Consider the following 258,022-nt stretch of genomic DNA (forward strand, 5'->3'; position numbering starts at 1 on the left):
CTTTTACCTGACCAGCAGCCATATTCCCTCTATCCCTTCAACTCCTCCATTCCCTGTTACAAAACCTTCATTATTCCCTATACCTCTTCAATCCTCTACAATTCCTTTAACGACTACAATCTTAGCAAACATTATTACACTGTAGGAAATTTGCAAAGCTGAGGAACTTGAGAAAACACAAGAGACTTGTACAAAGTGATGAGGGGGAAGAAGAGCCAAGAGAACAGTATACACAGAGACCCTGACAACAGAGCAAAAAAGCAATCAAACTGATGAATTGTAATGAATACAATCACATAAAAAATGCCGATGAATGACCACACTGAAGGCCCCCAAAAGAACATTTTTCTCACCAAAATCAAATGACTCAACATTTTAATCTGATAAGATTTCATCAGTGTAAATGACAATAAAGAAGAGGTATTGCCACCTGCTTTCCTGCTGAACTCTAAGGACCCCCCTGGGACCTTCCTTTCAGACTTGCAGCTACAACCTTCCTTAGGTGTTGACTTCCGGAGAGCTCTGTATCCCCTTTGATTAGTGCAGTGCTTTGTATAAAGTGCTTAAAGGATGCTTTATTCTTTAGAAATAATCTCAGTCCTAAAGAATTGATCATATGTTTCAACTTTTTTCTCTCAGTAGACTGGAGAGTGTTGGGGTCAAACAAGGAACATGCTATCAGAAATTATCCTTGTGTTTGGTTTTGCTCAACTGTTTTCATTTTTAAAAGGGAAGGTTTAGGTTCAGCTAGGTAGTACAATGGATACAGTGCTGAACCTAAAGACAGAAGATCCTAGGTTCAAATCTGGCCTCAGACATTTCCTATCTGTGTGACTCTGGGCAAGTCAATTAATCCCAATTGCCCAGCCCTTGCCACTTTTCTCTCTGAGAATTGATATGGGGGAAAAAAGGGGCGGTTAAAAGAAGGGGATGGAGGGGGAAAGGTGGGAGCTAAGTGACCACTTCTTGAGCTAACCTCAACTGCCTTGCCTTTATCACTATTCTGCTTTGGTACCAACACTTTGTATTGATTCTAAGATGGAATATAAGGATTTTAAAAAGAGAGAAAGGAAAGAAATGATTTGGGAAGAAGAATGGTCAAGGGAAATAACTTTAGCATATAAAAAGGCACCAATAAAACATTTTTAAAATAAACAAAAATGAAAGAAAATAGAAATGTAATTTACTTACAGTGTACTAATTACAAATAAGTTATTTGTCTATCAAAGAAGATTCCTAAAAACATGTATCTAGCAAGAGCTTTAAACCTAAATTAAGCTTCACTAATGGAGGGAGGGAGGTGGCTCAGGGGTTAGAGCATTCAGCTTGGAGACAGTTAAGACCCGAGTTCACATTCAGTCTCATGACACTTTCTACCTTTGAAATGCTGGGCAAGCCACTTAACCTCTGTTTGCCTTAATTTACTAGAGAAGGAAATGGCAAACCACTCCAGTATCCTTGTCAAGAAACCCGTGAACAGAATTGGCATATTATGATCAATGGGGACACCAAGAGTTGGACATGACTGAACAACAATAATGCATTGTTGGTAGAGCTATGATTTAGAAGGGCTATTCTGGATAGCCATTTGGGATAATGCAAATAAAGTGACTAAAAGATCTGTATCCTTTCATCTAAGGATTCCATTGTTAGGCATGTACTTCCCACAAGGCCCTAAGGGGAAAAAAAGATTCCATATACATTAAAATATTTATAGCAGCACTTTTTTGTGGCAACAGAGAATTGGAAACTAAGTAGATGGCCATCAATTGTAGAATGGCTGAACAAATTGTAGAGTCTGATAAAATATTAGAAATGACTAATGCCGAGAAATACTCAACTCCCCTGACTTTCTCTGCCCTCTGCTCCTGTGGCTCCTTCTTCTGATTGGCTGATTGCTCACAGAACCTTCATTTCAGGGAAAACTCCCAGCCCTGTCAGGTCTTCTTTTTTTTTAACCTTTAATATAAGGATTTATTTGGGGCAAAAGGATCAAGGTATAAAGTACCAAAGTATAAAGAAACAAACTGATTTTAACTCTTTCTACAAATGCTCACATCCTCTTAGCTACCATCTGAGTAAGCAGACTGTTTATCTCCCAGCTTTCCAAAGGTCACATAGTAAGCAGTTCTCACACACCTGTGATAGCTTGGAAAGGGGTCTGAGAGGTAGGTTACAATACAAGGAAGACTGATGCAATATGTACAATGTCACAACTTGCAGGAAAAAGATTTACATTTTGTGCTTCATTTTTAGAATCAGCAAAATTAGGTCTGAACATCCTTTCCCAGAATCTTGTATTATCTATGTGGAAACAGATGTTGTTACTTTCCATAATCTCTTGTGTTGGGAATTCCTTGATTCTCATCAGAGAATTTGCAACTAAATGTACAACCCTCAGCCCTGTAAGCAGAGGAAGCCTCAGGGTTACTTCCAAGAGGCATCTTTGTGTATTCTTCACACTGTCTTCTCTCCTTCCACCTGCCCAGTGCTTCTGTGTCAAGGGTTTCCTTCCACAGAGTAAAAGACCCTCCTCTGTTTAGGTTGTTCTGAAAGCAGCAAATTCTCCCTCATCCTTCTGTCTCTGTCTGTGTCTCCAACTCTTTTAATGACTGTATCTGAGTGCTTAATAGAGACCGGGCACAGAGGCAGCCCTCAGTGCATTTTTAAATGGTTTTGTTCATTCCTTCCTTCCTCTGTCTTGGGGGCTGCTCTGGCCAGAGGGATCAGCCAAGGACTCCCTGGATGGGTTGTTCTCTGGAGCTTTTCCGGTGCTCAGCCAGCAGGACCCCCAGGAGGACGAGGACCAGCCCAGCTAAGATGAGGAGGACCAGATTGGCCACAGTGTAATCCAGGGCAGCAGCATCTGAGGGCACATTCTCCGACTCAGGACTTGGAGTGAAGGTCCCTGAGACCAGGAGCACCAGAGGGCACTGGGGGAGGACCACTGATTGGGGAAGAACTAGGAAAGCCGAAGCATCGGTAAGTGCCATCCTGGGTCGGATTCACAGCAGGGAAGAAGAAGTCAGCCTGACGCCCCCTTCCATGGCTCCTGGTCCTGCCGCAGCTGATCTCTTCTCCATCCTTGCACAGGACACACCAGTCATGATATCTCTCTGACCAACACTCCAGGTCTTCTTTCTTACCAAGCCTCTACTTCCAAGTCTCTAGACTTCCACTACCATGCCCCTATTTACCCTCCCTATTTGATCTTTCCCCTTGGAATTAAGCTCCTTAAAGGTAGAAACTATCTCTCTCTCTCTCTCTCTCTCTGCATTTATTTGTCTTCCCAGTACCTGATACATTTTGATGGAAAATGAAGTAAGCAAAGTGGGCAAATAATATACATACAACAATAGAAATGGAAAGAACCATCACCATGAAACCATCAAAGCTACAAAATTATAAAGAATGAGCTTGGCTCCAAAGAGGAAATATGAGAAGACATATCCCCCATTTCCTTCCTTTGCAGGGGTGTGGGAGGAAAGAGATCCGTGGTGGCGGAATGCTAGGTTTTTTGTGTTTGTTTTTTTTAATGTGTTGATTTGTTTTACTGATTTTTTCTTTCTTTCTTTTTTTTTTAAAGTTCTTGTAAGGGATGGCTCTCTGGGATGTAGGGAGAAATCTAGGTGATCAAAAAACAAAAGATATCAATAAAAATCTATTAAATTATTTTTTTAACACCAAAGAGTTACCTATGAACTTAAAAGTAATATAATTTTTTTAATATTCAGAATTCTATTTCAAACTGACCTTCTTCCCAGTTAGATTCTGACTTACCATATAACTAATGAAAATTGTTTAAATTTTAAATGTCACAGTAAGATAGGAAATCTAACATTACACATGCCAGGAATAGGCAAATAGAGGCAACAGGGCAAATTCCCTGTCTCCCCTGGGTAAACAACGGTTGCCCAGCTTACCTGGAGCCCAATAGAGCATTCTGATGTAAGCATTCTGGAGAGTCTGGTGCTAATGCTGATCTGGTCAACATAATTTGTAAATTATGTCTATCTATCTATCTACAAACATACACACACATTCTGCAAGGTTTCAGTGTACCCTGGCATTATGGGGAATAGAGATTAATGTCTCTTGTTTTGAGCATCTAGAATAAAAAGTTTCTGGGGCAAACAGCCTCACAGTAATAGTTCAGAATACTAGAATGTGGACCCTGGGAGTCTGGAAGACTTAGATGCAAGTCCTGCCACCTCCTAGCTGTGTGATCTCAAAGAGGTCATTTAATCTCTTATTCCTTTCTTCCTCCACAAGTCTCTAAGAAGAGATTCAAATCTACATTGGTAAGGGCTGGACAGCTGGGTAACACTGTGGTTAGAGCACTGGACTCAAAGTTGAGGAGTCCCAAGTTCAAATTAATGTAGCCTCAGACCCTTAATAGCAGTGTGACCTGGGTAAGTCCCTTTACTTCTTTATGGTTCAGTTTCTTCATCTGTAAAAGGGGGATAAGAAGAGCCCAGGGTGGTTGTGAAGATCAAGTGAGATAATACTTGGAAAGTGCTTTGCCAACTTCATAGCTCTATACAAACTCTAACTATTATTAATATTTGAGTGCAATCCCCAGTCCAATCCCATTCCATCCAACTTACATTTATGTCGTGCTGCCTTTAAATTTGGAAGGTGCTTCTCATGCACTACTTCCTCTGAACTTTTCACAAAGAGCCTGTGAGACAGCTAATCCAGGTACTATCCTCATTTTGCAGCTAAAGGTGAGACTAAAAGAAGTCACCTAATCAGTAAATGTAAGAGAGAAGATCCAAACCTAGGCCTGCTGACTCAAGTCCATCATTCTCTCTACGGCACAAGGCTACCCCCAGAGCTGAGAAGTGTTAAGATTAAAATTTCCTGGAGACTGTATCTTAATTCATGATTACTTATTTTTTTTTACTTGTAAACATTATTTTATTTGGTTATTTTCAAACATTATTCATTGGAAACAAAAATCATTTTCTTTTCCTCCCCCCTCACCCCCATCCCTCCCATAGTCGACGCGCGATTCCACTGGGTATCATGTGTGTTCTTGACTCAAACCCATTTCCATGTTGTTGGTATTTGCATTAGGGTGTTCATTTAGAGTCTCTCCTCAATCATATCCCCTCAACCCCTGTAGTCAAGCAGTGGCCTATTCTCAGTGTCTTTACTCCCACAGTTTGTCCTCTGCTTGTGGATAGTGTTTTTCTCCTCGATCCCTGCAGATTGTTCAGGGACATTACACCGCCACTAATGGAGAAGTCCATTACATTCGATTATACCACAGTGTATCAGTCTCTGTGTACAGTGTTTTCCTGGTTCTGCTCCTTTTACTCTGCATCAATTTCTGGAGGTTGTTTCAGTTCCCATGGAATTCCTCCACTTTATTATTCCTTTGAGCACAATAGTATTCCATCACCAACATATACCACAATTTGTTCAGCCATTCTCCAATTGAAGGGCATCCCCTCATTTTCCAATTTTTGGCCACCACAAAGAGTGCAGCTATGAATATTCTTGTACAAATCTTTTTCCTTATGATCTCTTTGGGGTACAAACCCAGCAGTGCTGTGGCTAGATCAAAGGGCAAACAGTTTTTTTAGCGCCCTTTAGGCATAGTTCCAAATTGCCCTCCAGAATGGCTGGATCAGTTCACAACTCCACCAGCAATGCATTAATGTCCCTACTTTGCCACATCCCCTCCAGCATTCATTGCTTTCCTTTGCTGTCATGTTAGCCAGTCTGCTGGGTGTGAGATGATACCTCAGAGTTGTTTTGATTTGCATCGCTCTGATTATAAAAGATGTAGAGCACTTTTTATGTGCTTATTAATAGTTTTGATTTCTTTATCTGAAAACTGCCTGTTCATGTCCCTTGCCCATTTATCAATTGGAGAATGACTTGATTTTTTGTACAATTGATTTAGCTCTTTGTAAATTTGAGTAATTAAACCTTTATCAGAAGTTTTTGTTATGAAGATTGTTTCACAATTTGTTGCTTCCCTTCTGATTTTAGTTACATTGGTTTTGTTTGAACAAAAACTTTTAAATTTGATGTAATCAAAATTATTGATTTTACATTTTGTGACTCTTTCTAAGTCTTGCTTGGTTTTAAAGTTTTTTCCCTTCCCAAAGGTCTGACATGTATACTATTCTGTGTTCGCCTAATTTACTTATAGTTTCCTTCTTTATGTTCAAGTCATTCACCCATTCTGAGTTTATCTTGGTGTAGGGTGTGAGGTGTTGATCCAGACCTAGTCTCTCCCACACTGTCTTCCAGTTTTCCCAGCAGTTTTTGTCAAATAGTGGATTTTTGTCCCCAAAACTGGGATCTTTGGGTTTGTCATAGACTGTCTTGCTGAGGTCATTTACCTCAAGTCTATTCCACTGATCCTCCTTTCTGTCTCTTAGCCAGTACCAAATTGTTTTGATGATCGCTGCTTTGTTGTATAGTTGAGATCTGGGACTGCAAGACCCCCATCCTTTGTATTTTTTTTTCATTATTTCCCTGGATATCCTTGATCTTTTGTTCTTCCAAATGAACTTTGTTATGTTTTTTTTCTAAATCAGTAAAAAAAAATTTTAGAAGTTCTATGGGTATGGCACTAAATAGATAAATAAGTTTGGGTAGGATGTTCATTTTTATTATATTGGCTCATCCTACCCATGAGCAGTTAATGTTTTTCCAATTATTTAGATCTAGTTTTATTTGTGTGGAGAGTGTTTTGTAGTTGTGTTCATATAGTTCCTGTGTTTGTCTCAGGAGATAGATTCCTAAGTATTTTATTTTGTCTAAGGTGATTTTGAATTGGATTTCTCTTTCTAGTTCTTGCTGCTGAGCTGTGTTGGAAATATATAGAAATGCTGATGACTTATGCGGGTTTATTTTGTATCCTGCAACTTTGCTAAAGTTGTTGATTATTTCGATTAGCTTTTTTGGTTGGATCTCTAGGATTCTTTAAGTAGACCATCATGTCATCCACAAAGAGTGATAACTTGGTCTCCTCCTTGCCTGTTTTAATGCCTTCAATTTCTTTTTCTTCTCTAATTGCTACTGCTAGTTTTTCTAGTACAGTGTCAAATAATAGAGGTGATAATGGGCATCTTTGTTTCACTCCTGATCTTATTGGGAATGCATCTAGTTTATCCCCATCGCAGATGATATTAGCTGATGGTTTTAGATATATACTGTTTATTATTTTTAGGAAAAACCCTTCTATTCCTAGGCTTTCTAATGTTTTTAATAGGAATGGGTGTTGTATTTTATAAAAGGCTTTGTCTGCATCTATTGAAATAATCATGTGATTTTTGCTAGTTTGCTTGTTGATATGGTCAATTATGTGGATGGATTTCCTAATATTGAATCAGCCCTGCATCCCTGGTATAAATCCTACTTGATCATGGTGAATGACTCTTCTGATCACTTGCTGGAGTCTTTTTGCTAGTATCCTATTTAAGATTTTTGCATCTATATTCATTAGGGAGATTGGTCTATAATTTTCTTTCTCTGTTTTTGGCCTGCCTGGCTTTGGAATCAGTACCATGCTTGTGTCATAAAAGGAGTTTGGTAGAACTCCCTCTTTGCTTATTATGTCAAATAGTTTGTATAGTATTGGGATTAGCTGTTCTTTGAATGTTTAATAGAATTCACTTGTGAATCCATCAGGCCCTGGGGATTTTTTCTTAGGAAGTTCTTTGATGACCTGTTGGATTTCTTTTTCTGATATGGGATTGTTTAAGAATTCTATTTCTTCTTCTGTTAGTCTAGGCAATTTATATTTTTGTAAATATTCATCCATATCACCTAGGTTGGTATATTTATTGCCATATAGTTGGGCAAAGTAGTTTTTAATGATTTCCTTAATTTCCTCTTCATTGGAGGTGAGGTCCCCCTTTTCATCTTTGATGCTGTTAATTTGCCTTTCTTCTTTCCTTTTTTTAATTAGATTGACCAGTACTTTGTCTATTTTGTCTGTTTTTTCAAAGTACCAGCTTCTAGTCTTGTTTATTAGTTTAATAGTTCTGTCACTTTTGATTTTATTAATTTCTCCCTTAATTTTTAGGATCCCTAGTTTGGTTTTCTTCTGAGGGGTTTTAATTTGTTAGCTTTCAAGTTTTTTGATTTGCATTTCCAATTCACTGATCTCTGCCCTCCCTAATTTGTTAATATATGCACTAAAGGATATGAATTTTCCTCTGAGTACTGCTTTGGCTGCATCCCATAAGGTTTGAAAGGATGTCTCACAATTGTCATTTTCCTCAATGAAATTATTGTTTCTATGATTTCTTCTCTAACTAACAGATTTTGGAGTATCATATTATTTAATTATTTCCAATTAATTTTTGATTTGGCTCTCCATGTACCCTTACTGATCAATATTTTCATTGCCTTATGATCTGAAAAGGTTGCATTTATTATTTCTGCTTTTCTGCATTTGTATGCCATGTTTCTGTGACCTAGTGTATGATCTATCTTTGTGAATGTGCCATGTGGTGCTGAAAAGAAGGTGTATTCCTTTTTGTCCCTATTTATTTTTCTCCATATGTCTATTAACTCTAATTTTTCTAAGATTTCATTCACATCTTTTACCTCTTTCTTATTTCTTTTTTGGTTTGATTTATCTAAATTTGATAGTGGTTGGTTCAAGTCTCCCACTAATATAGTTTTACTGTATATTTCCTCCTTCAATTCTCCTAGTTTCTCCATTAGAATTTTGGGTGCTATACCATTTGTTGCATACATGTTGATTAGTGATAATTCCTCATTGTCTATACTCCCTATTAACATATTTACTTTCATAATATACATAATATATTTACTTTCCCTATCCCTTTTGATCTGGTCTATTTTTGCTTTGGCTTTGTCAGACATCATGATTGGAACTCCTTCCTTCTTTCTATCAGTTGAGGCCCAAAAGGTCTTACTCCATCCTTTAATTCTAACCTTGTGAGTATCAACCCGCCTCATATGTGTTTCTTGAAGACAACATATGGTAGGGTTTTGGGTTCTAATACAATCTGCTATTTGTCTACATTTTATGGGTGAGTTCATCCCATTCACATTCAAAGTTATGATTGTCACTTGTGAATTCCCTGGAATTTTGATATCCTCCCCTAATCTAATTCTGTCCTTTCTTCTTTAGCTATAACCTTTTAAACCAGTGGTTTACTTTAGGTTGGTCCCCTAGTCCCCTCCCTTGATATGCTTCCTATTCTGGCCCCTCCCATTTTGTTCCCTTCCCTTCCCCCCTCTCCTTCCCTCCCTTTTTATACTCCCTCCCTCCTCCCCTCCTTAATTTCCCCTTCTCTCTTACCCTGTTGGATAAGATAGAATTTAGGATCCCAATGGATCTAGATGTTCTTCCCTCTCAGAGTTGATTTCACTGAGAGTAAGGTTTAAGTAATATGACTTCGCGCTCTCTTCCTCTCCTTCTCATATGAGAATTCTTCCCCTCCCCTTCCCATGTGTATCTTTGTGTGGGAAAAATTATTCTATTTAGTTTCCCACCCCCTTCTATTTCTTGAAGTAAATCTTAGAATCATCAATGATTCCCCCCTCCCTTTTTCTTTCTTCCCCCCCTTTCACCAAATCTTCTTGATGCCCCAATTTTTCCCTATGCGTGATTCTTCTAACTACTCTTATGATGCATACAATTTTTGAGAGTTACACAATGCATTTTCCCCACATATTAATATATATAATTTGATATAAATGTAGTTCTTATAGAAGAGAGTTTGACTTAAAGAAAAAGATAAGATTTTTCTCCTTTTCCCTTTCTTTCATATTTACCTTTTCATGTTTCTCTTGCTCTCTGTGATTGGATGTCAAATTTTCCACTAAGTTCTGGTCTTTTCTTAGCAAATACTTGGAAATCTTCTATTTTGTTGAATGCCCATACTTTCCCCTGGAAGTATAAAGTCAGTTTTGATGGGTAGTTGATTCTTAGTTGGAGACCCAGCTCTCTTGCCTTTCTAAATATTGTGTTCCATGCTTTGCAGTCTCTTAATATGTTAGCTGCTAAGTCATGTGTGATCCTTATGGGGCCCCCCTCTATATCTGAAGCTCCTCTTCTTGGCTTCTTGTAAGATTTTCTCCTTAGCTTGGAAGCTCCTGAATTTGTGATTATATTCCGGGGGTTGTCTTTTGGGGATTTAGTGTAGAGGGTGTTCTATGAACCCTTTCTATTTCAATTTTGTCCCCTTGTTCCAGAACATGTGGGAAATTTTCTTCTATAATATATAATTATAGCGTAATATAGCGTCGAGGTTTTTGTTTATCTCTTGTTTTTTGGGCAGACCAATGATTCTCAAGTTGTCTCTTCTTCCTCTGTCTTCCTGGTCTGTCACCTTGTCAGTGAGATATTTTGTGTTTTCTTCTAATTAAATATTTTTTTGGCTTTGCTTTTTTTAATTCTTGCTGTTTTGCAAGATCGCTGTCTTCCAGTTGCTTAATTCTGGTCATTAGGGACTGGTTTTGCTTTTCAGCTTGTTCTACCCTTTTGTTAGAGGCTTCCAGCTCTTTCTCCAATTGTGAGGTCTTGTCTGTCAGGCTGCTGCGCTCTTTCTGGGTTTTTTCCAATTTTTCTTGCCAGAGGGTTTCCATCTTTTGGATAAGCTGCAATTTGAGTTCTTCCAGAGCTTGTGGATAATTTCCATTTTGGGGGGCATGTTTTGATTTTGTTTGAATTTCATCCTCTTTCTCTTCTTTTTCTTGGGTACTCCCGCCATAAAAGTTTTCAATAGTCACTTTTTTCCCTTTCTTCTTGGAGGCTTGATTTTGGGCAGTGTGAGCCATCCCTTTGGTGGTTATTTTCCCCTTTCCTTTTTGGTCTGAGGTCTGGGTGATGTGGGCGGGTTTTCTGTGGATTTAGGTTGCCTCAGACTCAAACTAGTTCTTCCCAGCCTCCATGGTTTGGTTTGTTCGTGTGCCCACCCCCATGCTCAGCACACCCCCCTTGCTCTGTGGTCTCTTCTCACCAGTGTGCAGGGATCTCCTGTAAAACCACTCTGAGGGGTGGATCTCTGGTATTCCCTGTCAGTTTCCAGGGAGCCTGGCGTGCCCCCCCACCTCACTACAGCGAGGGACATTGCTTCGGCCTTAGGCAGTTTTTACAGATTCTCAAGACTCCACCCTGTTTGCAGTTTTCAAGGGCCCCACGGTCTGCGCGTTCTGTAGTGCACAGGGTTCTCCTGTGAAACCGCCCTGAGAGGTCGTTCCCTAGCAGTCTTTAGATCCCAAGGACCCTGGTGTTCCCCCCCTCCCCCCAGACAGAGACATTCCTTACTAACTCGCCGTCCTGGTGAGCACTCTGATCCCCTACTCTGGTTCCATGCGGGAGGGGGGGGAAGGGCTGCTCAGTTCACGTTTTTGTGCAAGCTTTTCCTCCTTCTTATAGTGTGGCAATGTTCAAACCCCACATACCTTTGTTTCTGTGGGGTGCTGGAGAGTCCCTCTGTTCTTCCAAAGATGATTTTTATGTCCTTTTCAGGTAGTCTATTTCGTTTGGTGCCGGGGAGAGGAAACAATTCGCGTCTAGATTGCAGTCATGTTTATCCAGAAGTCCTATCATAGGACTTCTTGACCATTAGAGCTGTAGCTATTATGCTCCTGAGGCAATGCACCAGGCCTTGTGCAACCTTGTCAAGGATAAAACTGTAAAATGCAGTAGCCCTCAGATTCAACCCAAAATACCATGCTAACATTCCAGAAGCAATGCTCTTTGCTTCATGGATGTACAAGTGGAATTCTTTCTTATAATCAGGTATTCCCAAAGCTGGAACTGATAGAATAGCTCCTTTCAACTGTGACAAAGTATGCAAATGTTCCTTATTCTATTGTAATGGTGCTTTGATCTCTTTCTTTGTTAAATCAGTCAAGCACTTGGAAATATGAGAATATCCCACTATGTACTGCTTTGAGAAACCAGCAACCCCTAGAAAAGCTCTAAGTTCTTTCTTAGTTCAAGGGATGCTTAGCTTCTGTATGTCTGCTATCCTTTTATTAGAGATTTTTCTGGGGCCCCCCTCCAGGACAAATCCTAAATATACCACTGTTGGAAGGACCCATTGAAACTTCTTTTTAGAAACTTTATGTCCCCTCTTATAAAGTTCTATCAATAATTTCTTTGAATCCTCTAAACAGGTCTTAGGGTCAGGAGATGCTAGCAACAAATCATCCATGTAGTATATCAATCTACTACATTTGAAAGTTAAGGTGGCTAGATCTCTTTGCAACAGTTGACAAAATATCAAAGCAGACTTGCAACATCCTTGCACTACTCTAGCATAACATCTGGGTTTGTCCCCATTGGAAAGCAAAAATATTTTGAGAATCAGGGTGCAACGGTATAGTAAAGTAAGCATTGCTCAGGTCCAACACTGTGTACCACCTAGCCTCTGCAGGTATCTGAGTTATGATATCATTTGGAGATGGTGTTACAGTGTGTCTTTTCCTAATAAAATTATTCACAACCCTCAAACCCATCACAAGTCTCCATGCAGGAGTGCCATCTCATTTAGCTTATTCTATTTAATAGCTAATATTGGGCTATTGTATTCAGATACTGTAGGTCTCAGTATACCTTGCTCAAGCAAACTATTTATGATAGGTGTTATCCCTTCTCTTGCTTCTCTACTCAATTTGTATTGTGGTATCTTAGGTGGTATTCCTTCCCTGACCTCAATCCTAACAGGAGTAATCGATTTAATCTGACCCATATCATTTTGATGTTTTGCAAACACCCCCTGTGGAATATCTGTGGGTATGTCATACATAGAAATTACAACTTGAATCTTTTCAGGTTCTTCCTCAAGTTGTTCTAAGTATAACAACGGATAGTGCTTCAGTGAATTCTTGGGTAGATGCAAATACATTTCCCCATATTTTTCACATTGTAGTGTTGCCTGTATCTTGCACAAAAAAATTCATATCCTAAAAGGTTGTTTGGGCATGATGGAATCAACAAGAAGGTATGATCTATGGTGAGAGGACCCAGTTCAACTATAGTGCTTTTGAGTTCAGGGACCTGTTGTATTTTTCCTGTTGCTGCAGCTACAGAAATCACACCCCCTATGTTGGTATCCCCTGGACATGTCTTCAGGGCAGATTTTGAAGCACCAGTATCTAAGAGAGCCTTGTAGCTTTTCTTTCCCACCTTAATCCACACATGTGGTTCTGGCCTGTGTGTAGCCAAAGAGTTTATTGCCACCAAATTACTACTCAAGTCTTTGCTACCCTTTGCCAGTTGCATATGTAACCCAGTTAATTCTTTTTTATTAGATCCATTTCCAACTACAGTGGAACATGAACCTAAATAATGACAGTTACTTTGGCTAAATTCCCCTGTGCCCCTTAGAATTGGGGATTCAAGTCTGTCTTTTGAATCCATGGTAGTTTTTCCAATTGGTAAGTATTCCATTCCATCCTGCTTTTCAAATTTAACTGATATGTCACCTCCAAAACTTTGAACAGGATTATTGTGTTCAAAAGTCAGCTCCATTTTCAGTTAATTTTTCCTCAACTATATCACTCAGTACTGGATGGAAGGCTTCAGCTTCTGGATTCAAACTAGATGTAGTTTCTAAGGGTACCCCTGCCATAAAGCTATTTACAGAATTAATTAAGTTTGGTGGTGGGATGTCATCTGTGAATGTATTTAAAGCACTGTCATCTCTAGCAACAGTAACTTTAGGGAATTGAAATTATGTGTCTTTGTATCAGTCACAAATCATGCTTGAGTACTTGTGACTCTTTTTTCTTTTCCTTTTGCATAATTCAATCCCATTATCCACTCTACACTGGAAAAAAGTTCTCTAGGAATGATCTGATTTCCTTTACAGACTTTTCCTGTTTAGTTACAATACAGTTCTTTTCATAGTCTCTTATTTCATTTGCAATTTGAGATGTTATTTCATTAATTTCTGCTTCTATTTCTTTAATCTGGCTCTGCTTTTCTCTTGCTTTATTGCAATGGCTGTCATTCACAGATCCACTTTCTTGCACTGAATTTTCACTATTTCCCAAGTTTTTTTCTATTATTTACAACTGCAGCCTCTTTCTCACTATTTCTTCTATCTCCAAGTGCCACACTAAATATCTTATGGACCTGGCTTCATAACTCTTTTCTAACCTTATCAGAATATTTAGGCTTAGCTCCAGTTTTTATGGCCAGTTGCATTTCACCCAAGTCCGGAGCTTGCTGTGAGGACTGTAACTTGCAATGTGAACAACAAGTGAACTTTTTGTACCTAGTTTGTGCATTTTGTTTGTCTGTTATTACTCTCATGTTTCTTCTTCAAAAAGCAATTTCTAATCAAGTGACCTTTCCTGTGATGAAAGAAACATTCCCTAGTCTCTTTCTGCACTTGTCTTCCCTGATAACTAGGTTTCTGGGGACTAGATGTTTTGTAAGTCCTAACAGTGTTCAGATTCTTTATTTCATCAATTTCCTTTTGTTTCAAATCATTTTCAGTCCTCTCCAACTTCTCCTTCAGGTCTTGGACTTGTTTAGTTTGATCTGAACTATTTTCAAATGGTGTCTCTCAATTCAATCAGGTCGTATTTAGGGAAATAGTTTTTGAAAAATACTTTCAAATTAGGTGTGCATCCCCTTAGAAATTACCTAAGGAGGTGTCCAGTTGACTCCTCACTGTCAGCTTCTAGACAAGTCCATGTCCTCCCTTTGCTCTATAGTTGGTCAGCTAGTTGAATTGCTGTCAAACCTAGTCTTCTCCGGAAATTGCCTCTGTTCATGAGGGCTGAACAGTTCTGACAATAGGAACTCTACATACTCAAAGGATCTGATTCAGTCTCTCTTCATTTATCTTCCACATATTCACAGTTATTGGTATTGTGAACTGATCCAACTGTTTTGGAGAGCAATTTGCAACTATGTCAGAAGAGCTATAAAGTTGTGCATACCCCTTGACCCAACAATGCTACTACTAGGGGTGATTCCCAATGAGATTTAAATAAAGAAAACTTATATGTACAAAAATATTTATGGTAGCTCTTTTTGTGGTGGCAAAGAATTGGAAATTGAAGGGATGAACATCAATTAGGAAGACTGAACAAGCTGTGGTATATAATTGTGTTGGAATACTATTGCGTCAGAAGAAATGATAAACAGGATGCTTTCAGAAAAACCTGGGAAGACTTATATGAACTGTTGCAAAGTGAAGTGTGCTGAGCCAAAAGAATACTGTACACAGCAAGTGAGATATTGTCTAATGATCAATTGTGAATGACTTGGCTATTCTCAGCAATAAAATGGTTCAAGACAATTCTGAAAGACTCAGGATGAAAAATGCTCTCTACCTCCAGAGAAAGAAAGAATCTGAAGATTGAAGCATACTTTTTTTTTCTTTATTAGTCTTATAAGGTCTTTTTGGTCTGACTTTTTTTTTCTTTTTTCCACAACAAGGCAAATAATGCTTTGCATGATTACTCATGTCTATATTAAATTGCTGGGGTGTATGGGGTACTCAGGGATGGGTAGTATCTCTGGATGGAGGGCTTGTCATGCCCTCCTAAGGCAGCTCTCCAGCCTCTGACCCTCACCTGACACCCAGCTCTCACTTGTGGCTCCCGTAGCTGCTAGCATGCGGCAGCGGCCACACCCCAGGCAACGGCTTCGACTGGCTGGCTAAACCTTGTGAGGGTAGCCATCAGGTCATCAACCCCTGGTGAACTAAGGCTTTACTCACCCAGCATGTGAAGACTGCTTCGGCCGAACAGATGGAAGAAACCAATAAGAAGGTTCAATGGCTGAGATGACGACGCAGCAAAGCACTGTGGATTGCTCAGGGCGTGTTGGAGCACAAAAGACAACACGGCCATCCAATGCAGCTGAGTAAGTCTCCAAATGTAATGATTTTTCGTGCCAATGGACCCAGGCTTCCAACGCCGAGAGAGTGGGACTGTCTCTGTGCAACAACTTTTCCACTTAAATCTCCTTCATGCACAAGTGTCTTTGTGCACACTCATCTATACACCATAGATGAAAACGCACAAAGACAATCTTTATCCTCGGTTACCAAGAGACTACTACCATATTAAATTGCTTACCTTCTCAAGAAGGGGAGGGAGAGAGAGAATTTGGAACTCAATTTTTTTTTAAATTAATGTTATAAAATTTACATATAATAGAGAAAAATTACACATAATTAGGAAATAAATATTTTTTGAGTCATTGACTTGGCCAAGATAGGTCTTCAAAGAGGGAGTTGGACTACATGATCTCTGTCAATAACAGTTCTAAAATTCTTTGAACCTATGTACAGATATCCCTTGCATATCTCAACTTTCTTCATCTCAGTTTCAATATATTGCAGGTCAATATAAAAAATTAAATGAGAATTTGGGAGAGTTTTGCAAAAGCCACAGGTAACAACACATGAAGGCCAGCAGATGACACAGAAAAAGTTTAGAAACTCAGAAATGCATACCTAGCCCAAAATTTACAAAAAAGTACACGCCTATAAAAGAAAAAGAAAAAATTCAGACTTCTTTAGTACAAAGTTCTATTTCATCAGCTCAGTAAATGGATTGAATGAATAAATGAATTATCCTAAGATTGATTTAAATATTCCTAAATCCCCTGAAAAGAAGATGGGATAACCTCACATCTGTTGCTATGTCCTCTTGTGACAAGGGAATCACTTTAAAAGACTGATATATATTAATTTAAGGTCGCCAAGGAATTCAGCTATGTAATTCCTAAATGAAAACTCAAGTCAGCTGTCAACCTTTTATGGAGTTTAATTTCAATAGGAGGAAGAAAGGAATTAGAGATAGAGAGAGAGAAAAAGGGAGAGAAGGGAATAGGGCTTAAATACCCCTTCTGTTTAGGCTGGGCCAAAAGGCCCAAGCCCTTAGATAGCTGGGGCAAAGAAAAGAGATCAGTCCCTATTACTCACGTGACCAAAATGGAGAAACAGTCTCAGAGGCCCCCACCTTCAGCTTCCTTCAGAGCAAGCTTCTCAGAGTACACTGCCACCACTCCAATCAACTCCTCAACCACCCCCCGAGTCTTCAGACCCCCCTGATCTTTAAGGAAACCATCCAAGTTGCCTCCCCTCAGTTCTCACATCTACCAATCACTGTCCATCAATTTCCCTGTGCCAATGGAGGCTCTAGCTTAACCCAGGACCGCCCAGAGGCTTTGCACATGTCTGTTGAAGGTCATATTTTCAAATGATTAAATCTTTGCTCCTTTGCTACAGCCCTTTCTAAATCCTGTTAACCTGAGTAGGGTAGAGATTGGAATAATTAAATTTTGATCTAGGCTGCAGCCCTTACTCAATCCTGTTAGGACTGAGTAGGGTGGAGATTGATTCCAAGTATCTCCATTGTATCAATTCTAAAATCAATCATGACTCAAAGAAATTCCTGTTCTATGCTTAAGCATAGGTCAGAGTCCTTTCCATTGTTCAGCAAAAGGTTTCTGTCCTAAAGTAATCTTAAGAAGGGAAGAGAAGGAACCTCCCATGCCAATGGGGTTCCCATTCCAATAGACTATCAGTAAGAAATTTTCCAAGTATGAAATATCCCAATGGTGAAAATTCCAACATTTATAAGTCTAAGGAATTTTAAGGTTTATACTCTTTAGCCCTGAAAACTCCATAATTTGACCTTCTCTAGCATTTTATCCATGGGAAATTTTAATTAATTGGCAATCAATGTATTTACAGAACAATGATGGCCTTGAGGCACTACAAAATCCTGAAGGCTTTCTGAATCAAAGGAAGACTTAATTATATTTAGACTTGTTGAAGTGTTGTATTTCATATCATAATTTCCAAATTTGATGAAAATTGGTAATCTATATGTAAAGGATCTATGTAGCAAATCGTTATTGACCAAAACATTTGCTCCATTGGAATGCCCCTCTCAGTGCCAGATTGACAGGGTACTGTATGTGATTACTGCTCCCTCACCATTGACAAAATTCTCCTTTTTGCAAATAGCCCCGATTAGGTTTTCATGCTTTGCCAAAGTAAGAAATCCAGATGATCAGAACTTGGTGGTTCTTTCCTCTTGAGCCTACTTCCTGTGCTACTGGGGTAAGTACGACCTGAACCAGGACATTTTCCTTTTCTACCCGCCTCGAAGAAGCTCTTGCTTCTTATTCAGACATTCCCGTTCTTTGTCACAGATCTCCCTTCTATTTTCAGCTGTGATCATTTTCATAGCTAACTCCAAGCCTCCCTTCTGTTTAGCCACAAACTCTTTGTCCTGCAAGGATAAAAAAGGAAATCAGACATTTTTGTCATCAACTTGCACATCATACCTAGAAATAGCCACGAACTCAGTCACTCTTTGGCTATTCAGCCCAGCATTTTGTCTCTGCCTTGGGCATGGAGAGATAGCTGCTGAGGAGCATGGCTGCTCTCTCTGGCATCAGCCTCAATGGTGAGGGAAGTACTCCTCCCCCAAATAAAACATCAGGGATCTGTCTTCATGAATTAATCTTTCATGAGCTCATTACCATTGTTTTTTCAAAGTAACCGTGCACTAGCCCTGCCTCAGTTCTCCAAAATGTAGAATTACCAGGTGCTGGGGCTCAGAACCAGAGACCCTGAATTAGAACCATGAGGTGTGTGTGATTTTGACCTTATATTGGCCCCACTTACCAAAAGCTGTTTTTGCTGGGTATGTTCCTCCATCTTCTGCCTCATGCTCTCTTTCCGTTGCTGTCGAGGTAGTTTCTCCACCTCATTCTTCACCTGCAGGAAAGACAATGTCGATCTTCAGGAAGATAAACCAGGCTGAAGAGTCTTGTCCACTTCCCTAAGGAAATCTATTTTAGGTCAGGAAACTCCCTTTTCTGAAGCAGACCAGCAACTGCTCTGTAGCTGAAAGTCTTATCACGATAGCCCTGGGAAGTGGACACTGCAAGCACTATTATCCCCATTTTTCAGATGAGGAAGTCATGACTCAGAGAGATTAAGGAACTTGTTCATGATCACACAATCATTTCGGGAAATGTCTAAGCCAGGTTTGAAGGCAGAGCTTACCTGACGTTAAGGTGGGTGTTCTCACTGGTACCATGCAGCACCTCATTCCCTCGACAGATTATTGCTAAGTAACAAACCACCAGGAGACTTGTCCAAATGCCGAGATGGCTTTCCTTATCCCCTTTATGAAGGTTTTTGCTGTCTCCAGTTTTTTAGAACAGTGTAAGGTTGGGTCAGTCAATCAAAAAACCAGTATTACAGGGGATTGCTAGGTGGCTTGGTGGATGAGAGCCAGGACTGAAGCAGGGAGGTCCTGGGTTCTATTTTGGCCTTAGACACTTGGGCAAGTCACTTAACCCCCATTGCCTAGCCCTTACCATTCTTCTGCCTTGGAACCAATACACAGTATTGATTCGAAGATGGAAAGTAAGGGTTTAAAAAAACAAATAACATGACTGGTCCATCAGTAGGTGAGGGTTTTCATTTTCTTGGAGAAGTAATGAATTGGTACTAAGTCATCTTACCTAATTCCACTAGGAACCACCCACAACCTAAGTCTGTAAGATGGCTGGCTGAGGCTGACATGTAGAAGCAGACAGATACTATACTCTTACTGATTATCTAGGTTTTACCTGCCTCAGTTAACCCCTGTAAACCTTAAAATTTCTTAGACTTGTGAATGTTGGAATTTTCACCATTGGAATGTGAACCCCATTGGCAAGGGAGGTTCCTCCTCCTCCCTTCTTAATATTACTTTAGGACAGAAACCTTTTGCTGAACAATGGAAAGGGCTGCAGCATAGATCAAAATTTAATTATTCCAATCTCCACCCTACTCAGGGTAACAGGATTTAGGAAGGGCTGCAGCATAGATCAAAATTTAATTATTCCAATCTCTACCCTACTCAGGGTAACAGGATTTAGGAAGGGCTGTAGCAAAGGATCAAGATTTAATTATTTGAGAATATGACCTTCAACAGACATGTGCAAAGCCTCTGGGCGGTCCTGGGTTAAGCTAGAGCCACCATTGGCACAGGGAAGACATGGACAGTGATTGGTAGATGTGAGAACTGAGGGGAGGGAACTTGGATGGTTTCCTTAAAGATAGCGGGGTCTAAGGACTAGTGGGTTGGTTGGAGAGGTGCTCTGAGAAGCTTGCTCTGAAGGAAGCTGGAGGTGGAGGCCCCTGAGACTGTTTCTCCATTTTGGTCACGTGAGTGATAGGGACTGATCTTTTTCCTTTGCCTCAGCTATCTAAGGGCTTGGGCCTTTGGCCCAGCCTAAACAGAGGGGGTATTTAAGCCCTATTCCATTCTCTCCCCTTTCTCTCTCCCTCTCTCTCTTTATCTCTAATACCTTTCTTCCTCCTGTTTGTAATTAAACTCCATAAAAGGTTGACTACTGACTTGAGTTTTCATTTAGGAATTACATAGCTGAATTCCTTGGCGACCTTAAATTAATATATATCAGTCTTTTAAAGTGATTTCCTTGTCACACCCCATAACCATGGTTCTAGGCACAGCAGCCTGTAGCCATAGGACAGCCCAAGCATACCTGGATCAGTTCTCATGAGCACTGGACTCTATCCAAATGAATTAATGGGAAATATAACGGAACCAGGAAAGGAATTTTAGTGGGCATGAGTAAGGAGGAGAAGGGTGTCCATAATGGTGATAAGTGATACTGTCTGATCCTGTGTGACCTTAAAGATCACTTAATAGGATCATAGGAGTTAGAGATGAAAAAGACCTTCAAGATCATGCAGTGTCCCCTACCCCCACCCACCCAAGCATGCACATTTTAACATACAAGGAGACTGAAGCTCAAGGCATATGTGAGGCACTAGGAAAAAGAACTGACTTTGGAGCCAGTGGTCCTGGGTTCAAATTCCAGCTTTGCCACTTGTAACCTGAATGATTGTGGATAATTCAATCTATCTGCTCTTTAGTTCTCTCTTTTTAAGAGTTGGATCTAGTAGATCTCAGGTTCTAGCTCTAAGCATTGACCTTGTGAATTCTTCTGAACATGAACTTAGTTTGTTCCTATAACAGACTCCAACAGCCATGCTCATGGCAGGACAATGATTTCTGGATCCTAGAACTAAATCTGGAAGAGACATCGGAGACTCTTCGAGTCCAATATCTTATTTTACAGATGAGGAAACCTGAAGCCCAGAGTATTTAAAGGGCTTGGCCAAGGCTGTATATGGAGTAGAGTGGGAGGTGGGCCCTAAACCCAATACCAAATAGGATGAACCTCAGGGTCCCCCTCCATGAGGAAACTTCAAAATATCTGCACGGTTCTACTTGTGCATTTAAATTTAAGGCCCTAAATCCAATGACGAGTACAAAGATCATGGTCTCCCCTACAAAACTCAAAGTCCATTGTCTGTTTCTACCTGAGTATCTAAATCAAAGGCCTTACACCCAGTACCAAACACAGCAGGCCATTCTCTCCCCACAGAGTAAACTACCCTAACTCCTTCCCTGTCCCAAAATCCCATGTTGCTGGGCTCTGGGGACCAATCCTGGGGGAAAGGGGCATGTGGGGCTGCCAGAAAGCAGCAGGATGTGGGCTGAGGAACTGACAACAGCAGGATACTGAGATTAGGGGATATGAGAGAAGGACCAAAAGGAAAAGCCTCCTCTGAACCTTTGCTCTAGCCAGCTGGAGAGTTCCACGACAATGGCTCAAGAGCCCCAGGGCCTAATCTTTCTTTCCCAGGGGAAACCTCAGGAGGATGCAGACTTCCTCTTCTATTTGGAGTTTGGAGAGGAGTTTCTTCTTCCTTACTCCCATTTTATAAATACTATGGCTGTGTATGTCTAGTCTCAAATTAATTATGACTTAACAACTCATAGGAGGGAGGTAGTTAGCAGATCAGAAAGTGTATTTAAGCACCAACGACTAGCCTTGGGAACCAAGAAGAGCAAAGGCAAGCCCAACGGATCAAGGCCAAAATCCAACACCACTTTCATCAGCAAACTGTAGAGAAGACAGATGCCAGCAAGCAAATAAATAATCTCTAAAACTGAGAACAGAAATGTCAACATGGGGCTTCATACTGGCCTAAAAAACCCCACAGAGTAATGGAGACAGGATGGCAGAACTGGTGAAAAAAAAAAAGGATCAGGATTCAAAGGACCTGGGTTCAAATCCTGCTTCGGCTATTTGCTATCAGTGTGATCTCAGGAGCCACTCGACCTTGGTCTCCTTATCCATGTGGATGGGCATTCAGGCAAAACAGAGCTAGAATACCTGGTGGCCATCTGTCCCCAAGTAAAGATGGCAAACATTTATTTAAGCATTTACTGTGTACCAGGCTCTGCTAGGGACAAAAGAAGGTTAAAAACAGCCCCTGGCCTCTAGGAGCTCATATTCTAACAGGAAGACAACATGAAAACAACCATATATATATAAGGTATATACAGGATATATTGGAAGTAATATCTGAGAGAAAGAATCCACTAGGAGGGGAGTCAGGGAGGGCCTATTTAAAGAAGGTAGGGTTTGAGAGTTAGCTAGGTAGCTCACTGGATTTAGAGCAGACCTAGAGATAGGAGGTCCTGGATGCAAATCTGGCCTCAGATATTTCCTAGCTGTGTGATCCTGGCAAGTCTCTTAACCCCAATGGCCTAGTCCTTCCTCTTATACCTTGGAACCAATATATAGTATTGATTTTATGATGGAAGGTGAGTTTTTTAAAAAGAGGAAGAAGAGGGTAGAGTTTTGGCTGAGCCATGATGGAAGTCAAAGAAGCTGGAAGAACCAGAAGTTGGATCCAAGGAGGGAGAGCATTTCACTTATGGGGAACCACCAGCAAAAGAGCACAGGAAGCCAGAGATGGAGTGAAGTCTGTGAGGAACACAAAAGAGGCCAGTGTGGCTAGATCACATGGAAGGAAGTGTAAGAAGACAGGAGGAAGGGAACAAGTGGCAAGGGGCTAATGAAGGCCATATAGAGGAGTTTATCTTTGACCGTAGACATTAGAGGAGCCACTGGAGCTTATTCTCCTTTGACTCTCTTGCGTTATCTCACCCTCAGACAGCTGGCTCAGAAAGTGACTGGCTTTCTTTCTTCTAGATTGAAAGACATGGTTTCCTTGGTCTACTTGAGAATCAAACAGAAATTTCCTAAAACATGAGTTCTTAACTTTTAATGTCATAGACCTCTTTGGCGCTCTAGGAAAGACTGTGGTCTTTTTTCCAAATACTATTTTGCTGCCTACATTTATCATGGAAGAAAATGCTCAATTTAAGCTAGAGGCTAGTAAAAATAGAGATGTAATTTGTTTTTCCCACTCAGATTTCCAGACCCTGTGAAATCTATCCAAGCAGTCTATGGACCTTGGATTAAGAATCCCTGCTCTAAAATCTGAAAGGAGGCACCATGAAGGAGTTGTATATATTATTATACTTGTTGACTTTCTTTGCTTTTGAAGGAGTGTCCATACTGGGTAACCCCTCCAGTTTGTTCCACCTACCTAATTGTTTTTTTTTTATTTAAACATTATTTTATTTGGTCATTTTCATACATTATTCATTGGAAACAAAGATCGTTTTCTTTTCCTCCCCGCCCCCCCTCCCACCACCTTTCCCTCTCCCATAGCTGACGCATGATTCCACTGGTTATCACATGTGTTCTTGACTCGAACCCATTTTCCTGTTGTTGGAGTTTGCATTATAGTGTTCATTTAGAGTCTCTCCTCAGTCTTATCTCCTCCAACCCTGTAGTGAAGCAGTTGCTTTTCATCAGTGTTTTTACTCCCACAGTTTATCCTCTGCTTGTGGGTAGTATTTTTTTTAGATCCCTGCAGATTGTTCAGGGAAATTGCATTGATACTAATGGAGAAGTCCATCACCTTCGATTGTACCACAATGTATCAGTCTCTGTGTATAATGTTTTCCTGGTTCTGCTAATTTCGCTCTGCATCACTTCCTGGAGGTTGTTCCAGTCTCCATGGAATTCCTCCACTTTATTATTCCTTTTAGCACAATAGTATTCCATCACCAACATATACCACAATTTGTTCAGCCATTCCCCAATTGATGGGCATCCCCTCATTTTCCAATTTTTGGCCACCACAAAGAGCACAGCTATGAATATTCTTGTACAAGTCTTTTTGTCCATTATCTCTTTGGGGTACAAGCCCAGCAGTGCTATGGCTGGATCAAAGGGCAGACAGTCTTTTATCGCCCTTTGGACATAGTTCCAAATTGCCCTCCAGAATGGTTGGATCAATTCACAACTCCACCAGCAATGAATTAATGTCCCCACTTTGCCACATCCCCTCCAGTATTCATTACTTTCCATAGCTTTCATGTTAGCCAATCTGCTAGGTGTGAGGTGATACCTCAGAGTTGTTTTGATTTGCATCTCTCTGATTATAAGAGATGTAGAGCACTTTTTCATGTGCTTATTAATAGTTTTGATTTCTTTGGCTGAGAACTGCCTGTTCATGTCTCTTGCCCATTTGTCAATTGGAGAATGGCTTGATTTTTTGTACAATTGATTTAGTTCTTTATAAATTTGAGTAATTAAACCTTTGTCAGAGGTTTTTATGAAGATTGTTTCCCAATTTGTTGCTACCCTTCTGATTTTGGTTACATTGGTTTTGTTTGTACAAAAACTTTTCAATTTGATGTAATCCAGATTATTTATTTTGCATTTTGTAACTCTTTCTAATTCTTGCTTGGTTTTGAAGTATTTCCCTTCCCAAAGGTCTGACATGTATACTATTCTGTGTTCGCCTAATTTTCTTATAGTTTCCTTCTTTATGTTCAAGTCATTCACCCATTCTGAGTTTATCTTGGTGTAGGGTGTGAGGTGTTGATCTAAGCCTAATCTTTCCCACACTGTCCTCCAATTTTCCCAGCAGTTTTTATGAAATAGTGGATTTTTGTCCCAAAAGCTGGGATCTTTGGGTTTGTCATATACTGTCTTGCTGAGGTTGCTTGCCCCCAGTCTATTCCACTGATCCTCCTTTCTGTCTCTTAGCCAGTACCAAATTGTTTTGATGACCGCTGCTTTGTAATATAGTCTGAGATCTGGGACTGCAAGACCCCCTTCCTTTGTATTTTTTTTCATTATTTCCCTGGATATCCTTGATCTTTTGTTCTTCCAAATGAACTTTGTTATGGTTTTTTCTAAATCAGTAAAAAAAATTTTTGGAAGTTCCATGGGTATGGCACTAAATAGATAGATGAGTTTGGGTAGGATGGTCATTTTTATTATATTGGCTCGTCCTACCCATGAGCAGTTAATGTTCTTCCAATTGTTCAAGTCTAGTTTTAGTTGTGTGGAAAGTGTTTTGTAGTTGTGTTCATATAGATCCTGTGTTTGTCTCGGGAGATAGATTCCTAAGTATTTTATTTTGTCTAGGCTAATTTTGAATGGGATTTTTCTTTCTAGTTCTTGCTGCTGAGCTGTGTTGGAATTATATAGAAATGCTGATGACTTACGTGAGTTTATTTTGTATCCTGCAACTTTGCTAAAGTTGTTGATTATTTGAATTAGCTTTTTGGTTGAATCTCTAGGATTCTTTAAGTAGACCATCATGTCATCTGCAAAGAGCGATAATTTGGTCTCCTCCTTGCCTATTTTGATGCCTTCAATTTCTTTTTCTTCTCTAATTGCTACTGCTAGTGTTTCTAATACAATGTCAAATAATAGAGGTGATAATGGGCATCCTTGTTTCACTCCTGATCTTAATGGGAACGGATTTAGTTTATCCCCATTGCAGATGATATTAGCTGATGGCTTTAGATATATACTGTTTATTATTTTTAGTAATTACCCTTCTATTCCTATGCTTTCTAGTGTTTTTAGTAGGAATGGGTGTTGTATTTTATCAAAGGCTTTTTCTGCATCTATTGAGATAATCATGTGGTTCTTGTTGGTTTGCTTGTTGATGTGGTCAATTATGTGGATAGTTTTCCTAATGTTGAACCAGCCCTGCATCCCTGGTATAAATCCTACTTGATCATGGTGGATGACCCTTCTAATCACTTGCTGGGGTCTTTTTGCTAGTATCCTATTTAAGATTTTTGCATCTATATTCATTAGGGAGATTGGTCTATAATTTTCTTTCTCTGTTTTTGGCCTGCCTAGTTTTGGAATCAGTACCATGCTTGTGTCATAAAAGGAGTTTGGTAGAACTCCCTCTTTGCTTATTATGTCAAATAGTTTGTATAGTATTGGGATTAACTGTTCTCTGAATGTTTGATAGGATTCGCTGGTGAATCCATCAGGCCCTGGGGATTTTTTCTTAGGAAGTTCTGTGATGGCCTGTTGGATTTCTTTTTCTGATATGGGATTATTTAAGAAAACTATTTCTTCTTCTGTTAGTCTAGGCAATTTATATTTTTGTAAATATTCATCCATATCACCTAGGTTGGTATATTTATTGCCATATAGTTGGGCAAAGTAGTTTTTAATGATTGCCTTAATTTCCTCTTCATTGGAGGTGAGATCTCCCTTCTCATCCTTGATGCTGTTAATTTGCCTTTCTTCTTTCCTTTTTTTAATTAAATTAACCAGTACTTTGTCTATTTTGTCTGTTTTTTCAAAGTACCAGCTTCTAGTCTTGTTTATTAGCTTAATAGTTCTGTCACTTTCTATTTTGTTAATTTCTCCCTTAATTTTTAGGATCTCTAGTATGGTTTTCTTCTGGGGGGTTTTAATTTGTTCATTCTCAAGTTTTTTGATTTGCATTTCCAATTCCTTGGTCTCTGTCCTCCCTAATTTGTTAATATATGCACGCAGGGATATGAATTTTACTCTAAGTACTGCCTTGGCTGCATCCCATAAGGTTTGAAAGGATGTTTCGCCGTTGTCATTTTCTTCAACGAAACTGTTAATTGTTTCTATGATTTCTTCTCTCACTATCTGATTTTGGAGTATCATGTTATTTAATTTCCAATTAATTTTTGATTTGGGTCTCCATGTACCCTTGCCGATCAATATTTTAATTGCCTTGTGATCTGAAAAGGCTGCAGTTAATATTTCTGCTTTTCTGCATTTGAGTGCCATGTTTCTGTGACCTAGTGTATGATCTATTTTTGTGAATGTGCCATGTGGTGCTGAAAAGAAGGTGTATTCTTTTTTGTCCCTATTTATTTTTCTCCATATGTCTATTAACTCTAATTTTTCTAAGATTTCATTCACCTCTTTTACCTCTTTCTTATTTTTTTTTGGTTTGATTTATCTAAATTTGATAGTGGTTGGTTCAAGTCTCCCACTAATATGGTTTTACTGTCTATTTCCTCCTTCAATTCTCCTAGTTTCTCTATTAAAAATTTGGATGCTATACCATTTGGTGCATACATGTTGATTAGTGATATTTCCTCATTGTCTATACTTCCTTTTAGCAGAATATATTTACCTTCCCTATCCCTTTTGATCTGGTCTATTTGTACTTTGGCTTTGTCAGATATCATGATTGCAACTCCTGCCTTCTTTCTATCAGTTGAGGCCCAAAAGGTCTTACTCCAACCTTTAATTCTAACCTTGTGAGTGTCAACCCGTCTCATATGTGTTTCTTGAAGACAACATATGGTAGGGGTTTGGGTTCTAATCCAATCTGCTATTTGTCTACGTTTTATGGGTGAGTTCATCCCATTCAGGTTCAAAGTTATGATTGTTATTTGTGGATTCGCTGGCATTTTGATATCTTCCCCTAGTTCTGACCTTTCTTCTTTAGCTGTCTCCTTTTGAACCAGTGATTTACTTTAGGTCAGTCCCCCTAGTCCCCTCCCTTGAGATGCTTCCCTTTCTAGCCCCTCCCTTTTTATGCTCCCTTCCCCTCCCCCCTCTCCTTCCCTCCCTTTTTGTACTCCCTCCCCCCTCCCCCTCCTTGAGTTTCCTTTCTTTCTTGCCCTAATGGATAAGATAGAATTCAGGATCCCACTGGATCTAGATGTTCTTCCCTCTCAGATTTGATTTCACTGAGAGTAAGGTTTAAGTAATTCCACTTCATGCTCTCTTCCTCTCCTTCTCATATGAGAGTTCTTCCCCTCCCCTTCCCATGTGTATCTTTATATGGGAAAGTTTATTCTATTGATTCCCCCCCTATTTCTTGAAGTTAATCTTAGTATTATCGCCGTTCCCCCCTCCCTTTTCCTTTCTTTGCCCCAACTTTCCCCAAATCTTCTTAATGCCCCAATCTTTCCCTATGAATGTTTCTTCTAACTACTCTTATGATGATACAATTTATGAGAGTTACACGAAACATTTTCCCCACATATTAATATATATAATTTGATGTAAATGTAGTCCTTATAGAAGAGAGTTTGACTTAAAGAAAAAGATAAGATTTATCTCCTTTTCCCTTTCTTTCATATTTACCTTTTCATGTTTCTCTTGCTTTCTGTGCTTGGATATCAAACTTTCCACAGAGCTCTGGTCTTTTCTTAGCAAATGCTTGGAAATCTTCTATTTTGTTGAATGCCCATACTTTCCCCTGGAAGTATATAGTCAGTTTTGCTGGGTAGTTGATTCTTGGTTGGAGACCCAGCTCTCTTGCCTTTCTAAATATCATGTTCCATGCTTTGCGGTCTCTTAGTGTGTTAGCCGCTAAGTCGTGTGTGATCCTTATGGGAGCCCCCCTATATCTGAAGCTCTTCTTCTTGGCTTCTTGTAGGATTTTCTCCTTTACTTGGAAGCTCTTGAATTTGGCAATTACATTCCTAGGGGTTGTCTTTTGGGGATTTAGTATAGAAGGTGTTCTATGGATCCTTTCTATTTCTATTTTGCCCCCTTGCTCCAGAACGTGAGGGCAATTTTCTTTTATAATCTCCTGTAGAATAATATCGAGTTTGTTGTTTACCTCTGGTTTTTCTGGGAGACTGATAATTCAGAGGTTTTCTCTTCTCCCTCTGTTTTCGAGATCGGTGACCTTCTCAGTGAGATATTTTATGTTTTCTTCTAATTCATTAATTTTTTGTGTTTGCTTTATTGATTCTTGCTGTTTTATCATCTCGCTTTCTTCGAGTTTCTTAATTCTGGTCGTTAGGGACTGGTTTTGCTTTTCAGCCTTGTCTGCCCTTCTATTGGATGCTTCGAGTTCTTTTTCCAATTGAGCATTCTTATCTGTCAGACAGCTGATCTCTTTCTCCCATTTTTCTTTCCAGGTTTCCATCTTTTGGATAAGTTCCAGTTTGAGATCTTCCAGAGCTTGTTGATAGTTTCCATTTTGGGAGGCGTGTTCTGAATTTTTTTGGATTTCCTCCTCATTCTCCTCTTTTCCTTGGGTACTTCCACCATAAAAGTTTTCAATAGTCACTTTTTTTCCTTTCTTCCTGGAGGCTTGATTTTGGGCCATGTGAGCCATCCCTTTGGTGGTTTTATTCCCCTTTCCTTTTTGGTCTGGGATCTGGGTTATATGGGTGGTTTTTCTGTGAATTTAGGTTGCTTCCGACTAGTTCTTCCCAGCCTCCGAGGTTTCTTAGAGTGCTGGGTCCCTGATCACAGCCACAGTGCCCAGGTGTTCAGCTCCGCCCAGATAATCCAGGTGTGGTCCGCCCCTGTTGTTTAGCTCCTCGGAGATGTTCAGCGCAGCCCGCCCCAAGTACAGCTCCGCTGGATTTTCCAGTGAAACTGCCCTGAGACGTTTTATCCTGGCAGTCCCCAGATCCCAAGGACTCTGGAGTGCCCCCCCCCAGACAGAGACGTTCCCCACTCACTCGCTGTCCCAGTGAGCACTCAGGTAGCTCACTCTGGTTTAGTGGGGGAGGTGGGGTGGGGGAAGGGCGGCTCAGTTCACTTTTCTGTGCAAGCTTTTCCTTCTTATTTTAGTGTGGAAATGTTCAAGCCCCATGTACCTTTGCCTCTGTGGGGTACTGGGGAGTCCTTCTGTTCCTCCAAAGGTGATTTTATGCTCCTTTGATGTAGTCTATTTCGTTCAGTGCCGGGGAGAGGAAGCGTGTGGCGTCTAGATTGCAGCCATGATTACCTGGAAGTCCCCACCTACCTAATTGTGAAAGAGCTGGGGTCTTGTGGAACATGGGATAGTCAGAGGGATTCCCCAGATTATCACTAGTAAGGAAAAAAGTTTGAGAAGAATTTGCGTTAACAGAATGAATCAACTGCTATCTGGGATGCATCCCTGTTGCCCATACATTCTTTAGGATAGTGTGAACTTTGTAACAATGAAGACACACTTTTTCCCTGATTGGCAGTGGAGAGTTAGCTGAGAGCAGCATGCTGGACTTTCGGCATCTTAGTGTGGCTACAAGCTATTTGTCCAGTTTGGTGGTGAGTTTCTGGCTGAGTTTCCTCATTTATTTTCCAACTTTATCCCCTTAGAAGTCTCTCATCTTCTTCAGAGACCTAGAGGTGGAGATTTTAAAACTCCACTTGGCACAGGCCAGGCGGGAGAAATCCTATATCCTCTTCCCTCATTCTCCTCAAATTCCTTTTCTCTATATTAATTAAAATCACCATAATTTTCAACAGACTTGGGTATTTTATTATTTGGGATTTTCCCTGGCAACCAATTAATTTAGATTTTTAAGTCACAACTATAAAATTATTCTTTACAGTTTTGGCTGACCACGTTGGTTCTGACAAAGTACCCTCAATCTTCTTAGCTTTCCTAAACTTTTTCTTTACTGTGACTATCCCTAAGTTCAGCTTTTAATAGCTTATTTTGATCAGCTGTAGAGGTAATTAAATTTGGATTTTTTTAGCCTCTCTCCTTAAATTAGATAAAATACAGCTGTTTTTCTTCTTTTTTTTTTTAAACCAAATGTGGCAGGACTGGGGAAACTGTTTAGTTATGAAATCTGGAGAAAGTTTTGGCCTTGTCCTGCTCCCCACATGTTTACTTTAGAGATATGTGGTTACAGCCAGTTCACAACTTACTTAACAACTGGCTAATCAGCTCCCTGACCAAACTTGTAAATATATTATTCTTTGTGTTAGGGTCAGAGAATAGATCACCCAAAGGAGCACATGAAGACAATGTAAATCAGGCAAAGGGAAGTTTATTACTAGCGCACTAGGGGTAACTCAGCCAGGTGAGTTCCCCCAAAGCAGAGTCTGACTAGTGTTTATATAGGGTATGATCATAGTTAAGTTACATGAAAGAGCATTCTGTTAATAAAGTTAATCAAGTTAACATAACGGTGAATGAAATCAGGCAGACAGGCAGAGACATGAAGGGCAAGTGACTACATGACTACTAGTATACTTCAGGGGTCCTGTAATGTCTGGGACCTTGCAGGGGTCCTGTAATGTCTGGGTCCTTGCCCAGAACATTTTGTTGAGGGACATTCTGTTGTCCCTTACAGAGTGAGGGTTAGTTGATTTTTACCACATAACACTTGTCTCTCTAAAATGGCTCATCCCATGAAACTTATTGCAAAGTCTAATCTTATGGCAAAGTCTAATCGACATACCACACCCCCTTGGGATTTTAATTGTTGTAGCTGTAATATTGTATCTCCTTGGAAAACATATTTCCGAGCCAAACCAAACAATTATTCCTTCTAATATTCAACACAATGAAGAACTAAATAATCGGCTTGAGTTCATAGAGGAAAATTTGGGGGAACTCATAGCTTTTATGAAAAGGATTAAAAGGGACTCAATAATATCCCAGAATAAAAGTGACTTATCTCTCCATACTTCCTCATTATCAGAATCTCTGTCTTACCCTGCTCTGGACTATATGGCTCTAGTTCACAAATGTGTCCCTCCCACACCCAACTTACTACTACCCAACCCATTCCTCCCCTGACCCATACTGATCACCCTAATTCCTCCACCATAAGTTCACATCTAAGTTCACACCCTTCCCATGCTTCCCACCCCACCCCCTCCACCCCAAGTTCACACTTAAGTTCACACCCTACTCATGCCTCCTACCCTAAGCCCTATGTAGCCTTTCCCCGAGCTACTGACCCTTCTTCCTTGGTCCCCCTCCTTCTCACCCTGCCCAATTCAATTCCCATACCCTTCCTACCTCTGATCCTTCTGGCACTATGGGACAACAACAAACCCTCCCTCTCAGTGTGACCAACCCTTCCCTTTCTCACCCCTACCCCATTGAGAATGGAGCAAGAAGCTTAGAAACAGAAACAGGAGCACCAAATAATTCAGATAGTTTATTTCCTTTAAGGGAAGTACCCACTTTTAATAAAGATGGGAACTTGATATCTATAAGACACCATTCACCTTTTAACCCTGAAGATTTAAATAAATTCAAGGAAGATCTTCCATCATTTGAGGAAAAACCAATATTAATTATAAAAAATTGGAGAGGGAGAAGCTGGGTGGCTCAGTGGATTCAAAGCCAGGCCTACAGACGGGAGATCCTAGGTTCAAATCTGGCCTCAGACACTTCCCAGCTGTGTGACCCTGGGCAAGTCACTTGACCCTCATTGCCTAGGCCTTACCACTCTTCTGCCTTGGAGTCAAAGGCAGAAGGTAAGGGTTTAAAAAAAAAAGATTGGAGAACATATTCAGAACTTTTTACCCCACTTGGATGGATGTTGAAAATTTATTAGAAAAATTTCTGAAAAAGAGAGAGAAAAATAATGTCATCTCTCTGGCTAATCTGAAGAGAGGTAGAAGAGCAAACTAATGACCAACTGAAGATCCACATTGGAAGCCCAATGTTGAACTAGATCACACAAAACTAAACCAGGCCAGAGAAGCATTATTGACAGCCATGAGAGCTTGCTCTGATAGACCTGAAAAATGTCAAAATTTGTCAAATGTCAAATGTCAAAAAATGTCAAAATGTCAAAAAAAAAGGTCAAAATTTGAAAGAACCCAACAAGAAATTGATGAGACCTTCCCACATTATGGACAGACTTACTGACATAGGAAATACATACAGGGACCTTGATTTATCCAGAGAAAGGGACATTAGGCAAATATGTAGGCAATTCGTTGAGAATTGTTGTTCAGTGGTAAAAGGCTACTTTAAAAGTATCTGTCCTAACTGGGACTCTATGGACCTCGAAGAATTGAGGAGAGTTGCAGCCTATGTTTATAAGGGTCGTGTAAAAAGACCTGAGGAACATAATACGTCAGTGGAAGATTTAAAGAAAGAAATTGAAATGTTACAGGGACAATTAAAAAATAAGGGAGAGACCATAGCCCCTTTGCAGTAATCCACAGATAAATCATTTACATGCCTTTTCTATGGGAAGAGAGGCCATGCAACGACGGTCTGTAGGAGCTGGCTGTGGTAAAAAAGTAATAATAACAGCTTTAGAAATAATAACTATGGAAATGACTATGATAATGATCATAGAAAACACAACTGTAGAACTGATAGAAATAACTATAATGACTATAGGAAAGTAATGCCAATCAAAATAATGACAGTGCTCCAAATGAGGAAAATGATAATATCCAAAACAATGCCCAACAACAATATATAAAAAATAGAACTCATCCACGCTATACTCTGGGCAAAAATCCCCATCAGCATGGGGGATCTCAGAAAACTGCCCAAGCACCTTCATGAAGGTGTGAGGTGGGCAGGGTGAGGGCCTTGGAATCAAAGAGTGAAACCTTTGATTTTCCAGACCCTGATATTTTAATGCCAGTAATCCCTATACATGCCCCGCCCCTCCACCCCGCATAGTAAGGAACCTCATGTCACTTTAAAGGTGAGAAATTCATACTATGATTCTCTTTTGGACACTGGGGAATCTAGGTCAGTTTTGGTAAGCAAACCAGATGCAAAATGTGACTCTATTGGCTCTCTAAATGTAGTAGGTGTATCAGGAAAACCTTTAAAGGTCCCAAAACTTTCTCCTTGCATGGTATGCATGGGACCCCTAACTGTTAAACATTCTTTTCTTTTAATGTCTGGATCCCCAATAAAATTGCTGGGGAGGCAAAGGGCGACAAAAGAATATCTACCCTTTGACCCAGCCATAGCACTGCTGGGTCTGTACCCCAGAGATAATGGACAAAAAGACTTGTACAAAAATATTCATAGCTGCGCTCTTTGTGGTGGCCAAAAACTGGAAAACGAGGGGATGCCCATCAATTGGGGAATGGCTGAGCAAATTGTGGTATATGTTGGTGATGGAATACTATTGTGCTAAAAGGAATAATAAAGTGGAGGAGTTCCATGGAGACTGGAACAACCTCCAGGAAGTGATGCAGAGCGAGAGGAGCAGAACCAGGAGAACATTGTACACAGAGACTAATACACTGTGGTATAATCGAACGTAATGGACTTCTCCATTAGTGGCGGTGTAATGTCCCTGAACAACTTGCAGGGATCCAGGAGAAAAAAACACCATTCATAAGCAAAGGATAAACTATGGGAGTGGAAACACCGAGGAAAAGCAACTGCCTGAATACAGAGGTTGAGGGGACATGACAGAGGAGAGATTCTAAATGAACACTCTAATGCAAATACTATCAACAAAGCAATGGGTTCAAATCAAGAAAACATCTAATGCCCAGTGGACTTACGCGTCGGCTATGGGGGGTGGGGGGGAGGAAAAGAAAATGATCTATGTCTTTAACGAATAATGCTTGGAAATGATCAAATAAAATATATTTTAAAAAATTGCTGGGGAGGGATTTACTATGCAAACTACAAGCCACAATAATTTGCATCCCAGATGGCCCCTTATTATTGGAAGTACCTGAGGAATCTTTAAAATTACTCCCTGTACTTCTCTCAGAGAGCCAGGAGGCAAAAGAGCCTTCCACCTTTGTAATACCTGCAGAGATACCAGAGTCTCTTTGGGGCACATCTTCTTCTGACGTAGGCATACTTAAATCAGCTATTCCTGTGCAGATAAAAACTAAATCTAGCCCACCTCCTTCCATTCCTCAGTATCCCCTCTCAAAAGAGGCAATTGAGGGTATTACCCCAGTAATAAACTCATTAATTGAACAGGGAATAATAATCCCTTGTAAATCTGAATACAACACGTCCATCCTGACCATTAAAAAAACAAAAAAAGGCCTGATAGCAAGCACCTCTATACATTCGTACGGCATCTGAGGGCTGTGAACAACCACTTTATAGACACTCCATAGTTTCCAACATAAATACAATTATTTCTTCTATTCCTAGCATAGCTACATAGTTTACAGTAATGGACTTGTGCTCACCAACGAGTTGATAGATCTGGAAAATAGAGGGAGAAGAGATAATTTAAGAATAATTGGACTCCCAGAAAAGCCAGAAATAAACACCAAACTCGACATGGTGATACAAGATATAATCAAAGAAAATTGCCCAGAGATTCTAGAACAAGGGGGCAATACAGCCACTGATAGAGCTCACAGAACACCTTCTACACTAAACCCCCAAAAGACAACTCCCAGGAATGTAATTGCCAAATTCCAAAGCTATCAAACAAAAGAAAAAATCCTACAGGAAGCCAGAAAAAGACAATTTAGATATAAAGGAATGCCAATCAGGGTCACACAAGACCTTGCAAGTTCTACTCTGAAGGATCATAAGGCATGGAACATGATCTTCAGAAAGGCAAGAGAGCTGGGTCTCCAACTAAGAATCAACTACTCAGCAAAACTGACTATATACTTCCAAGGGAAAGTATGGGCATTCAACAAAATAGAAGATTTCCAACTTTTTGCAAAGAAAAGACCAGAGCTCTGTGGAAAGTTTGATGCCGAAAATCAAAGAGCAAGGAATACCTGAAAAGGTAAATATTAAGGAAAGGGGAAAAATGTTATCTTCTTCTTTTACTCAAACTCTCTTCTATAAGGACTACATTTATATCAATCTATGTATACTAATATGTGGGGAAAATGTAATGTATAAATAGGGAGTAAAGAAAGACCAAATAGAATAATCTTTCTCACACAAAGATTCACACGGGAAGGGGAGGGGAAGAAAACTCCTATAAGAAGGAGAGGAAGTTTTTTTACTTAAACCTTAATCTCAGGGAAATCAACTCTGAGAGGGGAAAACATCCAGATCCATTGGGATCTTGAATTCTATCTTACCCAACAAGGGTAGGGAGAAGGGAAAACCAAGGTGGGGAGGGGGAGAGGGAGAACAAAAAGGGAGGGAAAGAGAGGGGGTGGGGGAGGGAACAAAAAGGGAGGGACTAAAAAGGGAAACATCAAGGGAGGGGACAAGGGGGACTGATTCAAAGTAAATCACTGGACTAAAAGGTAGAGCCGAAGAAGAAAAGGTTAGAATTAGGGAAGGCTATCAAAATGCCAGGGAGTCCACAAATGACAATCATAACTTTGAATGTGAATGGGATGAACTCACCCATAAAACATAGACAAATAGCAGAATGGATTAGAATCCAAAACCCTACTATAATATCAATGCATGCCCATAAAGCTTTAAACTGTGGGAATCTGCCATTTATTGATAAATGTTATGGGACTGTGATTAATGTTTGTGTCTGATTCTAGGAAATGGGATAAAAACAAGGAGCACAGAGTTAACCTGAATAGTGCCAAAAAAGAGCATACAGGAAAAACTAGTGTGAGGTTCGAGGTTGTGACACTTGACATATGTTAAGTCATAGAACTTCCTTGTATCTACACTCTTTGTGAAGTACTCAGACAAGTACCAAAGTTTGACTATCATTCTGGCTCCCCATATCCCTGAGAATGACTAAAACTCAGACCAGGGAATGACGCTTCCCTATCAAAATGAAATTCTAGTTCCCTTTCTTCTTATAGTATGGCAACTTCCTGTAGTCTTGGCTGCAAATGGGTAAGTGAAATATTACTGCATTCTGTCCTACAGACTTGTGGGGTATAAACTACTTTAAATTGGACCTATACAAGGGCCAGTTAGAAATGTTTTTTTTTTTGTATTGAAAAATAATTTTATTTCCTAGAGTAAGTCTACTTCTTGGGAATTGCATAATTAACTAGACATCCACTATAGAATCTTCTCATCCTCCCCTTTCTTTCTATTATTAGATCAAATTACAGTAACAGATTTTGTTGCACGGGAGAAACAATTGCAAAAAATATTTGCATGACCTTTCAGAAATTGATGCTAAAGGGGGCAGCTGGGTAGCTCAGTGGATTGAGAACCAGTCCTAGGGACGGGAGGTCCTAGGTTCAAATCTGGATTCAGCCACTTCCCAGCTGTGTGACCCTGGGCAAGTCACTTGACCCCCATTGCCTAGCCCTTACCACTCTTCTGCCTTGGAGCCAATACACAGTATTGACTCCAAGACAGAAGGTAAGGGTTTTAAAAACATAAATAAATAAATAAATAAATTGATGCTAAATTGGGGCCAGAAAATTGCCCCAAATTTAGTTCATTGTGATGACTCAACCAGAATTAAGTCTCATTCTCTGGTCTTCCCAGATACCACCCTATGATATATACTAACTCTATACTGAATGTTCTTTAAAATCAGGATCCAGGACTAGTTTAAACTCAGAGAGGACCCTTTCCCAAGGCAGCTGTCAGAATAAATCCCACAAATTCCCTCCTGCTCCAAAACCTTGCAGCCTTCAGGATATACCAGGGGCCAAACTGATCCTCCTAGATCAAGGCTCTTTTGAACATATGATTATACAGTGACGCCCTATGACTGCTAGTATTTTCTCCATCTTCTTCCCTCTGTATTTCTTGGTCAAATTAACTACATGGTGCTTCAAGATTATAAACTGTTCATTTTTTCTGTTCCTTAAGAATTCCAAACACTTAGTAATAGGTTCCCTTTGATTTTGCCTTCCATCATTTATGAGATACAACTTTCTTTTTTATTTTTGCTTTTTTTACATATTCTAATCTAGGTTAATATTTCAAAATAGCTTAAAATTCAAACCAGAAATGTGAATATAAATTAAGTGCCAAATTCAGTGATATAAGGTAGTCAATAATATGCTACAAGTATTTACTGGCTATATTCTCCCACTCAATCTTTCCCCTTAATCAATTCCATTTAAGAGAAGGCATGGAAAGGTTAATGCAAGCACCTAGGCTCTGGTCCACTACCTCCCTTGGAAACCCTTAATTAAAGGAAATCATCCCAAAGCCCCTTTAAGATTCAAGTGGCACTCCTGGCCTTTGCCACATCTCAAATATTCAAAAAGTCATTAAGAATCATAGCTGGTCTCAAATTTGAATTACTTGTTGATGCAAGATTACTCTGCATTGCTTTGTCCATAGGAGGCTAGACCAACTTTTGTGATTTAAATTTCTGAATAGTCTCTGGAGAGAGTTCCAGTTCTTCTTAGTTGCAGAAGAATTCTGGGAAATCTCCTCTTTTGTTTTCACTGAAGGGCTGGGTTCCTGGTATTAATACTGGAAGCTCCTCTTGGTGTGAATATCATCAGGGATCTGTGGCAATTCTTCATCTTCAAATTGACCCTCTAGGCTTGGAATCAGAGCCTTAGCCTCCTTTGCTGTCTCAGGACAAATGATTGCTAAACAAGCCAAATCAAACATATGGAGCTTCTTCTGGAGTAACAAACTCCAAACACTAGCAATGGTTTCCCTGCTTTTAAAATGACTAAAATGTGCAGTATAATTTAAAGTTTTCATAAAAACCTCTGAAAGTTCTTGTTCATCCTCCACACTTTCATTCTGTTACTTTTGATCCTCTAGAAGTATGTGGACTTCTGAATTTAGAAGATTTTCTGCTGTTTCAAATTCTTTAGGAAAGACAAGCTGCGAGGCATCTTCCTCCACAATGCCAGTGTGAGAGTCGCTCCCTCCAGCCGCCACCACCCTCTTCCAGTTAGAAATTTATTAAACCCAAAATAAGGGCCTATTTTGAATTATTTTAAATTTTTTCTTTCCATTTTTTCCCCTTTCCTTGTGTTTTTTCTTTGTTTTTCTCTTCTTTTGATACTTGACTCATACACCCCCATAACTCAACATTGCATCCTGAACTGAACTGGATGTTTTTTAACACCCACTTCAGGGGAGATTGCATTTTAATAAAAACCCAAGATTTTGAATTTTGTTCAAAAAAGATCTTCAAGGAAGAAGCTTGATAACTCCTAAATCCAGAGAATGAACTTTTGCATAAAAATGCCAGAAAATCTACACTACATCAAGAAGATCAAGAATGAACGTTGGGTGCGGTTGATTGAACTGAAGTTTGATTGAACATTTATTGTAAATGTACACTTTTATGACAAAGGGGACTGTCCCCTAATTTGTTTTTGTCAATGTGCCCAGCAAACATTAGTTTTGTGTCTATCTTTCTTCTATTTCCCTCTTTTATCTAACTATTGTAAATTCCTTTTAGAAACTGAATATTGTATACATCTTTAGTTAGAAGTGCTTTAGGACTACAAGATGATTATGTTAAATGATCAATGGGGAGACTAGTCTCCCAATAATGATCAGGGGGGTATTTTGAACTTTAAATTACTCCACCCTACTCAGACTGTACTTTAGAAGATTTGATTTAGCTATCTCCTGATTGTACAATGAAGACACTCTCTTTCCCTGATTGGCAGTGGAGAGTTAGCTGAGAGCAGCATGTTGGCCTTTCGGCATCTTAGTGTAGCTACAAACTATTTGTCCGGTTTGGTGGTGAGTTTCTGGCTGAGTTACCTCATTTACTTTCCAACTTTATCCCCTTAGAGGCCTCTCATCTTCTTCAGAGACCTAGAGGCGGAGATTTTAAAACTCCCCCTGGCACAGGCCAGGCGGGAGAAATCCTATGTCCTCTTCCCTCCTTCTCCTTAAATTCCTTTTCTCTATATTAATTAAAATCACCATAATTTCCAACTGACTTGGATATTTTATTATTTAGGATTTTCCCTGGTGACCAATTAATTTAGATTTTTGAGTCACAACTATAAAATTATCCTTTACAATAGAAATTTTGGAAAGTGGACATGATTGAGATCTGCAATACAATCATCTGGCATAGAATCCATAAGAACTACAGAGCAAAAGCCGGGAGGGATTTTAAGTAGTCATTTAGTCCAACTCCCTTCATTTTACAAATGAGGAAATGGAGGCCCAGAGAAGTAATGGTAGTATGGTAGTAGTCTTTCGATAACCAAGGATGACGATTGTCGTGCGTTTTTCTGCACAAAGACACTTGTGCGTGAAGATTTAAGTGGAAAAGTCAATGCACAGAGACAGCCCCACTCTCTCGGCTTTGGAAGCCTGGGTCCAGTGGCACGAAAAATCGTTACACCTGGAGACTTCCTCAGCTGCATTGGATGGCCGTGTTGTCTTTTGTGCTCCAACACGCCCTAAGCACTCCACAGTGCTTTGCTGCGTCGCCCTCTCAGCCATTGAACCTTCTTGTTGGTTTCCTCCACCTGTTCTGTTAAAGCAGTCTTCACATCCTGAGTGAGCAAAGCCCTAGTTCACCAGGGGTCGACGACGACCCGATGGCTACCCTCACAAGGTTTAGCCGGCCTGTCGAAGCCGTTGCCTGGGGTGTGGCTGCTGCCGCATGCTAGCAGCTACTGGGAGCCACAAGTGAGAGCTGGGTGTCAGGTGAGGGTCAGAGGCTGGAGAGCTGCCCTAAAAGGGCACAACAAGCCCTCCATACCAGAAATATTACTGCTCCCTGAGCACCCCATATACCCCAATAAGACTTACTTATGCCACAGAGGTGGGATTTGAATGCAGGTCCTCTTAACTCCAAATCCAAAGGTCTTTACACAGTATCACACAGCCTCTACAACCCTGACCTATTTTTCTTCTTCCCAGCAATATAACTAATGGCCAGTATGTCGCAGAATTAAAGGGAAGGGAAGAAAAAAGGATGTGAATAAGCAAAAATAAGAGTACTGATAATGTACCAGACACTGTGCTACATGCTTTCTACAAATATTGGTTCACTTGATCCTTACCACAGCCCTGAGAGGTAGATGCTATTGTTATCCCCATTTTTATAGTTGAGGAAATTGAGGCAAACGGAGGTTAAGTGATGCTGAAGATCACATAGCTAGGATATACATGAGGTTGAATTTTAACTCATCTCCCTGACTCCAGGCTCTATCTACAAATGTGTCCCTTCCGGACCAATAATTACTTCCCATCTTATCCACACAGCTTAAGATTTAAGAACCTTTCACCCTTCAAAACCCATTCCCCAGAACACCCCCTTTAAACCTCAAACCCCACAAACATTCAAAACCCAAAGGACAGTCCCCTTCTCTGTTCAGATTCCATCTTGAGGAATGTCTAATGTCATCAGGTGGAGAGAGCAGGTAGGTCATGAATCTGAAGACCATCATGTGTACCTGGGAGGCCTGAACCTACCTCTTTCTTCTTCATCTTGAGCTGCTCCTGAAACTTGGTATACTCCCGGTCCTGCTCTGCCCGGATTCTCTTTGCCTCCTCCCTACGGCGGAAGGCATGGTCCTGCTCCATCTTTTCAACCTGCTGCTTCTGCTGCCGTTCCAGGTTTTCCAGCTCAGTATCATAGAATTTCTTCTTGGACTAGGCAGAGGGAGACAAAGACAATTCCAAAGTTTACCAGACTCTTCTTGGCATGGGACCCGGGGTTTCCCTCTGGACACCCCAAACTCCAGAAGTGTTCCAGGTCAAAAAGGACATAGGAAATTCCTTTCTGATCCCTGAGAGAAATATCCCCCTTGGACTTTCCCCTAGAATCTAGGGCCTAGATCCTCCTGAGGAAATCTTTTCCAGAGTTTGAGTGCCCAAAGGGAAAATTCAAGCTGTCTATGAGCCCCTGAATAAGGAAGAGAGTTGAAGGAGAAAGTACTTGTTTTGGGAGGCTGGACAGAGGAGTGGGGCATGAACAAATGTTCTCTGGTGGTGCTGGGAAGAAGGGGAATGGAGCAGCTCCCCAAGTGCCAGCTCTGCACCTGTGCCATGTCTTTGCCAAGCTGCCCTAGATCCTCAGTTAACATAAATATGTACCTCCAGGTTCCACCATCATAAGTGTTGGGTGGTACCTCATTTAATCATCCCTGGAACTCCACAGATCATCCCCTTGTGCCTCCAGACACAAAACCAGACATCCTTTATCCCCACCCCAACCCAAGAAATCATCCCAGTCATGAATCACCCCATCCCTGCCTTCTGGTCATGCAGACCCTGTTATCAAGGGGTATAAAAAGCCTCTAGTATCCTACTGACTCTTACCTCCCAGACATCTGACTTAATTATTCAACTTACATTGAATTATTAACTTGAATAAATCTCTTTTTATTTTTAAGCTAACTTTTGGAGTCTGTCATTCCTGACAAGGGGACCTAGCCAGATCCAGAGTTTTACGTCAAAGCTCTCCCACATCATTTTGACCACTATGATGACTGAGAGCCGGTTTCCAGTCTTGGTCCTTGCTCTGGGAAACACTAATAGGACAAGAAGGTCAGGTCCCAGCTTTCCTGGCCTCCCTCCTGGCTTCTGTCCTCTGATCAGCCCCAGAAGGTGAAAGAGGAGGACTGGCATTGACTTCAGTATTTTCAGCAGGAAAGGGCAAGGCCTGAGAGTCAACAATGTTTCCAGGATGGCAAACACAGGTTTCATTTATTTACTTCCTCATACAAAGTTGAAGCCCATAAAGAAGGGTTAAGTATCTCTGGGAGGAACAATCTGCACCAGGTACTGGGGCTTGGGGTAGGAACTAAGACTGAGAAGGAGGGGTCTTTCTAAACAAGCCTCTGGATTTGAACAGGGAGTAGATTATCAACTCAATTTTTGCCTATCAAGAAGTTAAATGGTGTGGGGGAAAGAGCCTTCTATCTGGAGTCACAGGCCTGCGGTTCAAACCCCACCTCTGCTTCTTATTTACTACACCTGTATGGCTTTTCTGGGCTTCTTTTCTTTTATTTGGAAAATTACATTGTCAGCCTCCAGTTCTAAATCTATACTTGCATGATCTGTTCAATCTAGAAAGCTTTTGCCAAGAGTTTCCCATCCTAGTGCAAATATCCCTGAGGAAAGTCTTACTATTATCAAATAAGTCATTAGTTCTCAATATATTAGTTCTCAATTTCCCAGTTATTCACTAAATATGTGTATGCCACTCATATATACATGGGTGAGAGAGGAAGGAAGGGAGAGAGAAAGGGGAAGGGAGGAACAGGGGACAGAGAGAGAAGAGAATTGAGAGAAGGGGAGAAAGCATAGAAGAGAGTGAAGGGGTGTGGAGGAGAGAAAAAGAAGTCTGCAGAAAAGGCTGGAAAAGCAGCCTCCAGAGCTGTCACTCAAGGAGAACATTCTAATTAGAATGGGGACCAGAAAAGACTGTTGAGAAGGATCAGAACAAACTGAAATCTTGGCTCTCCTTGCCTTAGAGACAGAAAGAAAGAAGGGTCTCTTTTGCCTTGGAGACAGAAAGGGGTCTCTTGGTTTGGGAACAGAAAGAAAAAAGGACAAAGTCCAGCTTTCCGATTTCTCTGCTGTGTTACAGTGACTGCATTTCCAGATTCTACTGTTAACTCATTTTCTCAATCTGAACTATATTTCACCATCCTCCAACCTAGGAATTACTCTAGGGTTTACGGAAACCCCCAAACCCTCTTTCCTTCCATTTCCTTATCTTTCCCTTCTTCCCCAATAAACACCTAACTTAATCCTAATGAAGAGAAATCATATTTTATTTGAGATATCATAAAACTCACCCTGAGTTGATTTAGAGAGATCAACAGAGGGATCAACTGGAAGGCAGGGAAGAAGGGAGGAGGGACAAGGAGGGAGGAAAACCAGGGAGGAAAAAGGGAGGAGATTGGCAGATCTGATCATTAGTCATCATTTATCACTCAAAAAATCCCTTATTACAGGAGGAGAGGAAAAGAGAGAAGAAAGGAGGGAGAGAGGAATTAGCTGAGAAGGGGACAAAGAATAGTGGCACACATGCTGGAGAAACACTGGCATAAAAATATATTTGAAGAGATTTTCTATGCCTCACAGCTCTGGGATCACTGCAGATGATCACCTTTGGTCTAATGTGGCCACCTCCTTCTCTCTCTTTCAGACTTTGCAAAGCTTGATGTTTTCCAGGACCCTGACGTGGTGCTTTCATGCCCTGGCCTGTCCTATTATATTCTTCAGCGGGGTTATTCCTAAGGAAGGAGAATGCAAGTAAGCCCTTTCTCCACTCACATTTATCTCTTGCTCAAAGCGCCTGTGCATCTGTTCCAGCTGCAGATCGTGTTTGTTAGCCAGCTGGGTCTGATTCCGGTGCTCCTCCTTCTGGATCAGACGCAGTTCTCGGAGCTCTTGGCGCCTGAAGGGTTGAGACAGAAGGAAAGGAGAGGAAGCAAGAGAAAAAAGAGAAGGAAAAGAGGAAAGAGAAAAGGGGGAAGGAAGGGAAGACATGAAGGAAGAAGGGAAAGAAAGAGGGAGTGGGAAGAGAACAGGAGGGAAGGAGGGTAGGAAGAGAAGAGAGGAGGGATAGAGCAAAGAGGCAAAAGGAGAGAAAAAGGGAATAAGGGAGAGAAGAAAAGGAGGGAGAAAGAGAACATTAATTAAGTACTTACTATGCTATCCACTACGACAAGCATAAGGCAGGCACTGTAGACACTTTTCACACTCCAAAAAAATGACTGTCTCTTTACTTTGAAAATTAAAATAAGAGGTTCAAGTCGAAGGGATTTCTCCAAGCTCATTTTCAGCCTTTCCATTCTGTGATTCTGTGCATCTTGTTAAAGGAGTCTGCTTTCCAGGTAACTAAATAATCCAGATGGAATTAGATGAAGGTTAACTCCCTCAAGAGAAGAATTTTCTAATCCTCAAGTCCTGATGAGCTATCTCTGAGACCTAATCAGAATCTCCCCTCTTCACAGGCCCTCTGTTGGTCTCACTGGGTTAACCCAAGCAATAGGATCTACCTGAAAATTCCAACTGGCTTTTTCCACATCCCATGGCTCTGTGATTTACCCAGCAACTATCCTTCTAACCTGTGGCTGAGAAGAGACCTCATACTTAACCCATCTCAGATCTCTGACTTTCAATGACAGGTTCTAGAGTTTCTGGACTCACCAAGCCTACAAGCTGATTCTGGCTGCCAAGCTTCTTCTCTGCTAGGAGTAGGAAGGTGTGAGGGTCCAAAAGTAAGAAAGACAAGATGCCAACATAATTTTTACTAACCTAACTGGCTACAGAGGGCTGGGCATGACATTTTGGAAGGAGGAGATGAAAGGCAATGAATCTGAAAGAGCAGAGATGGGAAATCCAGAAGTATTTTTATATCTGTCTTTCTTTTTTTTTAATCCCTACCTTCCATCTTGGAGTCAATACTGTGCATTGGCTCTAAGGCTAAAGAGTGGTAAGGGCCAGGCAATGGGGGTCAAGTGACTTACCCAGGGTCACACAGCTGGGAAGGGTCTAAGGCCAGATTTGAACCTACGACCTCCCACCTCTAGGCCTGGCTCTCAATCCACTGAGCCCCCTAGCTGCCCCCTATATATGCCTTTAAACCAATAGCAACATCTTACTATCCAGGGTCCAGGCATTGGAAAGCACACCTGACAGGAGAGGCAAAAATAATGTTTTGAGCAGCTAGGTGATGAAGTAGATAGACTGCTGGGCCTGGAGTCAGGTCACCTGGGTTAAATCTGGCTTCAGATACATATTAGCTGTGTGACCCTAGGCAAGTCACTTAACTCTACCTCAGTTCCCTCATCTATCAAATGAACTGGAGAAGACAATGGCAAACTACTTCAGTATCTTTACCAAGAAAACCCCAGAGAGGTTCAGAGAAGTATCATTATCCATAAAGGAGGAAAGTCATGGTCCTCAAAGTTAAGTGATGTTCACATAGCTAATAAGTAACTGGACTGGGATTTGAACTCAGGTCTTCACTATACCATGCTGCCTCACAAAAACAAACAGACCAGAAAATGCTTTCAGTGCACACCAGTAATATGAATAAAATTCTCCGGGAGCAGAAGGGGAACTGCTTGTCAAAGGAAGGGCTGTAACAAAAGGATCATTCAATCCAGCATGCTCTCTGTCTGTGTCTCTGGGCCTTTATATCTATCTCTGTCTCTCTCTGTCTCTGTCTCAATACACTGAATGCCCTATGTAATTGAAGGGAAATCCAACCTCACAGACCCCAAGTAAGCAGGGAGAAAAAAGAAAGAAAAGAAAAAGGACTCCTTATTACCAAGCACCCTCCTCTTCACCTCAGTGAAATTTCATCCCTATTACCTGAGCAGACACAACCTCTCTGTTCACACAGAGGAGCCCAGCCCAGGGCCAGGGCCAGAGGGCAGCCTCACTAAATAAGGCATCTGAGAGCTGGAATTTCAGCTTATGAAACCTGAGCTACTGTTGGGTGGAGGTAACCCCGACAGGGGACGCAGGAGAAATGGAGCTTTAAAAAGTTCTCCTGAGGATGTGCTCTTCCCAGCACAGAGACTGAGCACATCCAGAGTGACCTGCTTTACAGGAAAAAGCCAAATCCAACTTGGCTTGGGAGGATGCCATGAGGTCTTCATGGGGAAGCAGGCGGCTATCTAGAATTAACTCCCAAATTCCTAGAGCTGATGGAGAACTCCAATATGCAGTTTTATTTGCCTTTGAAATGTATCTTGGATTTATTTAAATTGTAGGACACCTTCTTGCTTTCTCTCCACTAAACGTATGCATTGGAAGCATCCACCACCCACCCCCATCCCCAACTTCTTGCCATGGCTCTCTTCTCTTTTCTCCTCTGAGTGATCATGTTCACTTCCCTGAACTCTAAATAGCATCACTGTCAGTAAGACTTCTCAATTTCTTTCCCAGCTCCTTGGTGGTTTTAAAAAAACAGAAAAAAGTAAGGGATCTGCAGTCAGGAGAGGCCTGAGTTTGAATTCTGACTGATATTTATCAACTGTGTAGCCATGGGCAAACTATTTGCTCTCTCTGAGCATCAATTTCTTTATCTGTAAAATGGGAATGATATTAATAGTAGCTATCTCTCAGGGTCTGGGAGAGAATCAAAGGAGATGCATATGTGAAATGCTTTGCAAGCCTCCATCATCATTTAAATGTCAGCTCCTCCTCCTCTTCCTCTCCCCCAGTAGCCAAATCCACTTTTCCTATGGTCTACGAAACTCTCCAGCTGGATGCCCCACTGGATTTTTAAATCCACCATGTCTAAGGCTGAACTTACCCCCTTTCCATTCCAAACTCCATTCCATTTTCTCCTGACTTCCCTATTTCTGCTAATGGTTCTAGCATTCTTCTAGCACCCTAAGCTTCAACTCCCAGACTTCTATTTGATTCCTATCTTATGTCTCATGTTTGAAGCCAAAGCTTCTCATTCTATGTCTAGAATGTTACTCAAATCCATGGTTGTTATTATTGCTAATAATAATAACAGCTGCTCACACTTACATAGTGTTTTAAGGTTTACAAAGCACTTTTTGGCAGCTAGGGAGTACAGTAGACAGAGTACCAGGGCCACAGACAAGAAGATCTGAATTCAAATCTTAATAAACTTAATAAGCTCTCTCCATATAGGAGAAGTATTGGAAATATAAGGGAAAAAAATCAGGTCCTACTCTTCAGAATCTTATTATCCTCTCATAAAAACATGTACATAAATGAATAAAACAGTCAGAAGACAACAAAATGTTTTGTGGAATTGATTAAAAATCAAAGGGATCAGGGAAGATTCCAGAGAAGGTGGAGCTAAATTGAGATCTAAAGGAAGATAGTACAGGAACCCCACCTAGAGTCAGGAAGAGAAGACCTCAATTCCAATGTAGCCTCAGATATTTCCTAGCTATGTGATCCTGGGCAAGTCACTTAACCCCATTTGCCTCATTTCCTCATTTGTCAAATGAACTGGAGAAAAGAGATGGTAACCAATCCAGTATCTTTTTCAAGAAAACCTCAAATGGGGTAATGAAAGGGCAGACAGAATCCAAATGACTGAACAGCCACAAAAAGTAATTTTGAAGGTAGAAATGAATGCAGACTACCTTCCAGAATTGGGGGATGGAGAATCAAAATGCCAGGACCACGTGAATGCCTAACAGCATGACAGATTATATTCCCCCCCCCCCAAAAAAAAACCCCACCAGTAATTTAGTTTGGCTGTAATGGAAGAGGAGTTATATTAAACAAAGCTGGAAAGGAGGACTGGAGATACATTGTAGAAGGTAAAGGGTTCAGATTTGATTTATCTTCAAGGCACTAGAGAACCCCTGGGAAACTTTTGAGCAGGAAAATCACATCACCAGTAGCATATCATAGCAAGATTTCGCTTGGCAGTTAGTTATGTAGAGCATAAATTAGAGAGTGCAAAGACGGGCAGCAGAGAGAACTAGGAAGCTCTTATAATAATCTGAACAAATGATGATGAGGGCTAGTGTGGTAACTACACTAACTACAGTTAGTGTAGTGGAGGTGTGAAATGAAACAAGCATGAATGGGAGAATGATGATACCCTCAAGAGACAGGAAAACAAAAGAAATAATTTTATTTAAAAACAAAAAATTGGGAATCAAGGGGATGTGTCCTTCAGTTGGGAAATCAAGAAATAAACTGTGCCATAAGAAATGATGAGCAGATTTTTTTTTTAACTTGGAAAGAACTATATGGGATAATGAAGAGAAGTGAAAAGAACCAAGGGAACATTGTATAAAGCTACAGATTTAATATTTGAAGAAAAACCTGTCAATATTTGCTTCCAGAGAATGAACTGAGAAATGGACATCTATTTTGCCAGTTGATACCTTCTTTGATTTGGGGGAGGGGGGGTCAGAGCTAAATAAAAATAAAATTCTTAAAAAGAGTTAGGAAAAGAAAAAAAAAGAAAAAAAAAGATTGGGGGTGGAGGCAAAAGCTGATGAACCACATTGTGGATATGTTGAGTTGGAGGTTCTCACAAGTTTCAGGTGATGCCCAGCAGGACTGGAAACGCAGATTTAAGAGTCCACTAGATAGAGGATATTAAGGTAAGGAAGTGAATCTTGGAATCGCCAAAAAAGAGAGTTCAGAGAGAAAGAGAGATCTGTGGGAGGAACCCAAATAAAACTGGTCTGATGATGATTCTAATAGTGTCCAAAACAGAGGTGGACAAAAGAGATGATTGTGAAAGATACTATTACTATTGAGTGTACACACAGTATCACTTTTTAACATTCTTAGGAGAATAGGAAACAAAGGAGAAGTAACTGTGGAAGGAAAGAGCATTATATTTGGGATCTGACCACCTACAAGCAAATCCCCATTCTGCCACTAACTGCCTGAGGCAATTTTGAGCAAGACATTAACATCCCAGGGCTTCAATTCCATCATTTTCCATATGAAAGAACTGGAGGAAGAACAAGATCAACACTCCAGAGCTGGCTCCTAAAGCTAGGATCCTACAATTAAAAGGCTCAAGCAATAAAATTCTCTCATTTTACAGAGGAGGAAGGAGACCCCAAATGGTTCACTGACTGGGTTAAGATGACCCAATAAGTTCATGACACAAGCAAACCAAGTATTCTGACTTTCAAGATCCAATGTTTTCTCCTCTTTCACAATAAAGACAAGCATTACTTATTGAAGCCCAAAAAAGCAAAAAGAATTTGTCATTTCAATATGTTTTAGAAGTTATGGGAGAAAACTGGGCCAAAGGTGCTGATCATCTCATAAAAATAATCTGAGCACAGCATTTCTGTTAATTCTCACTAATGGGGTAGTATTAGTATTAGTAGTATTCCTACTCCTTATTTTTTTTCAGGTGAGTCACCAGGGGCTATACATAAAATATATCTGACAGTTAATGTGGACGGCATTCAAAAAGTAATCCTAAAATCTCTCTGTATCCAATTGTAGTTGCCACCTATCTGTTTTATCAAATATGAACAGCCTATGGAAAATTACTTGGAGAGTAACTATTTTCTCCTCCTTCTCCACCAGGTATCAAAAAGTGTGTGTGGGGGGGGAAGGGGCAGCTGGGTATCTCAGTGGATTGAGAGCCAGGCCTAGAGATGGGAGGTCCTAGGTTCAAATTTGACCTCAGACACTTCCCAGCTATGTGACCCTGGGCAAGTCACTTAACCCCCATTGCCTCACCCTTACTGCTCTTCTGCCTTGGAACCAATATGCATTATTGGAACCAATACACAGTATTGATTCCAAGACAGAAGGTAAGGGTTTAAAAAAAAAGATTTTGTTCCTCAATTCAATTCACTTGTAAAATGACTTGTAAAAAGTTGCTTTCTAGGACAGGTAGGTGGCTCAATGAATATAGAGTAACAGAGCTGAAGACAAGAAGGTCCTAGTTTAAAATCTGATCTCAGATTCATCCTAGCTATAAGACCCTGAGCAAGTCACTTAACCCCAATTGCTGAGTCCTTACCACTCTTCTGCCTTGGAACTGATATTTAGTATGGATTATAAGACAGAAAATTTGGTTATAAGACAGAAAAGTTGTTTTGTTTTGTTTTTAACTTAAAGTTACTTTCTCTTGAGCAGAAAAAAAAAGTTAGTTATTAGTGCCAATTAGGTGCCCTAAATGGGTAGGGGCAATGGAGAGAAGTTTCTGGAATTCTAATTTGATTTTTTTGATATTTACTCCCAACCAACAAATAGGTCTTTAAAATATATTTCTCCATAGAAACAGTATTATAAATGACGGTTAGGAATGCAGTCAACCCTCGGTAAGAATTCTCAGAATGTGTTTTACAGTATCACTGTTAATGCAATAGCCAAACATCATCATTAAGTCCAAAATCCTGCTTTAATTTACTTAGACTAATTGTACATCTATCTCCAATACCATTGTTCCTATGGAATGAATAGATTTAATAATGTTTAGATGGCCTAACATACTGTTTCTGGGAGGAGAAAATATTATTGAGATATATCTATACCTGAAATCATACTGTGGGGACTTATTTCAGTTACAACAGGGAATAAAACAGGCATTTATTGGAATACCTGGAAACAAAACCATTATATACAATATTGAGGGTGAACCTTTTATAGAGTGCCGTGTTCCGCCCCAGAAACCACCTGCTATGCCACCCCCAACCGAGTGCCGGTGGGTGCACCCTGCCTGAGTGCTCTACTCCCCTCCAACTCTGCCACCTATGAGCCACTACTGTGCACTCACAGTGGGCCACTGGGCACAGGGTGGGGAGGGGTAGAGAGAGAGAGAGAGAGAGAGAGAATGTCAGCAGTTATGGTAGAGAGGGAGGGGGAGCAGCTACAATGAGTCCCCCAGCCTTTCTAGAAAGGAAGGGGGGGGAGATAAGCCAGCATGAATGCCCACACAGAGCTCTGTTTGCCATTGTTGGCATCCATGCCAAAGGTTCACCATCACTGATATATAACATTGTTTCCACAAGAAAGATTTCCTGAGTTCCATATAAGTGGCCCATAAACTTTTGGAACAAAGCTTTTAATAAGTTGGGAGATTATATTTGTCGGTTGAAATATTGATGCTTTTTAAGTCAGTAAATTTTCTCAGTTAAAAAATAATAATATGATTCCTGTAGTAAATCCCTACTCATAAAAGAACTGCTTGGAAAGAATGTACTCTATCTAAAAGAGCACTGTCCCTTCATTCCCTAGCACAATGCTTGGCACATAGTAAATACTTAATAAATGCTTGTTGGTAGACTAACAGTTATCATATATTACAGATGCAGAATACTGATATTCAAATAATTTAAGCAATAAATCATTCACATTTTGCCAACTCACTTCACTAGGGAAATGTCTATGACCATGTATGCATACCTTTAACATATAAAACCACTATCAATTGTTTAAATATTAACCATATATAATAAATAGATTCATAAAAACAGAACAAGTCATGATGGAGGCAGAAGCAATTACTAAAAACTAAGGAAGATGAAATAAGACAGAATTTTGCATTTATTCTGTATCTACTGATATATGCCTTTCTTGTATTCCCCAAGTAGATAATAAGTTCCTTGGCAAATGGGAACTGTTTTGTTCTTTATGCCTGTATCCTGTAAACCTCAAAATTTCTTAGACTTATAAATGTTGGAAAATTTCACCATTGGGAAATTTCATACTTGACAAATTTCCTATTGATAGTGGGTCTTGGCTATTGGAATGTGAACCCCATTGGCATGAGAGTCTCCTCCTCCTCCCTTCTTAAGATTACTTTAGGACAGAAACCTTTTGCTGAACAATGGAAAGGACTTTGACCTATGCTTAAGCATAGAACAGGAATTTCTTTGAGTCATGATTGATTTTAGAATTGATACAATGGAGATACTTGGAATCAATCTCCACCCTACTCAGTCCTAACAGGATTGAGGAAGGGCTGCAGCATAGATCAAAATTTAATTATTCCAATCTCTACCCTACTCAGGTTAACAGGATTTAGGAAGGGCTGTAGCAAAGGATCAAAGATTTAATTATTTGAAAATATGACCTTCAACAGACATGTGCAAAGCCAGAGACCTCTGGGCGGTCCTGGGTTAAGCTAGAGCCTCCATTGGCACAGGGAAATTGATGGACAGTGATTGGTAGATGTGAGAACTGAGGGGAGGGAACTTGGATGGTTTCCTTAAAGATAGAGCTGTCTGAAGACTGGGGGGGGGGGGGGGGGCGGGGTTGAGGAGTTTGTCTGAGTGGTTGGAGTGTGCTCTAAGAAGCTTGCTCTGAAGGAAGCTGAAGGTGGGGGCTTCTGAGACTGTTTCTCCATTTTGGTCACGTGAGTAATAGGGACTGATCTCTTTTCTTTGCCCCAGCTATCTAAGGGCTTGGGCCTTTTGGCCCAGTCTAAACAGAAGGGGCATTTAAGCCCTATTCCCTTCTCTCCCTTTCTCTCTCTCTATCTCTAATTCCTTTCTTCCTCCTGTTGTAATTAAACTCCATAAAAGATTGACTGCTGACTTGAGTTTTCATTTAGGAATTACATAGTTGAATTCCTTGGTGACCTTAAATTAATATATATCAGTCTTTTAAAGTGATTTCCTTGTCACATTGTGGCTGACCACACGGGAGTTTAAAGAATTCTCTTAATAAACTTCTGAAATTCCTTGCCTTTTTACTCTACCTTCTCACCACTTAGTCCCTTTTAACAGAAAACTTGGCTTAAAGACACAGCTGCTAGAACACGTGAGTATAAAAAACTTTTTCTCTCTTCTCTTTTCTCCTTAAGTTAAATTGGAATCAGCAGTTTTTCTTTTTCTTCCCTTTAATCTTAAGAGACAGCTGGGTAGCTCAGTGGATTGAGAGCCAGGCCTAGAGGCAGAAGGTCCTGGGTTCAAATTGGACCTCGGATACTTCCCAGCTGTGTGACTCTGATAGACAGAAAACAGCTGTTTTAAATCTCAGCAACAGGACTCTAAAGTCCTGGCTGGAAGAGCTGTTTCTAAATATCCTTTCCCTTAAGGAACAACTTCCTGGATTAAAAAAAAAACCCTGTGGAAAGTTTGTTGCTTTGCCCTGCTCCCCACGTGTTTTGTGAAATTACAAAATATATATATATATATATATATATATATATATATATATATATATAAATGAGTACTACATTCTTTGACAATTATATGGCAGCTGAAGAATTAGGGGCATTGAGGACTGCAGGATACCTCCAAATTTTTATATTAATAGGTACTGTCATTTTTGTAGTCCTCAATACTATATTTAGAGATGCTTAAATTAAAAAAAAATGAGGATAAAATAGAAAATATTGAGGATAAAATAGAAAAAATTGAGGATAAAATAGGAAATATTGAGGATAAAATAGGGAATATTGAGGATAAAATGGGAAATATGGAGGATAAAATAGGAAAAATTGAGGATAAAGTGCAAGCCCAATTAGAAGATCTAAAAAGTTTCTTACAGGATCAATTGGCAAACAACCACTCTACCAGAAACAGACCTGTTTCTGAACCTTTGAATGAGGAAATTTCCTTCCCTGAAATAGAGACAGAAAACACCTTCCCTATAGCCCAGTTAACAGACTGCTTCTCTCGTGTAGTGCAAATCTTGTCTGAATTTAATCCCCAAAACCCTTCCCCTGCAATCCCAGTTTCTCATGTTCCTTCTCCTACAGAAAACCAAATTCCAATGCAAGGGAGATCTTGTCCTCCTAGAGAAACCTGTCCTTGTCAAACTGACCCACAGGTGCAAAATTCAACTAGAGGCCTGTTTCCTCTAAGAGAAGTACCTGAAATAGGACGGAATGGGTATGTGGTGACTTTAAGACATAGGATACCGTTTACTCCCCAAGAAATAAATAAATTTACACGAAATATCCCCACATATGAACAAGATCCTTTTCTAGTAACAAAAAAGATGGGAGACATATTTTTTCAGTATAATCCGTCTTACAAGGACGTTGAGAACTTACTACAGGCTTTTTTAAGTGAACGTGAAAAAAATAAAATAATTGCTCATGTCAACAAAACCCGGGGGCGTAATGCAGCACATTGGCCATCTCAGGATCCCGAATGGGACTATAACAATCCTGAGGATTATCTACAACTATACCGTTGTAGAGAGGCCATCCTCACGGCAATGAAGGAATGTGCAGACAGTACAGATAAGTAGATGGAACTGGAAAAAATTAAGCAAAAGGAAGAAGAATCACCATCCAGATTTATGGATTGAATTATCGAGTTTGGGGACAGATACTTAGATTGGGACTTAACTAAAGAGAATAGTTTAAGACAAGTTAGAAGAATCTTTGTAAATAACTCTTGCAAAGCAATTAAGAATTATTTTAGAACACAATGCCCAAGATGGTTAGATATGGACCTTGAAGAATTGCGAAAAACAGCTATATATGTTTTAAAGGGAAACAAGGAAAAGGAGGAAGAAAATAATGATGACATAGAGGAAATAAAGAAAAAAATGAGATATTTAATAGATAGGATGACTAAATTAGAAAGTAGGCATGATAATGAACCAACGACAATTGCCCCTCTCCAGAAATCCAATTATCAATCCATTACTTGCCACTTCTGTGAGAAGAAGGGCCACAAAATGATGGAATGTAGAACCTTTCTTAAGATGATTGGAAGGAATACACAGTTTAATAATAGCTTTTGAAATAATAACTATAGAAATGATGATAATGGTTATAGAAACCAGAATTCTAGAAATTATAATAATGACTATGGAAATAACTATAATGAATATAGAAATAAGAACTTTAGAAACCAGAATTATAGAAATAGGAATTGGGAAATTAATGACAATGCTCAAATTGAAGAAAATTATAATGATAATGAACAACAACAATATATGAGAAATGGCGCTCGTCCAAAAAATACTCAAGGTACTAATGACCCTCAGAGAGGTGCCGTTTAGGAGGGTGCCCAAGGAACTTCCTAATATAATGAAGATGATTCTTCTTAGATTGTATTGATTTTGTTGATATTAATTAACCTTTTTCAGTTTTTTTTTCTCCTCTCCAAATAGTAGGAAAGAATGAATAAAGAATTTAAGACTATGATTGGCAAATTATGCACTGAGACCCATTTAAAATGGCCTGAAATTCTCCCTCTGGCCCTATTTTATCTTAGAAGCAGGCCTAGAGGAGACTTACATATTTCACCATTTGAGATGCTTTTTGGACATCCACCTATACAGGCTAAGCCTTTCTCCCCGGCTTATACATCGCTATTAGGGGGAGATATTTCTATTGCTTCCTATATACAGGAGTTACAGCACAAACTACATGAAATTCATGAATCTGGAGCTGCAGTACAAGCCGGACCATTAGACTTTTCTCTGCATGACCTGAACCCAGGATATAAAGTTTATATCAAGAATTTCAAGCGAACTGGAACAACTCAACCTTCATGGGAAGGACCATTCCAAATATTATTAACTACTCCAACATCTATAAAGATTGGAGAAAGAGACTCTTGGATTCACTGCTCACATGTGAAGAAAGCATCTTCTGCTGAGACTGATTGACTCTATCCTATCATATGAATTGTGACTCTATCTTATCATATGAATTGGAGATAATAATCCATAGAAAAATGGATGCTGTTTTTTTTTCAAGAATATATTGAATTACTGATTTTTTTCTTATTTTTTCTTATTTCTTTTCTTTTATTTTTTGATCAGAATATTTGATTTTTTTCTCATTTTTGTACTGAAGGTACACATAATTAATATTAACATTATTTTTCCCTGCAGTAATACATGTTAATATATATACTGTTGCTATAATATCAATATATGCCTAAAAGCTTTAAACTATAGGAACCTGCCATTTATTGATAAAATATTATAGGACTGTGATTAATGTTTGTGTCTGATTCCAGGAAAAGGGATAAAAACAAGGAGCACAGACTAAACCTGAATAGTGCCAATAGAGCACACAAGAAATATTAAAGTGAGACTCGAGGTTGCGACGCTTAACTTATGTTTAAGTCATAGGTCTTCCTTGTATCTACACTCTTTTCGAAGTACTCAAACAAGTACAAAGCTTGACTATCATGCTGGCTCCCTATATCCCTGAGGAAAAAATCAGACAAGGGAATGACATTTCCCCATCAAAATAGAATTCTAATTCTTTTCTTCTTATACTATGGCAACTTCCTGTAGTCTTGGCTACAAATGGCTAAGTGAAATATTACTGCATTCTGTCCTACATACTTGTGGGATAGAAATTACTTTAAACTGGACCTATACAAGGTCTATTTTGAATTTTTCTTATGTTTTTGATTATTTTTCTATTCTTTTGATAATTGACACATACACCCCCATAACTGAACATTGCATTCTGAGCTAAACTTGATATTTTTTTAATACTTACTTCAGGGGGGATTGTATTTTAATTTAAAATCTAAGAATTTTTGAATTTTTTTGTTGTTGTTTGAGATTGTATTTTTATAAAAATCCAAGAATTTTGTTTAAGATTTTACTTTTATAAAAAAAATTCAAAGATTTTGATTCTGTTTGAGAAAAGATCTTCAAGAAAGAAGCTTGAAACTTTTATATCCAGAGAATGAACTGTTGCAGAAAGATGCCAAAAACCTACACTTCATCAAGAAGATCAAGAATGAATTTTGGATGTGATTGATTGAACTGAACTTTTGATTGAATATTTATTGTAACTGTACACATTTATGCCAAAAGGGACTGCCCCTAATTTGGCTTTCTGTCAATGCGCCTAGCAAACATTGGTTTTGCTTTCTTTTCTTTTCTATTTCCTCTCTCACTATTCTAATTTCTCTTAGAAAATTGAATATTGTGTATACCTTTAGTTAGAAGTGAATTTAGAACTACAAATTGATTATGTTAAATGATCAGTGGGGAGACTAGTCTCCCAATGATCATCAGGGGGGATTGTAAACCTCAAAATTTCTTAGACTTATAAATGTTGGAAAATTTCACCATTGGGAAATTTCATACTTGACAAATTTCCTATTGATAGTGGGTCTTGGCTATTGGAATGTGAACCCCATTGGCATGAGAGTTTCCTCCTCCTCCCTTCTTAAGATTACTTTAGGACAGAAACCTTTTGCTGAACAATGGAAAGGACTTTGACCTATGCTTAAGCATAGAACAGGAATTTCTTTGAGTCATGATTGATTTTAGAATTGATACAATGGAGATACTTGGAATCAATCTCCACCCTACTCAGTCCTAACAGGATTGAGGAAGGGCTGCAGCATAGATCAAAATTTAATTATTCCAATCTCTACCCTACTCAGGTTAACAGGATTTAGGAAGGGCTGTAGCAAAGGATCAAAGATTTAATTATTTGAAAATATGACCTTCAACAGACATGTGCAAAGCCAGAGACCTCTGGGCGGTCCTGGGTTAAGCTAGAGCCTCCATTGGCACAGGGAAATTGATGGACAGTGATTGGTAGATGTGAGAACTGAGGGGAGGGAACTTGGATGGTTTCCTTAAAGATAGAGCTGTCTGAAGACTGGGGGGGGGGCGGGGTTGAGGAGTTTGTCTGAGTGGTTGGAGTGTGCTCTGAGAAGCTTGCTCTGAAGGAAGCTGAAGGTGGGGGCTTCTGAGACTGTTTCTCCATTTTGGTCACGTGAGTAATAGGGACTGATCTCTTTTCTTTGCCCCAGCTATCTAAGGGCTTGGGCCTTTTGGCCCAGCCTAAACAGAAGGGGTATTTAAGCCCTATTCCCTTCTCTCCCTTTTCTCTCTCTCTATCTCTAATTCCTTTCTTCCTCCTATTGTAATTAAACTCCATAAAAGATTGACTGCTGACTTGAGCTTTCATTTAGGAATTACATAGCTGAATTCCTTGGCGACCTTAAATTAATATATATCAGTCTTTTAAAGTGATTTCCTTGTCACAATCCCCATAGTCTAACATAGCACTATCACATAATGCTTGTCAATTCTCTGGTTTACAACCAGTTGTCCCTTATCACATATATATCAAGGCTTTCTGGGAAGTTTGTTCTAACTATACAAGGAAGAAATCAGCCAAATGAAAGGGAGGGATAAAAAATGAAAAGAAGGTTGTATTAAACAAGAATTACTCGGATTTTTCGTGTATCTGCCTCCTTCTGATCCCAAAATGCATTTGGAAAAGGGAAGGAAAAGTAAAGAGGAGAGAGGTGCTATGGGGCAAAGAATGCAGTCAAGAACCATAAGGGCTTTGGAGTCTTCTGGGCTCCAGGATCAGAGTCCTGGGTCTAAAAATAAGGAAACAATTCTCTGAAATGTTCATCGTCATGCAGTAGAGGGCAGTAGGGCAAGTATGTAGATGTCCCTGAGCCCTAAAGAAATGATTTCTTCTCAGACAAGAGATCACACTTGAAATTCTTAGAATTATAGCTACAGCGAAGTTTTTCCTCCTCATACTCCTACCGTCAACCCCAAGGAAAAATCAATACCCTTTTCAATAAAGGGACAATATTGGAGATAAGGCAAAGAATCAATATATGCCACCCAAAGGATAACTGAACTCTCTCTTCTGAACTCATTCCAGACAGTGTGCAGATAATTAAACCGCATTCCAAACCTTTTCACAATGTTAACCCTCATGATAATTGTGTTCCTCATATTACAGGGCTCACATGTATAGGAGGTTGGGGAGAAAAGTTACAAAGCAAACAGTCATGATCCCTGCCTTTCTAGAACTGAAATGTCTAGAGCAGGCAGCATTAGCTAAGATAGGCTATGGTATCGAACAGCAAAATGTGCTTCAGCACCCAAAATATGGGAAGGGAAACCTTGCTAAGTCACAAGGAAAGGAAGCTGAGCAATACTACCAGTACCTACTTGTCCAAGGTTTTGTGCAGAAAGTGAACTCTGGGGAGATCCAGAAAGGATGAGAAGTAGAAAGCTTCCTGAAGGCAAAGAATGACTGAGATCTAGGAAGCACCATAGGCTATAGGAGCAAAAGGGAAGGGGGGGGGGGAATTAGGCAGGAGACTCATATAAAATTTGAATGAACTTTGACTAATAGAGAGTTGAGTAGGACAGTAAGAGAAGGATTTGAGAGATGCCTTCTAGGCATCTAGTCTGATGGAAGAACTTAAAGTATTCTTGGGTTTAGGAATGTAAAGTAAGATAGATGGACCACAGAGAAAGAAAAGTTGGAGAAGATTTGATTTATTATAAGACATCCATGCTTCTTCAGATCCAAGGTTTCAATCTATGGATTAAGAAAAGGCTAGGGGGACAGTTAGGTGGGTCTGTGGATTGAAAGCCAGGCCTACAGTCCAGAGATCCTGAGATCCAATCTGTGTGTTCTTGAGCAAGTCCCTTAACCCCCATTGCCTAGTCCTTACTACTCTTCTGCTTTGTAACCAATACACAGTATTGATTCTAAGATTGAAGAGGAGAAGAGAGGAAGGAAGGGGAAGAGAGGAGAGGAGAAAGGCTGGATATGAAATATGAAAATATATTTTCAAAAGTTAAAATTGGTCACAGTATTCATTTTACTGATATTTTTCTGCCCCAGACTCAAAGAGACTAATGTCATTGACCTCATCGCTTTTTTATTTTTCCCTGAATCAGGTCAAGCACTTTCAGTCATTCTTCTATGTAAAATCTTCAAAGGAAAAGCAGGCCATAGTCAACTAGAGAAGCTTGCAGGTTTTTACTTATCTGTTTTTCACTCCTTTGTTATCAAAGAAAAACAGCAAAGGGAAAGAGGGGTGGAATTGTGGGATGCTTATGCAGAAAAGAGAGTAAAAACAAAAAGCTGGGTGTGGAGTGTGTGTAATAACTGCTATCACAGGAGTAAGTATCACTGCTATCACAGTGGGTTTAGCAGGTGACTTAATTGAACACTAACATGGGGGGTGGGTGGGGTGGCACAAGACAAATTGCCCAAAGAGGGATAAACCAGCTCAAGTCAGAAAATGTTCCTAAAGTAGGTCAAAGTTTCTAATCCATAAAGGTGTGAGAACAAGTCTGGGAGACCGTCTTTGAAAAAATGAATAAAAACAAATGAAATGAATTTTTTTAAATTTCAGTGTTCCTTAATGCCTCTTAAATGAAATTTTAAAATCCTCAGCCTAGCATTGAAACAGCCTAGACCCTCCATAGTCTAGCTCCTACCTTGTTATCCACTCTTATTTCATACAAACTTCTTTCACTCACCCTAAATTTAACCCCTAATTTTAACCTTAACAACTCCAAGTTTGATAGAACAGGCCTACTAATTGTCCCCCTCATCTCTTGCCTCAGTTCTTTCTCCCCATGGGTGAAATACCTTCCCTCTCTCATTATCTCTTCATCTCAGAATCCCACCCCCTTACAGTCACATGCTTAGGTACCAACAACTCCCCCACAAGGCTTTTCTTGATTCTTCCAGTTAGTGTTCTTTAACCCCTTGGAGTAACTTTGTACATATTATTGTCTACTAATCTGTATACATGATCAATTTTAGTCCCTTGAGGACAAGGGCACCTTCCTTTTCGGTCTCTGGCTCTCAAGTGCCTAGGACACCCAGTGCCTAAAATATAACAAGCACTTAATGTTTGTTGAACTGAATGTAATTTTTCAGGATTCCTATCAGTACCCGGGAAAATAGGGTTAAGGAGGAAACTACAGCATGAACTCTGTGGATAAAGGAACTTAAAAGAGTATAGCCTCATGATTTGTTTTCTGATTTCAATCTTGTTTTGTATCCATAGTGCTTCTAGGTGGCACAATGGATAGAGTGCTCGACCTAGAGCCAAGATAAACAAATCCAGCCTCATATACTTACTAGCTGTCTGACCCTAGGCAAGTCTTTTAACCTCCATTTGCCTCAGTTTCCTCATATGTAAAATGGGGTACAATAGAGCCTACCTCCCTTCACTCATTTCAGACAAAACAATAGAACCTAAGGGAGACTTCAATCAAATGTTAACCCTTTGGTCTTAGTAGTTTCTCCCACTGTAACAAAGACTTCTCCCAGGCAGTCCAGTCCAGGGCTGACCCCTTCCCTTTTGTATCCATTGCAAAACATCAGCCTCACCCTGATAATCCTGTCTTGGGCTTCCCATTTCCTTGTAACCATGGTAATGCCAGTCAATGTTACTTCTTTTGTCCTTAGTTTCCCAAAAGGTATAGGAGTTCTATTGTCCTTTGGAGAATCATCTAGCATGGTGATCCTCTCAGAGATACTGTTGCCAGAGTGCCAGAGCCTGTGGTTGTGTGTGGTTTTTCGGCCCTTGGACTTTGTGGCAGCAGAATATTGAACTCTATCCCTCTCCTGATTAAAGACTTGCTTTTTCTGACTCTTTTAGTAGCTCTGTATTTTTCTGGGGTTAACAGTCTACACAGATTGACAATAAGAACAACAAAAATGTATTTATTGGTTCTTTCTCTAGAGATAGACACTCACAAGTTGTTCTTTAAACATTAGTTTTGTAGCTATACATAATGTTCACTTATAGGTTAAGTTTTTTATCAATTACTTGATGTGGGGAAGCTGGGTAGCTCAGTGGATTGAAAGCCAGGCCTAGAGGTCCTAGGTTTAAATCTGACCTCAACCACTTCCAAGCTGTGTGACCCTGGGCAAGTCATTTAACCCCCACTGCCTAGCCCTTACTGATTCCAAGAAGGTAAGGAATGTTAAAAAAATAAATAAATAACTTGATGGTTGTTTGACACTTATATAGTATTTTAGGGTTTGCAAAGGAATTCACAGAGTTCTGATTTTACCTCACAAATTTATTATGAGCTTAAGAGCTGTGAAGATTAAATTTAACTCTCCCCTAATTGGGAAGATGAAATTGTAACCCTGCCTATTTTTAGATCCAATCACCAAAAGTGTAAACACCCCATTCACACTTGAGTGGGGGTGGGAGGCAGAGTCTGTGACCCACCTGGGCAATAGTGGGTGATGAATCAGAATGAAACTAACTGCCCCTGGGCAGTCTTAAAGCAAAGCTTCAACTGTAATTGGTAATTAGGGGAAGGCACAGGAAGTGACCCAAAAGAAAGTATCTTTAAAAGGGAGTTACAACTTTCTGAGTGGAGTTCTGAGTTTGAGTTGAGACTGGAGAAGAATCTGCTGACTGGACCTGAATGAGGCTGTTCTTAGGTCTCTTCCCATTGAACTGACACATACATGGTGAGTGAAAAGGCTGACTCCTTTCCTAGATATTTTCTGAGGAAACTAGCCTCAGGAGAGACCCACCTCTTGAGAGTTTTCCCCAAGTCCTCAGCTTTGTTGAGAGCCCTTGAAACTAACTCTCCCTGCCCAGGTTGAGCCAGGGGCCAGGAGCAAATTAGTTCATGCTTAGGCACTAACTTCTCTTACCCTATCCTCTCTCTGATTTTCTGTACTCTTTCTATATTTTGTAAATAAATTGAAAATAAATCCCTTTGGAATTCATATAAATTCTTGGTGACGCTATTTTAAATAGAACCCAGTCCAACCTTTTAGAATATAACCCCTTTCTCCCCTTACAGAGCTATAGGGATTCTGAGCTCTTCTTGACAGATGAGGAAACTGACACCAAGAGAAGTGAAGTGATTTGTTTAGGGCCACATAGTTAGTAAATGACTGAACAGTTTCTTCTGGTTCTAACTCCTTTACTCTAACCATTATACCACTATGCCTTCCAGAAGGGGTAATATGTTCTATTTATAGATGCTTCTAGATATGTAACATATAAAGAGTTGCTTTATATGCCCTGTAAACTTCTAAATTCTTTATGGTTTTCAGCAGATGTGAACTTCAGGAATATAAGCACACATGTTGTTCCTCAGGCTTAGAACTTTTCTTTTTCACCTTCCACCCAGAGAACTGGGGTGTAGACACTTGGCAATAACACACATTCATCAATCCAGATACCCAGATACTCTAGGGTATTGTTAAATACTACAAAAACCTCATTAATTTGAAATCTCATGATTAGGGGAGGAGGCAAGATGACATTTTTCTAACTATTAAAAAATGTATATTAAAAAGAGAGAAAAGAAGATAAAGACTTCAACTCTTAAAACTTAAATTGCCTATTTATAATAGGATAGATGTAAGGAAGAAAGGAAACAAGCATTTATTAAATGCCTATTATGTCAGGAACTGTGTTAAGCACTGTACAAATCTCTCTCATTTTTCCCTCACAACTCCTCTAGGAAGTAGGTGGGATTATGACTCCATTTTATAGTTGAGGAAATTGAGACAGAAAGAGGTTAAGTGACTTCCCTCTGGTCACACTGGATAAGTATCTGAGATGAGATTTGAACTCAGGACTTCCAGATTCCAGGCTGTGAACTTTAAAACTACCCCACCCTACTCAGACCTGTTACTTGAGATTTGATTCAGCTACCTCCTACTTGGTCTAACAGAATCAGGAATGTCTTGGGAACTTTTAAATTACTGCACCCTACTTAAGATACTTAAGATACATACTTACCTTTGGGGGAAGATAAAATTGTAATCTGCTGATTGAACAATGAAGATACTTAGTTCTCACCTTATAGTCAAGCTAGAACTTTAAGCTAAGTCTATTTTTAGATCTAATACAAAAAGGTGTTAAGTAACTGTAAAGGTTAAATTAATCACTAAAAGGTCAAGTAACTCACAAAAGGTGAACTTCACAAAGAGGTGTGAAGTAACTCAAAGGATATAATCAAATCAAAGAAGGTGAGAACTAAAAGTATGGGCAGTCCTGGAGAAAAAGTCTTTGATGTGATTGGAAGATGTGAAAACTTAGAGGAGGAGACACAAGGGTGAGCGGTCTATATATTTGGGATTTTTCCTGTCAAAAACACACTCTTCCCCCCTGCAGCCACTTCCAAGATGGCAATGTCTCTGGGCTCCAACACCTACAATAGGCAGAACTGGGAGGACTCAGACTTCCCTATTCTATGTCAGACATGCCTTGGAGAAAATCCTTACGTTCGGATGACCAAAGACATATATGGAAAAGCATGCAAAATTTGTGCCAAGCCGTTCACAGTGTTCCGCTGGTGCCCCGGGGTTCGCATGCGTTTTAAGAAGACTGAAGTGTGCCAAACCTGCAGCAAGCTAAAAAATGTGTGTCAGACCTGCCTTTTGGACCTAGAATATGGCTTACCTATTCAGGTTCGTGATGTGGGACTGTCCCTTAAAGATGACATGCCCAAGTCTGATGTGAACCAAGAATACTACACACAGAATGTTGAGCGAGAGATTTCTAACTCTGATGGAACCCGGCCAGTTGGCCTTCTTGGGAAGGCTACAGCTACCAGTGACATGCTGCTCAAATTGGCTCGCACCACCCCTTACTACAAACGGAACCATCCTCACATTTGTTCCTTCTGGGTGAAAGGAGAATGTAAGAGAGGAGAGGAGTGTCCATATAGACATGAGAAGCCTACAAATCCTGAGGATCCTCTTGCTGATCAGAATATCAAAGACCGATATTATGCCATTAATGACCCTGTGGCAGACAAGCTTCTGAAAAGGGCTTCCACAATGCCTCATCTGGACCCCCCAGATGATAAGACTATCACCACACTCTATGTTGGAGGCCTTGGAGATACAATCAGTGAGGCAGATCTCAGAAATCATTTTTACCAGTTTGGTGAGATACGAACGATAACCGTGGTGCAGAGGCAGCACTGTGCTTTCATACAGTTTGCCACAAGGCAAGCTGCAGAGATGGCTGCTGAGAAGTCCTTTAACAAACTGATCCTCAATGGAAGAAGGCTTAATGTGAAATGGGGAAGATCACAGGCAGCCAGAGGAAAAGAAAAGGAAAAAGAAGGAACCACAGACTCTGGACTTAAGCTGGAGCCTGTTCCTGGACTTCCTGGAGCTCTTCCTCCTCCTCCTCCTCCTCCAACAGCTGAAGAAGCCTCTGCCAATTATTTTAATCTCCCTCCCAGTGGTCTCCCAGCAGTGGTTAATATTGCCCTGCCCCCACCTTCTAGAATTGCACCTCCATCCCCACCAGGTTTTGGACCACAAGTGTTCCACCCAATGGGACCACCTCCTCCCTTCATGCCAGCTCCAGGCCCCATCCACTATCCTTCCCAGGATCCCCAGAGGATGGGGGCTCATGCAGGAAAACACAGCAGTTCCTAACATCCTGCCCTGTGCTTGGGCTCTGAGTCAGAAAGGCGCTTTAGAAATATATATTTTTTTCTATGTAAGTTTTCATGGTAGCATTTAACATGCTAAGATATGGGCAAAAAAGAGAACTGGAGCCACGTTCCTGAGTCCAGGGCAAGTGGAGGAGCCCTGTTAAACTGATATGAACCAATCTGGTCACTACCTAAACATGTCCTTCTGGTTTTTGACCATACAGGAAAAAGAGGGTCAGGGTGAGTTTGGAGTTTCTGGGAACCTTTAAGAGAGTCATAATTCTAATTGTATATATTTTTTTGTGTTTTGGTTTGACAGACTTTGACCTGGGTTGAAAATAAAGATTCAACAATGTTTTAAATTCATTCTTTTGCTAGTACCAGTCATTAGGGGGAGTCATTAAGTATGATTTCCCTGTTACCCAAAGTCAAACTTGTGAAAAGTGAACACCCCTAGCTAGATACTTTCTTTCCTCCCTTATCCTCCTCTCACTAAAGGAGCCTCTGCAACAAAACAAAACAAATTTCTATTCAGTCTTGAGAGCTTGTAATTTAATACCCTGCCCTCCAGAATGACAAATCTCTTCACAAAACTGTGGGGCCTGCATTGCAAACTCATACCTCCTCTTCAGAGAGAGATGTTAATAATAAGCTTTCTAACTGTGAAATGGGCAAATTTTTTATTTTGTTTGTATGGGTGAGCTGTGACATATGGAAGGATATTTGTTTAATTTACACCTTCTTGTGTTTCTATCTCATTTTCTGCTGCATAGGAGGCTGTTTATTACTTTGCTCTTTATAGAAATATTGCTTGGATGTAAACTGAATTATAGACAAGTGAAAAAGGTAAAGGATGAAAGTTTGAATGGAGCCGACACCCTCTTCTTTGATAGCAGTGATTTCCCCATCCGAAAGCTTGTCACTGGGCTTATTGAGGTTGCCTTTGGGCTCTGTGGGCATCACTGGGTCAGCAGTTGATGACTCTGGAGGCTTCTCTCCATCAAAACTCAATTGACTCACTTCTGAAGAGTCCCATGTGTGACTCCCTGGAGGCTTTTAAGAAAAGAACATATTTCAGGTTTAAAACAATTATTCTGAACGTAACAAAAACCACATTAAACAGATTTCTATATAGTGTGACAGAAAGATTGTTCTTGAAATGGTAAATCTTTAGAATAAATTTAACCTGTCATTTTCAAAGCTATCCTGCTCATCTGTGCTACTTTCTAGCTTTCCTTCTGTTTCTCTCAGCACTTTTTTAAAATGCCTCAGTGATTTTATCTCTATCCACCTAATAAGATTTAAAAGACAGTAACCACTAGAACCAGCAGAATCTCAAAAAGACCTGGAACCTTTAAAGCCTAGTTCTTTTAGATTTTTTTCTTCTTTCAAGAATGTTTTTTTTCTTCCTCTTCCCCACTTCTCTCTGAGCCTAGAGCAGATAGTAGCAATGACTAATTCCTAATCACTCTCTCTGTGGGTAGAGATTGAGTGTAAATATGGTGATGGGGAAGGAGCAGGTGGGCTGGGTTGGGGGAGAGCAAGGAATTGTCTTCTCTTTCCTTTCCTCTCCCTCAGCACCAGATATAGTACTAGGCCCATAGTAAGTACACAAAAATATGTCAGAAATAAATGAATGAGAAAGGAACCTCAATGAGGCCAAGGTGGAGTTTTCTATTTTATTGTTATGTTCCTGGTTCAGGCCATTTTGTTGCAAAATTGTAGCTTTCATCATTGATAGAGATCCATAACTTCTGGGAGAGTAGAGGGCTAACTAAAACAGGGACATATCTGCCCATCTTCTGTGATACCTAAGCTTGGAGAAAGATAACTCCTTGGTAAGTTTCCTAGGACTCATTTCCTTTAAAAATGTCTTTTCTTTATTTTTCCAGATTACACATCAATTAATTATCTTATAGTTTTAATATTTGTTTTCTGACATTTTTCAGTCCTCTCTATCCCTCCCACTGTTCCCCCTTCCTCAAGAAGGCAGGTAATATAAATAGGTTGTATGAATGTTATCATATAATACATATTTACCTGTTTGTCATGTTATAAAACAAGACATATATTGCTTCTACTAGAGAAAAATTCGTGGAGGACATAAAATGAAAGAATGGTATATTTCAACCTGCGTTCAGACTCCATCTGCTCCCTATATGATGGTGGATAGCCTTTTTCATCATGAGTCTAGACTGCCTCTGGCATGAAATGATTCCCCATACACAAGAATGAATTTGAAAACTAGATACATTTTTGGATGAGCATTTGTCTTCCAGAAAGAACCATCCCAGAACTCTTTTTAAAAGAAAGATTCCCCACTGAATTTCTGACTCAACTGATATTCCTTATTGTCCAATGAAAAGAAACTTGGTGTTACAGCTATTCACTCTCCATTGATAATCCCCCCCACAGACTCAACTCTTCCCCTTGAAGTAGCCATTTTACAATTTTTCCACTCTTCCAAGCAACGGAATCCAGATGTCAACTTGAAATTGGACATGCCATGTTTGGTCAACTTGAAAGCTGGAGACTCCAAGTTTGTCCCTGGTCCCCAGAGAGTTCACCTGGAGGGAAGTCTATTTCAGAGTTAATAATAGACCTTAAGATACTTAATGGCCCTAGTTATGTGGAGCTAGCAGACCTAATCAGATGTCAAGTACCCTTTTGTCCTGGTAGTTTCTCTCATTCTATCAAGGTCCTTTCCCAGGTAGCCCAACTCTTGGCTGGTTCCTTTCCTTTGTATACAAGGATAGGCCTCTCTCTGATAATCCTGTCTTGGGCTTCCCTTTCCTTGTAGCCATGGCAATGTCAATCAATCATGCTCCCAAGTCCTCAGTTCCCCAAAGGGCAAAGAAGTTCACCAATTCTATTATTCCTCAGAGACATGTAATGCAAGGGGATCCCCCCAGGGATGTTTTCCAAAGTCCTAGGGTGTAGGCCCTGTAAAGTTCCTGGCACTGGGCTCTGTGTAGCAGCCAAATATTGGATCTCTTTCCTGATTAAAAGCCTTGGTTTTTCTAACTACTTCATTCGTTTTGTGTTTTTTTCTAAGTTAAAACAGGAATCTAAAATGTATCCCTGTCTTGGTTCTCTAACTAGCCAGTCCAATGTCACTATGTAGTTTTCCTACTCCCTTATTAGCACTAAGTAGTTGTGTGAATTTGGGTAAGTTGTGTTCATTTGATGGCTCTCAATTTCCCATTCCATTAAATGAGGCATTTGAACTAGATGAACTTTGAAGGCTCCTTCCAACTCTAAAATTCTAGGAGGTTAGAGAGCAAGTGTCCTTGTACCCAGCTCCTTGACTTGATGGCTTAATTTAGCTTCTCAGACATTTTGGTTCACAAAAACACACTACCATCAGGCCAGCAACTCCTATCCAGCTAGATGGAAATAAGTCACTAAGGAATCTTTTCCATGGAATGGAGAACAGAGGAGGTTAAAACAGCATGCCCACAAGCATCAGTTACTCCCCATAACATGGATGAAATTCTCTTGAAAATACATTCCTCTCCCACTGATGATTATTTGGGGGTGATTTTTCAAGTCACACAATTCACCTTTTTTTTTTTAAATAGAAAAAAAGCCTTGCAAAAAGTAGTAGGTTTTTTAAGAGTTAGACTTACAGGCACTTTTCTGTTGAGTCATCATCTTCTCCTTCCTCCCTGTTGTCTTCAATTTCTTCCATCACTTCAGCCTTTGCTTCAGCTACCAGCTTTCTAAGAGCTTTGTTGCTGGTGATTTTGCTGACAAAGGGATGCTGAATAGACAACACACAGTGATTAGAAAAGGTTATCTTCCCATACAGCATAAGCTGCAGTTTGATTGAGAAGCTGAGATAATTGGAGAGGAGAATCCTGGTCTTTTGGGGAAGGGTAATGCTCAGACACAGTAGTATCACAGCAAGACTCAAATAAATGCTAATCGATGCTTGCTTTACACTGTGAAAATGACCTAAGAATCACCCAGGTGTAGACTCCTTTTTTTTAAATTTGGTCAATTTCAAACATTATTCCTTGGTTACAAAAATCATTTTCTATTCCTCCCCTCACCCTTCCTGCAGCCAACGCACAATTTCATCGGGTATTACTTGTGTCCTTGATCAGAACCTATTTCCATGTTGTTGATGTTTGCACTAGGATGTTCATTTAGAGTCTACATCCCCAACCATATCCCTTCGACCCATGTATTCAAGCAGTTGTTTTTCTTTGGTGTTTCTACTCCCGTAGTTTTTCCTCTGAATGTGGATAGTGTTTTTTCTCCTAGGTTCCTCCAAGTTGTTCAGATCACTGCATTGCCACTAATGGAGAAGTCCATTACGTTTGATTATACCACAGTGTATTAGTCTCTGTGTACAATGTTCTCCTGGTTCTGCTCCTCTTGCTCTGCATCACTTCCTAGAGGTCGTCCCAGTCTCCATGGAATTCCTCCACTTTATTATTCCTTTGAGCACAATAGTATTCCATCACCAACATATACCACAATTTGTTCAGCCATTCCCCAATTGAAGGGCATCCCCTCATTTTCCAATTTTTTGCTACCACAAAGAGTGCAGCTATGAATATTCTTGTACAAGTCTTTTTCCTTATTATCTCTTTGGGGTACAAACCCAGCAGTGCTGTGGCTGGATCAAAGGGCAGTTTTTTTAGCGTCCTTTAGGTATAGTTCCAAATTGCCCTCCAGAATGGTTGGATCAATTCACCAGCAATGCATTAATGTCCCAACTTTGCCACACCCCCTCCAGCATTCATTACTTTCCTTTGCTGTCATGTTAGTCAATCTGCTAGGTGTGAGGTGGTACCTCAGAGTTGTTTGGATTTGCATCTCTCTGATTATAAGAGCAGGTGTAGACTCTTAAAGGTCTTGTCAACTTGAAATCTGGAGACCCAAGTCTACCCCTGACTACTGAGAACAAACCCTGGGAAGTCTCAGACTCACTCATTTCAGACAAAACAATAGAACCTAAGGGAGACTTCAATCAAATGTTAACCCTTTGGTCTTAGTAGTTTCTCCCACTGTAGCAAAGACTTCTCCCAGGCAGTCCAGCCCAGGGCTGGTCCCTTCCCTTTTGTATCCATTGTAAAGTATAAGCCTCTCCCTGATAATCTCTGTCTTGGGCTTCCCATTTCCTGGTAACCATGGTAATGCCAGTCAATCTTACTTCCTTGTCCTTAGTTTCCCAAAAGGTATAGGAGTTCCCAAAGTTCTATTGTTCTTTGGAGAATCATCTAGCATGGTGATCCTCTCACAGATATTGTTGCAAGAGTGCCAGAGCCTGTGGTTGTGTGTGGTTTTTAGGCCCTTGGACTTTGTGGCAGCAGAATATTGAACTCTATCCCTCTCCTGATTAAAGACTTGCTTTTTCTGACTCTTTTAGTAGCTCTGTATTTTTCTGGGGTCAACAGTCTACACAGAGAGATTGACAATAAGAACAACAAAGACATTTCATTAAAGTGGAAGCTCCTTGAGGACAGGGATCATTTCATTTTTTACTTTTTATCCCCAGAACTTTGCACAGCACCTACAACATAGTAAAGGGTTTTTTTTTGTTGTTTGTTTTTTTAACCCTTCTGTTCCCTCTTGGAATTGTCAACATGGAAATATAGAAATCCCCAGTTTACGTAGTTTAAAGATAGAAACCCCAGGTTTTGACCTTGTCACAGGAGAGGTTTCCCTCTGAGGGAAGGTCCCACTTCCCCAGACAATAGACATCCACTTCAGCTTTGGCCCAGTAGGTAGCAAGTCAATCTCGCAAGCTGAAGCTGAAGGTCCCGAGTTCGATCCTCAAAAGGAGGCTGTAATATACTGGGAGAAGCTTCTGGAGACAAAAGAGCTACCTGACTTCTGATGGGGTCTGCCTCCCCACCTAAAGTGGATGTCTATTGTCTGGGGAAATGGGACCTTCCCTCAGAGGGAACCTCTCCTGTGACAAGGTCAAAATCTGGGGTTTCTATCTTTAAACTACGTAAACTGGGGATTTCTATATTTCCATGTTGACAGAATCAATACTGTGTATTGGTTCCAAGGCAGAAGAGCAGTAAGGGCTAGGCAATGGGGGTTAAGTGACTTGCCCAGGGTCACACAGCTGAGAAGTGTCTGAGGCCACATTTGAACCTAGGACCTCCTGCCTCTAGGCCTGGCTCTCAATGCACTGAGCTACCCAGTTGCCCTGTAAAGTTTTGTTGTTGTTGTTGTTGGTTGGTTACATTTGTGAATCTTAAAATGTCTCCATTCTACCTTGGAACATTTTGGTTAAAGTTATTCCCCATTTAAACAATAGAGGTACTTGATCAGAAATGTATTGGGAACTTTACATTACTCCACCCATACTTAGGCATACTTTAGGGAGAGATAAAGTTGTAAAACTCCTTACTAAACAATGAAAAAGTTCTTAACCCATACTTATAGTGAGGCCAAGCCCTTAAGCTAGGTCTATTTTTAGATCTAATACAAAAGAGTACTAAGTACCTATGAAGGTCAAATTAATCACTAAAAGGTCAGGCAACTTGCAAACTTGCAAGGGACAAGCTTAACAAAAGAGGTGTGAAGTTTTAGTCTACCCAGAGAAGTTGAGAACTAAAGAAGATGTGAATTAAGAATGGTCAGTCCTGTGAAAATGTCTACTGTGATTGGTAGATGTGAAAACTTAGGGGAGGTGACATAGGAGAAAATTCTCTTTAAAAGGAGGTCAGAAAGGCCTCTGAAAAAAGATTGCAGCTTGCCAAAGCTGAATTGGAGGTCAGGAGTCAGAGGAGGCTGGCTCTCTCTTGGTGGCTGAACTTGGGTCAGCTTCCTGAGCTGAACTGGAGGGTCTCTCTGAACACTAGAGTTTTGCTTGGAAGGATCTTGTGGTGAGTGATTAAAGACTGACTTAGTTTTCTGTCTTAAGGAGAAAAGCCTAGGCCATTGGCTTAGGCCCAAGCCCTTTTCCTATTATTTTATCTTACTCTGTCTCTCTCCCTTTCTTTAATTCCTTAATTTGTATTAATTAAAATCTCCATAAAACCTAGCTGGCTTGGGTAATTCATATTTGGGGATTAATTCCCATGGCAACCACTTAATTTTTAGTGTCTTGGTTTTATATTAAAAATAATCTTTATGCTTTTGGCAATTCACAGTCGTGAAACCACATTTTCCCGGTCAGAGTTTATGGCAACCACTCTTTTAACTGTAACACATTGAAATCCTCAGGTATCTCTCTTTTCCCCTTGCTTGCATTAAAGAAGGCCTCAATCAACAACAACAACAAACATGTTTTTATTGGTTCTTTCTCTAGAGACAGACACTCACAAATTATTCTTTAAACATTAGTTTTGTAGCTATACATAATGTTCACTTATAGGTTAAATTTTTAATCAATTACATGATGGGGGGCAGCTGGGTAGCTCAGTGAATTGAGAGCCAGGCCTACAGATGGGAGGTCCTAGGTTTAAATCTGACCTCAACCATTTCCAAGCTGTGTGACCCTGGGCAAGTCACTTAACCCCCACTGCCTAGCCCTTACTGATTCCAAGAAGGTAAGGAATGTTAAAAAAATAAATAAATAACTTGATGGTTGTTTGACACTTATATAGTATTTTGGGGTTTGCAAAGGAATTCTGATTTCACCTCACAAGTTTATTGTGAGCTTAAGAGCTGTGAAGATTAAATTTAACTCTCCCCTAATTGTGAAAATGAAATTGTAACCCCTGCCTATTTTTAGATCCAATCACCAAAAGTGTAAACACCCCATTCACACTTGAGTGGGGGTGGGAGGCAGAGTCTGTGACCCACCTGGGCAATAGTGGGTGATGAATCAGAATGAAACTAACTGCCCCTGGGCAGTCTTAAAGCAAAGCTTCACCTGTAATTGGTAATTAGGGGAAGGCACAGGAAGTGATCCAAAGAAAGTATCTTTAAAAGGGAGTTACAACTTTCTGAGTGGAGTTCTGAGTTTGAGTTGAGACTGGAGAAGAATCTGCTGACTGGACCTGAATGAGGCTGTTCTTAGATCTCTTCCCATTGAACTGACACATACATGGTGAGTGAAAAGGCTGACTCCTTTCCTGGATATTTTCTGAGGAAACTAGCCTCAGGAGAGACCCACCTCTTGAGAGTTTCCCCCAGGTCCTCAGCTTTGTTGAGAGCCCTTGAAACTAAATCTCCCTGCCAAGGTTGAGCCAGGGGCCAGGAGCAAATTAGTTCATGCTTAGGCACTAACTTCTCTTACACTATCCTCTCTCTGATTTTCTCACTCTTTCTGTATTTTGTAAATAAATTGAAAATAAATCTCTTTAGAATTCATATAAATTCCTGATGAAATCTGTTCTAAATTTTAGAATTTTTTAAAAAAGCAATTTAAATGGGCCAATTTAAAAAAAAAAAAGGAACCTCACTCTCTTTCCCTTATTGGAGGTGGAGAGTTAGGGGAGAGGAGTGTGCTGAGCCTTTCAGCATCTTATCGTGGTTTCAAGTTATTGTCTAGTTCGGTCGTGAGTTTCTGGCTGAGTTTTCCTCCTTTACTTTCCAACTTTATCCTATTAGAAGACTCTAATCTTCTTCAGAGACCTAGAGGCAGGGATTTTAAATTCCCCCTGGCATAGGCCAGGTGGGAGAAATCCTATATCCCCTTCCTTCCCTCTTCTTAGTTCCTTCCCTCTATATTAATTAAATTACCATAAATTTCCAGACTGACTTGGGTATTTTATTTGGTGACCAATTAAATTTAGATGTTAAGTCTCAACTCTTAGATCATCCTTACACCTTCCCCAATAAATGAAACTCCTGGGCCTGATGGTACTACCCATGAACTTCCTGACCACCTGTCTTGATGGAGAGACTCTTTTCTTAAAGAGAGCTGTTTGGAATTGAAGAGAAGGCTGCCAATGGGGACTTTTGGGGGTAAAAATTCACATTCTGACCCCTACTTTCCAGGCTTCTCTATAGTTAGCTAAAGTTACAATACCTCTTTCACTGAGAACACTTGAAACTATTTTCACAGACCAGTAGGCCTAAGCTTTATGACTCTTGGGTTACTTTCAGTTTTCAGAGATATGTGGTACGGTGAGTATATGAAAAGTTCATGTTTTGGAGGTGAGAATTGTAGAAGATGATAGGACAGAAGCATTTACAGCCTTACTTTGTCCCCAGCTGCTCCCACAAGCACTGAGGAGGTCGTCACTGTGGCACATATGCAGTCTCCCTATTATACATGCACATCAAAGATGCCAAAAAGCATTTCTTGGGCACCTACTTGGAGGAGGAGTCCTTGTTAAATAGGGCTTTTTGTTTCTTTTGCCAAGGAACCTGAGCCATTGTAACTAAAATAATATATTTGAGCTTTCCTGAGTAAAAAGGATCCATTTAAGAGAATCTGGGAATGGACCATTCACATATCACTCCTGACAAAAGGCTTGTTCATGTATCAAGTTGATCCTAACTCTTTGATGTTGTGTAAAAACTGTACATACTCCCAGGCACTTATTTATGAGTTTCTATTTTTGATGATTTGGATGATGTTTTGTTTGTTTTTTAAGGAAAAATGTGGCCAAAGACAAATGAAAACTGTTACCTGTAAGTGTATAATAAAATCTGTGATATAGTTAGAATGGAAAAACAAATTTAAAAAATAATTTAGGCATTCATCTGTAAAATATCCAACCTTATATGATAAGAAAATATTGGCAAAAAACTAAAAGCAGAATTCAAGTAGGAGGTATTGTTATTACATATTTTAAAATTCTCTAAGGGAGAGTCCATAACTTCTTTCATTCACTCATTCCAGCAGTTAACAGTCCTTAGACAGGAAATTCTTCCTTGTATCAAATTGAAATTCCTCATGCTGAAGTTTAAAGTCCATTTCCTCTTGGGCTGGAGATGGAGAACAGCTGGTCTGCCCATATACCATGCTTAACAAACTATAAGATACCATTCCTTGGGGAGAGAAAAAGGTCTCACATGGAAATGAGCCTCTCAGACTAACTCCCCCACTGCAGGTGAAGTGGGTCAATGCTTCCACCTGATTCCATTCCTTGCATGGTTTTCAAAAATGATCCCAGGCAAGGAAGTGACCTGATAGTTAAAGAGTTGCCATACCTCCCACCCCCTAAGCACTATCACACCAGAAAAATGAGATGTTTAATTGAGGCAAGTTTTCTGGTAATTTACTTAAACCATCCCCTTTCACCAGGCTTAACACACGTATCATTATAACATCAGTGATGGGGCAGTTGTGAAAGGAGAGATGACCAACATCTATAAGTAACTCCAAAAGCTTTTCTTAAGCCAAAGTTATTTTAAAAGTTATTACACAGAACATATCTTAGCATCAAAATGATTTAAAAATGCAAATGGCGCCTACTTTAAATCCTGTGTACTTAACACATTCTTTCCAATCCATATTCCTCATTCATTCCCAACATCAGTAATAGATATTGTAGGTAATATAGTAAATATAATTATGTAGGAGTATATATTTTATATATATATGTGTATATATATAAATATAAAATAAAATAGCAGTTCTGCCCCATTTAGGCAGAGAACTGAATTCCTTGTCCCGCCCTTTTTAAGTGTATCTTCACATTTCTATTTTGACAGCATGGTTCAGTGCCTTATGTTGAATTCAGAGCAACATCACTGCATAGTACTAAATGATACTGAAATTAATGTTAATCCAAGTTTAAATCTTCAAAAATGACTGATCTGAGGGGTAGCTAAGTAGCACAGGATAAAGCCCCAGGCCTGGAATTGGGAGGGTCTAGGCTCAAATCTGGCCTGAGACACTACCTAGCTGTTTGATATTGGGCAAGTCACTTAACTCCAATCACCTAGCCCTTATGCTCTTTTGTCTTAGAATTGATACCAAGACAGAAGGTATGGATTTTTTGTTTTTTAAATGATTGAACTAAATGTTATTACTTTCAATCTCCTTTGTTCATCTTTTCTTGGTGGAAACAATAAGTAGGGAAAAGACCAAATGCTGGTAGCAAAGAGATACATAACCTATTGCTAATATCACTTGGCTTAGAACAAGATTCAGTTATTCTCCACTTAAGCTATTACACCAGAGATGGATGGATAAAATCAGAAAGCTGATAATGTGAAGATGCTTAAAATTTAGTCTTTCTGGAAAAGTCTTCATTCTAACAACAATGGCTCTCAGTTCTCTCCTTCTCTTTAATAGGAAGGAGCTGGTCTTGAGGGACAAAAAAGACAATGCAGTTGGAGAGAACAAAAAAAAAGAGATAAAAATTCTGGAGATTATAAATTAAACTGTATGGCCTGCTTTAACACAGGGAAAGGGAAAACTCAAAAAAAAAAAGTACCTGATGGGAATTGGGGTTTGTTTTAGCTCCAAAGTCATAGTATGGCTGCATGGGACCTAAAAGGTTGTAAATTTATGGAAAGAGCACGAGTTGTGGAATTAAGAGAACTTGGGGAGATTCTGGGGAAGCTAGGTAGCTCAATGGATAGAGAGCCAGGCCTAGAGACCACGGACACTTCCTAGCTGTGTGACCCTGGGCAAGACACTTAACTCCAATTGCCTAAGCCCTTACCACTCTTCTGCCTTGGAACCAATAATTAATATTGATTCTAAGATGGAAGGTAAGAGTTTAAAAAAGAGAGAACTAGATTCCAATGACCTGCTCCCTCCCCTTACATCAACTATATATGATCTTAGGTTAATCAGTTGGCTTCTTTGAGACTCAGTTTACTCTCTTGGAAAGCTAAGAGGTTAAATTAGATAAAGGATTTTAAAATCAGAGTTGATGAATTTGAGTTTAAAAAAATATTCTGGTAATTGTACTTCAATTTAATTGTTATCCTTTCTAATCCTATGCATTTTATTTTATGAATTTAAAAATATTGTTTTGAGATGGGATTCCTAGACTGCACTATTTGAACTGGTCATGACACAAAAAAGTCTGAGGAGTCCTGCACCAAGGTGATTTATAAGGTCCTTTGTCTCAGTAAATGCTGTAGCCCTGTGATTTGGAAGAATATCTCGGCTCCCTTCTAGGTAGAATATTCAATGGTTTGGGGTTCAAGAATTCATTCATTCAAACTTATATGCAAAGGAAGTCAAACCCTAGGAATTCAAGGAGGAAGAAAAAAATCTGCCATCCCAGAGCTTAAAATCTACTGGGAGGAAATCTACATACAAAGATAAAGATAAGTCCAAAATAAAGTAGGGTATAAAAGAGAGAGTCAACATTCTAAAGGAATATTTATGGCAGAAATACTTTGGGTTGGGGAATAAAAGGAGGTAGCAACTAAACAAAGCCGGAAAAGAAGAAAATCATACTGAAAGGCCAACATGAGTAAAGGGTATATATCCCAAGGCATGGGAGATGGCCTTTACAAACTTATGGAAGCAGAAGTGTCTCAGTGGATAGAATCCCAGGCCTGAAGTCAGGAGGCCCTGAGTTTAAATCTGGCCTCAGGATCTTCCTAGCTTTGTGACCCTGGTGTAAAAATGGAGATTTGAAACCCAGACTTCAATCCCCAGAATTCCCTATAATCTCACCTGAGATCCCCACCTGGGTGAGATCTGAATTTGTATTTAAACTGGCTGTAACACCTAATTCCTCCTCTTCCTGTACTCGGAGATTACAAGGATGTAGTGAGTGGACTAGGAGCGGGGGTTCTGAATTTGGCTGAATCAGCCATGGGCATGTGGTTTGTTATTTTGCATCCTTGATTTCTAATAATCATAACAAACATCATAAAATATAGTACTTTTATCAGTAAAGACTAAATTTAACTTTTATAGTCTGGCGACCATAAAGGGATGAGAGAAAAACTCTCAAAAAAAATTTTTTTTAAAAGATAGCCCCTAGATAATGATTTCTAAGCCATGTTTCTCCAAAGCTTTTTAGCAGAGCCTCTTGATCAGCTCTATTCTTGCTGCCTGCTCTTGCTTCTGGAGATTGTTCACCTGGTCCCGGCCTGGCCCGGCTGCTCCTGCTGCCTGCTTCTGGGCTCCTGCAATCAGGACCTGTTTGACCCAGATCCGCTCTCCCGGTCCCCGATCTGCCCGGACCCAGCAACTCTGGCCTCTGAGCAGATCACTCATCGCCCTAGGCCCAGGACTCACTTCCACCAGCTGGTAAAAACGGGGGTGATTTTTCCTTAGACTCCATGTGGATGGCAGGGGATCACAGGGAGGGAGAAGGAAGAGATTTTTCCAAACAGGAAGTTACAAGCATAGCTTTAAAAGGATATCTTTTGAGTGCACTGGTCCTTTTACTTACTTCCCCATATGGTACCTGAGGAATCTTTAAATTTACTCCCTATAATTCTCTCAGAGAATCAGGAGAGAATTTCAAGTCCCTGCAATTCTTTGGCCAAATTTGAGATTCCTAAAGCCCACCCTCACTATGGGGAAGCAGCTCAGCGACTCAGTGGATTGAGAGCCAGGCCTAGAGATGGGAGGTCCTGGGTTAAAATTTGGTCTCAGACACTTCCTAGCTATGTGGCCCTGGGCAAGTTGCTTAACCCCCATCGCCTAGCCCTTACCAATCTTCTGCCTTCTGACAATAAGCATCTAAATGGATAAAAAAAAAAAACCAAGGAACTCTAAAGAGATTGGAGGTTATATTTTTAAGGCATTTCACACTCCAATGTTTTATAAAAATCTTTGCATTTTATTGCATTTTGTTGATTGTTTTGTTTAAGATTTAATTGTTGGTTTTAAGTTAATATATTAATGCGTTCAATACTATTCTGTTACACTGAATCATTTCAGTGTACTGGGTTTTAACTACTGGTCTATTCTGATGCTTTTCCCCTATAACTATTCTGAACAAATATTATTGAATAAGACCATATATAAAAACAGCCTTTTCTATTTTTGAATTTGTAAATTGTCACCTAAAGGATGGATATACTTCATAAGAACTGGTTACAATTGTATAACAACCTTTGGAAAATTTAATGAGCTAAATATCTCATTGATTTTAAGGAGTCTTTTATTTTTTTAAACCCTTACCTTATGTCTTGGAGTCAATACTGTGTAAGGGCTGTGTGTGAGTGGTAAGGGCTAGGCAATGGGGGTCAAGTGATTTGCCCAGGGTCACACAGCTGGGAAGTGTCTGAGGCCAGATTTGAACCTAGGACCTCCCATCTCTAGGCCTGACTTTCAATCTACTGAGTCACCCAGCTGCCCCCTAAGGAGTCTTTTAGACATGATTTTTATATTTTTTTCCAACAACTTGGGTCATTTTGCCCGCCCCTAACAGGAGGTAAGGTCCATTTTAGTAGCTGAAGTGAAATACACATTTAATCCCCACCTCCCACATTTATAATAATGTGAATAGATGGGACATCACAGTCTCATACCAAGGGGCTGGGAAGGTAATCGCAGGGCATATAGTACCCCTGGAGCACTCCCAAAAGCGGAGCATCTTTCATTTATACCTCTTCAGCTCACTTTACCCAACATCAACAGTACAGAGGTTTGAGTTTTTCCTAGATTCCTCTGCCACTTTTTTGAAATATCTAGATTTCTTGATGTTCTAGACCCAAAATGAGTTTTACTTTGTTTAAATATGTTTACCAAGGTTGAAAGATTTGCTATGTCTGTAAAAAAATTGTGAAAAATATCCATCAGTTCATAGGCTTTTAAAAACGCCATACAACAACTTATGTGAAACATGATAGTGGTTTTGTTTGCTATTGTAATTAATTGGGCTATTGAGAATTTGGGGGATATTGATACCTACATATTTGTACTACTGTTCTTTGTAAAAAAAAAAAAAAACCTGTTACCTTGTGAAATTCATTTGCTTGTACTCACAGTGGATCATGGCCAAATATGAAGAGGAAATGGATCTCATTTTTGGAGAGAAAGCCTTGTATTTTATAATTTCTTAGCTGACATAGTGTGTCAATAATTATAAGCTATATTTTAAAATTTTAAAACTCTTATTATATTTTTCTTGCATGAGCAATATATTTCCATCTTTTATTTTTTCTTTTTATATTTGAAGCACATGTCACCAGTATTAAGATTTTCTTTAAATTTTTTGATTTAGCAGTAATATCAGTTTAAAATACATTTGCTATGTCAATATAGTCAATATATTAATATAGTCAATAATGCCAATATAATTTTTCTGATGTCTTAAATTCTCTTGCCAATTGATTCATATGCCTCATAACTCAGCCATGCATCCCTAAATGATCCCTGTGTTTTTCAATCACCCTCTTCAAGAGAGGGAATGTGAAAATATTATTTTAAATTGCAAAATTTAAATTCCTTTTAAGAAGAATTTAAGGTTAAGAAAGTTAAGAAGGTTAAAAAACATGCAATCTCTCTAAAGAAACTGAACTGTTTGGAGAAGACACCATGAAGATGCCACCAGACCACAAGCTGCACGAGAAGATCAAGAATGAACTTTGGGTGTGGTTGATTGAACATTTATTTGTATTTATACTTTCATGCCAAAGGGGACTGCCCCCTAACTGGTTTTTTGTCAGTGTGTCTGTCAATTATTGGTTTTGTTCTGTGTCTCATGTGCGGGGGTTCTGAATTTGGCTGAATCAGCCATGGGCATGTGGTTTGTTATTTTGTATCCTTGATTTCTAATAATCTTAATAAAACTCATAAAATATAGTATGGCAAGTCATTTTAACCTCCATGGTCTCGCCTTACTTTTCTATCTTAAAGTTGTTAAAACTATTAACAAGCACATGAAGAAGTGCTCTACATCTCTTATAATCAGAGAGATGCAAATCAAAACAACTCTGAGGTATCACCTCACACCTAGCAGATTGGCTAACATTACAGCAAAGGAAAGTAATGAATGCTGGAGGGGATGTGGCAAAGTAGGGACATTAATTCATTGCTGGTGGAGTTGTGAATTGATCCAACCATTCTGGAGGGCAATTTGGAACTATGCCCAAAGGGTGACAAAAGAATATCTACCCTTTGATCCAGCCATAGTACTGCTGGGTCTGTACCCCAAAGAGATAATGGACAAAAAGACTTGTACAAAAATATTCATAGCTGCGCTCTTTGTGGTGGCCAAAAATTGGAAAATGAGGGGATGCCCATCAATTGGGGAATGGCTGAACAAATTGTGGTATATGTTGGTGATGGAATACTATTGTGCTCAAAGGAATAATAAAGTGGAGGATTTCCATGTGAACTGGAACAACCTCCAGGAAGTGATGCAGAGCGAGAGGAGCAGAACCAGGAGAACATTGTACACAGAGACAAACACACTGTGGTATCATCGAACGTAATGGACTTCTCCATTAGTGGTGGTGTAATGTCCCTGCACAATCTGCAGGGATCAAGGAGAAAAAAACACTATCCAAAAGCAGAGGACAAACTGAGGGAATAGAAACACCGAGGAAAAGCAACTGCCTGACTACAATGGCTGAGGGGACATGACAGAGGAAAGACTCGGAGCGAACACTCTGATGCAAATACTAACAACATGGCAATGGGTTCAAGTCAAGAACACATATGATACCAGTGGAATCACACGTCGGCCACGGGGGGTGGGAGGGAGGAAAAGAAAATGATCTTTGTCTTTAATGAAAAATGCATGGAAATGATCAAATAAAATACTATAAAATTAAAAAAAAAATGTTGTTAAAAAAAACCCCTCATTTTCTGTTTGTTTTTTTTTCCTCAAAAGGTACCGAAATTAGAGGTGGCTATTATCTACAGGATATGAGACATTCTGCTTACCTCTAAGAGTTGTGCAGCACTGGGCCGGGTTTCTGGATTCTTATCCAGAGCAGTCTTCAGGAAGTCCAGAAAGGCCAAGGACCTGTGTGTATGTTTAGAGATTAGCAACAAGGTCAAAATGGGGCAGAAGTTCAGGAAAATTGACCCACAAGCTCCCCATCTAGTCCCTTGTTACTACATCCTCTTTGAAGGAGTTGTAGGATCTCTAATGCCTGCCAGAAAAAAAGGTCCAGTCTAATGTGGAAGATGAAGAAGGTCCAGCTAGTGGGAGCGCTCAACAGTGACGCTTGCACCACCAGAACTATTTAAGGAACAAGTTCTGGCTTCAGGTAGGATTCCTTTTCCCTGACTGTGTATATTATTTAACCAAAGCCATCAAGCTGTCAGCCCATAACTCTTTTTGAGTTGTGTTGCCTTCTGCCAACCCTAGGTGAAAGTTTTGCTTTGCACCACTCCACAGCGTTCCTAGACCTTCTACTGGTGCCCCCAGCCAGATGCAAATCTTGGCCCAAAGAAGCTAGATGACTTCAGCTTAACTGCCCTGAAGTAGGTAGGCACTCTTCAAAGGAGAGGCTGGTTTGGAAATAAAGGGAGGAGAAGTCGATCAAAAAGGATCAACCCAATATGGATGGAAGCAGACTTACTAAGGCCTCTTTTTTTTTTTTAAAGAAACACAATGAGTCCTTAGTCTTGATTAAAGGAAACTGATATGGTTTCTCCAAAGCTTTCAACTCAAGACAATGTCATACTATCATTTTATATGCACTCAAGGATATGAATTTTCCTCTGAGTACTGCTTTGGCTGCATCCCATAAGGTTTGAAAGGATGTCTCACAATTGTCATTTTCCTCAATGAAATTATTGTTTCTATGATTTCTTCTCTAACCGATTTTGGAGTATCATATTATTCCAATTAATTTTTGATTTGGCTCCCCATGTACCCTTACTGATCAATATTTTTATTGCCTTATGATCTGAAAAGGTTGCATTTATTATTTCTGCTTTTCTGCATTTGTATGCCATGTTTCTGTGACCTAGTGTATGTGTCTATCTTTGAATGTGCCATGTGCTGCTGAAAAGGTGTATTCCTTTTTGTCCCTATTTATTTTTCTCCATATATCTATTAACTCTAATTTTTCTAAGATTTCATTCACATCTTTTACCTCTTATTTATTTTTTGATTTGATTTATCTAAATTGAAAGGGGTAGGTTCAGGTCTCCCAGTAGTATAGTTTTACTATCTATTTCCTCCTTCAATTCTCCTAGTTTCTCCATTAGAAATTTGGGTGTTATACCATTTTGTGTATACATGTTGATTTGTGATATTTCCTCATTGTCTATACTCCCTTTTATCAGGATGTATTTACCTTCCCTATCCCTTTTAATCAGGCTTATTTTTGCTTTGGCTTTGTTAGATACCATGATTGCAACTCCTGCCTTCTTTCTGTCAGTTGAGGCCCAATAGATCTTCCTCTACCCTTTAATTCTGATCTTGTGAGTATCTATCTGCCTCATGTGTGTTTCTTGAAGACAACATATGGTAGGGTTCTAGATTCTAATCCACTCTGCTATTTGTCTACTTTTTATGGGTGAGTTCATCCCATTCACGTTCAAAGTTCTGATTGTCACTTTTGAATTCCCTGGCATTTTGATATCCTCCCCTAATTCTGACCTTTCTTATTTTACTATAACCTTTTAAATCAGTGGTTTACTTTAAATCAGTTCCCCTAGTCCCCTCCCTTGATATGCTTCCCTTTCTGGATCCTCCCTTTTTGTTCCCTTGGTTTTTTTTTTTTTAGGGTCTGTTAATTTCCCTCCACCCTCTCCTACCCTCCCTTTTTGTACTCCCTCCCTCTACCCCCCCTTAATTTTCCCTTCTTCCTTACCTGTTGCATAAGATAGAATTCAAGATCACTATGGATCTAGATGCTCTTCCCAGTTGATTTCACTGAGAGTAAGGTTTAAGTAATACCAATTAGCACTCTCTTCCTTTCCTTCTTATAAGAGCATTCTTTCCCTCCCCTTCCCATGTGTATCTTTGTGTGACAAAGCCTTTGGTGGCTTACACACCTGTTGAGCACCTACAGATAGTTTTCATAACAATGCCAAAGGCTGGACATCATAAATTTTGTCTAGTCATAGAGATCAACTGACCAGATGGCCAGAAGCATTTCCCGTGACCCGAGCCACAGAGGCTTTTGTTGTTAAGATAGTTTTAAGAGAAGTTATCCCTTGTTTTGGCCTGCCAGCACGTATTGATTCAGATAGAAGTCATTTTATTGATTCTGTCCTAAATCAGATATATTCTTGCTTGGGGATAACTCCAAAATTCCATGTTGTGACTATGAAAATGTGTAAATGGCCAAACTGTAAGGTTTTGGCCACACTGGTAAAATAATTTTAGTGTCTCGATTTAAATAAAAAATAAGTGGACGCAATGGGAAAATTCCCAAATATGAAATACTCAAGTCAGCTGGGGGAGATTTTTAATTAATATAAATGAAAGAATTAAGGGAAGAAAAGAGACAGAGTAAGAGGAAATAGTAGGAAAAGGCTAGGGCCTAGGTCAATGGCCTAGGCCTTTTCTCTTTAAGAGGGAAACTAAGTCAGTCTTTAATCCACTCTCCACAAGATTTTGTCCAAGCAAAACTCTAGTGTTCAGAGACCCAGCTACTCCAACTAGTCCAAGCTCCAACTCCTTCAGAGAGCCTCTTCTGACTCCTATTCTTCAATTCAGCTTCAGAAAGCTGAACTACCCCACAGGCCTCAAATTCCTTCCTTTTAAAGAAAAATTTCTCTTATGTCAGCTCCCCTAAATGTTCACATCTACCAATCACAGCAGACATTTTCCGTAGGATTGCCCATTCTTAGTTCTCATCACTCTTGAGTTCTCACCATCTCTGATTAGATTATATCTTCTGAGAAATTCACATCTCTTTTGCTAAGCTTACCCTTTGTAAGTTGCTTGACCTTTTAGTGATTAATTTGACCTTCATAGGTACTTAGCACCCTTTTGTATTAGATCTAAAAATAGACCTAGCTTAAGGTTCTAGCTTTTATTACAAGTATGGGTTGGGGACTTTTTCCATTGTTTAATCAGGAGTTTACAACTTTATTTTCTCCTAAAGTATGCCTAGTATGGGTGGAGTAATTTTAAAGTTCCCAATACATTCCTGATTAAGTACCTCCAATGTTAAAAGTAAGGGAATAGCCTTTCCCCCAAAATGTTCTAAGGTAGAGTCTGAGAATTTTTAAGATTCACAATGTTCCATATCATCCCCAGAGCTCAGGCCAAGTTGAAAGGATGAATAAAGAACTTATAACTATGATTGGCAAATTATGCACTGAGACACATTTAAAATGGCCTAAAATTCTCCCTCTGGACCCATTTTATCTTAGAAGCAGGCCTAGAGGAGACCAACACATCTCACCATTTGAGATGCTTTTTTGGACATCCGCCTATACAGGATAAGCCTTTCTCCCCAGAATATACATCACTATTAGGGGGAGATACTACTTTTGCTTCCTATATACAGGAATTACAATATAAACTGCATGAACTCCATAAATCCTGAGCTGCAATACAAGCCAGACCACTAGACTTTTCACTTCACAACCTGAACCCAGGAGGCAAGGTGTATATTAAGAATTTGCAGCATACTGGAGCAACTCAGCCTTCCTGGGAGGGACCATTCCAAATATTGTTAACTACTCCAACATCTATCAATGTTGGAGAGGACTCTTGGATTTATTGCTCATATGTAAAGAGAGCATCTTCTGTTGAGACTGATTGACTGTATCCTATCACATGCATTGAAGATAATAACCCATTGACAAGTAGATACTGTTTTTCAAGAACACATGGAATTCATGATTTTTTCCCTTTTCCTTTATTTTCTATTATTGCTTTTATTTTGATTAGAATATTTGATTTTTTCCCCTTTTCCTCATTTCTTGTACTAAAGGTACATACAATTAAATATTTTTTCTCTCTCTGCAGTAATATAAGTTTTATATATATATATAAATATATTGATATTATAGCACACTTGCTATAATATCAATGCATACCCAAAAGCTTTAAACTGTGGGAGCCTGCCATTTATTGATAAAATGTTATGGGACTAGGATTACTGTTTGTATCTGATTCCAGGAATGGGATAAAAACAAGGAGCACAGACTTAACCTGAATAGTGCCAAAAGAGCACACAGGAAATACTAATGTGGACTCAAGGTTGCTATGCTTGACATATGTTAAGTCATAGGACTTCCTTATATATACACTCTTAGTTAAGTACTCATACAAGTACCAAAATTTGACTATCATGCCGGCTTCCTATATCCCTGAGAATGACTAAAAATCAGACCAGTGAATGATGCTTCCCTATCAAAATAGAATTCTAGTTGCTTTCCTTCTTATAGTATGGCAACTTCCTGTAGTCTTGGCTGCAAATGGGTAAGTGAAATATTACTGCATTCTGTCCTATAGACTTGTGGGTTCGAAATTACTTTAAATTGGACCTGTACAAGGGTCCATTATGAATTTATTCTTGCTTACTCAACATTTTATGCACGTAGATTTTCGTATTTTTATTCTGATTTTGAAATTTAGTTTTTCTTTCTCCCAAAAGTTTAACTTCCTTCCATATTTTCCCTTTATATATTTTTTGGTTTTTGTTTTGTTTTTATTGTTTTTGAATTCTTTTAATAACTGACTCATATACCCCCATAACTCAACAATACATCCTGAGCTGAACTGGATGTTTTTTTTTTTTACACCCACTTCAGGGTGTGTGTGTGTGTGTTTAATAAAAATCCAAGATTTTTAAATGTTTCTAGTTCAAGAAAGATCTTCAAGGAAGAAGCTTGCTAACTCCTAAATCCAGAGAATGAACTGTTGCAGACTCTGAGCTGTCCTAAGTCAAGCTAATTCCTCACTGGTACAGATGAGATGAAGAAAAGTGATGTAAAAATGCCCATATATGGCACGTCAGTTCCTGTCTTTTTCTCTTTCCCTGGAGAGATGACTCCAGCTGGCAGCGTTCTGGCTGCTAAGCATTCTGACATCTTGGAGTGTTGGGTGGTGAGTTTTGTCCTGGAGCTGATTTCAGGTTCAGGCATCTTAGCTGAGCCCCTTTGGAGGTCAGGCTGATTCCTTCTTCCTTCATACTCCAATCCCTTACTCCCTTATCTCCTGATCTCCCACCTGATACTAATCAGGTGATGGAAGAGGGAGAGAAAAAACCTACTCCTCCTTCTTCCTTCTTAATCTTCTCCACTATCAATTAAATCACCATAAAATTTGGCAGCTGACTTGGGTATTTTATTATTTGCTATTTTCCTTGGCGACCACTGAAATTTAGATTTTTTCAGTCTCAACCATAATTTTAACCCTTACAGTATTTAACTCAAAGAAATTTCCAAAAATGTAACTTTTACAGATGTTCCTATGTTGTCCCATTGATTCAGCAATTGGGCATACCTGCATTTCTCCAATAAATAGGCAAATAAAACAAGAGTCAATACAGGTAAAAATTTTAACTCTAAAATACCATACCAATTAATTACCATGTGGTGTCTAGGTAGTTACCTGATTATCTCTAGATTGCCTTTAGAGCAAAGAAGCTAGTTCCTCACCACTGGCATTTGCAAAACACAACCATCCCTAATAAAGAGTTTTAGTAAACTCGGAATTTTAGCCAGTTAACAATAGTGACTATCCCAAGGGTAAACCTAAACTGAGAGTTAGGAGAAATTACAAAGGAAACAGCTCTAGCCCAAAGGGATGTTATAATCTACTGACTGGATTATTAATTCATTTGAATTTATGGATGGATGGATGGATGGATGGATGGATGGAAGGAAGGGAGGGAGGGAAGAAAAAAAAAATAAAGGAACATAGATTTGAACACATAAAGTAAGCAGTGATGTTTCCCAATAGTATACACTTTAGGCTTATTTATCTGGTTAACAAGTACTGGAACAAACCTTATAATCACAAAACATTTGACTACTTAAGTAGACTCACAAAAGCTAAATGTTTCCTGCTTTGGGCTTTTAAACTATTATAAGAGATGGTCTCTTCCTCTTTCCTTCCTTAACAATTAATGAATTTTAAAACCAATGTAAAAGATCTGTTAATCTATAGAAGGAGGATATGGTCCCAATATACACCAAAAGGCTCAAAGGAAGTGCCACAGAATTACCATTCTAACCTATTTATTAGTCAATTCTGTCACTCAGCTTTAAACATTCTATTTCAATCAACTATACCAATAGAAGTACAAAAATAATATGAGGGAAGGTTTTAATAATTTTAGCTGGTTTATCCTAACAGTGAAAACCTTAAATAGAGCTTTTACTCCCACCCCCATGAAGCTCTTTGGTCATTAAACATATTCTATGAACATCCAGGTGTGTTGTACAGAAGTCTGCTTTTGTTCTTTTTCCATTAGCTTTAAGAAAGCTGAGTGCCTTGTTAGACCAAAGACAGTATAGTTACTTTAATCAAAAACTTTGTAGTGTGAAGTTTGAACCTTAGGAGATTAAGATTTCAGGCTTTGAAATTTCAAAGTTCATTTGACCATAAAGAAATAAGACTGCATTTATATTTGACCAAGTAATTTGGGAAATAGATTATCTTTCATTTTTTAAATATAAGTGCTCTGCTTCCAATGGATGCAACTCATCATCAGCTCAATCAAACCACAATTTTTTGTTTCACAATGTTTCAATATGAAAAATTCTGCTTAAAAGTTTAGACTTCAATTGTTTATACTGTGTAAGTATATCTGGGTGGTAGTCCTTGTTACAATCTCTCTCACAGAATAACACATTGAAAGTGTGTATCCAATGCCTAAATATATTATTGCTGGCTGAAAAATACTGCTAAAAGGTAAGAAACATTACTCAATAAATGATCGATATGTTTTTTAAAAGCCACAAATAAACAGCAGGATCTCTCAAAACTTTTTGAGAAAAATCCTCTAGCTCTAGTGTTCAAGACACTGAGGAAGTTTAGTTACTAAAATTGGCAGGTACCACCTGCCATGTTAAGTTCTTTCAGTCAGTCATCTTGGGAGAAGTCAGGAATCTTTAATGCCTCAGTTCTACTACTGTTTCTTTTCCTAAAAGCATCCAGTTACCGATTCCTACAAAGTCTTGTTTGGGCTCCAAACCCACCTTCCCCAGGCCTGGAGTTCGTTCCTTAACCCCCAGTGGTTTCTAATACAAGGTTGATTTACCCTATTAATTAGTCATAGCCTCTTGCTTTTGCAGAATTGTTGGAAGGCACCAAGGGCCCACCAGTGCTTCACTGTCCTTGCAAACACTGAGAAAAATTGTGTGAACAAGCTACTCTTCTTTTTGGCCAAAATACTGTATCCTCAGGGAATCCTCTGAGCCTTCCAGCGTGAAAGAGCTGCCGGATTTCCGCAGAATGTCAGAAGCCCTTTGTGCAGATCAACCCCAATAATCCAGTCACCAGAGAAGCCCGGGAGATCCGGGTCTATAAATCAAGTCACTCCCAGAAGACCGAGGACCCTGAACACACCCATCCGATTATCCGGAGCACACAGACTCTGGTCTCTTACTTCGGTCGGGGGAGAGGGGTTAGTTACTTAAAGATTGAGGGAGAGGGGGGAGAAATGGGGTGCACTGAGGCCTCAGAGGTTGGAGGAAGAGGAGGATGAGAAGCAATGGCGACTGGGGCCTTCCTGACCCTCCTTTTTCCATTCTCTCCTACCTCTCTCCCAGTCTGGAGGAAAAAGGGAGTGGGGCAGGAGAAATGCAGCGGAGGAAGAGGGGGGAGGGGGACAGTGGGGAAGAATGGAGGTTCGGACCGCCAGGGCGGCCCAAGGCTCTAAAGGCGGTGGATGAAAGGATATGAATTTAGGGAGAAAGGGGCGGGAAGTTTGGCGTGCTGGGAACGTGTGTTTGGCTGAGGGGGGCAGGCTGGGGGAGCAGGACAGTGGAGGGGAGAATCACCGGGTCTTAGTATTGGGAGTCATGGTCAGGGAGGGAGGGGCGAGGACAGGGAGAAATATATCCACGAGCAAGTATCAGTTTCTCTGAAGCTGAAGTGGGAAATGTAGGGGAGGTGGAGTGTCCGTAGATTGGGCCGGCGAGGCAAGGATTGGAAGGCAAGGACAAGACCCGGGGAGGAATCAGAAGGAGGGAGGACGGCCCCGACAGCCTTAAGTCGGGAGGCGCCGGGGGGAGGGGAGGAGGAATCGGGGCTGCGGGAAGGTTCGGGCCCTCTCATCGCGCTGGGCAGGCCCGAGGCCGAGGGGGCCGTACTCACCATGAGCTCGATGGTCTTGTCCTCAATCTCCAAGTCGGGCTCCATCGCGACACCGACCCCGCCTCCACCTCTCGCTCCCTGCATAGGCGAAAGACCCCGGAGGTAGCGGCGGCAGGAGCGATCACACCGTCTCTCCAGCGGCCCGCCCACCCGGGCCACCGGCAGCTCCGCCCTCCACTCCGCCAACGCCGTAACGCAACCCAGGGACTACAGCTCCCAGGAAGCCCCGCGCCCAACTGCAGGGCATGCCGAGATGGGCTACCTGTCTGCCACAGAGCTTCCTGTAGATTTGGCTGTAGATTTATCCCTTCGCTGTGGAAGCGACCTAAGCCTGAGGTTCCAGATGATGCTCTAAACTAGACTTGAAATGCAGAAGAAAACATATGATCTATCATTTGGTTTTTTGGGTATATGATTTGGGGTTTTTGCTTTAAAAAATTACTCTTACAAAAATGAAGAATATGGAAATAAGTATTGAGTGATTATATATGTATAACCTAGTAGAATTGCTGGTCAGCTCTGGGAGGGGGAGGAGGGAAAAGGGGAGTATGAATCACGTAACCTTGGAAAACTTATGTGTAGATTTGTTACTGGAATAAAGAAAAAAATTTAAATAGGATTCTTAGAATTGAATTTAAGACTCTCCCACAGTCTGCATGGTATTTTGTTGTTTGTGCATAGTATGCCTTTCTTAAAGCAGGCTAATATTATATTAGTGTTTGGGGCTGCAGTATTTTCCTATTGAACTAATCCATGACAGACTCCAGATCTTTTTCTTGTGAACTCTGCTCTAGACATGCTCCCTCATCTTGTATTTGTAAAATTGATATTTCAACCTAAATGTATGACTCTAAATTCATCTCTATTAAATTTTATTTTACTAGACTCAGTCCAGCATCCTAACCTACTGAGATAATTTGGGACCCTAATTCTGATATCTAGTATTCTGGCTATCTTTCCTAGCTTTGTTGTCACCTGTCAAGTTTGATAAATATGACATCTTTACTTTGATCCAAGTCATTTATAAAAATAAGAAATAGCACAGGGCCAGCCCTGAATTCTGACATACTCTTTTAGAAACCTAACCATCAATAACTACTCTTTAGATCATTCAACTTGTTCCAAATGCACTTAACTGTACAATCATTTAACTCATTCCTTCGATTTTGTACCTAGGAGTAACCCAAGAGACCATGTCACATGCTTTTGTAAAGTCTTTGTAAACTCTACAATATTCCCAACCTACCATTCCAGAAACTATATATATTTTTTAAAAGGATGTTTATCTGGTATGATCTGTCCTTAAAGCAATACAGGTTCTTATCAACACTTCCTTTTCTAAGTGTTTGCTAATTCTTAATGACATATTTCCAAAAATTTGCCAGAAATGGAAGTCAGAATCATTGGCCTATAAAGATTCCATTCATTTCTTTTTGAAAAATTCTTCCCTAAGAGGGGAGAGGGAGACAACAGGAATCGTGTGACCTTGGGAAAGTTTTAAAAAGAAATTTCTTCCCTAGACTTGTGATACATCTTTTTCGGGGACAAGGAGAGACATCTGTTTTTCCCAAGAAACTAAAAAATCACTAATGGGGATCCAGAAGTCCCATTTACCAGTTTTTTCAGCACCCTGGGATGTGGTCCATCTAAGCCTAGTAACTTGAATTCATCAAGGGCAGACAGGCATCATTAGAGGGAGCCTAACCATTGAGGGGTTGCCTCGGATGCATTTATGATTTCACAAAACCCTTGTCCGCACATTAACCCTTGGAGTTCTTCACTTTCCAAGGCAGCATGACATCCAGGCTCTGCCGAGCTGCCTGGCTTTGCCATCCTGGGGAAAATAACCTCTGCTCTCTCTGCCATCTGATTTCAATTTCTATCTCACCAGCAAAGCTGAGCTCCTTTCTAGCCCGCGTCTTGCCAAGGCCAGGCTGGCACCAAGGTCACTAACTAGTAGAGGAAAGAGGAGATATGTGCTCACCGCCACCTAGTGGCCTCGGGCCTCCAGCATATCCTCACTATGGTTCCCCATTGCCACCTAGTGGCCAAGTTTCAAAAACACAAATGGAATTGGAAGACCTTATTAAGGGTCTTCTTTGGCAAGTAGAGGGAAGCCAAGGTCACAGACTGTCTTCTCCCTGTTTCTCCCATTGGAAAGGAAGGGCTTTGGGTTCTCGTTTCAGTTTTGGTTTGATGGAATAGATGAGCAAAATCAGACATGGCCATAGTCCATCCAAAGTGTACCTGAACCAACATTTCCCCCATGACACAATTAGATACCCTTCAGGAAAGACCCATCGCTTCCCGAGTTAGGCTAGTTCACTTCTGGTCGGCTGATTGTTGAGTTTTTCATTGCAGGAAGCCTAAACAGGCCTCTCTTCAACTTTTACCTATTGGTCTTAGTTCTGTCATTTGACAACAAGCTTGACTTAGAATTCCTTCACCATGTATGGAAGTCAGACCCTAGATCGTTCCTTTCAGAGCGGGAGACAACAGTCCAGGAAAAGGTGAAGAGGGAAGTTGGAAAATGTCTGCTAAGAAGCAACTAGGTGGCTTGATGGATAGAACTAGTCCTGGGTTCAACTGTGGCCTCAAACACTTTCTAGCTGTATGACCCTGGACAAGTCACTTGGGCCAATTGCCTAGCCTTTACCATTCTTTTTTGCCTTCGAATAGATATTAAATATTGGTTCTAAGACAGAAGGTAAGGTTTTTTTTTTTTTTAATCTGTTCAAATAGATCTTGTAGGTAAAGGTGAATTCCGCATTTCTTATATTCCTATTCTATAAAGAACATCAAAAAAGAGTTTTTTTATCTGGTTACTTTATTAGAAGCTTATTTACAAAACCATGATTTTTCCATGGAAAACACTTTACAAAACAGCCTTGAATAAAGTATTGGAAATGCATAAAAATAACTTCTCTTTCTTAAAAAGAGAAAATATAAGTTAGTTTCATTTACTTGAATAAAGATGACCTTAAAAAAAAGGAAATTGTTCAGTTGGGGTTTTTGTGTATATAAAAAAAACTTTTCAGTACTGTCCTCGTCTGTCTTCTCGGACATCAAAACTGTGTATTGGTACAACCATAATTCTGTGAGAGCTAATCAGCGCACACAGGACAGGTACAAAAATTTGGGGATATGGGCAATCCTGGAGCTAAGTAACCCCGTTTAGAAAAAGAAAAAAAAAAGAAAAACCAAATGAAGGACTTCTCACTCAAGTAAGTCAACAATTTACTTTTTGCTTCACCACACATATTCATAATCACAAAATGAAAAATTATAAACAAAGGACCAAGTCAGATCGACCTGAAATTCCATTGAAGTTGGCATCATTTGGCCAAAGTGGATTTCTGTTCTTATTTTTCATACTGCCACCTTAAAATTTTTCTAACAACTATGCAATTACTATAGACACTAATGAAATAGGGTCAAGTGATGTTGGCTGTTAGAGCATGATAGAAGGTCTTCCCCCAAAGCAGTGACTGAACTCTAAACACATTTATCACTGATGCCCAATAATCATATTTGGGTCCATTGTGAAAGAAATGAATGTTTACCTTAGAGCATGAATATTGTAATTAAACTAATGTCTTCCTGCAAAGCATCCACTGGATATTTGCTTTACAAATTAAGAAAAATGTGAATAGCCCAAAAGGCTCTATAAAAAAATGGGGTGGTTTGACATCTCCTCCCCCTACCCCCATTGCCAGTGTTGGTTTTAAAATGCAAAGTGTTAGGCATACTTTTTGGTGTTGATCTGAGCCAAAACAGAGCTGTCCTCTGGATATCGTGTGGACTTCTCTATTACCAGATATTCAGGAGAATGTGAATGACAGACTACAGTATGCCCAAATAGTTCCTATGAATTTAACTCCCAAATTATTTTGTTTCAGTATTGACTGAAAATTTAAAGGATGGTAAGAAAAAGGAGGGAAATCATTCAAACACAGTTATAGCTACTCTCTCTCTCCTTTTTTTCCTGGTACTTGCACTAAATTCTCTGATGACCAGAATCTTAGGATCAATTTAAAAGATATATTGACATCTTGGTATTCCATATGTGATTCAAAGCTACATCTTTAAAAGTGTCTTGTGGCTCAAAAAGCAATGTGATAGGCAAAAAGCAAGTAGAGGAAGGGGGCTCCAATAACTGGAAGCAGAACTGGGTGCCATAAAATTATTCTAGCTGAAGCTTTAGCTATGCTTCACATCTACCTCAGTTTCTCCTGCTACTTTCTTCTCATAAAGAAGATAAGAAGGACAAGAGTTTGCCAGCTTCTGTTGGGCATTGTTGGCCATTTGAGCTGGCAAGTGTGGGGGTATCAAAGCATTAGCACAGTAAGAAAGTCTGGCATCTTGCCCATGCCCACATTCAGGTGGGACACTAGCAGGAGGACATCACAGTATGAAACATTTACTGGCTTAACATGTACCTGAAAAGAAAACTGCACTGTGACACAGCACATCCTTTTTTCTTCCCCTGCTCCCTATAATGCCAACAGGTAGCTTTTTTCTTCTTAGTTCCTTACCAATCTAAAATCTAGTCTTGACAGCAAATAATTTGTGCTGACCTGAAGTCAGACACACTCGGGCATATCCAACACCTTCCTGCCTAAGTTGCTCAGAACAGCCCAATCACAGCAGCAATCCCAGCTTATGTTATGAATGGCACAAGCCAATATATACAAAGAATTAAAATGGCACAAAACAGTTGTGAAAAATTCAAGTAGACTCTTCTCCCTTCTGAATATGAGCAATGGCATCCTTTCCCCTCCCTCCCTCCCTCCCTCTACCCACTTGAAAAGTGAAAAGTAATCTGGGATAATCAATTATGGAGCATTATAAAGACACCAAGCTAGAGAAATTCCACTCTTGCTTCATCCTAGGTTTTGTTCAGTTCCAAAAAGGCTGGTACAGATGGAGTTTCTTTTTGGTGCCTCTTCTTCCAACACAGGACATGTGGAATAAAGAGGATGGAACGAGTGAAAAAAAGAGATCACCTAGAATTACAACAGCAAAGAACCAATTTCTGGGCTCAAAGAGGTCCAACGGGGCCCATTATATCTACTACTCCAGCCAAAAGCAGAATTAGACTCCCATCCATGAACAAAAGTATTACCTCTTGGACGACAGGAAGGGAATTCTAATCCACACATTATTGGGCCCTGCTCTTGGCCTTCAATCCCACCAATACACAAAATGAAGATGATTGAGGTCTTCAGGGAGAAGCAAATAAATGCTTTGGGTGTCAGATGGCAACGAGTGGTACAGAATAAGGGGAAAACACAAAACAAAAAAATTTATCCACGCTATGACAGAGAAAAAGCAGGAACCATGGCAACTCTTAGCACAGCTGAAGCAGCATAGTACAGAGTTCTAAAGTTAGGTTGACATTCTAGAAGCACTAGATGTATTAGGCCCTGAGTTACTTGTCCAAAGAGAACAAGAGGGGTGAAGAGGCCTTTTGCCCTTTGGAAGCCTGTTGCCTCAGACCGGTTGTACTTTAGGAAGCTTCTGAGGAGCCATATGGGAAAAACTTGGCTGGTTTGTTTGGTGAGTTGGGATTCGGACTCTCAGCCTCTTCGCTTATTTTGAAGAACCTCTCCTGCTCCCGTTTCTTCTGGTTCAGGTCATCCTCCAGAGCCTTAGAGAAAGTAGAGATATTAAATGTTTGATGAATGAATGATTGAAAAAACAACTACATCTGAACATGCAAGAAGGAACTTCACTTCCCCAATAATATCTTAACACAGTGCCAAAGCCAGAGTTTACACAGCCTTTGCAGAGGTGAATGTTTCAAAACCCTGGGGCCCCTGCCAGAACCCAGAAAGCTTTTATCAGGGTATTCCCCTTCTTGGCCTCATTCATAAGTCACATAACTATGTCCTCTCCATTTCCTTTTCCATTGCTGATTACCCTGACATAGTATAAACAGCACTTCCTTTCCTATGCCAGATCTAGACAGCAATTTAAAGGGAACCACAGGCTAAGGCTTGGGTAGGGATTGCCAGGAAGCCCAATGCAAATGCAAAACTGTTGCTATTAAAACAGCCAAGCGAGTCAAGAAAAACATGAGAAGGAAAATCAGAAGAGATGTCCATTAAGGGAGGGGAGAAGTCAGTCGGATTTAAGTAGCACTCAAGAACTAGTCAGCCTCTGGCAGAAGCAGTTTTAACTGTCCAGGTCAAATCCCATCCCCATGACCTTCTAGGAGATGTTCAAGCCTAGCCCTCAATGGACCTTTCATTGTATGGCCACTCCTGGAATCCAGGGGGCCACTGGATGGAGCTTAGATTCATGCAGGATTTGTTAGGATTTGGCCCATGTTACTTTTGCTTCTTTTTCTTGGCTCATTCTGGGCTGCTGCTCTAAAGCTTTCACAACTTTGGAAAGCAATTCTGTTAACAGAAAAAACACTCCGGTTTGATCTAGTTCCTTCAGTTCAGTTTGGATTCTAATTAATTTTCTCCATCTCAAGCAAGATTAAGATAATATGGAAATACACATTCAGTTGAGAACCAATCCTTTCCCAGCCTATAACAAAACACCTGAATACATCTTGGCAAAGCATGTGGAGTAGGGCATAGATTCCTAACCTAAGATTCCACCAATTTGAAACTAATGTTATTCAGACAAAGGCTGACTGAGCTTGTGCTGACCTTTGCCATACTGATCCTATATGAGCATCTGCTGAGCAAATAGCTCATGCAAACAAGTTTAGAGCAACAGTGCTTAACCTACTTAAAAGGGAAAAAAATCTGCTCAGTTGACTTTATAAAATGGGTGTCCTTGAATGGGGAAATGACTCAATGAATCAAACTGAATCAAGCCCTGGACTTTCTGCCACTGAGGTAGAACCGACAGCAGTTGAAATGTTGGAGTGAAGATACTGACAATGATGACAGTTGGTGGGGGGAGGGGCGACTTGAAGAGTGACAGTTGCTCTCCAGGTCTCTCTTTCCTGGCCCTCTCCCTGTCTCTGGATAGAAGTACCTCTATTGCTGGATATTTCCCAACTGTGTACTCTACCTGGATTCCTGTGATCATGTCATTACACAAAAGTATTTTTAAGGGAAGCAATTGGAACTTAAGGCCAGTCATTAGGGCAATAGTCTAAAAAGATAGGCCCAACCACCTCTGAAAGTCAGAACCTTTTGTTCCTCTTGCTCTCTACTGCTAAGACTTTGAACTTAAGAAAGCTAGCTTAGATTAGCATATACAGTAATAAAAAAAAAAAACCCTCCACCAGCCGTAGAGGCCTGGCCTCAGCTCAAAAGCTAAGAGAGACTCAAACCCATTCTGGGGAAAAGTATAGGGAACCCCTCTTTCCTCTACCCTGATATCTTCCTGATCCAAACTTGTTATTAAATTCATCTTTATTTAAACAACCCACAGTCAGATAAGAGGAGAACTATCATTTCAGGGGGACATGGAGGGAACATAACCTAAGGACAGCCATTCAACCATAAACAGTACTTATTGGACAGCTGCCTGGTAACCTTGGAGGGGAGGGGCTTATCCCTCAGGAGGGTCTGTGCTGACTCACCCTGGGGTATCTTCAACATCAATCAATAGAGAAGAAATCCCCTCGGGCTATCATAGCTGGTCCATTTCTCAGGGACCCTATTTTTCAAAGATAGCCTCTCAGCAGGGGGTATATATCTCTCTCCTTTTACCTGACCAGCAGCCATATTCCCTCTATCCCTTCAACTCCTCCATTCCCTGTTACAAAACCTTCCTTATTCCCTATACCTCTTCAATCCTCTACAATTCCTTTAACTGCTACAATCTTAGCAAACATTACTACACTGTAGGAAATAGCAAAGCTGAGGAACTTGAGAAAACACAAGAGACTTGTACAAAGTGATGAGGGGGAAGAAGAGCCAAAATAATGGTATAGACAGAGACCCTGACAACAGAGCAAAAAAGCAGTGAAACTGATGAATTGTAATGAATACAATCACATAAAAAATGCCAATGAATGACCACACTGAAGGCCCCCAAAAGAACATTTTTCTCACCAAAATCAAATGACTCAACATTTTAATCTGATAGGATTTCATCAGTGTAAACGACACTAAAGAAGAGGTATTGCCACCTGCTTTCCTGCTGAACTCTAAGGACCCCCCTGGGACCTTCCTATCAGACTTGCAGCCCTTGCCACTTTTCTCTCTGAGAATTGATATGGGGAAAAAAAGGGATGGGGTTAAAAGAAGGGGATAGAGGGGGAAAGGTGGGAGCTGAGTGACCACTTCTTGAGCTAACCTCAACTGCCTTGCCTTTATCACTATTCTGCTTTGGTACCAACACTTTGTATTGATTCTAAGATGGAATATAAGGATTTTTAAAAGAGAGAAAGGAAAGAAATGATTTGGGAAGAAGAATGGTCAAGGGAAATAACTTTAGCATATAAAAAAGGCACCAATAAAACATTTTTAAAATAAATGAAAATGAAAGAAAATAGAAATGTAATTTACTTACAGTGTACTAATTACAAATAAGTTATTTGTCTATCAAAGAAGATTTCTAAAAACATGTATCTAGCAAGAGCTTTAAACCTAAATTAAGCCTCACTAATGGAGGGAGGGAGGTGGCTCAGGGGTTAGAGCATTCAGCTTGGAGACAGTAAGACCCAAGTTCAAATTCAGTCTCATGACACTTTCTACCTTTGTAATGCTGGGCAAGCCACTTAACCTCTGTTTGCCTTAATTTACTAGAGAAGGAAATGGCAAACCACTCCAGTATCCTTGCCAAGAAACCCATGAACAGAATTGGCATACTATGATCAATGGGGTCACCAAGAGTTGGACATGACTGAACAACAATAATGCATTGTTGGTAGAGCTATGATTTAGAAGGGCTATTCTGGAAAGCCATTTGGGATAATGCAAATAAAGTGACTAAAAGATCTGTATCCTTTCATCTAAAGATTCCATTGTTAGGCATGTACTTCCAACAAGGCCCTAAGGGGAAAAAAAGATTCCATATACATTAAAATATTTATAGCAGCACTTTTTTGTGGCAACAAAGAATTGGAAACTAAGTAGATGGCCATCAATTGTAGAATGGCTGAACAAATTGTAGAGTCTGATAAAATATTAGAAATGACTAATGCCGAGAAATACTCAACTCCCCTGACTTTCTCTGCCCTCTGCTCCTGTGGCTTCTTCTTCTGATTGGCTGATTGCTCACAGAACCTTCATTTCAGGGAAAACTCCCAGTCCTGTCAGGTCTTCTTTCTTACCAAGCCTCTACTTCCAAATCTCTAGACTTCCTCTACCATGCCCCTATTTACCCTCCCTATTTGATCTTTCCCCTTGGAATTAAGCTTCTTAAAGGCAGAAACTATCTCTCTCTCTCTCTCTCTGCATTTATTTGTCTTCCCAGTACCTGATACATTTTGATGGAAAATGAAGTAAGCAAAGCGGGCAAATAATATACATACAACAATAGAAATGGAAAGAACCATCACCATGAAACCATCAAAGCTAACATTACAAAATTATAAAGAATGAGCTTGGCTCCAAAGAGGAAATATGAGAAGACATATCCCCCATTTCCTTCCTTTGCAGGGGTGTGGGAGAAAAGAGATCCGTGGTGGTGGAATGCTAGGTTTTTTGTGTTTGTTTTTTTTAAGTGTTGATTTGTTTTACTGATTTCTTCTTTCTTTTTTTTTTTAAGTTCTTGTAAAGGATGGCTATCTGGGAAGTAGGGAGAAATCTAGGTGATCAAAAAACAAAAGATATCAATAAAAATCTATTAAATTGTTTTTTAACACCAAAGAGTTACCTATGAACTTAAAAAGTAATATAATTTTTTTAAATATTCAGAATTCTATTTCAAACTGACCTTTTTCCCAGTTAGATTCTGATTTACCATATGACTAATGAAAACTGTTTAAATTGTAAATGTCACAGTAAGATAGGAAATCTAACATTACACATGCCAGGAATAGGCAAATAGAGGCAACAGGGCAAATTCCCTGTCTCCCCTGGGTAAACAACGGTTGCCCAGCTTACCTGGAGCCCAATAGAGCATTATGATGTAAGCATTCTGGAGAAGCTGGTGCTAATGCTGATCTGGTCAACATAATTTGTAAATTATGTCTATCTATCTATCTACAAACACACACACACATTCTGTAAGGTTTCAGTGTACCCTGGCATTATGGGGAATAGAGATTAATGTCTCTTGTTTTGAGCATCTAGAATAAAAAGTTTCTGGGGCAAACAGCCTCACAGTAATAGTTCAGAATACTAGAATGTGGACCCTGGGAGTCTGGAAGACTTAGATGCAAGTCCTGCCACCTCCTAGCTGTGTGATCTCAAAGAGGTCATTTAATCTCTTATTCCCTTCTTCCTCCACAAGTCTCTAAGAAGAGATTCAAATCTACATTGGTAAGGGCTGGACAGCTGGGTGACACTGTGGTTAGAGCATTGGACTCAAAGTTGAGGAGTCCCAAGTTCAAATTAATGTAGCCTCAGACCCTTAATAGCAGTGTGACCTGGGTAAGTCCCTTTACCTCTCTATGGTTCAGTTTCTTCATCTATAAAAGGGGGATAAGAAGAGCCCAGGGTGGTTGTGAAGATCAAGTGAGATAATACTTGGAAAGTGCTTTGCCAACGTCATAGCTCTATACAAACTCTAACTATTATTAATATTTGAGTGCAATCCCCAGTCCAATCCCATTCCATCCAACTTACATTTATGTTGTGCTGCCTTTAAATTTGGAAAGTGCTTCTCATGCACTACTTCCTCTGAACTTTTCACAAAGAGCCTGTGAGACAGCTAATCCAGGTACTATCCTCATTTTGCAGCTAAAGGTGAGACTAAAAGAAGTCACCTAATCAGTAAATGTAAGAGAGAAGATCCAAACCTAGGCCTGCTGACTCAAGTCCATCATTCTCTCTACTGCACAAGGCTGCCCCCAGAACTGAGAAGTGTCAAGATTAAAAGTCTCTGGACACTGTATCTTAATTTATGATTACTTATTAAATAATGAAAAGTGGGTCAGAGAAGGGAAACCCCTACAGCCATGAGTGGCCCATCATTCCCCTAGCAAGCTCCCTCCAAGAGTCAGGCCTACAAATACTTATAGTCTGTGGATTCCCAGGAAAAAGCCCCCCATCTGTTGGTGCTCCAATTTCTGCTCTTGATGACCCTTTCCAAAGCACCTCTGATGAGAAGACTCTGGGCAAGAGATAAAGATCTCCCTCTGCAACCCTGAGGTCAGGAGACCTTTAGAATAACTGCAGAGTGAACAGGCCCTACCTTCTTTAGTCCATCTTAAGAGGCTCCCTTACACTTATTCAATTGGAGGATGGGGGGAAAGCACAGTTATAACTTTAATCTGAAGCCTAAATCTCCCTTTAAAGGTTGTCTTGGGGAGCCAAAGAAAGGAATATGGGCTAGGGTTAAATTTCCACAGAAGTCATAGTATTTAAGCTTTACAATGAACTAAGAACTTGACATTTATCATCTTACTCAATCTTCATTACAGTGCTGTGAAGTAAGTGGCAACTGGGATTGTTCCCATTTTACAGAGAGGAGAAGCTGATCTTTCTAAGTTAAATTGTGGCTATCACTAGAGTATATTATCAAGGAGACTAGCGAGTCTATGTCAGACATTTTAGATTAGATAGGGAATACTAAACTGGGATAAATTTTAAAAAGGATTCAAGTTCAACAAATATTTATTATTTACTATGAGCAAGGGACTGTACAAGATGCTAGGGATGCAAAGGAATCCCTATCCTCAAGGAGCATGATGTACACATGTGCCACAGTGATAAGGGCAAAGAAGCCAATATATACAGAAGGGACAGGAGGGAGAGATCCATTTCAAGTGGGACAATCAGGGAAGCCTTCTTAGTAGAAGTGGTTCCTGAAGGTCAGAAAGGATGGTGTGAATTCCAGGCATGGGGTACAACCTATAGTGTTACATGAAGGACAGGACAAGAATGTAAACAGCTAGGACATCTAGTCCAGTTTGACTGAAACACGGTGGGAAGGGGTTAGAAATAAAGCTTTTCGTGAGTGAAGGATGGAGTAAATGGCCTGGTGCTTCTATCACTTTGTAGCATATAGCAAATATATATATATATATATATAACACACACACATATATATATATATATAGTTTTAGAATGATAAATAGACAGGGCTTGCCATTCAGAACTATCTTAATTATTATTTATTCTGTCTTGTTAGTTTTAAAGACCTGGGACTGAATTAGAATTAAATTAATAATTAGCCCTATTGATACCGTCTGAATTATTCTTTAGTTAGCAATTGAGACTTCACTTCAAAAGCAAATTATAAAAACAAACCCCACAGACTCTTCTCATTAGAAGTACATGCCCTCTTTTGATCTGGTAATACCACTACTGGGTCTGTATGCCAAAGAGATAATAAAAAAGGGGAAAGAACCTACTTCTGCAAAAATATTTATGGCAGCTCTTTTTATAGTGACAAAGAACTGGAAATTGAAGGGATGTCCTATCAATTGGGGAATGGCTGAACACACTGAGGTACATGTTGGTGATGGTTATACTAGTGTGCTGTAAGAAATGATGGACAAGATGACTTTGGAAAGAGCTGGAAATAATGGTAGGAACTGATAGAGAGTGAAATAAAAAGAACCAGGAAAACACCGTGCACAATAACAGGGATATTGGACAATGGTCATCTGTGAAAAACTTGACTACTCTTAGTAATGCAATGATCTGGGGCAGTCCTGAAAGGCTTATCACAAGGAATACTATTCGCTTTCAGAGAAAGAACTGTTGAAGTTGTCTTTCCCATAAGTGTATCTTTTGGTTTTATTTTGGGGTTTTGCTTATATATGATTTTGCTCCTAACAATAATGACCAATATGGGGTATTTTGCATGACAATAAAAAAAAAAGAACATTCCTGACAAGTACAACAAACTTCAAAACGAGAAGACCTACAAGATAAAAGGTCAAGATTTGGGAACTTAATGTGAACTGGAACGACCTCCAGGAATTGATGCAGAGTGAAAGGAGCAGAACCAGAACATTGTACACAGAGACTGACACACTGTGGTACAATCTAACTTAATGGGCTTCTCTGCTAGCAGCAAAGCAATGATTCAGGACAATTCTGAGGGACTTATGAGAAAGAACGCTATCCACATCCAGAGAAAGAACTGTGGGAGTAGAAGCACAGAAGAAAAACAACTGCTTGATCACATGGTTTGATGGGAATATGATTGGGGATGTAGACTAAGCAATCGCCCTAATGCAAATACCAATAATATGGAAATAGGTCTTGATCAATGACACATGTAAAACCGAGTGGAACTGCACATCAGCTATGGGAGGGGGGTGGGAACAAAGAAGGGGAAGAATATGAATCTTGTAACCATGGGAAATTATCCTAAATTAATTAAATAAAATATTTCAAAAACAGAAAAGAAAAAGAGATTTGTGAACTTGAACCAATCAAATCATATCATTGATTCTGTGCTCTCTGGGATCCAATTTGACCATCTCCTGGAGTATTCCATCCTTGTTACCTTTTTCCGTGGCCGAAGTTTTTCCCGCCAGTCCTTCAGGTTCTGGTTATGGCTCTCATCTAGGGCCTTCAACTTTTGGGCTTCGTGCTCTACCAAGAGGTGACACTTTTCATTCTATAACAAAGTACAATTAAGAGAAGTTAGAAAAGTGAAGGATCAAAGGTACTGAAGCTACCTTCACCATCAATGGCCTATCAAAAAATCTAAAGAAGGGGAAAAAAAGAATAGAAAATCTGAAGGGTGGAAAGAATCTCAAGGGCCATCTAGTCCAACATAGATCTAAACTATAATGTTTTGGACAACATACCCACAAGCCTGTAGCCCACCTTAACTTGACAACTTACAATGAGTTAAGCCTACCATCTCCTGAGACAGCCCATTCCACTTCTAGAGGGCTCCAACTATTCAAAAGCTTTCACTTACTGCCAATGTAAAAATCAAAATTTGCCTTTTTGCACACCCATTGTAGTTACTCGTTTTGCCTTCTGGAGCTGAGTAGAACTTAAAGACAGCTCTCCAGAAGAAAGGTCCCTGTGATGCTGACCTCACAGAAGAAAGCTTGTGCCAGTAAGGACACCTAGGGGAACACATACCTCCATCTTTTCCAGACGTGAAGCATAAAGAATGTTATAAAATTATTGAGAACAGAGAAAAAAATTACTTAGGGGCTTTACAGTGAGATAAATATAAAGAGCCACCAAAGGAACTTCCAGGAACCCCTAATGGATCTGATGACCTATGTAAAGATTTATAATTTGGGGAACTGAGGCAAGTTTATTAAAGGTTAAGGATTAAAGAAAATACAGAATAAGAAAGCACATGTCTAGGCCCAGAGAGGCCTAGACAACCTCATTTACATCATGAAAGAGATGCATCTGCTCTGAAGTGGAAGTAGGAAAGAGCCCCTCAGTAGGCAGAGAACTACTTTAAATAATAATTTGTGATCTTGCCCAGGTGAGAATTCAGTGCGATTACAAAGCATTCTGGGAAGTGAGCAAGGACTTCTGGCAACTGAAGTCTTTGATTCAAGTCTCCATTTTTACATTTCCCTGTGTGATCATTTGGAAAAAAAAATAATTTTTTTTCCAAAGGATCATGAAAACATAATCAACTTAAAGATTACAATAATTTGAGGATAAGCGAGAGAAAAAAAAACCAAAACAAAACCAATAATTGCTGGATGCACTGACAAAAAGCCAGTTAGGGGGCAGTCCCCTTTGGCATGAAAGTATATATACAAAATAAATGTTCAATCAACTATACCCAAAGTTCAATTTGGATTTTTTTGTGTAGCTTGTGATTTGGAGGCATCTTCATGGTGTCTTCTCCAACAGTTCAGTTTCTAGATTCAGGGAAGTAGCATCTTTCTTTACCTAAAATTCTTCTTAAAAGGAATTTAAACTTTGCAATTTAAATAATGATAATATAAAAATGGAGACTTGGATCCAGGACTCCAGTCCCCAGAAGTCCTTGCTCACTTCCCAGAATGCTTTGTAATCGCACTGAATTCTCACCTGGGCAAGATCACAAATTATTATTTAAAGGAGTTCTCCGCCTACTGAGGGTCTCTTTCCTACTTCCATTTGGGAGCAGACGTATCTCTTTCATGATATAAGTGAGGTTGTCTAGGCCTCTCTGGGCCTAGACATGTGCTTTCTTATTTTGTATTTTCTTTAATCCTTAACCTTTAATAAACCTGCCTCAGTTCCCCAAATTTTAAATCTTTACATCTACAAGATGCCATCGGTCAACTGCCTACCTACCCACCCACCCATCAGTCCACAAGAACTTGTTTAAGGACCACACACTGGCTACGCACTGTATGGGGGAGGCAGAGACAAAGATGAAAGCACCGCAGGCAGAGTGCTGGGCCTTTACCTGGAGCTGCTGGAGCTCGCTCATATTGCTCTCGCACTGGGTACTCATGTCTCTCATCTGTGACTCATGTTTCTGTTGTTGCTGTAGTCGCTCAGCCTTCTGTCTTTTTTCTTCTTGTTGGGAAAACTGTGACAGAAATGACAAGGGAGGCCTTGGTGCAAATCATTTGAGCAAAAAACCAAAACTAAAACAACAAAATAAAGCCTGGGCCCCATGACCTCATACAAAGGAATGCCCTGACAATTCTTCCCCAGGACATTCTTGGCTGGGATCATCACCTATTTTGTTAACCCTAATTTGATGGACAGCTAGGTAGCACAGTGAGCCAACTCAGAGTCAGGAGGCCTTGGGTTCAATTTTGGTCTTCCTAGCTGTGTGACCCTGGGCAAGTCACTTAATCCCCATTGCCTAGCCGTTACCACTCTTCTGCCTTAAAATTGATACTTAGTTATTAATTTTTTTTTTACTTTTACCTTTTGTCTTAGAATCAATACTTTGTTTTTTATTCCTAGGCTGAAGGTGGTAAAGCAATGGGATTAAGTTACTTGCCCAGGGTCACACAGCTAAGAAGTGTCTGAGACCAGATTTGAACCCAGCATCTTCCATCTCCATGCCTGGCTCAATCTATTGGGCCACCCAGCTACCCCCCTTAGCACCAATTCTAATATAGGTGAGGGTTTTTAAAACAAACAGCAATAAAAATACCCCTACTATTTTGAACCATGTATTTATCTATTAGCTGTCAAGCAGCCTACACAGGTAGTATTATCTATACAGTATTATCTCCGTTAATACTTCTCATGAGCAAGAGAGCCAGGAGTAATGAGAAGTATGAGAGGCAACAGCATTGCGAGAAGCAAGAGGTCATGAGGAACAAGAGAGGCTAGAGTGGCAAGAAGATCCAGAGCAGTCAGGAGTTCAAGAGGGAGACTCGCATGTGTTCCCCAACTTTTATTGGAGATTTTAGGAAAGTGACGTGGGAGGTGATTTGTGAATACGTAGCATGGCATAGGTTTTAACATTGGTTGAATTGAAAATCACGAAATCAAAGAGGAGGAGATTAATCCAACATGCGCCTTGGGAAGGAATGTGGTCTGACAAGGTGTGAGTTAGGACACTGTGGCTGGTAATGCCCTACTCAGGAATTCTCTTGTCCTTTGGACTGCAGATTCCTCCATACAATGATCAATAAGTAACCTGACCGTGAGTCTGGTAAATGAATACATAAGATACAATATCAATACATCAATCATACTTCCAAGATGCTAATATGCCTGGTATGCTACACAGGGTCCAATCAAACATGCAGAGAAAGGACAATAGTGAGTTCAGGAAACAGTGAGTAGGACAATTTGGCAGAAATTCAGAACTTTTGAAAAGGAACAATATAAGTCTGGAAAGGAAAATAAAGCTAAATTATGGAAGGTTAAATTAAATGCCAGGCTGCAGGGCTAGTTGTTTGACTCTTTCCACTATTTATGTCTGTTCCAATATTAGTTTAGAAATAACAGTTTCTCTCCTGATCATCCCCAATCAGCCTAAACCAACGCCTCCTTCCTGAGTGCCATTTTGAGAGACCATAAGCCCTCTGAGTCTAAACTACTGGACAGCCAGGGACATGACAGAGTACTGCAAAGGCCTAACAGATGGGTGGGATTCTGACTTCTCATCACACACATCACTGATTAAAACAAAGTCTATTTTTTGTCAGACCACGGAGATTTTTCCTACCACCCTATGGTAGGAGACAAGCCAGAACAGAACCGTGTAGCGCAACTAAAGCATTAGAGAGTAGAAGCACTCCAACTTGAGGGTTCAGCTCTCTCTATGATAAAGGCTCACCTGCTTAATCTTCTCCCGCTGCTCAGAGGCGCTCCCACCACCATTGATATGGAGACTCTTCTTATACATGGCCATTCGAGTCTTCCCTTCACTTCTCTGGATCTTGGGGAGACGGGCCTTCTCTTGTTGCTGCCTGATCTTCAGCTGTTCTATCATTCGCTGATTGTAGCGCTGCATCTGTTCCCGCTCCTAGAGAGACCCAAATGATAACTATTAGTCTTGCCAATGAACAGAAATCAGAGGAAAAGCAACAGTGGACCGAGTTAAAGAAACTAAGAAGCTTCACTAAGATCGAGGACCAGAATACACTCTCCTAAGAGCAATAGAAGTTTAGACTCAGAAGAAGAGATTTTTTTTGTCTGAACCTCGGGTGATTTCATCAATGCAAAGAACCTCTCCAGTGAGGAAACCCTCGGCTAGAGCATAGTACTTCCTGCTCTGTAATTCTGGGGCTGAGCTTAGAGCAGAGACTCCTAACCTGGGGCCCATGAGCTTGTTTTTTAAATGCACTGATAGCCATATTTCAAGATAATTAGTTTCCTTTGCTCATGTAAAACCCAGTGCAATTGCAGGTTGGCTACAGGAGAGGGTGGAGGGAGGGGAGGGAAAGAACATGATTCTTGTAACCAAGGAAAAATATTCTAAATTGACTAATTAAATAAAATTTAAAAAAAAATTAGTTTCCTTTGAAATCTTATGTGTTTTATTTTGTGCATTTGTTTGTTTTGTTTGAGATTGGATCACCCTATTCAACCAAGGACAGAAGAACAACTTATGGGCCCAGAAGCTTTAACCTTCTCCATTTCTGTCCTGAATTGATTTTCCCTCTTCAGGCAGCTTAGTGGCTTTCTATTGTAGGGGATGAACCACATTGGTACAGACATAGTATGGATGCCCAATCGACTTAGCCCTATTGAAGCCCACAACATCCATCCAATCCCAAACAATGCACCAGCCTCAGTCTCTCTTGATTATGGCTATGTGCTACCAGGCCCTGCTGTATCATTATGTTCTTTAAGATTCTCAGGCCTCAAAAATTCCAGATTGTACTGAAGCAGAGATATTTTAGACTAGATGGCAAGGAGTTTTTGACCTCAGTTAACCTGAAAATCAAAGACACCTGAATCTCTGGTTAACTAAAGATGATATTGATGTAGGTCCTACATCCAGCAACTATGACAAAAAAAAAAAATCACTAAGAAGACAGGCGATCACAACTGAGAAGACAAAAACCATCAAAGAGATGAGATGCAGGGTAGGCACAGGATAATATTAGGAATGCCCCTGCTGCCTAAACTTGGCTTTATTCTTTAGTCCTGGTTTGTGAGGCAACCTGGTGCGAGAGGCTGATAGGTGGCACCATAGTGCCCAGAGAGTTGGGTCTGAAATCAGGAAGATTCCTCTTCCTGAGTTCAAATATGACCTCAGGCACATACCACCTATGTGACTCTGGCCAGGTTACTTCACTGTTTGCCTCAGTTTCCTCATTTATCAAATGAGCTGGAAAAGGAAATGACAAACCAGTTCAGTATCTTTGCCATGGACATGATTGAAAAACAACTGGTGGTATATGGGAAAGATGGTTTGATTTGGATAAAAGAGAAATCTGGATTCAGATTTTGCCTCTGGAACTTGCTATTTGTGGAAACATGAATTAGTCTCTGTCCCCCATGTCTAGAATGCATTCCCACCTCACCTACAATTCTATATTTCCTCCAAAATTATGTCCAAGAACCACCTTTACCATGAAGTCTTTCCTGATCCTACTAGATACTCATCTTTCCTAAGTGCCCTATAGACCTTATATTTATGTTGTAAAATGTTTAATGCACAAATACATGCTATCTTTTCCTTCCTCCTCTCCCCTCCATTGAAGCTCTCCCCCCCCCTATTTTTCTATTAAACCTTTACCACCTTCTTAGAACCTCAGAATAAATACTAAGCATTGGTTCCAAGGCAGAAGAGTGGTACGGGCTAGGCAATAGGGATAAAGTGGAAAGTGGCTCACCCAAGTTCACACAGCTAGGAAAAGTCTGAGGCCAGATTTGAACCCAGGACCTCTATCTCTATGCCTGGTTATAACCATGGAGTCACCTAGTTGCCACCATGTAAGCTCTCTGAGGGCAGGTGCTTTCATTTTTTTACTTTGTACCTCTATCACCTGGCATATCTCATGTCGACTAGGTGGCTCAGTGGATAGAACACTAGACTTGGAGCCAAGAAGCCCTGAATTCAACTCCAGCCTTAGACACTTAGTAGGTATATGACATAATTTTCCCACGTAAAATGGAGGATAATAATCACAATTACATTTCAGAGTTGTTTTGAAATAAAATGAGGAAGCCTAGAGACAGGAGGTCCCAGGTTCAAATCTGGCCTCAGACTCAGTTGTGACCCTGGACAAGTCACTTAACTCCCATTGCCTAGCCCTTATCACTCTTCTGCCTTGGAACCAATACACAGTACTGATTCTAAGACAAAAAGTAAGATTTAAAAAAACTAATAAACAAAATGAGATATTTTTAAGTCTCTTTGAAAATCTTAAAGTGCTAGATGAATACTAGCTATTATTATTAGCACAGTGCCTAGCACAGAGTAAGATTTCACAAATGTTTACTGATTGATAAATTTTTTGACCAAATAAGAATTTGTAGTACTCATCTCACATGGTTGTTGTGAGGTTCAAATGTCATAGTGTATAGAGAATGCTTTGCAGACCTTAAAGTATAGTCTAAATACCAAGTATTTTTATTGTTGTGGTGGTGGTTATCAGAACTCTCTGGGCACAAGTTAAAAACAGAAGGCTCTCCTGGGCAGGCGAGTTGTCCTTCTACCTCCTCACATGCACATACCTCTCCAGAACAATGGTTTTGGGGGAAAAGATTATCATCCACTTTCTAGGTCAACAGGGCCATCGATCAAGCTTTTATTGTGAGTACTAGTTACTCTTTGAGGGACATGATTGATTTCTGCACTTTCTCCAAACCCTTTAAAATAATCAATTGGATAATCACAGGGTCAGGCTGAGAAGAGGGAAAAGGACAATGGCAGCTGCTGAGGGCCCAAACACTATGCAGGGCTTAGTCAGAAATAAGAAATCCATTGTTCCGTGTTATTCCAGCCAACTGGGTTCCTTGACATTTCTTGTGGCAGTGCTCTGAGAGGAATCTTGACTAAAGTTTATATTCTCCACTCCTGTTCTTCCCTTCCCAGTATACTCAGTCTTATTCTAGAAGTTCATTTGAGAGGTTCTTAACTCAAAGCCTGTGGGGAGGCGGAGGGAAAGGGAGAGGAAGAGAGGGAGAGAGGGAGAATGGATAGACAGCAGACAGTAGATAGATAGGGAGGGAGGGAGGTAGATAAAAAGATCTGTATTCCAATATGACCAACTTCTTTTGTAATTTTATGTGTTTTATTTTATGTATTTGAAAACATTATTCTGAAAAGTGGTCCACTAGATGCTAAAGGGAAGCGATAAAATGCACACAAAAGGTTAAGGATCCCTGCTTTGGAGACAGAAAGTGCCTCTAATGATCCTACATGCACTTATATGCCACCAAGGTCCCTTAACCAATAGGTCCTCTCAAGCAAAGTTTCTCCATAGAGTCTATATTGCTGTGAAAAGAACAGGGGCCTGCCCAAGCAAGGGTGTCCCACTAAGGCGAAAAGTCACCACTTTGCATTGCACCCTACTGAGATATAGCAATAGCTCAAGCCCATAGCAAGACTGAGGAGGGAGAAGTTCGTTTTTGGGAAAGGACTATGGAGCAAGGCTGCAGCCATCTTTGTTTCCTTGAATGACTATTCTTCTGTCTATTCTCTACTCTCAAAAAACAAAACAAAACTGGGTAATGTGATCACAGATTTAGAGCTGGTCATCTTGTGGAATCATTTCATTTAGCAACCTATAGGATCCCTGTGCTTTGTATACAATAAGAGCTTAATAAATGCTCTTCTTCCTTCCCACCTTGCTTCCCTTCCTTTTCTCCCTCCCTCCCTCCCTTCCTCTTTCTTTCCTTCTTCCTCTCTTTCCTTCCTTCCTCTATCCCTCTCTTCCTTCTAATTTCCTTTCCTCCCAACTCAGTTATTTAGGTGCCAAGAACTTTGAGAGTTGCATCTACTTCAAAGAAACCTAATCCAACCCCCTCAGTCTACACCAAGGCTCAGAGAACTTGTGGCATGACCACAATCATGTAGGTAAAATGGGAAAGTCAGAATTTGAATCCAGGTCTTCTGACTCAAAATACAGCATTCTTTTCACTGTACCATGCTAGAAGTCATGAGGGGCATTGGCAATGAGATACTATCCTGTAACTCTCTCAGAACCACCTTCATCCCACATTAATAACAACAAAAATAATAAAAGAATCATCAATGAGATAATATTTGTGAAGTGCTTAGCACAGTGCCTGGCACATAGTAGGTACATAATAAATGCTTATTCCTCTTCCTAATAATAGCTGATATTTCATAAAGTGCCTTAAGGTTTACATAACATTTTGTATGAAATGTCATTTGAGACTACCAACAACTCTGTGAACAGGAATCATTATTATTATCCCCATCTGACAGAAGAGAAAACTTGGGCTTGGAGAGGAACATGGTACAGCAGGGTAGGCTGAGATAGTAGAAAGAGTAGTGGATTTGGAGTCAAAGGACTCGAGTTCAAATCCCACCTTAGCCTTGTGACCTTGTGCAAATCTTCTATTCTATTGAAAACTTAGTTTCCTTGTCTGTAAAATGACATGGTGGAGGTAGACTAGATGACCTTATCACTAACGATCACTTCCATCTCTTAATCTCTGATCCATCTGAGCCATGATCAGTCATACAGATATTAGGGTGATAGAGCTGGGATTTTAACCATTCTCTCCTGCCTCAAAGTCTTAACATCCACAAGCTCCAGACTGCAGTCACCTGGACGCTGCTCTCCTGCCCATCTCTCAGTCACCTAAAGAGGAAGTTCTCCTACCTTCTCATGCTTTCGAAGCAGTTCGTGCCTTTGGAGGAAATACTGGTCCTTCAGCTGTTGCTTGACCAGCTGGTGTCTTTCTTGTAAGTGATGCTCTTCAAGCTCCCAGAGGGAGGCTTCCCGGTCTGAGGAGAACAAACCAACCCCAGAGAAGATCAACCAAGCAGTTCAATGGAAAAGGAAGAGCTGAGAGTGAGTCTGAGATGTCTCTTCCCACACCCTTGTAGTGGCCAGAAATCTGGACTCTTCATTCTCCTCCATCAGTCTTCTCTGACAACTGAGACAAGTGGTTACTGAACCTCCCTGGTGGTCTTCCATCAGAGGCTGAATGATCTGATGGGATGCTATAGGACTCCTCTGAGCTACAGAACCTGCTAGGTGACTCAATGGAGAGAACACTAGATTTAGAGTCAGGGGAGCATGATTTCAAATTCAAAATAAGATGCTGAGTGTTGACACAAGTCACTTTTCTGCTCTCTGCCTCAGTTTCCTCCTCTATAAAATGGAGATAATATTAGCACCTCCTTCACAAGGCTGATGTGAGAGTCAAAGCATCTCATATAAACTCGGACATTTGAATCTCAACCATGTGAGGTGAGTACTGTAAGTTATGGTGATCTCAGTCTCATAGATCCGTCAGTCAGTCAATCATTAAGCATTTATTAAGTGCTGATCACATAATAGGCACAGTGTTAAATAATAACAGTTAAGATACACACACACACACTCAAGATTTGCAGAGAGCATTGAAAATATCTCATTTTAATTCAAAACAGCCCTGAGAGGTAGATGCTATTTCTATTACCATTTAGTAGATAAGAAATTGAGACATCCAGAGGTATCTAGATAAGTGACTTACCCTGGATTCTACCCCTAGTAAGTATTTGAGATTGGATTTGAAAAGCACTCTGAAAACTTTAAGGCACAATATAAATGCTAGCTCGTTATTATTTATATGGACTAGATGGCCTCTGAGATTTCTTCAAATCTGGGGATTCTATCACATTTTGACTTGCTGGTTGGCAAAAGTTCTTGAGGTCTTGGTACTTCTTTAGAACTCTGCAATTTCATCCTGCCTCAGAAATCTTATTTTTGGTAAGTCTCATCATCCTTCAAGAAGAATTAGGAGGGCAGCTGAGTGGCAGCTGGTTGGCCTAGATAAGGGAGGTCCTGTTCAAATCTGACCTCAGATAATTTCTAGCTGGGTGACCCTGCACAAGTCACTTAACCCCCCACCCCCCATTGCCTAGCCCTTACCACTCTTCTGCCTCAGAACTAATCACAGTATTAATTCTAAGATGGAAAGTAAGGGTTTAAAGAAAACAAAAAGAATTAGCATTGGTATTCACATCTCAGTGGCATCCTTTGCCCCTCTGATTGGGCTCTTCTTAGAGAGTGGAGCCATGAGCTCCAAAAACTATCTAATCAAGAGGTTCAGGACAGTCATCTTATGTCCTACCTAGTGCATTGCTTTTAGACTTCACTATCAAGACCGTGCATCAAGTAGGTATCTTCTCTTCATCCATTTTCAGTTTCATTTTGTGTGTTATTTTACCCCATTAGATCATAACCACCACGAAGGCAGGAACTATCTTTCTTTTTATTTGCATTTGTGTCCCTTACACTTAGCACAGTGCCTAGCACAGAGTAGGGCCTTAAATGCATATTGACAAAAAACAATGACAAAAAGAACTCTATTTGCAGTATTGTTTATGTATAATTTCATTTCTACCTTTGTATTTTCAGTGCCCAGTACAGAGCTGACACAGAGTAGGCTTTATTTAATATGCACTTATTGAAACAAAATCAATGCAGCCAACATCAGAATAAAAGTAGGAAATGCTCCAGGAAAAGGGGGGAGGTACTATAGCAAATTTCTCTGATAAAAGCCTCATTTCTCAAATATATAGAGAACCGAGTAAAGTTTGTAAGAACACAAGTCATTCCCCAATTGAAAGATGGTAAAGGATATGAACAAGCAGTTTTCAGAAGAAATCAAAATCTATTGTCATATGAAAAAATGTTCTAAATCATGATTGACTAAAGCCAAAATAAAACAACTCTGTGGTACCACACACCTATCAGACTGACTATCAGATTAACAAACAAGAAAACTCACAAATGTTGGTGGGGATATGGAAACATAGGGCCACATTCACAGTTGTTGGTATTGTGAACTGATCCAACTGTTTTGGAGAGCAATTTGCAACTATGTCAGAAGAGCTATAAAGTTGTGCATACCCCTTGACCCAACAATGCTACTAACTAGGGGTGAATCCCAATGAGATTTAAATAAAGAAAACTTATATGTACAAAAATATTTATGGTAGCTCTTTTTGTGGTGGCAAAGAATTGGAAATTGAAGGGATGAACATCAATTAGGAAAAGACTGAACAAGCTGTGATATATAATTGTGTTGGAATACTATTGCATCAGAAGAAATGATAAACAGGATGCTTTCAGAAAAACCTGGGAAGACTTATATGAACTGTTGCAAAGTGAAGTGTGCTGAGCCAAAAGAACACTGTACACAGCAAGTGAGATATTGTCCAATGATCAATTGTGAATGACGTGGCTATTCTCAGCAATAAAATGGTTCAAGACAATTCTGAAAGACTCAGGATGAAAAATGCTCTCTACCTCCTGAGAACAAAAGAGTCTGAAGATTGAAACATACTTTTTGTTTCTTTATTAGCCTTATAGGGTTTTTTTTTTTGGTTTGAAATTGAACAAGCCATCAAAGAACTCCCTAAGAAAAAATCCCCAGGTCCAGATGGATTCATAAATGAATTCTATCAAACATTCAAAGAACAACCAATTCCAATATCATACAAACTATTTGACAGAATAAGCAAAGGAGTTCCACCAAATTCACTTTACAACACAAACATGATACTGATCCCAAAGCCAGGCAGTTCATAAACAGAGAAAGAAAACTATAGACCAATCTCCTTAATGAATATAGATGCAAAAATCTTAAATAGGATACTAGCAAAAAGACTCCAGCAAGTCATCATGAGGGCTATTCACTATGACCAGGTAGGATTCATACCAGGAATGCAAGGATGGTTCAATATTAGGAAAACCATCCACATAATTGACCATATTAACAGGCAAACCAACAAAAATCACATGATTATCTCAATAGATGCAGAAAAAGCCTATCCTATTGAAGACACTAGAAATAATAGGAATTGAAGGGCCTTTCCTAAAAATAATAAACAGTATATATCTAAAACCATCAACAAACATCATCTGCAATGGGGATAAACTAGAAGCCTTCCGAATAAGATCAGGAGTAAAACAAGGATGCCTATTATCACCTTTATTATTTAACATTGTACTAGAAACACTAGCAGTAGCATTAGAGAAGAAAAAGAAATTGAAGGTACTAAAACTGGCAATGAGGAGACTAAGCTATCACTCTTTGTGGATGATATCATGGTTTACTTAAAGAATCCTAGAGAATCAACCAAAAAGCTAGTTGAAACAATCAACAATTTTAGCAAAGTTGCAGGATACAAAATAAACCCGCATAAGTCACCAGCATTTCTATATATCTCCAACCCCTTTCAGCAGCAAGAATTGGAAATTAAAAAGAAAGAAAGAGAAATTCCATTTAAAATCACCCTAGACAATATAAAATACTTAGGAATCTATCTGCCGAGACAAACACAGGAACTATATGAACACAACTACAAAATACTCTCCACACAATTAAAACTAGATCTAAACAATTGGAAAAACATTAACTGCTCATGGGTGGGATGAGGTAACTTAATAAAAATGACCATCCTACCCAAACTTATCTATCTATTTAGTGCCATACCCATTGAACTACCAAAAATTTTTTTTACTGAATTAGGAAAAAAACATAATGAAGTTCATTTGGAAGCATAAAAGTTCAAGGATATCCAGGGAAATCATGAAAAAGATGCAAAGGAAGGAGGACTTGTAGTCCAAGATCTCAAACTATACTATAAAGCAATGGTTATCAAAACAATTTGGTACTGGCTAAGAGACAGAAAGGAGGATCAGTGGAATAGACTTGGGGCAAATGACCTCAGCAAGACAGTCTATGATAAAACCAAAGATCCTTGTTTTGGGGACCAAAACCCACTATTTGATAAAAACTGCTGGGAAAATTGGAAGACAGTACAGGAGAGATTAGATTCAAATCAACTTCTCACACCCTACACCAAGATAAACTCAGAATGGGTGAATGACCTGAATATAAAGAAGAGAACTATAAGCAAATTAGGCAAACACAGAATAGTATACTTGTCAGATCTTTGGGAAAGGAAAGACCAAGCAAGAGCTAGGAAAAAAAATAACAAAATGTAAAACCAATAATTTTGATTACATCAAATTAAAAAGGTTTTGTACAAACAAAACGAATGCATCCAAAATTAGAAGGGAAGCAACAAACTGGGAAACAATCTTCATTACAAAAACCTCTGACAAAGGTCCAACCACTCAAATTTATAAAGAGCTAAACCAGTTTTACCAAAAAATCAAGCCATTCTCCAATTGATAAGTGGGTAAGGGACATGAATAGGAAATTTTTAAAGAAATCAAAACTATTAATAAGCACATGAAAAAGTGTTCTAAATCTCTTATAATCAGAGAAATGTAAATCAAAACAACTCTGAGGTATCACCTCACACCTAGCAGATTGGCCAACATGACAGCAAAGGAAAGTAATGAATGTTGGAGGGGATGTGGCAAAGCTGGAACATTAATTCATTGCTGGTGGAGTTGTGAATTGATCCAACCATTCTGGAGGGCAATTTGGAACTATGCTCAGAGGGCGCTAAAAGACTGTCTGCCCTTTGATCCAGCCATAGCACTGCTGGGTTTGTACCCCAAAGAGATAATGGAGAAAAAGACTTGTACAAGAATATTCATAGCTGCACTCTTTGTGGTGGCCAAAAATTGGAAAATGAGGGGATGCCCTTCAATTGGGGAATGGCTGAACAAATTGTGGTATATGTTGGTGATGGAATATATTGTGCTCAAAGGAATAATAAAGTGGAGGAATTCCATACAACCTCCAGAAATTGATGCAGAGTGAAAGGAGAAGAACCAGGAAAACATTGCACACAGAGGCTGATTCGCTGTGGGACAATTAAATGTATTGGACTTCTCCATTAGTGCAATGATCCTGAACAACTTGGAGGAATCTATGAGAAAAACCATTATCCACACCCAGAGGAAACACAGTGGGAGTAAAAACACTGAACACAACTGCTTGAATGCATGGCTCGAAGGGATATGGTTGGGGATGTAGACTCTTAATGAACATCCTAGTGTAAACAACAACATGGAAATAGGTTCTGATCAAGGACACAAGTTAACACCCAATGAAATTGCGCATGGGATGCAGAAAGAGTGGGTGAAGGGGAGGGAGGGAAATAATGTGATTATTGTAACCAAGGAATAATGTCCTAAATTGATTAAATAAACTTATTCAAATGGAAACCAAAAAAACAAAAACAACAAAAAAGAAGAAATAAAAGGAGAGCAGTGGTAAAAGAAAAAAAACAGTTCTAAAATTCTGTGAACCTATATACAGATATGCCTTGCATATCTCAACTTTCTTCATCTCAGTTTCAATATGTTGCAGGTCAATATAAAAAATTAAATGAGAATTTGGGAGAGTTTTGCAAAAGTTTTGCAACACATAAAGGCCAGCAGATGACACAGAAAAAGTTTAGAAACTCAGAAATGCATACCTAGCCCAAAATTTACAAAAAGGTACACCCCCATAAAAGAAAAAGAAAAAATTCAGACTTCTTCTCTAGTACAAAGTTCTATTTCATCAGCTCACTAAATGGGTTGAATGAATGAATGATCCTAAGATTGACTTTAATATTCCTAAATCCCCTGAAAAGAAGACGGAATAACCTCACATCTGTTGCTATGTCCTCTTTAGCCCTATAAACTCCATAATTTGACCTTCTCTAGCATTTTATCCATGGGAAATTTTAATTAATTGGCGCATCAGTGTATTTACAGAACAATGATGGCCTTGAGGCACTACAAAATCCTGAAGGCTTTCTGAATCAAAGGAAGACTTAATTATATTTAGACTTGTTGAAGTGTTGTATTTCATATCATAATTTCCAAATTTGATGAAAATTGGTAATCTATATGTAAAGGATCTATGTAGCAAACCTTTATTGACCAAAACATTTGCTCCATCGGAATGCCCCTCTCAGTGCCAGATTGACAGGGTACTGTATGTGATTACTACTCCCTCACCATTGACAAAATTCTCCTTTTTGCAAATAGCCCCGATTAGGTTTTCATGCTTTGCCAAAGTAAGAAATCCAGATGATCAGAACTTGGTGGTTCTTTCCTCTTGAGCCTACTTCCTGTGCCACTGGGGTAAGTACGGCCTGAACCAGAACATTTTCCTTTTCTACCCACCTCGAAGAAGCTCTTGCTTCTTATTCAGACATTCCCGTTCTTTGTCACAGATCTCCCTTCTATTTTCAGCTGTGATCGTTTTCATAGCTAACTCCAAGTCTCCCTTCTGTTTAGCCACAAACTCTTTGTCCTGCAAGGATAAAAAAGGAAATCAGACATTTTTGTCATCAACTTGCACGTCATACCTAGAAATAGCCACGAACTCAGTCACTCTTTGGCTATTCAGCCCAGCACTTTGTCTCTGCCTTGGGCATGGAGAGATAGCTGCTGAGGAGCATGGCTGCTCTCTCTGGCATCAGCCTCAATGGTGAGGGAAGTCCTCCTTCCCCAAATAAAACATCAGGGATCTGTCTTCATGAATTAATCTTTCATGAGCTCATTACCATTGTTTTTTCAAAGTAACCGTGCACTAGCCCTGACTCAGTTCTCCAAAATGTAGAATTACCAGGTGCTGGGGCTCAGAACCAGAGACCCTGAATTAGAACCATGAGGCGTGTGTGATTTTGACCTTATATTGGCCCCACTTACCAAAAGCTGTTTTTGCTGGGTATGTTCCTCCATCTTCTGCCTCATGCTCTCTTTCCGTTGCTGTCGAGGTAGTTTCTCCACCTCATTCTTCACCTGCAGGAAAGACAATGTCGATCTTCAGGAAGATAAACCAGGCTGAAGAATCTTATCCACTTCCCTAAGGAAATCTATTTTAGGTCAGGAAACTCCCTTTTCTGAAGCAGACCAGCAACTGCTCTGTAGCTGAAAGTCTTATCACGATAGCCCTGGGAAGTGGACACTGCAAGCACTATTATCCCCATTTTTCAGATGAGGAAGCCATGACTCAGAGAGATTAAGGAACTTGTTCATGATCACACAATCATTTCGGGAAATGTCTAAGCCAGGTTTGAAGGCAGAGCTTACCTGACGTTAAGGTGGGTGTTCTCACTGGTACCATGCAGCACCTCATTCCCTCGACAGATTATTGCTAAGTAACAAACCACCAGGAGACTTGTCCAAATGCCGAGATGGCTTTCCTTATCCCCTTTATGAAGGTTTTTGCTGTCTCCAGTTTTTTAGAACAGTGTAAGGTTGGGTCAGTCAATCAAAAAACCAGTATTACAGGGGATTGCTAGGTGGCTTGGTGGATGAGAGCCAGGACTGAAGCAGGGAGGTCCTGGGTTCTATTTTGGCCTTAGACACTTCGATAAGTCACTTAACCCCAATTGCCTAGCCCTTACCACTCTTCTGCCTTGGAACCAATGCACAGTATTGATTCAAAGATGGAAAGTAAGGGTTTAAAAAAACAAATAACATGACTGGTCCATCAGTAGGCAAGGGTGTACTCACTTTCATTTTCTTGGAGAAGTAATGAATTGGTACTAAGTCATCTTACCTAATTCCACTAGGAACCACCCACAACCTAAGTCTGTAAGATGGCTGGCTGAGGCTGACATGTAGAAGCAGACAGATACTATACTCTTGCTGATTATCTAGGTTTTACCTGCCTCAGTTAACCCCATAACCATGGTTCTAGGCACAGCAGCCTGTAGCCATAGGACAGCCCAAGCATACCTGGATCAGTTCTCATGAGCACTGGACTCTATCCAAATGAATTAATGGGAAATATAATGGAACCAGGAAAGGAATTTTAGTGGGCATGAGTAAGGAGGAGAAGGGTGTCCATGATGGTGATAAGTGATACTGTCTGATCCTGTGTGACCTTAAAGATCACTTAATAGGATCACAGGAGTTAGAGATGAAAAAGACCTTCAAGATCATGCAGTGTCCCCTACCCCCACCCGCCCAAGCATGCACATTTTAACATACAAGGAGACTGAAGCTCAAGGCATATGTGAGGCACTGGGAAAAAGAACTGACTTTTGGTCCTGGGTTCAAATTCCAGCTTTGCCACTTGTAACCTGAATGATTGTGGATAATTCAATCTATCTGCTCTTTAGTTCTCTCTCTTTTTTTTTTTTTTAAACCCTTACCTTCCGTCTTGGACTCAATACTGTGTATTGGCTCCAAGGCAGAAGAGTGGTAAGGGCTAGGCAATGGGGGTCAAGTGACTTGCCCAGGGTCACACAGCTAGGAAGTGGCTGAGGCCGGATTTGAACCTAGGACCTCCCGTCTCTAGGCCTGGTTCTCAATCCACTGAGCTACCCAGCTGCCCCCTAGTTCTCTCTTTTTCAGAGTTGGATCTAGTAGATCTCAGGTTCTAGCTCTAAGCATTGACCTTGTGAATTCTTCTGAACATGAACTTAGTTTGTTCCTATAACAGACTCCAACAGCCATGCTCATGGCAGGACAATGATTTCTGGATCCTAGAACTAAATCTGGAAGAGACATCGGAGACTCTTCGAGTCCAATATCTTATTTTACAGATGAGGAAACCTGAAGCCCAGAGTATTTAAAGGGCTTGGCCAAGGCTGTATATGGAGTAGAGTGGGAGGTGGGCCCTAAACCCAATACCAAATAGGATGAACCTCAGGGTCCCCCTCCATGAGGAAACTTCAAAATATCTGCACGGTTCTACTTGTGCATTTAAATTTAAGGCCCTAAATCCAATGACGAGTACAAAGATCATGGTCTCCCCTACAAAACTCAAAGTCCATTGTCTGTTTCTACCTGAGTATCTAAATCAAAGGCCTTACACCCAGTACCAAACACAACAGGCCATTCTCTCCCCACAGAGTAAACTACCCTAACTCCTTCCCTGTCCCAAAATCCCATGTTGCTGGGCTCTGGGGACCAATCCTGGGGGAAAGGGGCATGTGGGGCTGCCAGAAAGCAGCAGGATGTGGGCTGAGGAACTGACAACAGCAGGATACTGAGATTAGGGGATATGAGAGAAGGACCAAAAGGAAAAGCCTCCTCTGAACCTTTGCTCTAGCCAGCTGGAGAGTTCCACGACAATGGCTCAAGAGCCCCAGGGCCTAATCTTTCTTTCCCAGGGGAAACCTCAGGAGGATGCAGACTTCCTCTTCTATTTGGAGTTTGGAGAGGAGTTTCTTCTTCCTTACTCCCATTTTATAAATACTATGGCTGTGTATGTCTAGTCTCAAATTAATTATGACTTAACAACTCATAGGAGGGAGGTAGTTAGCAGATCAGAAAGTGTATTTAAGCACCAACGACTAGCCTTGGGAACCAAGAAGAGCAAAGGCAAGCCCAACGGATCAAGGCCAAAATCCAACACCACTTTCATCAGCAAACTGTAGAGAAGACAGCTGCCAGCAAGCAAATAAATAATCTCTAAAACTGAGAACAGAAATGTCAACATGGGGCTTCATACTGGCCTAAAAACCCCCACAGAGTAATGGAGACAGGATGGTAGAACTGGTGAAAAAAAAAAAAGGATGAGGATTCAAAGGACCTGGGTTCAAATCCTGCTTCTGCTATTTGCTATCAGTGTGATCTCAGGAGCCACTCGACCTTGGTCTCCTTATCCATGTGGATGGGCATTCAGGCAAAACAGAGCTAGAATACCTGGTGGCCATCTGTCCCCAAGTAAAGATGGCAAACATTTATTTAAGCATTTACTGTGTACCAGGCTCTGCTAGGGACAAAAGAAGGTTAAAAACAGCCCCTGGCCTCTAGGAGCTCATATTCTAACAGGAAGACAACATGAAAACAACCATATATATATAAGGTATATACAGGATATATTGGAAGTAATATCTGAGAGAAAGAATCCACTAGGAGGGGAGTCAGGGAGGGCCTATTTAAAGAAGGTAGGGTTTGAGAGTTAGCTAGGTAGCTCACTGGATTTAGAGCAGACCTAGAGATAGGAGGTCCTGGATGCAAATCTGGCCTCAGATATTTCCTAGCTGTGTGATCCTGGCAAGTCTCTTAACCCCAATGGCCTAGTCCTTCCTCTTATACCTTGGAACCAATATATAGTATTGATTTTATGATGGAAGGTGAGTTTTTTAAAAAGAGGAAGAAGAGGGTAGAGTTTTGGCTGAGCCATGATGGAAGTCAAAGAAGCTGGAAGAACTAGAAGTTGGATCCAAGGAGGAAGAGCATTTCACTTATGGGGAACCACCAGCAAAAGAGCACAGGAAGCCAGAGATGGAGTGAAGTCTGTGAGGAACACAAAAGAGGCCAGTGTGGCTAGATCACATGGAAGGAAGTGTAAGAAGACAGGAGGAAGGGAACAAGTGGCAAGGGGCTAATGAAGGCCATATAGAGGAGTTTATCTTTGACCGTAGACATTAGAGGAGCCACTGGAGCTTATTCTCCTTTGACTCTCTTGCGTTATCTCACCCTCAGACAGCTGGCTCAGAAAGTGACTGGCTTTCTTTCTTCTAGATTGAAAGACATGGTTTCCTTGGTCTACTTGAGAATCAAACAGAAATTTCCTAAAACATGAGTTCTTAACTTTTAATGTCATAGACCTCTTTGGCGCTCTAGGAAAGACTGTGGTCTTTTTTCCAAATACTATTTTGCTGCCTACATTTATCATGGAAGAAAATGCTCAATTTAAGCTAGAGGCTAGTAAAAATAGAGATGTAATTTGTTTTTCCCACTCAGATTTCCAGACCCTGTGAAATCTATCCAAGCAGTCTATGGACCTTGGATTAAGAATCCCTGCTCTAAAATCTGAAAGAAGGCACCATGAAGGAGTTGTATATATTATTATACTTGTTGACTTTCTTTGCTTTTGAAGGAGTGTCCATACTGGGTAACCCCTCCAGTATGTTCCACCTACCTACTTGTGAAGGAGCTGGGGTCTTGTGGAACATGGGATAGTCAGAGGGATTCCCCAGATTATCACCAGTAAGGAAAAAAGTTTGAGAAGAATTTGCTTTAACAGAATGAATCAACTGCTATCTTGGATGCATCCCTGTTGCCCATACATTCTTTAGGATAGTGTGAACTTTGTAACAATTAAGACACACTTTTTCCCTGATTGGCGGTGAAGAGTTAGATGAGAGCAGCATGCTGGACTTTCGGCATCTTAGCGTGGCTACAAGTTATTTGTCCAGTTTGGTGGTGAGTTTCTGGCTGAGTTTCCTCATTTATTTTCCAACTTTATCCCCTTAGAAGTCTCTCATCTTCTTCAGAGACCTAGAGGTGAAGATTTTAAAACTCCACTTGGCACAGACCCGGCAGGAGAAATCCTATATCCTCTTCCCTCCTTCTCCTTAAATTCCTTTTCTCTATATTAATTAAAATCACCATAATTTCCAACTGACTAGGATATTTTATTATTTGGGATTTTCCCTGGCAACCAATTAATTTAGATTTTTAAGTCACAACTATAAAATTATCCTTTACAGTTTTGGCTGACCACGTCGGTTGTGATGAAATACCCTCAATCTTCTTAACTTTCCTAAACTTTTTCTTTATTGTGACTATTCCTAAGTTCAGCTTTTAATAACTTATTTTGATCAGCTGTAGAGGTAAGGAAATTTGGATTTTTTTCCCCTTCTCTCCTTAAATTAGATAGAATACAGTTGTTTTTCTTTCTTTTTTTTTTTAACCAAAAGTGGCAAGACTGGGGAAACTGTTCAGCTCTGAAACCTGGAGAAAGTTTTGGCCTTGTCCTGCTCCCCACATGTTTACTTTAGAAATATGTGGTTACAGCCAGTTCACAACTTACTTAACAACTGGCTAATCAGCTCCATGACCAAAATTGTAAATATATTATTCCATGTCTCTCTGAAATGGCTCATCCCATGGAACTTATGGCAAAGTCTAATCAACATACTACTCCCCCTTGGGATTTTAATTGTTGTATCTGTAATATTGTATCTCCTTGGAAAATATATTTCCCAGCCAAACCAACCAATTGTTCCTTCTAATATTCAACAAAATACAGATCTAAATACTCAGATTGAGTTTATAGAGGAAAGTTTGGGGGAGGTCATAGTTTTGACGAAAAAGATTAAAAGGGACTCAATAATATCCCAGAATAGGAGTGACTTATCTCTCCATACTTCCTCATTATCAGAATGTCTGTCCCACCCTGTTCTGGACTATATGGCTCTAGTTCACAAATGTGCCCCTCCCACACCCAACTTACTACTATTTAACCCATTCCTCCCCACACCCATACTGACCACACCTCAATCCCTCCACCCTAAGTTCACATCTAAGTTCACACACGTCTGCATCCTTTCCCCAAGCTACTGACCCTTCTTCCTTTGCCCCTCCTTCCCACCTTGCCCAATTCAATTCCCATGCCCTTCCTACCTCTGATCCTACTGGCACTATGGGACAACAACAAACCCTCCCCCTCAGTGTACCCAATGCTTCCCTTTATCACCCCTACCCCACTGAGAATGGAGCAAGAAGCCTAGAAACAGAAAGAGGAGTGCCAAATAATTCAGATAGGTTATTTCCTTTAAGGGAAGTACCCACTTTTAATAAAGATGGGAACTTGATAACTATAAGACACCATACACTTTTAACCCTGAAGATTTAAATAAATTCAAGGAAGATCTTCCATCATTTGAGGAAGAACCAATATTAATTATAAAAAGATTGGAGAACATAGTCAGAACTTTTGACCCCACTTGGATGGATGTTGAAAATTAATTAGAAAAATTTCTGAAAAAGAGAGAGAAAAATAATGTCATCTCTCTGGCTAATCTGAAGTGAGGTAGAGGAGCAAATTATTGGCCAACTGAAGATCCACATTGGAACCCCAATGTTGAACTAGATCACACGAAACTAAACCAGGTCAGAGAAGCATTATTGACAGCCATGTGAGCTTGCTCTGATAGATCTGAAAGATGGTCAAAATTTGAAAGAACCCAACAAGAAATTGATGAAACCCCCTCCCACTTTTTGGACAAACTTATAAGGGTCATGTAAAAAGACCTGAGGAACATAATACTTCAGTGGAAGATTTAAAGAAAGAAATTGAAATGTTCAAGGGACAATTGAAAAATAAGGGAGAGACCATAGCCCCTTTGCAGGAATCCACATATAAATTATTGACATGCCTTTTCTGTGGGAAGAGAGGCCATGCAAAGATGGTCTGTAGGAGCTGGCTACGGGAAAAAAGGAATAATAACAGCTTTAGAAATAATAACTATAGAAATGACTATGATAATGATCATAGAAATCACAACTTTAGAACTGATAGAAATAACTAAAATGACTATAGGACCTGTAATGCCAATCAAAATAATGACAGTGCTCCAGATGAGGAAAATTATAATACCCAACACAATGTCCAACAAGAATATATAAAAAATGAAGCTCTCTCACCCTATATACTCTGGGTGAAAATCCGCATCAGTGTGGGGGATCCCAGAAAACTGCCCAAGCACCTTTTTGAAGGTGTGAAGGGAGGGGTATGGAGGGGGGCCAGGTCATATCATTGGCATCAAAGAGTGAAACCTTTGATTTTCCAGACCCTGATATTTTAACGCCAGTAATCCCTATTCATGCCCCTTACCCCATATTGCATAGTAAGTAACCACATGTCACTTTAAAGGTGGGAAATTCATACTATGATTGTCTTTTGGACACTGGGGCATCTAGGTCAGTTTTGGTAAGTAAACCAAATGCAAAATGTGACTCTATTGGCTCTCTAAATGTAGTAGGTAGGGGGCAGCTGGGTAGCTCAGTGGCTTGAGAGCCAGGCCTAAAGACAGGAGGTCTTAGGTTCAAATCTGGCCTCAGCCACTTCCTAGCTGTGTGACCCTGGGCAAGTCACTTGACCCCCATTGCCTAGCCCTTACCACTCTTCTACCTTGGAGCCAATACACAGTATTGACTCCAAGATGGAAGGTAAGGGTTTTATAAAATAATAATAATAATAATAAATTAAAAAAAATAAATGTAGTAGGTATATCAGGAAAAACTTTAAAGGTCCCAAAACATTCTCCTCGCATGGTATGTGTGGCACCCCTAACTGTTGAACAGTTTTTTCTTTTAATGCCTGGATCCCCCACAGACTTGCTGGGGAGGGATTTACTATGCAAATTACAAGCCACAATAATTTGCACCCCAGATGGCTCCTTATCATTGGAAGTACCTGAGGAATCTTTAAAATTACTCCCTGTACTTCTCTCAGAGAGCCAGGAGGCAAAAGAGCCTCCTACTTTTGTAATACCTACAAATATACCGGAGTCTCTTTGGGCCACATCTTTTGGAATTCCAGATAAAAACTAAATCTAGCCCACCTCCTTCCATTTATCAGTAGTATCCCCTCTCAAAAGCGGCAATTGAGGGTATTACCCCTGTAATAAACTCATTAATTGAACAGGGAATAATAATCCTTTGCAAATAATAAATCCCTTGTAAATCTGAATGCAACATGCCTATCCTGCCCATTAAAAAACCAAAAAGAGGGCCTGATGACAAGCACCTGTATAGATTCGTACAGGATCTGAGGGCTGTGAACAACCATGTTATAAAGAGACATTCTGTGTTTTCCAGCCTTCTTTTCTATTCCCATACATGAGAACTCCAAGCATATCTTTGCTTTCACTTGGAAGGACTTTGCCCGTGGCAGATTCACTGCCCTCTAATATTAGTGCTCAAGGGGCAGAACTCATAGCTCTGAAATATGCCTGTATAATTAATTGCCAAGGGTAAAAAGGCAACAAGTTATACACATTCTAGATATGCCTTTGGCATTTGTCACTCAGTCAGGATGCTATGGCTCCAGAGAGGATTTTTAACCTCAGCTGGAAAATCTATAGCTAATACGGAAATTATTAACGAAGTTCTTTCTGCTCTTCAGCTTCCCGAAGCCCTAGATGTAGTTCATTGCTCTACCCATACAGGTGGCACTGACCTTGTCTCTATGGGAAATGATCGAGTAGATGCCACTACAAAGCTAGCAGCCATAGAAGGGCCTGAATTAATTTTAACATTAACAACGACTGATGACTTAAATTTATCACTTTCCTATAATGAAAAGGAAGTGGAAAAATGGAAACAAAAATTCAAAGCAAAACAGATTAATGGAGTATGGGTGTCATTTGAAGGAAAACCCCTGCTCCCTAGAGGTTTCTATCACCAAATTTGCCAATCTACTCATAAAAATGGTCACTTTGGCACCCAGGGCATGGTGGACTCTGTTAAGAGAGTATGGATAGCCCATGGTATAAATACTATAGCCTCTAAAGTGTGTACAGCCTGCTCTACCTGCCAAACATATAGCCAACACACCTTTCGTGGCAAAGCCTTGGTGGGCATCCTCTAGCTTACACTTTTGAGCATCCACAGAGCACGTATTGATTTAGATAGAGGAAGTCATTTTACTGATTCTGTCCTAAATCAGGTATATTCTTGCTTGGGGATAACTCCCAAATTCCATGTTCCATATCATCCCCAGAGCTCAGGCCAAGTAGAAAGAATGAACAAAGAACTTAAAATTATGATTGGCAAATTATGCACTGAGACACATTTAAAATGGCCTGAAATTCTCCCTCTGACCCTATTTTTTCTTAGAAGAAGGCCTAAAGGAGGCTACACATCTCACCATTTAAGATGCTTTTTGGACATCCACCTATATAAGCTAAACCTCTCTCCCCTGCATATACATAACTATTAGGAGGAGATACTACTATTGCTTCCTATATATAGGAATTACAGCACAAACTTGTGTGAACTTCATGAATCCGGATCTGAAAAGTACAAGATGGACCACTAGACTTTTCTCTTCATGACCTGAACCCAGGAGATAAAGTGTATATTAAGAATTTCAAGCATACCGGAGTAACTCAACCTTTGTGGAAGGGTCATTCCAAATATTTTTCTACTCCAACATCAAAGATTGGAGAGAAGAACTCTGGGATTCATTGCTCACATGTGAAGAGAGCATCTTCTGTTAAGACTGATTGACTGTATCCTATCACATGCATTGCAGATAATAATCCATAGACAAGTGGATAATGTTTTTTGAGAACACATTGAATTCATGATCCCCCCCCTTGTTTTTATTATTGCTTTTCTTTTATTTTGATTAAAATATTTGATTTGTTCCCTTTCTTCTCATTTCTTGTACTAAAAGGTACATACAATTAATATAATTTTTTCTGCAGTAATATAAGTTATATATACATATATGTACATATATATATACTTGCTTTAATATCAATGCATACCCAAAATCTTTAAACTGTGGGAACCTGCCATTTATTGATAAATGTTATGGGATTGTGATTAATGTTTGTGTCTGATTCTAGGAAACAGGATAAAAACAAGGAGCACAAACTTAACCTGAATAGTGCCAAAAAGAGCACACAGGAAAAACTAGTGTGAAACTCAAGGTTGTGACACTTGACATATGTTAAGTCATAGGACTTCCTTGTATCTACACTCGTTGTGAAGTACTCAGACAAGTACCAAAGTTTGACTATCATCCTGGCTCCCTATATCCCTGAGAATGACTAAAAATCAGACCACGGAATGACACTTCCCTATTAAAATAAAATTCTAGTTCCTTTTCTTCTTATAGTATGGCAACTTCCTCTAGTCTTGGCTACAAATGGGTAAGTGAAATATTACTACATTCTGTCCTACAGACTTGTGGGATAGAAACTATTTTAAATTTGACCTATACAAGGGCCGGATAGAAAGTTATTAAACCCAAATAAGGGTCTATTTTGAATTTTTTTTCTTTTTTCTTTCCATTTTTTCCTTTCCTTAATTTTTTTCTTTGTTTTTCTCTTTTTTTTGATAATTGTCTCATACACCCCCATAACTCAACATTGCATCCTGAACTGAACTGGATGTTTTTTAACACCCACTTCAGGGGGGATTGTATTTTAATAAAAATCCAAGATTTTGAATTCTGTTCGAGAAAAGATCTTGATAACTCCTAAATCCAGAGAACGAACTTTTGCATAAAGATGCCAGAAAACCTACACTACATCAGGAAAATCAAGAATGAACTTTGGGTGTGGTTGATTGAACTGAAGTTTGATTGAACATTTATTGTAAATGTACACTTTTATGTCAAAGGGGACTGTCCCCTAATTTGTTTTTGTCAAATGTGCCCAGCAAACATTTGTTTTGCTATCTTTCTTCTATTTCCCTCTTTTATCTAACTATTTTTACAATAATCAATTTCTAAGAGGAAATTACACCCATAGTTAGAAGTGCTTTAGGACTACAAGATGATTAAGTTAAATGATCAATGGGGAGACTAGTCTCCCAATGTTCAACAGGGGGTAGGGGGGGGGGTTGTGAACTTTAAAACTACTCCATCCAACTCAGACTGTACTTTAGAAGATTTGATTTAGCTATATCCTGATTGTAACAATGAAGACACTCTCTTTCCCTGATTGGCAGTGGAGAGTAGCTTGCTGGCCTTTCAGCATCTTAGAGTGGCTACAAGCTATTTGTCCAGTTTAGTGGTGAGTTTCTGGCTGAGATTACTCATTTACTTTCCAAGTCTCTCATCTTCTTCAGAGACCTAGAGGCGGAGATTTTAAAACTCCCCCTGGCACAGGCCAGGTGGGAGAAATCCTATATCCTCTTCCCTCCTTCTCCTTAAATTCCTTTTCTCTATATTAATTAAAATCACCATAATTTCCAACTGACTAGGATATTTTATTATTTGGGATTTTCCCTGGTGACCAATTAATTTAGATTTTTGAGTCACAACTATAAAATTATCCTTTACAATAGAAATTTTGGAAAGTGGACATGATTGAGATCTGTAATACAATCATCTGGCATTCATAAGAACTACAGAGCAAAAGCCGGGAGGGATTTTAAGTAGTCATTTAGTCCAACTCCCTTCATTTTACAAATGAGGAAATGGAGGCCCAGAGAAGTAATGGTAGTATGGTAGTAGTCTCTCAGTAACCAAGGATGACGATTGTCGTTCTGCGTTTTTGTGCACAAAGACACTTGTGCGTGAAGATTTAAGTGGAAAAGTCGATGCACAGAGACAGCCCCACTCTCTCGGCGTTGGAAGCCTGGGTCCAGTGGCACGAAATGTCGTTACTCCTGGAGACTTCCTCAGCTACATTGGATGGCCGTGTTGTCTTTTGTGCTCCAACACGCCCTAAGCACTCCACAGTGCTTTGCTGCGTCGCCCTCTCAGCCGTTGAACCTTCTTGTTGGTTTCTTCCACCTGTTCTGTCAAAGCAGTCTTCACATGCTGAGTGAGCAAAGCCCTAGTTCACCACGGGTCCACGACGATGGCTACCCTCACAAGGTTTAGCCGGCCTGTCGAAGCCGTTGCCTGGGGTGTGGCCGCTGCCGCATGCTAGCAGCTACTGGGAGCCACAAGTGAGAGCTGGGTGTCAGGTGGGGGTCAGAGGCTGGAGAGCTGCCCTAAAAGGGCACGACAAGCCCTCCATACCAGAGATATTACTGCTCCCTGAGCACCCCATATACCCCAATAAGACTTACTTATGCCACAGAGGTGGGATTTGAATGCAGGTCCTCTTAACTCCAAATCCAAAGGTCTTTACACAGTATCATACAGCCTCTACAACCCTGACCTATTTTTCTTCTTCCCAGCAATATAACTAATGGCCAGTATGTCACAGAATTAAAGGGAAGGGAAGAAAAAAGGATGTGAATAAGCAAAAATAAGAGTACTAATAATGTACCAGACACTGTGCTACATGCTTTCTACAAATATTGGTTCACTTGATCCTTACCACAGCCCTGAGAGGTAGATGCTATTGTTATCCCCATTTTTATAGTTGAGGAAATTGAGGCAAACAGAGGTTAAGTGATGCTGAAGATCACATAGCTAGGATATACATGAGGTTGAATTTTAACTCATCTCCCTGACTCCAGGCTCTATCTACAAATGTGTCCCTTCCGGACCAATAATTACTTCCCATCTTATCCACACAGCTTAAGATTTAAGAACCTTTCACCCTTCAAAACCCATTCCCCAGAACACCCCCTTTAAACCTCAAACCCCACAAACATTCAAAACCCAAAGGACAGTCCCCTTCTCTGTTCAGATTGCATCTTGAGGAATGTCTAATGTCATCAGGTGGAGAGAGCAGGTAGGTCATGAATCTGAAGACCGTCATGTGTACCTGGGAGGCCTGAACCTACCTCTTTCTTCTTCATCTTGAGCTGCTCCTGAAACTTGGTATACTCCCGGTCCTGCTCTGCCCGGATTCTCTTTGCCTCCTCCCTACGGCGGAAGGCATGGTCCTGCTCCATCTTTTCAACCTGCTGCTTCTGCTGCCGTTCCAGGTTTTCCAGCTCAGTATCATAGAATTTCTTCTTGGACTAGGCAGAGGGAGACAAAGGCAATTCCAAAGTTTACCAGACTCTTCTTGGCATGGGACCCGGGGTTTCCCTCTGGACACCCCAAACTCCAGAAGTGTTCCAGGTCAAAAAGGACATAGGAAATTCCTTTCTGATCCCTGAGAGAAATATCCCCCTTGGACTTTCCCCTAGAATCTAGGGCCTAGATCCTCCTGAGGAAATCTTTTCCAGAGTTTGAGTGCCCAAAGGGAAAATTCAAGCTGTCTATGAGCCCCTGAATAAGGAAGAGAGTTGAAGGAGAAAGTACTTGTTTTGGGAGGCTGGACAGAGGAGTGGGGCATGAACAAATGTTCTCTGGTGGTGCTGGGAAGAAGGGGAATGGAGCAGCTCCCCAAGTGCCAGCTCTGCACCTGTGCCATGTCTTTGCCAAGCTGCCCTAGATCCTCAGTTAACATAAATATGTACCTCCAGGTTCCACCATCTTAAGTGTTGGGTGGTACCTCATTTAATCATCCCTGGAACTCCACAGATCATCCCCTTGTGCCCTCCAGACACAAAACCAGACATCCTTTATCCCCACCCCAACCCAAGAAATCATCCCAGTCATGCAGACCCTGTTATCAAGGGGTATAAAAAGCCTCTAGTATCCTACTGACTCTTACCTCTCAGACATCTGACTTAATTATTCAACTTACATTGAATTATTAACTTGAATTAATAAATCTCTTTTTATTTTTAAGCTAACTTTTGGAGTCTGTCATTCCTGACAAGGGGACCTAGCCAGATCCAGAGTTTTACGTCAAAGCTCTCCCACATCATTTTGACCACTATGATGACTGAGAGCCGGTTTCCAGTCTTGGTCCTTGCTCTGGGAAACACTAATAGGACAAGAAGGTCAGGTCCCAGCTTTCCTGGCCTCCCTCCTGGCTTCTGTCCTCTGATCAGCCCCAGAAGGTGAAAGAGGAGGACTGGCATTGACTTCAGTATTTTCAGCAGGAAAGGGCAAGGCCTGAGAGTCAACAATGTTTCCAGGATGGCAAACACAGGTTTCATTTATTTACTTCCTCATACAAAGTTGAAGCCCATAAAGAAGGGTTAAGTATCTCTGGGAGGAACAATCTGCACCAGGTACTGGGGCTTGGGGTAGGAACTAAGACTGAGAAGGAGGGGTCTTTCTAAACAAGCCTCTGGATTTGAACAGGGAGTAGATTATCAACTCAATTTTTGCCTATCAAGAAGTTAAATGGTGTGGGGGAAAGAGCCTTCTATCTGGAGTCACAGGCCTGCGGTGCAAACCCCACCTCTGCTTCTTATTTACTACACCTGTATGGCTTCTCTGGGCTTCTTTTCTTTTATTTGGAAAATTACATTGTCAGCCTCCAGTTCTAAATCTATACTTGCATGATCTGTTCAATCTAGAAAGCTTTTGCCAAGAGTTTCCCATCCTAGTGCAAATATCCCTGAGGAAAGTCTTACTATTATCAAATAAGTCATTAGTTCTCAATATATTAGTTCTCAATTTCCCAGTTATTCACTAAATATGTGTATGCCACTCATATATACATGGGTGAGAGAGGAAGGAAGGGAGAGAGAAAGGGGAAGGGAGGAACAGGGGACAGAGAGAGAAGAGAATTGAGAGAAGGGGAGAAAGCATAGAAGAGAGTGAAGGGGTGTGGAGGAGAGAAAAAGAAGTCTGCAGAAAAGGCTGGAAAAGCAGCCTCCAGAGCTGTCACTCAAGGAGAACATTCTAATTAGAATGGGGACCAGAAAAGACTGTTGAGAAGGATCAGAACAAACTGAAATCTTGGCTCTCCTTGCCTTAGAGACAGAAAGAAAGAAGGGTCTCTTTTGCCTTGGAGACAGAAAGGGGTCTCTTGGTTTGGGAACAGAAAGAAAGAAGGACAAAGTCCAGCTTTCCGATTTCTCTGCTGTGTTACAGTGACTGCATTTCCAGATTCTACTGTTAACTCATTTTCTCAATCTGAACTATATTTCACCATCCTCCAACCTAGGAATTACTCTAAGGTTTAGGGAAACCCCCAAACCCTCTTTCCTTCCATTTCCTTATCTTTCCCTTCTTCCCCAATAAACACCTAACTTAATCCTAATGAAGAGAAATCATATTTTATTTGAGATATCATAAAACTCACCCTGAGTTGATTTAGAGAGATCAACAGAGGGATCAACTGGAAGGCAGGGAAGAAGGGAGGAGGGACAAGGAGGGAGGAAAACCAGGGAGGAAAAAGGGAGGAGATTGGCAGATCTGATCATTTATCACTCAAATAATCCCTTATTACAGGAGGAGAGGAAAAGAGAGAAGAAAGGAGGGAGAGAGGAATTAGCTGAGAAGGGGACAAAGAATAGTGGCACACATGCTGGAGAAACACTGGCATAAAAATATATTTGAAGAGATTTTCTATGCCTCACAGCTCTGGGATCACTGCAGATGATCACCTTTGGTCTAATGTGGCCACCTCCTTCTCTCTCTTTCAGACTTTGCAAAGCTTGATGTTTTCCAGGACCCTGACGTGGTGCTTTCATGCCCTGGCCTGTCCTATTATATTCTTCAGCGGGGTTATTCCTAAGGAAGGAGAATGCAAGTAAGCCCTTTCTCCACTCACATTTATCTCTTGCTCAAAGCGCCTGTGCATCTGTTCCAGCTGCAGATCGTGTTTGTTAGCCAGCTGGGTCTGATTCCGGTGCTCCTCCTTCTGGATCAGACGCAGTTCTCGGAGCTCTTGGCGCCTGAAGGGTTGAGACAGAAGGAAAGGAGAGGAAGCAAGAGAAAAAAGAGAAGGAAAAGAGGAAAGAGAAAAGGGGGAAGGAAGGGAAGACATGAAGGAAGAAGGGAAAGAAAGAGGGAGTGGGAAGAGAACAGGAGAGAAGGAGGGTAGGAAGAGAAGAGAGGAGGGATAGAGCAAAGAGGCAAAAGGAGAGAAAAAGGGAATAAGGGAGAGAAGAAAAGGAGGGAGAAAGAGAACATTAATTAAGTACTTACTATGCTATCCACTACGACAAGCATAAGGCAGGCACTGTAGACACTTTTCACACTCCAAAAAAATGACTGTCTCTTTACTTTGAAAATTAAAATAAGAGGTTCAAGTCGAAGGGATTTCTCCAAGCTCATTTTCAGCCTTTCCATTCTGTGATTCTGTGCATCTTGTTAAAGGAGTCTGCTTTCCAGGTAACTAAATAATCCAGATGGAATTAGATGAAGGTTAACTCCCTCAAGAGAAGAATTTTCTAATCCTCAAGTCCTGATGAGCTATCTCTGAGACCTAATCAGAATCTCCCCTCTTCACAGGCCCTCTGTTGGTCTCACTGGGTTAACCCAAGCAATAGGATCTACCTGAAAATTCCAACTGGCTTTTTCCACATCCCATGGCTCTGTGATTTACCCAGCAACTATCCTTCTAACCTGTGGCTGAGAAGAGACCTCATACTTAACCCATCTCAGATCTCTGACTTTCAATGACAGGTTCTAGAGTTTCTGGACTCACCAAGCCTACAAGCTGATTCTGGCTGCCAAGCTTCTTCTCTGCTAGGAGTAGGAAGGTGTGAGGGTCCAAAAGTAAGAAAGACAAGATGCCAACATAATTTTTACTAACCTAACTGGCTACAGAGGGCTGGGCATGACATTTTGGAAGGAGGAGATGAAAGGCAATGAATCTGAAAGAGCAGAGATGGGAAATCCAGAAGTATTTTTATATCTGTCTTTCTTTTTTTTTAATCCCTACCTTCCATCTTGGAGTCAATACTGTGCATTGGCTCTAAGGCTAAAGAGTGGTAAGGGCCAGGCAATGGGGGTCAAGTGACTTACCCAGGGTCACACAGCTGGGAAGGGTCTAAGGCCAGATTTGAACCTACGACCTCCCACCTCTAGGCCTGGCTCTCAATCCACTGAGCCCCCTAGCTGCCCCCTATATATGTCTTTAAACCAATAGCAACATCTTACTATCCAGGGTCCAGGCATTGGAAAGCACACCTGACAGGAGAGGCAAAAATAATGTTTTGAGCAGCTAGGTGATGAAGTAGATAGACTGCTGGGCCTGGAGTCAGGTCACCTGGGTTAAATCTGGCTTCAGATACATATTAGCTGTGTGACCCTAGGCAAGTCACTTAACTCTACCTCAGTTCCCTCATCTATCAAATGAACTGGAGAAGACAATGGCAAACTACTTCAGTATCTTTACCAAGAAAACCCCAGAGAGGTTCAGAGAAGTATCATTATCCATAAAGGAGGAAAGTCATGGTCCTCAAAGTTAAGTGATGTTCACGCAGCTAATAAGTAACTGGACTGGGATTTGAACTCAGGTCTTCACTATACCATGCTGCCTCACAAAAACAAACAGACCAGAAAATGCTTTCAGTGCACACCAGTAATATGAATAAAATTCTCCGGGAGCAGAAGGGGAACTGCTTGTCAAAGGAAGGGCTGTAACAAAAGGATCATTCAATCCAGCATGCTCTCTGTCTGTGTCTCTGGGCCTTTATATCTATCTCTGTCTCTCTCTGTCTCTGTCTCAATACACTGAATGCCCTATGTAATTGAAGGGAAATCCAACCTCACAGACCCCAAGTAAGCAGGGAGAAAAAAGAAAGAAAAGAAAAAGGACTCCTTATTACCAAGCACCCTCCTCTTCACCTCAGTGAAATTTCATCCCTATTACCTGAGCAGACACAACCTCTCTGTTCACACAGAGGAGCCCAGCCCAGGGCCAGGGCCAGAGGGCAGCCTCACTAAATAAGGCATCTGAGAGCTGGAATTTCAGCTTATGAAACCTGAGCTACTGTTGGGTGGAGGTAACCCCGACAGGGGACGCAGGAGAAATGGAGCTTTAAAAAGTTCTCCTGAGGATGTGCTCTTCCCAGCACAGAGACTGAGCACATCCAGAGTGACCTGCTTTACAGGAAAAAGCCAAATCCAACTTGGCTTGGGAGGATGCCATGAGGTCTTCATGGGGAAGCAGGCGGCTATCTAGAATTAACTCCCAAATTCCTAGAGCTGATGGAGAACTCCAATATGCAGTTTTATTTGCCTTTGAAATGTATCTTGGATTTATTTAAATTGTAGGACACCTTCTTGCTTTCTCTCCACTAAACGTATGCATTGGAAGCATCCACCACCCACCCCCATCCCCAACTTCTTGCCATGGCTCTCTTCTCTTTTCTCCTCTGAGTGATCATGTTCACTTCCCTGAACTCTAAATAGCATCACTGTCAGTAAGACTTCTCAATTTCTTTCCCAGCTCCTTGGTGGTTTTAAAAAAACAGAAAAAAGTAAGGGATCTGCAGTCAGGAGAGGCCTGAGTTTGAATTCTGACTGATATTTATCAACTGTGTAGCCATGGGCAAACTATTTGCTCTCTCTGAGCATCAATTTCTTTATCTGTAAAATGGGAATGATATTAATAGTAGCTATCTCTCAGGGTCTGGGAGAGAATCAAAGGAGATGCATATGTGAAATGCTTTGCAAGCCTCCATCATCATTTAAATGTCAGCTCCTCCTCCTCTTCCTCTCCCCCAGTAGCCAAATCCACTTTTCCTATGGTCTACGAAACTCTCCAGCTGGATGCCCCACTGGATTTTTAAATCCACCATGTCTAAGGCTGAACTTAACCCCTTTCCATTCCAAACTCCATTCCATTTTCTCCTGACTTCCCTATTTCTGCTAATGGTTCTAGCATTCTTCTAGCACCCTAAGCTTCAACTCCCAGACTTCTATTTGATTCCTATCTTATGTCTCATGTTTGAAGCCAAAGCTTCTCATTCTATGTCTAGAATGTTACTCAAATCCATGGTTGTTATTATTGCTAATAATAATAACAGCTGCTCACACTTACATAGTGTTTTAAGGTTTACAAAGCACTTTTTGGCAGCTAGGGAGTACAGTAGACAGAGTACCAGGGCTACAGACAAGAAGATCTGAATTCAAATCTGGTCTCAGATCCTTAGTAGCTGCATGGCCCTAGAAAAGTCACTTAACTTCTGCCTGCCTTCGTTGTTTGATTGTTTGTTTTTAAATCCCTACCTTCCATCTTAGAATCAATACTGTGCATTGGTTCCAAGGCAGAAGAGTGGTAAGGGCTAGGCAATGGGGGTCAAGTGACTTGCTCAGGGTCACACAACTGGGAAGTGTCTCAGGTCATATTTGAACCCAGGTCTTCCTGACTCCAGGTCTAGTGCTCTACCTACTGTGCAATCTAATTGTTCCCCTGCCCCCTTTTATATACTTTCTTTCACTTGATCGTTCATAGTAACCCTGTGAGATAAGTATTATTAATTATCCTGATTTTATTAATTAAAAAACTGTGGCCCAGAGGGTTTAAGAGAACAGTCTGGGTCACTGAGCCAGAAAGCATCCAATGCAGTTTTTGAATCTAGGCCTTTTAAACTCTAAATCCAATGCCCTAAACTCTACCCAGATGCTGCTTCTTTTTGGTCTGATCTGAGAAGCACTTCATTTTAGAAGGCAGCCCCAATTTCCCCAGCATCATCTGAATTTTTCTCTCTGAAGAAGAAACAGTCCAAGTACATTCCATGGCTGCTGCTCCCATTTAAAAAATATTGTCTGCTTGCCTGAGAAATCTCATCTCTTCATCCTTCTTCTCATCCTCACTGATGATCTTGGAGGTGGTGACGCTCACTTCTACGCCATCCACAACAAACTTCCGGGTGCGCTTCAGGGTTTTATTATGCAGCCTGGGTTCCTGGCCAGAGGAAGGAGAAGAGGTAAAACTGAAAAATTCAAATAAAAATAAAAGAACCATATCTTACATCCCTACTATCACGTTTGACTTAAATTGAACTGACTCCTGTTCCGGCCATCTGACACGGGCACAAAGAATAATTTTTTAAGGGAATAATTCTCTTCCTTAACGTCAATTTCAAAAGATTGTTCTGTGCCCCACAAATATTTCTAGTTTGCTTTGATGACCCAGGCTTAAAACCTTTTCTGACCATTTCCTTTCTTCTAGTCTATGTCTATTTTGGCAACACGCCTATCTGATTATGCTTTTGAAAAGTCTCTTGTTTTCTTCTTTTCCATTCTTATTGCCACCATCTTCATCTATGCTGACCTCTACTCTAGGCTGCCTCAGAATGTAAGCAAAAGGACAAAATGTTAGTTCTGGAAACTATTTAGTCCAAACGTGTCACTTTACAAATGAGGAAATGAAGACTCAGAGGAAATGAAATGACTTGTCTAAGGTCATTTAGCTAGTAGGTGAGACTCAAATCCAAGTCTTTAGATTCCAAGTCCAGTGCTCTTTCCACTACATCATGTCAACATCTGGATTAAAGAACAGCCTTTTGAATTATAGTCTCTCCTTATTCTTATCGACCCTGCAAACCAATGGCAGGTTTATAGCACATGCTTTCATCTTTTCACCCTTCTGCTCAAAAGAATATAATGATGCTCTATCACCTGCTACCTAAAGTTTCAACATTTCTACATGGCTTTCTAGAATCACTATGATCTGGTCCTACCCTGACCCCCTTCTCCAGAACAACCCAACAGAGATGCTCAGGCTCTACTCAGATCAGTCTCTTAACGGTTTCAGTAGCAATCAGTGCTCACTGATTCTTCCATTCCTTTAGTATCCAGATTAAGTCACACATGGTCCAAGAACATGCCAATCATCTTTTCCAAACCAAAAACAATGGCAGAACAAGGACACATAGTTTAACAAAATATATCCCCTCTGTGAAGTTTGTTAAGTAGTCTTTCTTTTCTTTTTTTTTTAAGCCTTATCTTCCATCTTAGAATCAATACTGTGTTTTGGTTCCAAGACAGAAGAGCAATATGGACTAAGCAATGGGGGTTAAGTGACTTGCCCAGGGTCACAAGGCTAGGAAGTGTCTGAGGCCACATTTGAACCCAGGATCTCCCATCTCTGAGCCTAGCTGTCAATCCATTGAGCCACCTAGTTATCCCTGCTTTCTTTTCTTAAAATCAGGCCACCTTGTCTTTGTATTCTTTTTTGACTATTGTAAACTCTAATTAGGGTCCAGAGTCACTTCTCTGGACATAATTCCATACTTAGTTACCTACTACCTTCTGTTATTTGGTGGGTTACCACCAAAAGCAAGGGATAACCAATGGTGAACCCACATGCTCCACCAGTATACTGACAAAGTCAAGAAAGGAAACTCTATTCCTATCCTGACCCTCTGTTGGATGTACTTAAGTGAACTAAAAAGAATACTTGGATGAGTCAGGTATGATGGGGCTGTGATCTACACCACTGAAAGGAATACCCACATTAATGAGATTGCAGATGCATTGGAGCACTGTTTGGTGATGGTTCCATTGTTTTCATCTTAAGGCAGGGTCCAACAGTATCTTATAATCCATCTGTATTCCTAGGGTATGGAATTGGAGTACATAGCTAGTGCTACTCAATTGATTTCTTTTTTTAAACCCTTACTTACTCTCTTAGAATAGGTTCTAAAACAGAAGAGCAGTAATGGCTAGGCAATTAGAGTGAAGTGACTTGTTCAGGTGCTGGGAGCCGTCAGACCACAATGTCTTGACAAGGTCACTCATGGAAGTCAAGAGGTCATGGAGTGACTCTGGCAGGATGGACTTGCCCAATCAGCCCCCTATGCCTGATTTCTCTTGCCAACATCTCTTACTAATGAAATTGATGTGATTGTTGTCCTCTCCCTAGACTCAGAAAGAGTAATATAAGAGCAAAATGCTTGCATGCTATTTCCCCAAAATGTCACCAAAAGATCAGACTCAAAACTAAACCCAAAAGACTATCATGGGTTAACTTTTGCTTAGGTACATAATTCCCAGCAAAAGCTGTACCCACAAGCCAAGCCCAGAATCCCTTTCTCCCCCTGTACAAAAACTCATTCTCCTAAAGCCAGTACATAAGTCATTCATAAGGAAAGGCTTGTACAGGTACACCAAGCTCCACTATGCCTCAATGACTTGATTCTACCTACCAAAACTCTCCTTGAGAAACTCCCTAGTAAACCCTCAAAAATTATCAGTCTAATATTAAATCTGATTTGTGTTCTCAGTACCTCTCTGATCTCTCAACCTCACTGCTATGATTGTTGAATTGTTTCTAGAATTTCTGATTGATTGTCTATTTTTACTAAAGGTAATTTTTACTTTACTAAAGGTAAAGGTTTTTCCTTGATTGTCTGTAAGTTCAAAGCTCCTCACAGGTTAATGAGAAAACTAAGCCACCTGTGACGAAATCATTTACCTTGTGTAGAACCTTTGTGTTTCCTGTCAGAATCAATAGTTACCATATAAATGTAGAGAATGATCTCAGAATTTTAATCAAACAATTTGTTAAAAATTAATATATCACTTTTCCAATTATCTTTACTCAAATATGTATGCTGAATAATGTATGTGTGCCCAAAAAATGGGTATAAAAAATAAAGGATAAACCTAGGCACGGCGAAGTAGCCACTTCATGAAAAGCATGCCCCAGGCAGAAACATATACACAGAGCTGCCTTCTGTCTCTCATTTTGCCTATCCACTCCACCTACTGAGAACCCCTGGAGTCACAAGTGGGGCTGGACCCCAGCCTGCAGCATTCAGGGTCATACAGTTGGAAGTGTCTGGGGTCACATTTGAACCCAGGTCCTCCCAACTCCAGGTCTGGCTCTCTATCCACTGTGCTACCTAGCTGCCCCCCAACTGACTGCCATCTATGATCTTAATTTTTTTTTTAATATTTTTTATATTGCCTGTCAGTCAGCTAGCATTTACTAAGCATCTGCTATGCCAGGTACTATACTAAGTGCTAAGGAGACAAGAATAGACAAAAGGCAGTCCAGTCTAATGATGGTTGTAGCACCCACCTGACAATGTTCAAAGACATTAAGAGGGTTCTATTAAGGAAGGTGGCATATTGAGCTAAACCTTGAAGGAAGATAGAGACCAAAGAATGGAGGGATTGCATTCCAGGAAGGGCTGATCACTTAAAAAAAAAAAAACAGACAGGAAGCAGCTGGGGGGCTCAGTGGATTGAGAGCCAGGCCCAGAGACAGGAGTTTAGCCTAGGTTCAAATCTGGCCTTAGACACTTCTTAGATGTGTGACCCTGGGCAAGTCACTTAACCCCTGTTGCCCAGCCCTTACCACTCTTCTGCTTTAGAACCAATACACAGTATTGATTCTAAGGTGGAGGGTAAGGGTTTAAAAAATTATTTTAATAAAAGAAAAAATAGGCAAACGGGGCTAAATAATTTGCCCAGGGTCATACAACTAGGAAGTAACTTAGGCCAAATTTGAACCCAAGTCCTCCTGACTCCAGGCCTGGGGCTCTATCATTGTGCTACCTAGTTGTCCCCAGGGATGATCATTTATGCAAAAGCATAAAGAAGTGAGAGATGGAAAGCCAAGTTCTGGAAATAACAAGTGGATGAGTTTGGTTGAAATATATAGAAAGTGTGAAAGGAAGTCTAGGAAGTAAGTCTAAGAAGATTAGCTAGAGCCAGATTGTGATGAACTTTAAATGTCAAACTTTGGATTGTATGTTTCAGCACTGAAGAATCTTGAAGAATGGGGTGATGGGGCTAGTCCTTTGCTTTCAGAAGATTATTTTGACCACTGTGCAGAAGATGCCTTGAAAAGGAGGTAGGAAACCCCTTCAAGTTTTTATAGATGCCTATTTGAATATATAGTGCCTCCTAACTTCTGTATTTCTGGTTCAAAAACTTTTCTGAACTAAACACTAGCTTAAAAGCCAGATCAAATAAGTGTCAGTATAGGAAGTGATGGAGAAAGAAAATGAGGTCAACTACTTGCTGCTCCAATCAATGTTCTGACCATCCAGAAAGGAGAAAGTCACTTCAGGTTCAACAATTGAGGGAGAGTAGCCTGATGGCTCTGTGCCCCTCCCTCCATCCTGACACAATGGTGCAGCCCAACAGGCAACTGTTTAGTTGACTGCTTCAATGACAGGGAAGGAAGGTTACCAAACTTAAAAAGATGTGAATCAACGACAGCTGAATATTAATTTAGAAAACAACAAATTAACATTATCTGTACTATATTGTTTTTGTTGTTGTTGTTAAACATTTCCCAATTTTAATACTGGTTTGACTGTCTTTGGGAGTTTTGCTCCCAGGACTGCAGAGCTGGCCCAGAGTTTGGTAATGCTGGACTAAATAAACATTAAGGTCCCTTCCAAGACAAAATCTATGAGCCTTTGATCCACCTCTATCTTTGGGGCCACTTCATTTTTTCTGTGTCCTTTTTAAATTTACCTCTTCATTAAGTCTCTTCTTCCCTGGAAGACCCTGGAATTTCCTTTTTCCTTGTAACCAATGTTTTCTCTTTTGTACAATGAGCCCCTTCCTCCTTTTTCTATCACCACATAAAACACTACTATATTGAATTTTTAAAAAAAGGAAACAAAAACAGGAATGTGCAAAACTAAGTAAAGCTTTCAAAATGGAACAAAGGAAGGATGTTGTCTAAGAACAAACACACCCAAACCCATACACATATGCACCAAACAATCTTTAGGTATCTCTGGTCCATGATTTATTTCCTCATAGGAAATAAATAGGACCTCATTAATTTAGAAGAATCTCATTAATCTACTTCAACTTTGTTGGCATCAAGGAAGAGTATAATCTGGGTATAGAAGTTATCTTTTCTTTCCCTACAAAACAACAAATGTCTAGGATGAAAGGAAAGAAGAAAGATTTGGTGTGTACAAGTACATGGAGACACTGAATCTTCTAGCCAGGGTTCCTCACTTTCTAATATATTAAAAATCACTCTTGTATCTGCCTAGGAAACCCTAAATGGGGTCACGAAGAGTCGAACACAACTGAAATGGCTGAGTAACAAATAACAACAAATATAGCACTTTTACAGAAGACAAAGGCTGAGGGTGAAGGAGACTAAGTGACTTGCCCATAGCCATAGGTTATCTGAAGCAGCAGACAAATTCAAGTCTTCTTGACTCTAAATCTAATGCTTTGTCCACTCTATCACTATTTTTAAAAAATTCAATCAAGTTTAATCAAAAGGTTAAAAAAATCCCAAAAACTAGTTGGCCAATTCAAATCAGAATATATACACAGACACACACACACAGACACACACACACAGACACACACACAGACACGTTTAAACCTTTACCTTCTGACAGCATCAGTTCTAAGCCAGAAAAGTGGAAAAGGTTAGGCAACTGGGGTTAAGTGCCTTGTCCAAGGTCACATAAGTAGGAAGTATCTGAGGCCAAATTTGAACCCAGGTCCTCCTGACTCCAGCTCTGTCACTCTTTCCACTATGCTACCTAGCTGCCCCAGCTGCCCCTGAATGAATATATTTTCTAAGCCTACTAAATTGGATCAAAACCAAGAGATCACCATCTTTCCCAAACCAAATTCATTTCCCTTGGTATGATTAGCCTGACTCATGCAGGACTCAATCAAAGTTCAGAACTTACCTTCAGAGACAATGAACCTGTTTCTCTGTTCAGAGACAAGTCAGTGGAGAGTGAGACATTGTAATCCATGCTCTCAGAGGCAGAAAGGCTCCCACAATCTGAGTCTCTCTTGAATTTACAAAGGGGAATTTGAACAGGAGGCTCTAGAGTCCCATTGGCAATTTTTTCACCCACTAAGTTCTCCAGGATGCTGCTCGAGGGCCGGCTTCGACTTCCCTTATTGTTTGTGTTGGTAGCAATGTCCAGGCCATTGCTCTGATGATTAGAGAAAGGTTTCTCCTCTATGGTTGAAACTTTGGCATCCAAGAATCCTGGTGGGGCACTGAAACGGTATTTCCCTGGGTCTGCAGATTCAACTCTGTTACGTTCATTTCCAGGCAATTCTGAACTGCCTATAGTTTGAATGGAGCTGACACCCTCTTCCTTGATAGCAGTGATTTCCCCATCCGAAATCTTGTCACTGGGCTTATTGAGGTTGCCTTTGGGCTCTGTGGGCATCACTCGGTCAGCAGTTGATGACTCTGGAGGCTTCTCTCCATCAAAACTCAATTGACTCACTTCTGAAGAGTCCCGTGTGTGACTCCCTGAAGGCTTTTAAGAAAATAACATACTTCAGGTTTAAAACAATTATTCTGAACGTAACAAACCAAATTAAACAGATTTCTATATACAGTGTGACAGAAAAATTGTTCTTGTTCTTGAAATGGTAAATCTTTAGAATAAATTCAACCTGTAATTTTCAAAGCTATCCTGCTCATCTGTGCTTCTTTCTAGCTTTCCTTCTGTTTCTTTCTCAGCACTTTTTTAAAATGCCTCAGTGATTTTATCTCTATCCACCTAATAAGATTTAAAAGACAGTAACCACTAGAACCAGCAGAATCTCAAAAAGACCTGGAACCTTTAAAGCCTAGTTCTTTTAGATTTTTTTCTTCTTTCAAGAATGTTTTTTTCTTCCTCTTCCCCACTTCTCTCTGAGCCTAGAGCAGGTAGTAGCAATGACTAATTCCTAATCACTCCCTCTGTGGGTACAGATTGATAGGGCAGGTGAGGGGGGGGGGGGTTGGGGGAGTGTGAATCTTAAAATTTCTTAGACTTGTGAACCTTAAAAATTCTCAGACTCAACTTCAGAAGATTTGATTAAGCTAAACCCATTTTAAAACAATGAAGGGACTTTGATGAGGAAGGTGGGAACTCTAACATTACTCCACCCACACTTAGGCATACTTTAGGGGAAGATAAAGTTGTAAACTCTTGATTGAACAATGAAAAGTCCCCAAACCATACTTAAAGTGAAGCAAGAACCCTTAAACTAGGTCTATTTTTAGATCTAATACTAGGCCTGCTGGGGGCCATCAGTCCACAACACCTTGACAGAGTCACTCGTGGTAGCTGGGGAGACCACAGAGTGGTCCTTGGCAAGATATGACTGCCCACTCTATCCCTTTTGCATGACTTCTTTCATCAATGCCCCTTATCTATGAATTGACATGATTATTATTCCCCCTTGTCTCAAAAGAAATAATGCAAGAGCAAAACACCTGTACCCTAATTCCCTAAAACATCACCAAAAGATCAGACCCTCAAACCCAATCCCAAAAAGACTATCATGGGTTAACTTTTACTTAGGTACAAAATTCCCAGTAAAACCTCAGCTACAGGCCAAGCCCAAAACTTTCTCATGAAGGCAGCACACAAATCAATCATAGAGGCCCATTCAATACGTACAGGTACGGTACAGGTACACTAAGCTTCAATATGCCTCAGTGACTCAATTACACAAATCAGTAACTCAAACTCCCTAATAAGCCACCTGTGACAAAATCATTTATCTTGTGTGCAACCTTTATTCTGTCTGTAATCACAATACAAGAATATAGAATGTTAATCAAGTGATTTGCTAAAAGTTAATGTATCACTTTTCCAATAATCTCTCTTTGATTTTGTATACCTGCAAGCCAAGAATATGAATATAAAAATAAATCCCAAGCCTGGAAATGTCAGAGCAGCTGAGACGAAAAGCAGTTCCATGGCCTTTGTTATTTATTTTGACTGATCCTTTGCCACCAGTCGGGAACCCTGGAGTCCTGAGTGGGGCTGGACCCTGACCTCAGCATTGGCCCATAGTAAGTACACAAAAATATCTGTCAGAAATAAATGAATGAAAAAGGAACCTCAATGAGGCCAAGGTGGAGTTTTCTATTTCATTGTTATGTTCCTGATTCAGGCCATTTTGTTGCATCATTGTAGCTTTCATCACTGGTAGGGATCCATAACCTCTGGGAGAGTAGAGGGCTAACTAAAACAGGGACATATGTGCCCATCTTCTGTGATACCTAAGCTTGGAGAAAGATAACTCCTTGGTAAGTTTCCTAGGACTCATTTCCTTTAAAAATGTCTTTTCTTTATTTTTCCAAATTACACATCAATTAGTTATCTTATAGTTTTAATATTTGTTTTCTGACATTTTTCAGTCCTCTCTATCCCTCCCACTGTTCCCCCTTCCTCAAGAAGGCAGGTAATATAAATAGGTTGTATGAATGTTATCATATAATACATATTTACCTGTTTGTCATGTTATAAAACAAGACATATATTGCTTCTACTAGAGAAAAATTCGTGAAGGACATAAAATGAAAGAATGGTATATTTCAACCTGCGTTCAGACTCCATCTGCTCCCTATATGATGGTGGATAGCCTTTTTCATCATGAGTCTAGACTGCCTCTGGCATGAAATGATTCCCCATACACAAGAATGAATTTGAAAACTAGATACATTTTTGGATGAGCATTTGTCTTCCAGAAAGAACCATCCCAGAACTCTTTTTAAAAGAAAGATTCCCCACTGAATTTCTGACTCAACTGATATTCCTTATTGTCCAATGAAAAGAAACTTGGTGTTACAGCTATTCACTCTCCATTGATAATCCCCCCCCCAGACTCAACTCTTCCCCTTGAAATAGCCATTTTACAATTTTTCCACTCTTCCAAGCAACGGAATCCAGATGTCAACTTGGAATTGAACATGCCATGTTTGGTCAACTTGAAAGCTGGAGACCCCAAGTTTGTCCCTGGTCCCCAGAGAGTTCACCTGGAGGGAAGTCTATTTCAGAGTTAATGACACACCTTAAGATACTTATCCCTTTCCTGATTTGAACTAGATGAACTTTGAAGGCTCCTTCCAACTCTAAAATTCTAGGAGGTTAGAGAGCAAGTGTCCTTGTACCCAGCTCCTTGATTTGATGGCTTAATTTAGCTTCTTCTCAGACATTTTGGTTCACAAAAACACACTACCATCAGGCCAGCAACTCCTATCCAGCTAGATGGAAATAAGTCACTAAGGAATCTTCTCCATGGAATGGAGAACAGAGGAGGTTAAAACAGCATGCCCACAAGCATCAGTTACTCCCCATAACATGGATGAAATTCTCTTGAAAATACATTCCTCTCCCACTGATGATTATTTGGGGGTGATTTTTCAAGTCACACAATTCACCTTTTTTTTTTTTAATAGAAAAAAAGCCTTGCAAAAAGTAGCAGGTTTTTTAAGAGTTAGACTTACAGGCACTGTTTCTGTTGAGTCATCATCTTCTCCTTCCTCCCTGTTGTCTTCAATTTCTTCCATCACTTCAGCCTTTGCTTCAGCTACCAGCTCTCTAAGAGCTTTGTTGCTGGTGATTTTGCTGACAAAGGGATGCTGAATAGACAACACACAGTGATTAGAAAAGGTTATCTTCCCATACAGCATAAGCTGCAGTTTGATTGAGAAGCTGAGATAATTGGAGGCACAGCAGTATCACGGCAAGACTCAAATAAATGCTAACTGATGCTTGCTTTACACTGTGAAAATGACCTAAGAATCACCCAGGTGTAGACTCTTAAAGGTCTTGTCAACTTGAAATCTGGAGACCCAAGTCTACCCCTGACTACTGAGAACAAACCCTGGGAAGTCTCAGACTCACTCATTTCAGACAGAACAATAGAACCTAAGGGAGACTTCAATCAAATGTTAACCCTTTGGTCTTAGTAGTTTCTCCCACTGTAGCTAAGACTTCTCCCAGGCAGTCCAGTCCAGGGCTGACCCCTTCCCTTTTGTATCCATTGCAAAGCATCAGCCTCTCCCTGATAATCCTGTCTTGGGCTTCCCATTTCCTTGTAACCATGGTAATGCCAGTCAATGTTACTTCCTTTGTCCTTAGTTTCCCAAAAGGTATAGGAGTTCTATTGTCCTTTGGAGAATCATCTAGCATGGTGATCCTCTCAGAGATACTGTTGCCAGAGTGCCAGAGCCTGTGGTTGTGTGCGGTTTTTAGGCCCTTGGACTTTGTGGCAGCAGAATATTGAACTCTATCCCTCTCCTGATTAAAGACTTGCTTTTTCTGACTCTTTTAGTAGCTCTGTATTTTTCTGGGGTTAACAGTCTACACAGAGAGATTGAACATAAAAAACAACAAAGACATTTCATTAAAGTGGAAGATCCTTGAGGACAGGGATCATTTCACTTTTGACTTGTTATCCCCAGAACTTTGCACAGCACCTAGAACATAGTAAAGGGTTTTTTTTGTTGTTGTTGTTTCTTTTTTTAAACCCTGACCTTCCCTCTTGGAATCAATACTATGTATTGGCTCCAAGGCAGAAGAGTGGCAAGGGCTAGGCAATGGGGGTGAAGTGACTTGCCCAGGGTCACACAGCAGGGAAGTGTCAGGCCAGATTTGAACCTAGGACCTCCCTCTCTAGGCCTGGCTCTCAATCCACTGAGCTACCCAGCTGTTTTTTGATGTTGTTGTTGTTGTTGTTGCTGGATGGTTGGTTACATTAAAATCCTCTTTTTCTCTTGCACTAAAGAAGGTCTCAATCAACAACAATAAAAATGTATTTATTGGTTCTTTCTCTAGAGATAGACACTCACAAGTTGTTCTTTAAACAGTTTTGTAGCTATACATAATGTTCACTTTTAGGTTAAGTTTTTAATCAATTACTTGATGGGGGGCAGCTGGGTAGCTCAGTGGATTGAGAGCCAGGCCTAGAGAGGGAGGTCCTAGGTTCAAATTTGACCTCAGACACTTCTTAGCTGTGTGACCCTGGGCAAGTCACTTGACCCCACTGCCTAGCCCTTACTAATTCCAAGATGGAAGGTAAGGGCTTTTAAAAAATAAATAACTTGATGGTTGTTTGATACTTATGTGATATTTTAGGGTTTGCAAAGGAATTCACAGAGTTCTGATTTTACCTCACAAATTTATTATGAGCTTAAGAGCTGTGAAGATTAAATTTAACTCTCCCCTAATTGGGAAGATGAAATTGTAACCCTGCCTATTTTTAGATCCAATCACCAAAAGTGTAAACACCCCATTCACACTTGAGTGGGGGTGGGAGACAGAGTCTGTGACCCACCTGGGCAATAGTGGGTGATGAATCAATCAGAATGAAACTAACTGCCCCTGGGCAGTCTTAAAGCAAAGCTTCACCTGTAATTGGTAATTAGGGGAAGGCACAGGAAGTGACCCAAAAGAAAGTATCTTTAAAAGGGAGTTACAACTTTCTGAGTGGAGTTCTGAGTTTGAGTTGAGACTGGAGAAGAATCTGCTGACTGGACCTGAATGAGGCTGTTCTTAGGTCTCTTCCCATTGAACTGACACATACATGGTGAGTGAAAAGGCTGACTCCTTTCCTGGATATTTTCTGAGGAAACTAGCCTCAGGAGAGACCCACCTCTTGAGAGTTTTCCCCAAGTCCTCAGCTTTGCCTTCGAGAGCCCTCGAAACTAACTCTCCCTGCCCAGGTTGAGCCAGGGGCAACTTAGTTCATGCTTAGGCACTAACTTCTCTTACCCTATCCTCTCTCTGATTTTATGTACTCTTTCTATATTTTGTAAATAAATTGAAAATAAATCTCTTTGTAATTCATATAAATTCCTGGTGATGCTATTTTAAATAGAACCCAGTCCAGCCTTTTAGAATATAACCCCTTTCTCCCCTTACAGAGCTATAGGGATTCTGAGCTCTTCTTGACAGATAAGGAAACTGACACCAAGAGAAGTGAAGTGATTTGTTTAGGGCCACATAGCTAGTAAATGACAGAACAGTTTCTTCTGGTTCTAACTCCTTTACTCTAACCATTATACCACTATGCCTTCCAGAAGGGGTAATATGTTCTATTTATAGATGCTTCTAGATATGTAATATATAAAGAGTTGCTTTATATGCCCTGTAAACTTCTAAATTCTTTATGGTTTTCAGCAGATGTGAACTTCAGGAATATAAGCACACATGTTGTTCCTCAGGCTTAGAACTTTTCTTTCTCACCTTCCACCCAGAGAACTGGGGTGTAGACACTTGGCAATAACACACATTCATCAATCCAGATACCCAGATACTCTAGGGTATTGTTAAATACTACAAAAACCTCATTAATTTGAAATCTCATGATTGGGGGGGAGGCAAGATGACTTTTTTCTCACTATTAAAAATGTATATTAAAAAGAGAAAAGAAGATAAAGACTTCAACTCTTAATACTTAAATTGCCTATTTATAATAGGATAGATGTAAGGAAGAAAGGAAACAAGCATTTATTAAATGCCTATTATGTCAGGAACTGTGTTAAGCACTGTACAAATCTCATTCTTCCCTCACAACTACCCTAGGAAGTAGGTGGGATTATGACTCCATTTTATAGTTGAGGAAATTGAGACAGAAAGAGGTTAAGTGACTTCCCTCTGGTCACACTGGATAAGTATCTGAGATGAGATTTGAACTCAGGACTTCCAGATTCCAGGCTGTGAACTTTAAAACTACCCCACCCTACTCAGACCTGTTACTTGAGATTTGATTCAGCTACCTCCTACTTGGTCTAACAGAATCAGGAATGTCTTGGGAACTTTTAAATTACTGCACCCTACTTAAGATACTTAAGATACATACTTACCTTTGGGGGAAGATAAAATTGTAATCTGCTGATTGAACAATGAAGAGACTTAGTTCTCACCTTATAGTCAAGCTAAAACTTTAAGCTAAGTCTATTTTTAGATCTAATACAAAAAGGTGTTAAGTAACTGTAAAGGTTAAATTAATCACTAAAAGGTCAAGTAACTCACAAAAGGTAAACTTCACAAAGAAGTGTGAAGTAACTCTAAAGATGTAATCAAATCAAAGAAGGTGAGAACTAAAAGTATGGGCAGTCCTGGAGAAAAGCCTTTGATATGATTGGTAGACATGAAAATTTAGAGGAGGAGACACAAGGATGAAAGGTCTAAATATTTGAGATTTTTCCTTCCTCAAGGTCACTCTCTCTTTCCCTGATTTGCAGTGGAGAGTTTAGCTGAGAGCTGTGTGCTGAGCCTTTGGGCATCTTAGCGTGGCTACAAGCTATTATCTAGTTTGGTGGTGAGTTTCTGGCTGAATTTTCCTCCTTTACTTTCCAACTTTTTCCTCTCAGAAGCCTCTAATCTTCTTCAGAGACCTAGAGGCAGGGAGTTTAAAACTCCCTCTGGCATAGGCCAGGTAGGAGAAATCCTATGTCCTCTTTCTCCTCCTTAAATTCCTTCCCTCTATATTAAGTAAATTACCATAAATTTCCAGACTGACTTGAGAATTTTATTTGGTGACCACTTAAATCTAGATTTAAAGGCACAATCCTAAAATTATCTGACAAGACTTTATCTAGTAGGCCACTTAAGTTGCCTCTTTCATGGCTATGAGCATTTGATTTCTCCAGAACAAGAGTTCCTCAGTTGCATAATAAGAAAATTGGACTTGATGATCTTGAAGTCCTCTTCTAACTTAAAAATTCTATGATTCTATGCTGATTACAAATCATCCTTGTCTTTTCATTAAAATAAATCTCCTATGTCAGATCAAAATGGTGGCCCTGAGCAGGCAGTATGGGCTCATTTTCCCAAAGAAAGCACAGCAGTTGCAGAAACCCATTTTGCAGAAGACATCAGTGTTTGACAATGATTCTGATGAGGAGACCTCTGTGAGTGACAGTATTCAGAGAGCAGCCTGCCAGAAACAAATGATGAAACAGACCAAACTTTAAATTCAAAAGGCCCTTGCAGAAGATGCCACTGTGTATGAATATGACAGTATTTATGATGATATGCAGCAGAAAAAGGAAGAAAGTAATCCTAAATTGCTTTTAGTAAAAGACAGAAAGCCTAAGTATATCCACAGCCTGCTAAAAGCAGTTAAGAAAAAAGGAGCAAGAGAAAAGAATGGAAAAGAAAATCCAGAAAGAACAAGAAATGGAAAAGGGAGAATTTGATGATAAAGAGGCATTTGTGACATCTGCTTATAAAAAGAAGCTTCAAGAGAGAGCTGAGGAAGCAGAGAGAGGACAGCCACTGCCCTGGAAGCTCGTCTGGATGTGACCAAGCAGAAAGACCTCAGTGGATTTTATAGGCATCTTTTGAATCAAGCAGTTGGAGAAGTGCCTGAATGCAGCCTTCGGGAAGCTAGTTCTAGGATAAAAGAGGAGAAGCCACGGGGTTATTCTGATGAATTAAATCCAGACCACAGAGTCCCAGTCAATAGAGCTGTACCCAAAACCAAAGTGAAAGATGAAAACCCTGATGCAGACAGTGACCTTGATGTGGAGAGCAGTGAAGATGATGATAAAACTGAAGACAAGAGTTGATGGAGCCACAGGAATGAGAGCGGCTACCAGAGTGAAAGAAGCCAGGCCCACTCCAGCTCCTCGGGGGAGGTCAGAGACCACCAGAGCCGGAGCCACACCAAGAGCTCCAGGACAGTGACAAGAGACAGAGGTGACCAGCATCAGGACCTCACCCATGAGAGCTACATCAGGGAGCCTCACAGACATCCTGAAAGTGGTCACCATAAAGAAAAACCAGATCAGCACAGGTCCAGGGAAGACAGCAATAAAGACCACATCTACAAGAGGCGAGAACAGGAAGATTGAGAGAGAAGAGAAAGGAAGATACACCCAGAGCACAGGCAGGAAGAGGAAAGGGAGAAGCAGCCCTCCAGGGGATGAGAAAGGGCCAGGCCAAGAAACAGCGAAGAGCTTCGTGGTAAGGCGAAGGGGGAGATCAGGGACAGGGGCAAAGGCCATTCCAAGGAGAGGAAGAGAAATGGACAGGAGAAATACACAGAGAAAGAGCCAAGCACCAGACCTTTGGAGCTGGCTCAAGAGAGGGAGGGAAGCCGCTCTGGTTCTGGGGCATAGGACAGGCTGTGTGGGGAGGATGGCTCCATCAGGGGAGGAGCCTGGGAGAGGGCCCCCAGCCCCAAAGGATCACAGGAGTCAAAGTGCCATCGAGAGAAGCCTCCCTAGACACTGAGCAAGTTTTCAAAGCACAACAAAGAGACTGTCATGTCAGCAAGAGACCGGTACCTGGCCAGGCAGATGGTCCATGCATAGAGAAACTGAGGGTTGCCTGAAGGCAGTAGCTGCCTGACTTGGAGTAGAGCAAGAAGGGGTGGTCGTTTTTTTTTTGTTTTTTTTTTGTGTGTGTGTGTTGGGGGTGGGGAGGAGACTCACACGTTTCTAGCACATTGTAATTTAATGTAAATAAAAATATCCTTGTGCTCAGTTTTAAGTAAAATAAATAAATAAACTAAAATAGATCTCCTAACAGATCTCACCTAGGAAACACTAGCTAAGTTACTCTAGGTACTTGAAAGGATTTCATTTTTAAAAAACCTATAATACAGACTTGATGTAATACAGAATCGATGGGCCTGTCCTGTCCCCAAGCAGTCCAAATTAGCGAAGCTTTGGCATAGGGATGAGAAACAGACCCTCTAACTCTGGTTCTGAGCCCCCTATAATGCCCTCTCCAGAGCAAGTCAGGGAAGTGGTTTAGGGTTTCCATAGCCTTTTGTAACAGTGGAAAATCAGATCCTGACAGTTCCTTAAGCATATTGTGTAACCTCACATATGCAAACTTAAGCAATAAGCCAAAGGTCAAATAGCTACAGTGCACAGATGCAGATGTGGCCAAAAAGAACAAATTTCCCAAGCATGCTTTTGGAAATCCCTATGCTTCTTAAAGCTACATAACACACCGACCAAATTAGAGGCAATTGAATTAGCCTAAGTTTCTCTTCTACCATAGGCTAAGTCATTGGTTCCCATCTCTCACACTTGGGTATTTAAGGGATAGGAAGACAGGGGAGGAGGAAACTGCCAGGCACTGGAAGGAGGGAGAGGAATTCTTCATTAAAAGAATCACATGGGGAAAGTCAGAGAGCTGGGTCAAGTCATGTCAGCCCCCAAGTCCCTAGGAGCAACACTGCAGATGGTGTTAAGCCTGGGGAGACCAGAGCTGGCAAGAGCTAGGAGGTACCTCCTGTGACTGATTAGGGTTAAGTACATTGTTTTGTAAACTGTTCTGGGACACAAGCCATGGAACACTTTTCTCCTTCATCATCTCTTCAGCTAGAGAAGAAGCTTAGAATGTGTTTAGAAAAGGTTCTTCCTCCACTTGAAATCTGCCAGCTCAAATTAAAGAGAGAAGGACCAGCAAGAAGTTGGGCAGCAGAAGCAATGGCTCAGCCCAAGGGGGTGGTGGGCAAGAATCTTGCTCAGAGAGCTGGCACTGTGAAGGGTGGGGGCCATCTCAAGTTGGCACAGACTAGTAGGAAACTTAAAGGCACAGAAACAGACCTAACCACTGGGAGCTTTGCACTTCCAGTGCACTCCAATTGTCCCAGGACATAGTCATGCCTGAAGGTGACTTGTGTAGAATCTTCCAATTTAGGGACCTCTAGAGGACTCCTCCCTGGCCTTCAGGTAAATGAATCCCGTGGTACTCCCTGCATGGGCTCAGAACCAATTATTAAATTTTCAGGGTGAGCACTTACACCTTGAAACTGGCAACTGCTACAGATCAGGGCTAGGTTTACTGTTTTGCTGATTGTCTAGACATAAGAAAATGTTCATAATAATACAGATCAAACTGAAAAGTGTGTCTTGCATTTCAGAAGGCCACTGTTGAACTTTTACCAACACACCTCATCTCTATGAGATATTAACACTCTCCAGAGATGAAGGCTATAGGGTCCATTCCATATAAAGAATTCAGAGAGACAACAGGAGATCTGTATGTACTGATGGGACAAAAGGCAGAGAAATTGGAATGAGGAGAATATATACAATGAGTATGAATAGTTAAACAGAAACACCACTAAAATGGCAGCAGAACTCAGATTAAGTTTAATGACCACTTTGGTCCCAGAAATATACATCCTGGACATTGAGGTGGCTCAATGGATAGAGAACCAGATCTGGAAATGGGAGTTCCTGGGTTCAAATCTGGCCTCAAGACACTCTGAGCTGTGAGACCCTGGTCAAGTCACGTAACCCCCATTGCTTAGTTGTTATTCTTCTGCCATAGAACTAATATTTCTAAGTCTAAGGCAGAAAGTAAAGGTTAAAAGAAAAAAAAAGGTGCAGGTAGGTGGGTCACTGAATAGATAGCCAGACCTGAAGATGGGAGGTCCTGGGTTCAGATCTGACCACAGACATTTCCTAGTTGTGTAACCCTGAGCGAGCCACTTAACCCCCATCGTTTAGCCCTTGCTTTTCTGTCTCAGAATTATAGCTAGGATAGAAGGTAAAGGTTAAAAAATTAATAAAATTTTAATTTATTTATAAATAAAAAAATAAAAAATTAATAACAGCTCACATGAAAAACTAATATTTTCATAAATATTATTAGACTATGAGATCTAATTTGACTCATAACAACCCTTAAGGTAGATACCATACAAGTATTTGTGAATCTTAAAATTTCTCAGACTCGACCTTAAAACATTTGGTTAAGGCTATTCCCCATTTTAAACAATGGAGGTACTTAGGAAGGTATGTGAGAACTTTACATTACTCCACCCATACTTAAACACACTTTAGGGGAAGATAAAGTTGTGAACTCCTTACTGAACAATGAAAAGTACTTAACCCATACTTAAAGTAAAGCTAAAACCCTTAAACTGGGTCTATTTTTAGATCTAATACAAAAAGGTGCTAAGTACCTATGAAGGTCAAATTAATCACTAAAAGTTCAAGCAAGCTTAGCAAGAGGTATGAGGTTTTAGTCTACCCAGAGAAGGTGATAACAGGTGTGAATTACTTTAGTTTTAGTCTACTCAGGTGTGAATTAAGAATGGTCAGTTCTTTGGAAAACGTCTATTGTGATTCTAGATGTGAAAACTTAGGGGAGGTGACATAGGAGAAAATTCTCTTTAAAAGGAGGTCAGAAAGGCCTCTGAAGTTAATTCAGCAATGATCTGAATTGGAGGCTAGTCTCTGTCTCAGTGGCTGAAAGGGAATTCAGCTTTGGTAGCTGAATTGGAACTCAGACTAGTTGGAGTAGCTGGGTCTCTCTGAACACTAGAATCTTGCTTGGGACAAATTTTGTGGTGAGTGATTAAAGACTGACTTAGTCTCTCTCTCTTAAGGCTCAGGCCTAGGCCATTTTGGCCTAGGCCCTTCATACTATATTTCTCTTATTCTCTCTCCTTTTTCTTAATTCCTTTATTTTTATTAATTAAAATCTCCATAAAACCCAGCTGACTTGGGTATTTCATATTTTCAGAATTTTCCCATGGCAACCACTTAATTTTTAGCGTCTTGGTTTTATATATTAAAATAATCTTTACCAGTGTGGCCAAAACCTTACAGTTTGGCCATTTACACATTTTCGCGGTCAGTTTTAGCCAACCACTCTTTTAAGTGTTACATATTATAATTTCCATTTTACATATAAGGAAACTGAGGCTCAGAGAGGGCATACTTGCCTATGGTCAAACAGTAAAGTATTGTGAATCTTAAAAATTCTCAGACCCTACTTCAGAACACTTGGTTAAGACCATTCCCCCATTTTAAACAATGAAGGGACTTAGTCAGGAATGTGAGAACTCTAACATTACTCCACCCATACTTAAGCATACTTTAAGGGAAGATAAAGTTGTAAACTCTTTACTGAACAATGAAAAGTACTTAACCCATACTTATAGTGAGGCCAAGCACTTAAGCTAAGTCTATCTTTAGATCTAATACAAAAAGGTGTTAAGTACCTATGAAGGTCAAATTAATCACTAAAGGTTCAAGCAAGCTTAGCAAGAGGTGTGATGTTTTAGTCTACTCAGGTGTGAAATTACTCAAAAGCTTAGTCTACTCAGGGGTGAATTAAGAATGGTCAGTCCTGTGAAAACGTCTACTATGATTGATAGATGTGAGAACTTAGGGGAGGTGACATAGGAGAAAATTCTCTTTAAAACGAGGTCAAAAACTGAAGAAAAAAACTCTCTCTGAAGAAAAATTCAGTCTTGGAAGCTGAAGTGGAGCTCAGGAACTAAACTGGAGGGTCTCTCTGAACACTAGAATCTTGCTTGGGACAAATCTTGTGGTGAGTGGATTAAAGACTGACTGATCTCTCTCTTAAGGCTTTGGCCTAGGCTGGCCTACCCTTTTTCTCATTATTTCCTCTTACTCTCTCTCTCCCTTTCACTAATTCTTTAATTTGTATTAATTAAAATCTTCATAAAACCCAGCTGACTTGGGTACATTTTGTATTTGAGAATTTTTCCCTGGCAACAACTTTATATTTAATTTAACTCAAGACACTGTCTTGAAACCATATTTTCACGGTCTCAGTTTATGCCAACCACTCTTTTATCTGTAACAGTTTATTCCAATCACTCCTTTATTTGTTACAGTATCAATGGAAGGACTTGAACCCAAGCCTTTCTGGATCCAAACCCAAAACTACACTCAAACACATACTATATCACAGTATCTCTTCAATTTTTTCAGATTCAAGATGGCCAACACAGCTGCAACTGCTGGGGCTGGTGGCTCAGGAAGCAAGCAGGACTCCACCCCTGAAGACAACTACTATTTGGCTTGGAGGAGGCGCCTTCAGGTAGTTGTGAGCTCCTTGCTGACAGAGGCTGGGTTTGAGAGTGCTCAGAAAGCATCAGTAGAAACACTAACTGAGATGCTACAAAGCTACCTGTTGGAAATTGGGAGGAGTGCTAAATCCTATTGTGAGCACACAGCCAGGACACAGCCAACACTGTCAGACATTGTGGTGACACTTGTTGAGATGGGTTTCAATGTGGAAACTCTCCCTGCGTATGCAATGCGATCCCAGAGGATGGTCATCACAGCACCTCCCGTCACCAGTGGACCTGTGACTCCCAAAGCCCTGACTGCTAGACAGAAAAAGTCTCACCCACCTCATGTCCCTAGCCATTTCCCTGAATTCCCTGATCCTCATACCTACATCAAAACACCGATGTATCATGAGCCCCTGTCAGACTACCAGGTCCTTCGGGAAAAAGCTGCATCACAGAGGCGTGATGTGGAACGGGCACTTACCCGTTTTATGGCCAAGACAGGCAAGACACAGAGTCTTTTCAAAGATGATGTCAGCACATTTCCATTGATTGCTGCACGACCCTTTACCATTCCCTACCTGACAGCCCTTCTTCCATCTGAACTGGAGATGCAGCAGATGGAAGAGACTGATTCTTTGGAACAGGATGAACAGACAGACACAGAGATCCTTCCTCTCCACATCAATATGGATGAATCAAGTGCTGAGAAAGAGAATGCTTCAGTTCTACAGCAGAATGCTTCCTTGTCAGGAAGCCAGACTGGGGAAGAAAATCTTATTGATAATCCTTATCTCAGGCCTGTAAAGAAACCCAAGATCTGTGGGGAAGTGAATTAAAGGAGAATTAAGGCATTTCCTTCTGAGTTTGTCTTTTCTACTTCTTGATAGGAGGGAAGAAATGAATTGTTCTCCTTTAGGCTTAGGCCTAGAAAGAGTCTCTATGAGCTTAGCAGACATCTTCCTTATTTCTTTCTTTCTTGCCCACTCTCATCTTGAGGTGTCTTAGAATGAAACTATTTCACCTTTCTGAGATTGGGTGATATTAATGCAGCTATGGGATTAAACATCCTCCAGTAGAATTATTTTCTAGAATGCAATTGACCAGAGATCTCCCATGGCTCTTTGTACCCTCTAGGATTTCTTTTCCAGATCATCTTCTGGGATGAGAGAAGAAAAATCTGAATTGCAAAGGGAGGCACACATCTATTTCCTTTCCCCGCTTAAAGATAAAAGAGAAGTCTAGGTGACAAAATGGGATCTGATATTTTGTTGGGTATTTGTCCGTAGAGAAAAGAGTATAATATTGTATTCAGTCTAAACTGTGGGATATAGGGAGATTTAGTGATTTCATTTCCTGTCATGGGTTTTTATTCCTATTAAAACCTGGAAGATAAGGGATGGGGAGAGAAGTGAGAAAAAGATTCATTTCTTTTCACTCCCTTTAAGACCAGGTATTCCATTGGTCCAATTTGCATTTCTAAGCAGTGCATTCCAGATGACTCTCCTTGCCTTTCCAGTAGTTCTCATACTGGCCCCAAGAAATAACCTGTTCCTATGACCTATGAAGCCCTGAGAACATGCCCAGGCTAAAGATGAAGCTCAGTGACTTGTCTGTTGAATTACTTTTCAGCTTCAAGCCAGGCATACTCAGTGAGCCTTCATTCCTTTTTCCATAAGAGAAGGTAAAGCTTTGTTCCCCTCCCCAAGGATCTCTAACCCCTGAACAGGAGGTAAATTCTTAATGGTTACTGAGCTTCTGAAGAAGCTGTGATTAGACTATTCCAGGCTCTTCCTTTTCTGTTGACCAGAGAACAGGTTCTTAAAAGAATATTCTGTGCAAGTTATTATGCATACTCTTGGCTAGGCATTAATTCAGAGGGATTTTTTTAATGCCAAAATGAAGAAAACTACTGCCAGGTCTCCTAAATGAAAGAGAAATAAGGAATTTCTTTTAAGGTAGTTTGCCAGAGTTCTGAAATTGTTTTGGAAAGATAATCTGATCCCATTGTTAATTTTATTCTCTCTCCCTTTCCCCAATAAATAAAACTCCTGGCCCTGATGGTACTACCCATGGACTTCCTGACCAGCTATTTTCTTAAAGAAAGAGAGCTTTTTGGAATTGAAGAGAAGTCTGCCAATGGGGAGGTTTGGGGGGTAAAAATTCACATTCTGACCCCTACTTTCCAGGCTTCTCTATAGTTAGCTAAAGTTACAATACCTCTTTCACTGAGAACACTTGAAACTATTTTCACAGACCAGTAGGCCTAAGCATTATAACTTTTGGGTTACTTTCAGTTTTTAGAGATATGTGGTACGGTGAGTATATGAAAAGTTCATGTTTTGGAGGTGAGCATTGTAGAAGATGATAGGACAGAAGCATTTACAGCCCTGCTTTGTCCCCAGCTGCTCCCACAATCACTGGGGAAGTGGTCACTGTGGCACATGTGCAGTCTCCCTATTGTACATGCATATCAAAGATGCCAAAAAATGATTTCTTGGGGAAAATGTGGCCAAAGACAAATGAAAACTATTACCTGTAAGTGTATAATAACATCTGTGATATAGTTAGAATGGAAAAACAAATAAAAAAAATAATTTAGGCATTCATCTGTAAAATATCCAACCTTATATGATAAGAAAATATTGGCAAAAAACTAAAAGCAGAATTCAAATAGGAGGTATTGTTATTACATATTTTAAAATTCTCTAAGGGAGAGTCCATAACTTCTTTCATTCACTCATTCTAGCAGTTAACAGTCCTTAGACAGGAAATTCTTCCTTGTATCAAATTGAAATTCCTCATGCTGAAGTTTAAAGTCCATTTCCTCTTGGGCTGGAGATGGAGAACAGCTGGTCTGCCCATATACCATGCTTAACAAACTATAAGATACCATTCCTTGGGGAGAGAAAAAGGTCTCACATGGAAATGAGCCTCTCAGACTAACTCCCCCACTGCAGGTGAAGTGGGTCAATGCTTCCACCTGATTCCATTCCTTGCATGGTTTTCAAAAATAATCCCAGGCAAGGAAGTGACCTGATAGTTAAAGAGTTGCCATACCCCCCACCCCCTAAGCACTATCACACCAGAAAAATGAGATGTTTAATTGAGGCAAGTTTTCTGGTAATTTACTTAAACCATCCCCTTTCACCAGGCTTAACACACGTACCATTATAACATCAGTGATGGGGCAGTTGTGAAAGGAGAGATGACTAACATCTATAAGTAACTCCAAAAGCTTTTCTTAAGCCAAAGTTATTTAAAATATAATTATGTAGGAGTATATAATATCTATTATATATATAAATGAAATAGCAGTTCTGCCCCATTTAGGCAGAGAACTGAATTCCTTGTCCCACCCTTTTTAAGTGTATCTTCACAATTCTTTTTTGACAGCATGGTTCAGTGCCTTATGTTGAATTCAGAGCAACATCACTGCATAGTACTAAATGATACTGAATTTAATGTTAATCCAAGTTTAAATCTTCAAAAATGACTGATCTGAGGGGTAGCTAAGTAGCACAGGATAAAGCTCCAGGCCTGGAATTGGGAGGGTCTAGGCTCAAATCTGGCCTGAGACACTACCTAGCTGTTTGATATTGGGCAAGTCACTTAACTCCAATCACCTAGCCCTTATTCTCTTTTGTCTTAGAATTGATACCAAGACAGAAGGTATGGATTTTTTGTTTTTTAAATGATTGAACTAAATGTTATTGCTTTCAATCTCCTTTGTTCATCTTTTCTTGGTGGAAACAATAAGTAGGGAAAAGACCAAATGCTGGTAGCAAAGAGATACATAACCTATTGCTAATATCACTTGGCTTAGAACAAGATTCAGTTATTCTCCACTTAAGCTATTACACCAGAGATGGATAGATAAAATCAGAAAGCTGATAATGTGAAGATGCTTAAAATTTAGTCTCTCTGGAAAAGTCTTCATCCTAATAACAATGGCTCACAGTTCTCTTCTTTTATTAATAGTGTGAACTTTAAAATTACTCCACCCTACTTAGACGTACTTTAGGGGAAGATAAAGTTGTAATCTCCTGATTGAACAATGAAGGTACTTAGTTCTCACCTTATAGTGAAGCGAGAACTTTAAGCTAAGTCTATTTTTAGCTCTTAATACAAAAAGGTGTTAAGTAACTATAAAGGTTAAATTAATCAGAAAAAGGTCAAATAACTAACAAAAGGTGAACTTTACAAAGAAGTGTGAAGTAACTCTAAAGATATAATCTAATCAAAAGAAGATGAGAACTAGGAATGGTCATTTAGAGGAGGAGACATGGGGTGAAAGGTCTATATATTTGACTCCCTTGCTGTCTCTAGAAAATCCTTATTGGCGGTGGAGAATTAGCTGAGAGCAGTGTGCTGAGCCTTCTGGCATCTTAGTGTGGCTACAAGCTATTTGTCTGGTTTGGTGGTGAGTTTCTGGCTGAGTTTCCTCATTTACTTTCCAACTTTATCCCCTTAGAAGTCTCTCATCTTCTTCAGAGACCTAGAGGTAGAGATTTTAAAATTCCCCCTGGCACAGGCCAGGTGAGAGAAATCCTATATCCTTTTCCCTCCTTCTCCTTAAATTCCTTTTCTCTACATTAATTAAAATCACCATTATTTCCAACTGACTTGGGTATTTTACTATTTGGGATATCCCATGACGACCAATAATTAAATATAGTTTAAGTCACAATGCTAACATTATCCATACAATAGGAAGGAGCTGGTCTTGAGGGTCAAAAAAGACAATGCAGTGGGAGAGAACAAAAAAGAGGTAAAAATTCTAGAGATTATAAATTAAAATGTATGGTCTGCTTCAACACAGGGAAAGGGAAAACTCAAAGAAAAACAAAGCACCTGATGGGAATGGGGATTTGTTTTAGCTCCAAAATCATAGTATGGCTGAATGCAACCTAAAAGGTTGTAAATTTATGGAAAGAGCATGGGTTGTGGAGTTCAAAGAACTAGATTCTGGGGCAGCTGGGTGGCTCAGTGGATAGAGAGCCAGGCCTAGAGACCACAGACATTTCCTAGCTGTGTGACCCTGGGCAAGACACTTAACTCCAATTGCCTAAGCTCTTGCCACTCTTGATTCTAAGATGGAAGGTAAGGGTTTAAAAAAAAGAGATCACTAGATTCTAATGACTTGCTCCTTCCCTTTACATCAACTATATATGATCTTAGGTTAATCAGTTGGCTTCTTTGGGACTCAGTTTCCTCTCTCGGAAAGCTGAGAGGTTAAATTAGATAAGGGATTTTAAAATTAGAGTTGATGAATTTGGGTTAAAAAAATATTCTGGCAATTGTACTTCAATTTAATTGTTATCCTTTCTAATCCTATGCATTTTATTTTATGAATTTAAAAATATTGTTGTGGGATTCCTAGACTGCACTATTTGAACTGGTCATGACACAAAAAAGGCTGAGGAGTCCTGCACCAAGGTGATTCATAAGGTCCTTTGTCTCAGTATGGCCCTATGATTTGGAAGAATATCTCGGCTCCTTTCTAGGTAGAATATTCAATGGTCTGGGGTTCAGGAATTCATTCATTCAAACTTATATGCAAAGGAAGTCAAACCCTAGGAATTCAAGGGGGAAGAAAAAATCTCTGCCATCCCAGAGCTTAAAATTTGCTGAGAGGAAATCTACATACAAAGATAAAGATGCATCCAAAACAAAGTAGGTTATAGAAGAGAGAGTCAACATTCTATAGGAATAGTTATGTCAGAAATACTTTGGGTTGGGGAATAAAAGGAGGTGGCAACTAAACTAAGCCAGAAAAGAAGAAAAATCATACTAAAAGGCCAACATGAGTAAAGGGTATATATGCCAAGTGTAAACCTCAAAATTTCTTAGACTTATAAATGTTGGAAATTTCACCATTGGGAAATTTCATACTTGAAAAATTTCCTATTGATAGTGGGTCTTGACTATTGGAATGTGAACCCCATTGGCATGGGAGGTTCCTTCTCCTCCCTTCTTAAGATTACTTTAGGACAGAAACCTTTTGATGAACAATGGAAAGGACTTTGACCTATGCTTGGGCATGGAGCGGGAATTTCTTTGAGTCATGATTGATTTTAGAATTGATACAATGGAGATACTTGGAATCAATCTCCACCCTACTCAGTCCTAACAGGATTGAGTAAGGGCTGCAGCATAGAAAAAAATTTAATTATTTGAATCTCTACCCTACTCAGGTTAACAGGATTTAGAAAGGGCTGTAGCAAAGGATCAAAGATTTAATTATTTGAAAATATGACCTTCAACAGACATGTGCAAAGCCAGAGACCTCTGGGTGGTCCTGGGTTAAGCTAGAGCCTCCATTGGCACAGGGAAATTGATGGACAGGTGATTGGTAGATGTGAGGACTGAGGGGAGGGAACTTGGATCGTTTCCTTAAGGATAGAGGGGTCTGAAGACTGGAGGTGGTTGAGGAGTTTGTCGGAGTGGTTGCGGTGTGCTCTGAGAAGCTTGCTCTGAAGGAAGCTGAAGGTGGGGGCCCCGGAGACTGTTTCTCCATTTTGGTCACATGAGTAATAGGGACTGATCTCCTTTCATTGCCCCAGCTATCTAAGGGCTTGGGCCTTTTGGCCCAGCCTAAACAGAAGGGGTATTTAAGCCCTATTCCCTTCTCTCCCCTTTTCTCTCTCCCTCTATCTCTAATTCCTTTCTTCCTCCTGTTTGTAATTAAAACTCCATAAAAGGTTGACGGCTGACTTGAATTTTCATTAAGGAATTACATAGCTGAATTCCTTGGCGACCTTAAATTAATATATATCAGTCTTTTAAAAGTGATTTCCTTGTCACACAAGGCATGGGAGATGGCCTTTACAAACTTATGGAAGCAGGGGTTTTTCAGTAGATAGAGTACCAGGCCTGAAGTCAGGAGGCCCTGGGTTCAAATCTGGCCTCAGGATCTTCCTAGCTTTGTGACCCTGGGCAAGTAATTTAACCTCCATAGCATAGCCCTTACCTTTCTATCTTAGAGTTGTTACAAAACCCTTATTTTCTGTCTTAGTTTTTTTTTCCTCAAAAGGTATGGAAATTAGAGGTAGCTATTAGCTATAGGATATGAGCTATTCTGCTTACCTCTAAGAGTTGTGCAGCACTGGGCCGGGTTTCTGGATTCTTATCCAGAGCAGTCTTCAGGAAGTCCTGGAAGTCCAAGGACCTGTGTGTATGTATAGAGATTAGCAACAAGGTCAAAATGGGGCAGAAGTTCAGGAAAATTGACCCACAAGCTCCCCATCTAGTCCCTTGTAACTACATCCTCTTTGAAGGAGTTGTAGGATCTCTAATGCCTGCCAGAAAAAAAAGTCCAGCCTAATGTGGAAGATAAATGAAGATGGTCCAGCTAGTGGGAGCGCTCAACAGTGACGCTTGCACCACCAGAACTATTTAAGGAACAAATTTTGGCTTCAGGTAGGATTCCTTTTCCCTGACTGTGTATATTATTTAACCAAAGCCATCAAGCTGTCAGTTTGTCATAACTCTTTGAGTTGTGTTCTGCCAACCCTAGGTGAAAGTTTTCCTTTGCACCACTCCACAGCATTCATAGACCTTCTACTGGTGCCCCCAGCCAGATGCAAATCTTGGCCCAAAGAAGCTAGATGATTTCAGCTTAACTGCCCTGAACTGAAGTAGGTAGGCACTCTTCGAAGGAGAGGCTGGTTTGGAAATAAAGGGAGGAGAAGTCGATAAGCAGATTCACGAAGGCCTCTTTTTTTTTTTTTAAAGAAACACAATGAGTCCTTAGTCTTGATTAAAAAAAACTGATATGGTTTCTTCAAAGCTTTCAACTCAAGACAATGCCATACTATCATTTAAAAATATCCTCTCCCCCTTTTTAGAGGGCCTTGATAGATCTAGTCCCAAATTGAGGACACTGAACTAGTTTCCAGAAATGAGGGTGTCTAGCTCCTTGACTTCACACTGAATAGTCAGATTATAAAACATGAGAACCAGAAGAGAGATTAGAAATCACCTAGTCCAAAACCCCTAATTTTTCAAATGAAGAAAATGAGGAACAAAGGAGTTAAGCAGTCTGACTATGGTTTCACAATGTCTTGCTGGATATCACGGGTCTCCTGCAGGTCCTGCTCTTTCCATACCAGGATGCCCCTCAGTCTGGCTTTGGGGTCTTTTCTACTTTTATTTCTCCACCTAGATATTTGATTAGTTATCTACCTTGGGTCAGTTCTATGCTTTGGATTTCTAAAATGAGAATAACATGGGTCACTGAAAGGAAATGGGGATGTTCAGCCCAGAGAAGAGAAGACTTAGGAAGGGCATGACAGCTGTCTTCAAGATTTTGAAGGGCTAACTTGGGAGAAGGATTTATTTGTCCCACTTGGCCCAGAGGGCAGAACTGGGAGCAACAGATAGGTCTTAAAAGTAGACAGACTCCAGTCCGGCATAGGGGGAAATCATCCTCACAAGGAGAACTGTCCAAAAATGGAATAGCTGCCTTTGGAGGTGGCACATTGTCCTCCATTCGAGGTCTTCAATCAGAGGCTAGATGACCCCTTGTTAGGTAGACTACAGAGGCCTTTGCTTAGGAGTACATATAGGACTCAAAGGCGCTGGAGGTACTTCCCAATGCAGAGGTTCTAGCATTCTGTAAGAACCAAGGGAGAAGGCTTAAAAAGAGCCAAGGAGCCCAGGTTCCACTTGGGTGTTCAACTTGAAGGAAAAAATAATTATGAAGGGACTTGTATCATAGCTTGGGGGGCCAGGAGATGTTTGAGTATTTTGAGAACTTCTTATCCCTACCCTCCCTACCTAGTTTTTCTTCTTCTTTTTTTTTCAAGTTTTTATTTAATTAATTAATTTAGAACATTTTCCCATGGGTACAAGATTCATGTTCTTTCCCTCCCCTCCCATAGCCGATGTACAATTCCACTGGGTTTTACATGTGTCATTGATCAAGACCCTTCCTAGTTTTTCTAGTTGGTCCTGAGCAATGAATAGCTCTTAGACTCCCCCCTCCCTCATGGGCAGAATCTGAACTCTACAGTAGTAACACCAATGTACCCATAATCAGGTCTCCTTTTCTTCTTACCATTTGGATGGTGTGAGGAGCGTAGGAGGGTCTGATTTGGCAATCTTCAAAAGGACTCGCATAGGATTCAGTTCATGGTGAGGAGGCTCTATCTGCGCCATCTCAATGAGCGTGATGCCCAAGGACCATATATCAGCCTTATAGTCATAAGGGGTGTCTTTCATGGTCTCACACATCACTACCTCAGGAGCCATCCTGAAACAGACCCAGTATGCCAAGAAAGAGAAGCAAGGAAGAGTTAAGTCTCTAGAACACATGCAAAGTTTCCATTTGAAATTAGGATCTACTTCTGCAATAAATCCATGTCAACACATGAACAGCCTTTTCCATCCATTTATTCACTTTCTCTCCCACTGCCTTTTTTGTTGTTGCTGCTGTTGGCTTTCCTGACTGGACCTGGTTTTCTAAATATGTGGGGGGAGAGATTTCCTGGGGAATAACTTCCTCTTCTGATGTAACCATTTATAGGCAGGTGGATGGTACAGTGAATTAAGAGTGCTAGTCTTGGAGGCAGGAATATCTGAATTCAAGTCCTACCCAAGTCCTAATTAGAGTTAATTCGGGTCTTAGAGAGAGGGGCACTGAGAAATTAAGTGACTTACTCAGGATCATACAGCCCATAGGATAAATAGAGTATACATCAGGGCAGGATTTGAGCCCAGGTCTCACTGACTTCAAAGTCAGCTCTTTATCCATTCCTCCCCCTTGCCTCCTCTAGTTTTTATTTTCCTCCTATAAAATTTGGTACCCCACCTCCTCCAAGGCAGCCTGCAGTTGTTGATTCCTACCACCAGATGGCAGAAGAAATCAGAAGAAGTAGACTGTAAGCCCTACCTTCTGAGTGGGGATGAACACTTGGGCAGAAGAGACAAAGTGGGCGAAACAGAATCCGAAAGGGTGATGGGGCACAGGGGAGGGGTGAGAAAAGTGGGGGAAAGTGAGGAAAAATAAGGATAGAAGAAGAAACATGGTAAAAGAGAGAAACTGGAAAGGGAGCAGGGGTCAATTTAGGGGGGTCAGCTGGGTTAGAAAAGAAGCCAGCAGCATTTAGGGTAAGTCAAAGCATTCTATGGCTAGCCTGAATGCCAGGGTCTTAAGAATTAAGAAACTTTGGCATATGATAGCTCATGCCTACTAGGTAGGTAAATCGGGAAAAAGTCTGCACTTTTCCAAAGGATTCACCACAGGTTTAATTCTGAGTGCGAGTTCCTCTGGCATTAGTAATAGTTCAATTCACATGCAACTTTTGGGGGACACATAAAGCTTTCTGTGACTCTTGTAGAGGAGAGAATGCTGCAAGCCCTGCTTCCTCATTGTCCTCTTCCATGCTTGAAGTGATCCAAGCTCTCCTGGATCCATTTGCTAGAGAGGTAGCTTGAGGAAATCAAAAGCTGCTGATGTTACCTCTTTCTGTTCAATTCCTAAAAATGCAATTCCCTGAGAGGACTGACTGCAAGGGATAGCCTGCAAGGTCCATTCTAGCTCAAAATCAGTGATCCTATATCCTGTTTCAGAAAAGAACCGTGGTTTCAGTCTGGCTAGGAACAGAAGACTCCACTTGACCCTCAAGGGTTTACTATCTGCCTCCCCCTAAACACTGTAACCAACAAGTAAGCTGCTCATTTTATTTTCATGTACAATCATGAACTCCTATACCAGTACTCCCAGAGCTTCACAAATATTCAGGGCAAAAGGTTCACCGATTTCACATTTCAAGTGAGGGTTGGGAGGAACCTCAGAAAACATCGAGCTCTCCTCCCTCACTCTATTTGGCTAGGAGGAAACTTTTGTCCAAGAGAAATGAAGTGATTTGGACAAGATCACAAAGCTAGCAGATGGAAAAGCCAAAACTTGAAAAGCAAGGTTTCTGATTCCAGAAAAGCATCATAAGCATAGTAGCTAGGCTGCTAAACTTAGAGTCTGGAAGATTTAAGTCCCTCTGACTTAGGCTGTGTGACCTTGTCCGAGTCATTTAGCACTTCTCAAAATCTTCATTTCTTTACTTATAAAATGAAGGTGGAGATAATAATAGCAACTCACTGTGTTTTGAGAATCAAATTAAATAACATATGCACAGTTTCTGGAAACTTTAAAAGTATTCTATAAAAATACAACAATGAAAATTATTATTATTACTATTATATCATGATGCCTATCTAGTCTTGTTCACTAATTTCCTCTTCTCACTTCCCACCTTGGATGTCTTGATTTCTTTTTGTGTCTTTATGAGTGTCTCTCTTTCTCTCTCCCTTTATCCCTCTCACGATGTCTTTATCTTTCTCTATTTCTGCCTCTGTCTGTGTCTCTGTCTCTCTCTCACTTGTTCATTTAATACACTTTTATTTTCAATCAGTTGGTAAGTATTTATTGAAGACCAATCAAGGGCTCAGTCTTATGGTTGGCAAAGTAGAGAACATAAGTAACATAATACATGATGCCCGATTTCAAGGAATTTTATAATCCGGAAGGGGAGGCAATACTAATGGCCATGAAACAACAAATGAATAGTACAGAACAATGTACAATTAAGTGCTAAATTATATGGTATAGATTCTAAGTGCCTCAGGAATTCAGAGGAGATGGGGAAATCAATAAGGACGGGGATAAAAGGGCAGGCAGACCTTGATTTGAGCCTTGAACAATGGGTAGGTTTAACTATTCGATTAAAATGACCATACCAGTCAGTGTTTTTCATCCAGCAGGTAGCTTTGGGGTGGGGGAAAATCTTTGGCTCAAAGTTCAGTCTAAGATCTAGTTTCCAGAAGCTAGCTTACTCACCAGTAAGGTGTTCCTATGAAGGAATCTCGTTTCTGCAAGGTTTTCAGATTCTTGGCAGATACACCAAAGTCAGCTGCAAAGCAAAAATCTCAGATAAAGAATCCTTCTGGCATTCCTGGACCTGACCCCTCCAGGTAATAAAGCTTCTGATGAGAAACTCACTGATGCATATCTCAAAAAAGCCCCAAAAGCTTCAGACATCCATGGCTACAGGCAGAATATGAAGCTGGATATACAGATTCAGGAGTATTTTTCCATAGCCACAGAACAAACACATTGTCTTAATAAATGGAATTTAGGATAAAAAAAAAGAAACCTTAAGGGGGAGAGAGACAGAAACAGTAAAAAGGGAAGTAGGATGGGGGGGGGGCAGACACAAGTGGAAAGTAATGTATGAAACCTAGAGAAACATCATGATATCATAACAGTAATGATAGTAATTGTAATTGCTAGTGGTTTTTATACAATACTTGGAAGTTTATAGAATGATTCTTTTATTTTTTTTTAATTCTTACCTACTGTTTTAGAATCAATACTATGTATTGGTTCCAAGGCAGAAGAGTAGTAAGGGCTAGGCAATGGGGGTTAAGTGACTTGCCCAGGGTCACACAGCTGGGTAGTTCTGAGGCCAGGTTTGAACCTAAATCTGGATCTCTAGGCCTGGCTTTCAACCCACTGAGCTACCCAGCTGCCCCTGAATAAAAACTATTCTTGACAGAAGACGTGTTGATGAAACATGTTTCCCACCTCCTGGTATAGTCATTCTCGATCACCGAGAGACTACCACTATACCCACCTCCTGGTAGACAGTGGTAGACTTTAGAGACAGAATGAGGCATACATTTTCCAAAATAGACAATTTTGCTTGATTATATTTATTTGTGATGAGAAAGGCTTTTAAACAGGGCAGAGGAAGAAGCAGGAGAGTTGTCAAAAAGGGTTTACTGATTGATGACAGGGATTTACTAAAAAAAAAGAAATGAATATCAAATATTTTTAAAATAGAAGAGAGCAAAGTCTGGAAGGCTTGTGTGGGTACTTCTGTATTAAATGTATACTAATAATAACTAATATTTATATAATGTTTACTACATGTGAGGTTCTTACTTAGCCCTCACAACATCTCTGAGAAGAAGTTGCTATTATCATCCCCATTGATGAGGGAATGGAGAGAAACAGAAGTTAAGTGACTTGTTCAGGATGACCCAGCTGGTAAGTATTGTAAGTAGTAACCAAATCTAGGTCTTCCTAACCCCAAATCCAGATCTCTTGCCATTACCTCATGCTACCTCTCTGAGATTATAGCTATGGGGGTTCAAAACTACTCAGCACATGAACTTGTGCAAAATTAAATCTTTGAAATACGAACAAATAGTTTTAAAAAGAAGAAATACAAACTATCAACATCCAAATTTTTAAATAATTTTATATTGAAACCAAAGATATAAATGAAATGTTAAAACTAGAAGAAAGTTGAGAAAGAAAAGGAAAGGAAAGGAGAAGGGGGTACATGGAGTTGGTACAGTAGAGTTGTGAGGATCAGAGGGGAAAGTATATACAAAGCACTTTGCAAATTTAAGAGCACTATGAAAAGCAACATCTAGATAGCACCAGATCAGGAATCAGAAGGCCCTGGGTTCAAATCTGAATTCAGATATTTCTTGGGTGTGTGACTTTGGGCAAGTCACTTAACCCCAGTTGCCTAGCCCTTTCTGCTCTTCTGCCTCAGAGCTGATATTAAGTATTGATTCTTTTTTTTTTTTTTGAAAATTTTATTTATTTAGTCAATTTAGAACATTATTCCTTGGTTACAAGAATCATATTCTTTCCCTCCCTCTCCTACCTCTACCCTTCCCATAGTCGACACACAATTCCACTGGGTATTGCATGTGTCCTTGATCAGAAAGTATTTCCATGTTGTTGGTGTTTGCATTAGGTTGTTCATTTAGTCTACATCCCCAATCATTTCCCCTCGACTCATGTGATCAAACAGTTGTTTTTCTTCTGTGTTTCTAATCCCATAGTTTTCCCTCTGAATGTGGAAAGTGTTCTTTCTCATAGATCCCTCCAATTTGTTCAGGATCAATGCATTGCCACTAATGGAGAAGTCCATTACTTAAGTATTGATTCTAAGACAGAAGGTAAGTATTGATTCTAAGATAGAAGGTAAGGGTTGTGTTTTTTTTTTCAAAGCACTATGAAAAAGTCCATAGTTATTGTTAGCATTATTATTGTTGTCCTTAAAAATAACACTTGCTCCCTGCCAGCACTGGGAGAGGGAAGGAAAGGGAGAGAGGGAGATCAGTTCAGTCTTATAACTTGGAAAACATGTAATTGGTAAAATAAAATTAAATGCCCCAGGAAGTTTACTAGAATAGCAAGACTCTCTGGTAGATGTTGTCTACAGAGTAACTAAAGAAAAAGTGAAACCCGAGTTGAATTTCCTTGGTCCTCAGCTTGTCTTGGATGAGAAAAAAAAAATGAATGTCCCCCCCCTTCCTCTACATCCACACACCCTTCTTTCACAAGGCCAGCGTGCTTATCTAAGCCTCCCTGAGTGTCTCCCAGGAGCCCTTCTCTCACTGGGAGCTAGATGGCAATTGCTTCTTCCCTCACACCCGCTGGAATAACTCATGGCTGTGAAGCAACAGGCAGAGCTTCTCCCCAGGGACCAAATGGCATCAAGTGTCCAGGGATGAGAACCATGGAGCTAGCACAGAAGGCGCGGTCTCACACCACACATCCCAGGCCCTCTGGCTTCCTAGGCCGTCGCTGCCTCTTACTTCCCAAAGGATTCAGGAAGGTATTTTTCACAATACTAAAATGCTATCTGTTGCTCAAAGAGGATCACTGGCCTCAAAGAAGTTAGTTTTAAAGTGAAAATTAATGGATTTTTTTTACTGTAGTTTCTAATTTATTTCTTCAGTTTATTCTATCTACAGTATATTTAACAACAGAGGTTATTTTGCTGTGAGGCTTGTTTTTTGTTTGTTTGTTTGTGTTAGTTTATTTAAAAGTGCTTAAACAAAATGTTTGTTTATTGGGGAAATCATATTACATACCTCTTTCAATATGTCATAATATACTTTCAAATGGATATATAAATATGAGTCTGTCATTTATCTAGAGAAAAGGTAAACTAGAATAATTCTTTTGCAGTAGACAACTTTCTCTGGAAGTTTTCTTCTATTACTCTATTACAAAAGATTCATGGACTCCTAGGACAGCAGAGCTGGAAGACAGAGTTATGAATGGAGTTATCACTCCATTATTTATTAGACTCAAGAATAGAGATGGATCAAAAGATTGTAGCTTTAGAGGTAGAAGGGAACTTAAAGGACAAAGAAACAGACCAGCAGAGTTGCTGTGAGTCCACAATCATGGCAGAGATGGAACTAGAATCTAGGTCTACTGAATGCTTTACCAGGGGCAGGTAGGTGACTCAATGGATAGAAAGCAGGTCTGGAGACAGGAGATCCCTGAGTTCAAATCTGGACTCAGGTACTTCCTGGCTATGTGACCCTGGGAAAGTCCCTTGACGTCCCTTGACCCCTATTGCCTACACCTTCTGCCTTGGACCCAATACTTAGAATCAATGCTAAGACAGAAGGTAAGTTTTGTTTTTTTTTAAATTTATTATGACTATTCCAGCTGAACAAATTGTGATAGCTGTTGGTGATGGGAATTCTACTGTGCTATAAGAAACGATAAGCTGGATAATTCTGAGGGACTTATGACAAAGAATGCTCTCCACCTCCAGAGAAAAAACGGATGGAGTAGGAATGCAGATCAAAGCATATTCTTTCACACTAGTTTATTTATGGTTTTATTTGGGGCTTTTGGTTTTACATGAGTATTCTCTCACATCTCTGAGAAGTGGGAACAAGGGAGATAATTTGCATCTTACAATTATTAGTAAAATGAAATATTTTTGAATAAAAAATAAAATTTACTATTTCCATTACATCATGTTGTTTCATACTGTAGGTGGATGGAGAGAAAGTGGTCACACACTAGTTTAATACTCCTCCCACATGTCTCCTTTATATCATACTTTATTTCCCTCCTTTACAGCCTTTCATGTGTTCCCTTTTCTCCTCCATTTTAAAATAGTGCAATAGTTTTTTTTTTTAAACCCTTACTCTCTGTCTTATTATTAACTCTAACACAAAAGGGTAAAAACTAAATGACTTGCCCAGAGTCACACAGCTAAGAAGTGTCTGAGGCCAGATTTGAACCCAAGTCCTTCTGTCTTCAGGCCTGGTACTCTATCCACTGTGCTATCTCACTGTCCTGAGCAATAAGTTTTGATTTCTGGAATTACATTTTTAATTACCGAACCTTAGGAGATGAAAAAGACCTCAAAGGCTACTTGATCCATCCTGTGCCTGCCTGAAATTCACCTCTATGATGTCCAGTAAATGGTCACCCAGCCCTCACTTAGTGCACTACTTCCCAAGTAAGTCCATTCCATTTTTGGAAAGATCTAATTTTTTATCTAGAACTTAGATCTGCTTCTCTGCAGCTTTCATCTCTGATCACAACCTTGTCTTCTCCCCCATGTTTAAAAAAGATCTAATCTACACTTTCACTTGACTGTCCTTCAGATATATGAAGATGGTTATGGTGTTCCTGCCAGATCTTTTCTTAATCTTCCTAAAAATCCTCCATTCCTTCAACTAATCATTTAGTAGTGTGCTGGTAAACGTTTAACAACTAGCTTTCTGGGGGAAAAAAATAGTATGCACAACACCACTTTTACGTTTAATCTGAATTAACATTTTCTCTCTCCATCACTTTTTGAAGTCCAGACAATCAACAAAATGATCAATCAAAGCCTTGATTTGTAGCTTATGAGTTGGTACATGATGGTCTCTACTCCCCTAACTATCCTGGCCATCCTTTTGTAGATGAAGTTTACTTTGTCAATGTCCTTTATAAAATGTGGTACCCAGAACAGAACGCAATACTTCACATGTCATATCACAGAAGGGGTAACAGAACTATCATTTCCCTTGCTTTGGATACTGTTTCTCAATAAATCTTGGGATTACATTAATTTTCTGGCTGCACTGATAACCAGCTTAGAGTTCACTAAGATCCACTGATCTTTTTCCCACTGGAACTATTATTCAACTCTGCCTCTTTTTTTTTTTCAAGTCTATGATTTCAAATTTATTTCTGTTAAATTTCATCCCATTAGATTCAGTTCATCGATCTGGTCCACTTAGACCTTTTTATGTCTTGATTCTGTCATCCACTACATTAGCTATTCCTCCTGGCTTTGTATCACCTACAAATTTTAAAAGTATATCATTCATACCTTAAGCCAAGTCATTCATTAAAATGTTTAATAGTACAAGGAAAACACAGGGGAAAAGATTGACCTCCTGGGACACTTTGCTAGATATCTATAAACCACATTTGCTAGTTGACATCAGGTTATTAATGGACCTCTTTGGGTCCAGGCATCTGCCCAGTCCTAAATCTATCTAACTACTATCATCTAGCCCCCATTTCTCCATCTTATACTTGAGAATAACATGAGGGACAGGGCTAGAAGGACCCTCACATGTCATAGGGTCATAGATAGAGAGCTAGGATAGATCTGGTCCCATGGCCTCATTTTATAGACGAGAAAACTGAAGCCTAGGGGCAGTAAGATGACTCAGTGGATTTAAAGCCAGGTCCAGAGACAGGAGGTACTGAGTTCAAAACTAGCCTCAGACAGTTTCTTGCTGGGCAAGTCACTTAACCCCCACTGCCTAGCTCTATAGTATTGACTCTAAGTAAGGGTGGTTGTTGTTTAATGAAGAAAGAAAAGAAAACTGAGGCCTAGAGAGTTTGAGTAACTTTGCTTAAGGCTACATTGGTGAATAAGCATCAGAGTTGGGAATTGAACCCCAAACCTCTGGCCTTGAATCTATAATACTTACCACAGTATCATAACCCATCCCTTCGTGAAATGTGGAAATCCATCTAAACTGTGTTGGACAACATTTCCCTGATTGACTTGACTATTTCTCCATTAGCTGCACTATGTCTTGAGATCTTCTGTTGGTAAGAAATTACACAACACTTAATATTGCCTGTTTTTGAAAAAAATGGATCTTTTCTGTTATCCTAGCAGCAGGCACCCGAAAGTCAGCTGTATGTGCCTAGAGACAGCTGTGCGATCGCCACATCACTCCAATGGCACTCTCTCTAGTCCTGACCCTTCCAATTCCTTCTACATCATGGGGTCAACTATATGAGTGTGTGGGTTAAGCATGAGCAGCTGGCCATGAGCAGGGCTACCTTACTCCTGCCTCTCATACAAGACCATGCAACACCCAGGGGACTACCTTTTACCTGATTACAATAGCCAACGTAACTCACTTCTTTGGGCTCATTAAGTCTGAAGCTAATAACTAGTGTCCTTGGTGATCTCTCTAATTAACCTGCAGGTCTTCCATGATTAAGGCAAATAAAGACACAAGGAAACTACCCCCCAAAGCTGATTTGTCTGAATTTCTCCACTCTTGGGTATTTCTCCTTCATTTTTCCTAAGACTCCATTTCACCCCTACACCAATTCTGACCATGATTCTAGTCGGTTTTCCCTTTTCCTTTCATACTTCCAGATTTCAGCATTAGGTTACTGAGCTATATGCTTCTGGGTGGAAAGAGCTCACTTATCTTTGTATCTCTCCATCACTGTCTTTAACACAAGTTGTTGTATTTTTGAATTCAGTATTTTTCCATAGGTTACATGATTCATGTTCTCTTCTTCCCCTTTTCCCTCTTCCCTCCTGGAGCTGACAAGCAATTCCACTGGGTTATACATGCATTATTACTCAATTCATTTGAGGTTTTCTTGGCAAAGACACTGGAATGGTTTGCTATTTCCTTCTCCAGTTCATTTTACAGATGAGAAAACTGAGGCAAACAGGTTTAAGTGACTTGTCCAAGGTCACACATCTAGTTCCTAAGGCTGGATTTGGACTCATCCACTAACTGCTCCTAACTGCCCAGGTATAACACAAAATGAAAGTATAACAAAGGTTTGTTGAATGAATAAATAAATAAGAGAGAAAGAGAGAGCAGGACAGAAGAGAGAAGAAAGAAAATGAAGATAGGAAGGTAACATGAAAATAAAGATGGAGTCAAGAAAAAGTTATTCACTTAATGTCTCTGGACTTCACTTTCTTCATATGGAAAATGAAGAAATTAGATTAGACTGCTGAGGTTGCTTCTAGCTCTTCAATCTCCTATTACCACTGATTGAACAAACAAACATCTCATAAAGCTCTTTATCTGTGGGAAACCTCCCTATTTTCACTTCTCCAATTTCCACCTAGTAGAAAATAAATTTCCAGAAGGCAGAGATTGTTTTATTTTTGTTTTTATAGCTAGAGCACTGGGTTTAAAATCAGAAAAACTTATCTTTAATGAGTTCAAATCTGGTCTCAGACATTAGCTGTATGACCCTGGATGAGTCACTTAACTCTGTCTGCCTCAGTTTCCTTGCCTGTCAAATGAGGAGAAATGGCAAAACACTCCAGTACCTCTGCCAAGAAAACCAGAAATGGGCTTACAGAGAGTCAGACATGACTGAAAAATTACTAAATACCACCAAAGCCAAAGAGTGGACAGCCCTTCACCTGAAGCTGATTAGAAAAAGGGGCTATTCCCTCTCAAACATCAGAGGATTACTTGATTGCCAAAACACCTTCACCAAGAATTAGAGCTCTTTCTTCATTTCACAGCCATCAAAGGAAACAAAATGGAAGCTGAGGTGCCTACTCAGAGATACCATTCAGCACAAGGAAGAGGCCATACATTTCATTCTTGACAGTTGATTATCCCCCCCAAATACTTTAGAATCAGAGATGGCCTTTATAGCAAGGGTATTCACAATAGCACATGCTTGCTGCCAAGGTCACATTAATCATTCCTCAATGACCTGACCCACTTACTGTCCACCACATGGGGGGGGGGGAGTTTATGCTTGGGAAATAGTTCTGCTGAAGTGATTTCTTGTGGAGTTATATAAGGATGTACAAGGAACCCGCTGTGGCCCCACAGACCGTCTCAGGAAGGCAGGAAGAGACAGACATACAATCTCCTGTGTCCTCTTGGCTGCCAAGACCAGGCTGCAGATTACAGATGTCAACAGTAAAGAGGATTTTCCAAAACAACAACAACCCTACTCCCATGGGTATCCCCATACCAGGTCTCAGGGAACATAAGGGTGATTATGTAAATATACACACACATTCAACTTTCTGTGAACTTCTCTTCCTCCTTAGTTGGTTTTCTGGTTTTCTTAACTGAATACACCCAAGTAATCCAAAAGCCTATTCAATCTCATGTCTCTTACATATTCTTACATTCTTTACAATTAAAAAAAATGATAGAGGGTCTTATTTCCCCTTAAGGCTGAGTCTCTAAGTTTCTTTTTGTTTCATTCCTGCCTAACCAGCAATATAACAGACAGAATGATGGAGGAAAGACAACTTCAAATAGAAATCTGTAAGCAAGACTTAAACTCGGTATCTAACAACACACAGGTACATAGTCAAAATCTCAGGTCCCTCTATTCCCAGGCCACATTGATGTCTCATCTCTTGGCTTTGATTTCTCTTACAGAACACTCCTTTTGGCCCTTAAAGAACACTACCAGGGGCAGCTGGATGGCTCGATGGATTGATCCTGGGTTCAAATTGACCTCACACACTTCCTAGTTGTGTGACCCTGGGCAAGTCACTTGATCCCCATTGCCTAGCCCTTACTGTTCTTCTGCCTTAGAACCAATACACAGCATTGATTCCAAGATGGAAGATAAAGATTTTTTTAAAAAAATAAAGAACATTACCCAATTCAATACAGCAAACTATTTGTTAAGGATTCACCATGTGGGAAATAGTATACTAGATGCTAGCATAAGACGATAAGAGAAAAAAACTGTCCCTTCAGCTTTTTGTAGGGAACTGTATATGATTATATTTCCTGAATACATGACCTAACTCTACTGTAAGCTTATTGGAGGCAAAATAATAATACATCTCTCTCATATCCTGCAAAATACTTTATTTTCATTAGAAAACTGCTTGTTGTTGCCTCACAGAGGCACAGAGAATTTTTATAGTCCCTGAACCAAAAACAGTAAGCTGAAAACTCACTCACTGTCTATAATTCTAGCTGATGTTTGGGACAGTGGGATAAAAGGGAGGTCAAAAAAAGAGACAATCTAGATTAAGGGCCTAAATATTTATACTGTTGATGTTAGTGAACATTCATTTTATGGGTTATTCCATCTAACAAGTCCCTCTCAAATCCCACTTTCTCTAGATGTGATCTCTTCCAGAATCCTTTTCACTTGCTGTCCTGTCTCATGCTTAATTATCTTTCCACATGCATTTTTCCCCCCTTGGAACTTATTTAGTTTTTGACAGACATAGGCAGAAGATATAATCCATCTACATGATACCAAGAACTTAAATTGCAGGTCAAGTCAAGAACAATGGGGAGCTACACAGTGGGCAAGAATAGTTAGCTATGTTTTCCCAAAGTGAACTGCTCAAAGAAAATTGCATGAAGGATAACATCAGACACATACATGACATGAATGACCAAGTAAAGGAGGGAAGCTGGTCAAATAGTTACAGCAAGACACTGACTGTCTTGACTGACTGTCAAGAGATCCAAAGGACTAGTCTCAGCTTGGGATAAGGATCTTAGTTCACCCTTTGGAGTGGCTGATCTTTTTGCCTAAAACTGAGGGTGAACTCTAAGACAGGACAAACTGGTATGCTCAAAAAAATGAGCCTAAGTCTGGGGCTAAACCCTGACCTGATCAAGACCAGAGTGAGATCAAAAGCTTACACCTAAGCCAGAGGTAAGTCTTTAAGTTCTTAGCATCTCAAGGGTCAATTGAATCAGCAGGGGGAGGGGGCTCTCAGAGCTCTTAGCCCTCAGACCATCATACCATCCCCCCAAACCTACCTATAATTAGGGAAAATGAGCAAACAACAAAAAAAGCACTTAACTTTAAAAAATTTTTATGGAGACAAAGAGTAAGGTGCAGACATGGAAGGGGACAGTGAAAGCAAAGAAAACACATGCAAAGCCCAAAAGAAAAATATGGATTGGACACAGATTCTGGAAGAACTCAAAAAGGACTTAAAAAACCAATTAAGAGAGTCAGAGGAAATATGGGAAAGAGAAATGAAAGTGATGCAAGAAAAAATGGGCCAGTTGAAAAAGGAGAATCAAAAACTGACAGAGGAAAATAAAGCTTTAAAAATAAGAACTGATCATCTAGAAACTAATGATTTTATGTAGGCTATTAATATTATCACTATTATTATAAATACAACCATCTAATTTTACAGATAAAAAAATGGAAACCCAGTGAAGTGATTTGCCCAACATCACATAATCTTAGAGGTAGAACTCAAGCCCAAATCCTTTGGCTTAAAATCCAGCACATTTTCCATGATGTCATTCTGGTCCTTAGTAAGAATGGGTGGCCAACTTCTGGACTCTATAGAACAAGAAGCAGGTCAATGGCTAAAATCTGCCCAAAGCTAGACAAATGAACAGGTCAGCCCTGTTTTCAGTGGCTGATATTTTTCTTCAAACTCATGTAATTATCCAGGAAAAACTTAATTCCAGGCAATCAAAAAATATTGACTATAGGCCTGCTATATGTTAGGCACTCTAGGATACAGAGAAGCAGATATTAAAAATACAGTTTCTATCCTCTAGAGCTTAGAATCTGTATTTGTACATATATACTTATTATTTTACATACATATATCTTACATAGTTATTATTTTACATATATACTTTATATATGCATATGTATAACTTGGCATCATATTAAAAATGAAGGTCAAATGAATAATATGCTGTGGATTGTCAGAGAAGGAAGACAGCAACATGGACTGCAGTGATTACAGAAGTTTCATGAATGATGTATGATATGACTGGAGCCCTGAAGGATGAGTGGCCTTTCATAGTTTACCTTATAAAGAACTTTAAAACTATATCACTCATTTGAATCTCAAAAACAATTCTAGGAGTAGGGAAGGGAGGAATATTTATGTCCATTTTATAGATGAGGTAAACAGGGTTAAGAGACTTGCCCAGGATCACATAACGAATAAGTATCTGAGGTCAGATTTTAACTCAGGAAAATGAATCTTCCTGACTCTAGGCCCAGCACTCAGTGCCCCAAATACTTGTCAGTATTCTTTGGCACTTACCACTGGAGAACTTTCCAAAGAGGGATGGATGAAATGAAGATGTTTGGGGGACAATGAAGAAACCAGCCTATTGGGGCAAGGACATTTGGAGAAGGACACAGTGATAAGAATGGAGCCTTTAAGTTTACTTCCAAAGGTATTTATATAACCAAAGGTTCATCCTTCCAAAGGTAGGAAAGCAACTTAGTAAAATGCCATGAAGCTGATTTGGATGAACTTTCAGTTGCCTCCATGTTTTAACTCCCTTGTGCATCCCCTTAACCCAATCTGCTACATCTTGTTGGGTAGAAGACTTACCAAGCTTGATGTCTCCATCCAAGGTCATCAGCACATTGCCAGCCTTCAGGTCCCGGTGAATGATCTTCTTACTATGTAAGTAGGCGAGGGCCTCTAACATCTGACGGCAGATTACCTGAATCTGAGGCTCTGTGAGTCCTCTATCCAACTCTGTGGGCAAAAATCAACAGAGAAAGGATTAGACATCTTTAAACAAGCCAACAGTTGTCTGGATCTTTGGATACTCTAGGCAATCAGACCTTTCCTCTAGCCAAGTTAGATACACACCTTAGATGCCTAAAGGCATTCTCCATCTAATCAAGGGGCAGGCTCTGTATATGAACTGACAAATAGCTGTACAGTGGTTCACATAGCCTTTGCATTCTGGTTCTGGCAAGGACACTAAGGGACACATTGAGTACAAGAAAAGAAGGAAGGAAGGAAGGAAGGAAGGAGGAAAGAAGGGAGGGGGAGAGAGAAAGGAAAGAGAGAAAAAGAGAATGGAAGGAAGGAAAAGAGAGAGAGAGAATATAGACAATTATAATGAGAAGCAACCTCAGCCCCAGAGAATAAACAAGAAAATGTATTTCCTTCTACTCTTCGTAGAGGTACAGGACTATGGGAATGGAATATTATATATATATATATATATATATATATATATACATATATATATATATATATATATATTTCCAGACATTTTTTCTAGTCTATTACAAATGAAGGGGTTAGGGGAGGGGAAAGAGACACAACTGGAAATGAGTGTTATATGAAAATCAATTTTTCTTTTAAAAAAAAAAAGTAAAAAAAGACAAGGGCATGGACCAATATGTGGTGGGAGGACAATCATCATTGAGATTTTTAAAAATTTTGCTATCTAAGAAAGATAATTCAGAGTTGGAAGGGACCTCAGAGATAGCTGATATGACCTCTTCAGGAAAGGTTGCTCTATTATCCAACTTCTATGCAAAACATTAAAAAAATTTCTTTCCCCCTTCTAAATCCTGACTCCTTATACTAAAATCAGGAGCACTTTCTCCCTCCTACTATTCCTAAGGTGCACACAAAATGCTCCATCCAAGTCTGGGAAATAATGCTTCCCCAGGTGGCAAGCTTGCAGCACTTCCCAGCTCCCACAGTCAGAGAAAAGACCTTCAGTCCAGGGAGCTGCCATAATGCCATGTTTATATGGCCCTCTCTCAATGTGGCTCTCAGTCTGCAAATCCCTCCAGGCTCTCTTCCTGGCTGTAGCCTGGTGCTTCATCCCATCTTTCATCTGTTTATCCATTGTTTCACCTCATAATCCTGCTCAAGTTATTTAGCCTCCAAATTACTTGGCCTTCTTAATTACTCTGCCAATTATAAAAAGAGGATAAGTTCCCTATCATTTTCCTACCTTTGAAGAGAAGAAGTTAAGCTATAACATGGAGTCACCCTAGTAAAGACAGGACATATAAAGAGCTTTATCATTTTTCAAAATGCCCTCCCCAGCTACTGTACTATTTTATCTTCCTAACTAGCAAACAGGTGGGGCATAGTCTTCATGACTCTTCCTATCCAAACAAAATGCAGCAGCGATAAAAGTACTGGACTTGGGGCTAGGAAAGTCTGGGTTTGAATCACACCCAAGAATCACATCCAATCACACACTAGCTGTGGGACCCTGAACAAGTCACTGTTCCACTGTGCCACATCTGCCACAGTTTCCTAATCTGTGGAATGGAGATAATAATAGCACCTACTTCCCAAGATAATTTATAAAGCCTGAAACACAGTGCCTGGAATATAGTCAGTACTATGAAAATGCTATTATTATTAGCTAATGTTACTTGCTTTATACCTTGAAGAAGTCACTCAATCTCCCCTTTGATCTGAGGATTCTCCATCTTCATCTGGATCTGTTGACCTCTAAGGTCCCTTTCATCCCTACATTTATGATCATGTTGCAGAAGGTGAAGACATATAATAAGTGAGAAAGGGGGCAAGCTGGGTAGCTCAGTGGATTAGAGAGTCAAGCCTGAAGACAGGAGGTCCTAGGTTCAAATCTGATCTTAGACATTTCCTAGCTGTCACTGGGCACGTCACTTAACCCCCATTGCCTAGCCCTTACCACTCTTCTGTTTTGGAACCAAAGAAGGTAAGGGTTTAAAAAAAAAGTGAGAGAGATATAAGAGGTGACCAACTCATAGGAGGCAACAAATACCTCAGAGAAGGAAATTCTCAAAGACATGACCACATGATTTTCGGTCTTTGAATAGTCTGGATCATAGATTTAGAGCTGGGAGGGATTTCAGAGGTGATCTAGTCCAGTTTCCTTATTTTACAGAATAAGAAACTAAGGTGCAGAGGTAGAATGACTTACCTAGGGTCACACTTGCTTAAATGGAAGAAGTGAGATTTGAACCCAAGTCATAAGATCACTGATTTGGAGCTGCAAGGAATTTTGGAGACTATCAAATCCTACCCTACCCCCAATTTTTAAAAATGGGTTTTTACTAACATCTTTTGTTTTCATATCACCTATATTTTTCTCTACATTTCTTCCCATCTATCTCCCTAAGAGCCATCCTTTATAACAAAGGAGTTTTGTTGGGTTTTTTCCCCAGTAAAAAAGGAAGCTAAAAACATTTCAACAGGGTTGATCAGTATGTTGAAATAATATGATATCACATGCAATATTCCACATGTATGGACTCCCTTCTCCAATAACGGTATGGGGATAAGTATCTTCTCATACCTCTTCTCTAGCACCAAGCTTTAACCTCCTCACTTCATATGAGGAAAATAAGGAACAGAGATATCACAATTTGCCCACTATCACACCACTTTGCTTGAAGCAGGATTTGAACTCAGGTGATCCTGAATTCAAGTCCAAGTCCAGGAATCACTCTATGTCATGCAAATGCAACACTCTTTCCTTTACACCACACTGCATAACCTGGGTTCTGAACACATCCCATATTTCCAAACTTCCTAAAAGAGAATCAATGCTAAAGAAGGCCCTTGGCCAGCTGGGTCCACACCAGAACTAATATGACTAGATATAGAATTCTGCCTAGTAGGCCATATGTTGCTTTTGGCTTGTACTGTAAGAATTCCAACTTTAGGGATCCTTGCATATTTGCAGGGAGTGAAGGAGACTCACCTAACATGATGGCATCCACTGCTCCACCAGGACAAAATTCAATCATAATCTGCAAGGATAAAAAAACAAAGAATCCAAACAAATGAGAATCCAAAGAAAGAGAATGAATGGAGTCACCAGGCTATGAAGAGGTCTAACAACTCCAGACCAAAAAAGAAAAAGAAAAAGATAGTGAACATACTTTGACCCAGAGATCCTACTGATACCAAAGAGGTCAAAGAAAGAGGTTTCAAATACATTGTAATATTCAAAGGAATACCTTTTGTACTAACAAAGAATTGGAAACAAAGTAGACACTTGTTGACTGAGAAACAGATGAACATATCATGGTATATGATTGTAACAATATTATTGTGCTGTCTTCTGACATGCAGCATGAGAAGGATTCAGAGAAGTATGGGAAATGTTTGAAATGATGCAAAGGGCAATATGCAGGGCCAGGAAAAAATGGCAAAACAGTGTATTTGGAAAGAAAAAAATTAAAATTAGAAGATATATATATATATATATATATATATATATATATATATCTTCTATAATAACTAAGCTTGGCCCTCAAGAAGAGAAGAGACAATGTAAGACACAGGTAGGGTGAGGAATTGTGGAAATGGAGCACTGCATATACTGTCAGACTCAGTAGAATGTTGGCTAGTTTTGCTGAACTGCTTTCTTCTCTTTCTTTGTAACTCTTTGTTGTAAGTGATGGTTTGGAGGAATGTAGGGGAAATATATTTGGAAATGAAGGTTGTATAAAAACAAAAGATATCTATATTTACATATTGGGGAGTCAGAGAGAAAGGGAAGGAAGGGAGAGACAGACAGACATAGAGAGAAGGAGAGAGATTTTAATGAAGCTTCCATACTACTAAGGACTGATTGGGCTATTTCTTGGTGATTGTCTTCACCAGGGACACTCATCACTACTACCTCTCAAGAGCTAACCACAACATATAAAAATAAGTTACTTTGTGTGTTTCTTCCATTGCCTAGAGTTGTTTCTAGTATTATCCATCACCATTACCATCACCACTACTACCCAAATAAAAGGAAAAAAGAAAAATCATTGTGGAAACTCTCTTTACTAGGGGTGGTTAGGAAGGAAGGAAGGAAGGAAGGAAGGAAGGAAGGAAGGAAGGAAGGAAGGAAGGAAGGAAGGAAGGAAGGAAGGAAGGAAGGAAGGAAGGAAGGAAGGAAGGAAGGAAGGAAGGAAGGAAGGGACATTTTGAAAAGGGAATGTTTTATGAAAGAGAAGGCCTGCCTGCGCACATACTGTTTCTTCCTTGCTAGATGCCTCACTAGATGTATACCTCATTTTATGAGAAAGAGTGCAAAGAAATAAATGTGTACATTCTCTTCTTCATCCCTTCAGGTTAACTGAACAAATGTTTATTAAATGCCATCTAGACTCCTTTTTTCATTCATACAATAGCGATGTATTGAACCCCTAATTCTAAGCACTTGGCACAGTGCTAGGCACTGAAAGAGATACAAAGAATCCTAGTGCTCCCTGTCCCCCAGTGTAGTTGGGATGATGATATTAATAAGATCACAATTATAGCCTTTTCAGGTTTGCAAAGGCATATATTTGTGTATACATAATTACAATCTGATTTGATCCTTATAATAATAGTTCTTTGAGGGAGGTGCTAATTTATAAACCCCATTTTATAAATAAGGAAAAATCTTAGAAAGGTTAAGTGACTTTTGCAGGGTCACATAGCTAGTAAGTATCTGAGGCAGGATTAGAACCCAGGTCTAATCAACTCCAAGACTAGCATTCTACACACAAAGTTCTCACAAAGCAATATTTTACACTTTGACAAAAGAGTAATTATTCTCAAATTTTGAGTATGCACTGTAAGAGCAGAGTGAAAGGAGGAGGTTTGGAATGTTCAGAGTGGTTTGATGGAGAGAGGTGGACCATTGGAACCCCAGAGAAAAGGAGCCTGGGAAAGGACCAAGGAAACCTGGGAAAGAACCCAGGAGGAGGAAGAGGGGCTTTTTGGTCGGGGACCTCAGGGAGACTGAGTGGACTCAGTGGATTCTCTGAACTGCTGGAGACAGACTGAAGCCATCCCAAAAAATTACCTGGAAGACTTCATCTTGAACCCTGGTGTTGCCTGTCAGCCTTTATCAACCATAAGGATGGAAAACTGATCCCTTCAGACCTGGAGGGTCAAGGACTCAGATGGCCTCTGAGCTGATCCCTACAGACCTGCACTCATACCTGACTCAATCCAATCCTGGTTATATTTTGAAACTATAGCTAGTTTAAGAGTTAGGGGAAAGGGAAGGTGAATCCTTAGTTTGGCTCAGGGCCATCCAGAGAGAAGAACCTTTGGGGTCAGAGTTAGGGACTGACTTCCTTTGTGCCTTTACCCATTCCCTGATTCCTACTACCTCACTAAACTACATCAAAAATTAAACTACATCTAAATCGAAGAGGAGTACTATTATTTCAGGGGGACATAGAGGGAGCAGGACCTAAGGATAGCCGATCAACCACACACTGTTTCTGTCAGACCCCTGCCAAGCAGCCTTGATCCAGGGGGAGGCCTGTCCCTCACCTTCTCTGGGGTATATTTAACATCAATCAATAGAGAAGACCAGGCTACCATCAGGCCCATTCATGGGAACCCCATCTTTCCTGAGAATTACCCTCTTGGCCCAGCTCTAGTGTGGGGCTGAGGGAGAGACCTGGGCAGTCATATTCCACCCAGACCTCATGCTTACATTCCCTCACTAGAGCAGAGATAGTCACTTATTAGTTAATCATGACAGCTTCCCTAAGTAACCATTACAGAGCACTCTTTTTTTAATACTAGAAGATCCTGATGACCCCCACATGACAGCAGATTAATATCCATAGACTAATACCTGACAAAACTTTACTATGAATGCAGCAATGCTTTTATATTGATTTCTGTTTCATTAGTCACAGTAGCATCTGTGTACATTTGAGACAGCAATACCCATGAATTGGAGTCATTTTTTGTTCAGTCTCCAGAAGGTAGGTTAATTAATTCAAAGATGGCTTCACATATCCCTGGCAATTACTCCACAAACCCTGTGCTTTGGGAACCAATTAGACAGATCATGAATTCAGAAGAATTGGGGGAGGGGAGGAGGAACAATCTCTGTTTTCCATTTAGGAGGAAAAGGTAGCCCCAAACATCCTCTCTTAAAGGCACCTGATTCCCTGAGTGGATAAGTATATCAGGCAAGATTTCTTGAGCCTGGGAGTGGATGAAGCCGACATTTAGAACATGCCAGAAAAATGAGCTGTCTGTCAGAGTTAAGAATTGGTGTTATGCCAAACATTGATGCAAGGGTCCTTTTTTTTGAGGTAGTAAGGAAGCAAAAACAAAAGTGGCTATCCATTGCCAGTGGAACCAACTGAAGGACATATGAATGTGATGGAATATTGAGCTATACAAAATGATAGCTATGAGGAATTCATAGAAACTTGGAAAGTCTCCTAGGAATTGATATGGGACAAAGTAAGTAGAACCAAGAAAATAAAAGATTTCATGATAATGTAAAAGGAAAAGAAAGAGGAAGCAGCTGGGTAGCTCAGTGGATTGAGAGCCAGGCCTAGAGACGGGAGGTCCTAGATCCAAATCTGGACTCAGACACTTCCTAGCTGTGTGGCCCTGGGCAAGTCACTTAACCCCCATTGCCTAGCCCTTACCACTCTTCTGCCTTAGAACCAATACACAGTATTGATCCTAAGATGGAAGGTAAGTAAATTTAAAAAAAAAAGGAAAAGAAAGAGCAATGATTTCATCTATGTAGGAAACTTGAAGTATCAGACCTTTTTCTATCAGTGAAGATCTCAACTCATATGTTATTTAGTTGATAAATCCTATGAGGAGCATAGGGCTAAGAGAGATTAAGTGCTATGTCCAGTGTCAAAGGTCAAATTTGAACCCAGACCCTCCTGACTATAAGCCTAGTATTTGAAGGATATTCAGTATGCTAACCAATCCAGTATTCCAAAGTAAAGGCTATGGTTTTAACATGAGTGGTTAAAGGACACCTAGATGATGTAGTGGATATAGAATAGGACCTGGAATCGGGAAGACCTGATTTCCAATCCAAGAACAGACTCTTATTAGCTAAGTGACCCTGGGTAAGTCACTTAACTTTAGTCTCATCTGTAAAGTAGAAGTAATAATAGGATCTATTTCTGAGAGATAATGTATGATAAAAATGAAATATTTGTAAAGTGCTTTGCAGACTTCAAAGCACTATATAAATGCTAGACACTGTTATTGTTATTATTATTAGATAGGGTCCTAGACCTGGTGTCATAAAGACTTGGGATCAAATTTTATCTTATATGCCTACTAGTTGTGTCATATTGGCAAGTTATCATTTTTTATGCCTTAGTTCATTCATCTGTAAAATGAAAATCACAATAGTACTTATTTTACAGGGTTGTTCTAAGAAAAAAAAAGTGAGATAAAATATATAAAACACTTTGTAAGCCTCAAAGAATTATATAAATGTTCTAACATACAATTATTATTATTTTACTAAGGTCTAGAAAACTGAAGTGACTTGCCAAAGGCCACATAGCTATCTAATGACTACAAAGCACCCGTGTCTAAAATTCAATATGCTAAAAAATGAAATATCTCTGCCTCTTGCCCTTCCCTCCCCATCAACTCCTTCTCCCAACTTCCTTATTTCTATTCATGGCAACTACAGTTCTCTTCCAGTCACCCAGACTCAAAACCTCACTGCCATCTTTTACTCCTCGTTCTCTCCTCAGCCTCCACAGCTAATCAGTTGTCCCCCTTCCTTTTCATTCCATGCTCAGTGCCTCAGTCTCAATTATCTTGTGTCTGGATCATGGCAGCATACTGCTTACTGGCTGCCTTGACTCTAGTCTGTCCCTTTTCAATTTGTCCCAATCACCATAGCTGGAGTTATCTTCTTAAAATGCATCTTTGATCAAGTCGGTTCCCTATTTTTAAGTTTTCAAAGGTTCTTTAGCGCCTACCAAATAGAATATAAATTCCTCAATGAACTCTTCAAAGCCTTCCAAAATCCATCTCCAAACTATATTTCTAATCTATCTATATTTCTAATCTAATCTATTATTCTCCCAAACATACCTACCTGGTCTTCTACACAAAACAAGCTACTTGACTTCTCCTGGATATATGTAATACTTTCCAGTCTCCCATATTCCTTGCCACAGTGTACTCATCCTTATTTATCAGTACTGAAGGGACTCTTTTTGTTGTTTAAGAAAACGGAAAAAGAGCCCCAAACCTATGATCTCTGATCTTTCTCTCTCTGTCTCTGTCTCTCTCTTCTCCCCTCCTAAAAAGCACTTCTCAGCTTTCTGTTTTCGATTTCCTGTTTGCTATTAAGTCCCTACAAATCCATTTTCCCAAGGAGCATAGAAGAAGGCGTGGGCCTCTGGAGTTGCTGGCTAGTACATTGAAGGAAGCTTTCTTGTACTTTAAACAATGAAGGAAAGCATCCAGTTATGTTCTGGCTTGGCCAAAGGCAGTATTCAAGCCAGAGAAGGGGGTAATGGCCTGTTTGATTTGGAGAGACCTCCACTATGCTTGTTTGACCTCTGAGAGACCTCTTGTTAAATGTAAAGCATGAAAGAGTGAACACAGAGAGGCTAACTATGAAAATTGCCATACTTCACTGAGGGCCTCCCCTGGAATGCAGAAATCAGGCTATAGGTCCAGGGCAAATAGAAGGGGTGGACACAGGAAACAGGAAGACTCAAATAGGGTGTGTGTGCCTCCAGGCTGGCCTCAGAGGCAAAGAAGGATGAAACTGAGAAATCCTTCTAGCAGCTAAGATTTGACCAGTCACAAAAAACGCCAATTCCTTTCATGTCTACTGTTCCCAAGTCACATGCCAACATGCAGCACTAAATAAATAAATCCCAAAGGCCAAGTGTCTGTTCCTGAGCACAATGGTTTCTCTGGCTCCAACACTGCCTAAGGTAGCTCTTTATACTTCTACTTTTCATCTCCTAAGTTAAGAAGGCCCAATGAACAGAGCATGATTTTAAAAGTCTATGAGTTTCGTTCATTTTGGCCATGGGATTAAGACAATGAGTTCAGCTTAGGCTTTTTTTGTTGCTGTTTAGCCATTTATAGTCATGTCTGACCCTTTGTGACCTCTTTAGGGAGTTTTTTGGCAAAGACACTGGTTTGCCATTTCCTTCTCCAATTCATTTGACAGATGAGAAATTGAGGCAGACAAGGTTAAGTGACTTGCTCAGGGTCACACAGCTAGTATCTGATTCCATTGAGGGTTTTCTTGGCAAAGACACTAGAAAGGTTTGTCACTTCCTTCTCCAGATCATTTGACAGATGAAGAAATTGAGGCAGACAATACTTAGCATTGATTCTAAGCCAGAAAGGAAGGTTTTTGTTTTATGTTTTTTTAAAGAAGCAGCTAAGTGGCATAGAGGACTGAGCACTGGACATGTAATCAGGAAGAACTGAATTAAAATCCAGCATCAGATCTTTATTAGCTGAGTGATCCTGGGAAAATCACTTAACCTCTGACTGCCTTAGGTTCTTCATCTGTAAAATGGAATTTATAATAACACCAATTTCCCAGGATTGTTATGAGGATAAAATGAGATGTTAGTAAAGAACTTTGCAAACCTTGAAACACTCTAAAAATGCTAATTATTCTTATTGCTATTATTAAATAATAATAAAACAATGATAATAATAATAGATATGTATTTGGTGTGAGGGAAAGGGCTCCAAGGCAATCAGATCTGTGAGCAGGAAAATTGTACTTTGGAAAAGTAGCTTTTTCCCAAAAGACTCTGGAAATTAGTGCATTCAATCTGGGGAACTTTAAAAACAGCACACAGCCCAGCATCAGGGCTACAGGTCAGCGGGAAAGAAGACAAGGTTAGGGCCTGGGGAGATGGGGGGAGGAAAAGACCAGGACCTTGGATTCTTTATAGTGGCTTTTGGGTTGGTGCCTATGGTCACTTTTTTAAGATCACTTGTTTAAATGAATATTTTTGAGTTCCTGGAATGAATAAGATTTAGGATTCTAGCTTTTTTGTGCTACTGACATTGAGTCAGAATGTTCATGGGAAAATAGTGCCTTTTCATTGCCAAAGAAAGCCCTGTTAGAAAAATATGTTTACTGAATTTATGGATTTTATTAAGACACAAAAGATATTTTAATCAAGAAAAAAGTGCCAGAAAATTTGCATGGAAAGTTCTTAGCATCACCCAAATCTGGGTTCATCCCTTGACTATCCTCCTTACTATCTATGTGACCTTGGACAAATGACTGATCTTCTCTGGGTCTCAGTTTTTTAATCTGTTAAAAAAAAAAAAGGGCAGGGAGAGATCTAGGAGTTGAGAGGAGTTTAAATTTCTCCTCAGACATTTCCTATGTGCGTGACCATGGGCAAATCACTTAACCCCAGTTGCCTAGCTCTTGCCCTTCTGACCTAGAGTTGTTACTGAGACAGAAAGTAAGGGTTAAAAAAAAGGGGGGGGGGGGCACTTCTAACTTTCTATGAGTCTTTGGCAATTTGTCACTTAACCTTTGGTTTCTCCTGGCTAATTATGGAACCAAATACATTGCAAGCATTTTTAATGAACCTCAGAGATAACAACCACTGTGAGCACAGGCTTCTCCTGGTGCAGGGATAGATTCCATTAATGACACTCCTGTGTGAGTAACTCAGCAAGGAATTTACTCTTGCCTTATCCCAGTCCTATGAGGAAATCTGTAAACTAGCATTACTAGTACATGAGGAAATAAAAAAATGTCCTCTGGGCCTTGGTATCCTCCATTGTAAAATGAAGGGATTGGACTAGATAACTTCCATTTCCCTTCCATAGAGCCCTTCCATTTCCACGACTAGGACTCTGAATTCCTAATGGTATGTTCTGTCCTTGCTTAGTTCTCTGCTTTTAGGTATCCATCCATTTCCAATTGCTTAGAGTTTAGTAATAGGATAAAGCCTGAGCTAGGTGGTACAATGGATAGAGCGCCAGACTCATCTTCCCAAGTTCAAATCTGTCCTCAGACACTTACTAGTGACAAGTATTAATTCCGAGGTAGAAGAGTGGTAAGGACTAGACAATAGGGGTTAAGTGACTTGCCCAGAGTCATGCAACTAGGAAGTGTCTGAGGCCTTATTTGAACCCAAGACCTCCTATCTCTAAGCCTAGTTCTCTATCCACTGAGCCACCTAGTTGTCCTCACTTAGCGGCTTCTAATAATAACTTATAAAAGAAGTTCACCAACTACATAAAATAGTTATTTAATCCACCTGAGCAAAGGAGTAAGCCATATAGTGACATCCCAGGACCATTTCTGTTTGAACATCATTGAAGAGAATGAGAAGAATAAGACTAATAACAACAATAACAATGATATTAATAGCAGCCCATGTTTATTTGGTGCTTTAAGGTTTGCCAAGTCTTTTGCATACATGATTTAATTTGTCCTTCAAAACAACCTCATGAAGGAGGTGCCTTTATGTCCGCCCCCATTTTACATATGAGGAAATCGAGACTGACATGGATTAAATGACTTGTTTCTAAAAACCGGACATGAAAGTCCACAGGCTTTGCAAAGTATATTAGCTCATCCTGTAGGAGCTGGTAGGTTTATGGAAAAGTTAGTGTCTGGTCACATAGCCAGTAAGTATCTAAGATAGAATTTGAACCCAGGTTTATCTCAATCTAAGTGAAGCCCTCTCTGCACTGCCCTCTGCTGCTTCTCCTCTCATCTGAGCATGAGATCAAGCAGGCAGATGACAAATGGACTTCAAACTCTGCAATCCTAACCACAAGTGCAACCTGGGATGGACAGAACCTGTCATTTTCTTCCCCAATCCATGGAAGAAATCAATGAACCTCATCTTTTGCTCTGTCTTAGAATTAATACAAGGTATCAGTTCCAAGGCAGAAGAGCAGTAAGGGCTAGACAACTAGGGTTAAATGACTTCCCGAGGGGCACACAGAGCTAGGAAGTGTCTGAGGACAGATTTGAACCCCTCCCAAGTCCATGTCTGGTTCTCCATTCACTGAGCCCAATACCCCACACTCTTGAAATTACACTCATCAGAGAACAAGGTTGCTCAGTGAATAGAGAGCCAGGCTTGGAGTTGGAAGGCCCTGGATTCAATCTGGCCTCAGATACTTACCAGCAATGTGATCCTGAGCAAGTTGCTCAACCCCAATTGCCTAGCCCATACCTCTCTTCTGTCTTGGAAACAATACTTAGTATTAATTCTAAAACAGAACACAACAGTTATTAAAATTTTTTAAAGAAAAGAAATTACAACCATCCTTTCTTCTTAAACCAGGAAGGGTGTGTTCTATGCTTGATATCTTTGCAAACTATTTGAGCTTCAGTTTTTTCATAAGTAAAATGAAAGAGTTGGGCTAGATTACATCTAATTCAATTCAACCATCACTTATTAAGCATGAACTACTAAGCTGGGGAGACAAAGATTTTAAAAATTCCATAGTGGCTACCCTCAAGGGGCTAATATTCTTCTAGTGGAAGACTATAGGAAATGAGTGTAATATACAAAAAAGACATAGTGTGACAGGGGCAAAGATGATGTCCTGAAAAAAAAAAACTTAAAGAAAATCCCTGGGAGCAGCTAAGCAGTTCAGTGGCTGGAGAGCCAGGCCTAGAAATGGGAGGTCCTGGGTTCAAATCTGACCTCAGATATTTCCTAGCTGTGTAATTCACAACAAGTCACTTAACCCTTATGGTCCAGTCCTTACCACTCTTCTACCTAGGAACCAATACACAATATTAATTCTAAGACAAAAGGTAAGGGTTTCATAAAAATAAAAAAAAGATCCTGTCTCCCTATCTATGTACTTGCTTCCTGCACCACCCTGGGTACAAGATCCTTAACCTTCATTGTGCACCAATAGTTACTAAGTTGTACATACTTCTTGAGTCAGCAATACTACTCAATATTTGGTCCTTACACCCAGGAGATCAAAGGAAGAAGAAAAGGAAGCATAAGGTATAAAAATATGGATAGCAATTCTTTTTGTGTTGGCAAAATACTAGAAACTGAAGGGTGCTCATAAATGACTGGACAAAATATGATATATGAAGAGTCATTATTGTGCTATTTGAAACAACGAAAGGTGTGGTTTCAGAGAAACCTAGGAAGTCTCCAATAAATTGATGCCAAGTGAAATAGATGAGTAAATAACTTTGAAAAACTTTAAAATGTCAGTCAACACAATGGCCAACAGTGATTCCAAAAGGATCCAGTAGTAAAGGTGTTACTCACCTCCTGATAAATTGGTAGTTTACTAAATATGTGGAATGAGACAAGCATTTTTTAATATGAACCCTAAATAGGTATTGTTTTGTTTATGCATATTTATCACCAGATTTGACCACTTCCTAAGTGGGGGAAGGAGAGAAAGAAAATGCTTGTTAATTGAGAAAATAAATATAATCTTTTTTTTAACCCCTACCTTCTGACCTAAAATTGATTCTAAGTATCAATTCTAAGGCAAAAGTGCAGTAAGGGCCAGGAAATTGGGATTAAGTGACTTGCCCAGGGTCATACAGCCAGGAATTGTCTGAGGCCATATTTGAACCCAGGACCTCCTGTTTCTAGGTCTGGCTCTCTATCTATTGAGCCACTGCTGCCCCTAACAATGAATATAATCTAAGTAGAAGGGGGAAAAATGAGGGGCTAGAACTATACAACCTCTAAGGTCCCCATTTAACTCAGAATGTCCAATCAATGAAATGGAAGACAGAAATAACATTTCAGCTTGGGGGAATAGGGGTGTGGTAAGGTAAAGAGAGATGAGGAAATTGGCAACTAAGCTTAGTCTTGAAGAAAAAGAGGAGTTTGAGAACGCAGATGAGGAAAGATCATGCATTCCAGGCATAGGAGGCAACCCTTCTAGCCCTTATGGTCTATGTTCTTGTTCTCGGACCCCTTCCAACTCTGGAATTCCATCTTGTAAGGCAGTTCCCCAACACCAACATTATATGAATTCTATATAGAGAAAAGAGAGGAAGGGAAATATTCAATACCTGAATAAGAGTTCTTTTCAAAAAGACAGAAACTAAAACAAAACCTCTTTTCCTACTTCAGTACCATAGGGCAAAGAGAAGAATGAACCCTGGTGTCATTTCTTCCTCTACTACACTGTCAAACAAATCCACCTGACTACTCACACACATACCAAGCATGCTTGTTCATAGGGAGATAAGGACGGCCAGGGTGGCCCTACCTAGATAAGAGGAACAGCAGGGTCACACTCAGGCGTGGCAATTAATTTTTATGGCCTGTAGACAACAGGACCAAGGAATAGAGAGGAGCTGATAAAGCCAGACTCTGTGGGGCTTTCCTCACAAAAGTCAGCTGGATGGTCTTTTCCCACTGGGGAAGCAATCTGACTTTTGCATTTGCTTTGTACCCATGGCACTAAATGTAACAACAACAGATGATGTCACTAGCCCAAGAGAGTATGGGGCCTCTATTAAGTAACTTCCTCACTTTTGTCTACACATCCCTATTCTCTGAAATGGGGGAGTCCGAAGGAAATTATCTCTAACTACTACAACTGCCACTGCTGCTATTACTAATTACTACCACCACTTTAAGAGTCTACCATTCAACTCATTTACCCTACTGCCATTACTACTGCTATTACAACTCTACTATTACAAGTATGACTACCACTACCACCACCACTTTAAGATTCTAGGATTCTTATATAACCCAGTGGAACTGCTTGTCAACTTTGGGAAGAGGGAGGAAAGAGTGCAGGGGAGTGGGAATCATGAATCATGGAACCATGGAAAAATATTCTAAATAAAAATTTTAGAATGAAGGAAAAAAAGATTCTAAGACTCAACTCATTTATCCTACTACCATTACAACTATTACTACTATTACAACTCTATTAATATTACAACTATTAGTACTACCACTACCACCACTTTAAGATTCTATGATTCAACTCATTTCCCCTTCTCCCCTTCTGTTCTCCCCAAATGCTATCCGCTTTCTTTCTGACAGCTCTCCATATCTGGGGGCTACATTCACTTCCTTTCCTGGGGGAAATGTTTCTCATTCCCAGCAGGTGCTCCATTAAGAGCTGTTCAGTTAGTGAAGTAATTACAATGGATGATGCTACTTCATACTTATTAAGCATTTTATTTCTTTCAAATCACCTTCCCCACATATAATCTCAATAGCCCAGAGAATCATAGCATCTCTGTGTTAATGGTAACACTAGAAGTATTCTGAGAGTACATTATCTCCCTCTGAGCCCTCACTTTAGAGAGAGAGAGAGAGAGAGAGAGAGAGAGAGAGAGAGAGAGAGAGAGAGTGTGTGTGTGTGTGTGTGTGTGTGTGTGTGTGAGGGGGAGGGGGGGGTTGAAGGGAAGAAGAGAGAATGGGGAGGCCTGAGCATGTTTCTCTGCAGCAGCTCAGGGAGTCTCGCCTGGCCTCTCAACACCCAGGCTCTGGGGTTACAGCTTCCTTCTCAGTACCAGGAGGGGCTTGGGCCAGGGGATCTCTAAGATCTCATGGAGCACCAGCATTCCACAACGGAGTCACTGAAAGTTGGACAGAACCTTTCCCTTCTCTTTTTTTCTAAAGCTCAGCACAGAGACCACGGAAACATCTTCAGGAAGGACTCTACTATAGGAAAAAGACCCTAACCAGCCTGTGCTTGTCCATCTTCCCTCCCCCACCCCAGCCACCCAGTAGGCAGATAAGGAAGAGGTTTCTGGTTACTCAATCAAGACCTGCTTGTGGTAGGAAGTCTATAAGAGCCTGAGCTAAGCAGTAAACATTAAAATGTCAGCTGCTTATCTGCAGTATTCTGTAGGTGGAGTCAAGAGAATTTGCTCCCTGATCTCAATGACCCTCATTAAACAATGTGACCATTCAGCAGGGCAGCCCCAGCACCCACTGATCCCCTTCAAAACACAATTGAGTGTCCCTCCACACCCTCCCCTCCCTTTGAGGGAAAAATCTGGAGTAAGCACTGAAAAGTGAAATGAGTTCATCTTTCCCAGTCAATAGAGAGAGAAAAAGAGGACTCTCTGGGTCAGGTGAAATGATCCCCAGGAATTTCCAAGACAAGGAGGAACCCAATGGGACCAGAAACTTGGCTGAGTGGCCTTCAGAAAGGCAATATGATAGAATGGAAAGAGGAGGGGTTTGGAGGAGAGATGGGGAAGAAAAAAAAGGACAGATCAGGTTTGAGGTTCACAGAGCACAAACCCTGGAGTAAATCCTGTAGCTGTGGCCTGGGTTTAGAGTTACTTAGACTCATAGAGACTCAGTTTCCTCATCTATAAAAAGGGTTCATTTAACAACTGCCTGACCTGCCTGAGTTGCTCCAGGGATCCAAGGAGAAAAATGTACATTAGTTGGCTTTGGAAATTTATCAGGCTTATCTCACACTGAGCACCTATCATGAGGGCAAAGGGAGAAGAGAAGAGGGAGGGGTAAGGGTGCAACATCTTCTGCCCCAAAACAAGCAGGATGCTGTCATCTTCCTAGGAGAGTCACAGGCCCATCTGTCTCTGCCCTGGGCATCAGTAAGTGGGTGTCCACATTCTGCTATGTAACTGCCATCTGTCTCCACCCTCGATGACTTTTTTGTGGGGAAGGGCAGCCTATAGAGTTACCCAAGCATGGCTGAAGAGCTCTTTGTAGCAAAAAACTTTAAATCATTGCAATCAAACTTTTTTCTTTAACTTCTTATACAATTTTTTGAATAGTATTTTTTTAAAGGAGTTAGGATTTTGCCAGGCATGTAGGTGGTATTCAAGAAAATTCTGATTCAGGCCTACCCCTGGTCAATTAAGGCAAACTCAGAAAATAAGAAAAAAAGTTTCTCAGTGCATGAGCTGCTTTTATAGACTGGATTAAAACAATTTGGTCAGGTAGGTGGCACAGTGGATAGAACACTGGGCTTGGAATAAGGAAGCTCAAATCCAACTTTAGACCCTTCCTAACTCTGTGACCCTGGGCAAGTCATTTCCCCCTGTGTGCCTCAGTTTCCTCATCTGTCCAATGAGCTGGAGAAGGAAATGGCAAACCACTCCAGTATCTCTGCCAAGAAAACCTCAAATGAAGTAATGAAGAATTGGGCCACAATAAAAAACAATTTACATATAAGGATAAGACAGTCCTGAATGGGTGACTTTTCCAGGAGTAGGTGGGATTACTGTCACCTCAGCTCCTTCCCTTGTTCAGTCATTTTTTGGTTGTTAGACTCTTAATGACCCAACAGACCTGGAGTTTTCTTGGCAAAGATACTAGAGTGATTTGTCATTTCCTTCTCCAGATCATTTTATAGGGGAGGAAACTGAGGCAAACAGGATTAAGTGACTTGCTGAGGGTCACACAGCTAGGAGGTATCTGAGGATGAATTTAAACTCAGGAAGATAAGACTTCCTGACTTTAGGCATGGGATTCCACTGTGCCACCTATCTGCCCATTTTTGGGAGATGAGATTAGCACTAAAAAGATAGAATTAGTCCTGAGGAGATGGGATTAGTCCTCAGGGGATGAGTAGAATACCCTCTCCTGAAGACTGGCAGAGCACTGTACCCAAAAGGTCAAGCAAGATTAAAACATGGAGATCACTCACTAATTTTCCATGGTGGCTGACTTTGCAGTGACTCAAAATATAGATTGATTTAGAGCCAAGAAGACCCATTTCTAACTCAGATATTTTTCATTGATGTGGCCCAAGTCAATGGGCAAGCCACCTAACTTGCCTCAGTTTCCTCATTTGTAAAACTAAAATAATAATAGCACCTATCTCACAGAGTTGTGGTGATTCAATGAAATAATATAGGCAAAGTGCTTTGCAAATATTAACACCTTTTATAGGAACTCATTGCTCTTTTGCAGATCAGAGACTCTAGGTTCTCCAAGTCTTCTTTGGTCCTGAACATTACTTTTTGCTCTGATGACTATGGGGCATTTAGGTGGCACAGTGGATAATGTGCTATGCTTTGGGTCAGGAAGACTCATCTTTGGAAATAGGAAAGAACACTTAACAAGAGGCTAAAAGAAAGGTTTGAGCAGCTAGATGACAGTGGATAGACTGCTGAACCCGGGAGTGAGGAATACTTGAGTTAATTCTGACTTCAGACACATGTTAGTTATAGGACTCTGGGCAAGTCACCTAACCCTGTTTGCCTCAGTTTCCCCATCTGTCCAATGAGCTGGAGAAGAAAATGGCAAACCACTCCAGGCTCTCTGCCAAGAAATGGGGTCACTGTTAGACAACAACAGCAAAAAAAAAAAGATGAATACAGACATTCAAGTTTAAGGTACACGCCATTCCCCAGAGACTCGAGCCTTCACTCGAATGAAGGGCTTGGACATTCCTCTCCTTTACCCCATTCATCCCAGCCAGCTTCCTGTTCTGTACCTTCTTCTGCATGCCTTTGCACAGCTAGTCCTACATGACTGGAGTCTACTCCTTCCTCCTCATCCTCCTTCCTTACAAGTCTGTTGGATCTCAGGATCATTGGTTTGTAGCTACAAATGATCTTAGAGGCCACTGAGATTCCCCTCATTTACTTGAAGAAACTGAGGCTCTGAGATGATGACCAACCCAAGACTGAACAGCTATGAAAATGACAGAGGGGACAGCTAGGTAGCCCAATAGAGCACCAGAATTTGAATTTGACTTCAGACATTTCCTAGCTATGTGACCCTGGTCAAGTCACTTAACCCTAACTGCCTAGCCCTTGCTGCTCTTCTGTATTAGAATGGATACTAAAACAGAAAGTAAGGGTTTAAAAAAAAAAGAAAGAAAGAAAATTTCTCTTTCCTTTTTTAAACCCTTACCTTCTGTCTTAGAATCATACCATATTCATAGCTGCGCTCTTTGTGGTGGCCAAAAACTGGAAAACAAGGGGATGCCCATCAATTGGGGAATGGCTGAACAAACTGTGGTATATGTTGGTGATGGAATACTATTGTGCTAAAAGGAATAATAAAGTGGAGGAGTTCCATGGAGACTGGAACAACCTCCAGGAAGTGATGCAGAGCGAGAGGAGCAGAACCAGGAGAACATTGTACACAGAGACTAATACACTGTGGTATAATCGAACGTAATGGACTTCTCCATTAGTGGCGGTGTAATGTCCCTGAACAACTTGCAGGGATCCAGGAGAAAAAAACACCATTCATAAGCAAAGGATAAACTATGGGAGTGGAAACACCGAGGAAAAGCAACTGCCTGAATACAGAGGTTGAGGGGACATGACAGAGGATAGACTCTAAATGAACACTCTAATGCAAATACTATCAACAAAGCAATGGGTTCAAATCAAGAAAACATCTAATGCCCAATGGACTTACGCGTCGGCTATGGGGGGTGGGGGTGAGGAAAAGAAAATGATTTATGTCTTTAACGAATAATGCTTGGAAATGATCAAATAAAAGATAATTAAAAAAAAAAAGAATCATACCATATATTGGTTCCAAGGCTGAAGAGTGGTTAGGACTAGGTCATGGGGGTTAAGAGACTTACCCAAATTCACACAGCTAGGAAATGTCAGAGGCCACATTTGAACCCAGGACTTCTGATCTCCAGGCTTGGCTCTCAATCCACTGAGCCACCCAGCTGCCCCAGAAAGAAAATTTCCAAGATAGGATTTGAACTTGGGTATTCCTGACTTCAAGTCCACCATATCATGGTGCCTCTTGAACCTCTTACTTCCTTAAAGCTCAACTCAAGGGCAACCTACCCACAGAGAAGCCAATCCTGATCCTGATCCTTCCCCAAACCCTTGACATAATTTTTTATGGATTTTTACTTAATTTTCTTTGTAAATGTCTCCCCTCTTCCCCTACTACACCCCCAAAATGGGAAGGACTAGTAATAAGAATAACTCAAATAATAACTCCTCTAAGGTTTACAAACCACTTTACATTTGTTATTTTATTTGATATTCACAAAAACCTTGAGGTATAGGTGCTATTATCTCCATTTTAAAGATAAAGAAATTGAGGCTGAGGCTGGTTCTTGCTTTAGCCTTTGTATTAATTTGTGGCTCTGTGAAAACTCCAAAAACAATTCCCATTTCATTTCTTATGCCAACCTCGTGATATACTGAAACCTCGATGGGGAAAGTCACAATGTGGAAGAGATATGTGATTGTCATTTTTACTGTATTGGTTCTGTCTATCCATGAGCATTTTCCATGTGTAATTTGTGTGAAGTAACAACTGCAATTTGCTAGTACATTCCTACAATCTAAACTGCACAAACAAACCTACTTGCCTTGGGCAACACAACTTTTAAGGTATCTACTGTAGTATTCAAACTCAAGTCTTCTGACAATGTCAGGATTGTCTTCCTGGCCTCGGGCCAGTCAGGCACACAAGAGGCACTTAATGAATGCTTGTTGAATTAATGGGATTGAACTAATCAAATTCTAAAGCTAACTTCCTAGTGACTCCACCATTCACTATGCCATACTTAATTACATAATTAACTGGCTTTCATGATGTGTGACATATTAAGCACACAGAATCCAAGTCCAAATATTTTACAGTGAATGTTTTTAACTCTACTTATTGAAGATCCAGTGGTTTACAAGTCCTGTTTCCCAATATGAATATACTGGGTAAGAATATAGTTTAAAGGGGCAGCTGGGTAGCTCAATGGATAAAGAGCCAGGCCTAAAGATGAGAGGTCCTGGGTTTAAATCTAGCCTCAGACACTTCCTAGTTGTGTGACCCTGGACAAGTCATTTAACATCATTTGCTAGCCTTTATTGCTCATTTGCCTGGAGACCAATACTTAATGGCTGTAAAATCACATATCAGGATAAGAAAGTGAAGTGAGCAAATTCTATACAAAGAGCAGGACTACACCACCCACATGTGCTCTGACTGCCCTAGTCATAGGTCAGGATTACAGTTTGACCTGAATCAGCATTTCCTTTTTTTGAAATGTTTGTTTTTAACTGAAGTCCAGAAAAGTCTGATGTCATCCCTTCCTGCCAATAATTTCCCCCAAATAATTTCAGCAACCAAGAAAAAGTGAGTGTTGTTAATCCCAAAGGACTTCCCCCAGAAATTCTGTTCTCCAAGTTCATTTGTTCACAAGTATTATTTAGATACCTACTCTGTCCAAAGTACTATGAAAATTACTAGGTTGTTGGGAAAATAAATGATGGCTTTTGGAATTCCAACATCTTAGAGTTGGCAGGAATATAAGATATATACCCTTTATGGAACTTAAATGCATTTGGGGAAATAAGACACACACCTGAGATGTTTTATATTTGAAACATGAAATAATTAAAAGTATGCATAGATAGAATTATGTATATAGAATAAAAATCCTAGCTTAGGGATGATGTCACTGTTAGAGAAAGAGGGAGATAAAAGAAGAATGAGGGAAAGAGATGAAGGGAGACAAGGGCAGGGAGAGAGCTGGAGTGGCACTGAGAGAGTGTATCACAGGGCATACTCATGAGAGAGGTATAATTTGATAAATGTATTGAAAAATGGGTAGGATTTTGAGATGAAGTCAGTTTCTAAGCCTTATAGGGTTAAGTGGATGTGAACTATTATTATTATTATAAATAGAGTGGGCATTTCAAGCAGAAAGAATAGCATGGGCATGATTGGCAAAAAGCTCTGGAAAGCCAAAGGGTAAAAAGCCAAAAAGTAGAAGATCCAGATAGAGATAAAACCATGAATAGGCTGGGGACAGATTAGGAAAGGCATTGGACACAACACTAAGGACTTTAGATTTGATCCAGTAATCAATGGGAACCACTGACCAACATATTCAGAATTTTGCATTACAAAAATTAACCTGGAAGCATATGCAGGACTGGATGAAGGCAAGAGATTTAGGAGACTATTGAAGCAACATGGGAGTGAGATAAGGTCCTGCTCTAAAGTGGTAATTGTGGAAATGGAAAAGAAGAAAAGAATAGGATTAAGATTACAAAGAAAGGATCCAAAGACCTTGGAAGCGGACAAGTAGGTGGCTCAGTGGATTGAGAGTAAATGGGATATGGGAGGTCCTGGGTTCAAAGATGACCTCAGACACTTTCTAGCTGTGTGTCCCTGGGCAAGTCACTTGACCTCAGTCGCCTAGCCCTTATCACTCTTCTGCCTTGGAACACATACTTGGTGTCCCTTCTAAGACAGAAGGTAAGGGTTAAAGCAAAACAAAACTTGGAGAAAGGAAATGAGGTAAAGAAATACAAGAGGTCAGAATTCCTTAGATCACTGGACAATGAACCATATTTTAATTCCTGGATCTGTTCAGATGAAAATCTCAAGTAAAATCCATATCCAAGACTGAGGCTGAAGTGGCAGTAGAGTTGGGGTGGGAGTGGAGAGTGACCTTTAAAATCATTTTGATCTGCACAAACTTTACAATCACAATCATCTCTCTAGTTTTGATGGCTACTCTACGTTTGGGTAGAATATTTCCTTCATGACTAAGATTTAATGGAAAATCAGAATTTCTTTTATCTCTAAAGACAAAAGATGATAAGAACTGCCATCTTGGATCAGACTGCTAGTCCCATTCAATCCCAAATGCTATTTCTGGGCATGTTTCCGTCTTTGGGAGAAGCATATATCCCCTCCCTGGCATCAACTAAAAAATGTTATGATTCTTTCTTTTATTTATTTATTTTTTAATTTTAATGACAAATTTCCACATGAGTTTTCTGGAAGTTATGTAATCCAAATTGTCTCCCTCCTTTCTTCCCTCCCCCCTCCTGGAGCTGGCAAGCAATTCAATCTGAGTTATACATCAAACATGCTTTTAACGAATATCCATTCGTTTCATTAAGCCTGGGACTCTTAACTCTGGGATCCATAAAGTCCTAGGGAACCTATGAACTTAAATGGGAAAAATATTACATTTTGATTTCAATATAACTGCCTTCCTTTGTAATCCTGTGTATTTTATTTTATACATTTCAAAGAATTGTTCTGAGAAGGGATCCATAAGCTTTACCAGACTATCAAAGAGGAGATTCCTGACCCAGAAAAGGTTAAGAACTCCTTTCCACTTCCTATTTATATCTGGTGACTAATAATCTAATCTCCATCCATGTAGTTAGAACTTGTAGTGAAAGAACAAGTCTAAAAGAAATAAATATTCAGATCCTTGAAAAGAGGAAAGAAGAACTGACCCAAAGGAAAGGGTCAGCTAAGGGCTCCTTCCATTTACTCACTCTGAGGGCATGGGCATGTTTTGGGAAATATTTTTTAAATTAAAGTTTTTGACATAAAAAAAAAGCAGAAGTGATAATAAGAAATCATCAAGAGGATTTTACTAAGATTACAGATTCCGGAAGAAAAGCTGATCTCGTGGTTTTTGGCTAACTTCCACATGGCAGGCCAAGGGAGAGTGCCCACTCACTCACTCACTCACTCACTCACTCACTCACTGTGCATGGTGGGGGGGGGGGGCAGTGTTTGAGGATGAAGCATGCTGTCCCATGCTGCTGGAGTGCTTTGCAAGAAAAATTTTAGAGGGAAAGTTGAACAAGAGAGTTCCCAACTCACAAAACAAGCTAACTCTTCAGGAACAATTCTTTGATCCCTTTCAGCTATTATGCTATTTTCAGAAGAAGTCAGAAAATACCACACATAAAATAGTTACATTTGGGTCATATTGGCCCATACTGAGAACACAGAGTTTAACTCAATGGAGACAGATAAGAAGTCTTGACATATAAACAATTACTTGAACTTGTTATAACATGTAATTGGTAATAAATAAAAAACCAAAAGATTAAAAAAAATATACCCTCATATCAAAATCCAGGTATATACATATTAGAAAACTAATTTCAGGTGTTGTATCAAATATAATAGTTTTCAATCTCAAAATTAAAACATCTAAAGGGTAAATATTACTGTCTGTTTTCCCCCTAAAGCATTTTCCTTAGGGGAGTGTTAAAGCACTCACACCATGCTTCTGGAATCCATGCTTCTACCAGTAACTATAGACAGAAAAGTGTTACTAAACTAACTTCCTCCTGATCCTTTTCACACCGGTATCCGCCCCCAGTTCTCCACTGAAAACAAATTTGTTAAGGCGGTTAAGACCATCCCTAGTGCCAAATGCAAAAGTCATTCCTCCATTGCCACCCTCCTTGACCTTTCTATATCTCCTCCTCAATGTCTTGTCTGTTCTTGACCTCCAGGACACTGTCTGCTGGTCACTTGTACATTGTGACTTTTGAAAGATCCTTCTCAAACCATCCCAAGAACTAAGTCCCTGGTCCCTTTCTTTTGACTATGTTCCAAGATACTCTGAGCAATGTTCATAAGATCACCTGACAATAGATTTAGAGATGGAAGGAATTTTAGAAGTTATCTAGTCCACCCTTGCATTTTCCAGATGAAGAAATTGAGGCTAACTGACTTTAACAAGGTCACATGTACAGTTAATGACAAAGGCAGGATTTGAATCTAGATCCTCTGACCCCAAAGTCAATGATGCCCCACTATACCACAACCTCCACATATGGATTACACATCATGCTTTTTCTTTTCTTTTTTTCTCTCCTTAAACCCTTATCTTCTGTCTTAGAATTGATACTAAGTAGGCAGAAGAACAGCAAGGGCTAGGCAATTGAGGTTAAGTGACTTGCCCAGAGTTACATAGCTAAGAAGTATGTGATGTCATATTTGAACCCAGGACCTCTCTGTCTAGGCCTGGTTCTCAATATTCTGAGCCTTAATATACCAAGCTACTCCCCCTTAAGCTATTTATTTTCATTCTATTTCTTGGTTCCTGAATGTATTTACTTCCTTTGGTACCATATTGCATTTTATCAATGGGATATATTTGGGTTAGCCATTCATTGCTAGCTCTGCAGTCCTATGAAATTCTTCCATTGTTGCCTGCAATTATCTTCTAATGCCAAGGACTGGCATGCAAGAAATGGCAAAAAGTACAATGCTCTTACCCACAGCTTCCCGTCATGGTAGAAGGCACCCAGTAGCTTCACTATGTATGGGTGATTACATGTAGCCAGGATTTCTATCTCCACTATGTAATCTTCCAGCTCCTCCTCACTCTTGGTTTCAATAACTTTGGCAGCAGCCAGTGCACCCGTCTCCTTGTTCTTGGCCTGGAAGACAGAAACCCTCCAGAAAATAAGCACCATGGTTTACCCAAAGTAGTAAGTATCTCTTCAGATTCACCAACTGCCAATGTCACATCATTCAATTAATTCTATTCTTTATCAGAGTAAGACTACAAGAAAGGATTGAAGGCTGCTTCGACAAGGAGCAAAAGACAAATGCTTTTGGAGCAAAGGAGCAAAAAGCATCATTGGCTCACACACAGAGCTAGAGAAGACTGAAAGGGGCTTCAGAGGTCATCTTGTCCAGTCCCTTCATTTTACTGATGAAGAAACTGAGGCTTAGGGAGGTTAAGTAATTTGTCTTAGGTCACATAGGTAAGAAGTAGAACTAGGATTCTAGGAATCATCAGCACTAAAGCTAGTAAAAAAGGATAGTAAGGATAAAAGTAATAATAGGAAAATATAATAGTAAATAATAATAATAGTAAAATGATAGTAAGGATAAAAATAGGAAAAGGATAGGAAAAGATAGTAAGTAGAAGATAGGGAGTAAAGGAGTCTCTAACTCCAAAGGAAGCCCTCATTCCACTGTTTCATAATAACTTGCACAGACTATGAAGCCATCAAGTCCTATCCTGAGCCTAAGGCAAGTACCTAACCAATACACTGGGGAAGAACACTACTGATTTTCCTAAAATGACAAGTAGGAAAAATGGATCATTATAAACATGAAAATAATTAAAAAAAAAAAAAACCCAGAAACTAAGCTAACACCTGCACAGTATTAATAAATATCCAGTAACATTAACAAAGCTACAAACGGTTTGATGTCTATTATGTTCTTTTTTGTTATTGAATTTCCCAAGATTTGGTTTTCCACTACGTTCCTTAGTGGTCTGTCTATCTTTACTTCTTCCTAAATTTATCTTTAATTTATTTAAATTTATTACATAATATTTTATAGTGTAATAATAAATTAATTCCATTATATGTAATAACATAAATAAAATTTATCTTATTCTACAAAAGGGCCTGGTAAATTCATTTGCTGCCATAATAAAGGTTTTCAAAAATTTTACCGGAAGTAACCAGACTCATCATTGGTTGATCAATAGTTTGTCTTCTCCTTCCTCATACCCATCTTATTCTTTTCATGAGGAAAAATTATAATTTTTAAAAGTTCACTCAAAGCATCGTAAAACCTCACCCTCACAGTCTTTAACTACTGTTAAAGATGTTGCACAACTTCATTTCCCAGAAGACAAGTTCTTTTCCATTTGACAAGAGGAAATTCAGAAGAAGAGATCTGTTTGGTTTTGCTGAAAAGTTAACAGTATTTTTTTTTAACCTTTACCTTGTCTCCCTATCAATTCTAAGACAGAAGAGAGGTAAGGACAGTGCTATCTAGCTGTTCTACAAGTCATCAGCTTTGTGTGCCTCTGACCAATTCTGTTTGTCCAGTTCAAGGGTAAAGAAGAAGCTGATGTCCCTAATCTGTTTGCTGGGGACAGGAAACCATTACCAAATCGAATGGAAGCTCCTTCTTCACCATTTGGTTTTTGTCTTTACCTTCTCCAGTGCCTTTCCTAGGACTTTACACATATGGTAATTGTGGGTTCAAAATGAAGTTCCCGCTCCACCAGACATGACTGCAATCACACTGGGCAAAGGCACACCCTGAGTGCCAGACATTAATAAGGCACACAGTTTTTCCTGTGTTGACCAAAGAGGAATGTTTCTCCAACAAGGTGGGTGGAAGGGCACCACACCATTGCTCATTTTCCAGGTGGAGTCGAATATACATTGCTTGCATGCCTGAATGAGGTTATTGACATCTGAGGTTGGCTTCCAACTCTGCAGCAAGCCATACTGCCTATGTAAACACCCAAGGAATGTTGGCATAGTAGAGTTCTCTCTTATTTCAAAAGGGGCTAAGGAGGGAAAGATCAGACAAAATGGGCAGTTCATTGAAAATCTGACTTGTTAAGTGATTTAGTTAAAATTAAAGGCTTTAAAAAACTATCTCCCAAAAGCCAACGGGGAAAAAAAATTAAGAAGATATCTATCATTTTGCCTACTTACACCAAGGAGATGATTGTGTGTTATTTTCAGTGTGGAATGGAGAAAGAAACACCTGAGCAGCTGAAACAGTGAACACCGAACAATGGCACTGGATTTAGGGTCAGGGCATCTAGAATTGAATCTCACCTTTAAACCACTTAAGACTTGTGAAACTCTCTAAGGTTACCTTCCATCTGTTTTGTAACTTGTACCTAACCCTCATTTATGATTTCCCTCATTAGAATTCGAGGTCCTTAAGGACAGGGTCTGGATTTGTTTTTTCTTGGGTTCTTTAGTGCCTGAAACAAAGTAAGTTTTTTTTTTTTAACCCCTTTCATTCATTTTAGAATCAATACTAAGCATTGGTTCTAAGGCAGAAGAGTAGTAAGGCCTACGCAATAGGGGTTAAGTGACTTGCCCAGAATCACACAGTTAAGAAATATCTGAGGATAAATTTGAACCCAGAACTTCCATGTCTCCAGATCTGGTACTCTATTCACTGTGCCACCAAGCTGTCCCTGATTCAATGTTTTTTTTTTCTCTTTGGGATCTTACTGACCTTCCCAGCCAATATATTGCCCCTTAAATTTGAGAGAGTGAATAAAAGTAAGAATACTTTGGAATTTCCTGATTCGCTGGGCAAGTCACTACTTCAGTAAACCTCAGTGCTCCCTCTAGTGTAAGCCTGCCCTCCTTGACCTGTCTCCAAGGACTGTGGTCAGGATCAAATGACAGCAAATATGTCAGTTTCTGAAGATTATCATGTATTATATATTTCCTCCAGTATTTCAAGAAGGAAAACAATATGTGCAATGGCAACAACAATGCAAATGAAAAGAATAATAAACATGAAGGTCATCTAATTGTAGCATAGTGGAAAGAGGTCAGAGGCCTGAGGCTGAATTCTGCCATTTTGGATGGGTGTGACCTTGTGCTGATTACTTAACTCAGGGCTTCATTTTCCAACTCTGTAATATGAAGGGGTGGGACTACATAATATGTAAGGTCCCTTCCCGCTCTAATTCTATTTTCTAGAAACCTGTACCCAAGCAGGAGAGGGTGGAGAGGGCCTCTCCCAGAGCACCTTCAACAAATGGTCACTGAGTATCTGACTCTGAAGTCAGAGAACCCCACCTCTGCCATTTAATATCTCATGTGACCTTAGGCAAGATGCTCCAGTTTCCTTGGCATGAGGTTCCTCATCTTGTGGGGGTTGGAGGAGGGAGCCTTTGATGTACCTTCCATTTAGGGATCTCCAGTGATGGGCAAGCCAAGTTGAACTATAGATTCTATGTCAGAGTTTTCTCATCTCCCCCATAGAGCTGGGTAGATACAAAGTGCTAGCTAAATACTTGGTGAGTTGAGTTTGAAACTAAATCTCAAACTAGTTTAGTGACCAGGAAACCCCTCAAGGGAGACAGAGGGAAAAAAGAGGCTTTATGTTCATGTGATTTAGCCTAGGAACTGAGGGCTTTGCAAATTGTTTCTAAATGAGGACTTCAAAGAAGTGGCTATATTTGGAAAGGAACACAATTGTGTTTCCTTTTTCCCATTGAATCACAGAATCCGATATTACTTCTATGACCTGACTCTACTCCAGCTGTCCTCCTCTTTTCCTCCCCACCCCATTCTCTACATTTCAAAATCTTTGGATTGGTATTTCAGCCTTGCATTTTAGCCCCATTTCTTCTACTTAAACCCTTCACATATGATATCTCTTCTTCATGTAATGTCATTTCCACTCAGCCATCATTTCCCATACAAACCTTTGGCCTCCATCCTCTGAAACCAACTTGGGATCTGATAGGCCAGCTTTTGGCCTTATCTTGCCTAGATCCAAGGCCCCACTGCCAAGGTACCCACCCACCTTCTCCACCACTTGATATACACTCACACACACATATCTCTCTCTCTCTCTCCTCCACACCCCACCCCACCCCAAATCTTTTTTAGGTGTTGTTATTGCTGGTTAACTACAAGCTCATTGAAGGTAGGAACTGTCTTACTTGATTGTATTTTTATTCCCAATGATGAGCATACTGACTGGCACATAACAAATAATAAACATTCTATCTCTCGCCAAGGTGTTGTCACTACTTCCCAAAGTATGTTCATCTTCTCTGCTGCATGATATTTACTGCTAGAAATGTCTTTCCTACCTGTCCCTCCTCTCTCTGCTCATCCTAGACCACAGGGATCTTGAAATCCTCCATGCTCACATCAGTAGCACTCATTTGGCGCATTCTGTCACTTCACATGTGTGAACTTCTGGAGGGAAAGAACCTCTCTTACATACCTTCTGGCCACTTCTCCTCTAACCCCTAGACACAACTGGCACAAAGTCATCCCCCATTAAATATTTGAAGACTAAAACAAAAAGCTTTTCTAACCTAAAAATAGTGGCAATTTAGATCTATCACCTAGGGAAGCAAGAAAATCCTAAGGCAATCCCAAAGATATAAAAAGGAAAAAAGGACTGACTTGCACAAAAATATTTAAAGCAGTTCTTTTTGTGGTGGCAAAGAACTGGAAAGTGAGGGGTTGTCCTCAACTGGGAATGGCTGAACAAGTTGTGCTATCTGATAGTTATGGAATACCATTGTGCTATAAGAAATGACAAGCAGGATGATTTCAGAAAAATCTGGAAAGACATATATGAACTGATCCAAAGGGAAGTGAGTAGGACCAGAAGAACGTCGTACACAATGACAGCAATATTTCTTAATGAACAACTGTGAATGACCTAGTTATTCTCAGCAATGTAGTGATCCAAGACAATCCCAGAGACTCATGATGAAAAATGCCACAGGCCCTCTGAGAACAATCTGAATGCAGATTGAAACATACTTCATTTCATTTTCTTCTTTTTTTTTCCTAGAACTAGAAGAACTCTTCCACAAAAAGACTAATATGGAAAAACATTTTACATGATTGCACATGTAAAATCTATATCAAACTACTGCTTGCCATCTCAGGGAGCAGGGTCAAAAGAGAGAGAATTTGGAATTTAAAACTTTAAACAAATGAATGTTTTAAAAATTGCTTTTACATATATGGGGGAGGGGGGGGTTAAATCCTAAGGTGAGAAGGAAACAATATATGGAGAATTCTATACAGAAATTGCCACAGCAGCCACAGAGAAGTGACAGAAATAGTGTCCCAAAGGAGAAACTTTCTATAATGGCTTCTTGGCTGGCCCTAAGTACATAAGGTTTCTTTACTGCTAGAATAGAAGCCAGCACCTTTTACTGACCTAGGAAAAAAGTCAATAGAGCCCAGAAAGGAGCAAGAAAATGGTACCAGAAATGTTACTGCCTCCAGGATGATTTTCCTGATTTCCATCCACATTCACTAATAACATTTTTTGCGATGAAACTTCCCAGAGCATTTTGTATGCACTTCACCAATGCTCTTATCGCATATTAATTTGAGCCAAAATTCTTTGTGTGCATGTTATATTCCCTATACAAGAAAGACTCTATGCTCCTATACAGATTATTTAAACCACACAGTGCTTTGCATGTGGGTGGCAACTTTAAAATGGTTTTGTTGTTGTTTTAATCCCTTACCTTCTGTCTTAGTATCAATTCTAAGACAAAATAGTGGCAATGGCTAGGCAAATGGGGCTAAGAGACTTGCCCAGGGTCACACAGCTAGCAGTGTCTGAGGCCAGATTTGAACCCAAATCCTCCTGTCTCAAGATCTGGTTCTCTATTCACTGTACTACCTAGCTGCCCCTAAAAAAAATGTTTTTGGGGGGATTTTTTAAAAACTGAATTAGAATAGCTAGCTAGTATTTGTATAGTACTTGAAGGTTTGCAAAGCACTTTAATTCTCAGAACAACCTGGTAATTGGGTGGGATTATTATATAAGACTAAGAAACTAAGGCTAAGAGAGACCTGCTTCAGGGTCACACAGCTTGTAAGTGTGTGAGGTCATATTTGAACTTGGGCCTTCCTGCCTATAAGTCCATCACTCTACACAACACACCAAAACAATGAAATGTCTCAGAAGGTTAGAGAAAAAAACCTTCAAGTCAGGGTCAGTAGTGCCAAAAACAGAAGAAAGGGGGACATCAACAAAGCATTTATGGTGTGGTAGAGAGCACTGGAGACAGGAGACCTGGCAGCAGCCACTAGGTCGCCCCAAAGGTGACAGCCTCTCAGGCTATCCAACTGCTCATGCATGAAAGGATGAAATTGCCCTAGAGGACTGATCTCTAAGGTATGGTCTTTTGGGATTCTAAGCAGAACAAGATTTGGCCACGGAGAGAGCACTAGTGAATTTAGAACAATCTGGGTGGAGTATGGAAATAAAATGAGGTTACCAGGGAGCAAAGGAGTGTGGGTGGTGAGGAAGTCGGGATGGACTATTCAAGATGAGTCACGAAGGGCAAGAGCTATGGGGTCATCCACTAAATCACAGACTACTAAACTGTAAAACCTTGGTTCATTGTCTTCAACCATCTCTTACCCCTCAGCATCATGGGATATGATAGGTGCTGGATTGAATTAGTTAGCATGACTTCCTGAAAACTTATACATGTTGGGCACACAATTAATCAACCAATAAACATTTACTTATTTTATTTGTTTGTTTATTTATTTAGTTTTTGTTATTTTTAAAATTTGGTCAATTTCAAACATTGTTCCTTGGTTACAAAAATCATATTCTATTCCTCCTTCCCCTCCCCCTGTTCTTTTCTTAGCTGAGGCGCAATTCCGCCCAATAAGCATTTATTAAGAAGCAAAGGAAAAGGGAAATGAGAATGGGGTAGGGTACCTCCTAAATCAGAAGGGAAGAGTGGACAGTTAAGTAGCACAGTGGATAGATAGAGCAGCAGGCCCAGAAGCTGGAGGATTTGATTTCAAATCTTGCCTCAAATACTTCCTGGCTGTGTGACCCTGGGCAAGTCACTTAACCCCATTGCCTACCCCGTACTGCTCTTTTGTGTTGAAACCAATTTACAGTATTGATTCTAAGACAGAAGGTAAAGTTTTTTTTTAAACTGATACTAATACAGAAGGTAAGGACTTCCAAAAAAGAAGAAGGGAAGGGGATGCAGAGGGCACATGGAAAGGCATTAGTTCAAAAGCTTTGTCCCTAAAATCACAGGAACGAGGAAGGAGCAGACTTGCACAGCTAACATTCTAAAGAGGTAATATGAACTTGGTTGAACTTGGAGTCGGAAGAGACTTGGGTGCAACTCTTGCTTCTGTTACTAGTCATACAACTATAGGCAATTCACTCCCTCTGCGCCTTAGTATCTATAAAATGGGCATACTACTCCAACTCACTAATGTGATGGGCTAGGCAGCCAGGTGGTACAGTGGATAGAATGCTGGGCTTGGAGTCAGGAAGATCCGAATTCATATTTGGTCTCAGATATGTCCTGGCTGTATGACCCTGGTCATAGTTTCCTCATCTGTAAAATGAGTTGGCAGTATCTGCCAAGAAAACCTCAAAAAGGGATCATGAAATAACCAGAATGTGAGTGCACTGTGTTAAGGTGCTAGAGAACACTCTCTCCCTCTCCAAAAAAGGAAACCATCCCATGAGATCCCTAACCTCAAAGAACTGACATTCTATTGGGAAATTCTGCATGGGCAAAGAGAAATAAATATATACGACCTTGAGGACAGACTGCTAATGACTAAGGAGATCAAGAAAATATTTCTATAGAAGGAAGCACCTAAACTGAGAATCCTTATTTTCCATCCAGGGTTGAGAGGCAGAATTGAGGATGGAGTCTATTCCAGACCCATGGAAATAAAAGATGAGTGCTTTGCAAACTTTAAAACGACACCTAAGTAATTATTTGTTATTGTTAAGTTGTTTCAGTTGTGTCTGACTCTTCATGACTTCATTTGGGGTTTTCTTAGTAAATATACCAAAGTGGTTTTCTATTTCCTTCTCCAGCTCATTTTACAGATGAGCAAACTGAGGTAATCAAGGTGAAGTGACTTGTCCAGGGTCACCTAGTTAAGTCTCTGAGGCCAGAACTAAACTCAGGTCTTCTGACTCCAGACCTGGTGCTCTATCCACTACACTCTTAAGGAGATAGTAGGAAGATAGGGGATAAAGTACTGGGCTTATAGTCAAGAAGACCAAGGTTCCACATCTAGCCTCTGACATTATTAGCTGTGTGACCCCACATGACTCATTGCGCCTCAGGCAAGACATTTTCCAAGTACTACATAGGTTGGTGAGGGGAGTTCCCCACCTGAGGAAATCCCAGATGTTTTGCAGACAACAATGGTCTGAGGGAGGAGGAGAAGGAGGATGTGAGGTAGCCAGTGGGGTACAAGGGAAAGCTAGAAAGGACCTTCCAGCTCAAGGGAGGAGAGGGAGCTGACAAAGGGTGTGGGGGGACAAAGGCACACAGAGGCTGAATAGTGGGCCATTGTTGCCTCTGACATCATATGCTCCCACCAGACTGCTAGAGCAGGGAGCAGTGAATGAGGGGAAGCCCTTGCTTTCCTTCAAGGCTCAGCCAATGACTAATGGCCTGAGCCTACACCCTGTGCACAGGAAGCACCCCTCACACAGCAAGACTACTGTGTTTTCCGCTGGGAGAAAACCTCCATAGGAAGAAATACAAGAACAATCTCTCCCTCTGTGCAGTTGTAGTTATGCTGATGTAGGTATTAGCAAGTAGGGTGGGAGGCGATTTTCCCCAATCCTGGAATCCCTCCTCTACCCTAGTAGAGATTCATTTCTTCTCTAGAGTCTGGAAGTCATATACATTATCAGGAGATATTTACTAAGTACCATCTGTATGCTACCATGAGGTCAGGTTTCAAGAGGATAGAAAAAGAAAATGAGACAGTTAGGTGGCTTAAAGTCAGAAGACTCTTCTTCCTGAGTTTAAATCCAGTCTCAGACACTTCCCAGCTGTGTGTCCCTGGGCAAGTCACTTAACCCCCACTGATAAAACTTACCACTCTTCTGTCTTGGAACCAATGCATTGTATTGATTCAAAGATGGAAGGTAAGGGTTTTTTTTTCTTTAAAGGATAATGTCAAGCTGGAACATATGCAGAAGATAAGAATTTGAAAGGACAGAAGTTTGTTGTTGGTTTTTTTTTATAACTTGTTTCAACATGTCATACAAAGCCCCAGGGCACCAATCCAAATGGAATTCCCATAAAGAACAGGTGTGTTTCATAGACAAATACCAATGGTGTCCAGTATTTTTGACCTGAGGCTTTTAGAAAAAACTGGTTGATGTTTTCATATGAACAGTAGTTATTGTAATTATGTATGTTGGTTCTGTAGAACTGATACCATTTTGCCTGGAGGACAGCAGCTTTGCAGGCACAGGAAACCTATCTCCAGGTAGCTAAGGGGATATCATGTGGGAAAGGGACTAGACTAGTTTTTTCTTGGTCCCAGAGAAGAAGACTGAGGGCATTAAGAGAAAGAGAAATTTTTTCAGTTTGATTTAAGGGAAACATCCTAACAGAACTGTCTCAATGGGGAGTAGGTTGCTGCTTTGGTAGGTAGTAAGTTTCCCTTCCTGGAAAGTTGGCCAACACTCTTAGGCATGTTAGAAAGAGATCTTGCTCAGTGAAATGTTGAGAAAAATGACAAGGTTGCTATTTTTGTTGCTGTTGCTGAAATTTTGTTATTTCACAATTTTATGTGATCCAGCCTATGGGGAGCCTTCAGGCTTTTGTACCTATCAGAGAAGGTGATGTACTGAGATCATTACAAAAAAAACATGATTAGTACACAACAGGTACAACCAAACTTATGTGAGACTTTGAGGAACAGGGTGGTCATTACCAAGTTGGGGGTCTGGGGCAAAGAGGAACCAAAGAAGGTTTACTACAGAAGGATATAATTTAAATTGTTTTTTAAAGGCTGGCTAGAAATTCATCAGATGAGGAGTAGGGAGGGAGGGCATGTCAGGCAAAGGGAACAATGTAAAACAAGGCACAAAAGTGGGATATGATCAGGTGAAGAAAGGAATGCCAAGTAGTCCACTTGGGGATGGTGTGTAAAACATATGAATGGGAATAGTATGAAATGAGCCTAGAAGTATACAGAAGGCAGTACCAGACTGTAGAAGGCAAGACTTTACTTGGTAGGGAAAATATTTTTTAATAGAAGAATGATATAAACAGATATAAGGAAGATAAGCCTGGAGGCAGTATGGAGGATAAATGAATAAACAGAACACTAAGTGCTTACATGTAGGAAGCACTGTGCTAAGTGCTAGGGATACAAACAGAAAAGCCAGACAGTCCCTGAACTCATGGAGTTCATATCCTAATGGAGAAGCCAACACATATTGACCTTAGGGCTTGAAGGCAAAGCAAATGTAAATCCTTCTAGTTTAATGTCATTCCCACTGATAAAATTATATCAGTTTCTGACACTGAACTATTTGATAGTGCCCCAGACTTTGGTGGCCAGAACTTTCCTTTCTGGGTCTTCAGAATGGCTGAAGGCATTGGACTCTTGTACATGATACTCCACTTAAGGTTCTTGGGTTGAGGGTCCTAGGTTGTCTCCATTAAGGTCAGAGGGGAGATGGTGGTCAAGTTGGTAGCAGTGGTGATGCTTTGATTTGCCTAGAACACGATGCTTCTGACTCAGTTAGGCTGACTTGCTTCTGTTCTATGTAGACATATTGGTGGGGATGGATGGCTTGTTTCTCCACAGGAGTCACCACCTCAGAAGATAGTTAGGAAGGTTGGGCTCAGCAAGACTAGTAATCTCAGGATACTTCCACTTCCAGGACTCCCATGCCTATCTACCTGTTGGTAGCAGTTGGTCAGCAGTTGTTAGTGGTGGTAATCTCCAAATGATGTCTCCCCTTAGTAATAGCTGTGGTGGCTGAAATTAGGTCTGGTATTTTGGGGAATATTGCTATTTATGAAGTTCTTTAGCTCAGTATTCTGGGTTTTCCCCATCAGAGTAAGAGGGCAAATGGTGGTCAAGGTGATGGTGTTGGTGGTAGTATGACTTGCCTGGCTCATGATGCCTTCAAGGTACTTTACTGCTTCAGCTAGGTTTGCCTATCTGCCTTGTGTTCGCATAACCATGCCAAGGAATCTTCTTGATTACTTGGAGTAAACCAAGTATAGAGAGGGACTCTTGGGATAATATTCTAGAGTATTTTTCCCAGCCTTCCTTTGTCCAATTAAGGATGATGGGAGGTGGGAGAGGAGGAAAATGGAGGCAGGGAGACCTATTAGGAAGCCACTGCAAAATCTAGTTAGGTGGCTAGCAATGAAAGCAGATATCAAGATAGCAACAATGAGAACAGAGAGATGGTCACAAAAAATAATCTGAAATCAGAATCAACAGATAACAGATTAAATGGGATAAACATGGAAGAGGGGAGAGTCAAAGATAATAGCAAGGTTTTAACACAGGGGGCCAGAAAGATGGTGGTACTACTAAGGGCAATAATAAAGTCATAAGGAGGGCCAGAGTTTTGAGTAACAATCACAGGATCATGAGCTGAAGGAACTTTAGGTCATGTAGTCTAATTCCCCCCACACCACACCCTTTGTGTGTGTGTGTGTGTATGTGTGTGTGTGTGTGTGTGTGTGTGTGTGTGTGTTTAACGAATGAAGGAACTGAAACTTAAAGGGTGGGCCTGCTCAGGGTCACACAGATAGTAAGTAAGCAAGATCAGAATAGAAACCCATTTTCTACAACTCCTCTTTCCACTATTCCACTGCACCCCAGATTGCTTTAGAATACAGAATCACAGGATCATAGATTTAGAGCTGTTGGGGAGCTTATAGGTCATCTAGTTTAACCCACTCATTTTTTCCAAATGAGGAAACTAAAGTCTAGAGGTTAAGTGACTTGCCCAAGCTCATACAACTAGTAAGTGGAAGAGCCTGGATTCAAAAGTACCAGTAGGACATCCAGGGAGATATGTCTGTTAAGACTGTTAGAAAACTAGGTATGGTCCTTTGCTTCATTTGAGTCTGGGGGAATTTAGTAGCCAATGAGAGATCATGAGATAATGGAATGAGCCCTAAAGTCTCTCTCCTTTGAGGTCATAGAACTGCTGAGAAATGGGGTCCCCCTGTCCTTTTCATTTGTTCTTTTCTGTTCTAGGTACAGGGAGGGGAAGCTCTGATTTGTCATAGAAAGCAAACCACAGGAATCCAAGAGTCAGACTCCAGGCTAGGTATTGCTGGCAAATCCAATATCAATGCCCTAAAGAACAAGTAAGGAATGATCTTCAGAATGACCTTCTAGACCCCTACACCAAGAGAAGGACTCATCTGACAGTCATGCCATTATCTACACATGAACTTGTTGGATCTCCTGCTTTGTAAAATTAAAAAAAAATTTTATATATATATATATGTATGTATGGAGTTCGAGAAAGAGAGATCAGGGTGGGAAAGAAGAGATCTCGAAGTCCTTAGAGACAGCTGAAGTGAGAAGACTGAATGGGAATTGCTAAGAAGAAAGTATAAGGAGGAAAAAGGCTGAACATGGAAAATACAATCAAGAAAAGGGTGAGGAGCCCAAGAAAAAGAAAGCAAAAGAACAGTAAGAGTCAAAGGAAGAGATCCAGAAGTGTGCTGCTCTCTCCAACGCCAAGTGAGAATTCATTAAATACAAAAGAAGCATTTTTTGACCTTTACTTTCTGTCCTCGAATCAATACTAAGTTCCAAGGCAGAAGAGCAGTAAGGGCTAGGCAATGGGGGTTAAGTGACTTGCCCAGGGTCACACTAGCAAGCATCTGAGGCCAAATTTGAATCCAAGAACTCTTCTCTCCAGGTCTGGCTTGTTATCCACTAAGCCACCTAACCTGCCTCATCAAGAAGCTTTTTAATTTTTTTATTTGATCAGTTTTTAATTTGTTATTTTTTAACTGTGTCTACTGTGTGTTAAGACTTTGCTAAGTTCTAGGGATGCAAACAAAACAGCAGAAGCAGTCACCCTCAAGAAGCTAACATACAAGAAAGTGGGAGCCAGGGAGGAATATTTTTAGTTTGCATAGTTGCAGAATTGGTAAATGGAGAATGGAGCTAGAGTAGAATGGCACACCCTTTCCAGGAGCAATGGCATTACTGATTTGCTCATGGTCCCAGATCTGGAAAAGGTCCATGGGCTAGGAGCAAAGCAAAGAAAAGCTGATCTACTGAAATGGAATGGGCCACATGAAGCACTCACCATTGACGTGGGGTAGGACAGGCCAAGGCAGTGCTCAAAGGAGTAAGTTTTCTAGTCTTTGAAAGCAACTGCTTTTCCAAAGCGACACTAAGTTGTTGTTTTTAACCCTTACTTTCTGTCTTCATAACAACTCTAAGACAAAAGGGTAAGGCCTAGGCAAACAAGATTAAGGGACTGGCGCCTCTGAGTCATACGGTTAGGAAGAGTTTAAAGCTACATTTGAACCCAGGTCATCCTGACTCCAGGCCTGGGGCTCTAACCTTCATTTTGCCTCCTAGCTGCCCAACTGTCACTAAATCTTAACTAAGATACACTAAGAAGTCAGACCACAAGTCTTGGGACTTAAGAGGAAAAAAGTAATCATGATTACTTTGATGGCAAAAATGAATAGTACCAACCAAGTGCTAAAGGAGGAGATGGGAACAGATGTCCACTGTGGTTCCATCTAGCTCTCTAAGGCTATGAAAGTTTCTTCAAAGAGCATCTTTACCAGACAGATTCCCATAAGTGATGTGTATAATGTCACCAGATGTGAGAATGGGTTTTCATAATAGCTGAGGGGCAGGCTGGTACAGTAGAAGACAGCAATGTGTTTAGAGCCCCCAAACCTGGCTTCAGATCCAGACTCTGCCCACCCATTCCCTGTGGGACCTTGTTGTTGTTGAGTCTTTTCAGTCACATTAACTCTCTGTGACCCCATTTGGGATTTTCTTGGCCAAGATACTGGAATGGTTTACCACTTCCTTCTCTAACTCATTTTACAGATGAGGTAACCGAGGCAAACTGGTTTAAGTGACTTGCCCAGGGCCACATAGCTAGTAAATGTCAGAGGCCATATTGGAACTCAGGTCTTCTGAGTTCCACAGTGACACTTAGCTGTTTGTGTGACCTTAGGCAAGTCATTTAACTTCTGAGGCCTTAAGTTTCTTATCCTGTGAAATAAAATGGTTGGACTGGATGACCTCTGAGGCCTCTCTGACCTTTACAATTCTAAGTGCTAAGGAACAAGCAATAAGATACTATCTTTTCTGGCCAGGCATTTTACAAGACTTCCAGGGGAAAAGATCAGTAACATCTTTCAATCAGCTATTATAGAGTTTAACCTAGCAGTAAATTCCTTCTTCAAGAGGTAAAGAACACAAACAGAGCCTCAGGCTCAGATACAAAGCCATCTTCTTTTTTGTTTAATTGGGAAGGAGGGAAGGGGGGAGGGAAGCCCCCAAAAAGCTCAAGGGGAGGGGGAAGATAAAACAAGCAGCTACTTGCCTGGGGTCTCCTAGCAACTTCCTACAGTGGGCAGTACCATGTGAAGGAAAGCAAGCAGCTGATTGGTGAGATGGATAGCTCCCTGAGCCAAAGAATGGGACAGTCAAAGATAAAGCTTGGGGGTTTTTTTGGCTTAGGTTTTTTTTGTTGTTGTTGGATTTTTTTCCCCTTTTCTTCTTGACAAAAGTGCCAGACGTGTCAAATGGAGTTTAGGTTACTTGAGTCAAATAAGATTATTCACTTGTTTCCCTCAAAAGATACAGTAACAGTATCGTGGTTTGTTCCCCAGTCCCAGCCCCAAGCCATTAAAATCTTTTCATAATGCAACTATTACTGATGTGGTGAAACGTTTCTGGGCAGTGCCTAGAGTCGAATGTCTCTTAAAAAAGAGCGACAAACAGTAACCAAAAAGAAAAAGAACATTAAAAAAAAACACCCTTGGCCCCATAGCAGGGTTAAGGCCACATACAAAACCTGCTTTAAAGAAAAGACCCAGGGGCAGCTGGGTAGCTCAGTGGATTGAGAGTCAGGCCTAGAGATGGGAGGCCCTAGGTTTAACCTGACCTTTGACACTTCCTGGCTGTGTGATCCTGGGCAAGTCACTTAACCCCATTGCCTAGCCCTTACCACTCTTCTGCCTTGGAACCAATGTATTTGGTATTGACTCCAAGATGGAAGGTAAGGGTTTAAAAAAAGAAAAACAAAAACTTAAGAGTTGGATCATCCATGGCAAAGGGTTCTAAGACAAATCCATGCACTTGACCTTTTTTTCTTTTCTTCTTTCCTTTCTCCTTTCCTTCCTTGCTTCTTCCCTTTCCTACATTTCCTTCTTTCCTTCCTTCCTTCCATCTTAGAATCAATACTGTATATTGGTTCCAAGACACCGTTAGGCCTAGGCCAGTGTTGTTGAACCTTTTCAAGTTCATGTGTCCAAAGTACAACTTCAGGCTGCCTGTGAACCACTACCCCCTCGCCCCCTCCCCCACATTACTCCAGAGAGTGGAGGGAAGAAGTACTCACTTTAGGCAGCTGGACAGAGGAGTGAGGCATGTAAAAAGTGTCCACAGGGGCTGGGAAGAGGGGGAACAGAGCAGCTCCCCCATGCTGGCCTGGCATGTGTGCCAATAATTAGTTAACATTAGCCTAGGTAATGGGGGTTAAATGACTTGCCCAGAATCACATAGCTAGAAAGGTCCATGGTCAAATTTGAACCCAGGACCTCTCATTTCTAGGCCTACCTAGCTGCCCTCAGCCTTTGACTTGTCAAATGCAATTCAAAATCTTTCCAGATTGCTCAAGGAGAAACTAGTAAAGATGATGGCTCCCTCCCATTCACTTCCAAAGACCACTATGACAAATGGGTGTTTCCAAGGGCAATGGAGAAGCCTGTGGCAAGTATAAGCAGGCTGCAGCATTTATCAAGTAAAGAGTTATAAAAAACCACAATAAAGGGGGTCATTAGAGGACATGAGTGATCAGAAAAAGAGGATGGGCCAGTCATGTGGCAAGAGTGAGAGAAAACCAATGGATGGCCCAAGTGTTCTTAGGATGTCAGGAGACAACCAGGGAAGCCTCTAATACTACAGTGATAGCGAACCTTTTAGAGACCACATGCCGTGCCCTATCCCACCCCCCTGAGATGGAGTGTGGTGCCCCCTACACACATACACACACAAGGCAGGGAGAGAAGGAGGGAGTGGCCTGAGGGCTCTGCTCAGGGATGAGGGTAAGGGCTTCCACTGGGTTGTTGGGCAGAGGGACAGGGAAGTGTGGTGGAGAGGAAGAAGGGAGAAACTCCACCTGAGTCCCTCTGCCTTTCTAGTAACTAACTCAGTCAGGTGACCATGCATGTGCTCACAGAAGAAATCTCTGCATGCCATCTTTGGCACACATGCCATAGGTTCACCATCATAGCCCTGGGTGGACCCTCAGAGGCAAACTTATGGGGAGGATGTGAATGAGAGTTTTGTAAAGGATAGGCATGAGGGGTGTATTATGGTCTGTATCATTGGAAAGAAGACCCAAGAGGGTTGGAACACAGCTCTCCTGGAGTATTTGATCAAAGAAACCCAGGACCTCACTGGTATGTCATGGTCACCTAGAATGATTACCTTATAGTTTGAGTTCCTCCTCTGGACTCACTTGCTAATCTAGGTCTTTCCTTCCCTTGGGGTTTCATTCCCACTTATAATCCTCACATAGCACTTGACTTTGTAACTTCATTTATCTTGTGATATTGTGAATGGTATACATTTTTGTTTTGAGTCTTACCTTCTCATAAGTGGTCTATAAACTCCTTGATCACAAGAATTCTTACCTGAACTTTGTAATTTCCCCAGTGCTCTATATAGAATAGGTGCTTAATAAGGACACCTAGGTGGCACAGTTGGTAGAGCACTCAGCCTGAAGTCAGGAAGACCTGAGTTCAAATCCAGACTTGGACCCTTATTCACTGTATGACCTTGGACAAGTCACTTAACTTTTGTGTGCCTCAGCTCTCTGAAGGGTTATTGTTAGGATTATATGAGATAATAATTGTAATGCTATTTAGCACAGTGCTAGGAACCTAGGGGGCACCATATAAAAGTTTATTATTACTATGTAATTATAAAAAGGCAGGTTAACAACAATAACAAAGATTATTATATACTATTGTAAAATTATAATTATTCTTATATAATTAGATATTAATACCTCTTCTCCTGACCCCATCTACCAATCTACATTTCTCACTCTATCATTCTGAATCACAAAACCTTATAGGGAAAGTCTTGAAGACTTAATGTAGAATGATTATTTGATATATATGAAGACTTATCCAAGTAGAGAAGACACAGATTCAGAGTCAGAAAACTTGGTTTTAAATCCCACTGGGCAAGTCAATCTGTGTGGGCCTCAGCTTCCTCAATTTTAAAACAAGGGGGTTGAACTAGATGATCTCTATAGAGTTTTTTCTAGTACCAGATCCTTTCACTATAACAATTAATAAATAAACATTTGTTAAGCCCCACTGTATACCAGGCACCATGGGGCATTAGGGATACAAAATACTAGAAAACGCCCCTGCCCCCAATGAGTTTACATTCTCTCCTCACCTGTGCCCCCTACTATTTCTAAAGGTAGCTGAGCCCCGGTTTGTCCTAGGTTCTGTGTGAAGGCTTCTAAGATTATGTGGTACAAATAAAGCTTACTGAACAAAGTGATGGGAATTGAATCAGAGGCTGGCTCTTCTGGTCTTTTGAATCTCTAGCTCTAGGATATTCTGATCTTCTTTCCTGCCCCAAAGAGTCCTCTTTTCAAAAGTATTTTCCCCACAAAGTCAGTGGGAACTAGCTATACTTCTTACTACAAAAGTGTGTCTCAGACAAATTTACATTTGCTACATTTTGCTATACTGATCCATACTGAGTAATACACATGTGATTGGATACCTTCTATGTACCCAGTGCTACATGTTTCACTTGACTCCAAATGCTGACCCAGGGAGTTTTTTTAATGATCACACTGGATCAATAGAGTTACTCTTTGCTGACTGAGAAAAATGAGTCCTTACACACTGAATAGTCAGTTGGGGAGGGGATGGGGATGAGAAAGGATCAAAGCTTTAGAGCTGGAGGAGCCCCAAGAGATCATCTAGTCTAATATCTTCATTTTATAGAGAAGGAAACAGAGGCTCAGAGAATATAAATGACTTGTCCAAGTTTCTATAGATAGTAAGCATTAGAGGTGAGATTTGAGCCAACATCCCTCTGACTCCACAACAAATGCTCTTTCTCTGTACCAGAAGAGGATATGGATAGGCAGGCATGATAGTACATACCTGTAGTCCCACTACTACTACTGGGAAGGCTGAGGCTGGCAGAACTCTCAAACTCAAGAGTTATAAGCTGCCAATTGGGTGCCTACACTAAGTTCAACATCAATATGGTGAACCCCGAGGAAGATGAGGGAGAACCAAATTGCCTAAGAAAGAAGCAAACTGGCCTTGATGAGAAATGAAGGTCAAAATTCCTGTGCCAATGAGTAGTGGGATTGAGTCCATCCATGAGTAGCTCCTTCCAGGGAAAACTCAGTTTTTTTTTTAATCTTTACCTTGGTCTTAGAATCTATACTAAGTATTAGTCCCAAGGCAAAAGAGTGGTATGGGCTAGGAAATTAGGGTTAAGTGATTTGTCCAGGGTCACACAACTAGGAGGAAGACCCCATCTTTAAAAAAATTACCATCACAAAATCTTTTTCTCCTGCCCCAGTGAGACAAATATCTGGCCTTCTTAAACTTGTCATACCATCATTCCATTACGACCTCTCCTTATTCTCCTAAGGGCAAAGCTTTTGTACCTCACCAGGATTCATATAATTAATCTGTCTGCCAGGGAGGAAAAGAAGATGCTCCCAAGTCACCCTAGATCATGCCAAGTTCCAGCTGAATGACAAATGAAACAGCTGAGTTTCAGAACAAACAACATGATGATGGCAAAGATTATGAAGTAAAATGCAGTGACTGTCAAAGCAACCCCTGAAGACATCTATGTAATACTCTTTGCCCTTCACAAAAAAAAAAAAATTGGCAAAGATATCCAATCTGCTTAGGCAAAGCAGATCATACTGAATCAGTCCAAATCTGGGAATCCTGGAGAAGGGAGCAAATGAAAGTAAAAAATGGGGTTGATCTTAAGAGAATTCATTAAAAGTTTTTGGCTTTAAACACATAAATGTGAATCTATGTACTTGTGAAGACAGTGGACCTTTTTAAGAGGGCAGCCCTTCTAAAGAGATCCAGGAAAAACAAATTCACACTTGATACTGATAAGCAGGATCCAAATGGTAACAATAATGCCACCAAGAAATGTGTTCCACATTATTTTGTTCAAGCTAGCTATGGCATGATGGTTTTTCCCCTTTTCTTACAATTGTATAAAATATAGAATTTTTAAAAACTATATACATAAAAATGATAACACCAGAAGTGAAATGGTCACCAGAAAGATAACAAACCATAAGGTATCAAACAACCAGGAATGGTTTGGAAGCTAGGTGGTTCAGTTGATTGAGAGCCAGGCCTGGAGATAAGAGGTCTTAAATTCAAATTTGGCCTCAGAGACTCCTTAGTTATCTGACCCTGGGCAAGTCGCCCATCCCCAATTGCCTACCCCTTTCCACTCTTCTGCCTTGGAACAGATACTTAATATTGATACTAAGACAGAAGGTAAAGGTTTAAAAAAACAAACTCCAGAATGGCAGATCTTCACTCCAGAAGAACAGAGAGTGAAGGATACCTACAGCCACACTTCAGTCAAAGAGGCTGAAAACCAACCATGAGGGAAGAATGGGGTAGTTCTCTGATGGTGGCAACTATATGTATCAAATGCTTTTCCTCTTTTTTCATTACTAATTGAGGATTCAATCTGGGAAAGATAGGATTGTTTTTTGTTTGTTTTTTAAATAACTCTTACCTTCCATCTTAGAATCAATACTGTGTATTAGCATTAAGGCAGAAGAGCAGTAAGGGCTAGGCAATGTGGGTTAAGTGACTTGTCCAGGGTCACACAGCTAGGAAGTGTCTGAGGCCAAAAATGAACCTAGGACCTCCATCTCTAGGCCTGGCTCTCAATTCCCTGAGCCACCAAAGAGCTGCTCCCAAGATAGGTATTTTTAAAAAATAATTTCTTATGGTGCAACAATATTCCATTGCATTCCTGTACCATGATTTGTTTAGCCATTCTCCAATTGAAGGGCACTCCCTTTGTTTTCCAGTTCTTTGCTACAATGAAAAATGCTGCTAGAAATTTTTGGTGTACATGGGGGCCTTCCTGTATCTTTTATTTTTTTTTTGAGGGTTGTGATATTAAAACCACTTTTAAAGATTGATATAATATTAATTTAAGGTCGCCAAGGAATTTACTTGTGAAATTCCTAAAATGAAACACTCAAGTCAGAATGGAGTTTATGGTGGTTTAATCACAATAAGGAGAGGGAGAGAAGGAAAGAGGGAGGAAAGGGAAAGGGTTAACTCAACCTCTGGCAGAGCCAGAGGGAGTTTAAGCTTGGAAGGCCAAGGAAGAAAAGAGAATCAGATCCTTGACTCACGTGACCGATCCGAAGGAAAGCTGTCTGCGGGCCTCCTTCCTAGCCAGTTCCTAGCAGGAACTCTCGCCTAGCCCTGTCCACAGGAAGTCAGTGAACTCCAGAGCTGTTCTCTACCTCACTTCCTGTGCCTCACAAGTGCCAATGATGGCTCAAGCTTGGCTTGGGACAGCCCAGGTGGGCAGTTAGTTATTTCTGATTTGCCATTGACTAGCACATGCCCGTGTAGTGTGGGTGTGCACAATTTTTGGTGCTAGACCAAGCAAGATGGAGATTTAAAAATCACAGGGTATATGCCTAGTGGTGGCACTGCTAGGTCAAAAGACATATATAAAGGTAATGACTTTGGGAACAGAGTTACCAATTGTTTTCCAGAATTGCCAAACCAATTTGCAGCTTTGCCAACAGAATTTCTGTGTGCCCATCAGAGAGTGTGTTATTTCCAGAAATTATGATAATGTAAAAACAAAGACATCAATGAACCTCAAAGAGAGAGGGAGGAAAGGGGTTGGTAGTAAGTTGAAAGGGGGGGGGGGAGAGAGTGAGAGAGAACAAAATCATTCAATACCCATAGCCCTTTCACCTCACCAACAAAGGAGGGGTAGATGTGTTTCCTTCCCACTGTTCTGTGAGTTTGGAGATGGTGGGATGGCCCAAGGAGCATTATGGCTAAAGTCTTGGGGACTCTAAGGCAGAGGCAGCACCAAGATACAGTGGAAAACTGGGCTTGGAGTTAGAAGACATAGGCTTATATGCTGGCTCTGACAAAGCTATCTGTGTGACCACAGACAAGTCTCTTAATCTCTCTGAAGCCATTTTTTCATGTATAAAAAGGAGATAGCATTATTACTATTGCCTATCCTTCACATAGTTGCAATGATAAAAGTACTTTAAAATTGTTAAACACTATAAAAATATCAGTTGTGATTATAAGTTGAAAAGACTTGTTGAAAGTTGAAAGTTGAAAAGAAAGACAAGAGAACCTAACCAAAGGTTGTGCTATTAATCTGTTACTTGCAAGTCACTTCACCTCTATAGGGTCTAGTTTACTTGTCTGCCAGGGAGGAAGCTGGCCCAGATTATCTCTGAAGCCTCTGGTCCAGGGCTAACATATTGAATTTGTATCCCTGTGTGAAGTTGGGCCAGGGCTTTTTAACCTGGGATCCATGGATTGCAAATGGTCCACCAAAAAAATACATCATTACCTTTACTAACCTCTGCTTGACATTTAGTGTTTCCTTTCATCATGAATTTTTAAAAAGATATTTTGAGGAAGAGTCTTGGGTCCTTGAAACAAAAACATTAAAGACCCCGTCTTTTGAGGGAGGGTACTGGGAAACCTCTAAGTGTGGTCAAGAGTTCTGAGGGGGTTTAATTCATTTGACAAAGAATTTGATATGGCCTTGTCACACATCATGTGTTAACTGGCTTCCATTGTTATTTAATTTCTTACATACTTTGTCCTGTCTTCTTAACTAGCTATAATCCCACAGGAGAAAGGGTTTCTTCATGTTTCCCAGAGTGTCTCCCATAAGGTTGGGCAAAGACTATTTGCTAGACAGTGTGCAGCCTCAGTAACTGCTAAATGAAGCCCCAGGATGTCTAGAACCAGAAGGAACTGGTCAATGAACCAACAGGTTTTCCACTGCCTTGGGGGCAGGGGCCACAATCTGGACTGACATGTATGACAAGTCCTGGGAATACCACACACATTGTAAACTCAAATGAAGAAAATAATGATCCCCTTGTCTCTACTATGATACAGTTTTCAAAGCATTGCATCCAAACCCCCGGGGGGGGGGTAGGGAGTATATTATATCCATTTTGGGGGTGACATTCAGGCCTTTGAGGTTAGGTGACTCGACTACAGTCAAGGACTTAGACCCAGGTCTTATGACTCCAAATGCTCCTACTATAGCATGGTAGCCACTCACATAGCTACAGGATAAGAAATATCACTGGCAGAATGCACCAAAGTTTCAGGTACTTTTTATTAAAATATTTGTGGATTATAAGAGGCAATATAACATAATGGTTAGAATATTAGGCTTGGAGTCAGGAAAACTGGGGTTTGATCCCACCTCTGACACTGTTATAAAAATGAACAAGTCCTTCAATTTCTTAATCTCTCCATGTCTTAGGTTTCATCATCTGTAAAATGGGGATAAAAATAATACCTGTAGTAGATATATGATAGGTGTATTGTGAGGATTATGCTATATATAAAGTACTTTACAACCTTCTTCATGTTTTATAAATGTCAGCTATTATCACTCGTTATCATTATTAGCTGCCTATTGTAGTCATCCTCATCATTTTGACCTTCATCATCACAACAACTGGCATTTATATGGTGCTTTAAGATTAGCTAAGTATTTTATAAACATCTCGTTTAATTCTCCCAACAATCTTGGGAGGGAGGTGTTATTATTATTCTCCTCATTTTATAGAGAAGTAAACTAAGGCCAAATGACTTGCCCAGCGTCACACACAGCTAGTAAGGATGTGAAGCTGGATCTGAACTTGGTTCTTCCTGAAATGTGGCAAGATTCTAAAGAACTGTCTAGAAATGAGGGAAAGATCAGTCTCAAGGATAAGGGAGAAAGCAAAAGAAGACCCTAGTTCTGATGAAACTATGAATTGGTGCAGCTCTTCTAGCAAATAATTAGGAACTATGAACGAAAAGTGACTACTCTTTGCACCTTTGAGCCAGTAAGGCTCAGACCCCCAAAGAAGGTCAAAAACCACAAAGAAAGATCTGATACATAGTAAAGTATTCATGGCAACATTTTTTGTGGTAGCAAAGAACTGAAAACAGAGTGGGTGTCGACCAGTTGTGGAATGGCTGAACAAATTTACTAAGAAAATAATGAGATATTATTGTTCAGTTAAAAAAAAATAATGACAAATATGAGAAATGCTGTGAAACACGGGGAGATTTAAATGAAATGATACAAAATGAAATAAGATAAACCAGAAGAATGATATATATGTGTTGACCACCAAAAATGGAAATAAAAATGTCACTGAGTAACTGAAGAACCAATAATGGTCCTCAATGATTGATGATTAACTATATGTCCCTTCTTTTGGTAAGAAGGGCAGAATCATATTTTATATCATCAGACAAAGCTGTCATACATTGCATTGGTTATTTTTAATTAACAAATTTTCTTTGTTATAAGGGAAAGTTCAATTTTGCAGTGAACAGGGAATATCCAGAGATTACTAATGTTAAAAAAAAAAGTGAAGATACTGAGAAAATGTATCTATTATAAAAGGACCCAGACTATTTAAGACAGAAACACACCCAAGATGAAAGTCACAAAGAGAAAGTCAAAAGGACCTAAAGTTTGGGTGCAGAGTAAAAATTATAACTTAGGTTTCTGTAACATCAAAATAGTGAAATAACCCAGAGAATTCTAATATCAGACAAGAAATGAGAAAGGCCTTTCACAAAGGAGAATCATGGGAAAGAGATAGCAGAATTACCTTGTGCTATACATATCGGAGATGGATGGGGCAGTCAGTTGACACAATGGATAGAGTACCAGGCCAGGAGTCAGGAAGACTCATCTTCCTGAGGGTAAATCTGACCTCAGATACTTACTGGTTGAGTGACTCTAGGCAAATCACTTAACCCTGTTTGCCTCTGTTTCCTCATCTCTCAAGTGAGCTGGAAAAGGAAATGGAAGACCACTCCAATATCTTTGCCAGGAAAATCTCAAATGGAGTCCCATAGAGTTGGACACTAGAGAAACAACTCAATAATAAACTTGGAGATGTATATATTCTTGGCAAATCAAGAAGCTTGGATTATCAAACAATCTCCAAATAGTGCTCAAATTAGGTCAAATGATTATGCTTGGATTTGGGGAATCATAAAACCTTGCCCTGCTACTTTGTGGCCTCAGCAAATCCTTTAATTGCTCTGAACCCCATCCTCAGCAATTTCCTCATTGGTAAAGCAGGGCTAACAGACATGGGAGAGGTTATATCTAAAATTACCTTTTTCCACCCTGGAAAATGCCAGTGTCAAATGGAAAGTCCCACCTATAATAGGGAAGGAAGGAAACATTGACTGCAGGCAGGTCTACAGTACATAGGGCATCACCCTCATCTTCAAACAGCCAGTGAGCTGATTTCTCTAAGAAGGAAGATTTTAGCTGGTTTTATTTTTTAAGTAACCTCTCCTTCAAGGACAATGGTAAATAGGGGACTGTCAGACAGTAGAATGGAGAGGCATAAGTAGAAGGGAGGCTTTGTGTGATGTTGCCCAAGCTTAACCTTTTATGGGCCAGATAAACATTAAGTAACCTACCAGAACTCTCCCTTCTCAAGGAGCAGCAATGAATCCCTATTCATTCCCTAAGTCCTACACCAGCTGCCCCTTCCTACCTTTTCCAGTTGTCTTACACTTGATTCCCTTTGCCCATCCCATGTTCTATACTAACCACTTTCACTGGCTTCCCTGAACACAACTTTCCATCTCTGATCTCACCTGTGCCTCTTCATTTCTCTGACTTCCCCACACTCATTTCAAATACCACCTTCTGCAGGAGGCCTTTCTTGATTCTACCTGCTCTCAGTGCTGTCCCCTTACAGATGACCTTCCATCTGCTCTCTCTATCTGGTATGCATCTTTTTATAAGTTGCCTCTCCCTTTAGAATGTGAGTGCCTGGAAGGCAAAGACTGTCTTTGGCTTCTTTTATATTCCCGGTCTAGTATACAGGAAAGCACTTAAATGTTTATTTACTAAATGATTAACTCAACACTTTGGAGATGGTATTTTGCAGTAGAAAGATCATTATATTTGGATGCAGAGATCCTGAGATCAAATTCTGCCACTGTCACTCAATGCCTTGTGATCATGGGCAAGTCTCTTCACTTCTCTGGGTCTCAGTTTCCTCATCTACAAAATAAGATTACTGGATGACCTCTGAGGTGCCTTCTGGGTTTGAATCTTTGCCCTATGATCAATTTAGTATTCCTGTATAGACAGTAGTATCTTTGAGCTGGGAAATAGAAAGGAGATTTTATTTGTTTTATATTAAATGGGGGGATAGATAATGGAGAAATAGAAAAACAGAAGAGAATATAAAAAGGTAAAGCAAAAAAGAAACAAATTGACCTGAGAACAGCAATATTAAAGTAGAAAATTAGGATGATGATGACTGATAAAATAATTCCTAATTATATAGCTCTTTAAAAAAACCCTTACCTTCTGTCCTAGAATTGATATTAATTATAAGAAGAGCAGCAAGGGTTAGGTAATTGAGGTTGTGACTTGCCCAGGGTCATACAGCTAGGAAATGTCTAAATCTAGATTTGAACCCAGGTCCTCCCAACTCCAGGCCTGACACTGGACTAGGTGTCCCTTTTATAGCTCTTTAGAGTCACAGGTAGCATAGGGTAGTGCAACAATTCTTAAAGTGTGGTCTGAAGATCCCTTAGACCCTAAGATTTAAGTTTCAGCTTAATTTGATTTTCCAGGAATGAGGCTGAATTAATTTTTTTATGAATTGACTGATTTGATCTCCTTGCTGTCCAAGGAACTCTCAAAAGTCTTCTTAGTACCACAACCTGGAAGCATTAATTCTACAGTGCTCAGCTTTTACTATACAGTCCAACTCTCAGAGCTACTAGAAAAAACATAGCTTTATCTATATGAACCTATATGAACAGCAATGTGATGTCTCTGCTTTTTAGTATGCTGTCCAGATTTGTCATAGGTTTCCTTGAGAGAAGCATCTTTTAATGTCAAAACTGCTCAACATCTGCAATGACTTTTGGGATCATTTGTAATAATACTAAGATGTTATTTGCTCTTTTCATTCTCATTCTCTCTCCCTGACAAATGTATAAAGGAGTTTTCCAGAGGTTCCATCAGAGTTACACGATCTGTGATGACATGATCATTCTAGTGGCTAATGGTATGAGTGTGTCTATATTCTTGTATTCTCTTGAATTTTTGAAGGTGAAATATGATGTTAAAGATTAACTCAGTATGTTCTCAATTCTATTGTACTAGCTATCTTTAGTAATACTCATTATAGTTCTGTAACATCGTTATCAACTATTAAATTATTATTCTGAAATCCCAAAGTTTTTCTTGAAAACACAAGAAATATACTTTGTCTTATTTTACAATATTTGTCAAAACCTTTCCCAAATGTTTTATCTATAATTCATATTAGAATTTAATAATATTTCATTCTAAAAGAAAAGAAAATTTATTTATTATGTATTTTTTATATTTAAGGATGAATTTTCCTATTCCTCATTTCCTCAAACTTAATTGTGCCATCCATGTGCAAAGATGCTGAAAAAAAGATGATGCTAACATATTAGAGAGTTCTTTGATTCCCAGAAAGGGAGTTTAAAGGCAGACGTTAAAGAAATCTCCAAAAATATGTAAAACAGCCACTCTTCTCACTAAATGTTCATGAAAAATGTTATTTATGTTAACATGCAATTGGTTTCTGTAACTTTTTAAATAGGTATTTTGAAAATTTGTCAGTTGTAATTTCTAATACAGCAAATATTGATAAAGGTAACTCACGTGAACAAAAGCTCTTTGGAAGGGTCTTCGATGATTTTTAAAAACCCTTACCAAGGCAGAAGAGTGGTAACGGCTAGACAATGGGGGTTAAGTGATTTGCTTAGGGGGTCATATAGCAAAGAAGCATCTGAAGCCAGATTTGAACTCATGATTTCACATCTCTAGATCTATCTTCCTATCCACTAGATGTCCCATTCTCCATCTATTCTGTACTTATCTTGTACCAAAAGAATGTGAGCTCCTTGAGGGCAGGAATAATTGTTTTCCTTTGTAACCCTCCATGGCACTATGCCTGGCCCAAAGTAGGTAGACACTTAATAAATACTCATTGATTAGACCTGATTCTCTCAGCTGCTGCTGTGTGAAAAGATGGAGTTGGGCAGGATGATCTCTCAAGTCCCTTCCAGTTCTACCTTCCTCTCCTACCACCTTCAGTCTGTGCCTCGGATCTGGGACCTCACCTAGATAGCTTTTTTCCTAGTTGCTTTTCAATAGAAGGGCCTGAATTTAGATACTGATTCTGCTATATAATTTCAAAGAGATTCTTTCACTTATATGGGCATTAGTTTCTATATCTGTACCACAAAGAGGTTGGACTTGATGATGTCTTTTTTTTTTTAATCCTTACCTTTTGTTCTAGCAACAACTCTATGACAGAAGAGCAAGGGCTAGGCAGTCAGGGTTAAGTAACTTGCCCAGGGTCACCAAGCTAGGAAATGTCTGAGGCCAGCTTTGAACCTAGAACCTCCCATCTCTGTGCCTGGCAATTTTATTCACTGAGCCACCCAGCTGCCCCCACTGGATGACTTCTAACATTTATTCCAACTCCAAGGTATATCAAGGAGCTCTGAAAAAGGAAGGCTTCCTCTATCCCTAGAAAAGAACAAAGGAATAATAGGACCCAAAGGTAAAAAATATTCAAAGTTCTTGTAACAGCAAAGACCTGGAGGTAAGGTGGAGTGCCTATCAACTGGGGAATGGCTGAACTAATTATGGCATATGAATATAACATAATATCATTGTACTGTAAGAAGTTATAAGGGAGATAGTGTTTTAGAGATGTGTATGAACAGTTGCAGATTGATATAAGCAGAATTAGAAGACAGGAGCAGCTGGGTGGCTCAGTGGAATGAGCACCAGGACTAGAGAAGGGAGGTCCTGGTTTCAAATATGGCCTCGGACACTTCCTAGCTGTGTGACCCTGGGCAAGTCGCTTACCCCCAGGTGCCTAGCCCTTACCATTTTTCTATCTTAGAATCAATGCTTAGTATCAATTCTAATACAGAAGGTAAGGGTTAAAAAAAAAACTAGAAGATGAATTTATACAATAACATATCATAAAGAAAAATGCCTTTGAAAAAATTAAGAACTCTGATTAACTCAATGACCAGCTCGGGTTCCAAAAGACTGTAGATGATGGAGAAGTGACTCAAGGTTCAGAAGACACAAAAATGCAGGAATTTGTTTTGCTTAAGTATGTATTTGTTATAGAAGCACCTAGGTGGTGCAGTGGTTAGAGCACTGGGCTTGGAATCTGAAGACTTATCTCCCTGACTTCAAATCTGGCCTCAGACACTTCCTAGCTGTATAACCCAGGGCAATTCAATTTACTTTGTTTACCTCGATTTCCTCATCTGTCAAATGAGCTGGAGAAGAAAATGGCAAACCACTCTTTGCCAAGAAAACCACAAATGGGGTTATGAAATGTTGGACACAATGAAGATTCAAGAACAACCCCTTCCCTTATTTCCCCAGGCTCCTGGATTATTGAGTCTAGTGACTCATTGGCTCTCCTCAAGTTCTACAGTAGGCAGCAACAGTTGAATGTCTATGAGACCTGAGAGAAGACTGGAGAGAAGTGTACCTCTCAGTTTCATGGCAACCAGGGGCCCCACCACCCAGCTTCCCTTGCCTTATTTCCTTTGCTACCTCAGCAGATACCACCACTTCCTCTGCTACTGCAGCTACCCTATACCTCCAAGGTCCTGGCAGTGGGGCCCAGGGTATAACTGAGGTTGAAGGAAGGAGGGTGGCTATTGAGCAAGTATAAGAAGTGCTCTAGGATGAGAAGGACTTCAAGCACAGAGTCCAGAGATAGGCAGGGACCTCCGAGGTAAATTAATTGCTGATAGCCCTTCCTTGACTACTTTTTAATAGAAGCACAGCTTTTTCTTCTCCTTCCTTTGGATGGTTCTTTCTCCTCTTACTTTCCCATTCCTTCCTTCCCATCTCCCCTTGTCTTTCTTCCTTCCCTCCTTCCCTGTACCTCCAGCTGCCAAGGAACAGTGAGATGCATCCCTGGTATTTCCCAATTCTGATGGAATTTAGCTTTAATCATTAGATCAACATACCCATTAGCTGCCCTGAGACAATGAAGCAGAATATACTAAGGCTCAGCAGCTGATACTACCAGTTTTGTCCTTTCTGGGATTATTGAGGAATCCCAAGGTAGTGGAAAGAGTGCTAGGTCTTATGTCAGATGTCCTTGGTTTGAAGTGGCTATGCCACTTATTACCTGTGCGACCTGGGGCAAATTACTTAGCATCTCTGCCTCAGTTTTCTCATCTATAATATGGAAGGCATGGACTAAATGGCCCTTCCAACTCTAGGATCCCATTTCACTATAAAAGGAGATGTGACAGTGATGTAAAAGAAACAACCTCAATGAGTGCATGCAACCATGGGTCAGCCCTCAGAACAGGATATGCTTGGTCATACAACACAAACATTTACTGAGAGAGCACAGAGATGATCCTGTGTATCTTCCATTCCAGGACCATGGAGGTTATGGACTGAAAAGAGCTGCCAAGTTTTATACTCTGCCCAGGGGTGACTGGGTCATCTGAAGATTCAGGCTTCTCTGGGGGTAAGAGGAGAAAGGTAGATGTTTAACTTTCTTCAGATCATTTCAACTTGAGGTTATAGCTGTTTCTTTTTTTTCCTTTTAGCCCTTACTTTCTTTTTTTTAAACCCTTACCTTCCATCTTGGAATCAATACTGTGTATTGGCTCCAAGGCAGAAGAGTGGTAAGGGCTAGGCAATGGGGGTCAAGTGACTTGCCCAGGGTCACACAGCTGGGAAGTGTCTGAGGCCAGATTTGAACCTAGGACCTCCCATCTCTAGGCCTGGCTCTCAATTCACTGAGCCACCCAACTGCCCCCTTAGCCCTTACTTTCTATATCCATTCTAAGGCAGAAAAACCATAAGGACAAGGCAATTGTGGTCATGTTGCCCAGGGTCACACTGCTAGGAAATGTATAAAATCATATTTGAACCCAGAACCTCCTGTCTCCAGGCCTGGCTCTCTATCCACTGAGCCACCAAGGTGGCACAGAGAAGCACCTGGAGCAAAGGTCATCCAAAAAGCCAGTTCTTCAAACTCTACTTAAATTCTAAAGCCTTTATTAAATACAATTTCCCAGAGTTCAAATCACTTTAATTTTTTAATTAACCAAAACCCACTTAGATAGCATGGCCCTCAGTTTGAAAAATATATTTTGTTTAAAGGAAATAAGGTTACTGCCTTTGTACAGATCCTTTTTCCGGAGGGGGAGGGGTGGGGAAATAGCACATGAAAGTGAGAAGCCTCTAGTAGCCAGACCTAAAAGGAAGTAGAAAAACATGCTTTAAAAATATTAGGCAGAAGAGAAGGATAAAGGAAAAGGCTTCTTCTTTATTAGGCAAAGAAGAAAAACTCTTATCAAATAACCCTAAAAATGCAGAGGCTTTTAAAACTTTTTTTTTTAACTCTTGTTTTCGATAAGAGAGATCAGTCACAATTTGGCTCTTGGTATTGCCATGATCGCACTTCAGTAGGGAAGAATTCCTACTTAAAGACCACTCCAAAATGTTAGTTCAGCTCTGATCTACAGGATGTTTAAGGAAGTGGCAACAGCCAGTGGAAAGCCACTAGAAATTATCTTCAAGAGCTCCATTGAGGAGTTGGGAATTGTTCCCAAACTAAAAAAGGGCAAAATACTTAGCTGCTCATAAAGGCAGCACAGTACAATGGGAAAAACAAATACTACGTTTAGAACTAGTTCAGCTCAAGGCTCTGACACTTACTGCCTGTGTGACCCTAATTAAGTCACAACCTCTTTGGGTCTCAATTTACTTATCAGTGTCATAATGTATTTGGACTTCGATACCTTTTGATTCAAAATCTATGACCTGACTTTCAGGAAGGGAGAAGAAAGTAATGCCTTTGTATGAATTTTATGTCTACGCCAAGAAAACACAGGAATGGACTTTTAAATATCTATTTGTAGGCATATTGAACACTATAGTGGATTTTTAACATGTATGTGTATGAATATTATACAAAACTATATTGAATACCAAAGGAGGCTGGCTAAGATATCTCTCATCCCTTTGAAGGGCTGGATTGTTTGTTTGTTTTTATACCATTCATTTCTGTCTTAGTAATAACTAAGGCAGAAGGGTAAGGGTTAGCAATTGGGGTTAAGTGACTTACCCAAGATCACACCCTAGGAAGTGTCAAGAGGTCAGATTTGAACCCAGATCCTCCAGACTCCAGGCCTATCACTCTATCCACTAGCTGCTGTTTTTTTTTGGGGGGGGTGGGGGGTTGTGTGTGTGTGTGTGTGTGTGTGTGTGTGTGTGTTTTTAAGAGATTTGACATTCTATACTGCTCCAGAAGGAAGATATTGGAACAGTTAGAAGCTTCAGGAAGGGCAGGATTCAGCTCAATTTAAGAATTTCCTAAGGAATTCATCTATCCAGCAACATACTGGCTGTCTTTTAAGATAGTGAATTCTCTATCATTGGAAGTGTGTAAATAGATGCCAGAAGGCATTTGTTGAGGAGATTCCTGTTCTGAGTGGGAAAGTTAGACCAGATAACAACCTCAGAAGTCCCTTCTAGCTCCAAGATTTTAGGATTGCCTGGAAACAAACTATGCAAGCATAAAACAAGGCAGGATTGGTGTAAGTAAGCATAGCACAAGAAAAAAATCATCTCTATATATCCAGCACATCTGGGGTCAGTGGAGGAAGTAACCACCTGAAGAGTATAAAAAACTAGGCAGCAGCCACAACCATCCACCAGCTATAGGAGTCACATGTGATACTAGTGTTTAAAAAATAAGCGAGGTCCTTGGAAGAAGCTCTGACAATGTGACTCCCCTTACTCACTAAATTTTCATAGCTCCCCACTGCCATCTTTTTTTCTAAAAACCTTCATCATCTGTCTTAGAATTAATACTGTGTATTGGTTCCAAGGCAGAAGGGTGGTAAGGGCTACGCAATGGGGGTTAAGTGGCTTACCCAGGATCACACAGCTAGGAAGTGTCTGAAGACAAATTTGAACCCAAGATCTCCCATCTCTAGACCTGACTATCTAACCACTTAGCCACCTAGGTTCCCCCAAATAAGTTTCTTTTATTTATTTGTTTGTTTATTAAGCTTTTTCCTTCTGCCTTAGAATCTTAACCCCTCCAGGGCAGAAGTAGCAAGGGCTAGCAACTGAAGTTAAGAGATTTGTCCAGTCATATATCTAGGAAGTGTCTGAGGCCCAATTTAAATTCAGATCCTCCCAACTCCAGTGCCATTATCTACATGAAGCCTAAAGCTTTAGTGCTTCCCCTTCCAGAACACATTAACTAATATTTGCTTCCCTCCTGCTTCTATATGCACATCTTTCCTCCCCTCCAATTGAATTTAATCTCCTTGAGGGCAAGGACTATTTAATTTTTGTCTTTGTGTCTCCAACTTTTCCAAAAGTGCCTGGCAGATAGTAGGAGCTTGTGACTTGACTTACCTAGAAATGAACACAGAAAAGGAGCATCGCTGAACAAGAAGAAAGCTAAAGAAATGGTGAAGTTAAGACAGATATTTGGTGAGCAACTCCAGTCAACTCTAGATTATCTACATTACTATAAACATAGATTTCAAACAACTAATTCTTTGCACCTCATTCTCATCTCCAACTCTTCCGAAGTAAGCATGTCCACCACGCAGATAATAGTTGACTATAAATGGATTTTGAGATCCAAGATGTAACTCAAAACATCATCCCAAATTAAGTCAAACCTCATCATTTCATTTTCAGTTCAGCTCATTCTGGTTCCCCTCTGGGGAAGCTCAGGGTTTAGCCCTGGGGCCAGACCACTCCAGTATCCTCTTTGAAAAACTAATAAACTGAATAAATTGAATTCAACTGTGTGATTTGAGGTTAGTCATTGGGGAAGAAATTAAAGTAAGCCTCATTTTTCTCAACTTTAAAGTGAAGTTGTCTTTCAACTAAACTGAATTCTCTAGTAGTCTCAAAAGTCGCTTCCAGATCTAAGTTTATTTTATTCCATTTAATAAATCGAAGAATGGGAAGAATCTAAGAGATTATGATTAGGACAAGGCAAGTTCATCATCTGGTACCCACCCACGAGCTCAACCTAGAACAGAGATTACAGGTCTTCAAGCAACCGCCTAGGTCACAAGAGCATCTCCGAGATAGCTGGTTCCAAAGTCATCTTTAGGGAATCAAACTTCCTATATCCTGTTTTCTTTCACCTTGATTTTAGAGTTAATACTTGAATCCCAATTTTTTTTCATCCCCTACTCCCTATCTCCTGAGGCCTAAAATAGGGGAAGGGCTGGAGGAAGGGGAGGAAGGAACCGGGTTCCAGAGTGGACTCATCACTTCAAACCCCTTCGATTTTACTCCAAGGTAACTGAAGCAGGGCAGGTTCCAAGGCTAAATAAAGCTAATCCACTCCAGAGTCGGAAGCCCAATCCCAGGAATGGTCCAGAACTACCTTGGCACCGCCTTGTCACCCCATGCATACAGCTCTGTAAAATCTCAAACTTTTGGAACTGACTCTAGATCTTGCGACAGCCCCAGCCCCCTGGCCCCGGCTGTTACAGTTCCACGCCCGTTCCGCCCCCGCGCGGCGATTTCCAGGACCCACGACCCAGTTCCCGGTGGTCTCCGCGAGGTGCCCAACACACGTTTTCCCAAAGCCTCCCGCACCCACCTTGTAAACTTTACCGAAGGCTCCATCGCCCAACTCCCCGACTATCTCCCACACTTCGTTTGGGTCGAGATCCCGACGGACATGCTCATACTCCCGGGATTTTCTCTTCTCGAAGGTGGACAGCCTTAGAATACGGCGGAAGTTGGCAAAAGCCATGTCTCTGTTGGGAAGAAGCTGGCTGCGGGGCGCGCTATGCTGAGGGCGCTGGGACGCCGCTAGGGGCTAAGCGAGGTGGCTCCGGCCCCCAGCTCCGCAGGGCGGTGCCAGCCTCTGTACCCTGGCGGCAAGAGCAGAGAGAGAAAGGAGGGGTGATAGCGATAGTGCCGGCAGGCGCCCACAGCTCAGCTCGTTTTGCACCTCACACCTCCCGGGATCGAACCTTTCTTCCACCCCGCCTGAGTTCGTGAAGCCACAGTCAAGTGCGTCGCCGGAGAGGACTAAGGCAGGGGTTAAGGCACCCGGAACAGAACAAGCAATGGCAGCAGTGTTATCTCCGGCAGTGGTGTCCAAGCCGCTGTAATTTCTTCTCCGAATGAAAAGGGGGAATTGCGGCTTGCGCCCTTTCCTCAAGCTAGACACCAGCACGAACCCCGGCACCGCTCCAAAAACTAAACTCCAGAGGTGGTAGCTCTAAGATTCCGAACTAGAGCCTCAGAGCCCGCGACTCCACCTGCTGGGAGGCCAGCTGAGCCTCGATAGCCTCCCATTGGTTGCAGAAGCCAATGGATCCCGCCCCTTCGCCGCAGGGCTCTCTGGACACTGTAGTTGGCTAACGTCCTCTCCTAAAGAGGCTGGTTTGGAGTTTGGCAGAATTTAGAGTTAAAAGGATCTTGGTGGTCCTGAAGTCCAGTTCCCTCATTCATTTTACTTATGAGGAAACTGAGGCCCCGAGATGTTAAGAAACCTGTGCCTAATCACACGGCTATGTAGAGCTAGAAACTATGTTCTCTCTTTTTGTTACTTTGAAAAGTGAGCCCTTACAACACAAAACATAGGCTCGGGGATTTTTTTGGACCAAATCCTGCCAACCATTTGTATTTTCAAACGGAATAAAATGAACTTTTGTTATAATAGAGCGGTAGAGTGTAATTTCCGAGGATATGGGTAGAAGAGGGGAGGGATGATCTTAGAGGAAGAAGATGAACATCTACCTTCTCTCCACTGCCAGGAAGAGAACACGGTAGTCCACCCCACCTCATTTTACTGATAAGACTGAAGCAAAGTCACATAGCAACGAAGTGGTAGAACCTGGCCTTAAATTCAAGGTACCTCAACTACTGGTGCATTTTTCAAAAATTTAAAGCCCTTATTATTTACTGTCAGTGTGTTGAAATACAAAAGTAAGACTGTCCCTGTTTTGCTCTGACCAGTAATTTCATCTGTGTAGGGAACTCTAAGGCAAGAAACATATCAATGCTGAAAGTAACTTCTGCAGTTTATAGTTGCTCCAGGCAGTTAGTTTAAGCAAATTTGTCTGGAGTCTCACAGTCCACATATCAGAGGTAGGACTTGAATAATCTTTTCTGTTTCTGAGGTCAGTTCTCCAGTTATATTATCTAGCAACCTCCTAGTCATAAGAGTAGCTCAGAGAAAATTGTTAGTTCCTTTGTCCCATTTCCTTTCACCTTTATAGTCTTATATTCAAGTTATATGCAATTTATCCATCCTGAGATTCTCATTTCTATAATTCATTCTCATGTCTCTGTCTCCTTTCTCTCTTTCTCCTCCTCCCAACCAACTACCTACATTAGACTCCATTCCAAAGTTAATTGGAGCAAAGATAATTTGGGTCAGTTTTACTGGTCCAAGTCTGTACTTTAGAACAGTGATGGTGAACCTATGGCACAATTGCCAAAGATGGCATACAGAGCATTCTCTGTGGGCACTCCATAGTTCCTCCTCCTCCTCAGAGTTTATTACTTGAAAGGCAGAGGGGCTCAGGTGGAACTGTTCCCTTGCCCTCTCCACCATACCTGATGACATTTTCTCACATTCCCTGCTCCTCTGTCCAGGAGGTCAATGGGAGCACTTTCTCCCTCCAGCATTCCATCTCTAAAAGGTTCAACATCACTGCTTTAGAACCTCAAATGGCTACTAGTCTCCAAGCCACAGGTCACCTAAAATGCTACACTGGGAATTTGGAGATTTAACTGTCCTTTCCTATTGTCATGATAAGGGCAGCTTCAAGCAGCCACAAACTCTTCTCAGTGTTTCTATACTACCCCCTTTCTTATCCCCAATTCCAAGACTGTACCTTTCTTAGACTCTTGAAATCCAACCTAAAAGCTTATCTAAGATATGAGAGTCCTTTCAGATGCTGACCAATTTTTTTCTTATATGGAGGATTTTGAATGGTTTGGTAGATTCTTACTAGAGATTTTAAATAGGTCCCATCATATTTGGATTGCAGAAGCACTGGAATAAGAACTACACCACCCCAAGTCAGACTCTTACTAATTTCAATTGAGTACATAGCCAACTAATTGGTCTTTATGACATCACCTTCCCTCTCTCTCTACCTAAATTCTACACTACTAGCTGGACCATCTTTCTAAAAACACTGGTTTGATTTGGTTTAGTTTGGTTTTACTTGCTAGGAGATCATCAACCTAAAATATCTGAGTCCACCCCCCCCCCATTTCTCTTTGAAGAAAACTATCATTGATTTCTCCATGTCTACAAGATGAACGACAAAATCTTTAACCTGTACTTCAAGATTCTCTATTGCCTTTCCAATTTTACCTTGGATTGCTCCCCTAGACACAACCCAGCCCAACTAGTTTGCTCACTACATCCTAAACATACTTTTTTGTCACCTTAAGTGTTCTTCCCTGACTACCCCAACCCAAAGCAATCTGTCCATACACTGGGTTTCTGTATCATATATATATTTTTACTCTTTATTCTCAGATTTTCAGAAGTTCTCCTTATGGTCTGCTAAGACCATTGGATTGGAGCAACATTACTCTCCATAAGGATGAAACCTAGAGCCAAATCAAGCCTCGGACCACATGTATCTCCCTACCCCCAACCCTTCTCCCTCAAGCAGGAATGTATGTGTTGAATATTGCATCCTGAATAACTTTGCTAAATTTTAAGTGGCAGTGAGATGTGTAACCATATGTGTATATGTACATTGTGTGTGTACACACACACACACACACACACATATATATATATATATATATCAGGGATTTGCCATTTGCCTATAGTTTGAGAGAATGACCATGTCCTCTGACAATTTAGCCAAGACAATTCCTTAGCAATAATGACAAATTTGAGACCTAAGTCATCATTCCAGTTCTAAGGCAGAATTCTCTGTTCTGTGTTGCCTAAGTCACTAGTTGCAAACAGAATCAAAAAGTGACAAGATGAAACTGAAAAAGGGATCATTTCTATGGTATCTTTACTTAGATAAGATATACTGTTTACTATCATTGAGAAATACCAGGATACTGATGGAATATTTCAAAATTCTTGATGTGCATAGAAGGAATGCTCTGAATGGTAAGTACCCACAACTTCATTGAGTCTTTTTTTAAAAGAACTGCCTTAGTTCAGAGAACTCTGCTAGGCCTTGGAAGAATTATTAAAATTAAATTTCCTGCCTTCATAGAGCTAATAATCTGTGAGAGTCCAACTGGAAGAGATTCCCTGTGGAGAGTAAGATCCTTCAGTTGCATTTTGTAGATATTTTTTCTGAACATTACCTATATGAGATCCATAATCATTAAAAAAAATGAACTAACCATCCAGTCATTGGGGGAAAAAAGTGTATAAAGAATACTTATTTGGTCAGCTAATGAAAATACAACTGGTTGAACATCTCTGATAATTCACACATCCATTCATCCAAGTACCTTAGAAAAACATTGCAGATGTCATAGTATATGCTTGTGTTCCTAGTTCCTGGGGGAGGCCAAAGGTAGTGGATTACTCTAACTTAAGTGTTCTAAACTGCAAGAGGGCTAAAAGTTCACATTAAGTTTGGCATCAATATGGTGAGCCCCAAGAGTGGGAAGGTCACTAGGCTGCCTAAGGAGGAGTGAACTGCCCTAGGTCAGAAACAGGTCAAAACTCTTGATCAGCAGTGAGTTTGGGTTCATGTATATAGATGTTATCACTTCTAGCATGTCTAGAAAGATAGGAGAGGAAATGGGAGAGGAAGCGGGGGAGAAAGAAAGAAGGAAGAAAAAGTAGAGGAGGAAGAAAAAGAGGGAGGGGAGAAATGGAAGGGAGGTTAGAAGGAAGTTAATGTCTTCGTACCGTTTTGTGGATCACAGTATAGCATGTAGGGAAGCACTAGAGGAAATATGGTATCTTTTTCTTCTTTAGATGTAGTTTTCTATCACTTTCTTCGTCATGTGACTGACATGAGCAAGAACCAGATTATGACAGTATTTGACATGCTGGATTGGGATGCCACAGGAGAGATTGGCATAGATGAGTTCTACCTGGTCATTTGCATCCTATTGTCCCATGAGGTAGGTAATGACCATTTGGATTACAGAGACCAAGTCTATCATACCGTTTTGCATCCCCAAACCTAGACTCCATCAAGATTTCTTCCATTGATGATTCATTCTAAAAAAGATTAGAGGGAATCTTTTTTTTTAAACCCTTACTTTCCTTTTTGGAATTGATACTGTATTTGGTTCCAAGGCAGAAGAGTGGTAAGGGCTAGGCAATGGGGGTCAAGTGACTTGCTCAGGGTCACACAGCTAGGAAGTGGCTGAGGCCAGATTTGAACCTAGGAGCTCCCATCTCTAGGCCTGGCTCAAGCCACTGAGCCACCCAGCTGTCCCCTAAAGGGAATCATTTTGATCCCTAAACTACTTATCCAAATATTTCTGAAATGGCTTTGAACTAAAACTTCTACCTTTGCCCCCTTGGGAATAAGACCAGAAGTTCCTGAATTAATGTCTAGAAGTCATTTACTAACCCAGTGTACCTATTTGAGATTTTTATTTACCTTTCTCTAAAACAGAATCACTTGGAAGAGCAGTTTATCTTTCGACATTCAAGGTCTGTGTTTGAGCTGATGGACAAAGAGGGAGAGCTGAGGATTAGGTTAAGCCAGTTTGAAGACTTCCGATTCCTCTTCAATATCAAAAAACAGGAAATGGTACAAATCTTCAAAAACTTTGATGTTACAGGTGATGATGTAAGTTCATAGATGCCAAAGATGGAATACAATATTTTCTCCTATATGTCCTAGATAGCCTCTAACAATCTGGGGTGCAGTTTTTTCAAGTGGAAGAGATAGCCAAAAAAAAAAAAGAGATAGCCATCTAAAAATAATGGAATGGCCCCTTCCTTAGAGGAATTCATAATCTAATTAAGGAAAGATTAATGTAGAAGATCTTGGGCAAGTCATTTAATCTTATTTACAAAATAAGAGTTGAAGTTGATGACCTCTAAGACCCTTCCAGCTCTACAACTCTGATCCCAAGAATTTGTCCCTGACAATTTATTTAGCAGGAAGGCATAAGCAGATAGAGGTAAGGGTGTATCCAGAACACAATTTGATCAGTCCAAGTACTGAAAGACAATGGATAAGCAGTATTTGCCAGTCTGTAGAGGGTATATTAAGTGCTAAGCAGAAAATGAGATTTAATACTTCTAAGGGTGGAAATAATAAAGAAACATCATTTCCCCTCAATGTTCCATAAGAAGGAAGGAAAAAAGGAATAAGCAGTATGAGCTTGTGCAGTGGCTAGAGCACTGGGCTTAGAATCAGGAAGATTCATCTTCAAGAAGTCAAATCTGGCCCCACATGAACTAGTTGTGACCCTGGATAAGCTACTTTGCCTTGTTTGCCTCAGTTTTCTCATCTGTCTGTGGAGCTGGAAAAAGAAAATGGCAAACTACTCTGGCAACTTTGCCAAGAAAGTCCCAGAGTCACAGTGAGTCGGACATGACTGAAACCACTTAAACCAATACCAGGCCTACTATGTAGTAGGCATTGGGCTAAGTGCTTTTCAAATATTATCTAATTTCATTCTCATAATTACTTCGGGAGACAGGCCCTATAATTATCCCCACTTTACAGATGGGAAAACTGAGGGAGAGGTTAAATGACTTTCCTAGGGTCACACAGCTAGGAAGCATCCCAGTTCCCTTTTGAACTCAGGTTTTCTGATTCCAGGCCCAATAATCTAACTGCACTGCCACCTAGCTGCCAAACTCTAAGCAGTGGAAGAGAAGTCATATCTGACATCTGACTAGCCAGCCATGCACTGCTGGCTGAGGTTATGTGTTAAATCACCCATTATCATCTAGAACTGACACAGAAATATAGATTTCTTCCTCTGGTCTTCATGTCATATAGCACAAGGTTTCCTAGTTCCTACTTTAGGATCTTTTTTGAAGAGTCACAGATTTGTTTGGGGGATTTGTTTTGTTTTTTTTTAATGAGAAATAACTACCACCCCCTCCTACCTTCTTAAAATGTAATGTTTAATTTTCCTAAGTGATTTGTCTTTTTTTTTTCTCAAACACAAGCGTCTTAATTACAAAGAGTTCAAGCTGTTTACTGTCTTCTGCGTTGAAAAATATCATGAGAGGATAAAAGCACAGAAAACCAGATCTCGAACCCAGAAACAGAAAAGTCTTTTCGAAAAATGGAGGGAGGAACAGAAAACGAAGTTACATAGATAAATTTGAATCTAAAAAATAGGAAATTTGGACTTTATTATTTTCCATGATGGTGGTGGGAGGTGGGGGAGGGTTGTCAAACTGTCTTACAAGTAATCAATAGGCAGGTTCCTAAAATTCTGGATTGCTTATGACACCAGGACAATATAACCTGAGGCATCACTCAAGGTAGTAAAACACTGATTAGAATCTCATCAGTTTCTCTCATTGGACATGCCTCAATTACCTAAAGCTCAGTAACTTAGTCAAACCCTTACCTATTCCTCATTTTTATGTGGGACTCAAGACTGCCCTGGGCAAAACATCTCAGGTTGGCTACTAGTCTAGGATCTACTCCTTCCCTACCCTCCCACCTTAATTAAAAAGAATTGAGGATTATATTCCTCTAAGAGCGGATGTCACTCCTTGAGAAGTAAGGCAGGTGCATATAGAAAAAAATCCCTTTACTTTTCATGCCATGTACTCGGATCCTATTTTCAAATATATACATAGACACAGCTAAGTCATCTTATAAAAAACAAAAGCCACTTTTTTTTTTGGCATTTACATTTATATTTATTTTACAGTTGCTTACTCTGTTCAATCTTGGAGGGAAGATCACATAGGGGAAGTCTCTAGCCATGAAGCTAATACTGTTTTTTTGATATGAACAAATTTCAAGCTCTTTTATTTTTTATTTTATTTTTTTAAACCCTTACCTTCTGTCTTGGAGTCAATACTATGTATTGGCTCCAAGGCAGAAGAGTGGTAAGGGCTAGGCAATGGGGGTCAAGTGACTTGCCCAGGGTCACACAGCTGGGAAGTATCTGAGGCCAGATTTGAACCTAGGACCTTCTGTCTCTAGGCCTGGCTCTCAATCCACTGAGCTACCCAGCTGCCCCCGTCAAGCTCTTTTAAAAGGAAGCTTTTATGAGGGTGAAAAGATGTTCATTATGGTTGAGGGTGAGGAATGAAGAATTAATTTTCCTTTCCCAAACACCTATTTTAACATAGTAATTCTCTAGCACCTTATCATGACTTTTAATTTATCAATGTGGCATTTTTCACTAAGATCTGAACTGACATTTCATTGATTTAGAAATTCCTTCTTTACCAAAATGTACCACGTCCTTCAAGATGAAATTGGAGAAGTAGTTGGTTTAGGGAAATCCCCTCCCAGATCCCCTTCATGCCATATTAAGCACTGCTCTAATCATCTAAACTCCCCCTATGGTACCTGGCATCACCAGGGGGGCAACAACTTGTGCTCTTTGCCCTATTTTATCTATAGATAGCCGTGTTAAACAATCCTGAATACCTACTCTCAGCAGTTTAGCTTTTCATGAAATACAGAGCTGATCTGACTTACTAAAAATACTTTTCCCCATAGTTTCTTCAATAAAGCATGAAAACAAATCATCCTCTCACTTAAAAGTAATTGACAATCAGGTGGTTTAGTATCTGGTTGAGTAGATAAAAATCATAAAGCTCAAATATGTATTATATATAGTGCATATACATGCATGTAGATGTGTGTATTATACATTGTGTATGAGCATATGTGTGAATATGTGTGGACACATAGCTAGATAGATATTTCTTACTATGGCCAACTACCAAAATGCATCATTTCTCACCATGAATAAATACTTAAGGGTATAATCTTTTTTAGTTAAACTGAATCAAGTTTGAGAAACTGAATTTGCGAAGGTAGTCAAAGAGAAAAACCCTCACCTGTTACTTACCAGTAAGACTTTCTCTGAAGACAATCCTTGGCAGCTGTTAAGAGTAGACACTTGTGGCAACGGGAATCTTTGGAAGGCTTTTAACCTTTGGAATAAGACTATTAGAGCTGGAATAGGTCTTAGAGATTAACTTTCTATTTTACAGAAAAGGCAGCTGGGCAGAGAAAGTTAGTTTACCAAATGGCAGTTGAATTGAGCTAAATTATGTATCCAAGATGACTGCCAAGCAAAGACATTAGAATTAGAATATTGTTGTATATTATTCCCTGGTCAGGTCACAGTTGGAACTACTGTCTATTGCTAGTTACATTTTAGGAGGTAATTCACAAACTAGGGCAGAGCCCTAAGTAGCAATTTTGGCATCAATGTCATGCTACAGTCACCATACCTTCAAATCAGTGCTAGATGAGGAGACTACACTAGAGACTTCAGTGGGAGGGGAGACCTCAGGACATCCCAAAGCCACTACAGGTAGGTAAAACCACAACTCAGAGAAGAGCAAGATGGGGCCAATCCAAGAAAAGGACTCACCTGATATGCAAAGGGAGGTAACTGACCATCTGCTAAGTTTCTAGGTTAATTCATTATTCTCAAAAAGTTTCTATGCTACTGAAATAATGTGCTATCAAAAATGTTACAAAAGTAACAATTTAAAAATTATAGTGTCGAGGGCAGCTCAGTGACTCAGCAGATTGAGAACCAGGTCCAAAGACTGGAGGTCCTGGGTTCAAATATGGCCTCTGATACTTCCTAGTTTTGTGACTCTGGGCAAGTCACTTAACCCTCATTGCTTAGCCCTTACTGCTCTTCTGTCTTAGAACCAGTACACAGTATTGATTCAAAGACGGAAGGCAAGAGTTTAAAAAAAATGAGTCTTCTAAAATCATTGTTACAATCTTCTATTATCATTACATTATTTGCACTTCTTCACTTTGGTGCCCTATGGCAAAAGCCTCCTTCCTTCACATTCCTTAAAGATCTGACCAAGAGTACATCCAGAGGATGATGAGACCAGTAGGATACTAGGAATATTTAGCCTGGAGAAATCTAAAGGTGACCACAGTTTTCAAGTATCTGAAGGGCTACTATTTAAGAGATTCAATTTATTCTGCTTAGAAGAGCAATGGGCATAAGCTACAGAAAGGTAAATTCAAAATCAATGTAAGGGATAACTTCCTAACAATTGGTGCTATCCAAAAGTTCCAAGCATGTTCCTTGGGAAGTTAATAGGTTCCACAATTCTATCTAAACTAATTTATTTATTCAACGCCATCCCAAATGAATTACCAAAAAAATTTTTTTATTGAGCTAGAAAAAATAACAAAATTCATTTGGAAGAACAAATGGTCAAGAATATCAAAGGAACTAATGTAATAAAAAAGTAAAGGGAGGTCTAGCAGTACCAGATCTTAATGCCAGATCTTAAAGTGCATTATAAGGTGGTACTTATCAAAAATTATCTGATATTGGTTTAGCAATGGAAAGGCAAATCTGAAACAGAATACGACACAATAGTAAATAATTATAACCTTGTGTTTGATAAATATAGATTCAAGTTTTGGAGATAAGATTTTGCTATTTGGTAAAAACAGTTGGGAAAACTAGAAAAACTAGATACAGATCAATATCTTACATTGTTTACCTGGATATGGTCAAAATGGATATATGGGTTAGACAAAAAGGAAGATTCATAAGCAAATCTGAAAAACATAGATCATGTATTACATTTATGGATGGATTGGAGAATTTGTGAATAAACAAGAGATAGAGAGCCCTATTAGATGGAAAATGAATAACTTCAATTACATTAAATATTTTTGTACAAGCAAAATCAACATAGCAAAGATCAGAAGGAAAGCAGAAAATAATGGGGGGGTTTAAGTTTCTCATATAGAGATCTTTTATCTAAAATAGTAAATTTTGTCAAATTTATAAGAATGAATCATTTCCCAATTAATTTATGGTCAAAGGTAATGAATAGACAATTTCTAGATGAAGAAATCAAACCTATATATAATCATAAGAAAAAACGTCCTAAATCATTATTGATGAAATACAAATCAAAATGACTGATATCCTTTCATACCTATCAGATTGGTTACAATGACAGAAGGGGGAAATGGCATGTTGGAGGTGGTGTGGAAAGATGGGGACATTAATACACTGCTGGTGGAATTGTGAGCTGATCCAACCATTTTGGAGAGCAATCTAGAAATATGCCCAAAAAAGTTTTAAAATACCTTTGACTTAGCAATACCACCATTAGATTTCCCAAAGGATATCAGAGGAAAAGAAAAAGAACCTTTTTAAAAAGCTCTTCCTTTCTGTCTTAGAATCAATATTGTGTATTGTTCTAAGGCAGAAGAATGGTAAAGGCTAGGCAATGTAAGTGACATGCCCAGGGTCACACAGCTGGGAAGTATCTGAGGCCACATTTGAACCCAGGACCTCCCATCTCTAGTCCTGGCTCTCAATCCACTGAGTCACCTAGCTTCTCCCAAACCTATATTTTCTTAAATATTTATAGCGGCTCTTCTTGTGGTGGCAAAGACCTGGAAACGATGTCCATCATTTGGGGAATGGCTGAACAAGTTGTATTATATGATTGTGATAGAATACTACTATGATATAAAAAACAAGGTGCAGGTAGATTTTAGAAAAACTTTAGAAAGACCTGCATGAAATAATGAAGAGGAAAATGAGAACCAAAAAGAATGTTGTACACAGTACGGGTAATATTGTTTGAAGAACAACTTCCAGAGAAAGAACTAACAGAAGTATTTGTGATATGGTTTTATACACACACACAAACACACAATGTCAAACACTGCCTTTAGTGCAGAGTGGAGAAGGAAGACTGCTCAGAACTTAAAATGTAGCAAGAAAAAAATACAATTAAAAAGATTTTAAAAGAAGTTAATGGGTTCCCACTTACTGGAGGTCAAGTGGAAGTTCTAACTTGTTGGATTTGGGGAGGGGGGATACAGTGTATAGCACTGCTGTTCAAAGAGGCATTGAACTTTCCAGGTCCCTTAAAAAATTCTTTTTAATCTAGGTATTCTTACTCCCAAATCTAATTTACTTTCCATTGTGCCAAGCAGGGGGGCTATATGAGCTTCACCACTAGCTATCATAAGAACTCCTTCACTAGGCCTCCCTGGCTTGTTTGTTTTTTCCTACCTACACTTGAATTAGGAAAATCCAATGTTACATTATCTCTGGGTCTATTAGTGGAGGTAGGAGTGTGGTGCACGAAGTAAAAATATGAGAAGGAACCTGTAACAGCTGCCAGGGATAATGCAACCTCAAATAAACAATCTGATTTGTAATGAGGATTTTTCCAAAGAAGTTAAGGATTGCTACCTTTAGCAGTTATAAGTAACGTAGAAGCCAGGGTATGAGGTCATCAGGAGCTAAGTCCAAGTGGGTGTGCTATGTATATGAAGATGATCTGATTATTAGCTGCTTCACATATCCTTTTCTCTCTCCAGGTAGTAATAAGAGTATATCATGCTAGCCTCCTCAAGTTAAAAAAAGACCACAGTCTTTCAGACACAAGGTGTGACTTTTGCTCTTAGAGCAAACTAGAGTATCTCTAGGTTTAGGGACTAGTATCTGCAGTACATGCCAGATTTCTATTTCAGCCATTAAGAGCTTTTTGGATGGAGGGATGTTCTGACATGGCTACTCTCTTTGCAACTTCTGGTAAAGGAGAATAGCCAGGGAAAGGCTGGGGTGGGAATTAAAAATGATATGCAAGGTTGACCTTTTAATTTCATATACTCTTGTAATTGAACAGACAATTCAGGGTATTTTCCTAGAAGTTCTGAGTTTTCTTATTCATCTCTGACATGCAGTTCTAAGTTTCTAGAAGGAGTTAATAAGTTTTTTTCCCCAAAGTTCCTGTGAATGGTAGTACCTGAACTATACTGAATTAAGTTTTTGCCATACAACCATAAAAGCAACAAGTGTTACAAAATCCATGCTTGTTAACTAGAAGATAATCTTAAAACCAAACATTAAAGATCTAACCTATTTGCTAACTAGAATAGTCTACAATTTATAAGTGATTAGCATCAGGTCTATGTGGCTCAAGTAAAATCCCTTTTCTCAATTTCTCATATTTGATGTAGTATTTTCCTTTTTTCCATGTCAGACATGCATGAAGCAAAAATATTTCAAGAACATCAGAATATCTTAGAGGGTTTCCATGTAAAAAAATCGGCACAAACTGAAGACCAGCCTTTGCCATACAGAGAATTAAACCTAAGGAGACAGTTCTTTATGTCAAAAGTTCTTAGATCATCAGTATAGAACAAGAAAGGGTGATTGATTAATTACTATTCTTTTATTACTACTGCCTCCCATAATCCTATTTGTGTTTGGGGGCAGAAATGGTGGGGTGTAGAGGTGGGAACAGGCTGAAAAAAACTTGCCCCAAATCAAGCAACTACATAGCAATACTATGGTAAAGTCAAATTAATTTCTTTACATCTAAGGAAAACACTGCCTTACAAAAAAAAATCTTTCAGACATGTCCTTAGTTTATAACATACTACTTACCAAAAATTAATGGCCAGTCAGAGGCAGAAATTTATAATCCCAGATAATTATATTCATTAAAAACATGAAACAATTCTTTGATGTTACTCTTAAAGAATACATATTCTATCTGAGACTAATCCATTCTTTCTTTTAAATTCATACTTTCTGGTCCTAAAGTAGAATAATGGTAAGGGCTAAGCAATGGGGATTAAGTGGCCTGCCCAGGGTCACACAGCTAAGACGTGTCTTAAGGTCAAATTTGAACTCAGTACCTCTAGTCTCCAGGGCAGGTTCTCAAATCTACTAAACCACCTAAACTGTCCTGAGGCTTATACATTTTTTAGCAAACCCAAACTTTTCATTTACCTCATCCTGAAAACCATCCCCAGGTGGCCCAATAAAGCTCCATTTTTTTTTTAAAAAGGGCATGAGTTGGATTATGCCAATGTTGATCTTATTGAACTTAAATGATCATGTACTTAAGAGCTAGAAGGGACCATAGAGATCATCTAGTCTCACCTCTTTATGTTACAGATAAGAAAATAGAGTCTCAGGGAAGTGAAGGGAGTTTTTCAGAGATTTAAACTCAGGACTCATAACACCAAATTCCATACTCCTACTAATGCCCCACTGGAAAAGAAGTGACTGTCACATGTCTGGTAATATTGTATAACTGTCACATGGGATGCATGACTGAGTAGAGAGAGTATTATCACTGGAGAAGGGCAGTTGGTAAAGTAAGAGAGTTGGCCTGCCACAGTTCTCCAGAGATCCTCCACGTCTTGTGGATAAACCCACCTTTTCCTGGGAATTTCACTCTATAGCGACCAAATCTGCAGATCTTCTCTACTACCCAAGAATAGTTGTGGAAGATGAAGATGGCAGGAAAAAAAATCTCAGGGAAGCTTTTCTCTCCTGCAACCTGGGTGAGACTTATAATCAGTGTTCTCTAGTGCTCATGAGGGTGAAGTGATTTGATGGGGATTAAGAAGGCACAGTACCCTATTAGAAAGTGACTGCTGCATGACCTATTTAAGACAGAGCATCTTTTCAGAATGTCAGAGGGGCAAAAGGTAAGCAAATAATTCCTGGTTTTTATTTTTGGCAGAAAAACAAAACAAAAACAAAACAAAACAAAAAACAAACAATAACCACCTACACATAAGTTTCTATTCATTTCTGGAATTAGCAGGCAATATTCTTCCCTTCTGGAACTACTTTGACTAGGAAGAACTTTGAGAAGATACTGCTAATTCTAAGAGGCTCCTCTTTTAAGTCTGTCAATGGTCCTTTGCAAAGTGGTTAAGTCTACTTTTCCAAGCATTGAGTTCACAATAGATATAAAACTGAAAAGACAAATTAGCCTATGCCAAGAATGGGGTCTGAGGTCTGGAATTCCTTTAGTGAAAACCCATCCAACTTAATTTATCACTCAGTTTTTCTTGACTTTTTCTCCCTCAACTGTATCATGAGAACTCTTAGATTTCTTCTTTGCACTTTGGTTAATTTGGCCAACCCTTCAGATTATATTTAAGGTCAATTTAGTGCCCAGCCTAGCAATATTCACAAAAAAGCACTTAAATGTATTTTTGCAAGATGGTAATGCTCTTTATGATAACTAGTAAGTACATACTTATTTCATTATTTACAGGCTCTTCAATATTATTATGACTGAATATTCCATCTATCTATATAAATTGCAACCCCTACCCCCCAGACTTAGTAGATGATCTTTGAAAGTTACTAGAGCCAAAAATGTATTGTTCTGTAGCCAATTTGGAAACAACGCTCTCCAAATTTTGCTAACCTCACCCTCAGATAACATATACAGAGTCTGCTGTCAAGCTACCTTCACACAGCCACCCAAAGGTCATGTTTTATAGATAGGTGACACAGTGGATCAACAGAACACTAGATTTGGAGTTAGGAATGAATAACTGAATTTGGATGCTGCTCCAGACATATAACTGTGTGACCCTGAGCAAATCATTTAATCTCGAAGCCTCAGTTTATTCATATGTAAAATAAATAAAGATAACAGCACCTATCTCACAGGGTTGTGGTGAAGAACAAATGACATAATATATGTACAGTGAAATGTAAGACTTAAAAGCATTATATTAAATGTCAACTGTTATTACAGCCATCAAGAATATGTGGTCATATGGCTAAAATTTATTGTTCCTTTGCACAATAACAACACAGTCTGTAAAGCACAGAGTATAATTTAAAGCCCGAAAAAGCTGAGGATTATAATTTCCTGAAGGGGATGTAGAGAAGAGAGACAATATTGTAGAGAGTAGTTACTGGCCTAGAGATCCAGTAAAAAAGAAATTACCACTTCCTCCTCCATTTCCTATATTCTTCAGTGATTGCAAACTTTATTCCAGCCCTGCTTTTATTGCTTGTTCTAGGGAAAAGGGTCGGGAAAGAATACATACAGGAGAACACAACTCCTTCTGGTTCACTTTTTGCTGCTCATGAACTATTAAAAGATGTATGAATCTGGTGGTGTAGAAGATAAAGGAGAAAAATAGAAGCTGGGTGGAGTTTATGCCCCATCTCTGACACATCACTGCAAGGAATACTGGCAAGCTGTTTAACCTTCCAATTCAGGCAACTCTTTAAACTATTGACAGTTTGTAATCTGTTGATTTTGAGAGAATTCTCACAGCAATGAAATAAGGTCCTTGAAATATGATTAATAAATGTTGCTGGAGACCAGAGACAATTAGTTATGTATGTTACACATTTCCAACAGAAGGTTATCTAGTCCCTCATGATTGGGCATTCACTACTTTCTAAGGCAACTCATTCCACATCTAGACAATTTTAATTGTTATTTCTTTATGCTAAGTTAAAATGTACCTCTCTAAATTTCACCTTGGGAATATAAGCAAAACAATTTTTATAATAAGCAAGTAACCTTTGTAAAAGCTCAGAGAACCGAAGGCTCAAGGGATTCCAAGAGGCCAGTACAGAAGTTACAACAGACATTGTATATATTAATTCAAATCGGTATTTAAGGAATATTAGCAGACACATTAACGGTTCTAAAATATTTTATTCATCTATGACCCCTATGCTTCAGCCAAACCTTACAAATTAGGAAGAGGCACTCACTTGCTAAAGATTCCTTTCCTCACAGGATCACAGATTTAGAAGTTGATATGGATTTGAAAGTTCACCTAAATTGTATTTTAGAGATGCAAAAACTGAGGTCCAGAAAGTTAGACCTGCTCCAGGTCAAACCAGTAATAAGAGGCAGAACCAGAATTCAAGTCCAATTCTTATGACTCCTAGTCTAGTGGTCTATTAGAGTATTTTTCCCTTATCCACTATTGTTAAGTGATAGTTACGAACCATATGGGAAAATGCAAAAGTGATATAAAAGTAGAGCACAGCTAATGTAAGGGAGACAGGTTGTCTTCCTTATACCTGACCTGTTAGGGAAAATGCCTCACAAATAGTATCTATTAATTGATGAGAATGGCTGGGGAGCTACTAATTTTGCTATTTCAAAAATGAACTGTTTCTGAAGTTTTGCTTGGAATCCTGCAATATTTGTGAATTTTGCAAAATTCCTAGCTAAGTCTTTGGCAAGGGAGAGAAATGATTTTAAATTTTAATTCATTCTCTAGTCCAAACTAGAAAGATCCCAATGATTTCATTGGTGTAGCAAGTTCCAGTGAGGAAACTCTACCAATGCAGACTGGCTTTTATAGTTTCCCAAGGGCAGGGTTAGCTGTATGTATTAGAAGCAAGACTCAAACCCAGGTTTTCCTGACTCCAAGGCCAAGTCTTTATCTATTGTGCTTTGCTGCCTATTAGCAGGATAAATTTTTAAAAATAAACTTCATTTAAAGTATGACATTCAAAACAAAAATGACATTGTATTTGAAAAAATTTGTCAAGACAGACAAGTTATAGACACAGGAGATGATACAAATCTACAAATGGCCATGTCTGAATTGGTCTGAAGAACCTAAATCTGATAAAGAACTGATGATAAAGAATTATTGAGCTAAATTTTTTTTAAAAAGAAAAA

At 40.1% G+C, this 258,022-nt stretch overlaps 6 protein-coding genes and 1 pseudogene across 9 annotated transcripts; 4 read left to right on the forward strand and 3 right to left on the reverse strand.

The window, feature by feature from the left end:
• Positions 1 to 17,858: 17,858 nt before the first annotated feature.
• Positions 17,859 to 45,177, reverse strand: LOC100031186 (serine/threonine-protein kinase 10-like). The gene is made up of 4 exons (XM_007474012.3): positions 43,935 to 45,177; positions 41,121 to 41,300; positions 18,621 to 18,713; positions 17,859 to 18,222 (listed from the first exon to the last, which is right to left on the reverse strand). Exons 1-4 carry the CDS (start codon positions 44,148 to 44,150, stop codon positions 18,085 to 18,087), a joined length of 627 nt encoding a protein of 208 aa, XP_007474074.2. The 5' UTR covers positions 44,151 to 45,177; the 3' UTR covers positions 17,859 to 18,084.
• Positions 45,178 to 59,293: 14,116 nt separating this feature from the next.
• On the forward strand, positions 59,294 to 65,744 carry LOC130456393 (pre-mRNA-splicing factor RBM22-like). The gene has a single exon (XM_056811578.1). It carries the CDS (start codon positions 63,940 to 63,942, stop codon positions 65,206 to 65,208), a length of 1,269 nt encoding a protein of 422 aa, XP_056667556.1. The 5' UTR covers positions 59,294 to 63,939; the 3' UTR covers positions 65,209 to 65,744.
• A 116-nt stretch (positions 65,745 to 65,860) lies between these two features.
• LOC103093241 (uncharacterized) lies at positions 65,861 to 94,501 on the reverse strand. The gene is made up of 5 exons (XM_056816726.1): positions 94,418 to 94,501; positions 90,197 to 90,552; positions 81,895 to 81,976; positions 68,837 to 68,970; positions 65,861 to 66,260 (listed from the first exon to the last, which is right to left on the reverse strand). Exons 1-5 carry the CDS (start codon positions 94,499 to 94,501, stop codon positions 66,224 to 66,226), a joined length of 693 nt encoding a protein of 230 aa, XP_056672704.1. The 3' UTR covers positions 65,861 to 66,223.
• On the reverse strand, positions 93,005 to 241,749 carry LOC100026499 (serine/threonine-protein kinase 10). 3 transcript variants are annotated; one of them, XM_056811575.1, is made up of 19 exons: positions 241,049 to 241,749; positions 206,806 to 206,970; positions 184,828 to 184,876; positions 181,704 to 181,853; positions 170,156 to 170,228; positions 167,378 to 167,572; positions 165,406 to 165,487; positions 148,016 to 148,150; positions 144,456 to 145,046; positions 138,597 to 138,727; positions 134,639 to 134,762; positions 131,859 to 132,038; positions 119,394 to 119,486; positions 118,866 to 118,995; positions 112,434 to 112,558; positions 107,462 to 107,650; positions 105,620 to 105,745; positions 103,742 to 103,855; positions 93,005 to 95,846 (listed from the first exon to the last, which is right to left on the reverse strand). In XM_056811575.1, exons 1-19 carry the CDS (start codon positions 241,202 to 241,204, stop codon positions 95,706 to 95,708), a joined length of 2,949 nt encoding a protein of 982 aa, XP_056667553.1. In that variant the 5' UTR covers positions 241,205 to 241,749; the 3' UTR covers positions 93,005 to 95,705. The 3 variants fall into 3 exon arrangements, with proteins under 3 accessions (XP_056667553.1, XP_056667554.1, XP_056667555.1); XM_056811576.1 differs by having other exon boundaries at positions 241,063 to 241,205; XM_056811577.1 differs by lacking the exons at positions 184,828 to 184,876; positions 206,806 to 206,970; positions 241,049 to 241,749 and adding an exon at positions 184,045 to 184,065.
• On the forward strand, positions 149,825 to 159,460 carry LOC103099802 (transcription initiation factor TFIID subunit 8-like). The gene is made up of 2 exons (XM_056811579.1): positions 149,825 to 150,099; positions 158,234 to 159,460. Exon 2 carries the CDS (start codon positions 158,241 to 158,243, stop codon positions 159,153 to 159,155), a length of 915 nt encoding a protein of 304 aa, XP_056667557.1. The 5' UTR covers positions 149,825 to 150,099; positions 158,234 to 158,240; the 3' UTR covers positions 159,156 to 159,460.
• Positions 152,286 to 153,884, forward strand: LOC107649630 (nuclear speckle splicing regulatory protein 1-like; annotated as a pseudogene).
• A 2,619-nt stretch (positions 241,750 to 244,368) lies between the features above and the next one.
• On the forward strand, positions 244,369 to 256,705 carry EFCAB9 (EF-hand calcium binding domain 9). Of its 2 annotated transcripts, none has more exons than XM_007474013.3 (4): positions 244,369 to 244,555; positions 245,384 to 245,532; positions 246,036 to 246,212; positions 256,389 to 256,705. In XM_007474013.3, exons 1-4 carry the CDS (start codon positions 244,420 to 244,422, stop codon positions 256,464 to 256,466), a joined length of 540 nt encoding a protein of 179 aa, XP_007474075.1. In that variant the 5' UTR covers positions 244,369 to 244,419; the 3' UTR covers positions 256,467 to 256,705. The 2 variants fall into 2 exon arrangements, with proteins under 2 accessions (XP_007474075.1, XP_003339588.1); XM_003339540.4 differs by lacking the exon at positions 256,389 to 256,705 and adding an exon at positions 247,553 to 247,731 and having other exon boundaries at positions 244,371 to 244,555.
• Positions 256,706 to 258,022: the final 1,317 nt, after the last annotated feature.

Source organism: Monodelphis domestica, chromosome 1 (genome assembly GCF_027887165.1).
Source record: "Monodelphis domestica isolate mMonDom1 chromosome 1, mMonDom1.pri, whole genome shotgun sequence".
NCBI lineage: Eukaryota > Metazoa > Chordata > Mammalia > Didelphimorphia > Didelphidae > Monodelphis > Monodelphis domestica.

What these genes read in the sequence shown, in the direction of transcription:
- LOC100031186 (XM_007474012.3), bottom strand. Translation starts at nt 44,150, where the DNA reads ATGTCTTCCCTTCCTTCCCCCTTTTCTCTTTCCTCTTTTCCTTCTCTT. An exon ending in TCAAGATGAAGAAGAAAGAG is followed by an intron (nt 18,714 to 41,120) that starts GTAGGTTCAGGC and finishes TCTTTCCTGCAG; the next exon opens with GTGAAGAATGAGGTGGAGAA. An exon ending in CCCAGCAAAAACAGCTTTTG is followed by an intron (nt 18,223 to 18,620) that starts GTAAGTGGGGCC and finishes TTATCCTTGCAG; the next exon opens with GACAAAGAGTTTGTGGCTAA.
- LOC130456393 (XM_056811578.1), top strand. Translation starts at nt 63,940, where the DNA reads ATGGCAATGTCTCTGGGCTCCAACACCTACAATAGGCAGAACTGGGAG.
- LOC103093241 (XM_056816726.1), bottom strand. Translation starts at nt 94,501, where the DNA reads ATGGCCAACAATGCCCAACAGAAGCTGGCAAACTCTTGTCCTTCTTAT. An exon ending in AAGTAGCAGGAGAAACTGAG is followed by an intron (nt 90,553 to 94,417) that starts GTAGATGTGAAG and finishes TTTCAAGTCTAG; the next exon opens with TTTAGAGCATCATCTGGAAC. An exon ending in GTGCTGCACAACTCTTAGAG is followed by an intron (nt 68,971 to 81,894) that starts GTAAGCAGAATG and finishes TTGTCTATTCAG; the next exon opens with CATCCCTTTGTCAGCAAAAT.
- LOC103099802 (XM_056811579.1), top strand. Translation starts at nt 158,241, where the DNA reads ATGGCCAACACAGCTGCAACTGCTGGGGCTGGTGGCTCAGGAAGCAAG.
- LOC100026499 (XM_056811575.1), bottom strand. Translation starts at nt 241,204, where the DNA reads ATGGCTTTTGCCAACTTCCGCCGTATTCTAAGGCTGTCCACCTTCGAG. An exon ending in ACCATGACGGGAAGCTGTGG is followed by an intron (nt 184,877 to 206,805) that starts GTAAGAGCATTG and finishes TTATCCTTGCAG; the next exon opens with ATTATGATTGAATTTTGTCC. An exon ending in ACTCAACAGAAACAGTGCCT is followed by an intron (nt 145,047 to 148,015) that starts GTAAGTCTAACT and finishes TTTTCTTAAAAG; the next exon opens with CCTTCAGGGAGTCACACACG.
- EFCAB9 (XM_003339540.4), top strand. Translation starts at nt 244,420, where the DNA reads ATGAAACTGAAAAAGGGATCATTTCTATGGTATCTTTACTTAGATAAG. An exon ending in TAGAAGGAATGCTCTGAATG is followed by an intron (nt 244,556 to 245,383) that starts GTAAGTACCCAC and finishes TTTCTTCTTTAG; the next exon opens with ATGTAGTTTTCTATCACTTT. An exon ending in TTGATGTTACAGGTGATGAT is followed by an intron (nt 246,213 to 247,552) that starts GTAAGTTCATAG and finishes CTCAAACACAAG; the next exon opens with CGTCTTAATTACAAAGAGTT.